The 247,434-nt window shown below is 38.5% G+C and overlaps 9 protein-coding genes across 19 annotated transcripts in view; 4 read left to right on the forward strand and 5 right to left on the reverse strand.

The window, feature by feature from the left end:
• Positions 1-1,877: 1,877 nt before the first annotated feature.
• On the reverse strand, positions 1,878-7,374 carry LOC122358522 (fukutin related protein). Of its 2 annotated transcripts, none has more exons than XM_043258363.1 (2): positions 7,249-7,374; positions 1,878-6,111 (listed from the first exon to the last, which is right to left on the reverse strand). In XM_043258363.1, the coding sequence occupies exon 2, from the start codon at positions 5,829-5,831 to the stop codon at positions 4,194-4,196; it is 1,638 nt and encodes a 545-aa protein (XP_043114298.1). In that variant the 5' UTR covers positions 5,832-6,111; positions 7,249-7,374; the 3' UTR covers positions 1,878-4,193. The 2 variants fall into 2 exon arrangements, with proteins under 2 accessions (XP_043114298.1, XP_043114297.1); XM_043258362.1 differs by lacking the exon at positions 7,249-7,374 and adding an exon at positions 6,523-6,861.
• A 130-nt stretch (positions 7,375-7,504) lies between these two features.
• On the forward strand, positions 7,505-25,625 carry strn4 (striatin, calmodulin binding protein 4). Its single transcript, XM_043258361.1, has 18 exons — positions 7,505-7,805; positions 12,986-13,089; positions 13,800-13,876; positions 13,989-14,067; positions 14,153-14,338; positions 15,237-15,411; positions 15,497-15,653; positions 15,950-16,051; positions 16,921-17,039; positions 17,192-17,367; positions 17,581-17,628; positions 18,445-18,566; positions 19,252-19,419; positions 19,505-19,645; positions 20,656-20,754; positions 21,529-21,615; positions 21,729-21,909; positions 22,932-25,625. Exons 1-17 carry the CDS (start codon positions 7,518-7,520, stop codon positions 21,896-21,898), a joined length of 2,298 nt encoding a protein of 765 aa, XP_043114296.1. The 5' UTR covers positions 7,505-7,517; the 3' UTR covers positions 21,899-21,909; positions 22,932-25,625.
• Positions 25,626-26,671: 1,046 nt separating this feature from the next.
• On the forward strand, positions 26,672-58,524 carry prkd2 (protein kinase D2). 2 transcript variants are annotated; one of them, XM_043258686.1, is made up of 18 exons: positions 26,672-27,592; positions 43,451-43,589; positions 44,788-44,919; positions 45,109-45,305; positions 46,272-46,455; positions 47,489-47,566; positions 47,695-47,857; positions 49,112-49,223; positions 50,499-50,576; positions 51,529-51,841; positions 52,223-52,275; positions 52,382-52,454; positions 53,224-53,330; positions 53,548-53,709; positions 54,885-54,983; positions 55,085-55,352; positions 55,633-55,718; positions 56,688-58,524. In XM_043258686.1, the coding sequence occupies exons 1-18, from the start codon at positions 27,266-27,268 to the stop codon at positions 56,910-56,912; spliced, it is 2,796 nt and encodes a 931-aa protein (XP_043114621.1). In that variant the 5' UTR covers positions 26,672-27,265; the 3' UTR covers positions 56,913-58,524. The 2 variants fall into 2 exon arrangements, with proteins under 2 accessions (XP_043114621.1, XP_043114622.1); XM_043258687.1 differs by having other exon boundaries at positions 47,489-47,557.
• A 1,188-nt stretch (positions 58,525-59,712) lies between these two features.
• gpr184 (G protein-coupled receptor 184) lies at positions 59,713-70,274 on the forward strand. Of its 2 annotated transcripts, XM_043258689.1 has the most exons (3): positions 59,914-60,052; positions 61,507-61,578; positions 67,748-70,274. In XM_043258689.1, the coding sequence occupies exon 3, from the start codon at positions 67,754-67,756 to the stop codon at positions 68,753-68,755; it is 1,002 nt and encodes a 333-aa protein (XP_043114624.1). In that variant the 5' UTR covers positions 59,914-60,052; positions 61,507-61,578; positions 67,748-67,753; the 3' UTR covers positions 68,756-70,274. The 2 variants fall into 2 exon arrangements, with proteins under 2 accessions (XP_043114625.1, XP_043114624.1); XM_043258690.1 differs by lacking the exon at positions 61,507-61,578 and having other exon boundaries at positions 59,713-60,052.
• Positions 70,275-78,104: 7,830 nt separating this feature from the next.
• On the reverse strand, positions 78,105-82,398 carry si:dkey-202l22.3 (7 transmembrane receptor domain-containing protein). Its single transcript, XM_043258353.1, has 2 exons — positions 82,204-82,398; positions 78,105-81,144 (listed from the first exon to the last, which is right to left on the reverse strand). Exon 2 carries the CDS (start codon positions 81,136-81,138, stop codon positions 80,005-80,007), a length of 1,134 nt encoding a protein of 377 aa, XP_043114288.1. The 5' UTR covers positions 81,139-81,144; positions 82,204-82,398; the 3' UTR covers positions 78,105-80,004.
• A 7,174-nt stretch (positions 82,399-89,572) lies between these two features.
• On the reverse strand, positions 89,573-96,165 carry si:dkey-202l22.6 (interferon-induced very large GTPase 1). The gene is made up of 3 exons (XM_043259659.1): positions 96,045-96,165; positions 94,707-94,805; positions 89,573-94,496 (listed from the first exon to the last, which is right to left on the reverse strand). The coding sequence occupies exons 2-3, from the start codon at positions 94,759-94,761 to the stop codon at positions 89,968-89,970; spliced, it is 4,584 nt and encodes a 1,527-aa protein (XP_043115594.1). The 5' UTR covers positions 94,762-94,805; positions 96,045-96,165; the 3' UTR covers positions 89,573-89,967.
• Positions 96,166-97,355: 1,190 nt separating this feature from the next.
• Positions 97,356-104,833, forward strand: LOC122359200. 2 transcript variants are annotated; one of them, XM_043259493.1, is made up of 4 exons: positions 97,356-97,686; positions 98,926-99,039; positions 103,134-103,176; positions 104,144-104,833. In XM_043259493.1, exons 1-4 carry the CDS (start codon positions 97,633-97,635, stop codon positions 104,251-104,253), a joined length of 321 nt encoding a protein of 106 aa, XP_043115428.1. In that variant the 5' UTR covers positions 97,356-97,632; the 3' UTR covers positions 104,254-104,833. The 2 variants fall into 2 exon arrangements, with proteins under 2 accessions (XP_043115428.1, XP_043115427.1); XM_043259492.1 differs by lacking the exon at positions 97,356-97,686 and having other exon boundaries at positions 98,746-99,039.
• A 1,910-nt stretch (positions 104,834-106,743) lies between these two features.
• LOC122359198 (Down syndrome cell adhesion molecule-like protein 1 homolog) lies at positions 106,744-213,803 on the reverse strand. 6 transcript variants are annotated; one of them, XM_043259487.1, is made up of 33 exons: positions 213,507-213,764; positions 201,744-202,064; positions 195,445-195,591; positions 146,655-146,801; positions 145,966-146,244; positions 144,123-144,398; positions 142,698-142,994; positions 138,285-138,560; positions 136,586-136,867; positions 135,284-135,403; positions 135,033-135,209; positions 131,851-132,056; positions 130,972-131,068; positions 130,668-130,796; positions 130,151-130,318; positions 129,413-129,483; positions 129,037-129,277; positions 126,275-126,460; positions 124,960-125,115; positions 122,219-122,358; positions 118,464-118,617; positions 117,077-117,194; positions 116,316-116,479; positions 115,884-115,982; positions 115,017-115,205; positions 114,416-114,700; positions 113,990-114,145; positions 113,826-113,856; positions 113,545-113,666; positions 113,241-113,393; positions 112,955-113,149; positions 112,512-112,823; positions 106,744-111,588 (listed from the first exon to the last, which is right to left on the reverse strand). In XM_043259487.1, the coding sequence occupies exons 1-33, from the start codon at positions 213,754-213,756 to the stop codon at positions 111,056-111,058; spliced, it is 6,477 nt and encodes a 2,158-aa protein (XP_043115422.1). In that variant the 5' UTR covers positions 213,757-213,764; the 3' UTR covers positions 106,744-111,055. The 6 variants fall into 6 exon arrangements, with proteins under 6 accessions (XP_043115422.1, XP_043115421.1, XP_043115420.1 ...); XM_043259486.1 differs by having other exon boundaries at positions 113,545-113,663; positions 114,413-114,700; positions 213,507-213,760; XM_043259485.1 differs by having other exon boundaries at positions 114,413-114,700; positions 213,507-213,760.
• Positions 213,804-229,511: 15,708 nt separating this feature from the next.
• Positions 229,512-247,434, reverse strand: part of fxyd6 (FXYD domain containing ion transport regulator 6) — an 18,616-nt gene continuing 693 nt past the window's right edge. Inside the window, exons 2-10 of one of the 2 annotated variants that reach the window (XM_043259787.1) lie at positions 237,344-237,397; positions 237,172-237,225; positions 234,870-234,893; positions 234,731-234,766; positions 233,085-233,159; positions 232,650-232,686; positions 232,511-232,560; positions 232,389-232,427; positions 229,512-231,677 (exon numbers count right to left, since the gene is read on the reverse strand). In XM_043259787.1, the coding sequence (XP_043115722.1) occupies positions 232,399-232,427; positions 232,511-232,560; positions 232,650-232,686; positions 233,085-233,159; positions 234,731-234,766; positions 234,870-234,893; positions 237,172-237,220 (300 nt within the window). In that variant the 5' untranslated portion in view covers positions 237,221-237,225; positions 237,344-237,397 and the 3' untranslated portion in view covers positions 229,512-231,677; positions 232,389-232,398. The remainder of the gene's footprint in view (positions 231,678-232,388; positions 232,428-232,510; positions 232,561-232,649; positions 232,687-233,084; positions 233,160-234,730; positions 234,767-234,869; positions 234,894-237,171; positions 237,226-237,343; positions 237,398-247,434) is intronic. The other variant, XM_043259786.1, reaches the window with a different exon arrangement.

The following is a 247,434-nucleotide window of genomic DNA, read 5'->3' on the forward strand; positions in this document are numbered from 1 at the left end:
AAGTCAGGCAATCATCTCCTTGTTAAACAGGGAATGAATTGGAAGAGGAGCTGCTCAAAAGAGGTATTGAAGATATCAAACTTTCCTTGAACATCACTACATCAATCTCTGCATCCTTGCACACTCCTTTAGACACTCTGCCTGGAATGTTGACAGGACAAAGACACATCCTTTTGTGGGTTAACTCTTTATAAAGTGTTTTCTTAACGTCAGCCATGGTAGAAGGAAAGAGTGCTGGGTCATTAGTATGATGGATCAGACTTCCTGAATTTTTTTTCTCTCTGTTATTCTGTGCCTTAAAACGTTTATAGAAGTCAAAAGAAAATCTGGTAGAAACTCACCATCATAGACAAATGAAGTTTTCTATTAGTTGGTGATCGCTTGAATGCCCTGCCATATGCGCCGTGATTATTACATTCTGAGAAACACTTTGTCAGGATTCTTTAATAAGCAAAGCATCTGCATTTTTGCTTCACTGATACACAGGACAGTTTTTTTATCGCTGTTTTGCTGAAATACCCACCATGCTGATTTGCTTTAAATCAAGTCTTGCTCCTCGGATGGAGAGCATGCTAGTGTTAGCATTCATCCACAACTTCTGGTTGGAGGACGTGTGGTGATGGTCTAGGATACCCTCACATCAGTCAATGCACTTCTCTGATGATGTGTACTCTTTCAATTCAATGGAATCACCATTACGTTCTGGCGCGCTGGTTCTTTGGGAATGTTTTTGTAAACAAGATCAGACAGGAATGTAAGCACAATGGTATATGGGTCACATCCACATGTACACCTTGTCTTAACGCCCACAAGGCTTTTGGGTACAATTAGATAAAGCCTTAAGGTGAGGGATTTTCCAAAATTTTCAATTAAGTTAGGTCAGGAGGTTTTAAACGGATCCATCTTTGATTTTTATTAGAAGAAAGTAATAGTTTAGAGCATGAATGTCTTCAATCAAATTAGTTTTTGCCAGAATAAGTTGAACATATGTTGGGTGTTTAAAAGTTTCTGTTTCTGTTCCAGTTAGTTTTTAATTTTTGTAAAACTAAAGAAATGAAGTATCAATTTTGTTTGCTTTTAAGAGTATTTCTATCTTTTTTTAATGTATGTTATTACAGAAGAGCACAAATATAATATACCTGCATTTTCTAAAGGTAGTTAACTTTACGAGGACAAATCAGGCAGATTATTCTGTTAACACCATTAACTGGTGAATGTTTAACTGTAACTAGTAGTAAAACTGTAGTAGTTAAAACACAAAACTGAAAATATATATATATATATACATGTATAGCCTAAACAGACCAGTAGAAGTAAGGTATCGAGCAACAGGGTGAAAGATAATTTCTGTTGTATTATATGTTGACCAAATGTTTGTCACAGCGATGAGAAGAAAGTCAACATAACAGCCCATTATTGTAGAAGTCCGTTTTCATAGCAGGTGATCAGTGAGAGGTCACATTTGACCAAAGAAACCCATCTCGTGTTTTTACAATAATTTAACAAGATCTATTCTTTGGTGCTTCTAATCTGCATAATTAAGTCTCTCATTTCTGTTCCGTTCTGTCATCAAGTTGTATTTCAAATCTCACAGATGTTCTGCGTGACTGACATCACTCCTTTTAAAAGCCAGTACTGTAAAGGCTTCTCATTCCAGGCGGCTGTAGCGTAGCTGCCCTGCTGATGTGGATATGTGTCTGTGTGTGAGTTTATTGGGTGGTTGTCATAAATGGCTGCTTGATGATGCCATCAGTGGAGCCAAAGAGTACTGTTCAGAGAACCAGTGAATGTACTCCACACGGACTGCAGAATAAAGTCTTTTTTAAGTAAATCGGCAGTGATGTTTTTTCTTTTCGAGGTGTATGAGGTGCACGCTGGGTCCCAGATGATTTTCTAATTTATGGATAGCTGAAACAATTTCGTTCATAGTTATGTTTTATTATACAGCTCAATGGTGTACTGGGTTACTACACCCCAAAATGAAAAGCTTTGCTCATCTTCGGAACAAGATATTTTGTATGAAAACAGGGAGGCTTGTGACCGTCCCATTGACCGCCAAGTAATGAACATGTCCGGTCCAGAAAAGTATGAAAGACAGAATAGTTCATCTGCCTTCAGTGGTTCAACCATAATGTTATGAAATGACTTTATTCAACAATTGTACACCCCGCTGTGTCAATCGTAAAGCAATGATATGTCTTCCATGTTTCTATACGTTCTGGTTTCACCAAAAACAGCATTTGTGTGGCACATCTGACTAAGAAATAAGAGCAGTTTGCGTCCAGTTGATATTTCCCAAAATGGCGCCCAGTGACTTTACGATGCCGAATTGTTGAATAAAGTTTTTTTTTCTTTGCGTACAAGTATCCTCGTCGGTTTTCTCACTGTGTTTCATGCTTTCTAAAATGAAACGCATACTTTCCACTTCATCTAAAATGTGTGAAATTGTGTTCCAAGGACAAACAAAGCTTTCACGGGTTTGTAATGACATGGTGGTAAGCGATTAATGATTTTGGCGGCATTTTATGTTACAGTCCTGTCCCTCACGTACATTAGTACAATACGTACAAAAAATTACTTAATGTAGTAATTACAATAACTCACGTCTCGCTATCGTGCATATTTAACTCAAATTCAATGCGTTCATTTATTTGGTAAGAGGCCGTTTAATAAGCAAGATCACGCACAGTCAGTGGTTATTATTGCAAAATACATCTCCTTTAGGGCGATGCAAGACTTAGTTTCACAAGGTACCAGATGAACTTTTACCTCTGTTTAAGTCACAATTAGTTCTAAAATGAAGACTTAAAATGCACCATTTTAGGGAAGTTTTGCGCAGTAATTATACATAGCAGTAACGAAGTGCAACATGTTTAAAGACTTTATGTCCTATTGCGCCATCTTGTGGGTTATTTAACACTTCACTGTGATATTTGCACTAAAAACCGAAGCAAACAAGCAATTCTGTGTGGTGGTTTATTTCCCGACATCTGAAATACACTGACTTGTTAAGACAGTTTGTTTTTTGTTACGCTGTTTGTTAAATATTTGGGGGTCGTGGTGCATACATCATTACATAGCATATTTGATAACCACCGAGACAAAAAAAGGAAAAAAAGTTAAGTTACATAGAAACAAAATTGAGGTCAAACAGTCGGTCAGTCAGTCAAAAAAGAAAAGAAAATCAAATACAGTTATTATCATGCAACAAAGTGGGTGAAAATATTAATAAAGTGAATATGTGCTTAAAACAGTACCTTCTTTTCGCTGGCTTTTTATGTAACCTTTTCCATTTGCACAGAAAAAAAAACATTTCAGGAAAGAAATTGTTAAAAGGTCATTACGGCCTCTTTCAACATGAGCATACACCAGTGTCACCATATGTCAATAAAAACATCCTACACTCTACAAAGTTCATGGTGCTGTAGTAATGACCATTAAGTTGAAAAGCAATGAAATCCTTTCAAGGATTTAATGAGCTGCCTGGGTTGTTCATTAAATACTTCACTTGTGGACCTACAAACATGAATCAGACTTCCATATGCCAGCGCTTACTGCAAATTCACAAAGGCAATATATATTTTTTTAAAACTGGTGTTTCTCTGTCAATCAGTTTAAAAATCGAACGTTTGTTTAGTGTTTAATTGGATTGCACTTTATTATAAGGTATCCGTGTTACAGTGTAATTATACATTTAAGTACTAAGTGATTAATATTAAGTACCAGTTACTATATGGTTTAGGTTTGGGATTACGGTTAGCCTTAAAGTTACTTGCATGTAATTATGAATAATGCATTATTATATTGTTATAGTAAGCACATTTAATATGTAACAAGGACACCTTACAATAAATTGTTACCTTTAATAGCTACAGAGTCCGATATATTAATGTTCGTGAAAATTACAGCAAAGATTTGACCTTAGTTCCTCGGGAAGCTGCAGTGTGAAATATTACATCCTTAGGTTTCAGAACTTTTATTACCATTGTTACATACAGTATATTTAGACTACCTTTGGGACTCACGTCTGCCCAAACCACAACGCACATACAATAAATAAAACCAGCAAGACGTGTGAACATTCAAGGGATCAGACGCGGTTCGAAAGCTTCGGTCTGACAGTAACACTCTACAAAGTTTAAAATGTCACAGATGCAGTGTTGCGTAATTGTGGCACATCGAGTTACTGCTTGCTACGAGCCTAACGTGCGACTCCTGTCCAGTCTTTTCTTGGCAGGGTTCGGATACTGGGGGTTCTCAATGACCCCTTCCCCAAACTTGAGTTCCAAGAAGGCACGGTGGTTGTTCGGACCGTAAGCGGTGATGCTGGCGAACTGCATTGGCACCAAGGGTTGCAGGAAATGTTCTGGGAACTCCACGTCCTGTTTGTGCTCAGTCCAAGTGTCCCTGGTCATAACTCCATTGCGAGGGTAAAAGGGCCACAAATCCACATGCAAATGGTTGACTTCGCTATACTGCACGCGATAGAAGTCACCCTCGACCGCTCGCTCCCACACGTAGCCGTTAGCGTCCACCAGTGAGCCGGAGTCCAAGTTCTTTAGGTAGTCGCAATTCGGAATGTCCTCCAAGTAGATGCCTAAATCCACGTCGTAGTCCCAAGGGATTATATCCTGGTGTCTGGCTGCTCCCAACAAGGAACCCCCTTCCAGCCAGTAACGTACACCGGAGCTTTCCAAGATATTGATAACATACTTGGTGGTCTCTCGTAGGGCCCGCAAACAGCAAGGAGGAGTCCAGCGCTCTAGGTAGAGGTATTCCGGTGTATCGTCCCGCACCGTGCCGAAACACCGCGCGGTCTCTTTACTGCAGCCAAACCACTGATCCCGACCGTCTGGAAGCACCACGCGCTTCAGCCCGAAGCTACGCATGAGATGATTGGTGGCATCTTTAAGGCGACTGTCTGCCTTCCACTGGCTGTGCGCCGAGCTAAACAGCGGGCGATGACTTGCAGAAAACGAAGGTCCCTCCAGGAGCTTGACCTTCCAGCCGCGCAGGGAAGTTTGGACAAACAAGGAAGACATGAGGGGGCGCCCTAAGGGCACCGAGAGATTGAAGAGGTCCTCGGAGCGCATAAGGACCACGGCGTCTCCCTGCAGAGCCGTGCAGACGCTGCCGCTGCTCCCTGAGGCCGCAGGGGTGTAGGTCGCGGTCCATTCCCGCAGATTCACCCGAAGGTGCAGGCACTGGACCGCAGAGCGGGTCAGCACAGGAGCGGCAACGAGTCTGACCGGCCCGCCACCTTCCCCTTCCAGCTCCCGAATGAGACGCTCAATTTGTCGGCCGTGGTCCAGCTCGACGCCATCTGGAACTAACAAAGCAAACTCCGTCTGAACATTGAACTCGGGGCGGTGAGTTTGTGGAGGCTGGTCCGGGCTTGGAGACAAAACGAGTAGCCGGGCTCCTTCTGGGAGCACCAGAGGAGGGTACGGCAGACTTTCGGCTACAGCGAGGAAGGGCAACTCTGGTCTTTGCCGCAAAAAGGAGCGTGCGACATCGCCAACGTAGTTTTCAAAGTCTTCAAACTCACGAACGAGGATCGTGACGCGTGGTCCACGCATGTTGCCCTCGAGGCCTCCCATTTTGGCACCTCCAACAATACCTCCACCTACAAGATTACCCATAGCTCCCAGTCCTGCCACAGGCAGAGAGGCTTTCTTTAAGCCTTTATTTTGTTCCCGACGCTTCTCCATCATCTGCTGCTGGGCCCGTGAGACGTAGTATAGAATGAGCAAATTCAAAACGATGGCTCCTGTTAACAGAGCCTGGCAAAAACTGATACGCATTATGGCTCTTGTGGTTAAATGACGCATACAGTAAGTGAAATCTCAAATACAAAGAGCGCAGAACATCTTGACTCTCATAACCTGCCTGAATTCCTGAACATTATCATCCTGTCTGGCCAAAAAGAAAGCAAAGTGCAGGGTGTCTGAGAGCTGAATATTTGATGAAGCATCTTCTTTGACCAGATCAGTTTCGGCTGATGTCTTCCTGATGTGTCAGCTGATCCCGTCCAGGAAAAAAGACTGATGGACAGATTCCATATTTGACCCTTTAGCTGTGCCTTTAGTTAACCGCAGTCCATTAAAAATGCTAAACGTGAAGACAAAACAAAGAACATTTCAATAAACAAATTCACTCTGAGCTCTTCAAAGTACAAGGTAATTGTTTGGGAAATTCAGTTCAAGTTTGTATAGCAAAAACCCTATTAGTCATCACTACTAAATCTAGCCAACAAAGATGACCTAGAAATATATAAAGATGTTCCAAGCTGCTGTCCCAATTAGAGATAAGCTCTAGATTTGAGCATTTGAGAAACTATCATTTGACCACTCGAGACAGTTCCTCCAAATATAGAACATGCATGCAAAATTTAACCCAAACTAGCCTACAACCATCGATTCATGTAGATCTATGCAGCGTCTGATCTTTAAAGCATGCACATACAATGACACGCGTCTTCCATTACACAAAACGGCAGAAATCACGATTGTGAGAACTAACATTTTAAGGTTGATTCAACATTTTCCTCATCAGCACATTGTTTGCACGATATTCTTGCTATTCTTCCCCATGCTTAATTCGGAAATGGGCAAAGGAAGCCCGAGAGAAGACCACAATGTAGCAGGAAGCTCATACAACTGGGTCGCCTCGATCAATCCCATAGAAATAAAACGAGCGGGTAGAATGACAAGCAACGTGATACTTGAGTTCTTAAATGGGCGTGGCTTAGCTGCAACAAGCTTTGAGTTTTCTTTTTCATTTTAATGCGTTACTACTGCGTACTAATGCGTATCTTTTAACTTTCGTGTAATCCGTACGCAATATTATTAATTGTTTTAGTAAGTGTGGAAATTGTATGTAACGCTGATTCAAATAAACAAAGTTTAAATTCTTTTCTCTGTAATTTTGTACAGTTTAATATTCAGTTTAGCAAATGAATACAGAGCATATAAAATCGCAACAGAAAAATACGAAAGCCTCGCACGCGACTGCGAAGAGACGTGTCACGTGACGCCTTTAACTTTTCTCATCGCTGGTCAGGATGGACCAATCACAGCCATTCGTGATTTATATAATATATCATATTTTTAATAGAGATTGCTGAAGTGAGTTTACGTTTTGCAGGCCAGCAACAAATCTTCGTGTTCAAATTTAAAAGACTGTACGTTTTAGCAGTCACATTTAAAACAAACAAAAACAAAAAAAACGAGAGAGATTTAAATTGACCTCAATGGAGGTTCGTGCTCATGGAGCCGCCAACCGCCCCCTCGCGGAAGCCCGCCTTATGACCCATGGGGAGCAGTTATGAGCGGGCAGCGTTTGCAGCCATTCCGTAGTAGGAGCGGATCACTATTTGGCATTTTCCTGTGTGTGTGAGTACTCGTCTGTATCGGGCAGGAAAACGGGAGAGGGCTTCGGTGGAGACTTCGAGCATCGGGGTGGCTTATTCTTCTGTTTTTCCACCTCCTGGCTCCGGCGACAGCGCGAACGCTCTGATGGAGGCGGAAAGATCCGGCGGGGTGGCGGGAGGAACGAACCAGAGCCCCGCGGGAAGCGGAGCGGGGCGCAATCCTAACGGGCCGAAGGCTGCGCTCGGTCCCGCTCCCACCGCAGCCGCCGCCGCCGCGGCAACCGGGGCGATGGCTGGATCCTCCCAGCCGCGAGATCCGCAGGACGGGGACGCGGGCCTCTCGTTGCCCGGCATTTTACATTTCATCCAGTACGAGTGGAGCCGCTTTCAAGCCGAGAAATACCGCTGGGAGGCCGAACGAGACGAGCTGAGGGTAAAAACGGGCTTTCTTTAATCGCGTGTTTTGGTCTCTTCCAGACGGATTCCTTGAGGAAGAGCGCAGATAAGACGCAGGAAGAAGTCACGATCGCCTGCTGTTATTGTTGATTAGATGTAGTTTGGGGATTAAGCATTCGTTCGATGCTGTTTGCCGAAACCGTAGCAAATGTAACTGTGAAAATGTTTCCTTTTGTTGAATATCCGTACCCAGCTTAGGACGGGAATCGATTCTGGAGCTGATTCGTCTGAACGATTCTAGTTCCGTAGCGGATCTTTTAGTGTTTCTGTGAGGGGGCAAAAATAGAAAAGTCAAATATACAATTCATATTGTTAGCAGTCAAAAGCAGATACGTGGGTCGTAACTGTAACTTTCAACCATAATAAACACATTTGGTATTAAAGCAAAACTCATAATGCGTTATTTGTAGCTACACGTCGTCGTACGAACAGAAATTGAACTAGTATACACTCAAGCGGGGCGCAAATAAACCATTAAAGGTACAATTCACCAAAAAAACGAAAATATGTAGTTTTACTTACCTTTAAATTGCTTCTGCCGAACACAAAAGACAGTATTTTGAAGAATACGAGTAACCAAACAGTTGCTGGTCCCCATTGACTTCCATAGTGTGAAGAAAAGAAAGACCTCAGCGGAGACCAGCAACTGTTTGGTCACTTAGTCTTTTGTGTTTTTTACAGGTTTAAAACAAAGTGACTTGTGAGTAAATCATGATAACTATTTTATCTTGTGGTGAACTCCTTTAACTCGGAGTTCGGTAAGCGAGTTAAACGAATTCAGGAACTGAAACCAATGTTGTCTTGTTTTGATTCTTTATAAGAGAACTGGCTGGTAACAGTCATCCCGTACATGAATGAATCGCACTGGTTAATGTGTTTGATTTACTAAAAATGGCCCGAAAGAGTCATTTCTTGATTCATTTCTATTTAAACATGGTTAATGGAACAAACTGAGTTTTAGCGAATCTGTTCAATTCAGTTGACCGTCTTGACGGGCTGATAAATGTTTCAGCTGGGAGGTTTGAAGTCAGTAAAACATACAAGTCATTGGCCGTCAAGTTAGTTAGGTTCGCTAAAAGAATCGGTTTATACAGGTAACTTGTTGAGGAACTGGTCTACGTTGGTTGTGCGATTTGTAAGCTTGATCAAAAATAGTAATTAATTCCGAAATCGGTCACAATATTTTCGTTTGATGGTTTGAAGTCATTTAAGCAAATGAATTTGATTCTCGATTGAATATTTTTCACTTTAGCTTTCTGTTGTTGTCTCTCATCTTTCTCGACCGTGGCGTAAAGTGCAAGATTATAAAATCAAGGCATTTCAGAAGCAGTGATCTAAATAAGCTCTAAATATTTTTAATATTTACGTTCAAATGAATCTTCTCACAATTGACTTTGTGTCGTCATGTGAAGCTTCCACCCAAGGCTTGACTTAATGGAGTCCCTCTGGGGTATTAAAGCAAGTTTAGTTTAGTTTTTCGTCCTAAGAGAGCCGATCTGAGCACCGAGCACAATTTCATCATTCAGCACCGTCGCTTGCATCGTATTACGGCACCCGGAAGGTGCATAGCTCAGGTGATTTTACCGGGAAACGTGAAATCTATGAGTAAAGCTTGCACTCGCGTCAGGAACGTATTAAGAGTGCGAAGAAAAGCGAGGGATTAGGGGTTTGCCCTCAATAAAATTTGCTTAAACCGTCTTTTCTGAGTCCGGACTCCACTGGCCCAGTTTGCAGTAGATCTTGGCCCAGAGAAAAGCTTTGCAATTAAGTGACCCCATTCAAACATTGCCTGTAGTAGATTACGTAAGGAGTTGCCAGTGTGCTCTATAAAAGGATAGGCCCTGTGGCTCTCATGGATGTGTGTTCTTCTGCCAGGCCTCTTCTGGACATGCCCGTTGGAAATGTGCGCAGGCTTCAGGGACCGGCCGCTATGTTTTCCGTGTCACTCGCACACACATTGTTTTTGACGTGGCCTATTAAAGGGCGGTTAGGGATTGCGAGAGCAGCACGACGACGGGTTTCTCCTGCCGTGGGGCGCCACGTTCCCCGATGTTTTTTTTACGCGGGACACCTGTGCCATTGTGTGTGTCCTTTGCGGCGGGCAGGACGTTATCGTTCAGGTATGATGACCTTTGGTGCGGTTCGCTAAAACCATCACCTAAATAAACCTAAATGCAATGGATGCAAGATGTGTTTTTAACTGTAAATAAAAATTAAACCTATATTAAATAATGATAACGGCGGTGAAAAAAACGCTTAGAGAGACTTAGTTAAAATAACGGTGTGCTCAAATTACATTTGGCTGGAAATGCATTTACTCCAAGATGTAGGGGAGGTGATTTTATGTGTTTTGTATCGGAACAGGTTGCAAGAAGCTAGCTCACCAACGGGCCTTCTGCAGTGAATGGGTGCCGTCAGAATGAGAGTCCAAAGGGCTGATAAATACATCACAACAATGCACAAGTAATCCGCACCACTCCAGAGCATCTGCTAAGCGAACTCCTGCATGTTTGCCAGAAACGCATCCAGCATTTTCAGCTTAATATAATTGTTTCCAGATCAATATACGTGATTTTGCAGGCTTTTCTGAATCGAGAGAGAAATACAGACAGGTGAAGCACAGCCTCCGCCTACAAAAACTGTTTAAAACGTTCCTAAATAAGTATGTTGGTGGATTTTGATGTTGGAGGACAACCGTGGATGCATGGTTTTTTTTCAACCGGATTAATCGTTTTTAATTGTAATTTTGGCCAGAAGCAATGTTTTTTTTTAAATGCCATTAATGTCTTCCTTACAAACTGGCAGCTTTTCACTTCATGACATTTGTAATCCGATGGACTATTATTGTCAGCTGACGGCACCCATTTACCTTTAAGGAATTTACATTTTGACGGCACCCATTTAATTGCAGGAATTAGTTTTTCATTGCATGTAGTCTAATACTGATCTTTGCCGTCGTTTGTGATCATCAAACCACAGGCGGCTTCACCTCCGTTAACTCCCTTAATGTCAATATAACGTGGTATTGTCAATACTACCTTTTTTTTCGTATTTAAGTTTCACCGAATCATGAAAGTCAAAAGGTTGTTCTATGCAAGGAGCTGAAGTGGTATAAAAACAATAAAAAACATTACATATATTTTTTAAATAGGAGTTCAGCGGGTTCATATGCTCTTAAAAAGACTCGTCCCAGAAAGCGTCTGCTGCTCTAGTTTGTTGGAGTGGGTCTCGAAGGGTTGCTAATGTGGAGGGAGCGTTTGCACGTGCCCTTGACCTGTTCCCACCCACAGGAAGTCACGAGAGGAATGGTCCGACATATAAATGTGTCGGTGTGGTTCAACCGGCCACTTCCTGAACCTCCGATGACCAGAAATCTCGCCAGCAATACAATACTGAGCTTGTGTAGTTAGAAGTGTCTCTGTTCGAGTGGAAGTATTACACTTTAGCTGCCTAACTTGTTCTAAGCCATCGTTTTTTTTTTTTTTTTTTTTTTAGTGCAAAATTTCTATTTGGATAGGTGGATTGTATTTTCTCAAGCGGTCTTATTTCCTAGAATGACAACGACGTCAGATTCTCAGCAGTTGTGTGACAAGTGTCCCTGTTTTAAATGCCCGAAAACACGGGCAATTACTTGCCTTTGTGAAAATGTCAAAAGAGCTCCGAAGACCTGCCATAACAGGTTTCCTGCCCACACCATGGCAACCGCGGTCGAGTCGGTCTCCATGAGGACCTGTGCCAACTTGTCATGCTTTACTTCTCCTCCAAGTCAGCCCTGGAGACGGGGAAGGGATCTGAACCAGTGTTATCTACGGCTAGACATGGCCTACATTAGGATACAAACGATAACGAGCAAATAGAGAACAGGCTGGAGTCGTCCCTGTTTTGGGAAAAATAAAACTTTTCTGTTCATGGATTTAGTTTTAGTTAGTTTTGAAGTCTTATTTTATTAAATATCAGTAACTTTATTTTATGGTTACACTTTATATATGTGTGTGTGTTTATAATATAATGAAATAAAAAGTTAATTAAAAAGATAATGCGCAAGATGAATTAATATTGTTACATAGAAATGATTACTATTGTAATTTATTTATTATTTTTATAAAAAGATTTGAGTGTTAATAATTGACATTAACTTGATAACGATAATAGTAATGCTTATTTTTATTGTATTAATCATAATTTATAGTAAATAATATTTGTTTTGTTATCGTTAAGGGTAGTGGTGGAATTATCTGTTTATTTATAGTTGTTCTTTTAGTAAGAAAACCAATAATTATAGCTTTTTTTTTTAATTAATTTGCTCTAACCATGGTAATAGTAGTATGTATTATAGTAGCACCGGTGGCACGCGTAATATAGTAAATTAGATCATATGTATTTTAAAATAAACATTTTAATGCATTTTGCGTTAACTGCATGGAATAATATGCAATTTTGTAACATAAGTAAAATATGGAATTTAACAGTATTAAGAATAATAGCTGTTATATTTTATGTGTAGTAGTATTGGTAGTGATGTTATTGTTGATATAATTGTGCGTTATGTAGAGCCCAACGATTTCTATGCCAGGGAGAAGTGAAAATAAGAATATGACCGTGCAAACCTTTTTGCTGACCAGCGCTAATCGGTATTTGCGATTTACCTGAAAGCATGGATTCAAAACGGCACGTGCAAACACGATTAATAATCAATAACTGCATCAGTCGAAGCCGTAGAAGCGTGCTTCGTTTAAAAAAAAAACCTCAAAAACAATAATAATAAGATAATAACAAATGTTAATCCCGGCTGAATGAATACTTTGGCATTAATAATTAATATTTGTATATTTGCATTGACGTTCATTTTTATATATTTGATCTGTTTTCTTTCTCTTTTGAACCTGGGAAACGAATGGCTTGCGGTTTCTCCCGCTTTATAGCGTCTCTTCCGTCGACTTCTTTGCCGTTCGTGACTCTGGTCAGCAGCGGTCTAAAATAAAGCAGGCCTTTAGTTAAGCGTTGCCCTCAGAATGTCATCGGCGGTGGTACGGTCGCCGAGCTTCAGCGTATAACCTTTCATTTTCTCTCGGATGCATCTCGTTTGAATCCATACCGTATTTCTCTCTCTCTCTCTCTCTCTCTCTCTCTCTCTTTCCCTCTGTGTGTCTGTCTCAGGCTCAGGTGGCGTTTCTGCAGGGTGAGAGGAAAGGTCAGGAGAACATGAAGCAGGATCTGGTGCGGAGAATCAAGATGCTGGAGTACGCTCTGAAACAGGAGAGGTGAGCCCAGGATGAGCCGCTGTAATGTGAAACTACAGAGCAGTCAAAATGAAAGAGAACTTGAACGAAAAGACAAAAGAGAATGGTTTGAGACGGTCCCTGACTTGAGGTTTTAATTGGATGCATTTGTCTGCTTTTTGTTTTGGTACTTTGCTGTTGTTTTCTGCTTTGTTCTTTTTTTTTTTTTTTTTTTTTTTTTTTTTATTTATTGGATTTGTTGATATTTTTGTATTCGTTTCTTTTTTTGTTTTTGTTTAATAAATTAGTTGTTACTTTTGTTGAAATTTTTTTCTGCTTTTTATTTTTTGTTTTTCAGCTTTTTCTTTTTTGATGTTAATTTAGTTCTATTTTCTATTTATATTTTATTATATTTTATTTTTATATATTCATTATATATTCATTATTTTCTGTTTACTTTTTTATGCTTTGATCTTATTACGTTTGTTTTCTTATGTTAGTGTTTTTGATTTAATCTGTGTTTTTGTTAACTTTATTTTATTGTTTTGTTTTGCATTTTTGTTTACGTTCTATTGTGTATTTATTTACTTTTTGTTCCGTCTTTTTTTGCCTTATGTTTTCCTTTTTTATTATGTGCTGCTTTTATTTTTCTGTTGAATTGTTTGGAAGACGATGCCATCCTGAAGCACATTGTGACATCCATGAATCCGTGTGTTTGTTGATCACTTACAATCTTGTCATTTCGATCCCAGGGCCAAACATCAGAAGCTGAAAAGTGGCACTGACCAGAGCCCTGGAGAGAAGAAACCAGAGACAGAAGCTGAACCAAGTAACAAAAAAACCCCACACGCACTTATGACATGTGACGTGAATAAAATTGACCAAAACGTATCTATCGTGCCCAGAGGAAATGCTCAGTGACATCATTCTGTTTCTCACAGTACCCAATGGGCCTGCAGATTCAGATTCGGAACCAACCAATCAGATGCCTTGGAAGGAGGGCCGTCAGTTATTGCGCAAGTGAGTGTATTTTGCTTGCTATTACTCTCAGATTTATTAATCAAAGTATTGCACTGACCCTGTCCGTCTGGTGTTTCGTGTGCAGGTACCTGGAGGAGGTGGGGTATTCTGACACCATCTTGGACATGCGCTCCAAACGCGTTCGTTCCCTTCTGGGTCGCAACAGTCCAGAGGCGAACGGGCCTCCTCCGAGCGAAGCGCCTGCGGAACCAGAACCTCGCGGTGGAGGAGAGTCACTGCTAGTGCGCCAGATTGAAGAGCAGATCAAACGGTCAGAGCTGCATGCGTTTTGACGTCTTAGTATTAATAATAAATTTTGCTCTCTGAAATCATAAGCGGTTAATAAATATTAATAAAAAATAAATTAATTAAAAGAAAGAAAAAAACAAAATAAAAGGGGTGTGTGTGTGTGTATATATATATATATATATATTTGTATAAATTTTATATTTATATAAAATAGCAACAACAAAAAGCTACATAAATTTCACCACCTCTTTAATAACTTTTCATGCATTTTGCCAGTAATTTAAAAATAAAAATAATAATAATTCAGTGTAGGCAGGGATACATACATATATGTATCCCTGCCTCTGCTGAATTATTATTATTTTTAGTTATTTTTAGTATTGTTTTTTATTCATTTTTTTATTTGTTCTGTTTACAGTTGTTTTGTTTATTGTTGTTTTTCATCTACTATTGTTTAATTTTTTTTTTGTTTTTAGTTTATTTAAAATTTTTGTTCTTTATTGTTTTTATTGAAATGTAATTTTTTTTTCTTCCTTTCCTGTTACAGTGTTTTCCCCTTTTTTTTTTTTTGTTGTTATGCTCCATTTAGTTTTATTTTACTCAGCAGATTTCCCACAGCTGAAGGCTGCTATAAGCACACCTTTGCCTGCACTTTGACTCGCGTTGCTTGGAAACCGCATGCGTGCGATTTGTTAGGATAACGCGCTACGTTTATTGGCGGACGGATTGTTTATTCCTATAATCGCTCATAATAAATAAAGCTCCTAATTGAACGTCGTGTGCTTCATCACATTGCCATTCCTAGCAGTTTAGACGAGCAGTGATCCACAAGAGGCTTAAAGCGGGTCTTCTAATATCATAAACGCGTTTGAAAGGCCTTTGCGAAACTGTGATCGTGAAGAAATCTCTCTCTTTTGCAGCCGTGCTGGAAAAGAGAGCTCTAAAGAACGGATGGGCAGCTCCGTCCTTGATAAGATTCCTTTTCTTCGTGGCTGTGAGGACGACGATGAGGATGACAGCGACGAAGAGGAGGACTTCCAAGGCATGACCACGGACTGCATTGACGGTCGCAAAAACAAGAAGTCCAGGAGCAAGGTCAGAGCGTTTACACGCAAGATAAGCTCGGCGCGCACAGATCCTGTTTCGCTGCTAACCGCGTGTCTCGTCCGGGTTCACGTAGATGGCCGGAGAGCCCATGACCACGGACCTCGACCCCGAGGACGACGACGACGAAGATGATTCTGAGGACGCTCTGGGCGAGTTTGATTTCTTGGGCTCAGGAGAAGAAGGCGAAGGGGCGGGAGAAGCTCGCATATCTGGAGACGGCCGTGAATTAGGTATGGAGGCCCGTGCATGTTTAACATTTGATGTCATAGACGACTGCGTGTGTTTTTGAGAGTGGATGTGAGGGTTTCCCTTCCCTTTATTGTCACGCTGCGACCACGTATTGTTTTCTGTTCATTCGCTTTTGTTTGCGACTTCCTGTTGATAAGGACCTCCGTTCTGAATTCACGTCACTTGCGCGATTGTTTGGTTGCCTGATATTCTCTTCACCTCTTCTGAACGTGTCGTCACGCCACGGGATGAGCCGCCGTCTGACGGTTTGGGTTCTTCTTTCACTTCCCCTGCGCAGGTTCGGAGAACCGTCGGAATAAGTTGCAAGGCATCATGTCAGATTTTCCTCCAAAACCTGCTCCACCTCCTTCTATCCCGGGACAGACACGCTCCGGAGAGGGTAAGATCAGACCCTCTGAGAGCACGCTCTGAACCCAAACAGATCATTCTGACCATGAAAAGCTTTATATTTTCAGATACATTTTATTTTATTATAATTCAGCCATTACTCTTTTTTTTTTTTTTTTTTTTTGGCAAAAAAAAAACATTTAACTTGAAATAAAAATGTGGTTAAATAGAGAGCAATTTTTCCGCGTTGTATAATATAATATTATATTATTGTTATGCTATATTGCTTAATATATTATAATCAATCTTTGACATTATTGAGTCTTTTTTTATTATTATTTATCGCTGTAATCTTGCATATTCAGACATTCTTTCTTTGTTTAAATGTCACTCATGTCTAATGAAAAGCAGGAAGTTGAGTGACGAATGTTGCTCGCTCTTTCTTTCTTAAAACCGTATTCAACCAATTATTGTTGCCAATAGATTTAAATGGTTTAATGCATTAGGTAAAATAAAATGTGGATATGTTTCAATATTATGTTATGTTATTATGTTACATTATTATTATATTACGTGGGGCATAGTGAAATTCAATTGTTTTAAATATTTTAACATTTTTATATATATATATATATATATATATATATATTATTATTATTATTATTATTATTATTATATAACCGTTTCAATATAAATATTTTTATTTTATTAGTATTATTATTATTATATTTTTTTTTTTATTGAAGCAGTTTAAAAAAACGAAACCAGAAATTATGCTGTAAATTATTTGGATTTTATAACTCAAATTAAATTAAAAATGCATTTTAAACGGCTAAATTTTTCTTTATAAACAACCGTGTTTTTAACCCTGAGAAGCTGTAGAACGTCTGCTGAGATGTTGTGTATTTGTCTGAACTCAAGGGGGAGCTCTGGGTTTCTCATCTGACGTCTTCATTCTGGATGCGGTTGGAGGAGGGGATATGAACCTCGGAGAGCTGGCTGACCTCACCGTTGCCAACGACAACGACCTCACCATTGACGTTAGTGTTAGAAATGATAATCTTTCATCCTCAAACGAATGTGAATTTTAAGCGTTAGGGAGATGATACAGATGCATGATATAGGTTCTGTCAAACCACCTTTGTTGAATGTATGCTAAACTGGTCTTTTTGACCTTTTTGATTATGATCAGTTGCAGGACAGTCGAGAAGAGTTCAAAAAGACGTGGAACCCTCGCTTCACGCTTCGAAGCCACTTCGATGCCATCCGAGCGTTGACCTTTCACCCCAGCCAGGCCGTGCTGCTGTCCGCGTCCGAGGACGGGACGCTCAAACTGTGGAACCTCAACAAGGCGATGCACTCCAAAAAGTAAGAAGCGCATCCTAACCCTGCGTCTTTTTTTCTCCAAAGTAAGACACGAACGAGGCTGAGAAGATCCATATTTCACTGCCCTCTTACGCTAAGAACAGCACTATAATGGTGTTCGTGTAGGTGTTTCTGGAAGTGTATTTAGAAATATCGATCCATAAAAGCTTCTTTTAGTGCTGTCTGACATGGAAGCTCTCATTTTTGCTTTCACAGAAATGCAGCGCTGGACGTTGAGCCCATTTATACATTCAGAGCACACAGGTGAGTGGGACAGGTTTATAATTAGATCGAGTTCGGCTCTCTAAAAAACGAAATGGCATGACTTGTGGCTAAAGTACTCTGCCAAGTGCTCCAGGCTAAATTATGAGGCCACAGCTCTGTTATAAAACCTAGTAGGCTTTCCAAGCAGCAGCTGAACTAAAAAAATGAACTGACGCTAGAGATGAACCATTGGTTAATTTCTATGAGTGCACATTTTTATTTTATATATATATATAATCTATAATCTGTTTTTAACTTTTATTTAGACAAATTAGTTAAAATCTGCATTCGTTAAAATTACCATTTGTAAATAAAAACTAATAATAAAATAATAAAATATACTCTATTAAAACAAAAAAACAGTATATTGGGTTTTTTCATTGTGCATTGCAATTAATCTAACTGTAGTTGGGTTATTATTATTATGTAAATATAGTAACAAAAAACACTATAAAACATAGACACGATAACATAATGACATAATTTTCAGGGGAGAAAAAAAGTTAACTTTAAAAAAGTTAAGTTAAAGAAGTCATTATATATTATATGTTATAATTATTAAGAACTATTTTGTGTGGGGATCTACTTTTTCAAATGAGAAACACGCCAAGATCTAGTAAAGAATAAATAATGAAACGCATATAAAATAAATAGGCCTAAAAAAGGCTTGTAGGGATGTATATGTTTATATTGCATGAATTAGTTTACTATTAGTGCATTTTTTTGGTGGTCTTTTTGTGTGTGTGTGTGTGTGTGTGTGTGTGTGTGTGTGTGTGTGTGTGTGTGTGTGTGTGTGTGTGTGTGTGTGTGATTCAGTGGTGCTGTTTTGTCTCTGGCTATGGGAGAGGAAGGAGAATCGTGCTTCAGCGGTGGTCTGGACGGCACGGTGCGCTGCTGGAAGATTCCAGACCTTAACGTGGATCCTTACGACAACTACGGCGAGTCTGCATTCGCCATTTGACTGAAAGTTGGCGGTTAAAGGGCTAGTTCACCAAAACAATTCAAATCTGCCATTAGTTACTTATCGTACAAATCCACAAGGCTTTTCTTTCACCTTCGAAAACACAAATTAAGATATTACTGGGAGCCGTCTGACCCTCCATAGACAGCAATGCAACTGAAATGTTCACAGAAACGTAGTAAAACAGGATGTGACATCAGTAGCCCAAATTCTGTTTTGCAGCGGGTTTTTTTTTTTGCGTGTGTATGCGTCGCGTTGAGATACTCTCCAAAACGGCGGAAGACGTCACTCAGGGGAAAATATCAGTTGAATAATTTGCTTTGTGCAAAAAAAACGTTCTTAGCGTCTCAATTAAGTTACTGATGCCACATTCTGTTTTCCCGATTTATTCACTACGTTTCTGGACACGGATCATTACAGTTGCGTTGCTGTCTTTTGTAGGGTCGTATTGCTCTGCGACGTCATCCAAAATATCTCAATTTGTGTTCCAAAAATAAACGAAAGTCTTAAGGTTTGGATCGACATCAGGGTGAGCAATTCGTTTCATTTCGAGGTGAACTAACCCTTTAACACTATTTACTGCAGCCCTGTAGAGGGCGCTGACTGTAAATGAATCTGGCAACACGCAGTTGTTCATAAATGTTGTGTATAACCGTGTTCAGATCCGGGTGTGGAGAGCAGTGTGTTGTCAGGCCACGAGGACACGGTGTGGGGTTTAGCGTACTCCTCCAGCCTCAAGCGTTTGGCCTCCTGCTCTGCGGACGGGACTGTGCGGATCTGGGACCCCCATAATTCCTCACCGTGCGTGTCTGTTTTCAACAAGGAGAAAGGTGAGGAGAAGACCTTGTGCCGTTGGATAATTAGTTGTTTTCGTTTGTCCCTCTGCTTGTCTTTCATCGCCTGCGTGTCTTTCAGAACATGGCACTCCCACCTCGGTTGCCTTTGTAAACTCTGACCCGTCCCAGGTTGTCGTGTCCTTCGATGCGGGCGAGACTCTGCTTTATGACCTCAACACAGAGCAAAGCATCATGGTCCTGGAGAACCAGGCTAAGGATGGTAAGCGCCACTTCATGTAGGAATATACATTTACAAATCATCATTGCTATTATTATTATTAATTTTTTTATTTTGAAAGTATTCAATAAAATGATTATTTAAATACTTTATTAGTTTGCCATTTTGGGCAAAAGTCGTGTAAATTAATAAAACCTTGAAAAGGTGTGAAAATTGAAAAATCCTATAAGATATTAGGTGATTCTGTGCTCAGTAGCATTTATTTACATTTATTACTATAAAATAAAATTATTATTTTAATACTTTATAAACTCTGCCAGTTTGGGAAAAGTCATATGAAAAAAGATTACATTTATTTAAAGCAATTTATTTATTAAAAGTTATTAATTTTATATGTATTAATTGACTCTAAAATTATACTTAAAAGGAATGTTAAGGTTCCATTAATTTAACTCACTGTAATGAGTAACATTTTTTTAATAGTATTTTAGAAATGTTTATTTATTAAAAATAAAACCGTTTATTTCACGTTAGCTCAATTCCATTTTTATTTTAATTGCTAAATTTTGACAAACTTTTGGTTATTTTAATGATGTCTGAGAAAAAATTTACATTTTTCTGTGTTTTTCATTATTTCATGTTAATGAAACTACTGTAGGTAATAAATCTTTTGTATAAAGTGTTATAATATGTTTTATTATTGTTGTTGCAATAAGGTCATGCGAATTGATGAAATATTAAGAATTACTCTTAGTGCATATACAAATTTGTGAAATGTAAATTTTTTCATATTTTTTATATATATATAATATATATATATTTATATATATATATATTTATATATATATATATATATATATATATATATATATATATATATATATATATATATATATATAATATATGGCGTGCGTGTGTGTGTAAAATTTATAGCACTATTGGATGAACCGTTCCTGACATACGTTGAAAATAATAGTTTTACACATCGTGTTACAAGAAGTTTGATGAACGCTATAATAAAACCTTGTGTTTTTCTGTACCACCCCCTGTAGGCAGCGAGCTGATTAACCGCGTGGTCAGCCATCCGACCCAACCGATTTCCATTACAGCCCACGAGAACCGCACCATCCGCTTCCTGGACAATAAGACAGGTGTGCGTGGAGAGCCCGTAGCAATTCTGAGAGCGTAATAACATCGTGTGTTTTCCAGCTGTGTGCTGTGGGATCTGTAAATACACCAGCAAAGCATTTGACTCTCCTACTGTTCAGTCACAATAGACCTCTCAAGGCAGTTAAAAAAAACCCAAAAAAACCTCAATCGAATCGGTGCCAGACACCAACCTTTTCTCACCAGCTTATATAGCAAGTGAGAAGCGAATAACATTCTAGGTGTGAAAGATTAGCCAGCGAAAAAATAAGAATAAATAAAATGTGAATCAAGTAGTGCATCACCTGTGGCTTGGTTTTCAGGCACATTAGGATGTTTTTATTGATTTCATTTTTTTTTATTTAATAAATTTTTTCCTAGTATGTGTTCATAATGGAATTTGGTAAATTGTGTAACTAGTCACTATGGTTAACTAGCTAGTCATCTAGTGAGGTTTGACTATTATTCTTTTTTATATATATATATATATATATATATATATATATATATATATATATATATATATATAGCAGCAATACTTTAAAGCAGGGATTATCCAAATCTTTGTTAGCTGAATCTCTAAAATATCAAAATATAAGTTAATATTTTAATAATTTGAAAATGATGAATTTGGGGCCACAGACTTAACACGTATTATCCTATTGCTTGAGCCAGAACTAATATAATACTGTAATATCAGACCATTTAGAAACAATATTGTGTATCAAAACTATCCCACATGACCTAATCTTCTCTCCTTTCTTTCTCTTTGGCCAAAGGCAAAGTGATTCATTCCATGGTGGCTCACCTGGATGCTGTAACCTGTCTTGCCACGGACCCTAAAGGCACTTACCTCATCTCCGGCAGTAAGTAAATCTACACGAACACGCAGTTTGTGACGTCAGAGAGCCGAACGAGCACATCCACGTCAACAGACCAAATCTCTGCAGCGATATTAAGTGATTTGTGTTTTTCTCAGGTCATGACTGCTCCGTGCGCTTGTGGATGCTGGACAATCGCACGTGTGTGCAGGAGATCACAGCACACAGGAAAAAACACGATGAGGCCATTCATGACGTAGCCTTCCACCCCTCGCAGCCCTTCATCGCCAGTGCAGGGGCCGACGCGCTCGCCAAGATCTTTGTTTGATTTTCTCACTGGTAAATGGCCATTCATTAAGAGGTAGAAGTTAAAAGGGCCCGTATTTGGACCGTTTAAAGGGCAAGTTCACCCAAAAACGAAACGTTTGATGAAATCGGAGATTTCTGACCCTCCATAGGTAGCAGTGCAGCTGGACATGTTCAAGACCTAAAAAGGCAGCAAGGACCTCGTTAAAATAGTGACATGAGTGGTTCAAATATATATTTATAAAGCTACGAGAATACATTTCTTGTCAGCTGCACCACACAGATACGCTATTTTCATTAAAGTCGTAGCGTAAATAAACGTAGAGGATGTGTCACCGTGTTGTGGCAGACACAGATGAACGCACACAGTTTGTGTTGCCGCTACAGTGAAGCTTTTTACAGGTTTGGAACAGCATGGCTCATGGCTTTGTGCTGTGAAGTGCATCAAATTGACATTGGAAATTGGCTCTGAATTGTCAAAACACCTCTCAAAATGCTTGGATGCAGGAAAAAAAAAAAAAAAAAAAAATATATATATATATATATATATATATATATATATATATATATATATATATATATATATATATATATATATATTTATTTTTATTTTATTTTTTATGAAGGATGAAAGAGACATGGAGACATGTGTGAACATTTTTGACATGCTGCGAGGTCGTATTTATTTTAACGTGTGAAAAGTGACTAAAATATCTCTGAAAGTGCATGTTTAGTCATGTGTATTTTTATTTGTACTTTTTCTGAAGCTATGAGGGCGACTCAGCATTTTCTTGCTGTCACGCACTCTCTATCACTTCAGATTCAGTTCACTCGCAGTATCGCACATCACCAACCTTTCCATGTCACCGGAGATTCGGCGGTGAAAATGTTTCTGTCTAGTGCAGTTCTTTGACTTCCACAAGTCAGCGCAAAGGCTAAACTGGCTTGCAGCACCTTGTCAGTAGTCGTAGTTGTGCACGTGGATGTATATTCACACTCGATGCCTTCTGCCTTGAGCTAACTTGTGCTTTTTTTTTTTTTCCCTCTCTTCTCAGGGGATCTACCCTCACTACTGGGCCAAAAGAGTGAAATGCCGAGTATTCGCACACACACACACACACACACACACACAGACAGACACACACACTTGCTCACTAAACGAGGGGAACAACGTCCTACACATCACTGCCTGTGTTAAAGGCACACAACTCAATAACCCATCCTTTTTTTTTTTTATTTGATACAAACTGCTTTTAATACTAATGACTTTGCTGCTCATGTCCTGATTTCGGTTTTAGTCTACACTACTAATAACCTGCACAGTGTGTTGCGAGGGATGTCCAATCTGTTGACGGATGGACCCACACAAACACACCTTAACACAACACACGCAAACACACCCTGGATTTTAATTTCATGCTCGGTTTAGGTTGAGGATTTGAAGGCTCTCGGTAAACAAGGCATTACCCAAGCCTGCACATTTTCTCAATGTAAATTGCATTAGTGCTAATCTGTGAATTAATGTCCTCGCGTAACTGTTGCCTAGAAACGTGAGGCGATCGATGCATTTCATTCCAAAGACTGCTTTAGATGAGGGTTTTTTTTGTTTTTGGTTGCGTTTTAGCTGCAAGTACAACACAGCTTTACCTTTAGCCTCACAGCTAAGAGCCTTAGTATTTCAGCCTTTCATAATCAGTTCAACACATTTCATTCGTATGACGAATACACTTTGAACTAAAACCAAACACGTGTACCTGCGTGTGTGCGTTTGCGACGGTGCTAGCGCAAGCATTTCGCAATCGCCGTCTTCATTCATATCCAATCAGGTGGCGTTATCCGTAATAGTCAGGTGACTGTCGAGTAGTGTATTTATTGTAGTGTTCGGTATCGGTCGGAAGATTCCCATGGGAAGATCTGCAGTTGGATGCGTAACTGATTTCTGTATATAAGCAGGATGCGCTGTACATAGCACACTTGTTTCACAACCTTGGTGCTAAGATCTCCTCCGAATCAGGGACCTGTTCACGACGAGGGTCGTCAAGTATCAAAACTCGGTTAATGCCTGCCATTCCTCAGAGTCATCACGTACGGTTCTTTGGCATTTCGGAAATACAGCAAGAGTTACGGGAAATTCAAAATAGTTCTGGAGTGCCCAAGTGGCTTTTAAGGTTTTGTCAGGGTATTTTTAAGACGACGAACTCCGCCCTGGAGGTTCATCGCTTGGGGATTGTCGCCAAAAAAGAATAAACAAAAATCGAAACCAACTACAAGTTGCAGTGTTTCAGTACAGCTGTATTGTCGATTTCTGAGTTTTTAGACATCTGTGATCTCGACCAGAGTCTTTTATTTTTTTTTTGCTGAAAAGTGGAGAACAAAGCAAAGCTCGAATTGGGATTTTAAGTGATGAGAAACTAGTGCCGCCCAGTTTTCAGTTGACTTGCAAAGAGGCCCAGTGGTGAAACTTGGACGGCTTCAAAAAGTCCTCTTGATGGGTTTGTGCTGTTAGTCAATGCGAGGTGCTTCAGAGTAAAATAGCCTTGAGAAAAGCTTTTTAAGTGGGGGAAAAAAGCGGGGAAACTTACTACTTATTGGCTAAGCAATGAGTACAAGACGGCAACTCTGAAACTTGATGGGGTGGGGGATAATAAGGTGAAATGAAGAATCAGACCTGAATCTGATCTTTAGGTTTCTTAGTCGGACGGGGACTGGTCTTGAGGTCTGGAGAACAAAGGTCACATTTTGTATTAGCCAGTTTCCGTTTTCTGGGGGTTATTTTTATCCTTTTACTGGTTTTCCGTGGTCATAGACGAGTGGCCAGAAGCGACAAAAAGACTGATGGGCCATAAAGAGCGCTCTTGCATAATGGAGCCAAGTCAGTTCTTAACCATCCAACTCGGAAAACAAGGTATCCTACATGGAGGTCTGATTTTTACAAGGAAAACCGGTTGGAGTGATTTTTATTTTTTTTTTAATTGATAAGTTCATGTCTCATGTCGCTTGTCCAATGTCGAGACCGCCATTTTGGGCTATTCGCCTAGTCAGTGAATGTCACATAACCACAGACTTGAGTTCAGTGGAATCCATAATCCTTTGCTGCTTACCTCTTACCTAGTAACTTCGCACCGCACACTAACGGTTAGCTTTATGCTACACTACATGTGTAGGATCACACGAACGGTTCGGTTCATCCATGTATTGCTGCATCGTTACGTTCTCTTCCAAAGACTGCCGATTGCATGGGTGTTTAGACGAGTCCTGCTGTCTCTTTTGTACACCTCTATTTCCGCACCCCTCGATGCAATGTGAGTCTTGAAATTACAGTGACAAAACACATTCCTTACCGAGAGAGGACGAATCTGTGTAAAAAAAAAAAAAAAAAAAAAGTAAAGTTTGAAAGAAACGGAAAATGTTTATATGTTTGAAAAGCTGCCAATGCAAAATGTAACTCTCCCATTTTCTCACTTACTTGCTTTTCTTTACTAGACATATTATTATGATTACTAGTAATAAGGTGTAAGATGACAGTAGTACCTTTTTTGCTAGGCTTGAGACTTGCTTGTGATTGTGTAAAAGCCTAAACAACAGAAAATTGTATGGAAATTTAAGGAAAAAAAAAAAAAAAAAAAAAAGAAAATGTTTCAGTCCACAGCCAAGGTAAAAGGACTTTTTAAGTGTTTTTATTTTTTAAAGCAATTTATCACTGTGTGATATTTTGTACATCATATTAAGCTGTATTCAAACTATATCCTCTAACTACAAGGGATAAAAAAGACCAGCCTTTTATTTATTTTGTTTTATTATACATATTTTTGAACTCCTTTCTAGCCTGTATCGAAATACATCTTTTCCTTATTCTGTTGACTTTTTTTTCTCTTGTTTTTCTTTGCTTTTTTTCCTTTTCTTTTATTTTCTTTACTCTGCAGATCTTGTGTTGTATGTCATTAAAAAAAAAAATTCCAAAAAACGACTAAATAAAAACATGATTTTGTACAGACATTTCATCCCTGTCTGGTCTGAACTCTGCTGTCTCTGAAAGTGCCTTCATGTATACAGACTTCCATCCTAGGTATCGACCTACCTACCGAACGAAGTTAAATTATGTAAACATACTGTAAGTATTGTAAGACGCAATGCAGTTAATTTATAGAAACTATACTGCAAAACCGACCCTCTATATGAACATTTGTAAGTCTGATATGCATTTTAACATAAATTAACCCACATTTAAAGGTAGCATAGGGTGCTATTTTCAAAAACTTGAAATAGTTAAAAATATATTTTTTTGGTAAAAAGAGAGTTTAATGTTTTGTTATTCTTAGTTTTAGAGTTCTCAAAGTTTTTTATTAATGCAATGTCTGTTATTAGTGAACTTTATTGAGAAACTATGCAGAACACCTTATTTAAAATAGTTCTCTCTGTAGAATTGCACACAAATCAGGCATTTGGCTGTCATGTGGGACATGTGGAAAAGCAGACTGCTAAAAGTGAGTAAGAATGAGTGGCTGGGAAAAGAGTGCAAGTTAACGTGGGGCCCCAGGCAAAAAAAAAAAGGACAAATTTGTTCCAGGGTGGGGGAGTAAACAAGGCAACATATCACACAAAGAGAGAGACGTAAAAGTTGAGCGGGAGGGAAGAAGGTGTGTGTGTGTGGGAGGAGACTGAAGTGAATATGCATGATCTCACAGGGCCTCTCTTTTACAGCGCTCTCTCTTCCTGATTGGTCGAGAGATCTGCCAGTAACAGCACTTCCTCCAGGGCTCTGTGAGGTTCAGACAGTAGAGAGGTGGAGGCAGGGGGAAGAGGGAGTGTCTTTAATAGTGTTCTCACTGAGGCACCGCAGACACGGCTCAACACGGCAAGAAACTGAAACACAGTCTGACTTGCAAAGCAAGCCTAACCAGGAGCTCTCTCCAGCTTATTTCCTGTACTTGGAGGCCATCTTGAGTTGACGGACTTACTGCTTACAGAAGCGTTTGTTTGCTTTTTCTCATTTGTTACAGTTGCTTTTTTTGTCCCCAGTGTGTTTCCTTGAAGTTTGGACGTTTTCCTCTTCAAAGCTGCTTTGGAGTAGTGAGGGAACAGGAAGCAGCAGCAGCAGGAGGAGGTGTAGAGGACATTTAGTTTCAAAGCTAAACTTTATCTTTATTTCTCACCTGCTTCTTCTCTGGAATGGAAGCCGTATAGAGGAGCTTTTCCGTGAAAGGGAGGGCTAGAAGAAAGAGGAGCCACTTCCTGGAAAGGGATCAGTTGTTTTTAAGCTCTAGTAGACACGGGACACACAGCAGGGACGGCCACTTTTGATGAGTGAGTGACTGCTGGTGTGTGGAGGTGAGTTTGCTGCCTCACACTAGCCAGTCTTATCTCTTGTGACTGTCTTTGACTCTTCGGCATGGCCAACGTCAGTCCCTTCATGTCTCCGGGACCCATTTCCCAGGTCTTCTTCCCCCCGGGAGGTACATCTCCACCTGGGTCAGTGGTGATGCAGCAGGGGACACCGGTTTCTGTCCATAACTCTCAAACCCCAGGGTTTCCTACAGTGGAGATGGGGGTTGCCCCAGCTCCCGGTGGGGCATCTGGAATAACATCTGGGCCTCCGGCACCAGCCGGTGTCTCCTTCATGATACAGATTGGGCTTACTAGAGAATCTGTGCTTCTACCCCAGACTGCAGACCTGGCCTACATCAAACAAATTTCTTGCTCAATTGTGGATCAGAAGGTAAGGACCCCCCAGGACATTGTCCTATATGCACTAGCACTTTTATACAAGTTGGTATATTAAGTTCAGCTTATTTTGGAAATTTAGTAGTTTACCTGCTAAAATAATTTTTAAGATTCTTAATTGCATTTCATTGGTGATTTCATTAGAGTGAAGGGTGTCCAATTCACTCCATGCTATTCACAAAAAATTCATGCACAATGACCACAGAAATATGTGATGCATGCAGAACATGCTGTGGTAAAGTATAGCAACTCTTATCTCAGTTTTAGCAGTTCTCCCCCGAAAAATCCCACACTGATGTGTATGTTGCGTGTTAAGGCACTGATATGTAAGGTTGTAAGAATAAATGCATCTAAGCATCTTTGATGAAATTGACAAATGCTTCAGGTGCACCACATTACCTGAATGAAGCCCTTGATGTAAAATTTTAATTCATTTAATGCTTTAATATCCAGAACCATCCATCATCTATTTCGTGACTGCCCTCACCTCAAATCTGCATTACTACCTAACAACTGAGATTTTATCAGCCATTCAGACTGTGTGATGATTTGATTATAAGATTTCCATGCTCTGGGCAATGACATTGTTCACCTTAAAAAGGTTCATTAGGAAGTTGTTTTTTTTCTCCTCAAAAAGCATTTCAGTTTATGTATACCATACTTTGTGCAACAGAGCTTTGGAGTCACTAGTTGAAAATCCAGGCTTGAGTTCTGTTATTCACAAAGCTGAATGTCTTGAACTGTTGCTATAAAGAGAACTTGTTTTGAAAGTTGCCTCAGAAGGGAATCTACAAACTAATATAAATGTGATTTGGACTTGGGGAAACATTGATTGCTGTGTTTTTCCTAATAACTCGCAAATGAGTTGATTACAACAAGTCCTTTGTTGTGTCTTTTGGATTGGGTGATTTGTGAGCTTGGATTTGGCTCCTTCCCTCATCTCCCCTTGGCGTCAGACAAGAGTGAGTCACAGTGTTCCCTCTCTGTTTATTCAAATGTCTCCCTCTGTTCCATGGACACTTTTTTCCATTCACTTGGAAGGTAATGTGGCGGCATCACTTAGTTCCTCCCTCTAGGCATTATTTATCCTCTTCTAGAACAAGTTTTCCTTTCCCTCAATCCCCAAAGACCTCCTAAATTGTTCTGCAATGCATAATTAAAACATCTATAGAGTACCAGGCTGTGGGCTGTCCCTTTTGTTCCTATTATCCCTGCTGGTCCAACACGTAAGCAAGCCATTGTCCATGGGATAAAGAGGAGGAAATGAAGCCTGTTTCCTCCCAAAGTAGGAGGCCATGGTGTGTCCTCCTCCTCTGAACTGCTCCCTTTGGCTTCCTCATGGAGTTTTGTTTTCTCACTGCAGGTTCACAGACAATGCTGTTGCTTCCATCTCTGCGCATGCAGCACATCTTTAAAGAGTTTAAGACTTGTTTGCCAAAAAGACTGCACGAGTTTCGAAATGTGGTCGGCAGCAAAATAGATGTCTAGTAATGCTGTATACACGCTTAAAATGAAACAAACATCCATTTCCCTAGAGAGGAATGTGTGTGGTTTCATCTGGATATCAGGAGAAGGAGCCCCTACCTCTGGCCTTGTATTCTAGGCCTAAAGGGCCATAATAGTAGAAAGAGGGCAGATTTGTTTTCAGTGGTTTGGGGCATATTCTCTTTAATATAATATGCAATTAAGATCTGTAGATTCATTCTGGATCAATAGGTTAAGGAAGTCCGATATCAGACTTTTTAGGACACTCCTGAGGAAATGTCAGCATCTAGAGTAAAATCACTACTTGTTTGTTTCTTACTAATGTGGCCACTGTAAAGCACACAGTGTCTGATATCAGGGGAGTCACAGGTAATTCTGCACCGTGCAACTCCCACATGCTATAGTCATCCCACTCTGGCTCATTTGCATGGCTACGGAGAATCTTTGCATGGAAGGACCGTATTTCCTGGCAAATTTACCGCTCTGTGCTGGCCACCATTTGACTATTCAAAACACCCGTTTGCTCAACAGGAAATGAATGACAAAAGTGAAAACAGAGAAGAGAAAATAAAAAAGACAAGAGACGCAATCTTTGACATTGTGTTTTGTTAGGTTCATTTTCTTAGCTGAGCTCAGAGCTGTTTTGCATTTCATTTTAATATTAAAGGTTTAGACAAGAGGTCCTTAGATAAGAAGAAATCTGCTCAATCTTCTTTGATTTTGATGTACAGTGAATGCTGTGTTTGATGAGAGATGTCGTTTTAGATGTTATATACTATATTATTCTGTATTCATTTGACAATATAAAATCACATAGTATGATGCAAATTCAAATTAGAGAGAAAACATTTCTAAAGGAATCAAAATATAATGTGGCAAGTGTAAATACCATTAAATGGCCCCCAATTACAAGACTATTTGATGTTAAATAGATTTTTTCTTGCCTGTGACACCAAAAATTACATTTCCAGGTGACAAATATAATGGGTTATTCAGTGGTATGGTACGGTGCCAGCGGCAGATCGCTTTACTCAGACAGGATTTTCTAGAATACACAATTACACTTCTTTCCGAGTTTTCTTCATCATATAGGCTATTATGAAATCCAATATCCTTGTCCCTTATTTGTGCTATGATTTATAGCTGTCTAAGTAATATGATTGTAGTGTATAATGCAAACTTGGACAAAACAGCCTATGCTTTTAGGCCTCACCAAAAAAAGGTATTTTTATATTTCGAGTGTACTATGCAAATACCATTGTGTATGATGAATATGGCGGTCATTGACTACATTTGGTCTACGTCAAAGTACCATGATTTTAGCATAATATACTAAGGCAAAGCCACAGTGTACAAATAAGGGGACAACGCTTTATCTTAATAGTCCACATTATACATTCTACTAACATTTAAGTAACTTAGCATCTACATGTTAACTAGCAGTCATTAGAGTATTAGTAGACTGCTTAATAACTTCTAACACTTTATGTTGATGAGTCACAACATGCAACGTAATGACTATCAGAAACTTTGCAAGTATATGTCAACTTACTCTGCTAACCCCAAACCTACCTTATCAGAGAGCCGGTATACATGTAGCAAATGAATGGGAATTAGTTGATGTGTACTTACAACTAAATGTAATTAAATGTAGTACAATGTCTAAAGTGGGCTATCAAAATAAAGTAGTGACTAGAAATGGCAATAGTTTCATAATTCCTAGACATATTAGCTTCACTTGGTCAGTTTAAAAAGAGAAAACAATCAAGGTGGGAACAAAAGTAAGTATTACTATTAAGTAGCAACAATCAGAATTTTACTGGAACGATGTTTGCCTGTGCAAAAATAGCCGTGCTAGGGTGTTGTGGCTTTACTGCTAGGCTGTACCGGGTGAAATATTCTTGAAAATTGTAGTGTTAATAAACAGCATATTATGGCCCTGTTTTTGATTTAGCACGCCCTTTCTAAATAACTGCACATAGACACAGAACATTGTTCGCGAGGCCTTAATTCCACAGCTGGCACACCTTTAGATTTTGAACCATGTCGTTTAATGCCGTGCTGTGAGTAAATCGGTATGTAATTAATCCCATTAGGATTATGTTCTTTTCAGACCAACCGTGGTTTGCAATCGGTTTCTTTGGAAGAATGGAGATTTTGTACAGTAATACAAATCAAAGCAGCTTAACTCCGCCATGAAAAGAGCAGAAACGAGTGGAACGAGGTGTCAGACTCGCGTGTGCTTGGATTGACTGTAATGTAGGACGGTGTGAACGTTAGGCGTGGGTGGAGTGTGCATGCGAATTTGGAGAAGGTGGAGCAGCGTGTGCATGTGCTAGACGTAAGAACGGAGGTTTTTGTGTTTTGTGTTTCCAAGCCGGTTTGCTGCAGAAAAGTTAAATGGGTGGGTTACCACAGTGGGTAAACACATGATCTCAGAGTGAGAGGAGTCTGGTTCTAGTCACACTGGCAGGCTAGAGTTTTTGTCTTTAACAAAAGAAAGGGAGGGAAAAAATTGTATTAGCATGTTTTTATGCACTTGCAACGAGGCGTGAAATGGTAGTCATTCGGTACCATAGCAAATCATTTGTAAAAAAGCAGTACACTTTTAACACGCTTTTTATGAAAATAATGTTAAGTGAAAGAGATTAATGTTTCCAGACACAACTGCATATTGACATCAAATGTACCATCGTTTAATTTATGTTAGATGTAACTATTGCTTTTCTGATTCAGGCGAGCTTAAAGGGTTAGTACACCCAAACATGAATATTCTGTCATTAATTACTCACCCTTATGTTGATAAATTAAAATTATTTTGTTGAAGCTTACTGTTTTAATGATGTCTTTACTACCTTTCAGGGCAGTCAGTGTTGGTCTCTATGCAAGCTCTCAGATTTCATAAAAAATGTCCAAAGATCTTACAGGTTTGGAATGAGAAGCGCTTGAGTAATTATTGACAGAAATAAAATTTTTGGGTGAAGTATCCCTCTATATGTAATTTCATATTTGCTTCTATTGTCTTCGAAATCTAGTATAAACGTACTGCTGAATGTAACTAGGCATTAACTGTAAACTAAAATATAGTTTAATGTGATTTCTATTTGGGCATTCACAACTATGAATTTACAGTCTAGTGCCCTACATTTATATTAGGCTATATTAATATACAGTTTTTAATCTAAATATAACGAAATAACACTACAGTTACGATTAGAGTCAAGCATTTGTACTTTAGTATGTTGGTCAAAGCATGACCAAAGAGTATTAAAGCATAAAAGAATATACTGGTTACACTTTATTTTGCAACTGCATGTCTACTAACTTTAAGAATAGACTTAGGTTTAGGCTTAGTCGAATAAGTTAATACATACTTGCAAAGCTGCTGATCCAAAATACCCATCAAAATAAAGTGTTAGAAGTTATTAAGCAGACCGTCTACTAATACTCTAATGACTGTTAGCAGACATAGTTGCAAAGTTACTTACTGTTAGTAGAATGTCTAAAGTTGACTATTGAATTACCTATATACTTGTACTATACGTAATATATACAGTATTAAGTTTAAGATCAGATTTAATTACATTCTTTTTATTGAATCAGTCACAGACTCCTTCACAACCAGTGAAACAATCTTCTGAATTTATTAAAACACTAAAAGGAGCCACTTCCTTTTACTGACCTGATCACAAAGGCTCTGCAATTAGTCTATGAATAGAATTGTACAATTATTAAATTTGCATTTTCGTTTATGCCAGTTTTTCTGTTCAGAGTAATAAGGTCCTGAATTGTTGGGGGCTCTGGGGATCAGTGTGGCATTCCTGTTGGCTTACCTGCTTCATCATCCTGACGCCTGGGCTACAAAAGCCCATTTCAGCACAGCGGAGCACAAACTCCATTTAGTCCCTCGGCTGAGTCCCCTCCGCCCTCTTCTCCCCTCCGTTGCCAGCCATGCCTCTCGTGTTACTGTTCGCTTGAATGAAAAAAGGCTGCTTTGTTTTCCGAGCCTTTGCCTCAGCCCCGGGCAGCTCACAGAAGTTTGTGGGCTTAATGAAATCACTGTGTGTGTGTGTGTCTGCAGTGTGTGATTTTTTTTTTTTTTTTTTTTCATCTGAAGGTGGACTCTGTTGCTGTGCAGTTGAAAAGATGTGTGATACTGCAAAATTGGTGACTCTACTTAATATTCAACGTCTGCTGACAGTATTTTTTTTGTTTTTTTGACTTCACTTACAAAAAAAAAACTCATGAGAAAGTTTATCAAACGGTTGTATACACAAAACAACCAACATGTTGAGTTCAGCCCTCCTCTTTATTGGTTATTCGCCGCTCTTCACCAGGCTCCCGACGGGAGTGGTGTTGGGGCGTGGTATGCAGTCTGAAAAGATGTCTTGCCTCTGAAGGGATTCAGCTTTGTCAGTGCCGTTAAATACCTGAATTGGAGACTCTCCCCCGTGCATTAATATTCAACGTCCAGGAAGGGTGCGAGATGGACCTCAGTATTTGTTGTGCTGTTGCTCATGGCAGAATATAATTTTGACTCGTCCCTCACTTAAAAAGGGGGCGCGTCATGAGACTCCGCCCCTTAGTTTATAAGAACACGCCTGTATACTTCAAACGGGACAAAACAAAAACACCAGTTTATTTGGACACTTTTCCCTGGACACTTTATTATTTTGTATTATTATTTATTTTGTTAATAAAGAAAAGCCTCTCCGAGGCCTGACACCACGCCCACTGTATATATATATATCCGTCACATATATATATATATATATATATTTTTTTTTTTTTTTTTTAAGGAGCTTTTATTAATAATTCTATTCAAAGTTGTCTTTATGCTTATCTAGATGTCTTTTAGTTATGCATTCGCAGCATAATTCCTGTAACCGGAATTTGTTCCATGGAAAGTGCTGCAGGGATCATTAAAATATGTACCCTATCACACATTTCACAAAAAGTTCCGGGTATACTGGTTTAAGTAGCCATGAGATATATTTTTTACATAACTCTGTGGTCTGGGTTTGTAAGCAACTCTATCATGCTAAATGTAGCACGTTTAAACTACATAATAATTGCGCATTTCAACAATTTTCCAGTATAAAATTCCCACTTAGACGTCCAAAGTGAATGCTTCGTGTCAGCACAGTCAAAATAAAAACTGACAGCGTGCCACAGATGCTACCGTTATAGTTTCATTTAACCTGGTATAGAGTTCTACATAAACAGTCTGGTTTATTTTAGTTGCGATGCTCGTGTAAGTGGTACTGTACTTGCGACGTCTTTATTTTATGTCTTTGTGTTAATTAAGAAATGTCAATACACATCGGCGTTTAAGAAGTTGCTTGTTTGTTACTGTATCACTGATTTTGAAACGAGACAACGCTGTTAGTACGAAAGTATCTGTGGCATAGCACCAGTCCTGCAGGCTGTCATGCTCTACGTAAGGCTCCAGCCATGTGTGGAATGTAAATTTGACTTGTACACCCTTTTCCATGACACAGATGTTCACCTTTGTTATTATATCTGTGCTATCTGCTCGTGACTAAAGGGAAAGTTGTCTTACACCACATATACAATATGATTGCATGGGGCTGACGCAAGAACATTAAACAAAGAAAACAATCGACTTAGTACCTCCACCGACTTTTCCTCCTTGCCCTGTTGAACTTGTGAGAACACAAACAGGAAGTCAGGCTCTTAACCCTGATTTTCTACATAAACATCACAAGTTTACAGACTTACTGACCCGTGGCCTGCTGTACCTTCAGCTTTGCCCGTTTCTCTTCACTCGAGTTCGTAAGAACGAAGATGCCATGAAATGGTTTGACGAGCGCATTTTTTATCTCCTGCCTTGAAGTAATTTGGGGTGGCAGTTATTGAAGGAATCGTTTTATGTAGAGCATCAAAAACATCATTTGCTACATGCTACCGCTAGTCCTTTGCGGTTTAGTGATATTTCTAAGAATTATTTTATATTCTAAAGAGCATTTTGTCAGACAAGTAGCCTAATTTTAAAAGTGTAAGTCATAGGTTTTCCATATATCTCCTAGAAGCGTGCTTTGTCTTGTTTTTTTTTAGTTAGCATATAGCTAACAAATGCTAAATAGGCATATATAGCTTATTTTATGGTTATGCTTATTAGCAAGAGTTTTACTAGAATATTATAATTAATCACATAATAATGCCTTATTCTACATCCCTAATCCTAACCAATACCTAAATTTAACAACTTTAATAAGAAGCAAATAATTAAAAATCATAGTTAATAGTTAACAATGTTACCTATTTGTTACCATTATGCAATTTTATGAAAATGCATTTTATATTATATGTTAACTTATTTTGGGTCACTAAAGCAAGCTAAATTTAAATAAATATATAGTACAAGTATATAATTATATAATTAGTATATAAGTATATAATTATTTATATGCTTAAAGCATACTGCCAAATCATGGTAAACTAAAATATACTTTAATGGTTTTTCATTAAAATTGCAATGAATTAAAATATTTTATAATTTGTAATAATAAAGGTGCAATTTGGTACATTTAAATGATATTAACTTTATTATAATATTGCATAACATTACAGTTTAGCATAGACCATTGAATCGGGTTAGACTGTTAGCATCACGCTCAAACATTTTGAATATTTAGCTAAAACTTTATTTTACGGTCACATATTAATTGCCTATTAGCATGCATATTACTAGAATATTAGAATACCCAAACTTAACAACTACCTTATTGATAAATTAACGTTTTATCGAGGGAAAAGTCATAGTTAAACGTCAACAAGTGTTACCAACATTTTTCCTATTTAAAACCCGAAAGTCTCCTGTAGTTACATTGTGTGCAAAGGCATAATTGGAATCTATTTTCAAGTAAAAACTTCAATACCGTACTATTCTAAAATGCAGTTTTCAAAAGCGTAGGCCAAAAAGCGTACAATGTGGCCGTTTCATTTATCGGGGACTGTAATATTATATCATATTCATATTCGTTAGTTCGCTTGATCGTTTGTTTTCATTTCTACTTGCAAGTTTTGAAGTTCACATTCAATACAGTTAAGCAACAATCCCTTTTCACAAGGCACTACCCGAACCTAGTGGTTTAGCGTACGCTCTATCTGTTGCACAAGTAGAACAGGGTGGAGGAACAGAAGAAAAGAGTTAGCTTAACAGAGCCGGGTTCAGTAGAATAGGATCTTTTCTGCTATTGTGCTCCGACAGACCTCGGCGTCGCGTTTTGTTTTTGTGATTCAGCTGCCGACGTCACCCGTTCATTGCGTCATCTCTTGCGACGGGGGAATTCTCATTCATTCTGGTCACGCGGCGGTTAGGCCGTACCTCCGCGCGAAAAAACTTGGCATTTCTGATATGTTTCTCAGCTTGCAGGCCCTATGACATCACGCGACCTAAAAATAACCCAGCTAGCTAAAAGCGTTTGTTCCATCACGCACAAACACAATGGCCGGTGAAATTCCCGCGCCGAGCCAAGCGGTTGTTGGCTGCTGATGAGTGTGGCGCATTGACGTCTTTACGTTGCAACCGCCGCGGCGCCGTTTCATTTAACGTAAATATCTGCCAAAATCCCTGGGAAGGTTTTCTTTTAGCTGGTTAACAGAAGACCGTTTCAGAGGTGATGACGGTGGAAGGCTTAAGAAGTTGCAGCCAAGGGTGTTGTCTCTTAAACGTTATTACGTAGCATTACGTTTTTTGCATTGTTATTTAAAATAGGTGCCTTTTTGCCGTTTCTTCCGAGTGCTGTCTCCAACATTTGCAAGCATTTAACTTTATTACGTCACAGTGAAAAGAGTGCTTATGAGAGAACTGGATTTGAAAGGGTTTTCTTTGTGAAAAGGTATAAACTGCGCTGATTGGAAGCGAAACAAGTGTGTCGCAAACAATCAGGCATTGTTCTTAATATTCATTCAATCCTGTCTGCCAATTTACACAATAATCTCTTTTTGCTTCATGCATACCCTTGTGCATCCAAATGGTTTTTTGTTTACATATGATTGAATTCTGTGACTATTAATTATGCATATATAAATACAAAAACTGACAGAGCAAAATTCTCCATAGAGTCTGAAACTGTGGAAATGCTGATATTGAGAGACATTGATGTATTTATAAACGATACATATGTAAAGATAATTAAGTGGACGTTTTAATTTTACATGCTATATTTCAATTCTTTGAAGGGTGTGATGTACAGAACGGTTCTAAGGATTTGCTCAATGCAAAGCAAACATCTACTTGTGTAATAATTCAGAATTATTTTTTGGTGTTTTACTGTTCTTCTGTCGCATTTAAGCTACTTCTGTGTTATGTTTCTGACTAGAATGCGTGACATGTCTTAATAACAAATGCTATACCCTTTCATGTAAATCTCACTTGCATTTTTTTTTTCTTTTCGTTTTTGTTTTGCTAAATGCTCTGTCAGTGGGGAGACATACATTTCACCTAATGTAGATCCACCTCAGACTATTACAAAATCTGGGTCAGTAATTATGACGTGATCTGTCTTGCTTGTTTATTTGCTTTATATTGGTCGACTGTAGTAATAATTACTGTTCAAGTAGTGCCTTTAGCAATTTTATTGCCATCTGAGTAGATCATAAGCACTCAGAGCTTCTGGGATGATTCATTGGTTGAGTCTCTCCGTCAAATGATCAATGACGTCTTTGTAGCAGCAGATTCAGGCATTGCGTTTGTTTTTGTTCACCGTTAGACTGAAAGATAGTATTGAAAATATTAATCTGCTTGAAGCTGCGTCTCCAAAGTACAATTATGTGCATCCAAACTGCTCACTGCTCAAACATCTCACTTCATTGACTGTAAGAGAGCTTGATAGATGCAGGTTTCGCATTTGCTGTCTCTAAACACTATAAAGCAGGTCTTAGAGTTCTGAATTGGAGCAATGGGCATTTCCATTACAATTAGCTGATGTTTGAATAGCACACAAAGGGCAATTTAAGGAAAAAGTGACTTCTTGTTCCATTATTAAGGAGTTTGTTTAGCAAGAACGAGGCCTTGACGTGTGGGAATAATCATAGACTGAAGTGGGTCATGGTGTTGCAACCATTCATTCTCAAACCATGATCATGGTCATGTGACCATGATCACATCACAGAATGAAGCCACAAAGTGGTTTGAAGGGGTGCTTAAATGAATGTGCTATATGTATTTGTGAGCGTGTGTCCATATTGATACACAGAGAGATAATATCGGTTAAAGACAAAATATAAGTGTTCCAACATGTACATTTTTTCAACAGAGACGATGTGCGAAATACTGAAAATCAAAGAATATTTATAACAAACTATATAAATTGTTCTTAATCATATTATTATTAATAGTAGTAGTATTTCATTATTCATTTTTTATAAGAAGACAAAAACAGTGTAAGCATTACAGAAATTTCAGTATGAGCTTTACAGTCTGAGCTGCTAAAAAAAAAAAAAAAAAAAAAAAAAAAAAAAAAAAGTTGGGAGACGGCTGTGCAGTTTATTTGATGCTACATTTTTATTAGAGAAGAAGCTGTTGCCAGATCAGTCCAAATCCCTGGAGCGCACTGGGGATAACCCTTTATTGGCACTTAACACGAGGAGGGAAAATACATACTTGGAAGTGCAAATAAATGTCACTCATCTTTATTGCTTTCAGTCAGTCCTGAGATTTCCAATATAACATGTAAAGCAGGGCAATGGCTATTTATAGCATGTGGTTTTTTTATGTCAGCGTACTCATGTGTGATGAGACAAGACAGGGTTAAAGTCCTGACGGATGTTGTGAAAGGTGTTTGTGTAGACAGCCACTGAGAAGAGAAGAGAAGAGAAGAGAAGAGAAGAGAAGAGAAGAGAAGGGGGCAATGGTTTCCATAATTCATCAGAGTCATAATGGGCGCAGCCGCCTGAGACCATTCGAGAAACACGATCCTAGTCAACACAAAGCACCCTTAGAAACACTGCGCTGTCTCCAAGCAAAGCCCAGGGAATGGCAGATATGATTGCACCAGCGTCTATTGTTTGTGCCACTGTGCAAACATGCATAGGAACAATTGAGGATACATATGTAGCCGAACCAACAGTTTGGTCTACCGTCCATTTACTTTAAAATGTCTGGGAAAACTTTTAATAGACAAATAAAATGAGCGCTGGGTTTGTACTAAGTAGTAAGTAACAAGTGTTTGTTGTAGCTACTTTCGGTAACATGTTATTTCAGTGGTCCACTTTAGACATTCTATTACTATTGTCAAGTAACAAGTATGTCAACTTATCCTACTGACCCTAAATCTAACCTAACCTAAAAATAATGTCATCCAAACAGATCAGAGCTTGTCACGTTTGTATAAAACATGCATAAGGCGTTCATTGAATAATCAGAGACTGAGTAACAGATAAGTTTTATACTATAGTTATATAACAGAAGAGAAATAGCAGTTTGACTCATAAGCCACCAAAGCAGTTCCATTAATTACAAACAGACTATGAACAGACTTTGCCCAGTTTAGCAAGCGCTTGAAGCCACTGTGTGACTGTTTTCACCCGAGGCCGCCTGCTGCTGTCAAGCATGTTTAGAGATTGGTTAGAAGTTGTGGTAGCAGGCCGGGTGTGGACTATAATCTTTGGCAGCAGCTCAAGCCTCTGGAAATAGACAAGATGGAGGGTTGTTGACTTTCTTGTGGAAGCTTCAGGGAGAGGGAGGGAGTATTTCGAGCGGAAGGCCACAGACCAGGGTCCGTCTCTTCCTTTGATTGAGGTGGAGGTTAGCCACATGCGCTCTGAAAGGAACACATGGGAATCCTTAGGCGCTGGGAATAACAGGAACTGGGTGGAAAGGTGTTGTTTTGGGTATGGAGTGTAGTAATTCTCTATATTCTTTCTCTTTCCTTTTGTCTCGGCTTGTCTCTTCCTGTTGTCTTTTTGATGTTGTGTCTGGGTTTTGGGTTCTCACACTATAAATGCTTTTCCATGCTCGTATCACAGCATCAGCACGATCCTTTGTTAAACTCCCCATGTACTCAATTTGGTGCTTCGATGATTTTCACATCAAGTATGGTGGAGCTACAGAGCCAAACCTATTACGTACATATTATGATAAATCAATAAAATCACACTCGCAATTAGGCAAAAGTTGTGATTAAGTCAATGCGTATCTTTCAGTGAAACAAGGGTTTGTGATTAGTAGTAAATATTCATCCGAAAGACAGAGGGCACTCTTGCACACAAAACTCCAATACGCAACACAGTAGAAATTCAGGGAATACCTATACACCTTTTTCCAGAAGTAAGCCTGTGATGCTATAGGTAGATAACAAGGAGAATAGCAACATGCAGTAAACGGTAAAGCAGTATTTACTACAGTAACTGCAGTAAATGGTTAAGCGGTATTTACTACACAGAGCCGTAGTTAACTCAAGATACGCAAACGTTTTCATAATATCGATATTATTTCTTAATATCAATGAATAATATAGATTATATTGTTTGATGTTTTTTTGCATAGCTAGTCAGTGAATTACGGCTCTGTGTAGTAAATGCTGATCCATCTGAAAGCAAGCGATGGAGATTAACAGCTGATTACAGAATCAGCTTTACTGATAAATTGCGCATGACTATCACATACAGACATGGGACCTACAGAGAATGGTCAAAGTGATAGCAAATACAAATACATATACATACTATAAGTAATCACCACGGGCGAGTTTGAAGGTGTTTACCAGCCACAGTAAACTGTTCTGTAAAGTTCGCTTTGTCAAGATGTTAGAACTCAGCCCCAGTTTCTGGGAAGCTGCCACCCTGCAGATTCCAGCTCCAACCACAATCAAATTACTTGGAACCAGATAAGCAAGGTGTTCACAAGTACCTGATAATTACAGGCAGGTGTGTTGGAACTGAAGTCTAGCGGATGGTAGGTTTCCAGGAGCAGCGTTGGAGATCCCTTCTCTTAAACTCTGGTCCCAGAGGGTCACTCTCCTTCAGAGTTTAGCTCAGTCCAACACAATTGCTTGAAAATTTCTAGTAAGACCGAAGACCTTGATTAATTTGTTTCAGTCATGTTTCATTTGGGTTGTATCCCTCCAGGAACTAAATTGATCACCCCTGCTTTAAACTTGCTTTTAAGTTTATTTTTTTCGGAAATTACATCATTTAGTTCTTCTGAAAATCCCACCAACCTCCACCATGACTGAGATTCGAGACCAAGGTTCTGGTTGAACCTTAAGCCCGGTTTTACTTCTACCCGGTTTAGAGTGCTATGTGTGCCACGATTCCATGTTCCGTAGTGGAAAATCCCAACTGACTTTCTCCAGCGCCAGCACTGGCACAAGACAAGGGGTAAGAGTCAGTTTCGGTATGCTGGTTGTGATGGCTTCCAGCTCACTGAGTTGTATGACATGCGTTGAATGGCGCATTATAAAGTATTCAGGAGATCTGCTTCACTGATAAACCCCTATGCATTTGACTGACATTATCAAGCCTACGTCCCACACTCCTTTGACCTGCTGTATGGGGCGGCTATATCTTTTTTCATCCTTGTTGTTCTGTCATCCATTATATGTAACACTGCACCTTTGTCATGCTATTGACTGTGCCCAGCTTTCTCATTTCAAACACGCTCCAAGTTGGCTTGTTCAGGTAGCTGATCTTCTCATGTCAGGTAGTTTTTTGGCGCCAAGTGGGATTTCGGTCTACAATGATTGGCAGACGACGGCTGTAATGCAGAAGTGCTTGGGTATCACACCCGAATGGCTCTCGGGCTTATATCACAGCACGGTCACAGCTGTCAGCTCAAAATGAAAAGCAACCAAGCAAATCCACCACACCAGCTCTCATGCTAATTAGCTCAAATGGGTTCTACGCGACACTGCGTCGGAATCCCCCTGCAAGATCTTCATCAAAGAGCCGCTCCGCAGAGTCTTCGGCTGCTCTGCATGCCTGGAGATTAAAAGGCGTTAGATGTAAATGATTTGTGGTGGTTTATAATATCGCCATTTGGTTTTAAAACTGCACCAGGCTTTAAAGAGAAAAAAGATTACATTTAAAGATACAATAAGATAATGTTTCTTCCCCTACCGACAGATATTTTTCATTGTTTTAAGCAAAAAATAAAAAAAAAATCTTTTTTCAGCAAGCATAAAATCGTATGCTAAATAATTTTGCTTTTAAAGCAAATTGATCTTGATTTATAAATATTTAGATGCTTGCAATAGAAAACAAGAAGCTTTTTTTTTGCAGTGTATCAGTCTCAAAGCCAGAACACACTGTAGCATAAAACAAAACACATTTCAAGCATGGTTAAAAATGCAGTCGAATATTCTATTATCATTAATTAATTAATTAATTTCAAAAGATTTTTTTGCTTGTGTGAAATGCAAGAAGGTAAAATTAAACGACGTCCAAACACAAATTTTCTTAGATGAAAGTAAGAAAGATTTGGAACAACCAGTGGGTATAAGTAAATGATGAAAGATTCTTCTTTTCTATACAAAAGTGATCAGTTAAATTTTTAATGGCCATATTAATTCAGCAAAATTTTGCTATTGTTGGATATATATGTACTGAAATAAAATCTACTACTTTGTTTTTTGAATAATAGTATCCTACTGCCTCATCATTTCTTTACTTTGACTGACTGAGCTGCCCAAGATCATGAACACTGAATAGACGCCGTTGACGCTAATGGTGACTGTCGTATGCATTAATCTGTCATTAAAATGTCGCAAACATTCGCAACTAACCATTTCCCCCGCATCATTTCAGTAAATGGTTGTTTTGAACATAACAAGAGTTTCTGGTAATAAAACCTACATTACGTTAACGTATTGTTTTGAACTTTATGTCAAACGTTCCAGGAAAATTCGATCTCAGCAAAAACAACATCAACAAAAATCTAGAAACCGCTCAGAAGACTTACGGCAGCAGAGCTACGAAAATTAAAAGCTCTTCTCTGCAACAACAGGAAATCTTCAAAATGCAGCTGGCAGAAGCAAAGAACACCCCCGCCCCACCTTGACGTGCAACACTTGCACAAATACGAGAGGAGATCCCTGGTGGCTACACCTGCAGAAAAGCCACCATCAGGGACCCTTCAGACGGCTCTTCATTAACACGGTGACCGCCGAGCGGTAGCTCATAGCGGCTCATCTCAATGTTGGATTCTCCATGTTTGCCCATGTGCCGAAAATCTATAAAGGATGTTGTGGTTGTTATGAGCCGCTGTAACGTGGTGAAGGTTGTTAAAAACAGGAAAAGAGAAATATTACATTAGCAGAGCGTAGTGATTATGCACGAGATGATATGGGTTATACAGTAAACGAGAATAATCAACCTTTCTTTCTCTCTTTGTTTTGTCTAGTTTCCTGAATGTGGCTTTTATGGGATCTACGACAAGATCCTCCTCTTCAAGCATGACACCAGCAGCAGTAACATCCTGCAGCTGGTCAAGGCCGTGTCGGACATCCAGGAGGGCGACTTGGTGGAAGTCGTTTTGTCCGGTAAGTCGACTGGTATTAACCGCTCGCTCAAAAGGCGTTCAAGCATGCAATTATTCATAATGAGGATATGATGATATCTGGTGACATGACATGAATTATAGTGACCACTGGACTGTGGAGAACATTTTTTTTTTTTCATACCCCTCTCCCTCCATTTCACATTATGGCAATTCACTCGTTCTCGTTATCATATTTGTTTGAATTCATTTCAATTCAATCTGTTTAAAGAGTATTAAATTGTAGTACGCGTTATGCAGTCTTTAAAATGTAAAGAGTATTTAATTATAATACGGTAATGAGAATACAAGGGGAATTACTTAATTTAATAATACTGTGTTGTGCTTGTTAACAAAAACTATGTATACAAAAGCTAGATAAAAACTCGAAAATTCCTTTGGCAACTAGTTGAAATATTGCCAAAATAACTAAATCCAAAGCTGAAATAAATATTAATTAAAATATTATAAATATGTAAAAAATCTTACTATAAAAAAATGACACAAAAACACTAATTAAAATGAATAAATCTTGAAATCAAAATGAAAATATAAAAATCTAAATATTAAAATATCGCTATAACAAGTCTGGGGATAATGATAATTTTGAGAGAGAGAGAAATATTTAACTTATGCTCAATACTGCAATTATATAATTCTAAGATATATATATATATATATATATATATATATATATATATATATATATATATATATATATATATATATATATATATATATTTTTTTTTTTTTTTTTTAAGTGAAATTTGACCAGAATCAGATATAAACAGATTTATTTTTTGGAGATATATCCATAATACAGATTACTGTATCTCTCCAGCTGACATATTTTTAAATGCTGAAAATCATGCAAATTTGCATAAATAATAAGAATCAATACCTGAAAATATTCTAAAAAATGTACAGTAAATGTTTTGTAGCAGAAGGTTTACAGTAAAAGTGAATTTACAGAGCAATTTAAGCCTTAAGCATTTCCTTTTTTTGTTGTTTAAATAAATAAATACATAAAAAAACAACAGAGATTATTTTGCAAATGCAATATATTACTCAATTTAGCGACCGTAACTAGTTTATCACGGTCATCAAATGTCTAATCTACCTTCATAAAACCTGCAGAAATCCTAAATGTGATTTGAGCAGCTAGCACTGACGTCTCCTGTTCGTTGTTGTGTGCTCTGCAGCTGCTGCTACATCCGAGGACTTCCAGATTCGTCCTCACGCGTTAAACGTGCACTCCTATCGCGCCCCGGCGTTCTGCGATCACTGCGGCGAGATGCTCTTCGGCCTGGTGCGTCAAGGACTCAAATGCGATGGTGGGAACTCTATCTTTCACTTGTTTGCATTCTTGTTTTCGTTCAATCCCAGCTAGGCTTGTTGTGAGCCGTCATGTCACTTTTTGTTTATTTTCCATGTCCCGGTTATCTCCATCTATGTCCAAGGGTGTTTGGACACAAATGTCCACAGCGTCTAACTTGTTGCCCTTTCACTGTCTCCCCCTGCAGGTTGTGGACTGAATTACCACAAGCGCTGCGCTTTTAGCATTCCCAATAACTGCAGCGGGGCGAGGAAGCGGCGGCTGTCCACCACGTCCCTCACCAGCAGTCAGTCTCTCCGTCTGTCCACCGCGGAGTCCCTCAGTAGCCTCAACAGCAGCGTGACGTCTGAAGAAGCCAGCCTCATCCGATCGCACACCCAGATGGTGCAAAAACCACATTTAATATATTCGAATTAACAAACATACCGTATGTTCCTCTGTACAAACGGCCGCTTTTGAGGGGACCTTTCAAATATGAAATGTGCGAAATGAGTACATGTAAAAAAAATTGCTCATTTTGAGTTTAGAATTGTTATTTTTATGTATACGTATCATGACAGTCTCAAGCTTAAGTAATATGTTTTAACGAATAACATTTAAATCTATAAATGCACACACGCATAGTAGATATTTAGAAACTATTTATATGCATTTAATCTAATTTATATATTAATGTATTTAGTACATAACACAACATTTTTATTAAACATATACCTGCATATTTGTGTGTGTATATATACATAATAATTATACACATTGCACACATGTATTATGTAAACCAAAAAACTAAACCATTAATATTAATCCTAAATCAGCACATTAGAATGATTTATATAATATACTAAATCCATATATATATGTCAAAAAAAAAAAAAATAAATATATATATATATATATATATATATATATATATATATATATATATATATATATATATATATATATACTGTTCTCTAACACAATAAATGGCATAATATGGCATAATAAAAATAAAGATTTTTGATAAAGTAGATTTTGCAAATGAAAATATTTTTTTAGCTGCATATTATTTGCAACATTTACTAATGCATTATTGAAATCACAATTTTTATTGTGTAATATAAATGAATGGACCTGAACTAACAATGAAGAGTTGTATTTTTCATTAATTACTGTTAACAAATATTACTAAATACCGTATAACAAATTCACATGCATTACTCAACTAATGAACCTTATTCTAAAGTGATACCGTGAAAATACAATACCCTGTATTTAGAAATAACATACGTAGGATTTTCAGCTAACCTTTTAATAATATAATAATTTAATATCATCAAATGATGTAAATGACGTTTGCTCTGTCTCCAGCCCCGCACCCCCAGTGAGGCCAGGCGCTTTTACACGGGACGGCCCGTCCACCTGGACAAGATCCTCATGACTAAAGTGAAGGTCCCGCACACATTCGCCGTCCACTCGTACACGCGTCCCACCGTGTGTCAGTACTGCAAGAGACTGCTGAGAGGACTCTTCCGCCAGGGACTCCAGTGTAAAGGTCTAATCCATCCCGACTTACTAAACACTACTAAAAGAGCTGGGACATGACGTTCGTTCATGTTGTGTTAGTGAGTTCCGCATACACCTGCGTAATGACCCATGCCGAGATGCAAGGTGATCACCAAGGTTTGCGGTAATGATTGGCCGACTGGACGTTCTTCAGTCAAATAAATAAATGCATGAACATGAGATATTGATCTGTGTTGAAATTAGATATTGATTTCCTGAAATTATGTAGTTAACTTGCTTGCCGATTATTATAAAATAACATAGAAAGTGAACACTGAAATACGTACACTCTTTAAAACAACAAGTTTAGTTTTTCTTCCTTGTAATGTTAAAGACATTAATACTTTTAGCCATAAAAGGGTATATTAAGCTTATTAAAGGTGACGGTAACAACATTTACAATATGTAAACAAGTATTTATATATATATATATATATATATATATATATATATATATATATATATATATATATATGTATATGTATATATATATATATATATATATATATATATATATATATATATATGTATAAACAGATTAAAAAAATGCTGATATTTAATCATATTTAATAATATTTTAATAGTATATGAAAACAGAATCAGCATTAATCAGCATAAATGACATTATAAAACATATACAAATAGAAAAGAGATTTTGATTTGTAATTATATTTCTGTTTATAATTTTACCGTTTTAATAGATTTTTTATCAAATAAATGCAGCCTTGATAAACATAAGCTACTTTTAAGATCATGAATGGCCTAAACAATTTTCAGAAGCATTCGGAAAATCTTACTGACTCTTCATAATAGAGAAAAAGATTCTAGCAACAAGACAGACATTAATAAAACGAAATACTGCGTTAATTTGAAATGATTTGTAATTCAGATTAAGTGACTCAGTTAGTGGACTTACTTGCTGTGTTAATCGCACAGATTTATAATCGTTTAAAACATTACTTTGTAATATTTCTATTTGATATCATTTTTAATATTTGATTTTTGTCTTCTTTTTTTTTAAGACTGCAAGTTCAACTGCCACAAGCGGTGTGCGTACAAGGTCCCAAACGACTGCTTAGGGGAGACTCTCGGTAATGAGTGTGAGAGAAACATTGTTAACACATTTGGAATATTTGCACTGCTTCTGCAAACACGTAATTATTGCTTGTCACTTCACGGGGCTTGTGAGTCAATTTTTGGACTTTTTTCCCATCTGTCCGTCTCTCAGACATATTAAGTCCAAGCACAGACACGGAGGTGCCGATGGACTACAGTAATGAGTATTCTGACACTGATAAGTCATCTCTAATGGACGACTCAGACGAGGCCTGCAGTATCCCCGGGTCTTTCTCCCCAGACAGCAACCAGGATGGAGCCAGTGGAGACCAAAGGTAGTAAGACAGATTTCAGACACACGGGCGAAATTAAGGCCTAGAAACTGTAAGCACAAAATCGGAAAGAATAATAATAAAGATTTATGCAACTCAGGCTTATTGGAAATATATGACAGGAATAAAAGGTACAAAAGTTTTTTCGAAAGATGCATGTGTGTACCTAAAGGGTCCATTTCGGTACCTAAAAGGTGCATATTAGTACTTAAAGTGTACGTATTTGAACCTAATAGGTACAAAAGTGTATCTTTTGAAAAGGTACTGCCCCAGTGACAGCTTGTGTACCTTTATTTTTTGAGAGTGAGCCTACATTTCTGCAAAAATGTACCTATATACACATTTCACTAGAGCTTCTGAAATAGCGACAATAAAATAGTAGTTCCATTTTACACAAATGATTTATTTCAAGACTCAGATTAGCAGTAAGTAATGTTTTTTAATGGATTTTTTCTTTTATGGTTCGTTGCACAATTCTGTGGTCTCACGTGAAAATATATTTACAATAGATTTGTAATCTAATGCGTTTTAGTGTTTACATAACATAACCAGCTGCATATGAATGGCTTTTCTGACGTGGTAAACTTGCTGGACAGCTTACCCGGTAGAGCACCGCACGAATCTTTCAAAAGGAGAGACACTTTTAACGAAAGAGCTCAAAGCCTTGCATAAGGAAGCTAAAATGGCATGGTTGTGTTTTCATCTCACATTTGCTTTTGAAAATACTTTTTGTTAAGCTGGGTTTATTTCTTTATTTTAGGGCTGCGTTTTAAAACAAATGCGATTAGTTCCACTCTGCAGACATTTCCTTTACGAAATGCTGTGACATGCTCGATAAACGACGTGATAACTGACAAAACTAAGAAAACTGAACACGCTATTAAATGTCACCCGCAGCATTTTACCCGAAACTGCTATGAAACATGCTACAAGAAACATATCATTTTACAGCTATTTTACAGCCCTCAGGCGTCATTTTTATGACATTGTGCAGTTTATAAACCCGCATCTGCAATGGAGTAAAGTTGATATCACCGATAAGCGTGCCATTCTGAAAAGTTCAGTCAAAATATATATATATATATATATAAAAATTATTTCAGGTTTAAGTCATGAGTCATGTATTTCCAATGATCCTGGGATGTTTTTATGGCTTATACAGATCATATACAATAGTGTACAAGCCCTTCAGTGTGAAAATGTGACATGTTTGATTCTTTTATAAGATCTCATGGTTTCTGTGCTGTGTTTCCCCAGTGCTAATATTCCTCTGATGAGAGTAGTGCAGTCGATCAGGCAGACCACACGTCGTTCTAGCACAGCCATCAAGGAGGGCTGGATGGTGCACTACAGCAACAAGGACACACTGGTACATCCTCTGACTGCTGGCTGACCCGAAAGGGATCATTTGGCCCAAAATTAATATTTTTCATTCTTGTGTCGCTACAAGCCTTTTTTTCTGTAGAACCAAAAGGGGTATCATTTGAAGAGCGTCTTACATCTACCACAACATTTTCCAAATGGTTTTAGAATACTTAAGATTATTAAGATTGCCGAAAGCAATTACCAATGTATTAATATAAAAATAAAAATAAATGAATATTTTCAAATTCGCTAATAAATAGACAAATTAAATACTTCGATATAGGACACTTCAATACAGTAACATTGATAAATGATTTAAAAATTGTGTTATTTGTCTCTAAATGTAGATGTCAAATGTGTGTGTGTGTATATATAATATAATAATAATAATAATACTGTAATTAATATGGTATTTTACTGGATTAGTAACAACTGGACAGGACAACAACGATTTAAAGCAGTATTGCATGTACTGTTTTTATGCTTAAATCCTTTTGCATCTTTGAACTTTGATATTTATTTAATGGTTTAAATATCAGTCATCTGGCCCTCTGTAATATTCCTGCATAGTAATATAGAGCAGTAATTGTATGGACCACTTTATTATTTATTCTTTTAAGTGTTTTAAATCCGTTGTTCATTATTAGTTTCATTATATGGAAAATAGCGACAAAGGTTTTCTTCCTATAAACTGTGTTCTCCAGAGTTTGAACGATACGATGAAGAGTAAATGAAGTCTTTATATACTTGTTGCGTGAACTATTCTTTTAACGCAGCCATAGTGTTCTGTCTAGTCTATACACTATCTTTACCTCGCTTCCAAACACCCTATTGATATTTCTGCATCAATCTGCACACTTGTGCTATAATATCAGCAAATCTTCAGCTTTTAAATCGCAGTCCATTCTGAGCGTCCCCTGCAGGAGCGGGTATTGATTTGTAGGAATGAATAGCAGTAAATGTCACTCATAGTGTTTGGTGCTTCTAGACGAGTATTTTCAGAAAGAATGGGAAAAAATTGGCTCGGGCATTTTCTCAACATTGATATATTGACCTGTTCTCGGCCTCCTGTAAAACCTCTGAATTTCTGTGTTGCGTTTTACTTCTCTTTAGCCTTTTCTTTCTAACTTTCCTCCTGGTTTTTCTCTTGCATCCTCTTCTTCTCTTCAGCTCTGTTTACCCTTCGCTTTCTTCCTCCTTTCTGCTGGGGTGACGCTGACCCCCGCACCAACTCCTTGTTGAGCTATGACCTCTGACCTCTCACCCCACCCTCCAACAGAGGAAGAAACACTACTGGCGCCTGGACTGCAAGTGCATCATCCTATTTCAAAACGACACCACCAACAAATACTACAAGGTAGGATCTCACTTTCTTTTAAGGTTTAATGTCCTTTTGATTATGAAAGCTTGTTTGTGGCGTGACATAACCTTTTCTTGCAGTTTTGAGAATTGTGATGTGAATTTGTAGAGGAAAAAAAATTATTGTGAGGATGTAAACTAGGAGTCACAAGAACAACATTTAGAATTTTCAGTTTAATTCTGCGTTTGTCTTTTTGAAATTATTATAATTATTATTTTTTTGTTTTGCAATTATTTTTCACATTTTGTTTTCAATCGTGGGAACGAAATTCGGAAACTTGGAATGTAAGGAACAAAAGTTAGAATTTATAGAGTTAGTGCTTATATCTTGCAGTTCCGTCTTTTCTCAGAATTGCAAAAGAATTGCATATTTTTTTTCTCAGATCATGAGATATGAACTCAGAATTAAATTTTTTCTTCTCAAAGTTCTGCTTACATCTAACAATTCATTTTTTTGTTTCTGCCATGGAATGAAAATCTAATGTGACAAAAAAAGAATTATATAATTTATATATAAAAAAATATTATAATATTATAAGTCGCAATCACTTTTTATATCATGTTTTTATATATGTATGTATGTACAGTATTTCCATCCATTGGTGGAAACAAGCTTCCAATCGTTTATAGACATTGTAGGCTAAATTGCACAAGAAAAAGGAGTTAATGTTTGTGTGTAAATGCCACATTACATTATGCATTATGCTTTCTCAGTGACAGATGAAGCATGAATATTCTGGGTTCATGAATTAAGGAATTATGAATGGTTTTCAAGAGCTAGTTGGTCATTACGGTGACTTAACGTGTAGAATTACCCGATTTGATTTATCCTTTCAGTTAATTATCTCAACTCACATTGGCATTAACCCAGACCCTGCTTTTAAATTAACCTTGGCGCATATTGTCTACATGATTGAGGGTCTAATTTGCCCATTTGCCTCCATTCACAGGAGATCCCGCTCTCCGAAATCCTGGAGGTCTGTCCGGCAGGTGATTTCTCTCTGGTCCCTCCAGGCACAAGCCCCCACTGCTTCGAGATCATGACGGGTACCATGATCTACTTTGTTGGTGAAGACCCCAACACCACCCCGTCTCCGTCATCCAATGTCTCTGGTCTGCCCATCTCCACCATCCCCAGCTGTGTTGCGCCCAACAGTGGGGTGGGACGAGAGTTTGCCAAAGGATGGGAGACTGCGATACGTCAAGCCCTCATGCCAGTCATCTTCCAGGACAACCCTCCAGCAGAAGGTCATGTTCCTCACCGTAAGTGAGATTAATTCTGGAAGAAAGGCGTGATTCTGCATACATTATCATAATAGGGGTAATGTCACTGTTATGAAACATAAACAAGTCCATTCAGTTATGAGAAGGATTCAGTTAGATATGATGATGCTATGACATGGTAATACAATATTATGCTCATTTGATGTCATTCTCTTAATTTAGGCTATATACAGGAATGAATGTAGAAATAGAATAGAATAAATTAAATGACAGTATGATTGAGTGTCATTTATTTTTGTTTATTAAGATTATTATTTGAAGCTTTCAGATAGATCTGATAGTTCTGTCCACTTTTTACCCATCATTTTTAGAGTGTATGAAATGAGACTCATATGGTCATTAATCTACATTAATTTTCAGGGCAGGCATCAGTCAGCATCTCGGTGTCTAACAGTCAGATTCAGGAGAACGTGGTGAGTAAACATGACCTTTGAAGATGCAATGTATCACACAGTCTGATGGTGACAAAGATGATTATGATAAAGAATAATTGATAAATGAAGATGATGTTACCAACAGGACATTGGAATGGTCTATCAGATCTTTGCTGATGAGGTTCTGGGCTCTGGACAATTTGGTGTAGTGTATGGAGGTATGTCTATGACTGAAAACCATTTTTCTTTAGATTTCTAAGCATTGCTATGCAGTTGCTAAGGTGTGCTTGGTGGTTTCCAGGCATTCTTGACTCTTCAATTTGGGACAAGTTATGCTCTTAAAAGGTTCTTATTAGCATTTGTGGTTTCATGAAGAACCTTTAACATGCATGGAATCTTTAAAGATTTTTTTGTTTGGTTTTGGGATGCACAATATTATCAGCATCACACACACATATATGTTTTCAGTTATCAGTGTTTTCTTATAGTACTGTAACTGAACCTGTTCATAAGGTATAGTTTTGTACCCATTAGATTCTAATATGCACACTTTAGGTACTAGTATGTACCTTTGAGGTACCAAAATGGACAAACTTGTATATTTTAAAAAAGGTACCTCTCCAGTGATAGCTTTCTCCCCACAGGAGAGACCGGAGGTTGTCTCCAAATAAAAGCTAGTATATTAGCTATCGAACAACATTTTTTAACCCAAAAAAACAATAATAATAATTATCGACATTGCACAGATCAGCAAAATCCCATATTGTGCATCACTTTTAGATTACTAAAATAACCAAAGTGGTTCTTCCATGGAATCACAAAAATCCACTTTATTTTGTGAGTTTAAACACAAAAAATGTTATTCTTATTCATAACTCTTGTCATAAGTATATATGCAATAGCAAGCACCGCTAATCATATGCGAGAATGGACATTTGAAAAAGATCTCACATATAAAGCACATAATCATTTCCTCAACCCGCGCAGGAAAACACAGGAAAACTGGCCGGGATGTAGCCGTAAAGGTGATCGACAAGCTCCGGTTCCCCACCAAGCAGGAGAGCCAGCTGAGGAATGAAGTAGCCATATTGCAGGTGACCAGCAGGGGGCGAAATATATTCAATGATTCGGCACGCGTAGAACTGTGCGGCTAATGAGTGCCATTGTATTGACTGAATGACAACGAACACATATAACCCAATTAAACCTGCTGATTGTGAGGACGCTTAACATAAGGGCATGAATGCAAATAAGCAGCAACGTGACTCACTCAACTGCATCTCTTTATCTTGTCCTTTCATCCCCCCTCAGAGCCTGAGACACCTGGGTATAGTGAACCTCGAATGCATGTTTGAGACGCCGGAAAAGGTGTTTGTGGTGATGGAGAAACTTCATGGTGACATGCTCGAGATGATCTTGTCGAGTGAGAAAGGACGACTTCCTGAGAGGCTCACCAAGTTCCTCATTACGCAGGTCAGCGCTGCGTTTAGAGCTTAAAGCATGCTTCTCAGAGGTTAAGGGCTGTCCGCAACCAAAGATATTCCACTTTCACAGTCATTCAAAAGGCCTGTTCACACCAGAACACCGGGGGTAGCTATAAACCCTATTAACTATTACTATAACGGTAACTACATTAGCGTCGTGTTTATTATAAGCGCAAGCAGCTTTTTAAAGAAGACACAAGAATCTGTGGTTTACAGTGAATTTATAATAAGTTGCATTGTTAGGCATGACGCAAATTATATCTTCCTCTATCAAACGATGTAGTTCCACAGAAACGGCTGCGGTTGCAAAGAATTGGTTTCCAAGCAACACAAAGTAAACAAATGTGTAGGTTTGTAGTGTAATCAAAGACGTAAATACCCAAGATGTGTCACTCATATAGTTTACAAAAACGCAACGCTTGAAATGGCCGATCAATCACAAGAAGTCCCGCCTTCTCAGTAAAATAGCCAATCGCTGATCTGTGAAGTCAGCGCATCACTGCTGTTAGAAGTTCCAGTTGCTATAGAAACATAATGAGTATTTGGAGACGAGCGCCAAGGAGTGCGCATAGTTCTTGATTTTAGTTCTTGATGACTTAAGTAATCAGTAGTTTATATTAATGTACTATTTAATTTAAATATCAGTATATGAATGCTTATGTACTGTTACTGTAAAGTGTTGCACATAACTATAACAATAAGTGTTGTGTTCTGTTTATTATTGGAGCTTACGACACAGAGAAATGAAACGCAGCCAAATCTCATCAAGTAGAAATTTATCTTTTTAATTTAAATTTATTATTTACCCCAAAACACCAGTTAACATTGTAATTGCAGACAATAATGCTACATTTACTTTTGTCATTTATATATATATATATATATATATATATATATATATATATATATATATATATATATATATATATATATATATATATATATATATTAATATTAGTAAATATAAACATTATAGCCTCTTTCCCTCACTCTACACTAGATTTGATCGTAGCCAGCGCTCACATTCATATTGATAAATTCCAAGTTTTGCATAGAAATAACCATACGCCCAATTTTTTTAAAAACTTTCATTTAATAAATGAGGCCCATTATCTTCAACAGAGTATCTATTTACACTTTATATACATTTCACTCCCTCTCTAGATTTTGGCTGCTCTGAGGCACCTTCACTTCAAAAACATAGTGCACTGTGACCTCAAGCCCGAGAATGTGCTGTTAGCATCAGCAGATCCTTTCCCACAGGTCAGACATTCACTAAACGCAATTTTACCACGCCATGACTTCTTTTTTTAACGCTTTGTTGACTCTTAACGCTTCTCTTTACACACACGGGAAATTTATAGGTGAAGCTTTGTGACTTTGGTTTTGCTCGCATCATCGGAGAGAAGTCTTTCCGTCGTTCGGTTGTTGGCACGCCGGCATATCTGGCCCCCGAGGTCCTGCTGAACCAGGGTTACAATCGCTCTCTGGACATGTGGTCTGTAGGTGTGATTATGTATGTCAGCCTGAGTGGAACTTTCCCCTTCAATGAAGATGAAGACATCAACGATCAGATCCATAACGCCGCCTTCATGTACCCACCCAACCCATGGAAACAGATCTCTCCAGAAGGTACAAACACAAAAAAAATACACCGAACAAGTTTCTGATGAGCGGTAACATGTCAAATTGAGAATAGAAGTATATGAACAATTAAAAGAGCTGGATAGAGAACACTTGGCGTGGCTCTTCCTGGAAATTTACTTCGTAATAACAAAGAAGAAATCTGATGCATTAAAAGCAGGCTGATCGTTGAGTCGCTCCATTCGCCTTTGATTTTCTGTCCGCTGCTGTACATCATTTAGCTTCAATCAATGCAGATTTTGTTTGTGTGATCTCCGTTTCTCCATAGCCATCGACCTCATCAATAACCTGCTGCAAGTGAAGATGAGAAAACGCTACAGTGTGGACAAGAGTCTCAGCCATTCCTATCTACAGGTAATGCCAATGTCAGGCTCATGCTATTAATGGCTCTTTCCACGATCAGGGTGCCTCACGTGGCATGGAGATACGCAGTTGTGCGCATAAGTTTACGTACCCTTTGCAGAAAGTGAAAAATGTTAATAAAATAAAAGATCATGAAAATTACACGCCAGCGTCAGTACATTTTCACCTTTTGTAACGGTTATGCGAGTCCCTCAATCGTCCTCAGCGTAAAAAAAAAATGGATTTCAGAAACATAATCACTTTTGAAAAGGGTCCAAATATGCAGATGCTGCAGGAGAACCAAGCTGTGCAGAAGATTTCTCTGAAGAACAGCAAGCAGTTGAACTGCTGATGGGACTCATGAACAACTGTAACAAAATATAATATCATAGGTGGTTTAGGAAATGACACATAGTGGTACGATGTAAACTTTTGAATGGGACGATTTTAATTACAGTTGTTATTTCAGCCTGTGGAATAAAATTTTTTATATAGGGCTATTTTAACACATGAGTACAACTGTATGTGTGCGTATAGGCCTATATACAGTATACGAAATATATTGTGTATATATGTGACTGTGTATTTTCTGATATTACTTTAAACTGCTATTACTATTAAAAAGAGCATTTATGAATCAAATGAGACGGAAGCAAAAAGGATAATATAGACGAATATAAGGCTATTATATTCGCATTAAAAAAAATTGTCTGTAATTACATTAAAAGCTCCGCGTGAAAGAAGAAAAAAGGAGAAATGTGAAAAACAACCCCTGAGATGACAAATCCAAGTATGGATTTGCAGTAAAAGAGAGTTTATGTTTGACGAGCAAATTACATTAAGGGCAAATAAGCTCCTTAAGTAAAGCACTTTTGGACACCGCAAACAAAATTAATCATGATTAGCTGTGGCGTCTTTCTGTCTTTTTCATCTCCTCATTAACCCCCCCCTCACTCCCTCAACCCATGTCTGCTCATTCAGGATTACCAGGCCTGGTTGGACCTCCGAGAGCTGGAGTCGAAGCTCGGGGAGCGCTACATAACCCACGAGAGCGATGACAGTCGTTGGCAGCAGTACGCCCGAGACCACACGCTGCCCTACCCTGCTCACCTGGTGCCCCCGCCACCCGCCTCCGACGACGACGAGCTCGAGGGAGCGGAGGACGCAGACATGCAGGGGCTGACGGAGCGCGTTAGCATCCTCTGAAGAAGAAACCGAGGAGAATGAGAGGAATGAAGAGTACCTGCTCGAACTCTAACGATTTTTTTAGTGCACCAGGAGCGCAGGAAGGCCATCTCTGACCTCTTTTCAGCCAGGACTGCTGCTGATCTGTTTGCTGGGATGCAGATATTAAGGTTGGGAAGGAACTGTTCATTGTAGTTATGTGCACAACAGAAACGGACTGTTTTTGGGTTCGACTTTCCCCTAACTAGACGTCTTTTTCAAGGTACGGTCACATTTACCGGTATTCTGCGTATTTTCGTAGGCGAAACCCAGTCAGTTTAATGGAAAAACACTCTAGAGGTAACTTAGGTTAGGACGAAAGATTTCATCATGCAGATTTCGCAACTGGTTCAAGTTGGTCGCACGCGTTCGCCACGTTTACCAAGAGACGGCTGCTTGGTTTGAAAGTGAATTCTGTGTAAATGGAACTTCATAAACGGAAAGTTTGCTAATGTGACCGTGCCTTTAGGGGACAGTAGATACTGAGACGTGGTTTTTAAAATTTTCAATATTTGCCACATTTTAAAAACTTTCCAAGAAATTTGAAAAAAAAACAGCACAAGATGCGACACAATGGCGAGAAACGTTTTTCTGAACGTGTCTTTCGTGGTGCTTTGAAGGCGATGAATAAACTATGTTTAAAGAGTTTTAATGGTCAAAACTAGGGTATGGTCACATTTACCGGTGCTCCTTACAAAATATGTGGCCGGAATCCAGTCATTTCAATACGAATCTTTAAAATCGGGAGTTGTTACTTCAACAGACTGCATTCAAGTTCGTGCGAATTTGCCGCAATGACCGAAAGAAAGTTGAAAAAAGACTTCTGTGTGAACGGTGCTTCATGCACGGACAATACTTTTTTTTTTCTTTTTTTTTGCACACAAAATTTCACCCAAATTTGTCATTGTGACCTAAACTGCTAAAGCGCGACATGCGTTTAACATGCAAATTAAAGTAGCGGAAAAATCTGTAAAAACGTCAGTCGATAAATCAGCATGACCCATCCCTAGTTTGTTTCACGATTGATGTCAAGCCGATAATCTCCAGGTCACAGGCAGTGTATTAATAATGATACAAACGAAAAGGAAAAACAAAAAACGTATCTATTAATCTGGACTTTTTTTTTTTCATTTTTTGCTCTGTGGTTAGTTTCAGATCCACTTTTGTTGCATATTACTGAGAACCTTTTTGCAAAATAACCTGGAAGAAATCGAAGAGTGGTGTTTTCCAGTATCGTCAGTGATTTGCCCTACAGGAACAGACAACTTCAACTCTGAGAATGGATGTTATCTTATGAGGACTGATAAGCAGGCTGCCCCTCGGCCTTATCAGCATACAAAACGATTGCACAAAGGCTACCTAGACCGATCAGCCGCCGTTAGCTAGTCCTAGCTGTGCTCGATGTGTATCCTTATTCCTAACTGACCCTAGACCTGAGCATTAGGCTGCATGTCACTGAGAATTAGGTTTGCTTGAAACTTATTGCTATGAAGGACTTTTTTGTACACATGTAACCTTAGAAATTCTGATGTAGTTTGTGGGAGGTAATGTCGGAGCGTTTCCAGCTGGTATAATAAACACGGTGATGCATAAATCTGTTGAAACGAATCTTCTTGAGTTATGAGTTTGGAGTAGAGTGGAATTTTTTTTCGTCCTCTTTTCCTGATTGAATTTCAGAAAGAAGCTAGCGGAAAGAATGACAGAATGAAAAACACAAAAAAATACACCGAGAACTTGTTCCAGGTACAATAAGGCTTAAGCTTTATTGGCAGTGTAAAAATAATTTAGCTTGTTCCTCAGTTTGTAAAAAAAATAGCAAAAGCGTTGAGTATGAATAATGCACTAGACATCATTGTAGAGGGTTTAATATATGCTTTCTTATACTAGTGTAATCAATGGTATAACTAAGACATACGTTGAGAAATATGCTGCGATAAGTAACCTATTTAGAGGATAATGATCAACACAACCGATTTCCCCCCGAACACATTTTTAGTTTTGAAGCACAACTATTTGGTCATAATCGACAAAACGCCACAGAAACCTCTGAAAGAGTTTCACATAAATTGAAGAGCTGTGAAACTGTGAATGGAACATTACGTTGTTTCCGGGTCTACAAAAGTCATTGTTTCTAACAGTTAAAAACATTAGTAAATGGAAAGTTCCATATTTAACAGATTTAGGGAAAGCCCGCATGTATCGGTCCAGAAACTGCTCTGTATTCTAGAAATTAGTCAGTTAGTAACATAAATCAAAATTCAAATGCAGAAAAAGAAATACAGTTATGAACCCCGGGCAACAGGTTAACCACAAACTTTTTATCGTAGGTGAAGTGCTCCACATTTTCCCACAGAACGTAACATTTAAATAATTAATAAACTACACAATGTATATACGCTTTGCATACGTTTTATACTGGATATATTTCTCAGAAGTCACAGAGACACTCTGTGATAACACTTTGATAAGACTTTGGTTCAGCTTCGATTTATCAGTTCAATCGGGAATTACTGACGACGCATAAAGTGCTCATAATGCAAATTATGGCTATATTCCATTACAGCCATTAAGGCAAGCACTCAGAACACGTTTTGAAAAGTCTTTTAGTTTCTCTTACGTTAAACAGGAAGTTGTGGCAGATGGTACCATCACTGGAAGTTTGTCATCTGTCGTTAACCGCGTGTCTGGAAAAAGATTTTACTCATTGCGGTTCCCTCCAACGCTATCACATGCGGCTCTAAAAAAAAAAAAAAAAGAAAACGCTAGCCCCAGTCTAACATCTTCCAGTAGACATACATGTGCGAGACAGATTTTATCTCTCCTCCCCTTTCTCTCTCTCAATTCATCTCCTCTCCATCCGCTCTGCGCGAAGTGCATCGACCGGACCCGCTCTCGCAGGGTCACTTTTGATCTTCTCTAGCCGGGAAGCATTATTAAAGCGCGTGAGACCCTCTTCTCGTCTGAGGAACTCAGCTGTGCCACTTTTCTCAGAGGTCACGCGGGACTGGAGCTGGACTCGAGGCGGTTCTGTCTTGAAAAGTTGCTGGGATTGTGTGGAGAGACACCCTTCTCTGGTTGGAGCTGGTGGAGAACGGTTTAAAATTGGTTGTGTTGATTGGCAGGTGAGGTTTTTTGATTTTTTGGGGGGCTGGTTTTGTTACAAGAACTACACAAATTATGGGGAACCAGTGTGTGTGTGTGTGTGTGTGTGTGTGTGTGTGTGTGTGTGTGTGTGTAAATAAGATAAAATCAGAGAGTGGACATGCTTGTTTGTTTCTTGCGCTATAGATAGTAACACTACTAATGCAGTTGCCAGACACTTGAACCTGATATTCCCGCTGCCATGTCTAGTATAATAGGGAGTTTTGAAAGTACATGTTTGTAACATTTTAATCAGACTAATAATAGTTAATAAATTGCATTGTGCATGATCGGGTAAAATGAATACATTTTAGGAGAAAATTATATTTTTATAAAAGTAACAGTTCACAATGTTCACAAAGTTCGATCTTAGACTTAAAATGGGACTTTTACTTGTCTTTGAAGTTTTGTTTCCTTGAAATAATGAGGTAATTGTGATGGTTTCAATAATTAGTCATTAGTGGAGTAAAAGGGGATAAAATATGATGTTAACAGAGATGACGCGCATCCTGTAAATTTGCATGAAGTACATCATGTTATCATCATTTTTTCCCTATACAGCAATGAATCAATGAATGAATCGATGAATTAATCAATGAATTAATCAATAAGTTCAAAATGTTATACAGATTCTGTAAACTGTCATAATTTGTAATAACATGGTCATAACAGTGTCATAACCCTTGATTTATCCGCATCTGTTTGTTTGTTACAATTATATATGTAGAATGAATAAAATAACAAATAAGGCCAAAAAATGACTAAATAATCTAAATAAAATCTGTCAAATTATGAATCGCATCCAAAATATGCTTACATAATGCATGTGTGCACTGTGTGTGCAGACACACGCGCATGCATATTTAAGAAAACACATTATGTTTGCATATATTTGATTATAGAAATATAAGATGATTTGTAATTAATAAATAATATAGTGTAAACTATGTGAATTTAAACAAATATATGTATATACATATATTTTCCAAATTTATACTGTATTTAACATTAAATATACACAGTACACACACACACATACATTATGTAAGCAAAAGCTTATATTTTAAATGCGACTAGACAGCACTAATTATTAGTCTATATTTGCATATAATAATGTTTTTTTAGTTATATATTGCAAATGAGAAACTCAAATGGCATTTGTTTTGCCCTTTGAAGCATCGTTACTTCATCCCCCGATAAGTTTAAAAATGTGAAGTGCTTTACTTAAAAAAAAAAAAAAAAAAAAAAAAAAAAAAAGGATGCAGACTAGTCAGATTTTTTGAATAATCAACAATCTCTTCATTGCGTGACCCAAGGCATTTTTAGGGTCATATGTCTCTTGGCTGACTTAACAGAATTTATAACACTGACATCAAACTGACTCAAAGTAAAAACACTGCTCGCTTTGTTCTGCACTTCCATCTCTTTCCTGCAGCCTGGTATGCGGTCGCCTCAGGATGGGAGTTGGTTAGAGAGCCTTCATGTCGTTCAGAGGAGCTGACAGGAGGTGCAGCCCACCACTCTTCTTTCCAGACCACTAGCCTGCGTCCTAACAGCTCTCAGGGGTGCTCATTAAACCTGTAATTACAACAGCAAAACAAGAATAAAGCGGTGTAAACACATTACGCAAGCTCAGGGAAAGGAAACGGAAGGGAAATCTCCGTCAAAGTAGACGTGTTTATCAATACTGTACAGTAACTGCTGACTGAAGAGACCCACATTGTCTCTGACATCCTCTCTAGACTAACACTGAACATAACCTACCCAGATTTTTAATAATACTATCACTAAAACAGTTGTTAGACCATCCCTAACAATAACAGATTAGTGTAATACACACTCTCTAAAGGCTTTTTTGTACTTTATTGAGCCCCAAATATGCAATTTGATAGTAAAAGCATGCTGTGAGAACAACAACAGCTGTTTTTTTTCATGTTTTCAGCAGCTGTAAACTAGCGCTTATGAAAAAAGTACTTAAATGCGCACTTGTAGTGAACTAAAAGTATGTTTTCAAAACAGATAATTTAATGCGAATAAAAAGGCCACTTAAAAGAGAGCACTCCTGTAAGACTAGATTTTAAATCATTGTTTAAATAATCTTTTGTTTTTCTTTAATGAATCAATTGATTAACTGAATGCTAAAAAGGCATGGACTTTCAGTCTAATTTTCAGTCTAATTTTAATTAAAGTATGTTAAAGTTAATTTGAATGAAATTGTATATAGGTTTCAGATGCAAAACCGTCTGATATTTTTCTTTCACGTGAGAATTTTGATCAGGCTCCTCTGAAAATAACGTTGGTGGTTTTTTTAAAAAGTCACTAAGGCATTTAGAAACGTTTTCTGTGGCATTTAAAACCTACTTAAACATAGGAGCCTGATAAAAATGCTCATTTAAAAGAAACAAATCTTGAATTTAAAGGTTTATGCGTCTGAAGTCTTTATAATTACACTTAATAATATATTTTAAAATGCAATTTAAGTCACTCGAAAGCAATACGTTAACTTTGCACTTTAGTTTTTTACTTTTAAAATGTTTTATTTATGAATATACATGCTTTTAAAAGTACCCCTTTCTCACAAGAGAGCGAGTAGGAACACAACAAAACCATGTGATTCATTGCTCATTTGATCCGTGTTGGGATTTTGACGTCAAACATTCTGAACGTGGAAGATTTTATATTGAAGTACCTGTCTTTTTCCGTGGTTCAGAGCATTTTGTGGTTTGGATCAGTCTAAATTTATTTATTGGCCTGTGTCCGTGTTTGAGGTGACATTTAAAATCATCAGAGAATGTGAGATATAAGACATACATCGGCATAAAAGTAAACATTTTGCGGTACACAACATGCAGTTCCTGTTTTGTGATGCGTCTTAAAACACACACACACTTGCGGGAAAGCAGCTCGACATATTTTGAAATGAAAGTATCATTAGCATAGACTTCACAGCAAGTGAATCACAACCCATTTATCATCTCTTATCCATAAATACCCATCAGGACTTGAAAAAAGATTAGATGCTATTGTCATTCGCAACAGAGCTGAAGAGGAAGCTGTTTGTGATGCAATTTTTAATGTGTTGTAGGGGAGACCGTTGTGTATTTGCTGGTTCAATCTAATTCTACATCTCAAAGTCATCCCTGAAGCTTTAAGAGTGTGTGCTCAGGTTACCCAGATATTGATTTTTCCTGTTTTGCACAGATAGGGTGAATTGCTCACATTGCTTTAAAAAAAAAACAAAAACGTTGCTCAGTTAGACCTGAATTGAATTTTAGCGTGACTGCTGCTAGGACAATCAGTTTAGCATCTAAGGCCGTTAAAACACCCGAGTTTGATATTGTGAGCAGATCGAGAAGACCATTAAGATCTCAAAGTCGTGCATTAATGTGAATACATTAAAAATGTAAAACGTCATTCGATACTTAAATGATTTACTTGTCTTTGTTGGCGGGCACAAAGTGTGCAGGTAATGTAATATTAATGAAATAAAAGGCACTTAATGAGAGCGCGCACCCAAAATAAAACGTCGTATACTCAAGCTGTTCCAAACCTGCATGAGTTCCTGTCTTCTGTTGAACACAAAAGAAGATATTTTGAAGAATAAAGAAAACCTCAGTGGCTAACCGACAGCCAGTGTTGTGGAGTAGCCTGCCCGATCTCGCAACAATTCGTGCGTGTTTTGACGAGGTGGTGAATTTGCGTGTACAAATGCATATGATTTTTTAATCATTAAACTTACCTGACAAATCGGTAGCACTTTATTTTATGGTTACACCTACTAATTGCTTATTAGCATGCTTATTACTAGAGTATTAGCCATTTATTAGTGCTAATTAAGCACATATTAACGCCTTATTCTACATGACCTTATTCTATATCCCTAATCCTACCCAATACCTAAACCTGACTAATAGAAGAAACTAATTTAAGTACAAAATAAATGTAAAACTGTAATCTGTCATAGTAACCGAGAAAAAATAAATGTGCAATTAAACTACAGTTGCTTATGGAAACGTTAACGATTACAAAGATTACATCTGAATATACTTTATTTAAGATGAACTTTTTCATTCAAGGCGCTGTTAGATTCCAGTGTTTTCCGTCAGAGCTGCGCAAAATTATATATATACGAATATTATAAGCGTTAATATATAGCTACATGTTGTTAAGCTTTTAAATCTGTATTTAACCTCTGAATGATCTCAAAGTGTTAAGAGTTAAAGTGGTGGCTGTGCTATTAAAATATTATCTAATTATTTAAGTGACGAAGGATTTCGAAAGTGTGGCAGTGATTAGAGCCGAGTACTAACTGTTTCGATAAGATCGACAGTTTAAAGCATTCATTAAAAATGTTGAAAAGCAATCAAAAACGATTATATGTAATGAGTTACATTAATAAAGTAACTGAAATAGGTACACTGCTTCACATTTTAAATGGGGTTGTTTGTAATCTGTAACCTCCAACTTGTCTAGGTGATCTGTCCCCACCGAAACAGAACTCTACATTGAAATAGATTGGTTTATTATAATCTTGACGTCTTTTCATAGCGCATTCTTGTTTTCACGCATAACATAAATCAGTACTGCTCGTACTGTACACCGGCAGCTGAGAGTAGAGGTGTTTTCCTGTGTAGAATCCCCCATGTGCAACCGTGCTATCATTGGTTGATTGCTTGCTGGCCCAAGTCAAATGATTTTAAGATAAAGCCTATTTTCTCATGTGAAAATAATTTAGCTCGCATTAAATTATTAGCGACCTCTCATTGCAGTAAACCACACACACTTTTGCACTTTTGCACTGCCTGGCCACTTTTGTACTTTTGCATGTTTTCAAATTAGTTATATATATATATATATATATATATATATATATATATGATTCTGTGAACAGATCTGAAGAGTGATTCATTTATAAATTAGACATTGCAAGCTACATTTAAGATTATACAGTCCATGCATATGAGCAATGGACGTCCTGATTTTGCTGAGTTTGATGTGTTCCTGTGTCAACATATTTTGTTGACCCCAGAAAAACATATTAATCCAGAAATTTAGCCTTGTCCATATCTCCCCAACTTAACCTAACTTAACCCGTGAGCAATGGCCAAAATCAGAGGAAATGATAGATGAATGACACAGATGTACAAGCACCAAACACGCAAAAGCCTAAATTTCTTACAGATTGGCTAATTGACCTAAGAACGTGTCGCATTTAGCAAAATCAGGTTCTGCTGTGAGCAATGCTATGACGCTTGTCTTAAAAGCAAGAAGGGGATAGTAATAGTTCAAGTGCAGCTATAAGGTGTTTTGTGAGGTGAAATTCAGGTGAAATGTCTTTCTTTGACTGTGTTGGGGCTGTTTGCTTTTCTCACTGAAGAGCAAGAATAGAAGAGCTGCAAGACCCTTCATGTGGTGACCGGCAGCTGTGTAAGACGGCAACGGTTTCTTGAATTGTATTGGAGCAAAAACTGGCAGCAAGTGAAAAGACTCTCCAAAGTTTCAAAACAGGTTTAGCAATAGCACTGAAGATGAACGAAAGGTGATGTGATGTAGTGATGTGAGAGCTGAACCATACCAGTAAATGATTAAAAATTTTTTTTTTTTGCAAGAGGAAAAACATTGTATATGTGCAGCATATGAACAGATGTAAATCAATTATCAATAAGCTTCAAGATCCGAGGCAAAAGTTATTGGAATGCTTTCAAAAAAACAAAGCCAAGGCTTAAATCCATTATAAACTCAGTCCAGGCAAACACAAAACTTTCCCCCGTCGGCTCCAAAACACATTTGCTCAACCATGAAATTAAGTTTAACAGCAAAGGTGACATTTTGCCTTTAATATCAAACATATCATAAGATATATAGCAAAGGAAAGGATCATGGTCACATGGGTAATGGATTACCTTGATTCTTCTAAACAGGCATATCCTGGCAATTATTTGTGCAATATTTTAGTGTTTAGCAATACAAGAATATACTTTCTCTATTATTATAATTATTTCTAATCAGTTGTTTTTCATGTTTAATTCTCCGTTGTAATCATGACACATGAAGACAGTAGTACTGGGAATGACATTTTTCAACTCGTTTAACTTGAAATTAATTACCAGGCTTCCAGCAAGCTGTTATTTTCTGATAAGAATGACTGCAACCTGTTTGAACCCTGATTTTTAAGAGACTGTGGCGTGTGACGAGGTCTATAAAATGTTGCTTTTGTATATAAATTAAGCATATATATATATATATATATATATATATATATATATATATATATATATATATATATATATATATTTCTTTTTCTATTTGACGTGCAGGTGCTGTTAATCTAAAATGCTTTCAGTGACTCATTGATGTTCGTCTCGGCTGGTTACACTTTGACTAAATAAGAAGTAAAAGGAAAAGTTGTGAGCGTCAGGTTACTCACTTCATGTTGAAACCACAGACAGTCTGCAACTTGCAGCAACAGGAAATTTGTTGTTTTTAGTTGGACTCACCTTTACCAAGAACATTTTGGTTATGTCTGCAAAATACGTTCGGAGTAGTTAATCAATACATTGTCTAAATCACAGAAAATTTTAGATTGAAATTTTAGATTTCATGCCAATTAACATTTAGATTCACCTAAAAAGGATTTCTAAAACATCACTACATTTAGCACCATGACAACATCTGCATCAACAACAATCAACAGCAAAAATGTCTAGCCAAGTTTAACCGCGTAGTGCGTATATATTTTGAAAACTAAAGGTCAATGGTTTACCACTCTTTTACATCAGCTGAAAATCCTGTCGTGTAAACTGACAACAGCTGTGTGCTTGACTATAATGCCATTACATTATAAAAGTCAGCTTGTAAAAATGCAAAATTACTTTTTGTTGTTGTTGTTGTTTTCTCACTGTATGCAATTCTTGATATCAATAAGTTGATTTCTGTCATTGTTGGTACCAAGAGTTCCAAAAACAGCTTTTTTAGACTAGAGCTTTAATAATGATATGAAACTTGGTAACACTTTATTGCAGTGTCTTTGAAACACAAGTTACATATACCTACTGTAATAGTAATCATGAATTATGCATAATTACATGCAATAACACTGCATTTACATACACAGTACTGCATACTTGCTATAATATTTACAATAACTGGGTAATAACTAGGTAATAACCTAGTTGAACCTGCACCTAAACCATGTAGGTACCAATACTAATATAAACAATGCTAATATAAACAGTGTAACTTTTAACTCTAACCAGTAAACATTTTGGTAATACTTAAACATACTCCAGAATGATTACACTGAAACTAGGACACTGCACAATAAAGTATGTAAACTTCATCATGGTTTTACTCAAACAACACTAAATGCATCCACTAGGATATTTTGTAATTCCTGTATAGCACAGTATGTTATAGGGCCATCCATAGTTGCATTTGTGGTGGTTGCCAAGGTCTGACTATTTAATTAAAGTATGGTAGATTATGCAAGAACTGAAAAAAAATTTCTTAGCTATCTACATCAGGATTGTGCAGGTTTGTGAGATCTTTTAGAGGGCAAACATGATTATTAGAATCACAATTACATGCTGATTTAAAAATGAATGAATTTTATGAACTATTGAAATTTCTGATGCAGATACATATTAGTTATACGTATTTCTTTCTTGTGCACACAGATTACGATGAACGCAACATACAACACAAGCAACTCATCATGTGTGATCATGACCCAGCCAGCGGGTCACCTGCTGATGTCCATCTACATCATCGCCTTCATCTTGGGGTTGTTGTTCAACTTGGTCACCATCGGGCCCATAATTCAGCAGATCTGCAGAAGGAACGTTCTAGGAATCTACCTGCTCAGTTTGTCCTTCTCGGATCTCCTGTATATCCTCACCATGCCTCTGTGGGTTTATTATTTCAACAACAACCACAAATGGAACCTCGGCCAAAGACTCTGTAGCCTGGCTGGATTCTTTTACTACTCCAACCTGTACATTAGTATCTATCTCCTCTGCTGTATCTCCATCGATCGCTGCCTGGCCATCACCTTCCCGCTAAGAGTCCAAGTCTTCCGTCGCCAGCGCTATGCCTGGATCATCTGTGGGCTGGTCTACGTTTTTGTAATGGCCTTGCACTGTTTGGTGCTGTACCTGGACAAGTTATCAGATCCACTGGATGACACCGAGCAAAGGTGCTATGAGACCTTCCCCATGACAGAACGTATCGCAATGTTCAACCTGATACGGGTCGGAATTGGTTTCCTCTTGCCTCTAGTGATCATCAGCGTCTGCTACTGGTTGATCCCAACCAAGGTGCAGCAAAGCAGAGGGGTGGACGATCAAGGCAAGCGCAAAGTGAAGCTTCTGTCTATGGGGGTCATTGGCATTTTTTCCTTCTGCTTTGCGCCATACCATATCCTCCTGATGGTTAGGTCCATTGTCTTCTTTTATTTGGGAGAAAAACAAAGCTGCAGTTTTGAACAAGCAATGTATTTGCCCTTCACTTGCTCTCTCGCGCTATCCAGCCTGAACAGCGTGGTGGACCCAGTGCTCTATGTTTTGGCCAGTAATGGAGTAAGGGAGGACATGAGGTTGTTTTGTTGGAAAAACAAGCAGAAAAAGGTGACAGGAAGCCCTCTTGTTGATTCCAAATGGAAGACAAGAGAAACCAACTTGCGTTAAAACCAACCTCAGACCTTTGAAAACAGACTTGCAGTTGATAGTGTACTCTTTTCGAACTCAATGAGGAATTTCACAAATCAGTGGAGGGTCCAGCAGGCTTCAGCACTGTAATCCAGATACCTGAACTAAGTTATTTACAAATAACTGCCACCATGAATGCAAAATGGTAGTTTTGTGAGTGCATCTACTGTATAATAAGCTTAATTCACATAGAAAACAACTGTACTGAAAATACTGACGCTGCAGCACCTTTTTAGTCTAATTAAACTAGACCATGGCTGTCTGTGATGCTGTTTTTGTGCCGAAAATACTGTGTATTATAGCTTAATTACCTAGTATGACTGGGCCTGGTCAAGCCCAGTAAATTTTTCCAAGTCCTGGCAGAGACCAGAAGAAGGTCAAATCCTAGTCAAGGATAAGTTCACATTCTCCTGAGCTCATGAACAAGACCATGAAGCCTCAGTCTGAGCCTATGCCCTATTTTTATGGTTTTGCGCTTGTTTCTCAAATCCAATTACAAGACCATATTTTTAGAAACATATGTATTATGTAGTATACAAGATCATATTTTCAAGGTTTTGGTCTTGGTCTTTGAGTCTATGTTTTTATAGTGTTGGAATTTGTCATGGGCCTCAGGTACGAGTCCAAGACCATATTTTGAGATTTTGGTCTTGTTCTTCAAGTTCATGTCCGAAATCATTTTTTTATAGCAGTGTTCCCAAACTCAATTCTTAGATGGCCACAGCTCTAGACAGTTTAGCTGGAGCTTGTCATACAGGAATCGAGTTTTAAACCACTGTTGATTGAGTTCAAGATCATATATTCATGATTTTTGCCCTGTTTCTTAAATACAAGTCCAAGACTATATTTTCACTGTTTTGGCATTGATCTTAGTCCTCTAGAAACATGTCAAAAACCATATTGTTTATGGTTTTTAGACTTGGTATTTGAACGCAAGGGCTTGATCTTGTTGGGCCTTGAGTCTGATCTTGGTCTTGCCATGGACTCTGGAGCATGTGGACAGATTCGGTCCTCTTCTGAATCTCAAATTGACTACAAAATGGTTATGCACAGGCTTTTATACTTCATTATGTCCACTTGTGTGACGGAAAGGTCAATTATAACTTTGTTATTTTATCTGAGCTATGATATATTTATCTGTTTTACGAACGCAGAGAGGATGTTTACAAATTGCGGATTTTGCAGCATAACAGGACCTGTATCCCTGTCTTTGAAGGACCCTTGAATCACTTGAACTTTCTATGTGAGAGCAGTATTCAGTCCAAGTGTTGTTATTGTAAGATAAAGCCTCGCTTGTTTGTCCTTGTTTAATTCACAGACGACTCCCCGTAACTTACCGTTAAACCACATATAGCCGTTTAATCTGGATGTTAAAACCAACTTGTTGCAAAGCAAGCAATTTCAATGCACAGCATGTTGCTACTCTCTACATTTCCTCTCCTGTAACATTACAGCAAAAGAAACGGTGCATTATGAAATAAAAGAATTGTTCTGATTCTGACTGTTATGCCACATTTAGGGAAGTGATGCTTCCTTTACAGCTTTTAGGAGGATTAGTGTTTTATTGAAGAGGTGGGAACTTCAACTGTCAGTGTAATCATGCTGCTTTCTGAAGAGAGAGAGACCCATGTGACACCAGCAAGTGTTTTTGAGGGCTGATGAGGAGGAACGTTTGCGTGGCATCTCTAACCGGTATCGCCCACAATACACTTTCTGCAGCTTTGTTCACCCACCTTCTGCTAGAATGATTGCCTCTATAGATGAGTGGCTCTCGTGTGACTGCAGTCTTCTGTAAGTCTGTGAGTGAGAGTGGCCTTCTGCTCTACTGTAAAATGCCACAGACCATCTGAATGGAGTGATTTTGGAGTGTGAGCGAAGCAATGAATTGCAGCTTTGAGTACCTGATCTGCAGTCTGAATGGTTTAAATGACTGCTCGCTTTCACCTATCGCACCAGACGCTGTGCAATTCAGGGAAGATGGAAATGGGATGCCATATAGTGTTAGAACTTACTTGTTTGTGCTGTCATCCGTCTATACGGGCAGGAACATTTCTACCGAGATTCACTTCAGGAAAGAAAAACACATTCTTTCATCATGATAAGCGTATTGCATCGCAATAGAACTAATGCAAGCTATTCTGCATTACACAATGAAGCTGCCGATGAGGTCTCGCCGCAAGAGGAAGTCTGGAGGGATTTAGACGAGAACAGCACAGAACACTGTGTCTGCTTTTCTTTGCTCGAGCAATTGATTTGCACCTTCCTGAATGCAGACAACAGATGGAGGTGAGAGAAGCATGTTCATGTATAGGAGGCACAACCTGACATTGCATCAAAATGTACACAATTGATCTTGTGTAACTAAGTAGCGAATCTCACAAAAACATGTCCAGGTCACGTTTCGCAACAAAGTGAATGAAGAATAGGACCTTGTATGTATACTTCTGTTAATAGTTTAGGGTCTGTATTGGGCTCATTAATTTAGGGATATACAGTAGTCAACATTTGAACTGGATCACAAACATGAATCAAAGTTGTACTAAAACATAAAACCAAAATGTGCTCTTGTCTCAGGGCAAATTAGATTTTTTTGAAACCCAAAACAAACAAACCTCAAATATAAGAAAGAAAAAAATACTGTTATCATGTTTTTATTGTGTTAGTTGGCTGTCTTATAAGTTATTGTTAAACTAATCAAAAACCCAACAGCAGTTTGATTAAGATTAATTAGTATGCACAATGAAAAAACATGATTTTTAATTCAAGATTGTCAATTGTTGTTTTGAGAATTGAACTCCATATATATATTTAACAGTTTTTCCTATTCTAAAGTGTTACCATATATATGTGGTGCACACACACACTATATATATATATATATATATATATATATATATGTATATATATATATATATATATATATATATGTGTATATATGTATATATATATATGTATATATGTATATATGTATATATATGTGTATATATGTATATATATATATATATATATATATATATATATATATATATATATGTATATATATATATATATATATATATATATATATATATTTATATATATATATATATGTATGTATATGTATATATATATATATATATATATATATATATATATATATATATATATATATATATGTATGTATATGTGTATATATATATATATATATATATATGTATGTATATGTATGTATATATATATATATATATATATATATATGTATGTATATGTATATGTATATATATATATGTATGCATGTGTAAGATTACTAAGATTACTATTTCTGAATTTCTGGCAAGGCTACAAAGGATTTTGTTCCTATCCTGATCATTTTCTTTGCAGCAGCTAGTTCTCCATTCCTATACTGTAAGATTCTGAATAGAACGGTTGCAAATTATGATAGAATTTATAATTAAAATCTCTGATTGGAATTTTTTTGACAATGGGATGAACTGTCAGAACAAAAACATCAGTTAAATTGATGAAATTAGTTTTTTATTCATCACTTTGACTGACATTCTGACAGCCACTCTGACTATTATTCATGTGGCATCGCCACAGAGTTTGGAATGACCTTTTAGGACCGAGAACCTCACAGGGACGTCTCAGACCACACCAAGTGAAATTTATGGATTCGGAATAAGAAAAGAGGTTGTCGGGGTGGTTTCAGTTGGGATCATACACCTCATTATTATTCTCTCAACAGGTCAACCTCTTTGTCATTACAGTGCCTGGTGAGACAAAGGGATTTAGGAATCAATTAGTTACTTTAAATGAGAGACCATTAGATCATATCTGACTTTACAATAACCCAATTTCTTTCCACGTGTAGACCCATGAGTCTGTTATAAGGAATAACAATATATTGTTATGCAGGAACAAACAAAAGTGGTGCCTTGATGCTGTCACGGTGCGGTTTAGTGAAAAGGAGCACTCGACGAGAATATAAAGTTAACGATTTTAATCATGCACACATAAAGGAATAATACCTAGGGCAGGTAGGCAGACAGGAAGATAAACTAAACCACAGAAAACATCGACGAGATCAGACAAACAGGACTTAAATACACAACGTAAAATAATTAACAAACGAGACACAGCTGAGCACAATAAGACATTAACTAAAAGTAGGTCACACAGGGCACACGACAAAAACCACAACACAGAGTCCACGTGTGTGACAGATGCCTTATCAAAAAATAAAATAAAAATAAAGAAGCTAAATAATATGTATAATTTATATTTTAAATGCACATTAAATATATATTTTGATTACATTTTGGTGAAACACATTCATGATTTGAATTGACTTATTTTTCCATTTTGCAGATACAAATTGCAGACAGTGTTTTATGTAAAGGGTTAAAGCTGTTGACTATATTTAGCTTCTTGCTTTCTGTGGAAACCTCGCAAAATTCTAAGTAAAATAATTGAAAAAGAAGAAACTGTTCTGTGTTGTGCACTCTATTAGTTAAAATAAAATAATAATAAAAAAATTATAATAACATTCGAAATGGAATCTGATAGCTGGAATAATGCATTTGACCGTTTCTTTTGTCCCTGCAAATACTGGTTGTAGGAGCATAAAGAAAGGGGTCGAAGAAATATGCACTCCCCCCCTAAGTCGCTTCTTGATTTTCTCTCTTCCACAGAACACAAAACTAAATGCACTGCTTGCTTTCTTTGCAATAAAAGTGATTCTGGGCTTTCCCAACTGAAGCTTTTCAAACTGTATATCATATACAGCAGCTTTGTGGGAAGAGACCAAGAGACTGAAAAAAAAAAAAATAATCCAAAGCTCACTCACGCTAAAAAAAAAATCTGTAACACTTTATAATAACTGCACACTATGAATCATTAGGTAGACATTAGTAAATCGTAGCACGTCGTTAATAAAGCATTGTCTAAACATTAATACTCATTAGGAAGCAGTTTATAAATACAGCTATAAATGCCTTCTTCTTCATTTATATGCGTGTATATTACAAATGAGATTTAAAAGCTCAGTTATCTTACTAACGTAAAAAAAATAAATAAACACAACGATGTATATGCATGTAAACAAGGTTATTAGTCAGTTACTTACATTTAATAAATGATCTTATGAACCACTTGACAAACTCCTAAATAACTGGTTTGTAAACAACGTAATAATTTAGAAATCAAAAATTCATTGTTAATAAAGCATGAAAATACAATTAAAAATTAAAGATATGCTCAAGAGCAAAACATTTATAGCTCTATTGATGAACTGCTTACTAATGCCTATTAATGTTGGATCAACAGACCGTTTACTAATGATTTATAGAGTGCAGTTATTTTAAAGTGTTACCAAAAATTCTAATATTGCGACAGCTTCAGCGACCAGGATCAAACCTGTCATGAATAAGACACCTTCGTAAAATACGATACACAAGAAGTCTACAGAAGATGCAGCAGCTTGCAAAAACCACAAGGGCAAACCAACATATCTGGCTCCTTGCAAAAACGATCTCTAGGACACAACACAAGCTTTTTAAATTCCATTCCAGCTTTTCCAGAAGAATTTTTTTCCACTATTTGGTAATGGTTGACCCAGTGACATCTATTTCTGGACGTCTTGAAGAAAAATGTACATGTAATGTGAGGCATGTACAGTCAGCCGCAAAGAAACACAGCATGAGCTCTTGGTGGGAGAGAGCATACTGTTCTTATCAAACAAATCCGTGTCATACGAGTTTCCTGTCTTATGATGAAAAATGTCACGGATGCACCGCGCATAAAGCATGGAGATTTGAAAGTCTTCAACCCATCAAAGTGATAGTTCATCCAAAAATAACAGTTCTGTCATCACAATATTGTTTCAAGCCTATGCGCATTTCTTATCTTGGACCTCACTTACTTTCATATAATGATCAAAAATATATTCTTTCATGTTTCAAGATGCAAGAAAGTCACACAATACATTACTGTAAAATGATGACAGAATTTTCCTTTTCAGGGGCACTGTCTCTTTGAAGAAAACTAATTGGTGGCTAATTTTGTTCCAACAAGCAAAACCGCTAATGCTAATGGCAGGCAGTGATTATCGTGTATTTGTTTGTACAGTATTCTTAAGACAGCCCTTTAAATGTGAGATCTCTATGCGCTGCTTTTCAAAATTCACTTGGGGCAAGTTCATTGTCCGTGACGGATATGTCTTTATTCACAGTGTATTTGAATGTGAACGAAATGAGATACCAAAACAGAGAGGCTTATTTATGAGCGAGACCTCTATCCATCTCTCCTCCTCAGAGCATTATTGATTAGGTTTTTTTTTCTTGGCCTTACTTATTTATCGAACATACAGAGTAAACAGAATGCTAAGAGCTCCCGATCCTTTCAAAAATGTCCAGACGGCGAAGCCTCATAATCATCTCTCGGATAATTACTTGATAATAATGCAATTTTCGTATCACGCACCAGGAAAATTAAAGTGGCTCACATGCATAAACCTACAGCTGTACAGCCAAAGCTATAATTTTTTAGAAAACAAAAACTGCATGCAGATCAGCAGCTGATAGCTATTCCAGTTTGTGCAATTTCGCGAATGCGGCTTGCTTGTATTTCAGTGTCTGGCGCATTTTGCCATTTGTCTCACTCGTCGTTGTTTCCTCTTCTGAAAGGCCTGTGCAAATTTATGCAAATCCCTGCATGGTTTACCTTGGGAAATATGGGGCAAACACTTGAAGTTTCTGTAAAATAAGTGCATCGTAACTAGCTGACTACCCTGATTGCATTTCACATTAAGGCTAAGAGGGCTCACAGCACAGCGTCGATAGACAAAATTGAAATGGCAATGAAACCAATGGAAAAAATTGTACACGTGTGCGAGGGGTAATCACATTTATAGGCGTTCCATTTTGTCAATACATTTCTGTTTGATCTTGTTGTTGTTATCGCTGTTGTTAAGGTGGCTGCCGTAAGGATTTGTACTCGTGCTGTTCCCCAGAGGAATAAAGTAAAAAGGAAGAAGCCTACAGCGGTGTGCTGCCAAATGGGAACAATCTAAATGAATATTACTTGAGTGGCAACTTAAAAATGGTTGCTATGGTTTCCCTGAAGCACCATTTCACCCCCTGCAATGTTCACTTACACTTCAGCTGTTCGAAACATGTCGGTATCGGGGCCTGTCGTGGGATCCTATGGTAAAGAAGAGTGTGTATTTAAGTGTGATTTTCTTTTGGCTCACAATGAATGCATGAGAGGTTGAATTTATGAATGAGAAAAAAACTTTACTTATTGGCTGGATCCACATGTTTTTTGGGGGTGCTAGATTTAAATGCATTCACGCAAGTTTGTTATTTTTTTAATGCTGTGAAATGAATTGGCGTAGTATGTCGAAAATACATTTTCCAGTTTATGCGTTAAGACAACTGTACGTAAGAAACAGAAAATTGAAGACAGCTGCCAACTTTGCTTTAACCATTGAGTGAATTTGGGGTGGGACTATCTGCTTGTCTGGCCAATGAAAGGTTGACTTTTTAATGACACAGCAATTAATCAACAGAAAAAAAAGCATTAGCATATATAGCCTTTGTGAGGATGTGAAGATGTGTTCACAACATGTTATAATTATCATACTGATGAGATTTTAGCTTATATGAAGAATTCATGTCCTTGCAGACCCCGTAATTACTTTGTTAATAACTTTTAAAAAAGGAAAGAGAGGTCCAAATTGTACCACCATACTGCTGTAATGTCAGGCAAAAGCATTAAAAAATGCTTTAGCAGTAAAATGCAGTCTAGCAGTAACAATTGTAGTTTAACACAATAAAGCTAACAATGAGCAATCAAAATAACCAGTCAAAATATTTGAATATATTTTTAGCATGTGACAAATCAAATTAATTTCTATCCATTCCAGAGATCCTAATTGCCTTTTGCAACAGGTTGCCTTTTACCTCCTCTGCAGAATTGATGCATTCAAATGCCTCATGCTGCTTTTCGTTTATACAAAATGTGACGCTTGTTCCCTCAAATGACTTAAAAAATAAATGAACCCGTTAATGAGTTAAATTTTGAAAAAAAGACACAATTCCTGACCTGAGCTCTTTTCATCTCTGGGCTTCATTTTCCTTCATCTTGAGGTCTTGCTGAACAAAGCTTGTTTGTGTCTTTGAGAACCACTTTAAGGTCCTTGTTAAGTCAAGAGAATACTAACCTGATACATTTTTTGAAATAAGGACTTCAAATTTCCCTCCTAGAATTCCTTTCTGCCCCTCTAGCCTAGCTGATTTCTTTCCAATTAAATCTTAAGCAGCCAGATGTGTTTGACATTGGAACCAATAACAACAGCTGCTCTTTATGAAACCTTCTGGCTTCTGGCAGGCATTGAGGATGTTTTTGTTTCCACCACTTCATAATATCTGCAGCATTCTTCTTTTACCTATTCCTTTCCAAAGCTGCTCTAAGCATAATGACACCATTAGACCCATACTCTCACTTCACTGATTTTCCTAATATGTTCTGGCGAGAAAGTAAAATCGTTTTTTTTCATGATGTTGATGTACCACATGCTATGTTTAGCAGAAATTTAGATGTCATGTCTGAGTTGTGGGATAGAAACGAACCGTCAGAAATGACAAAACTTTAATATCTCACTTGTTTCACACTTGCGTCAAAATCTAGATTATATGGAGAGGAGATGGATGAAATCTCCTCTAGAAGTCTCAGATGAAATCTCAGCGATGTTGTAAACATTTTCAGAAGACATTTCAAAGTGTGAAATGTTAGCTGTGACTATATGCTTACTCATAATGTTCAACATGGGGTAGCAAACTGTTGCTGCCTCTCACAGTTTCAACAAGGTCCTGGGGTCTATTTGTCATCTATTATGAATCATGCCGATTAGCATCATTGCTACCACGCTCCCCATGCAAAGTGATCCATTGTGTGAAATTAGGTGGTCCAGACATGTTGACTGCAGGGAATACACAAGCTCTTATTAGGAAATCCTTGGGGATCAGTGGCTAGATCCATTTTTTCCCTGCATGCATTGGCCATCTTGCTCTTGGTGGCCCTGTGCTGGGCTAGCAATCAGCGTCGGTGGCTAGATTTGATAATTAGCATGCAGAGACATTCGCAGGCGTATCTCGCCCGACATAATTGTACCAACTTCTGCTTCATCCTCTATCCACTGTGACAGTGTTTGTAATCACAAAATTGTTGGTGCCTGCATTCATTGGGGAAACAGATTGTTTGCTGATTCATGTGACTTCTGTTACTTGCTTGCAACAGTGTGCAAATGTCTTTCGGTGTGTCGTTATATATATAGATGTTAGATGTTAGATATGCTTTCTAATAAACGACAAGACTCTTTCAAACACTGGGGAAAGTGTTGCATTTTACTCAAACATTTACAAGGTAACACAGCTGCAAAAGGTTGCCCATAGTGACAGCAGTATTATGTGATTGTATTCATTTGGGTCACAACCACAATGTTGTTGCGTGGAATCAGTCAGAAAACCACAAAACTGTATGCACAAGACTGTATGCATTGAGTGGGTAGGGAGGGCAATTCATATCTAAAGCTGAGTGCACACTGCGTGGCCATACATTTAGTTCTCTTGTTGATCTCTGGCAGTTTAGTAAGAGTCGTTAAATTTCAGATGAATTTTAGCTTCCAGTGAAGTTCTGATAGTATTATAAATGTTGTGTCCCGCTGAGTAATTGCTGCTACAATTGCACTCTAATGAAGGACAAATTAGGTAACAGCCATTGATGACAGATGCATTTGAGTCAGATACAAATATGTCAGTTAAAATAAAAAGCTTAACTATAATGTGTGAAAAATAAAGTTCATGATCTCTTTATCCAGCCACACTTGCATTTCCATGAAAGTGCAAAGAAATGAAAGGGATTGTTATACAAATTAAGAACTGATAAGGACAAGGAATAAATATATTTAACGTTGCATAGTATGCTTTGGATTTTACTTTTAAAATCTCCCTGGGGTTACATCATACAATATGAAAAGCAACTATCATAAAGGATATGAAAAATTGTGCACAGTGTGTACCCAGCTTAGGTTAAAGAAAAATTATTTTAGAAAGAAAAATAAGCATTAATAGTATGGCTTTGTTAATAGTTAATAGTATCTGTCACACAAACACTGACATTCTACCATTAATTTCCATAAATCGTTTAGGTCATATACTCTTGTTTTTTATTTGAGAAATGGTTGACTTGATGAGTAATGTAGTGTATTATGGTGTGAATGCATTGTAGGTCGTCTAATTAAGTCTATCTCACACCTCCAGAGAGCTGTCAAAATGAGACATCAATTCTACAGCCCTCCTAGGAAAATGACAAATCCACATAATAGCAAAACAACTGGCACTTGCTCCTTGAAATTATCATTACTTTAGCTCTTGCCACTTATAAAAGGTCAGGCTCACTATCTTGAACATTTTATGGAAGTATGGCAATCTTCAAAAATATAGAAGTGTTCCATTGCAAGCTCCTTCGTATGTGTCTTAAAGCAGAGCATGTAGTCCATTACCAGAGGCGAAAGGCTGTCATTTGATTGAACTCCGCTTGCCCGAGCCCTCTTGAGAGTGTGTGGACTTGAGAGTGAGAGGCTTTGAGGGCAAGATTCAGAGAGTGATCTATATCAGAAGAGTAGTGATCCTCGGAGGACTGTGAGGCTGATAGGGTTAGCAAGACATTCTGCATCCAGCATGGGTGAGAACTAATGCAACAGAATCATCTGCTTATCCTATAAATTAGTATACAGCAGGGACAGAGGTGATGGGAAAGAGAGATTTAGCTAAAACATCTGATATTTCCCTGGCTACTATCTAATAGCGGGAAAAAGTCAAAAGAAAATGGTGGGTTCAAGGACAGGGTATATTCCCAAAAAGATTCTTTTACACCTCCAGTAAAAGCTGCTCTGTAATTTTGTGTTTAGTATCAGCAGTTTTCATCCAAGGTCAAAGGGATGTATGAGGGAATCTTGAGCCTGGATAACTAATGTCCACAGAAACATCAAAACAAAGCTGAGAGCCTGAGTATTCTCTTTAGTTCTCATGAAAGAAAAGCCTACTACCAACAACAACAACAAAAAAAAAAGCCTTCGTTCTCATATAAGAACATCGAATATTGGCTGGAATACCACTCTAGTGCTGCGAAAACCCCCTTAATGTCTGAGTGCTCCTTCTGATTAGTCTGTGCTGATGTGCCGCGGATCTTCAGAGGCAGCTGTCCGGGACTGGGCTCTCAGGTGATTGGCTCTCCTTCACAGCTACCTCCGAGATGAGCGTCAAGCAGGTGGCAGGGTTGCGGGAGGCGCATTGAGATAATAGATCCCGTCCACTACGCCTGCAAGGGCACAGGTAACCCCGCAGGTGCATTCGGACCTTGCTGTGCAGCGAGGCATAGATAAAGGGATTGTAGCAGGCTGAGCTCATGGCGATCAGGTGGCAACAGACCTGCAGCACGTTGACGTAGCGCTTGTCCACTATCTGGAAATCTGAGTCTAGATCCAGGAGGAGGTTGAGGACTTGCAGCGGAAGCCAACAAAGGGCAAAAGCGAGGACGGAGGCCACCAGAAGGGAGAAAGTTTTGCGTCGTTGCTTGCTCCATCTCTGCTGGCTATGGGTCGGCTCTCCAGGCAACGTGTGTTTGCGGAGGTGCACGCTGATGGCACAGTAGGAGATGCTTACAGACAGCAGGGGGATCATGTAGGATGCCAGCAAGAAGAAGCAGGAATAGAGTAGGCGTTGTCGATCAGCTCCTAGCCAGAATTCCTCGCATACCACCAGTTCCATGCCACTGGGTCGCAGGTCCACGTAGCGCGTGTGGAGGGAAGGAGGAGCAGCGAGGGCTAACGAAACTGCCCAGACGCCCACTGCCACTGCGCCACAGCCCCACACTGAGATACGCCTCCGCACAGGGTATGCCACCACCACGTAGCGGTCCATGGCGATGGCGGTAAGGGACAATACTGAGGCAAAGACCGTTGCACCTTGTAGCAGAGGAATAAGGTGGCACATCGGACGGCCAAATGCCCAGCCTTGTGCATCAAAGGCATATGACGCCGTCAACGGCACACAGCTCAGGCACATCAACAAGTCCCCAGCTGCCAGGTTCCCAATGAAGAAATTGGTGGCATTGTGGAGCTTCTTATCTGCCAGAATGCAGGCAAGAAGGAAACTGTTCCCGACACCAGCAACCACAACAATCAAGGCGTAGAGTGGAATAAACAGAGGTTTGAAACGGAAAAGCAGCTGGGTTCCTGAAAATTTATCCAGGGGGTCTGTCCGATTGGTAGCTCTGAGGGTCGCGTTAAAGCCCGCCAAAACTTGTTCCAGAAGAGGATCCATTTCAACCTGTGACAAAAACATTCATGAACAACAAAGACGGCCAAACACACACATACAAATAGGTACTCACTCACTCAGCCGTTAAAAGATAAACTCAGTGTGAGATTGGCACATGGAAACGCTGTTGCCATGCTCCCGATGGAACCCCTTTTAAAGAGTCTTTCTCTTTCTGCCTTGATGAGACTTGAGCACCCTCTAAGCGGAAAACAGAAAAGCTGCATTTCACGGATCCAATTAATTGCTGAAGCAGACCTTTTTTTTTTTTTTTTTCTCAAGGTGAGTCATAAAGTCTAATTAGAGTGTTATTATTTAGTATTATCTAGAAGAAACTTCTAAAGTATTTACCTTTATTTAAAGACACATTGTCCCTCAGAGTTAATTCACAAGGATCTACTGGTTATCAGGCCTTATGAATGGAGAAAAAATAGCATTTGATGACTCTATAATTACTTAGTAACATAAGTTATATAATTAGTATATATAAAACTCCATTACATGACATGTGATTACATGAAATCATAATTACAGTCGCATTCATACCATGTGCTCAGCAAATATGAGTGGATAAAGCCAAAAAGTAATAATGATTATACTGAACATGCAACTAACAACTTAATAAATTAATAAGATTTTGCATAAATTATGATGTGAACTAATGTGCCAACATTTTGAATAGTGATAGTGATATATGAATATAGTATATATGAATATAGTATAAATGAATGCCATATTAGATGATATCTTATGGTGCCATCAGCTGCAAGAAAAGCTGTCAGATGGTGTTTGGTCAGGATGTGAATAAAAAAAATTAACTGATAACATTTAAATTTGCATTAGCTTAGATTAAAGCAACTGAATACAAACTAAACAAATCTGAATTAAAATTAATATCTATTTCTTTTTATAATAAAACAATGCAGTCCACAATGTGTGTAAAACATAAATTTAAAAGTGTTTCAAAGCAATGGAAATGACAGCACAATGCTAAAAAAGGCACATGCAATTTAAATGATAAGCAAGTGCGTGTTTGTCAGAGAAAATGCAAAAAATACATAGAAAGAGTACCTGCTGCACAAAAGCTTGGTGTATAACAAGGTGTGATTTCTGATGTCCCTTTAGTGTTCTTCCACAGTTGAGATATTATTCATCCCCAAATGTCCACATCCATAAATGATCCTCTGTGCCCAGTTTTCCATGCAGTAGTGTGTATCTGATGTCATTTGCCACTGTCTCACAGGAGGAGAGTGGTTAGTGAGGAGGTGCAGACCACCAACCCAATGGTCTGTGGTGGAGGGGGGGCTGGGGGGCTGAGAGGCAATGAGTGAGCCAGAGAGAGAGCGAGAGAGAGAGAGAGAGAAGGGGGAGTGACTCTGTCTTCTGTCACAACTGCAGTAAGAAAACTGAAAAGAAACACAGTACTGAGACCAACCTCATTTTTCCATTCACTCTCAATCTAGATTAAAATGCACTCAGAGGCATATATTTCAGACATATTCTCTTTATAAAAACTCAGTCTTTAATCTCTCTTTGAGATCTTTCTCTCTCTCTTTCTCTCTCTTTCTCTTTCCCAGCTTGGTATCTACGAGCAGCTGATAATTCTGGAAAAATCAGTTTGGTGATGCACGTGGTTGGAACACTAATGCACACCACCCAGAATAAAGGTACTCTATAGATATAAACACACACACACACACACACACACACACACTGGTGGTTGTAGAATTCAGTGCTGCAGTTCAGTGTTTCTTCATATGGGCTTTTAGAAAATAAAGACTTTTTTGTTGTAGTGTCTAAATAACATCTAAATAAGTGTCAAGTTCTATATGTATGACCAGCATGAGCATCACAAACAATTAATCCAGACTCCAGTTAAAAATCTGACACAAATATACAGGAGAGAGAGAGAGAGAGAGAGAGAGAGAGAGAGAGAGAGAGAAATCATTTAAAGCCAAAGATGATATTGTCTGTAAATAAAACATCCAAAATGGCCTGACTTTTTCCCCACCAATATCAATTTCTCCACATCAGCGGATAGTAATCACTCTTTTAATACTCATACATTAAACATATTCAATATCGTGATTACAATCAATAAAGTGTCAAGCAATTAGAGACCACTCACTTTGATTCTCAGTGACCTTGATGTTTGCCCCATATTAATGTACACGGACATTAGAGTATATCGCACTTTTATTAGAACATACAAGATTTTATATAATACACCTTTCTGGATTGTATTGGATTTTGTATAGTAAACATAAATAAAAATAGAAATAAAATGTTTTTTTCTAACTTTCCATTGATTTCTATGGCCGGTCAAATTGGAAAGTAATCTCTCTTTCAATACACATACATTAAACAAGTTCAATATCGTGATTACAATCAATACAGTGTCTAGCAATTAGAGACCACTCATTCTCAGTGATCTTGTTGTTTGCCCTGTATTTATGTGCATGGACATTAGAGTTATAATAAAACAATTTAAGTATAATATATTATACCATATATAATATAATACACCTTTTTGTGTGGAAAAAATTGAAAAAGGATCTGTTTTTTTTGTCATCACGTAAGCTATAATATTTCATCTAAATGGCACGTTCGCCACATTTGAGATTTCTTTGTAAGAGAACATTGGAGGATGTAAAAAAAATAAAAACATATATTAAAAAACAGAAAGAAACAACAGTAACAAAGGGTTGCTGGATGTTTCTTCCTTCATCAGTGTAAATATTTTCTCCAGTTCAACATCTGAAACAAACAATAGAGACAGAAATCAAAATTCTCATTTAATATTTATTTATTAATATTTATGTATTTATTAATGTTAATATTTATTAATTCTCATTTAATAATTATTTATCTCATTTAATATACTCATTTAAGTAGCACCAGGTCCAGGAGAAACGTTATATATATATATATTTTTTTTTAATTAATTTTTTTCTAATATATTTTTTCTTTTTATATATATATATATATATATATATATATATATATATATATATTTTTTTTTTTTTCATTAATATTATTTATTTACTTTTATTTATTTACTTTTTCATCCATCACATCAGCCTGAAGTAATCACTCTTTCAGTCCATACATTTAAGTTGTTCAATAGTCGTGATTATAATCAATACAGTGTCTCGCAATTGAAATCACTCACTATGGTTCTCAGTGATCTCAATAATATGATCACATATAATGTGCATGGATATTACATTAAGATTTTTTCCTTGACACTAAGTGCATTTATTCAGTCTTTACAATCAAACCGGAGACGTTTCAGAAGCGTGCTCCAGCTTCACTCCACTTGCGAGTCAAACGATGGCGAAAACTACTGTGATCGCAGCGGATCCTGTATCATTTCAGATCAATTGCGAAAGGAATTTTCTTGAGTATAATGTTTAATAGCTATAATCGATGGTTACATTTTAGGGGATTTTTTTTTACCAGGGAAATTAGTATCACTTGCAGTATAAAAGTATATTAAAAGTATATTTAAAAATTACAATATATTTGGTCCCACTTTATATTAGGTGGCCTTAACTACTTACCCTTAAACCTACCCATACTACCAAATCGGTCACTAAGCTTACCCGTATCCTACCTCGATAGCAGCAAAGGTGTTTTGCAATACATTATGTACACAATTAGTACATTGTACTTATTTTTTGATGCAAGAAGTAGTTAAGGCCGTCTAATATAAAGTGGGACCAGATTTTTATAGATTTGTTGTACATTGATTTCATGTATAAGTAAGCTTAATTTGAAATAATGAAAATTATTTGTAACAGTTTTAGTTTCAGATGACAATAACGCCACTGTTTAAGACACTACATTTTAATGATTACATATTACACACACGTTTAGATGTTGGCTAATCATAATTCCAATGTTTTAAATAATTAATATTTTTAGAATGCATTTTCATGCTAAACCGTCTTGGACAAGCTAAAACAGCAGAATATGAATCACCTTAAGCTTGAAAGTGTTGAAATATGTTAGTTTTAATAAAAATCAACCCCTGGGGCATAAACCAGCTGTGCAGCAAAATGTCACCCACCCTTCCATTCTGAAGCTGACTTACAGCAGTAAGGTTAAAGCTATAGATTATTTCTCATGTCTTTGAGTAGTACATTTATTGCCGCTGTCATTGATTTAGGAAAAATCGCTACATCCGAGTTTCTCTCTTATATTTCCAAGACACCTTCTTTCGATAAGCAAAATTATATTGTGATTCCCAGTGATTGAAAACAGCCCTCTTGCATTTTCCCAGCATGAGGACCATGCTCCTTACCAAATGCCCTTGCACCCAGCAAAAAATAAAGCTGAATGTCAGACAAGTAATTTCTTCTATAAGCATCACTTCTAACAGTTAATCACCATTAGCTTTGCTATTTTCACCACAATGAGCAGGCAATCATTTGTATGACTCCGAATGAGGGCCATTCAGTTTTGAATAGTTTGTAGTAAGTGATTGGAACGGAGGAAACTTCTTATGACGTGATGTGATTAAATGGTCAGGAAGAATCAATGACACTAAAAATGAAAGTCTCTATAATAAGCGAATGCTTCGCGAATTCATGTGATTACATGAATTACACTAAAACGAAAAGTGATGTTTCAGTCAATTCTTAAGTTTTGATAACCAGCATTGTTTGATGCATGGACATTTAATTCACGGGAAAAAGCCTTATCTTGCTTAAAGGACAGCTGACTTGGCTGTTTTCAATTTGGACAGTCAAACTGACGCAGAGTGGATGTGTTTGGGGCTGGCATGAGGCTAAACGCGATCAATTAGCATCTTGTTGATGCCCTGAGAAGGGTGAACTAAAAATGGCCAAAAATAGGGCGAACAGAGTGAATTTGAAAGGTTAATTGCAGTTGTGCCTGTCTAAGTAAATGTCTTGGCATAGCTAGTGTTCTGAATTTGGCCGCGGGCAAAGCCTTTAGTGTAAGACAATCAACACTAATAATTTTACCCCCCGTGTCATGACGATTTTGACCTCTTCAGTCACCCGGCCCATGTTTGACCCCGGAGACCGCTCTCACGCTGTGAACGCGGTGTCATGCGAGAGCTGTTGCTTTTGCTTGACGAGGGGACGAAATAATAGGATAAAAGAGGGGAAAATGAGAAGTTACGGATTCACTGGACGTTATGTTGGCTGCAGTTGAAACTCATTTAATGGAGCTGACTCAGAATCAGTTTTCTGGGCTCAGACGTTGACCTTTTTGGAAAGTGCAAACCCATTTTCAGGTCAGTTCCATAGAGGTTTATATAAGGCTTTTATTTTTGTATGAAACAGGATATTAAGCAAGACATGCATTTTAATTCATTGATTGGTTAACAAAAAGTAATAACGTACCAGCCTTGACACTTTTATGCAAAGTATATTTTTCCATCTATTACAATGGGCTTAATTATCGAAGCTTTTTGTCTCCAGAACATAATTGATCATTTAAAGTGCCCTATTACGGGTTATGAAAGGTTCATATTTTGGTTTTGGCAGTCTCAAAAAGGTTGACATGCATGCAAGGTCAAAAAACACTTTCATTTTCGCATAATATGCATTTATTTTTTAGTTTATTTGTTCAACGACTCCCAAACGATTCGTTCAAGGATTCATTTTTTTCCAAACCCTTCCGTTCGTTGTTCAAATTCATTTACAATAGTGCTTGTAAGGTTTTAACGCTCCAAAAGCGGCTAGTGACAAAGAATGAATTCGAGTTTTTATTCAGACCAATGCGTAACCGACAAGTGGGCGGGCAATATGCTAATGTTTCACGTTGACATCAACATGAAACGACTTGCCATTCGTCTTAAAAAAAACTCACTTAAATGATTCGTTTGGAGAGACAACAAGTTTTATACATGGTGCACTTTTAGATTTAAAACTCTGCAGGATGTTTTCATTCACAGCTGTGTTACACACTGCATGGAAGGTAATTTTCAAAAATTCATAATACGGACACTTTAACATAATAAAACAACGGAAAGATTTAAACTCATAGTTTAGTGTTTATATCTTGCTTTTTCTTGTTCTCAGTCTATAAAGGGTCAGTATACGTCAGAGAGAGTCATAAACTCACTAATTTTCAATGTGTCTAACAGAATATGTAGCCAGCCTTCCGTATGCATGTTTCAGTTTGTGTGTGTCGCTGAAGGTGAAGTGTGTAATTTATGCACCGCTAGCGAAGCCTAACAGAAAATAAAATGGAAAAATTACATACATCTCCCCCTAAGCCAAAACAGAGCTCTATGGGGAACTGGTGTAGGGACACAGCCATTTTAAACTAATTTCCATACGAAACAAACAACGGTGCATGGAGCTGTGCACAAATGTCATCTTCAGACAAATTTCAAAAATTAGTTTTCAGATGATTTCTCCAGTCCAGTTGAGGCTTTATCATGCAGCCCAGCATCAGCTGCATGAACCTGGATCTTTCTCTGTTCGGCCATCCCATCGGTGCTAGTAAAGGGAGCGTGCTTCTTTTCCACTCTCACCTGAAGCGTCCTTTTAGCGTCCGGTGTGTCTCATAGTTTATTCATACCCACTCACACAAGAGATAAATAACATGGCGAGACCTTTGAAGGTGCTGCTCAGTTAGAAGCTCCACCACCATCCGAAAAAAAGAGATATTAACATAACCCTTAGAGGGAATGGGGTATTCATGTTCTTCACTCTGTGCAGATTTTCTGATCTGTCCCCAGAGAAACGACCTTTAGGTCAGCAAATAAATACCACAATAAACATGTTTGTTACATCACAAATTCAATAAGACCTATGCTATGCATTTAATGGGTTCCACTTTGAACAGATTGAGCAAAATCCCTGTGACCGTAACCTGATTGACCATCTGGTTACCGCTTGTTGTCCAAAAGGAAATCCATGTGCGATGGCATATTATATCAGATCACTCGTCTATAATGTAATTTGCCCGCAGAATCTTAGTCAAGTTAAAAAAAGAATAATAATTATGTCATAATTTACTCACTCTTGTGTCATTCTAACCCTGCATGCATTTCTTACTTTTTTTGAACATAAAATAATTCAATTTGAAGTGGTGAAAATCATTTCTGTTCCCATTGACTGTATGAGAAAATTAATTAAATTTTTATATTATTAAATATATATATATTTATATTATTAAATATATATATACATATATATATTACAAACAACCATGATGTAGATATATGGCTCATTCTGTAGAGATTAGCCTAAATAAATTAGGCTTCACATTTTGCAAAATGTTTAGAGTTTTATTCAGAAGTTGATCGACATTTTTTATGCCATGAACATCGTATTATGTAGAAATTGGGTCACTGTTCGAAAAAACCTTTGATGTTTGAAATTCTACCACCAGAAGCCGAACATTGAAAACGAAAGCGAGACAGTAGGGGATGTATGAAGCGTGCTTCAAAGGAAACTGGACCAGGCTGTGAACACGAACTGTATGCATTGTTATGCAAACGTTTACTTGTATATGGCATGTTGGAAATTTAGCTATGTTAGGGGAGTACCAATATTGCACATCACCAAATCCTTGTCATGCACTTTTTCCCCCAACTGCTTACCTATGCATGGCGATCACAAACAGTTTAACTTAACTATATGAAATGATCTAACGTCATAATGCGTCAGGTTCCACCGCTGATGTTAGGCTGTAAAAGTCTTTTCGTATCTTGTACATGACTTAAAAGGCATTTTCTTCTCCTGAGAGGGGCAATATAAAAAGAATGTAAATATTAGACGCATAGAAAACCCGCATTGCATTACAGAGTAGCCTATGCGCTATGTAGTTAAGTGCGTGTGTGTGTGTGTGTGTGTGTGTAAACGAGCTATGACTAATACATGATTATTCTGACCCCTTGTGGTGAAGGTACACAACTGCTGACAAAATTCAATCAGATCAATTACTCAAAAGTACTCAAAAAGGACGCTTTTCTCTGAACCTTTCTGTAAAGAAATGTAATATCACATTCACACATATCTAGATATCGATTTTATATAGATTTTTCAATTCATTAACTTTTCATTTGCTTCTGTTTTCTTTCGTTTTGACATATTTGACCATTATTTAATCCACTTGCTTGTAAAAAAAATAATCCACTTGCTTCTAGGGCTTTTGGGTCATAAGTCTGTGTTATATAATGATACATGATCCAGTGCAAACATTAATATATAGCATAGCCTTCAATTTTATTTGAAAGTTGATGAGAAGTGCAAAAGATTGGCTACAAGTTTAGAAGCACCATTATATGTAGTCATGGATTAATTTTATTAGGATTTGAGAATAGCATTATCACTATAAAGTGTGAAATATAAATACAATTTGAGTTTAAAATTTCTCCCTGCAGTGCAGTGTTGTGTTAACATGACAGTACTGTTACCTCACAGAAAGAAGATCCCTGGTTTGAGTCCTGGAATAGTTTTGCAATTTTTTATTTGATTGTTTGTATCGAAGACATTGCAACATTCATAATCACAACAGAGTAACAGTGGCATATATCTCACTGGTAGAGTAACAAAGCACATTGTTTACATTGAGTAGCACTGCATTATGTTTATATTTTTACTTTTAACATTTAAGATGCAAATGTGGTAATATATAAGTCTGTATTTAAACCACATAATTACACAAAAGAGTTCATTAATTCTTTCATCAACTGGCATATAAATTATGAATCAGAATTTCACCTTGCGTCTATTTTATTTAGATTTCTTTAGTAGTGTTTAAGATCTGTATCAGTAAACTGTTTTATAAGCTAAAAAATATATACATAAACAGACATGGATATAATAAAGCTTGCGCAGGACAATATCACTCTGTAATTTGAAAAGCCTCCCTCAAGCTCTGTAGAGCCTCCCTCTGAGTGATATTTCCCCATGCTTCGGGTAGTTTTGCAGGTGCACACTGATATTTTTGAGCAAATCTACTGTTGTACCTTATAAACACGTATCTCCAGTAGACTGCAGCCCCATTATTCCTAGGATCTTCAGGGTAAATTTTCCAGTCTGGGTAGATGGATTGGTACTCCTTATAGGGCAGAGACCGGCCCGCTGTATCTCTGTTTTGGAATTGGTTTTGTCCTGCAATATCTGCAGAGCAGGTGTTGTGAGACAGAGTGGTAGAGTTGGCCTTGGTATAACAAACTAGACCTTTGGGGCGATGCACCACCGCTTCATGCATGTGATGTTCTGTTTCTTCCTGGTCACATGGAGCTTTGCAGAAAGGACAGCGCTTATCGCACCCCTTGACTCTTTCATATAGCATGTCTTGAAGTTTATCTGGGAGGTCATCTGGGACTTCAATGACGTCCTCGTTCTCCATAAATTCCTGAGCAATTGATGAGGATAACTCATAGGCAGATTCCTCTAGGTTTGCAAAGAAATGCTCACGATGCGTACTTATGTCAAACAAAGGTTTCTTTAAGATTTGAGTTGGCATAGTGATTTTTCCTAGACTCTGCAGGCTGGCACAAACTTCCTCAAGCAGTTGTCTAACATTGCTCTGTGCCCCACTGCTAGATTCAGATGCCTGATTAATGCACCTCTTCACCCAATCAAACATTTGATGCATTCTTTGTTCCCTGCGGTCTTCGATCATAACAGAACCTGACAGATGAACTCTGATAAAGTTCTCAATAGTCTTCCGGCAGAAGCTCTCGTGGGACTGAAGGTACTCATGGAAATCCTCAAAGCTGTCTTTTATCAGCATTTCTTTAAGAAGACTGTAATGGAACTTCTTTGGCGAGCTATAAAGTTGTGCATTTTTGTTCTTGAGCATATCATTGAATATTTGTCTCTCCAAGCTGTTGTAAATGAAGTCTTCGACTGTTGGCCTGAGGCACTGGCTGGTGAAAGATTGAGCAGCTTTTTGACACTGGTCTCTTTTTCTAAACTGATACATGAAATTCAACATGTGCCTCTCCCTGGTCTCATTTAGGAATCTCTCCTTTATTTGCCTTTCCCTTATGAACGACTCCTGCACCTCTTGAAAGGACTCTGCTGCTTTGCCACAGACGTATCCTTTGACATCCACTTCAAATTTGGGACTCATCACGAATGGCTCACCTTTTAAAACTTCTAGACCTTTGTCCACAATTGCAAGCAGCTCTCTCATGTAGCTGTCTGAGTAGCCTTCTTTGTGGCACACTTTATCTGAGACTCTTCTGTCGCAGTCTTCTAGCAAATTTCTGGTAAATCTTTGTGCAACATCTTTATTGTACTTCAATGTTTTCTTCATCTTACTACTCAAAGCAAAATGGGCAGTCTTCACTTTAAAGCCATTGATCTGGTTTGCATCTCGGAGTCTTATGTTTTGCCTTTTCAGACCACGATCACTTAGGTTTTTCTTTAGCTGCTCCAATATCCTTGTAAAGATTTCTTGTGTCTCTAAGGGGGAATCATTCATGTTGGATGGGATATTTTCCCAAACACTAACAAATTCACGTTCAAGCTCCTTGTCCTCAATCACTAAGTTATTGTTCTTGCAGGTCTGCAAGAGTGAACGTAACCTCACCTCCAGGGCTGCTTCAAGTGATGTCAATAAGGCGTGCATCTTAACAGTCATATCATGACAAATAGTAGCAGATTCAAGTTTCTGGGCAACATCAGATGTCATTTGCTCCTGAATGAGGTCTACTTTTTTGTGAAGGCTTACTTTGTAATTTTCCACAAGGCCAGTATCAATATCCTCCTGCCTAAGGTAGTCCCAGAGACTTGCTTTAATATTGTCTTTCTCTGTAAGGATTTGGGTAGCTGCCTCGTCTCTCAAGATTCTGAGTATTCTATCTGAATCCATGTGTTCTCTATTCTGGGATGCCGATTCTTTTAGTTCTGTTATGTGATTTTCCAATGTGTCAACCCATATATCCAGTTGATCACTTAGCTGCTTCTCTCCCTGTACAAGTTTTCTGCAGAGGCCAATGATGGCATCAGCTGTGGCTGTGTCTCCCAAATTAATGGAAAGCGTTCCATTTTTTACTAGCTCCCACATTCTTAACATATGCTCCATAAATGCACCCAAGCAGGTTGGCTGGCCATTTGATGCTTTTTCATGGAAGGTAGTCAACAGTCTTTTCTTTAGCCTGAGAATTGCATCATTTTGTGTAGTCACAGAGCTGCCACCTATACCTCTTGTTTCAATTGTGGGAAGTGTTTCTCTTTGAGATTCATTTGACAGCTGTCCTGTGGTCAGTACATCGACTACACAACTCATGATTTTTCCATCCATTCCTGCTCTATCTGAAGCAACCTGAAAGGTAGTCTTCCTCTCCAAATTTCGTGTGCAGAGAATAGCATTGACAGCAATCTGAAGGTTGTGTCTTGTTTCGTTCTGATCCTCATCTGGTAGATTTATTAGTGTGATGTCACTTAGTCCACTGACAAAGGTAGCAAGTTCACTTGCATGCACAAGGCTTCTTTCTGTTTGAGCATTCAAACCTTCTGTACTAATCAACAACAGAAATTCACAGTCCATCTCCATTCTGAAGTTGTCAGGCAGGCTGAGGAGAAGCATGTATGCCCCTTTGATATGCCTTCTACCCAACTTTGGGAAGTTAACACCAAACAAGGCAGATAAGAGTTCTGCGTTCTTGGATCTCTGGAAACCTAGGACTGTCAGAACTCTCATGCGACTGAACTTTGGCAGCTGTCTGTGCACCTCGTAAAGAACGCTGTATACCCAGTTCATGGGAAATACTGAGACATCCCCATCATAAAGTTCAAGGGGAACTCCATATAAGAGTAGTTCAGCCCCTAAATATGGTAATCGGAACATGTCGTACAAGTCACTGTTTGGGCTGCGGAAGTATCTTTCGTAGACCAGTCCCATTTCTCGAAGGAAGTGTTCAAGTCCAATGCAAGGTTCTTGCACTTGTTCCTCATTTGCTTTCCTTGGATGGGATAGGTTATCCAACTGCATAACTTCAAGTTTCACTCTCATCCAAGAAAGAAAGTATGCCCTCTTGGTTGTGTCAAATGAACAAAGAGCTGCAGTGAAGGCTTTCATGGCTGTTGTTAGTTTATAATCAAGCAATTGTTTTATGAGGTTTTCTTTCTCCCCTGTTAAGCTATGGGATGTATGTTGTAGGTGACGTGCCTCCTCCTTCTCCAGCTGACACAACTGATTCCATACTGTACCTTGCAGGGGCAGCTGATTTTCCAAATAGCTAGACACTCCATCTTCAATTCCACACAGGACTTCTTCAGCTTCACTGAATGCCATTCGACAGAGCTCATCTTCATCAACATTAATGTCGAGGTCATTAGCCATACCGGCGGCACCTACAAGGTTTGTGGCATGCAGGTATGGAATAAAACGATCCATTACATCTCTTAAGTTCTCAGCAATTTCTTCCTCATCACCTTCACAGCCATTAAGCATTGTTCCATCAGGAAGTTCTAAATCCTTCATCAGCCTTTGTTTCAGTTTCTCATTTTGATTCTCATATCCATCGTCTACTGATGTTGAGCAGTCGATTATAATCATGTGGCTTGTATTGTCCCTCCATGAGGCAAGCAGGTCTCGTTCCTTGGCACCAAAACTTCCACAAAAAACTATGAGGACTGCAGATGTGTAACAGAGAAGACTCATCTGTTTTTCACAGTTAGCTGCATCTCCACGAAGATTAGCTACTAGCACAGGACGAGAAAAGGTGTTGTTATGATGATCTCCTGAATGCAAGTTCCAACAAACCTCCACCATACCTTCTGAGAGAACCCGAGGCAGCTGACCTCCCTCCATACCACAGTTTACATAGTAGTCATTCAGCTCACGTGGACCCCTGAGAACACGGTTGAGTATTCGAGATTTAGAGACGTTACAAGTACCTAGCCTCACTGCGGTGAGAAATGGCATCCTGGAATCAGCCATGTTCTTCATGATGGGTCCCTCAGAAGGTGACTTCCACTGACCAAGAACACCTCTAAATGGACATAAGAGGAGTGTTCCCTTCTTTTCTGGGTGAATAGGTGGAAGATACAGAGGCACAGCAAAACTGCATTGCAACATTCGCTGGGTGATCTCTTGCTGTAGGAAACTATTTGTTGTCATGTATGTGACAGCAACCAGGTCTAAAGGATTGATAGCACATTGTGAATTCTCATCCATGACCAAACCGTAGTCTCCTACTGGTACCTTGCAGTAAGTGCTGCGGGCTTGGGGATTACATAGCCAGAGACGCCGGAGGAATGCTTTCGAGAGCTCTGTTGGGTCCTGTGGAAGTTCATCTTCAGTGCTTGGAGTGCTTACATATTGCATTGTGGTAAGGTCCAGAGGTGCCACATTTTCCCTGTGCAGGTCCAGCATGTGCAGTAAAACATTCTTGTCCCTGTCAATTTCAGACACTAGAGGAGACACATATTTGGTGAGTACATTTCAGTATTATATTATTTCCAAACATTTTTCTAAACTTTGAATAATCCTGCAATAATTATGAAAACTATAATGTTATTTATGATGTTTCTAAAGGGCTTGGAAACAAATTTTTAATATGATGAAATTAAACATCGGATGGATGATGGAAACCGAAATCTGATGCATAAGGTAACTCTCACCTATCTCAGTGGTCAGGGGTCCTGGGTCAGGGACAGTCTTCCGATGTAGAGACATTGTTTTATTTAATTGTCAGCTACAATTCGAAGGATCACATTGACCTGCCATGCAAAAACAACATGATGTTAAAAAATGTCTCTATTGAATGAATGAATGAATACAAATACACAATATATCAACCCAATCTCATTAAAGTGCTTATAAATAGTGCACCAAATAAAAACAAAACTTGTGGTATGTATATGCAAAGGTACTTTGCCATATTTATGCTACGCAATTGATAGGATTAGGGGTGTGTTGTAAAAAACGGCATATTATACACACCTAAAAATGTGTGTGTGTGTGTGTGTGTATACATACTGTACATACATACATACACATTTGCGTATAAATCCCAGGAGTTTTAGTTGTTATTTGGCATACTATTTATACACATTTTAATGAGACCAGGCTCCAATATATACAACATGCAAATGCAAAATGCAAGTTTTAGCTTGGATTACATTACATTTTGTCAAATACAATTTGAATGTCAACTCAAGTTCATCTAATTTTTACGCAGCAACAGCTTGAGAGTTCACCCAGACATCACCTATTAATAGATTCATAGACGTGATAACCGATTCATTAATCTACTTTTTAGGACAGATACATATTTGCAAATTACTGTAGATATTTATATCCTTGACAGAGAATAAATCATATCCAACTTTTCCTAAACTGCATCCATCTGAGGAACACATTTCCACAAAACTGTTGACACTTTGCCTTAGGGGGACAAATTATAGTAATCGTACTTTGATAATTACTTTCTGACATATTGCAGCGTTATTGGTTAGATGTTTAATGGTGCATTGAAGTGTGTTCTGTACATCAAAATCACATAGCTGGGGCTTTCTTTTATCACTGCCAAAACAACTGCTTTTAAGTATTTTTCAGCAAAATTCATTCATCAGCAACTACTTAACATGCATCTTTCTTCTTTCCTGAGGGTTATAAGTATGCTTTTCACAAGCCGCACAGATGGAAAGCTAATTTCTCATTAAAATCAATGCTTTTGCATTCCTCTGCAAGGATTAGGCAGTCACTAGTGAATAATTCATTAAACAGAGAACCAAAACCACACATCGGTTCAAACCCATTCAGTTTAAATCAGATGTAAAGTTGACATCTATACTATTACACCTATGAAATTTCTAATTTATTAAAAGCACTGAATTACTAAACTTTGCTAATGGTTTTTTTTTTTTTACAAAATAAGTAGTCATCAGTATAATGAACAATGCCACAACATCTCTTTTTGGAGACAAACAAACAAATAATTTAGCAAGTAAGCTTACCTCAATTTTGGGATGCTTTCTCAGGCTGTGTGCTATCATGAATGACGTGGCTGGTATGGCTTTGAGCTTTTATATGAACCTTGAGAGTGATACGGTCTGCTTTTTTGGAATTTGCCCCACCTCGTTCGTTAGGTATTTACGCACATGCAGTTCTTTATCACATACACGCTCACAAAACAACAGCCCCCATGCAGCAGAAAGTACCAAATCGTCCATGTCCTGCATGGTATTATGCAATGTGATTATATTAAAAACCACCTATAGTAAATATTGCTTTGTCATCAAAATGTATGGGCATACAGTATATATATATATATATATATATATATATATATATATATATATATATATATATATATATATTATTTTTTTTTTCACTTTTCACAAAAAAGTTTAACATTAGTTTTTTCACAGGCAAGTACTAAATTTGAAAAAAGAGAAATTTTTAATCATTATTGATCTCCATTTATTAATGCATGTATGGTGTTTAGATAAGGATTGTGTTGCTGTGGTTTGAAACATGACTGGCTTCCATGAAGGACTTCATTAATGACATCACGCCTTCTGCTATCTATCCAGTTGCTGACTGATTAAAGACCGATTAGTTCAGAAGAGATTCTGAACATTCACGTACTTCGATAACATCTGCTTTACAGGTAGTCCTGTACAAATGTGATTTCTGATGTCCTCGTGGAAAACAGTTTATGGAGCCCCATGATAATAATATGAGAGGAATATTAAAGCAATATTTCAAGCTAACAGTCAAATGGCAGTCATAAGTTGCATGGGTATATTTGTAGCAATAGCCAACAGTAAACTGTATTGGTCAAAATTATAGATTTTTCATGGCAAAAATCAATATGATTAATAAGTAAAACTCATGTTTCATGAAGATATTTTCAAAATTACCTACTGTAAATACATCAAAACTTAATTTTCATTTAGCAATATGCATTGCTAGGAACATTAATTGATTAATTGACATTTACATTGATTTTCTAAATATTCATTTTTTTGGCAGCCTCAGATTCCAGATTTTAAAATATTATCATATCCTAACAAGGCATATATCAATAGAAAGCTTATTCAGTCAGCTTTCAGATTAAGTATAAATCTGTATCTTAAAAAAAAAACGTCTTGGTCCAGGGTCACATTTATTCAAAATGATGTTGAAATATTAAACACTATAATAAATAAAAGTGATGTATACTATAGTATATGAAAAATACATTTTACATGTGAAAACTAGTGGTTGCTCTAGTTTCATTATTTTGCAGTGAGGTTACTACTAGGTGGTTCCTTACTATTCCTTTAAGTCAAGTTCAGGTAATTCAAGTTAAGTGTAATGTCTGGCTCAGGGTGAGGTGAAAGCTCTAGGGATAAATGCCCGTGCGCATAGGAAAAGATTACATGCCTCCTATTTCTGTAACGCAAAGCTCTTTAAATGACTTAGCCGCTTGAATGAGTCTGGCTGAAGAGAAAGATGCAGCTCTAGATCCTTGACTTTTCTGAGTATAACCACGGTCTACGTGCTCGGAGCGGGAATACCTGAAGAAAAACACAAAGAAAGACTGAGCAGGCTTTCAAAATGCTGGTGACAATGTTAACAGCCATGTATATGATGGTGAGAGTGGCTGAACAGGTAAGGTAGCTCATCGGATTATATCTTTGCGCATTTGTCGCCAATCGTCAACATATCAGATAAAAAGCGTTTCACTTGACTAGAATTTTTGTCATAGTTTCGTATGCCAGACGTTATGAGCTAAGATGACAAAAATGCTAGATTATTATGAAAGGATTGTTTCTATTTCTTTCTTTAATTAAAGAGGTTCTTTTCTTGGTGACTGCTTGGAAATGAGAGAGAACATGCATTTATTTAAAAGTGCTTTAGTTCTAAAAGTTCTAAAGTGCTTTTAAATAAGTGTTCTCTCTCATTTCCAGGTTTCCAAATAAGGGTTTACATTAATGTTTTGACATTAAAAACAAGGTAATTAACATTTTTAGAAATAAATATTATTTAAGGTAAATTTTAGGGCTGTTACTCTGGCTAGCTTATTATTTAAATGTTCAAAAAATATTTTGGTTTATTTTTATGTTCCTTTCATTTTAGATGATCATAAAGTGTATTTATATTTTATAATAAAAAAAAAAAAAAAAAAAAAAATATATATATATATATATATATATATATATATATATATATATATATATATATATATATATATATATATATATATATATATATATATATATATATATATATATAAACATTAAATATATCAAAGACAAATGTAAAATGTTGTGGCAATGATGTTAATGACAAAACAAGTAAACAAACATTAATAATACTATAATAATAAGAATTCCTGAGACACAAAAGTGCCTGTAGTCTAAAATGTACCGTGACACTACCGTGGTATTTCCATAACTCTTTAATATTACTAATAATAATACATATTTTGAAAAGTCTTTAAGTTCACATTTCCTCTCTGGCTGGTTAATCATTCAACATCCTTTCAGTTTCAGTAATAAAGATGTTACGGTGCATGACATTGCAATTCAGGGCCTTAATAATCTTGATAAACAATGGAAATGAGACCGCAGGAACTAGATCACTTAAATTTTGACACGGCTGTTCTGTTTATTCCACAAGAGTTGATTTAATTCAGAGGGGACAAGATGGACACTTTCTAACGACAGATTAGCATGCGAGATCATGACACATCATGAGTCAAACCAAAAAACATGGCATCCTCTTAAAGAGGCTAAACGTGGTCTCAAATGGAAAAACATATACGCACGCATCAACAACGACATACTGTACAACATGCAACACACACCCCAGCCCATGCACACACTGACTGTGTCTGCTCTGCTTCAGCTGGGTGTTCGGTGGGTACGTCAGCAGGAGCCTCTTCCGTACATGGTGTCTCAGCCGCTGCCATGGCAGGTCCACTATGTCTCCCACAGTCGGAAAGGAAGTCGTTCAGAGGAGGTGAAATACTTTATTATTTCTTAATTGTTATACTAGTTTACACAACTGCTTAAACCCCCCCAAAAAGAAATGTTTCCTTCAAGGATGAATCTCACCAGGAAAACATAATAATTCACCTTTTAATAAAAAAAAAAAAATTATTTGTCAAAATTAAATAAATATTGAAATATATAAATACATGCAGAAATAATTATATAAATGTTTATTCATTTATTAAATTTTTAGATTTTTTCAATGTATTTATTTATGTTTTTTAATTTATTTATTCATGTATTTATTTCATTTGAATTAATTATTCATTCATTCATGTTTATTTATTCATGTATTCAATCAATCAATCAATCAATCAATCAATCAATCAATCAATCAATCAATTAATCATATCCTACACATTTAATTTCACAAAAAATACATACCTGATTCAAGATGGGGTTCTAAAAAATGGCCAAAAAACTGTAAATATTTTTTTAAAAGCTAGACAAAACAATAAAAAGCATATTTTGGTTATTTAATTTATGCAATTGTAAAAAAAAGGGCAAACTTTATGTGGAAAATGCGAAAACCTTGATCGGTATTCAGCTTCGCATTATTTCCTAATTTCTCTGGTCTTCTTTCTAGTTTAGCGCCCTTTTCCAGTTTTTCGCATCACAAACTATGGCTGAACACAATGGTACAAGATCGATTTTTGTGTCTTTGACACATTTTTTCTATAATTCTAAATTGTTAATGATCTATTGAAGTTTTTGAGGCTGAATATCTGTCCAAAACCTCAAACTTTGGACGTTCTCTTTGTCGAATCGGAAGCTGTTTATACGGATGCGCTCTCATCAGTTTTCAACGCAGCTTTCAAGTCGCTTCATGTCATCTTCTCGCTCATTGAACTATGACAGGTCTTTTACTGCACAAATACGGTCACACTCTAAAGTGATGAAACTATGCCGCTGGATGAAAAACTTTTCAAAGGTTTTGCGTTATATCGTTTGTGTGTTGTCTATGGAAGGATTTCTCAATTGCTCAATGGAGGTAATCAATACTGCTGCTAATAAGTCCTCTTACTCAATGGTGTAAAGTAGGATATAGTTGATACAGTAACTCCCCTTCGGTAGTTGTGTGACTTACAGAATAACTTTTGTTATGTTGAGATCTCAAGAAAAATTCTAATTCTAAAGAAAGTAACGATCACGAGAAAACAAGAAGTAAAAAAAAAAAGCATGGCCACTTAAAACTTCTTAGTAATAGAGAGCGCATCTGAAGATATTTTACTGTTATTTTATTCCTATCTTATAACAGCTGTCACAGAACATGTCACAGCAAAATAGCGTTTGGTTAATAGTCAATATTGACCTATTGCTCCTGCTTTCATAAGATAAAATGTGGTGTAAAAAACGCGGAAATATGCATTGTGCCAAGTGGGTTGTCTGTTCGTTCACACAGGCACAAACTTTCATCATTCAAATGCAAAATTCATTCGAGTTTTGGCAGGTTACATGACCACTACAGCTCTTTTTGACATTCACCCTTATAAAGTTATACAGCAATAGCCTGGTTATTAAATTCTCCTTTAAAAGACTATTACGAAATTACTTGTTGAAAGTGTAAAGGTGAGGGTGAGAGAGGTCAGCGCTGGTGGGTGGACAAAGGGATGAGAATTTATAATGTGGCCCTTATATTACGTGGGTGGCCCTGGTTTCGAGGCTTTGGTCTCATTTTTGGGGTTTATTTATTGCTGTTAGTTTCCATGTGAACAGAACCTTAGATTCCTGGCCGCTGGATCCTTTTATATCATTCCACTGAAGTTATTGTTAGACATTACTATGTCGTTCAAGGCCAGCGCGCACAGATATTCCCTCTCAGAATATCTAAGCTTGGACATCCCTCGGGTGCCTGTAATCCAATGGAGAGGGATTTGTGTCTTAATGCATTACGGTCTATAAAAGAGAAGTCTGCATACTGTGGATGTCCTGAGGTTCTGCTTAAACAACAGACCTGTTTCACACTGCCTCCTAACAGATGTACAGATCTGTGCTTCTACGGAAAATGTAACTAATAGATATCACCATGTTTCCATCGGTTTATGAACTACAGTACATGCCATAAAAAGCTGCTTTGCTTTGCATTACAAGCATTTTGAAGTGCCATGTTCAAATATTCAGCGATTAAAGGGCTAGTCCACCCAAAATGCAAATTTTGTCATTAATCACTTACCCCCGTGATATTTTGGATAAAAACTGGGAGGCTTGTGACTGTACCATTGACTGCCATGTAAATTATACTGTCAAGGTTTAGAAAAGTAGGAGAGATATTCTCATAACAGCCCATCTGCCATCAGTGGTTCAATCTGAACGTTATGAAGCTACAAGAATACATTTTATATGTAAATAAATACATACGGGAAATAAAACTGTTATCTTTACATTTTAAATATATTTATTTAATATTAATTAAATATATACATGTACGTATATACATGTAAATAATTTCAAAATATATAAGTTTGCATTTACACATATATTATGCCAACATATAAAAATAAAAATAGAAATAGAGAAAATAAAGAAAAAGAAAAAAAGGGGGGTACTTGAAGGACATAAAATGGTACATTATTATGTACATTAATATTTAATTAAATATGAGTTCATTTCCATTTCAATTCTTAATTTTCGTACAAAATAAATTAAAAATACAGAATGTAAAGGAACTCCTTTAGCAGACATTTTTATCCAAAGCATATCAGAGATTACGGGGACAATCCCCTTTAAAAGTCTCCTTACTAAAGAGGGCAAAGCCGCTTTCATTTTGGCATGTGCTGGGACAGTCAAAACGGTCAAATAGGGTTGCCAATGGTTTACAATTAATAATTTAATAAGGTTATGGCATTAGTGTCCTTTTTTGGCATTAGCTTTTAAGCTCTTTTGTATACACCAGTTCTAACGTCATATATGAGTTTTGTTCATTAGCACGTCGATCGAAATATATATTGTATGTTTACCATTACGCCATCCGAAACGACGTCAAGAAAACTACTCGGTCTCCAGCTCAAGATCAATCTTTCCCATCAAATGTACTGTTATGTAGGGGACGCACAGTCTTTTTAAAGATTTATTTACTTGTCGTCCAGCGCCGTACTCCCAGACTCTTCAATGCAGGAAGTGTATATAGCATTTGTCTGAAATATTTATGTTCCATTCGAGTGAAAATAATAGCCGGAGTGCCCAAAATGACCGTGACATGACCCCGGCGGCGCGAACGCACTGAACCGTGCAGAAACCTGCTGCACAGGCATGTGTGGAATGTCCCCGCAGAGACGTCTCACACCTGTGAGACCTGTCTCTCACATTCCGGCGGGAAAGACAGAGAGACGACACGTGATGATAAGACTGTCATGGCTGATGCTTTCGCGCGTTCAAGGACACCAGGATGCGCCGACACTTTCGTGTAGTGACGTAAAAACAAAGAGTAAAAGCATTTTTGAGATGGTGCGAATTTCTGAATTGTTAAAAGCTTGGAATGAAAATCCTCACCCACGTTGCATTTTTTCATAATATTCTAGCTTCAGTATTCTTACAGTGAAAAAAAAAAAATTAATAAAAGTTATTCCAACCATAAACCATTATGCGATTTAATTATTTCCACCACAGTAAGGTTTACATTCAAATATCAGGTCAGGGGACAGATTTATTTACTTTTGTGTTCCAGAAAGCTATAGTTATTCAGGTTTGGAACAATATATACATCATGCGTAAGTTTTATTGTGGACAGGATAATCCATTTCAAATTTTATCCATTTAAAGTGTGCAGGACTAGTTTCTATGCAAGTGGCATTACCAAGTGGAACCGCAACAGGTTTTTTTTTTAACACCCAAACATTCTCCTATCTACTATTGGTCGAAAAATAGATGGCCGCGCCTACAAACTCTCGTGATTGGTTCAAGCACTGTTGCTATGCAAGGCTCGTCAGGATCGATAAAACAAAACAATGCTCAAATAAACAAAACAATGTTTTGATAGCACCACGATGACCGCACTTTTCCAAACAAATGGCTTATTTGTCTGTGTGTATTAAAAATTAAAACATGTTTTTGATTGTTTTACAGTTTGAGGGCCAGAGGAGGAACAGCATAGGAGTTTACAGAAAGAGTAAGTAACTATTTTGAAATCGTATTCTGCAACAAAAGCTTTAAACTAATATAATATTTTATTATTGTTGCATATTTAAAATCATAAAAAGCATTCTCTAATTGTCAAAACATTATCTAACTAGATCAGATACAACAGATTTGTGCATTTGGTTGTATGTAGATGCTGTAATTCTATACTCGACAAACCTGGCTCACTCTATTCCTTTTCTAATACGGCTTCATTCACTCTTTGGTAACTTTATTGGTCATGAAATAAACCAGCCTAAATCATGCTTTTACTGAATATTGCTGATAAACAAATTCTAACAAAATGTAATGTGATATATTAATTTGTTTTGAATTAAAATAACGGCTAACATAGATCACATATCCTCGCTTAATTACCAACCTCTTTTGAACACCATCTCTAAATTTATTGAAAGATGGAACTTATTACACCCCTATTATTGTCTCCTTATAATAGGGGCGGTCTCCAGTTTGATCAGCACAGTTATGAACTACTTTATATTATTTCTCTTCAGAATCTTATGCATCTTGGTTGGACATTGAATCTTTCTTTATAAAGTTTATAAAGTTTTACTCTTTAACATTAAGTAAAATCTCTCTGACAAGACAAAGATACTGCGTCTTTTAATCCTATGCTCATCAATACAATTAACGTTGGGTGTGATGCATGTACATATTTAGGCCAGTGCAATACTTTATCATGTTTTGCACTAATAAAACACTCTTTATATCTTTTATATCAAATACAGGAGAATTCAAAATGACTTGACAAATTGACTTTTTTTCATATGAAAAAATGTAAATAAAATATTGTTGTATAGCATTGTTAAATTTTGTTACACCTCAATAAACAGATTGTTTAAATAATATATATATATATATATATATATATATATATATATATATATATATATATATATAATGTATAATTTAGCTTTAATCATTGCCTTGTTTTTCAGACTCTTCTTCTAGTAATGGACACACCAAAACTTCTCCTGATAAGGCAGCGTCTACAATTCAGAACCAGTACAGGAAGTACCAGCAAAAGAAGCAGAAAGACCACAAATGAAAGCTAAGCTATTAGATCGGAAGTGTCCGTTTCACGCTGACCAAGTCCCAATATTCTTCTACGTGAACCCTATAACCCCAGCAACCGTCCACATGCAAACCTGGCGTCCATCAGCGTTAAAGGACAACACCTGCGAACAGCACAGTCACGTATTCTGATTCACGGATAGCTGACACCTGCATGAAAACACACGCTCACACAAAGACAAACATCTCAGACCGTTTGCTGATAACGGACGCCACAACTGTCAGACACATAAACACTCAGATCTTAAAGATTAATGGGGATGATATGTACACGGAACGGGCAGACTGCATACAAAATAGAATAGCAAAATATCACAGCAATCTACTTCACACATTTTTTTTTGTCAATTATATGTTACATACTACGTGGGTATGTGCCTAGGTGAGGAAGTGCAATGTGCCGAGGTAGAAAACAATGTGAAATACATATCTGTCATTTGAAAGCCTGCAGAAAGCAAGCAGAAAGTGTATTTTTAATGTATGAGTGATTTTTTATACACTCACTGCCATGGCAACGTACAATCGCATTCAATAAAGAGTTTATTTAAGTCCCACGTTCATGCTCCAAGATGTAACTGTAATGTAATTCTTCCCTCTGCTGGTGAGCTGGTGCTACTGAAAGGCTTAAAAAAAGAGCCCAAGCTTGCATCGTGTACGAGATAGCGGAGAAATCAACTTTCGCTAATATTCTGCCTGATAAATAGTACTATTTAATTTTGAATGACCAATTTTGATCCCCACTTCATGTTCGTCAATAAAGTGAAAACCAGAGCCAGTGTAAACCTAAACACAATTGGTTTAAATAGATAAATTAAAAAGTATATTGTACTAGTGTTAAAAAAGAAATAAATAAAAGTAAAGCACGCTAACTCCCCAAAACGCGTGTTTACTTTTACAGTGCGCATGCGCATTAGCCAGATTAGTCCGAAAAAAAAATGTCTGGGGTTTACTATTGGCTACTGCGTGCGATTACCTAAGAAGGCCCGATTGTTTTACTATCAGAATTTAATGTTGGAAACCACGTTTAATGTGTTAGAAACCATTTCTATTACCATTTAGATAAATAGGAGTTTGCAGACGCTCGGTGTTACGAATATGGCCGCCGAGTGAACGCTTTCATACTTTTACTTTTATATCCGCAAACCATGGCGTGACTATTAATAGAAACTGGACTAGGCTCCAAGACCACGCAGTTTGGAAGACGGATGGCTGGATAAAGGACCAGGGAGCATGTCTTTATTGGCACTGATAAGGTAACTAACTTTTTTTGTTTGTTTTATACTACTGCCTCCCTTTAGGTGTCAGTATAAGTTCAAGGCGAGTTAATGAACAAAAGATACTGAGTGCACCTTATTGTAATTATTCTTGTTCCGTTATTGACAATAAAATTAAATTATAATTCATCTTAATGAATGCGCAATGTAATGCGCCTGTATTTGACGTACCATAAACTTTAGTGTGGAGGCGCACAAAGAAAGTTACATAAAGTGCAGATTGTGTATGTAAACAATGTAAACTATATTCTTTGTTGTATCCTCCTGTCAAAATAATTTCGTTCAGGTTCAGGTAGTGGGCGGAACTAATGCGCTAACGACAATCCTATTGGCTCGCGCTGACATTGTCGTCGCTTTTTGGCAAATCAATTTGAGCGAAAGCTGACAAAAGTGAATAATATTCACGAACCCAGCAGCTCGTTAATCCTAGTACCTTTTATAGTGTTGTTATTAGTAGTAGACGTTGTAGTATCACAATTTTATCACAACCCCCCACCATTGTTATAGAAACGCTAAATGACACACAATAGGCCTATTTTAAGCAACACCACCAGTCCTAAGTTCAGTCAACAAATATACATTTATTTTTATTACAATTATTAAAGTACTATCATCTTCTAATGCTAAATTAGCACAATATTATATTATAATGCTATTAAAAATAATATGGCGATTCAAGGTTTATTTACAGTAATATATTGAATTTGATAGGTGTCTCTCACATTGTTCCACAGAAACATTAAACTAGTGTAGATTACAGTGTTTTATAATAGTATTTTATTATTTTTACTGTTCTTTATATTCATTTAACACACTCATACGCGCACATATGTGTGTGTGTGTGTGTTAAATGTGTATATAAAGAACAGTAAAAATAATAAATACTATATAAACACTGTAATCTACACTAGTTTAATGTTTCTGTGGAACAATGTGAATTTATATATTTATTTATATATTTATATATATATATATATATATATATATATATATATATATATATATATATATTAGTTGATTTTATTTATTTACATGTATAATTTAATGAAAGATAAATTTAGATGGATAGAACAATGGAATATATATATATATATATATATATATATATATATATATATATATATATATATATATATATATATATATATATATATATAAAATAAAAAAATCACACAAGGGACAAGGCACCATTCATAGAAAGATAGCTTTATTGCACAAGGTGTTGGAGTACTCTTTTTCTGTTTTTGTTTTGTTTTCATAGAAAAAAAAACTGTATATTTAAACACAAGCAATTGCAAATTGAAGCAACTTTTCCATAAAAGTTTAGGAATCCCCTCCGCATTTTTAAACTTTTTTTCCCTTTTAGTTATTTGTCTCCTTTTCCTTTTTCTTTTAATAACCAGCAAAATATTCAGAGCATGCAATGCCATTTTTCGTCAAGTTAACCAAAAGGTAGAAACAAAACAAAAGTAAAAACAAACAAAACAACCAACAACATAAATTAATAAAAACATAAGACAAATTATAAAAAGGAGAAAATAAATCAAACGCCAGACATTTGGTCTGGGTTTATGTGCCTCATTCAAAACTCAAGGTGTAAAGTATTTTTTTGTTAGATTTTATACTTTTTTTGTCTTTTTAATCCCCTCACATTTAAAGTTATACCTTTAACCAGACTTATAATTGTGCCCTGGTTGCTAATGGAGATGTCGAAAATAGTAATTATTTATACAAAACAGTTTCATATATACAAGAGTCTTTATTTGTAGATTAGAAATTATGCTGACAGGGAGGTCTTGGGTATAGCAGGAATTTTTATTGGTTGAGGGAAAGGGGCTAATCGGATCATTTGGGCGGGGAAACAGGCGTGTGGGGATGGAGTTCTGTTTCTGACTCCGCCCAATATCCACACAGCTTCTCCTGTGATTGGTTGGAGCTTGGGGGTCCCTGATTCGACTGGCTAAACAGGCCTGCCCCGATGCGCAACACAACTGCATTTTCTTTTCAACACAAATCATCATAGAACCAAACAAAAACTAAATTGGATACATCTATTTTTTTATATAAAGAATGCAACAGAGGGAAAAAAAAAATCTAATTCATTTTAAGTCAGCAACTGTCTTTTAAATATGAAAAACATGGGACGTGGGGGCTTTCTGGGGTGGTCAAGGGAATATTTTCACAAGATGTTTCACCTGAACAGGCATGAATACTGATATAGATATCGGTCTAATCCTAATGAAACATGTTCATGGCAAAATGCACTGGGCCCGTCTGCCATCAGACAGACTTAATAACCCAGTCAGTGGGCATTTGAGCAGCAATAAGAGGAACACATACTTCTTTCACTGTTTTTAAAACAAGTCCACATTCTTCGCAACTCTATTTGAAGTTTGGGTTAAATCTGGGTGATCAAATTTATTTACTTACACAACTTTGGGTACACTGTAACACAATCCTAATTTATCAAGCCACCAATAAAACATCTCCTGGCAAGTCAAACAGATTTTTTTTTTTTAATATATGCCACAAACAGATATACTATCGTTCAATCAGCTCGATTTTTTTAAACCCAACACGACATGTCCCTACTCTGTACCTTAGGATTTGTTGCATCAAGTCTTCCTAACATGAGATATGCTCAGGCGGCTGCATAAAACTGAATACTGTTGTACGTGCTATTTCCTGTGCTGAAGTCTGCAGGGGTTGTTTGTTCTAACTCACCGATAAATATGCAGTACATAAATGTAGCAATCTTTCCCCTGATATATAAGATCTAAACTATCAGTCGTGCTGAAAGCTTGAATTTAATGCAGGAGCAATCTCACCTTAAAGGAATAGTTCATTCAAAATTATTATTTTGTCATCATTCACCATCTATTCACTGTACGCCAATTATTCCATACAATAAAAGTCAATGGGGTCCAAATTTTATTTATTTAGACCTGTTGGAGTTATTTCTATATCTATTTTTCTATTATTTTTAACACACTGCATTATCTTCTTATATGCATTTTATGATTAAGGTGCAGTATGCTATGTTGGAGTATCAACTAAATAGTGTTGGTGCTGGATAATATTATTTCTAGCATTACCATATCAATATTTCACTTATCGCCAACTTTCAATGTGTGGACAAGACATAATTAAACATCTCCATCTGTGTGCCACAGAAGAAACAAAGTTGTACGGGGTTTGAACAACATGATAAAGGTAAGTAAATAATGACCAAATTTAAATTTTTGGGTGAACTGTCTCTTTAAGGACCTGATGGAAAGCTCTCAAAGCACTGTGGGCATTTTAAACTATTCATTGGGCAGTAGAGATGGTGCATGGAATCAGATGGTGCTCACAGATGTCCATCTATGAACTGGAGTTGCAGTGGCAAATTTCCATTGTTTCCAAGCAACTGTAGAGAGTGTGTTTGGAAATGTCCATAAATATCTCCTTCATACCATACAGGCGTGTTGCACTATGCAGCCCGGCTGATTATAACAATGACAGGAAGTTAGTTTGGGAACCTCAACGATCTTTCCCTAGAATTCCCAACCGCGGCATGTCGAAACACACCCTTTGCCGTTCTTTTTCAATCTCTCTTAGTTATGTTACCCGTTTATCTCAGCGTTTCGTGATCGACACCTCCTCTCGCTTACTGCTGCACCTCCCACTGAGCGATTGTCTTCAAATCTTTTTTTTAAAATAAAATTTTTCTTTTTCAATTAGATATGGCATTAAATCTCTGCTCTCACCACGTATATATTTACTATATCTTTAGATAGAAATATATATGTATATATTTTGACAACAAACATTGCAATATATTTTCTTTTTTTTTTTTTTCTTTTGTATTGCAGGAGCCCTGATGTAGTACCTTCTTTTTTTCCATTGAAATCATTGGGAGAGTTTGTCGATTTTTGGAAGTTTCTCTGTGATGGGGCTTTGCTTTGGAAACTGAGTGAACGAAGGAGGGTTGAGAGGCATTTCGATCCATTTAGGGGTTGAATGAAACCTTCCCCTCCTACATTTCACTCATTCCCTCCTTTATCCACCCCTGCGCTACCTAAAGCTAGAGTCTCTAAGACCTTCGAATAGGAACGACTGCTAGAGTCTTCGTGTGGGGAAGGAAAGCAAAGAATAAAGAGAAACAATGAACAAACGCAGAAAAGCTACACAGCGACGGCAGATATCTCTCCCTCTCTGTTCACGGGCCCGTCTGCCTCTAATTCCTCCCTACCTCTCTGCCCTCTTCCCGCCTTTCTGCCTGCGCTCAGTCCATCCAGGAGAGGCTGTTAGGCGTTCACAGTGAGACAGAGGAAGTGGTAACGATTTTGGGGGAGGTCTGGGTGGGGAAGGAGGGGTGATAAGTATATGGCATCAAACACAAACAATCGAACGAACGAACAAACAAACAGCAAAACAAGAGCCTTTCTTTCATATCTAAGGGAGTCGAAAGAGAAGAGAAGGGAGATGCATTTACCCTTTACATAATCTCTCCAACTTGTTCCCCCTATTCAGATGGACTCTAGACCTTGTTGCTCAGTGGGCGGCACTTGGCGTCTCCAAGCCGATACGATGCCAAGAGACCAAGCACGCAGGCTTGGTCGAGAGGTCCTTTAAAGGTGTGTGCTGGCCACATGTATACATATATATTTACACATATACATACACATGCACACACACACACACACCACACATACACAAGCTTGAGAAAGCTCAGTGGATCCACCCGGCCCTCCTTAGTGCTAAAGTTCAAAATTTCGAAAATAGAAAACCGAACAAAAAAATAAGTACAGTAACCATACATCCGCAGTGAAAATGGCTCCAGACATTTTTTTTTTCGTGTTTTTTTTTCTTGTTTGTTTACAAAATAGTCAATAACACTCTATACTGTGTCATCAATTGCATGAAAAAAATCCAAAAGACTCGATTCAGGCGGTCGAGACTTTCATCTTCGAGCTGTTTTTCAAGACCATTGTGGATCAGGAGGGGCGGAAGGTGGACACCGTGGTGGATTCGTTTATGCATAAGCTTTCCGAGGCAATGCGTTGCAGTATGAGAGACATAAAAAGAGACACTTTTTTGACAGCCTAAAAACATCTAGACAGGTTAATGTGAAACAATATATCTCTTAAAACTGCTTTTTTCCTATTTTCTGAAGTCGAGAAATCAAATGAACAAGTGCACATGGAAAGCATTTCGTGCATAAGGTCCAAGGTGTCTTTGACAGAGAGAAGAGAAAGGAGAGAGGGGAAGAAAGCGAGAGAGGACAAAACAAGAAGTAAGACAAGAAAAAAAAGGGGGAAAGGGTCTTGGGGTTTGGCATATTTAATCCTGGAGAAGGCCAGATAAAAAAGCTTGAGCAGAATAATAAAAAAAGGAAAGCAAAAAAAGGTAACAGAGAGGAAAAGAGAGAGACCCCTGTCCCGCCATTGTTCATTTCCGCCCCTGCCCAGACTCCAGGAGTGTGTGAACGTACTGTATGTGTATACGTATGTGTGTGAGCTACACCAGAGTGTAGGATTTGGAGTACGCCCCAGCATTCTGCTTTTGCAGTCTGCCCAGGCCAGACGAGCTGCTCTCGAGCAGAGAGTCTCTGGATCCCCCGACCTTGGAACTGCCGGGCGTCGGGCCGCTTCCTCCCGTGGAGCTCGCGCTGGCTCCTGCTCCAGCAGCAGCTGCCCCGCTTGGGGCCGAGGAGGTGGAGGAGGTGCTGGGCATGGTGAGAGTCCTCTGGGGCAGGGTGGCTGTGCCTGAGCTGATGCTGGAGCTCCCAGCGGCCCCACTTGAAGCTGGGCCTGATGTACCAGAGGCCCCTGAGCTGGTCAGGCTGCTCAGGCCGCCGTGGCCCAGAGTCAGGGCCTGCTGCTTGGAGGGGTCTAATGTCATGTGGCGGCCCTGTGTGTGGTAGGCCCGGGCGGCAAGGCTCCGGATGGAGGCCTCGCGAGGCGGGACCACAGGGCAGGGGTCATGCAGCTCCGCCTGTTTCCGGAAGAAAGGGTCCGTCTTCATGTAGAGGGGGAGGTTACAGTACTCACCTGTAGGACAGAGCTAGGTGTCAGTAAAGCAATGTTAAATTGCAGTTTCTGTAGTTAGAGGCTATTGTGTAGATATTACTTTAAACGGTTACTCCACCCCAAAATGAACATTTTGTCATCAATTACTTATCCACATGTCATTCCAAACCTGTAAAATCTTCATTCGACCTCGGAACACAAGTTAAGATATTTTCAATGAAAACTGGGAAGGTTGACTGTCCCTTTCAATTTCAAGTTTCAAACGTAACATTATAAAGCGACAAGAATAATCTGTATAAGAAGTATTCTCATCGCTTCACAACATAACGGTTGAACCACTGATGGTAGATGGACTATTTTGATAATATCTTTTATACTTCTCTGGACCATGACAGTGTAATTTATATGGCAGTCAATGAGACAATCACAAGCCTTTTAGGTTTTCATCGAAACTATCTTATATTATGTCCTACAGACAAATGTCTTTGTTTGTAATCAATGACAAAATTTTAATTTTGAGGTGCAGTAATCCTCTATATGTGACCCTGGACTACAAAAATGGTCATGTCATAATGGGTATATTTGTAGAAATAGCCAACAATACATTGGGTACTGGGTCAAAAGTTATTGTTTTTAATGCCAAGAATTTTTAGGATAAACAAAATATTTAGTACATTTCTTACCATAAATCTATTAAAACTTAATTACTGATTTGTAATGTGTTGCTAATGGCTTCATTTGGCAATTTTGTCAATATTAAGATTATTTGCACCCTCAAATTCCAGATTTACAAAACCTACACCAACAAACCATGCATTAATGGAAATCATATTTCAGATTTTATTGAAATCTCAATTTACAAAAAAAGACACTTAAGACCATGGGGGAAGTTATTACACAAGAAGAACTTCACAACTCCAACACTAAATGCGTAGTCAACTCACTCTTGTTGGCGCGGTGGGGAATGGGCACTGCCACGTTTTTGCCGCGGTCGTAATCCTGCGGTTTGGGCGGAGAGGCAGTGAAGCGGCAGATGCCCGGTTCGGATGGTGTGCTCATAGAGGTCATGCTGTCTGCGTTATCATTGGTGCCTGTGGTCATCTGATCAGAGGAGCTGTCAGAGATGAAGCACTCAGTGATCTCGAACTTGGCGTGCTGCAGGTGCTCCTCCAGTTTAGCATGTTCATACGCTCGGGCCAGCTCCTCGTACGTGGAAGATGCACTCTCTGTGGACACCATACTGTTTCGTCCCTTGTCTGAGCACAGGAGAGGAGACAAAAGTGTTAAAACTCTACCTATAGAGTCTAGACTTTGACCGGAATAAATCTGGTTAATGAGACCATAAATATTATTAAAGTCTGAAAGGAATGTGTGTAAGTGTGTGGACCTGTGTCCTGGGAAAGGCTGGCGCTGTAACTGTCACTCTCTGTGACCGTAATGCCATGCTGGGAGCCCACTGTCCGCCAGTCTGAGGTGAGAGTGCGAGCAGGTGTGGACGCCTGGCATTTAGTCAGAGTCCACTGGCTGGAATAGCGGTTCCTCGTGCTGTGCGCAGACTTTACGCTCTTCCTCGATACTGGATCTGAGAAAGGTAAAATCAGAGAGTGTTAAAACATCGACTAATTATATAGTCTTCCATCTGTTATAGAATGAGTGGGTGAGCTGTGACATACTGGTCCCCGGCCTGATGTCTGACATGTCAATCAAAGGGCCCGTGTTCTGAATAAGGGCGGGGTGATGTACGGACACGCCTGTACAGAAGCTCTGAGGGTTCACTGATTGGCTGAACTCAGTGTCTGTCACAGGGATGGTGGCCTTGTCTTCACCTATCGCACACAACAGAGAAAATGTAGTTTTGGAAGTTCAAGAGGTATTTTTTCAGCAATGTTTCTTTTAGGAATCAACTCAAAATCCCTATCAGAAATTTGCATATATATATATTGCAATTTGCATATGCGCAAACACATGCGCACTGACCTATCTGTTTGATGCCCTCTTTGTCTTCAATGAGCAGTTGAACGCGGGGTATATCTATGTGCAGTCGGGGTCCCTGAGGTGGGCCTTTCACAGGAGTGTCAAAACTTCGATTGTTCTTACTGCTCCAGGTATAAAACAAGCACAGACAGACACACACAAACACAGAGGGGAAAAAATGTATTGCCACTGCCCCTTTCTTGAACACAAATTATGTACAGAATTCATTTTGAAATTTGATTCTGGAGTTTAATCTGTACACAGGCATCTAAATATATCCTTACCTGATGAGCATCTCAGCCAAGCTCTTGGCATCTACAGATGAAAATGAGAGTAATTTTATTCTGACGATTGTCAAAATAATACGATAAATAAAAATATGTAAATATGAACCTATATTCTGTTCCATACATCTTTACACAGTGAATATCTACAATGTCTCTCTCACCTCTAAGTCTCTTGAGTCTCTTTTCTTTGCGTTTCTTGCGGATAATGAAGAGTAGGGCCATGCCCAACGTGACGAGGATGACAGGGCAGCCGATAGAGAAAAGCTTTTTAACATCATCCCCTTCCCCTCGCGCTGACTTAATAGGCGGAATAGTGCCTGCGGAGGAAAGGAAATAGAGATAAGTACAGAGATCGAGATAAAGCTCAAGACCTCTTATCTAAAAAATTCATGCCTAAAAACAGCTTAATTAATTGATTTAGCTGCTAATTGTTCATGTTCTTTGGTGTTGTCCTCTATTATATGCCCTGGCCCTTGAGGAAATGTATTTGTACATCCGAACAATTACTGAATGAAAATCGAGTGACTTGACTAATGGTGGCAGAATTACTGGCAAATGTAACTTTCTCTTGCTTGTAAACTTACTACCGTCGTAATCCAGCGTGGCAAACTGGGAGCTCTGGTTTCCGCACCCTGCGCTGTTGCATGCCTTCATCTTTAGCTCATACCAAGTGGCCTCACGCAGCTCGGCGAGGAATATGTCAGCCGAGGCGTTGGTGCGCACGCTCTGCCAGGCCCAGGTGCCTTTGGGGCGAAACTCTAGTAGGACAGCAGTGATGGGGCAGCCTCCGCTCGTCCAGCCTTGGAGGTTGAGGCGGGCGTGGGTCGAGTTGATGTGCGTAAAGAGGGGCTGGTCCTTATTAAACTGTGGCTCTGCAAAACAAATATATTAACGTGCAACGTATTACCACCATAGATGATATGACACTGAAGAATGGAATATGGCTGCTGAAAATCTGCTTTCCCATCACATTAATTAACTACATTTTCATCTTTATTATTATTATTATTATTGTTTTTACATATTTCTGAAAGGTAAAGTAGTAAAACGAACCTATATAATGCTAACGGTTAGTGAAATGGAGGAAAATAGTCCCAAGGAGCTAAATAAACAATGTTTTGCTGCAAGAACCTTGATTAAACATGAACTTTAGGGAAGAAAAACTTATAGCTGTTTAGAAATGCTCACCTCTGCCATGAGTCTTGGCCTCAATGATCTCGCTGATGCGACCGGCTCCCACGCTGTTTTTTGCTGCAAGTTTGACTTTGTACCAGGTACCACAACGCAGATTGTCCAACTTGAAAGACCGTTCACTGGAGCTAATGAAGACATCCTTCCACTCCTCAGTGTTATCCACTGAATACTGCAGCACGAAACCTGAACATGGACACACACAGTATATTATTGATAGGATTTTATTAATGATATTATCAAATTGTGTTGTTTTATCAGTTCATGCAATTCCTGGGGATCAAACTCATTATGTTGGCATTGCAAGCCTAACTCCGAACACTTCCTAACATCACCACCAGATGGCGCTTTGACCTTACGGACTAATCTTAGAGTAACAATCTCAGATGAAGTGCTGATCAGATTGCTGTAAACCTCCATTAGTAACCCAGACAGAGAGAAATGCTGACTGCACAGTTATGCAAATAGATGCACAATATGGCGTCGCCCATCATTAGGAGAGGCCCGGATTTGGTGTCTCATTTTGGCTTTGGCAGATGGCAAAATAAAGGGTGCCGTATCAGAAGGATTTACACACTGACAGCCTTGTATTCTCCTTATTTTCCTCCCACCTTTCCACACACAGACACCATAGACTCTTTTTTTTTTACCTAATTTGCTGTGAGTTGCAAGCAGTTTGACAGTAACATGTGACAGTAACACAGTGACAGATTAATCACAGAACAGAAAAAAAGATAGACAGAAGAAAGTGAAGAGTCTGGAAATTTTAAAGAAACCACAGAAAAAAAGATTAAATGACTTTTACTTTGAGGAACCTGCTATATAAAAATTTTGAGAGGACCGGAAAAAGACAGGTGCTTGTACCTCTGATGGAACTTCCTCCGTTGTCTCCAGGGATCCAAGCCAGAGTGATTGAAGAAGTGGACGTGGTGGAAACTGTCAAACGTGGTTGATCTGGAGGCACTATAACATAGGACACACAAAGATCGATTGGAATTTTACTAAATTACTTTTCAACCACCAGCAGCCAATATTTCATATTTTGGCCCCCATGGTTTTCTGAGGAAGTTTTGACGTAAATCAACTTTGACATTTCTGAAACGACTTCTTTATCCATATATAATCTCTTTCCCCAACCCATTGGGTGTGGTCACTTTTACAGTAGTTTGGCAATTTTTTTGAAATTGAGAAAGATTTTGCAACAGGTTTAAGTCAGTAACTTAAATTGTGACTTTACTTATGAGCTTTTTTTGCCCAAAACGGAGCCAAATTACAAGATGGTGTGCACTTGCTTACCTTGTACCAGCAGGTTTACGATGATTGTGTCAAACCCCAGTGTGTTGGTGGCTGTGCAGGTGTAGTACCCAGAATCCTCTGCTTTCACAGAGCGCAGCACCAGGGTACCATTTGAAAGAATATTCCGGTGACCATCTTGAGTGACTGGGATGGCGGTGTCCTCACTGTAAGGACCAAAATACAGTTATATTGACTTTCTTATCTTTAAATGTCCTAGAAGAGTCAGAAGCCTGAAAAAAGGATTTTGGGTTTGTAAGGGTGCTTTAACACCTGGCCTGTTGTTTCAGAACCTAATATGTTTCTCCCCTTAGCTCGGTTTGTTTGGGCATATGTGAACAAGGTGATCATGCTCAGATCCCCGCCAAAAGAACTGGTCTCGACTCGATTGAAAACAAACTCTGGGGCGGTTTGGTTGTTTTGAGAGAGTGATTTTATCCAACGGACCAGCGAACCAGGCTATATCACACAATGTATGATGGGTAGTTACGTAAGTTCTGTCTGTGGCCATTTAAAATCAAAGGCTGCCTTTTCATTTCATAATTCTTTTAGTCTTGCACGTGACTTGTATTAACAATTTTGGTCCATTTAGAAACTTTTCTGCATGAAAACGAACCATACCGAGAAAAAGAAAAGCAATTGTAATCATTTTAATCCCAGTTTCTTTGATCTACAGGTGTGAAAGCACTCTCAGTCTAAACCTTCACATTTCTGTATTTCAAGGACTCATTGGAAAAATGCAGCGATGAAAGCTGATCCTAGACCTGTCTTTGGTCCATTTAATGGTGGGTGTTGGTTCTCCCACTGAGCTGCACGGCAGCCGAACTTCCTTCATCCACGGAGTGGTCACCGTTCCTCCGAAAGACAGGATTTTAGCAGGAGCTGTGTAGGACAAATAAAAATTCATGTATTAATATACTGGTAAACGAGAATAATTTAGTCTTTTTGTATTTTTGCGAAACAGGAAGCGGAATAGGAGGGAGAGTGGGAGGCGGGATTGGGAAAGGTTCGCGAGCCGGGACTCAAACTCCAGACGCCCAAAGCATACCTATATTAGGTTACATTTCAGTCCCAAAATCGTGTAACCAAAATTCAGTATAAATTCAACGTTTATTGTCAATGTTAAACCGATGTCCAATACTGACATAAGCTGATATTTTGTTGTTTTAGGTTGTGTATCCACGTTAAGTCAATGTCAGATAATGACATTAACCCGATTTTCATTTTTAACCGAAATGCAATGTCTGTCCAACTTCATGTCCAGCTTCAACTTGACGTTATATAGACGTACCTGCTGGGGCAGGGGAAATTTACGTCGACACTACCAGGACTATTAAGCCAACTTAGATGGACGTCTTAGACCACAGACCACTCAACTTTTTGTTGAGTCTCACGCATGAAACTACATTCTAAAAACAAGATATTCAAGTGGATGTTTGAAAAAATGTTTTTTTGCATTTTTTCTATTCCACTGCACTGCACATTGCATTTTTAAATACAAATATTTTCTGTGTCAGCCTCCCAATTAAAAGTATATTTTCTAAATTGTAAAATCTACATGTTATATATAAACACTTAGAGTATTCAAATAATGTTTTTTTGGTTTTTTTACCACATTGGAAACCATACATACATGAGAGAATTGGCCATCTAGGGACTCTTGGTCTTTAAACTAGCTGTGAATTACTTGTTAAATAACACACACACACACACACACACATTCATAGATTCTCTCCCTGGTTTCTGACCCAAGAAATATTGATTGGACTGCCCCCTTCATTGTCTGGCATATTGGCCAGGTCATTGTCTGCCATCTCTTTCTTATTTAGATGCTTTTACTCCTCTCCACATAATAAATGACAGGCTTTACCTCTATCCATCAGGAGAAAATCAAAGAAAAGGAAGAGAAGAGAGCATCAGTGACAGAGAATGACCTGTAACACCCAGTTCTCACTCAGGTCATCTGCCTTATCAGGCAATTGCACAATTTCTACATGATTGCTATGCAAATAAATCTAAATTACAGACAGGAAACCTCAAACATCAATTTTCTGCTTTGTCAAACTGTTCATTTTGACATCAAGTACCGACTATGTACAGATGTGATCAATAATAACAATTATTTTCCCATTAAACTATAGGTGGACTCACCTTTACCAGCAGGCTCCACAGTCACTTTCTCGCTGATATTGCCCCGACCTGCAGTGGTGACAGCGGCTGCCCAAATCAAATACTGCTGACCCCGCGTCAGGTGGGTGATTCTATATATCAGCAGCTCAGGGTTGGCTTCATATTCGCTGGGTGCCTGGAGAAGCCATTGCAGAAACACAAAGTTACAAATGTGCCTAGAGCTTATAAAGACAACAGCATAAATTGTCTACTTCTATAGTCAGTTTTCTTTTTTATGTAGTTAGAATTTAAATTTTTATTATTTTCAGGAAACCTGTTTGAAAACAGTAATTATTCTTTCAGTTGAAAGAATAATTACTGTTTCAGTTTACAGCTAGCTACCCGAATTAAGGTGCAGTCACATCCATCATAGGTTCGCAGTATTTTGGGGATTAAATCTTTTCATTCTATTCGATAGGAATCCGTATGGTTGTGAATTTAGCATGAAAGCGTGAATAATTTGACTACAATGTAAATTTGCTGCACTGACAAAACAAAAATTGCTTGGTTTAAAAGTTACTTATGTGTAAGATGGGGTTTATTTTGATATTTTCTTTAACACATTCTTTTGACTATACATAAATAATACCTCTCATTAGAGCGTTAGCAGAGTATAAGTAGACATGTAGGGTTAGGATTAGAATAAGTTGACATGTGCTTGTAAAGTTATTTATAGTCAGTATCTGTCGGGAGACTATCACAATAAAGAGTTAGCAGATATTAATATACTAACTACGTGTCTACTAATACTCTACTTTGTGAAAAGTTCCTTATTGCCAACAGAATGTTCAGAATAAAGTGTTACCTAAGATGGACAGTGGACCTTTTTCCCTGTAAAATTGTGTGCCTAAATTACAGATCAGTTTGAAAGTAACACATTTATAACTTCGTCCTGAGCTTTGTTACAATAATGAATGTTTTACACAACAGAACTGCTCTTGCTAAGAATTAATGTTTAGAATTGAATGTTTTGCCTTCTCTTTAGGATCCAGCTCTTATGAAAATGCTTTCTAAAGCTAAAAATGAAAGATGATGACTTGTTTTCATGCAGAATTTATACTGGACTCTTTAAAGGTGAAGATGAATGCGTAACTCTTGGCGTGGCGGCACCTGGAGAAAATGATTATTTAAACACAATTCTTTGCTTTACCCTTGACTTAATAGCGTTTGCTAAATAACACGCTAAGAGATTTCTGCTGCTTTTCTTTATGTGAGTGAAAAAGGCTGAACTATGTGTCTGTGTGTGCGTTTGTGTCTATGTGTGTGTGTGTGAGAGAGAGAGAGAGAGACCCAGGGGGCCTTACACAAGTAGATGAGAGGGTTAAAAGACAATACCCCTAGACACACTAGATCAGTCAGCCTCAGATAACACTAACAATAGAGGCCGACTAATGAGAGATATCTGCTGCTCACCTCAGCATGCGTGAGACACACACACATACACTCCACGATGAGTATTTCTATTATTATATGCACCTTTCATTGCAATGCAACAGAAACATAAAAACGTTCGCTGTACGCGCACATAAATAACGACGTTAGGCTGCGCTCCCAGCTCTCTGTAATTGTAGCGTGTTTAAGAGAGCCGTGTGTCTGCTGTCCAAACGCGTGCTCATCACGGTCAACGTCGGCTGCCCGGAGACATGCAAACACACACAGTGTCATTCCCACCGATCGCCCTGAATGCTGCCCTGCCATCCTCCGTCATACCCCTCGGCCCTGGCTCTAACACATCCACACACACTTAGCGTTAGACGATGAGATGGCTTTTATGACGGTTTGAAGCTAATGGATTTTGCATAAATATATCTCCATCTTCTGTTCATAATCTGAAATATCTTTCTTCATAGCAGCCGGCTTCTGAGGGAGCGTTTTAACCGAAATGGAACCTCATAAGTGATTGATTTGGAACGCTTTGCATTTAATTTACACAATTGATTGCACCAGTATAAAAGCAATTAAATAAATACATATTAGACAGTAGAAGTAAATGCTACAATAGATTTTTACAGCGTCATTATGGTCACATAAGTTCACCAGGTACACTTAGGGTGCTTTTACACCTGGCACGTAGTTTTGGAACCCGCCGTGTTTCCCCTCTTGGCTCGGTTCGTTTGGGCGTATGCGAACACAGCAGGCATTCTCAGAACCATTGGGAAAACAGTCGGTCTGAGATCGCCATTCAAAATCAAAGCTCAATTTTTCATTTTATAATGACATTGCTATTTTTAATAGTAGTTGCATTAAAAAATATAAAAAAAAAAAAATAAATAAATATATATATTATTAATCCTGGACTCCTGCTCTGCTCCTGCTCAGAAAAAACTGTTTTTGTTCCATCCTGAAGGGTGACAACTAAGTGGAAAACCGGAAAATAAACCATGGAACTTTGACCAATGAGAGAACAGCTCACTTGCATATATATATATATATATATATATATATATATATATATATATATATATATATATATATATATATATATATATATTTTTTATATTTTAATAATAATAATAAAAAACATTATATAATTTCCATTTTTCACAGTGCAAACTAGGGCAAATGGATCTTTATATTTAGCTGCCTTCGTATTTTAGGAAGGGGGTCCCTTACAAGAGATTGCATTCGTGGAACATCAAAAAGTTTCTTAGAAGGCTGTGTTGGGAGTGTGTCTGTGACACCTAAAGACACTGTCTAGGTAGCCAGCCCACTAGGCTTCTGAACCTGCTCTCCTAGTTCATTTCGATTCATCTTTTCTCTCTCTCTCTCTCTCTCTCTCTCTCTCTATGTGTCTCTCAGCATGAATCAGGTACGGGAGGTGCAGACGGGAGGGGTGGAGCGCTGTAACGGATATTAAAATATTCCTCCGGTGTGGAGATAGCAGTGATCCGGGGAGCGATAGAGGGAGATAATGAAAAGAGGAACAAAAGTACTCCCCGCACGCTGAGCCTGACCCCCTTCCTCCTCCTCTACCTCCTCCTTCTTCCCCCTTCTCCTCTCACACTCATTTACATAGTAATCACCCCGTGCTCTGCGAGAGGCCGGAGAGAGAGAGAGAGAGGAGTGATTTGTGAATGAGCGAAAGAAAGGAAGAGAGTGAGCATGTGTACATCTGGACAGGTACATTAATTCAGTGTGAGAGTACACAAATTATGTGCGTGTGTGTGTGTGTGTTTGCCGAGGAGGTGGTTATAAATGTGATCGAGCCTGTGGGATGGGTGTGTGTGTGTGTGTGTGTGTTTGTGTGTGTGCTGTCAGCTTGTTTCCTGCCCTCCCTGATGAACAGATGAGGTTGTCTAGGCAACGTGATGAGACGCAGATATGCAAATGAGACGGGAGGGTGAGCTTGCATGCACACACTGCAGTATGAGCCTCTCATTTACACACACGCGCACACACACACATCCTGCTGATACTGCAGCACAACCTCACACATGCACAGATTAAAAATACACTCGACACAAATCCAGACGCAAATAGACAATATTGCAAAATAAGCACCGATTTATACTTGGAATCGAAATAAAACTGATTGAATCTAAAATCCACACATACTGTTCCCACACCCATACGAAATAAAGCACGTAAGTGTAAAAAATACGCAAATATTCCCTTTCGCCCGCTTCAGCGAACACACAAACCCAAGCATGCCTTCATTTTTGAACAAAAGTAATAAACCAAGCGACGCCGACACCAAAATCAATGTTAAAAAACGAGTTTCCCCTTTTTTGCCTCACCGGTTGGCCCGATCCGGGGCTGGAACAGTAAATAGTGTATTTTCGGATGATACCATTGGGCTTGATAGGGGGAAGCCAGGAGACCACCACACTGGAGGCAGAGGATGGCACGGCTTTAATGCCCGCTGGAGGACCGGGGTCTGAAAGAAATGGAGAGACGGAAAGCAAAATTAATGTATGACAGAGGGATCGTGGGATTTACGATGGCAGTGACGTTCGCAAAAACGTACCGGTAAAATACTTTTCTGGACTTAGAAGTTGTTATCATGCAGTTGTTTTGCCTATTTAGTCAGCTGGCCAAGTATACTTTGGGTTTTTTAAAAACATTAAAGGTTTGAGTACAGTGTGCATGAAATACGATAAAGGTTTTTAGTAGTGCTGTCAAATGATTATTTATGAGATATTTCATTTAATATTTATATTTAATTTAAATTTACAGCACACACATACATTTATACAAAAAACAAACTTATTTTGGATGCGATTTTTTTATTTTTTTTTAGTTGATCGGTTGTTTAGACGACACCAATGCAACCACATGTACTGCAAAGAAAAGTTGCCGACAACTACGTTTTAAGCTTTTGGTCACATGGCAAGAGCCGCTGCTGTTATAGAAAAGTATAATAAGTAAAATAAAATCATTTGTTAAGCGGCAGTAAACAATAGAAGATGAATATGGAACTGTACTGCACTTCTTATATTTAGTGTTATTTGATAAACACTATATTAAATACAAATAAATGCCACCTACTGAAACTAGCATTTTCATTCAGCGCTGTTTTTCCATTGGTCTGAGCAGAGAATTAACATTTAAAAACTGAAAATTCATGTTAATGTAAACAGGCCTTGATGCTTTTGTGGGGGTTGAAGGCTATTTTATTTTATTTTATTTTTTAATTTTATTTAATTTTATTTTATTTTATTTTATTTTCGGCTCCAGATCACACTGCTGCCATCTTAGAAATAACCATCTCACTTTATTGCGTCTTGAATATTCAGGAAGATTTAAAGAGGATTTAAAAAAAAAAAATCATCATCATCATTATTAGGATTTAATAGGTCAATCCGTGAGGGGGTCCAGGTCTTAAATTGTGGCGACAAACTGTTGTGATATTATGGTTGTGGTATTAATGATGATTTAACAGCATAATTCCTTGCTTTGAGCGGAGGGGAAAATGGGACACAAATGGGACCAAAAAATTCTGTTCAAGCAGCCAGTTGTCAGACCGCTACCACACACATCTATGTACTGCTTAATTTATTAAACTCAAAATGCATCTCTCTCACTCTCCAGCACTAAAACACCCCTTATTTCCCCGAACCCCTCTCAACCCCACCAGGGAAAAGAGGAGAGACAGATATCTCCCTAATCCTATCCCGACCAGTGTAAGCACAAAATTAATGTCAGCTAATCCACAAAGAATAAATCCTTCTCCTTGTGTTGGATGGAGGATCTGCTTTGAGACGCATACCCAGACCCCCCCTCCTTCAGCGTCTTAATTCTCATTAAGTGTGCTAATGCTATATCAGAGCCTAAATGTCGCCACAGCGACCGTATCCAGCATCATTCTAGACCTGAACCACGCAGCACTTGCCTCCAGCTAATGTGGTTTTGTGGCAAGATTTTATACTGACAACCTCCCCCCATCCAGACTTCATACACACAACACCCTTCAGCTTGAATAGAGACTGGATAAAGGGAAGTAGCTTGCACATAATGTGGCTTTGCTTTTGAATACAAGTCCACCACTGGCAGGGTTGAAAGCTCATTGAAGGGTCACTATTATCTGTTACATTGATACATTTAGATACATTTGTGTTCCAAAACCTAATGCGCTACACATTTAAGGGATGTATAAATAGAAATATGCTCATTAGAAAGTAATATTAAATTGTCCTTAAAGTTCCCTTCTACATTCTAAGACAAAATTATTCAGTGCCAGAATGAACCGCATTGCAGTATGCTCAGGAAAAAATAAATAAAAAATAATATTATTGATTATAATTATTAGTATCAACATGATCAATATCATTTTATTCAGTAAGAATAAATTAAATTGGGGAAGTAAAAGGTGGCAGTAAAAATAATATTTTAGCACCAAATCAGCATATTATTATACACATATGATTTCTGAAGGATCATGTGACAAGCTGAAAGTTCAGTTTTGGCATCATATGAATTAAATACATTTTAAAATAAACAGTATAATAAACTTATTTGAAAAAACATTAACAAATCTTTAACATTAACCAATCCCCAAATCAAACAAAACATTATCGATAAAACGCTTTAATGTACAATTGTGACTAATACTTTTGTACACTGTGTATTAATATGCTTATAAGACTACTGAGATTTTAGCTTATCGACATGCTAACATTAAACTCTGTTTGATCAAATTATGAGTCAAGTCTTTTGTGTGCTGCATGCGAGATAGAGGTCTTCCTGTGTCCTAAAATTCATACCCAGCCCGAATCCCTCCATTCCCGAACCCGATTTGCATAAATATATTTTTTCTTAATAAAAACCCGACCTGGGAGAGACCCGATGAAATTATATGGATATTACTTTTACTTATTAAACATTTATTCAATAACATCAGACTTTTTATTATTGCTTAGTCAACAAAACAGCTTACTAAATAGTGGAATAAGTGCTGCTTTTGTTTGTTTTTTAGCATATCTGCAAATGTGTTGACATACAACCAGCGGTCACGTACATGTGTGGTGCGTGAACTTACGGTCTTCTCTGGTCTGTATGTAGAGCACATTGCTGCGGACACCATCTCCTGCCTGTGTGTAGGCCAGGACCTGAATGCTGTAGTTTGTGAACTTCTCCAAGCCCTTCAGCTCCACCTGCTCACGAGTGGTAGTGATGTTCTGCATCTCTCCCCATTCTGAGACACATGAAAAAAAAAATAATGGCTCTCCCCTTTTTTTTTTATTTGCATGTTCGTTTACGTACTAATAACATCACACTATTTCAACACTTCACATGAGGGAACACAGGAGAACCATATTTACACATATCACTTACAAAAAAATACCAGAGGGAGACTAAAATAGTCTGTTTTGCTGGACAAAGGGTGGCTTGTCACTGCTATAGCTATATTTAGCAGACAATGATATTTATGTCCAAATGCAAAACAAACAAAAAGCAAAAAAAAAAAATTCCATGGATCTTTGGAAATGTTAAAATACCATTTATTTTTGGACATGCACCATGGTAACAGCATGCTTTTATTTGAAGAACCTTGATTCCTATTAAATACAATTTAGTTTTAAGGGTACATATCAAAATATTCAGTAGTTTCACCATCTGATATTGTTGCTTTACCAAAGTGCTGCCACAGTACTTTTTTGTAAGTGAGAGCCATATAAACACAAAAAAGACCCATAGACTTGAATGTTTGCCTCAGATTTGTTTGGTGTAAGTAATATAGCCTTACCTTGTTATTGCTTTCACATTATTCAGCCCATTTATAAACCATTGTTTGAACAAGTAGACTACCATTTCAGAGTTTTTTTTTTTTTTTTTTTTAATTCTGACACATTCAATTGATCTAAAGTCACAGTTTGTCATAATTCAGTAACCATCACATTGTTTCAGACCTGTACAAGTTTTTATACTCTGTTGAACAGATATTTTGAAGAATATTGTTAACCATTATCAATAGGTGTTGACTTCAGTGGTGTGGAAAAACACACTAGCAGTGGTCACCAACATTGTTCAAAATGTCGCCTTTTGTGTTCAGCAGAAGAAAGCAATTGATACAGATTTGAAACAACAGAAGGGTGAGTAAACACAGCATTTTCATTTTTTTCCCTTTAAGCATGACTGCTTTCAATAGTGATAATACCAAAATGTTGACTGAGTGATGTCTGAAAGATCATGTAAACGTCAACACACACATACACACATATACCTGTCCACCCACAAATATACACCCTCTGTGGGTTGGACTGGCCAGGATACGGATACACAGGCGGGCAGTAGGGGGGCGCTCTAGAGGGACTGCGGCTAGTGAGGGAGTAACAGTAATAGCGTATAATTACTCTGATTGAGCCTAAGTGTCTGGCCCCCACAGCACCCACCTCCATCGGGGTAGAGGGACCAGAACACCACGCGGTAGCCCTTCAAAACCCCATTCAGGGTCATCCGCGGGGGCTCGGACCATGTGATCACCGCCTCGTCTGATGTCACCGTAATAGCCCGTACATTCTGGGGCGGCTGGCTGGGAACTGCGAGAGAAAAACGAGAGACGGTCACATAAAAGCAAAGGAATAGACAGAAAAATAATTCAGGCACCAATGGAAACAAGATACAATAGGTGAAGTGGAAACCAAAAATTGCAGTGAAAGAGCACAATTACAGTGATATAGTAAAATGACAGTAATATACTGCAATTGGAGCACTTGGTATGGCCCAAGAGCATCAACAACCTTGTAACTACACTCGAAATGGACGGAACAATCACGTCCCGAAGCTGAAGAGAAGTGAAACGTTACTGTTATCTCGATCTTGAGCTGTTTCACCTACTAAACGCGCTAGATTTTTTCCGGATACACCGCAAATGTGGCGGTGCTGATGTGCCAAATTGCGTCTCTGAATAAATAATGGCACTATTGAGGGGACACAGAGCCTGTCTGTGTGACTTGCTGGGAGGGAAAAAAGCATGTGCGGACGACAGGATGAAAGGAGGGATAGAGGAGGGATAAAGCTGGCTTGGCTCTATGAGGGAGCAGCTGCAGCTGGCGCAGGAAGAGAAGGAGCGAGTAAAGGAGATGGTGTGAAGAGGGAGGGAGGGAGAGCAGAGGAGAAATGATGGTATTTGTTTGAAGAGGCCTTAGGGTCCGACTCTGTCTGGCCCTGGTGGACCACACTAAAACTGCCATTTAGAGTAGAACGGCTTGACAGAACGCTCACAAGCACAACTCGCAATAACTCTTGTACCCTGCCCGCAAAACCCTGGATCTCACTTGCTGTCTGGAGCTGCTGACACTTAGAACAGGTATATCGGTATCTTATGGGTATATTAGCATCTTCTTTTCCCCTAGCCCAAATTATTTATTCACCCTTGTGTCATTTCAAGCAAGTAAGACTTTCTTTTTTTTTTTTTTTTTTTTTTTCAAGAATATCCTGGCTATTTTGGTCAATATAATGAAAGTGAATGCACGTTTCATGTATAATTTATGCACTATGTATCTTCTGTTTAACGACAGGGTTACTGTACAATATGCAACAAACAAAATTCAAGTCATTATGCGCTAAACATTTTGACATCCACCTTAAGTCACCTTGGCACATTCATGAGAGAAGTAGTCATGTCTGATTCATGGACAAATCATTCGTTTGAGTCAGATCTTTTTAGTGAATCATTCCAAAGAGGCCCCTGTGAAGCAAACAAAATCATCCGTCTTTGGACCACTTTTCAATGACGCCCCGATGCATCAAACCGACATCAAAGACCTGGCAGTGACGAAAGCCGCATGTGGTCTAGCTTCACGTCACCTACATCTGGGACAAAAATTTGCGCTTCAACGCACAGCCTAAATCCAACTAGTCTATATGTTCTACACCAACATGAGAGCAAATAATTCTCTTTAGCGTGTGGCAGTAGTTTGTATTCGTCATTTAAAGTAGGAAAACTGGAAGAACTGCGAAAGGTCTTTTGACTTTAATTACAAGTTAATCAGTGTGATCTCTTTTGCCAATGGACTGAGCATTGCTGATTCAATATGCTCAGTAGGTCCGACAAATGGCACAGTGCAGAACACACCACAAAAATCTGACTTGACAACAACTTGGTGACATTGGTCATTGGTTAGAGTCTACATTTGATTATTTCTCCAATTTACATGGATAGTCACCAACCGACAGCAACAGAAATGTTTGGCTGGTGTCAATGAATGACTGTATTACTTCTTGTCAGTGCTTTTGTTTGCTGATTGTACATTTTGAATCTTATTTGTCTGGTCTTGTAATTTATTTAAGTGGTGTACTGTAATCCTGTGGCTACCTCCATTGGTCTGGGTCTGTCGTGTGAATTAGCCTTTGAAGAAGACATCATCACATAAAGTGGCACATAATTTTACATAGTTTCTAGCTGGTCAGACGTGGTCTGGATTGCCAATTGGCTGGACCACCAGCAAGTAGACCTGGTTTTAATCTAGTAGACCATTTATCTTAAGATGGATTTTTTTTTAGAATAGTAGGGTTGGAAGAAAAACTAAAACTTGACAAGAACACCATTGATGGAGGTAAAAACAAAGTCATCGGGGAAGAAATGATGGAAGAGCTCAACAGTGGCAGGAATAGAACCCAGGAGCTTTCCAAAATTAAGAATGGAGAAGAAAGACAGTGGGATAGAAGTGGGCGGAGGGGTGGAAGGGGAAGTTGGGAGATGGAGGGAGAAATAAATGAAAGGTGTTTTGAGAGCGAGTGAGAGAGGAGTGGGAGCCGAGAGGAGGGGAGTTGAAAGCCGGAGAGAGGGATCTGGAGGAAAGATGAAAAGAGAGAGGGAGAGACAATGCGCTCAGCTGCAGATAATTAGACTGGGAGGAAAAGCAGTGGATCAGGGAGAGGGGCCTCGGCAGACAGGCTAATTATAATTATTTTTCCTATGCTTGTTGTTATTACTATTATCCTTAACAGCATCAATATCCCTGACAGTGACACGCATGTGGATGAGGGCCACGGGCCAGAGTCACCCTGTAGTCACACAAAAGAGAAATCCCTAGAGCATGATAGATAGATAGATAGATAGATAGATAGATAGATAGATAGATAGATAGATAGATAGAGTGTATTTCATTACCGTCCTCAAGTGTTGTGGCATTGATCTCAGAGCTGGAAGGTCCGGTTCCGGCTCGGTTGAACGCTTGGACCACCACACCATACTGAGCAAACTTCTTCAAGTTATCCAGGGTGTACACTTCACTATCACCTGTGGCTTTCATCTCCACTATGCTGTACTGTCCATTACTGCCCGGTCCATTCTCTCTATAACCAATCTGATAGCCACGGATCACTCCATTCTGGAGCTCTTTCTTAGGTGCCTAAGTGGAGTGAAAATAAAATGTCATATAGTAAGAAGTGAATATAAAACACTAAAGACTAGGTCCTAAGGAGCAGGGTTGAATACCTCGGGTCTAAAGTCTAAGGAATGGCAAGTTTAGGAGTCACGGACATACCTTCCAGGTTACACGGATACTCTGAGAGGTCATTGGCTGTAAAATCACATCCATGGGTGGCCCATCAGGAGCTGTTAAACGAGAAGCATATCATATCACAAGAATATTAAAGGAATAAAAAAAATATTTTCACCTCAAAGTCATTCCAAACCTGCATGACTTTATTTTTTTCAAAAAACAAAAAAAGAGTTGACTCTGATTCATTGAAAGAATTCATTTTTAAACCAAATCCCAAGCTTTTTCACGTTGACATAAAAATGGAACATTATCATATTACCTTATCATAAAAGTAATTGCTCAGTGAATCATTTGGGAGTCGTTGAGCTAATAAGGTAAACATAAATGCATATTATAATACAATTAAAGTGCTTTTTGACATTGCATGTTAACCCTGTTGTTGGAGACTCCCAAACATGAACCTTTCATAACCCAATAATAGGGGCACTTTAAGCTTTGGAAAGGGTACAAAAACACCATAAAATATAATGTCATATATTAAGTGCTACATTCCGATTATTTTATCTCCTATGATAGCTTAGTGTAAAAAACTGGCTGCAATTGTGATTAAAACATGAAGTCAGTGATATCTCGAGAACCAGATGAGTACATTCCTGTGGAAAGGAGTGGCCAGGACATTTTTCAAAAATTCATCTTGTGATGCACAGTAAAGGAATAGGTACAGGTTTGGAACTCTATGAGGGTGAGTAAATGATGGCAGATCGGGGGTGAGACACGTACGGGCTTCCTCTGTGCTGATGGTCAACTCTTTGCTGGCTTGGCTGCGTCCAATCTTGTTGTAGGAGTACATGCGAATGCTGTACACGGACGCCGGGTGGAGCTCCACTATGTTGGCCTGGTTGTTGGTTGGCGAGATCTTACGGGTGGCATGTTTCAGCTCCCACGGGTCTACGACAAGGACAAAATAACACGGATACATTACTACATCACACCTCCATCCAGGCTGTTCTGGAACGTTATGTTTGTTAGCATGCAAAGAAGACTGTTTACAGGTCAAATAATTCAGATTTGAAAAGCCAGCGATGCACTGAAAACTAGGACGAACGCAGATGTGCGAACACCAAAATAAAGCAATACACCCGAGTCGCAACGCTGCAGAAATCCGTTCCCATCCCATTCATCTTCTCACAGTCTGGGCTTATTCGCTACATATTCTTCTGACATACAAATACATATTTAATGCACGCTCACAATGTAATTCATCCAAGCTTGAAATGGAAACAAAGCAATGTCGCACCGGATTTGTTCTTGTACTCGATGTCATAGCTGGTGATGATGCTGTTGCCGTCGAAACGCTGCGTCCACCTCAGGTTCATACTGCGATCTTTGACCTCCCGAACCTCCAGTTCTGGGGGGTCAGGGGGTTCTGCCAACAAAGCAAGTGGAAATAGACTTCAAACAGATGGAGGAGATTGAGACGGAGAGAGAGCCTGAAGAGTAAGAAGTGGCTTGGGGCCAGGAGGTAAATTATTGATTTTGTGTCTCTAGATAAAGAGTATCATGTAAGATGTGAGCATGTTGTTCATGGCTGATTGTCTTGCCTTGCACCGTCAGCTGGATGAGCCCTCGGCCCTCGCCGTATGAGTTGATGGCGTGGCAGGAGAAAAAGACGGAATCCCCTCGCTCCGCTGGCTTCAGCTGCAGAAATATTCAAGTTAAGAACTTGTTTTACTCTTTTCGTCATTTTTAAGGCTCACTTCATGTATTGTACAATGTACATGTGTCGCTTGTACAAAGGTAAATAGTTTGGTAGTAAGATAGGAATGCTGGATGATTGGCTGTTTTCACCAATATGTTTTTATTTGGAGTAATTGTGTGAATGAGTTCGCCCTTGTGTCTTATTCCAGTTTAATGTGTCTAATAATAGAAATAATAATAATACTAACAAATAGAACTTACGCAATAAAGTAGGCAAAATATGCTAATAATAATTTATAATTTATTGAAAGTAATTATATATATATATATATATATATATATATATATATATAAATAATTATCATCATCATCACCATTATTATTATTATTATCAATATACAATAATAATAATAATAATAATAATAATAATAATAATAATAATAATAATAATAATAATAATATCAATAATAATAATTATTATTATTATAAATGTCTGATTATAAATAAATAAATAAATAAATGTGCTTTCAGGTCAGAAAATAAAATAAATTACAGTGAGTAAAAAATTCAGTGTGTTTTTTTAGGTCAGGATATAAAAATGTTTTTCAAGTGAGTAAACAAACAAACCACAAGAGCAAAAATTAAAGTTAAGGAAAAAAAGTTTTTGCTACTGTAAACCTGTTGAAAACATTTAGGCAAGCCTTCGCCTTTATTCAGTATTTATTGAACTCCTTCACTGACAACATGCATATCCTGTATGTGCGTATGCACATGTGTCTCACCTTCAGCGTGGAGATAACTTCATCGCTTTTCTCATTGGAATTGGTAGTGATGGAGTACCGAGGGTTGCGGTCAGGGTCAATAACGGTGTCACCTCGCTCCCAGCGGATGATGATGGGGTACTCACCCCGGGCGGTACAGTTTAACTCCTTGTTCTGCCCCTTTATGGCCATGGTAGTGTTTGGGTGGGATGTGATCATAGCTGGAACTGCACAAAGCGAAGGCATAGCAGGACAAGAGGTAAATATACGTGAAAGAAAAAATGAATTTAAAAAGAGGCAGAGGTCAGTGTGACTTTAACCCGAAACCTGGCGTTCCTGTGACACGGGGCAGTGAGCGTTAGCGTGTCTCTCCTCAACTCCTCAATCACTTTTTCACACTCTCTCGCTTGCTCATTCCCCCCGAGTAACTCTTCCCTAGCACTGCCACACACACACACGCACACACACACACACACACACACAATATCGATCTGAAGAGGGTTCCGCTGTTTTGTTTTCATCACTTATTCATTCCCTCCCTTCCAACGAGTGAAACGGATAGAATTGAGGGAGGCAGAACAGAGGAACGATTCAATCAATAACACCAACACTGAATCAGAGAGCACGAGAGAGAGCGAAAAGGAGACAGATCCACTATTAAAAAAAAAAAAAAAAAGTCAGATGCCGGTAACACAGAGCTGCATGATATCCACAGGCTTTGCATGAAAATTTAAAACCATGTTCTACTATCTCTTGTTGAATAACTCCACATAACTTAACCTAACAAAAACAAGAGCATTTATTTTTGTTTTTAGAGCCTACATAAAAAAAAATTCTAATAAAAATACATCTATAAAATAAATAAATAAATAAAAATATAACGATTACATTTTGCAATAAAATAATGATCATTATTAAAATTTATTGTAATCAGTAATGATTAAAAATGTATTTATTTATTTTGCCACAGGAAGTGCGTAGCATAGATTTTTGCATACATTTTTTGCATAAATGATGTAATGCCGTAAAATGTCATTCTCAGTAAACAGAATGGTAGTAGTTATCATACTAAGTGATTTATATCAGTCATTATTAATTACAATTTCATGTTCATTTATGACAATTATATATTTTTTCTATCAGTTTCTTAAGACGTATCTTATTTTGATGCGTTAAGTACAGTTATAAGCATATATATATATATATATATATATATATATATATATATATATATATTAAATTTAATATAATAATATGGTCTGGATGCTTTAATTTTAATTACAGTAATATTTTAATTAATAAGAATGAGATTCATTTCCATTACATTAATGACAAAATATCAAGGTAGAAAATATCAAATAAAGTAAAATAAAATACATTTGTCTTTTTCAAATGCAGCTCTTAGTGCATTTCTTAAGATTTAACTGGGTAGAATGTTCTGGCTGAGTGTTAATGAATACACCGGTGTATAAGGTTTGCTTAAATGTGGTCAGGACTGTAACTCAGGCCTAAGGCAGTGTTGCGTGGAAGGGAGTTTTCTGCACTCTATATTATGTGAAGGATCAATAATATGGATTTGGACAGAACAGATCGTGTGTCTGATTTAACGATCAGTCATGAGATGGCCTTACGGATTCGTTGTAATGTTCTATTAATCTAAATGAGCTGAGCACACTTGAATCTGTTGTTTTGGTACTCTTATTGAGAGCTGCTCTCTCTCTCACACACACACATACACTCACACATACACATGCAAGCAGTAACTCCTGGCAATTCTAGCTAGTATATAAAAAAGTCAAAGGCTTCTTGTATTTCTTTCCTCAGTGTGACTGATATATCATAAGCTGGGTCATTAGTTTGAGTGACAAAGTGTGACAGGTGCAGGTGTGTGTGCGCCTCTGTGTGTGTGTGTGGGGATGTGATGTGTTGTGTGTGAGTGTGTGTCCACTCAAGCGTCTCAAACCCTTCCCACAGGCATCAGTCTGAGACGTGAAAGCCCATCTGAGGGCATTCTTAAACAAAGACCTCAAACACACACCATCGCAAACCATCCCAAAGGCTGCAGGTCAAATCACATCCAAGAAATCCTCAAATCTACTGTGACTGGAATTCAAAAATATGGCTTTATTTGTATGTCATGGTTTAATGAGAGATTTAACTATTATGAAATTTCGGATATTCAACAGCCATGCCCTAAAACCTGTCTACCTAGAGAACATGTCTAAGCATAAATTAGGTAGCCTTCTAAGGAACCTTGTTTAGGTCAAAAAGCAGTACTTTTGCTTAGAAAGTTTTTATTTTTAAGATTTTGAATATAATCAATGAAAAAATTATATAGTCTTAATATATAAACTCTGAAAACTATTTCTAATTCAGTTTTTTTTTTTATTTTAACCTTGACTTTCATCCAGTATTAGTTTTGTTTTTGTTTTTTTACAGAAAATAAAATGTTCATGTAAAAATCTACACACTTTATGTTTAATGAAAAGTGGGTATAGCAATTTATGTTATTTTAGCCCATACAAAAACTGTATATTATAGGATAAGTTCACTTCCAAAATGAACATTTCCTTATAATTTACACACCTTCAAGTCGTCCAAGATGTTCATGTCTTTCTTATTTCATTTGAAAATAAATTAAGGTTTTTAGGAAAACATTTTTTTTCCATATTAAGAACAGGAACAACCGGTTGGAAGGAACTTCCAATGCACCTTTAAATGGTGCTAAGCAAAGTAATAAGTGTCTTATTACATAAGTTCTCATCTTGCACTAGTTTGCATGCACGACTTTACTCATTATGTATTACATTCCAAATTCTGGAATGTTTTCTCTTAAAAACCTTCATTTCAACTGAAGAAAGAGAGACCGGAACATCCTGGATAACATGGGGGTGAGTAAATTATTAGGAATTTTTATAAAAAAGGAGATCCATAATGCATCTTTAGGAGATAATGCCTATTTAGACCCTGAGGCAGCTCACTATGGAGTGGAACAGAGCTGATGTTAATACTGTAAGTGTATACACTCATAATGATTTTTTTAGATTATTAATATGTACTTCACACTAGGAATACATTTTAAGAACTTTTCTCTGAAAGCCTCTTTGTGAAACCAAAATGGTTCTTCTATGGCATCACTATGAAAACCCCTTTTTGGAAGCTTTATTTTAAAGTGTGTAGATGTTCATGAGAGCCTGACATACTTTTAACAGTGAGCATCATGCTCTTGCTGATGTCGGATCCTACTCCATTGCTGGCTTGACACAGGTAGTATCCTCGGTCTTCCTCTAAAACATGGCGGATTAGCAGTGATCCGTTGGACAGGATCTGGATGCGACCCGTCAGTGGAACTGGATGGTACTGCTGGGGGTTCCCTATACCTTCAGAATCAACATGAAGACAGTTTTGGTTGTGGCTCATCAAAGTATTAAAGATGTTAAAAAAAAGATATTACCTTTGGCATGCTTCCAGACAACTTTGGGAGGAGGGTACCCTTCCACAGAGCAGTTCAGAACTTCTGACTTGCCGTAGATCCCATCTTGGTTATTAGGTTGAACCCGAAAACCAGGAGGAACTAGAACAAAGAAATTACACAGTTTCAGAAGAATGCCAACTAAGTGATCTGCCAAGTAGGACATATTGTTGGTCCCAGACCAACATTAGCTCAAACAACCCTATTGCCAATCTTAACACCAACCCTAAACTAAGTAAATAGGTTTGCAATGTGTAGTTCTATGAATTAGCCAACTTAGTGGTAACTAGGGAACCGGTTTCCCCCTCAGGCAATTTTCCTGGTTACATTGGCACCAGCAGAGGATACGCGATGTCTTTGTGGCATTTAGAAACTTCATCAACAAGTGAATGCCATGATTGGAGTTATTTTTGTTGTGTATTGTGTGTTTTTTCGTGCCATACTACATGTTTTGCCGCAGTTTCAAAGAGAAATGTCCACTGAGTGACGCTAAAACACAGGTTCAATACATGAACCCTGGCGCATTTTATTACATTAATATAGGTATTTATTGCTGCAGTAATGGTCTATCATGTTGGGAATATGCCCTACACCAAATCCAACCCCGAACTTATAGTGTTAACAAATGCAAAATTTATATAAAAATGCATTTGGTGGTGCAAACGTGCCATTTCAACTTCCTTTTACATCGTTTTGTCTAACTGTAGTTACATGGGATTCGAAACGCTACTCCTCGCCTCTCAAGTACATCTCTGTACTCCGTGAGCTACTGAACAAACTTTCTGCCTATGAAAATGCATAGATATGAAGCTGGATATGTGGGATGCTAACGTTCAAAAGCATCAGTTTTCAAATATCCCAGCATATTAATATTGTTTTGAAGTCACAACATAATTTCTCCAAGTAATTGTTTGAAAATTATGCTTTATTAATCGAAACACTGTGAAAAGGAATAAAATGTGTCAGCCTCATTTCTTTTGGAAACTGCAGTGATATATACTTGTTGGTGCACCAAGGTGTGTTTATGCCATGAGACCAGGTAGACTTTTTCCGGCCCTACTCTGAAGTAGGAACGTATTTAGTTCCCTCAGACAGAGTTCCTACAACTGAATACATTGCTAGTTCCTGCAGTGTGAACACACCAAAAAGCGCATACGTGCGTGGTTCTAAGAACTATGAAAAGGTTCCTCCATTGAGCATGTCACTAATCTGGTCCAGAAATGGTCCTAAATGGTAAAATCATGCCGTAGTACATTGCCTTGAAAGACTTGCTCTCTTGCCCACCTGTTACTATGAGTTGTCTCTCTGAACTGACTGTTGCTGCATCATTGCTGGCAATGCAGGTGTAGTTTCCATTGTGCTCCAATGAAACTTTAGAGATCTGAAGGGAGCTCATGAACTCCTTGGTTTCGATGGTGACTCCTGATGTTCCTGATACAATCTCCTGCCCGTCCTTCCTCCAGGTGATCCGGATTGGCATGTCTCCGGAGGACACCACGCAAGCTATGTACATCAGCTTACCGATGGAGGTGGGAGGGAAGTCAAAGGGCTGGATGAGGGGAGGAACTGAGGAAAAGAGCAAGAGATCTTGAGTATCAAACGCTTTGTGGTCTCTAATGTAGTACTGACCCCCGTCACCCTATAAAGATGCACACACGCATACACACATCCCACCCCTCCAGCCCATAATAGCTGCTCTAATTAGAGCCCAATTGGCATGGGGAATAATGGCATTGCCATGGAAACAGAGGTGGGGGGCTCCATCGGAGACATCTGGGGGATTTAATCTGGGGCTCGTTAAAATTCAGCTAATTAAATCAGAGACATGACAAGACAAGCAGCACACTATACTGACTTCACACTGGAGTCAGTGTTCTGTTGTATGGGTACACACACACACACACACACACACACACACACACACACATTCATGCAAACGCACACACTAGACCTCGCTGTCTTTGTACCAGGAGCTGTAGCCCCTTGTATGGACACACATGGTGAAGTGAAGAATCAAAACCCAACATCAGAGCGACCTCCCTTTCATTTACATTTAACATACTGAAAATAACACCCCCACACACATACACATACTAAGTACACTGGGTAATTGATGAATGGTTGTAATGCTGCAGAAGGCCTGTAATCCTGTTAATCAGAGGCTATTAGTGGTGTGCTTTCTCTCAGGGTCTTTGTGCCAGTGGAGGGGAAAGACCATCCTCAACCTTCACCACCCGCCTAAATATACACACCCACTCCACCACAGTAAGCTACAATGCTTTTCTTTTCAGAAGAATGTTTTTTAAAAATTAAGTATTTTACAGTGGGCACTTTATTCTTTTTTTAAAAAGCATTTTTTCAAGAAATGCCAAACCTCAAATGGGTTGTTTTGTTTTTTGGAATTCCTCCATAAAATCAAGATACCCTGCTGACTAGGCTCAAGTCCAAAAATCCTCTCAGGGTGGCCTCTTCACACCAAATCCAATGTTACTAAATGACATTAAAAAATAAAGTATTTGCAATTTTCACACTAGAATAATTTGCGTCAAGTCTATTGTTGAATTTTCTCATTTGATGGAAATGCCTTAAGTAACTGTTTGGCATATGAATAATAAAAAAGACGACATGCATTACCAGGATTATTATAGCCAACTAAAACTGAATTCTGTTTTTTATTATTAAAACAAATGTATTTACTTGATGTACTAAAAAGTATTATTGAAGAAAACATACAGACATAATAGGCATATAATAAAATGATTGTGTTTAAGACATAAACACAACATAACTATTACAAATGTTATATATATATATTCAAATTATTAATCACATAAAGATTAGTTTTTGTGTGTGTATTTTGAAGAAACCTGAATCCCCAAATCAAATTTAGAGGGCCCTCTTTCTTTTTTTGTGACTTGTGCCTGTTTGTGGCTTTTTCAAGAGGCCATAGACATCCCCAAAATCATTAGTAGTAATCACTAACCTTTGACTGTGACGTAGACAGTCTGGCTAATGGAAAGCTGGGGTTGGATGAGCACGCTGCACAGATACGCCCCCTCATCTGCACCCTTCTGCACATCGCTCAACTTCAGAGTGCCGTTCTCATAGACCACCTGACGATGGTTGTCTGGCAACGGCGTTGTCCCGTCTTTAAACCACTTGATGGAGTAATAGGGGTAGCCAATCACGCGACAGTTAATGAAAGTGTTGCGACCGGCCACAGCGGTGATATTCCGCATGGCCCGGATACTGGGAGGACCTGCAAGAGACAGAAAAGAAAGAGAAAGAAAGAGAGAGAGAGAGGGGAAAACAGAGGAAGGCAAAACAAAGAGGGAGAATATGCCAGGTAGAAAAGGGTAAAAAAGTGAATGAAAGGGAGATGGGAGACCAGGTTTTGCATGGGGATTTGGGGTAAAGAAGGGAGAAATGTGGGTGGAAGAAAAGGAGAAGAGCGAGTGGTGGATGGGAAGGAGGGGGTTAGAATGCTCTCGGTCTTCACAGCAGAGAATGTGGTGTAATAGCTGTGTGCATAAACTGTTTCTATGTGTCTTGTACAGTAACTTTCATCATATCTTGGCAAATAGGCACATATCGTAGACACGAACCATGCCTTTATATAATTTCAGCAGTGAATGAGGTATCTTTCTGTACTGTTAGCTTAAAGTTAATGCATTTAATAGTAATGCGATGTGTGGGGTAATCTTAACAATAAAGCACTATCCTAATGTGTTTGTGTAGGCAGAGTAAAAATACAACATCACATTTCATAGCAACGTCCCAAAACACACATTTAAAGGATTGAGGACTGCGAGAGCAGAGGCCTTAGAATTACTTAAGAGAAACTGTGCCATGCTAAATTTAAGAGTTATGGTTGAATAGCTAAATGCTAACAGCTACCGGATAGCTTTTAACAATAAACGCTATGCTGTTGTGCTGCTTGTGTAAAGTGTAAGGTGGCATTCAGACCGACAGCAAAATTATTCGTCATGCAAAAATAAATACATAAACATAGCTTGTCAGTTCAGGCTGGTGTGTTTTAGTGGCTTTAGGGTACCTTTTAACTTTTAAGTCCAGCTAAAACAGCTAATCACCAGGTTAGCTAGGCTAAGAGATTAGCTAAACCAGCTTAACCAACTAAAGCTGGCAAACTATCTAATGCACACATTCGTGTCCTCTAGACCAGAATAGTGTACTGCAATACCAAGTGGTTGTCCTGCATCTTCAATAAACAAGCTACAGTTAATTCAAAATGCAGCTACTAGAGTCTTTCCCAGGTCCCATATAATATAAAATAAAATAAAATCTAAAAATATAATCATTATACCACACCAGTTACAATCTCTACTTATTTACAATTCCCCTAAATGGTTTAGCTCTAATGCTTTACTTCTAGAATCAGTCCTCCATTCTCATATTTTATTCATAAAACTCTTGGTAGTAACCTTTGGTAGTACCTAAGCTAAGGAGGTGACTATGTCAGTAATATAATAGCAATATAAAGCTGCTTTGAACGGATTTGCCTCATGAAAATGAAGCAAATCATGTGAGCTCCACTGTCTGAAAGTTGCTGCATGAGGTTTGCTCAGATTTGTCAAAAATCTTTAGTCTCTAGTGACCTCAAGTCACCAACTATGGCTATAGCTTGTTTTTTTTTTGCTGGAAATCGCTGTCATTGTGAATGCCCTTTTAATGTGATTAACATATGCTAACAGCTTCTGGTTCTTGCTAGCAACTGGCGAATTTGAAAAGGTTAGTAACGGCCAATTCATTGTTTGTTTGGGAAAAAGACTTCTTCGGGACTCTGCTCTCAGATCACACACGAGGATGGAGGGGTGTACGAACAAATGGATGGTGGGACACTGTGAACATTTGAATGGCCAATGCCTGAAGATGCAGAACAAAAAGAGTCAGAAAGAGTTAGAATTGAGACGAGGTGGCTTAAGAGCAAAAAAAATAAAACCCAGAAGGAACCAGAAGAACGAGAAGACTGTAGAAGGACATTTTGTTTGCCTCAAAATGGAGGGCGGATCGGTTTATAAATCGTCGATGGGGCATATGTAGATTTTATGCACACAAATATTCTCATCCTCTCTAACAGCCCACTCCTCATCCTCGTATCTCTCTCTTTTCTTCTGCTGCTCTCTCTCTCTTTCTCTCAGCTCAGCGTGCGTTGTGCTTTGAAGTCACCGCTCTGACAAGTCAACCCTGATGTATTATTCAAGAAGACTGTCGCACAGTATCCCTCTTCTCTCTTCTTCACAGTTATTCTCTGGCTGTCTTTCTATTTCTCTATTTTTCTTTTGTTCTCAAACATAATATATGAATGTATGAACTTAGATAAGGATCCAGACAGGAACTGAGCACCACTATTGTGCTGTTCGCAGGAAGAATGGGGCCTGATTGCTCACGGGTGTCTGTGTTTGTTAAATATTGTGTTGCGAAACGATCCTCTCAAGAATAAATGCTTGCGCGTGATATGGATAGGGTGTGTGTGAAAGTCAATGCTGTCAGTTTTCATGAGCGTAGTGCGGTCAGAGTGTATTAGTCAGGCAGTAGTGTTTTAAGACTCTATGAGTGTGTCCATGAGCGTTGGTATCATTCGGCGGGCGTGCGCAAATCTGTGGCTCCCTGGCACAGGGTCTCATTCTCATTGCAATGATTGTTCTGGCATGTCTCCTTAAAGCAGACAGATATGTCATAACTGAACATTTCAGAGAGCGAGAGAGAGGAAGAGAGGGGGAATTCAACAGGCCTGTCAACAAGACTCAATATCACTCTTAGTCTGAGGCTCAGACGACACGCCCATGGACCGCCCACAGTCCGATCACTGACCGTCTAATGCATAATATGCACAAAACTGTCCTGATCTTGCAAACTTAATCTGATTGACTGACTGAATGCAACTTTAAGAGTAATGGCTTGGGATTTATCCGCCTGCCCGGAAGTCTTTGTATTCAAAGTATCTGGTTGATAGACCAAGTGATTCTGTGGATAGAATTATTACTGGTATTTTGCCGATGTTTGTCAGGTAAGTGGCATCAGATATTTAAAAATATATTCAAGGTCAGCCTGTTACTCCATTTCAAATAAATCAGTTAAAAGATATTCAAAAAAGATATTCGAGGCACTTATCTGGGTAATTATGAGCAGAACTGTGAATTTTCCACTTTGTAAAATAATCATTACTAAGCTAAAGATCGAAAAATCATAGCGTCTATATGTATTTGCCAGTGTTATTATACATGAAATTCACTCTTCTTCTACTTTATAAATGCATGTTAAAGGTCATTCTGTAAATGATTTGGCCCCAAAAATGTAATAATAGCTCGTCGTGATTTGATTTTCTAGGGAAACGACAGACTTCGATCTGGTGATGTATACCAGACTTCTGAACATCATTTAGTTCTCTTAAACACCATAACACCACAACTGACTACAAGCTTTCATTCATTTTTGACTAAAACAGCCACATACAAAATCATAACAAAGAGCGACGGACAACGTCAAGTTGTCTACATACTTTTTAAAATAATCCATACAGATTTAGATAGAAAATAGACAAAATCACAAAAAAAAACTGTTCCTTCAATTTCATTGCTACTTTAAACGCAAATTTTCCCACTGGCCTTTTCTAATCTCCCATATTTCTTGTATATCTCCTATATTAAAATAAACACTTTAATGAATATAAATTACTACAAATTAAACTAAACTACACATAAAAATGAGCTGTGGTCAGTCACATTTTGGGTTAGTCTACTCTTGCCCATGTCCTCTTGTCTCTGCTCCACTTCTCTCCTTTGAATCTTTCTATCCTTCTCTTTTCTTCTTTGAGTTTTTACTTTGAGGTTTTTTTTATATATTTTTCTTTCATTTCTACCCTTCTCTACTGTTTCAACTTGTCTTCTGTCCTCTCAGTCTGGTTTCTTAGCTGACGTGTCTCTTTTCTCTTTGGCGTGATGGCGTCTCCCTTCTGCCAGATCTCCACTCTGTCCCAGAACAGCCAGGACACCACACGTGTGCCAGCCAGCCGGCGACATCGAGACAGAGACACCGTGTATGTGTGAAAGAGAGGAACAAAGACTCAGCAGATGGAGAGACAAACAGGAGAAATGGAAAGATACCGAGAACACAAACGGATGATCTGACAGTGGAAAGAATGAGAAATCGCACAGGTGACAGCACTGTGACGAACAAACAACATAAGACGCTCCACCCACACACATACACCCACCCACCCACTCACCCCACCCACGCACATACACAGTGACACTTGAGTTGATAGGAAGCGATGATATCTGGACTTGAGATGAGGTGGAGGAGTTCAGGGGTCAAGGGTCGGGGGAGGTGGAGGGTTATAACCCTAAACGTCTGAGATTGAAAAGTAGACAGGCACCTCTTACGTTTATGCGCGCTTGGTACTCGGCGCTACCGGCCGAGTTGCGTGCGGCGCAGCGGTACACGCCCCCGTCCCGGATCTGGGGGTTGGTGACGTTGACGTGCGAGACAGTGGAGCCGTCGGAGAGCGTGTACTGGCTGGCCCGGTGCGCCGAGTCCCGCGCTACCGGCTCGTCGTCCAGCGTCCAGGTGATGGTGGGGGGTGGAGCGCCTTTGGCCGCGCACATTAGGGAGAAGGGCTCGCCAGGGGCTACTACGCGCTCACTGAAAGACGAGACGATCCGTGGGGTGCCGTCTAACAGGAAAAAGAGAGCGGAATACAGATAGAAGACTTCAGAATCTTTCAATGGTGCACTGCTGAAATGTTTATTTCATAAGAGCAGCTCAATTTTTCAAGAGGAGTTCAAAAGTAGTCAGTTTTAGGTCACTACAATTTTGTGTGGAAAAAAGCAAATAATGTTGAGTGTGTTTGCATTTCATATATATTGTTTCATATATATTGTTAAGTTCTTTTAATTGCATTACCCTACCCTACAAAGGGTGCTTGAGGGTCAGTGGATAATTTCAGCTTAATAAAACTGCGACAAATTATTTGAGTAGAATTTTTATTTACAAGTTTAAGCCTCTGTTACGAATTGATGTGGTTTTGTACAAATAAAATCGATATTTAAAACAATATAAACAGTTTTGAGTAACTTTGCTAACTGTCGTACACACATTCATGAGAGACTGCCATGTGTGTGTGAGTCTCGAAAAAAAAAAAAAAAAAGTTTCCAAAAGACAGCCATATCATCGTCATGTGCTTCTGATTTGTGGCCAGTGTTTTGTTCTCTCTCCTTTGTGCTTCCATGTTTGCCACTAATCACCAGCATGTGCACTATACCTATGTCCTATGTCCTACGTCCTACATCTTCTGTAGGCATTTAACCAAAGTGAAAGAATGCTGTATATCATTTTAAATATAGATATTTTTCTTTCTCTGGCTACAGAAGGCCTTTGCTCACCCCCTGGGCCATGTGAGGCAGATTTTAGTATGGATGGATACGCTTTATTTGACTAGTATTGGACTGTTGATCAAAAACTCCTGCCCATGCCATTGTAATGCTTGGAAGAGCAAGAACATTTTTTTAAACTATGATTTTATTCATGTGGAAAAATATCATATTTGAGTCATATACACCTAGGATGTCTTAAGTATGAGTAAAACATGGACTAATGAAAATTTTTGGGTTGATTAAGGAGAGCAAAATTACCTGTTACTGAAACAATCTTGTGGTGCTTGTGTAGGACATAGTGTAACTTCCTTAAAAGTCACAGTAATCTAAATATGGAACTTTGATATCCAAAAATAAATGTACACTGCAGAGTTAGAATCAGAACCACAACCTTCATCGCTATCCCATTATCCACTCTTTCCACTCACCCTCAAGCAGTATGATGGAGAAGTCCTGTGCGGTCTGACCCTTGCGGGTGGCGAAGCACTGATATGCCCCTGAGTGTCTTTTTTGGGCCGCTGTGATGAAGAGAGTCTCATTGTGGGCTCCCTGGATGGAGAAGTGCTGGTCAGGCACGATGGGTTCTGTGTTACGAAACCAGGAGACGGTGAAGTGGGGCGAGCCCTGAACGGCACAGGACAGAATCACTGTGCTGCTGATGCCTGTTTTCAGGTTCTTGGGGGATAATGTGACTCTCAGAGGTTCTGTGGAGAAAGAGAAAGTCTGAGTGAAAATATTATTTGAGTTTGAGGGTAAAGCCTTGTCTAAAAAATTTTAATTGTGGTGTCTAGACAGACAGACAAAAAGATAGATAGATAGATAGATAGATAGATAGATAGATAGATAGATAGAAAATGTCAGTGAGCAATAAGGCAGCTGGTGTTATGTGCTGGAGGCCTCTGTGTGTGATGGTGTGTGTGTGTCTGGGTATGTATGCGTGTGTGCCCTCCTCCCCTCCTGTTCTGTCAGAATCTGTGTGAGCACACCGGTGTGATGTGCCCACCGGCTAAACGTCCAAATGTCCACCCCACCTCCCCTTCCTCTATTCCCCTCTTCCTTTCATATTAAGACACCAGCCAATACCATCCCACTGGTCTAAGATCCATCCCCAAGCCTGCTGAAAATATACACATACACACACATATATTTCTGGTGGAACAGGGGTCAGACTAGAGAGACCAGAACAGTCTTCCTGTCCTCTCATATTACTTTCTCTGTAAGTCAAAAGAAGGTGGCAGAGGCTGACCAGCGTGCCAGCATTTCTTAAACCTGAATGTACTTCTCGATTACTCACTCCCTGGTATACTCTGTTAGATATTTCCCTCTTCCTGTGACACAGCTGGACAGGAGATCTGGTGCAATAGACCTGACCTGGACCAACATGACCTAGACCCTATCCTTTGTATGAAAAAGTATGGATATTCCAGGAGATAGACCAACAATAACCGACCCAGGTCCACTGGTCTAAAAGTTTTCATTCTAGGTCTACACTTCTACAGTATTATGAAAGGTGGGTACTCCCATAGGACAAGCCAAAACCCTTGGGCAAATGTCCTCATCCCTGTTCAAGAAGAACAAGCATCATGCGGAGATTTGTTCCAACTCCAATAAGCCTGAGCCAGCTTATCAATTCCCTTGGATTTGGTTGAAAATTGCTGTAGGTTCATTGGAAAACAAGGTTAGAACTAAACCTATTGGAAAGTTCTTCTCTTGGAACAAGGATAAGGACACCTGCCATGTTTTTGGTTTCTGCTTTGGGGAACAGAGTAGGTGGCTTTGAAGTTTAACACATTCCTGGACCTTTTGTTAGTTTTGTCAGAACATAAAAGTCAGAGAAACATTGTTATAATCCTATTTTTACTGTAGGTTGAAAATAAAGATGTAGAAGCTCCAACCAGATTTGTTTCCCATACCTAACCTAAGTACTGTTTAATAATGTTGCTCCTGCACAATGATGTTGATCCAGGAATATGTCCTACTTAATGAAGCGAAATGGGCGATAAGATTCTGCTAAGTATGATGTTTAAGGCCCAAGAACAGCCCTGTATGCCTAACTTTAAAATCCAAGTTCAAAGGAAAGTGGGACCCACAAGGACGTTGATCAAAGAAAACACCTTTCTTGAATCTATGGCGAGGTGAAGGTAACTTGGAAGCTTGTCTTTTTCTCTCACCGGCAGGTGACATCTTTTATCATTTACTTATGTAAATGTCCAGTCCCTCTTTTTGTATCACCCCTCTTTCCCTTCTGCCCTTTATTTCTTTTCTCCTCACCGATGACATTAAGGTGTCCTGTGACCTCTTTGGAGCCAAAGCTGTTGGTGACTTCACAGATGTAGTTTCCAGAGTCTTCCAAACGGAGGTCACTGATTGTGAGGCCGGTTAGTCGCCGTGTCCAGCGGGAGTCAGCAGGAAGCGGCCTCCCATCTTTCAACCAGCGGATGGTGGGGTTGGGGTAACCAGAGGCGATGCAGGGTAACTCTATGCTTCGCCCCACTTGTACTTCTCCTGACTGGAAACTGTCCATTACAGAAGGTGGGGTTTCAGTGGGGTCTAAGGACAGAGAGAAAGTTCTTAAAGAAAGACCAAGCGATTTTAGACAATGTATAGTCATTTACACCCATAAGCCTTAAAGCTACAGTAGCATAACTGCCAATGAATGGTCAGAGAAGAGGAGGAAAATAATTGTACATTTTTTTTTTACATTTTTTAATTGTACTTTGACTGACATCATAAGTAGCCTTTAGGAAAAAATAAATACGCAATTAAAATGTAGGGCACACTCTCTTTTAATTTTAATTTAAAATAAATTACATAATAGGATCTCAATGCTATTTCTCAAAGAACCGCATTCAAGACAGTAGCAAATTCAATTATGAGAATATGCTTAGTGCATTAGGATTGACAAATATGACAAAGATGTGTCGACTGGCCAGCAAACTAACAAAAACCCACACACTCACCCAGCACAGAGAGACGAGCTCCATTGCTCTGCCTGGTTTCTCCGCTGTATTTGTGCTTGGTGATGCAGCGGTAGGTAGAGAGGGCGTCCTCTTTCTGAACGTCAGATATGTAGAGGGCCCCATATGACGTCAGGAAAAACCTGTTACCTAAAGAGAGAGGGGAACCATATTAATCACTGATTTCATTGGCCTACAAAAAGATGATTTTTAAAAGTCCATTTAGTACCAACCATCATTAGACTTTTACAAAAATCCAAAAGTTAGAACTGGTACAATAAATAAATTGATAACTGGAGTTAAAGATCATCCAGAAACATGTTTATAGTCACATCAAAAAACGAACAGTTTTTGAAGGATACAGCAAGTAATCCATTACAAAGTAAGAAAGAGAGAGTGTTTTAATATTTCATGTGTATGTTATTGTAACAGTATATTACTGTCACTGTCACTTCACATCAACGAGGCCTGACTCTGATTTATCTGTACATTCACGAAGGCCATATTTCACAATGCAGCACTCGCTCAGGAATGAGAAGTGTGTAAATGCTTTTCTTTCACGTTTTTCGTTTTTTTTTAATTCAGTACATTTTTTCTGACACAAAAAGTTCACAAATAAGATGTTTCGTGTACTGATTGTGTATGTTTGTTTTAGAATTTACATACACACTATTTGAATTCAAATGAAGAGATAAGATTCTAAATTCTTTCTTCTCAGGTTTGTATCCTGGGAAACGTCACCAGAAACATATAAGAAGAGGGTAAAACTGACAAGTCTCCTGTGCTGTAAAAGAGCAACCTAAAAGCAGTAAAACGTTCCTTTGGGATGACTTAGCTGTGCGTAGAGTGTAAAAGCAAAATTTGTGTGTGTTCTGCTAAACTGCACATCACTGGACACAATAACAACAGCAAAGTATGTCAGTGTGTGAGAACAGTCAGTCAGTCCCTGTGTGTGTCCTAGTTTCTCTAGGCAGGCAGGACATGTGTATTGGGCCAACTGCACTGTTATGAGAAAACTAACTGAACTGGAAATATAAAAACTCACAAGACACTCTGTCTGATGCAAAAACAGATATAAATATGCTCTAAGAACGAACCTTCAGCTATAGGCCAACATCTGGAGTCAAATCCACACTGTGACTCATTAAAAACGTGAAGACGTGTTTATATATTTATGCTGAGGTATCATTAGTTGACTAGTTGCCATATGTCTTGTTTATCCCTCTATATTAGGACACACTTGTGCATTCAAAACTCACTCAACAAGACACAGCGTTCCTATAGAAAGCAGGATTACCCTGTGGGAAGAAAGTGTGTGTGTGTGTGTGTGTGTGTGTGTGTGTGTGTGTGTGTGTGTGTGTGTGTGTGTGAGAAGGATGGCGATCGATGCGTTTTATGGCTCGAGAGCTTCATCCAACGCAGATTTATGAAAGCGGAGAGGACAGGCTTGACTCGGCAGCCCACACACACACTCCATCACTATAACAAGCAGCTCACTCACACACACACACACACACAGATAGTAGCTACAGACAAACAAAGACAATGGCTGGAAACAAAGATAAATTCAGCGTGCGTCTGTGTGAATGTCATGGCCATGTGATAAGACAATGAAATGAAGTATGTGCGCACCGCATCGGATGTGTGTGTATGGATGCGTGATTATTTGCGTCACAAAAAATATATTGCTGAATGAATATTCGTACGACAGCTAAGCACGAGCACACGTGTGAGTAAGTGTGTGTGTATAGACGTAACACGGTGTCTGTGTGGGTATTGTTGTCACGCTGAGTGCTAGGCCCGGCAAACTGTAATTTAAGAGTCGGCCCTCGCGCTTCAACCTGCATATTAAGCCTTACAGGATAATATGCACTTGGTGACTTTAACCCCCTACAACATCAGCGCAACACTGTCACAACATTTCACCCAGAGCGAGAGACCAGGAAGGGAGGGAGAGAGAGCAAGCAAAAGAGTAGTTTGGTTTAATCGCAGTCACTTGGATCTTTCTCATTGTGAAGACTGGTAAATTAAATATCAGCAACCGGGGACACAAGGTCTGTCTTTTCTCTCACTCTTTTTCATTTTCACTCTGCCTTATTTTTTTCTTAGCTGTAAAATTGTTGCACAAGTGAAGTGAAATATTAAACTGATAAAAATTCTGTCATCATTTCCTCGTCTTGTTCCAACTCAATTTCTTCTGAAGAACACATTTTGCATAATGTTCACGCTGTTCTTTTCTCCAATCTAAACAAGTAAATCGAAGCAGAATTATAGCTTTGTTTGAAGACCAGTCAAACAATTTGTCTGCATTTAAAACTGTCACAAATTCATGATGCATATGATTTTGTCTAATACTTGTCTGTTATTTTGGCCTTATTAAATACAGTGAGCAGGTGGCATAGGTAAATGTTGCGATTCATATTCAAGCCCACAATCTCCATATGGGCACCACAGCCAAATGCACTGCTAAGCCATGGTTCTGACATCTTAAAAAGTCCTTTATTTGGGTATTACCTTTTGCTTTTCAGAACAGATCACATGCCTGTCTGTGAGTGACTGTACATAAGACATTTGACTTCACAGAAGAAGTGACCCACTGGGTGTACAGGTTTAAAAATGGAGATTGATGGATTATAAGAGAGGCAGACAGAGCTATGCAGATATTAGTCCCACATCTCCCTGTGATCAGTTCTGTTTTGGAGTGCAGATCAATTCTTGTCTAGTCTTGCTTCGCCTTGAGGTGTGTGTGTGTGTATGGAGAATTAGAGGGGGGCATGTAAGGTCTGTCTAAAACAAGGGCTTGGGTGTACCACACACATACACGGTTCTGTGGTAGTGCTGGAGTGTGTAGCGTGGGCAGCCTGGGGCATCATGTCAGACCGATAGAAGGAAAAAAAAATATGGAATTGGATTTATGTGTGGAGCATGGCAACCTTCCAGTTACATCTCACTCTACACAGACTCCCAAAGGCCAGAGAAACACACTCTCACACACACATAAAGAGGAAAGAGGTTTGTATACATGTTCGAGAATGTGTGTTTTGTTACGGGATGTCAGGAGGGCAGGCAACTCTCTCGCTCTCTCGGCGCAGGACTCTGCGAGTGCAAAATCAGGTCTAAAAATAAAACCCTACCGGAAGTAAAGCCGCCATTTTCCTGCCATCATTTTCAAGGTAAAAGAGAACCAGAATAATAGAGGATATGAATAGTAATGTGAAACACACAACGGTGTGGAAAATAGAACAACAACGAAAAGAAAATCGTAACGCGCGGATGCCAGGAGACTCGGAGGAAGGGGCGGAGAACGACAGAACGACAACAGAAGGGAAAAGACGCTCAAAAAATACCAAAATATCACAAGTAAAAAAAAAAAAGAGAAAGACAGTTGGAAGGAGAATGCGCGATGACACAACGATAGACACATGAAGATGGAGGGAGAGAGAAACAAAAAGAGGGGTGTGGGCTGAAGCTGTTGTTGAATTTGCTCTAGGAGCTCCCATGCAAATGATGGCGCCGCTGCAATGCTAACGAGGACCGGGTTTCAAACTGTTCGGCCCATTACTTATTAATGCTCTGCGTCTCTTCCCCCTCCCTCTTTCCCTCTTTCCCTCTCTCGCTCCACTTTTCCCTCTCTCTCTCGCTGTTGCTAGGGCCCCTGCGCTCACGTGACGTGGGTTAGGGGGCGCTGCGGTGGCATGTGCAAAAATCGGAGCGGGAGAAAGAGGGAGGGATGATGGGAAGGCTGGCGAGGAGGGGTATAAATGGAGGGGATGCTAACGCTCGTTTGTTCGTTAAGCCACAAACGGGCTACCAGGGCACGCGCGGAGAGCCTGGCACAAGGAGAGACGGGCCAGCCGGCGATCTGATTGGCTGCGGGTGGAACTCAACGTCATGTCGATGCAGAATACGGTTAACGAAGGAGAGCTGACAAAAATCCAGAGAGCTAAGAGAGCGAGAGGGATCAAAGATAAAAACAATGTCACAAAGTGAAGGAAGACACTTGGTGATGGGACAAAGAAGCAGAGATGAAGCGAAAAGGCTCTATTGTCGACTTTTTTTTACTGAAACCGTCACGCTCAAACACACACACTGCACTGCTGTTTTTGTAAAAAAAAAAAAAAACTCAACCGTATCTTCCTTGACGCAATATGGCGTATCCAGTGATGACTCTAGAGTTCCCACTCACCTGGCCTTACAAACATGATTGGCCCTTATGACCGATGTATGAGCTGTAATTCTTAAAGAAAGATGTCTAGATCAGTTAGAAAGTGAATTGGATATAATGTCTGACAGATCTAGACCTCGACTGGTCAAACATCTTTGATGTGAGACACTTGCTTAACACCTTCCGTGCACAGTGTGACTGCACAGCACTCTTACACCATGTCTACACCATCTATTTTTGACATACTCTCCGACAACAGTACAAATGGTATTGAAATTTTTGTTCGGCATTCAGTATAGACAGTCTCAAAATGGCAGATCAGCGTAGATGAGGTGTTAGTGGCCAAAGGTATTAAGCTTTTGATGTCAGGAATTACTGTATCTTTTCGTTGAAGAATGACGGCCCTTAATTGTTTTTGTTGTAATCATTTACGCTATGTGGAATTGTGCTACATAGTCAAGAACGATGAGGTTGGCTAACAATGCTCTTTAGCTTGGACTATATTTAAATAGAGTGTTATGTCTTGTACTTTACTGATATATTGAGTTTGCAGGTACATTTGCGAAAAGAAGCAGGTTTCTTTAACCAATGCACCATATATTTCTTGTGCCTTTCCCTGCATCTACCTCTTCTCTACACTTCCCTGCTGTCACTCTTTACTTCCCACCCACTCTTGTCCAACTTCAGCCTGTGTTCTCTAGTTGTGCTGTTCTTCAGCTCCTGCTGTTCTCCTCGTCTCCATACTCCAACCTTCCAACTCACTGTTCTTGAGAACCTCAATCACATATGAGTGGGTGATCTCTGCGGCCACGTTCATACAGTAACACGGTTGTTAATACAATTGCATACACACACAGAGATTGCTTATTTACCCATACATTTTCAAGACTCGCAACCTTATTTTTGGCTAGCCCCTGCTGTGTCAGTGTGACCAGAGTGGGCAACTAATTGTCTGTCATGCCATCTAGTGTGAGAGACCCACTTGGTGTACACACTTTTTATGTTTGGTTTTGGAGCTATGTCATGTGAAGGATTTAGATCAACGGGAAAAACTTTTGACTTTTTGGAGGGCCACAAAACTGTAAGGACACTGCTCCAACATGCATACTTGTAGTTTTCACTTAACCCTCAGTGACTCGAGTAGATGGATAAAGTGTGTTTAATTAGGGTTGATGCTAAACTCTGTAGGGCTATGGCTCTCTGAAAGCTAAGTCCTGGACCCCTGTTTCAGATCCAGTCACTGTCTTCTGCCAAAGCTATACCCATCAGTTTTTAGATCTTCGCTTGAATCAAATATTTTACACTAATTCAGGTATAAAAGCTGCAGTTGGTTAATTAAGATTTAATGGATGGACTTTTGTCTCAATTGGACTCTTCTTTTGTCATCTGGGATAATGACATTTTATGGATGCCAACTTATTTGATATTACTTTAGTCATGGTTATGTGATTGACATAAAGAAAATGCAAGGGTGACTTGCATGTTCACATAGAGTTAGAGTCGCTATTCTAAGCAGCTATAAATAGGACATTTTGAGTTTTACATCTTTAAGCAAACGCTTTTGGCAATCCCAAACACTTACAGTGTGGATATAGCCTCAAAAATCTTTCCTTCTATTTTACACTCTGAAGTTGTCCCACATTCTTTATCCTGGGTGTGTCTATGCAAGTCCATGTGAGGGGCCAGGGGCAACTCAAGACTCATTCTTTGAAAACCAGACATGTAAGGCCACAAAAGGGTAATAAAGATGTCTGTGATAGTTTTAGGGCTGCTGGCTTGGATGGTGACCAAAGTGGAATATTAGTCCATCTGAAAGAACCAATAGCTAAAAATTCATTCTATTTTGCTGTACTGATAACATAAAAAACACACACTTGCCCTGATCGTTTTAATGTGAACGCAACAAAGCCTTGCTAGATTACGTAAAACTAAGACAGAATTCTAAATTTGCTTTCTGAGAATCAGAAAGGTCAAATAAAGAGCCAGCTGTCCCCCATATAATCCACGCATGCATGTTAGTATTCATCCGAGTGCCTACCACGTCCTGGTTTGCCCTAATGACAGGACACGGGGGGCAGGCATAAAACATTGCTGAGTGTGGAGAGTTCAACTATAAACATGTGTTCCCCTGGCCACAACACGTGTGTGTGTGTGAGAGTGTACGTGTGTATGTACGATCAAAATTCTGCCATCATTGCATCGCCAAGGTCAGAGTAGAGTCACCCCGATAAACTTAATTTGCTTTTGATACCAATGCTGTTCACACATACATAATTATACATGCATACATACATAAATAGTCACAAAAGGTGTGTAAATAATCGTGTAGGGGTGGGGTCACACAATCTAATTGCCTTTTGGTGACTCGCATACAACGATGTAACCTACCAACCTGTCTTCATGAGCCATTAAGACAATTTGGCTGGAAACAGGAGATGGTCAGGTTAGAGATATAGACATCACCCAGTTGAGTAGAGAGTATTTGTACTGTGTAGAACATTTCAGAACCACGAACAGCGACGATTTACCAAAGAGCTTCTTCAGTTCAGCACCGTGGACAGCCACAGATCATGATTCTGTCTACAACACAGTCTCTTTTGCATAGAAACATTGGAACAGGGGTATATCACAGTTAAAACACAACACTGCACAAATCCTAACCTCACTATGCCACATCATGTTACACCAGGCCGTGGAGATGCCCAAAGGGTCGGCGTGGATACGCACAAGAAAATTAAATAGTAATGTGACATATGGTACATGGCCGCAAAACTCAGCCCAGCAACAGTGACACAAACAGCCATCTACTGCAGATGACAAAAACAACACCCTGCTCAGCCATACAGGATCTATCTATCTATCTATCTATCTATCTATCTATCTATCTATCTATCACCACTCTTTAACTTTATTCTCTCTCTCACACACACACACAAACACACACACATATGCACCCACGCAATTGCCACATTGCAGTGTAGCCACAACACACAGTTAATTAACATTTGCCCACAGTGTATGTGTGTGTCGTGGAAGTAATTAAGATTGAACTGTAATAAAATACCCATCCTCCTAAATCTTAAGGTCTCATTGAATGCTGTATTAACTGAACTATCTGACTGGGGCATGAATGGAAATGAACAGAGCTCCAGCAGAATCAATACTGCCTTCTCCTTCACTCTCTTCTGCTCCACCTCTCACCGCCACCATCATTTCTTTTCTTCTCCTTTCTCTCAGTCGCAAAAGAATTACTCAGCGGCTGACAATAGGACATCTACACCCTCCGACAATAGCCACTCATTCCTTCATTGGCCCCCCTTTCACTATCTACACTTATGAATGATACCTCTCCTTCATTTCAGCTCTATTCACATTCAAAGCAGCGAGAGAACAGGCAGCCTGAAGTGTCTTGTAATAATAGAAGCATATTTTAATAAAAGATGCCTGACACCTCGCAGGCTCTCAATGACAATGCAAACATTATGTCTGAGATGCTGATGTGAGGTGGGAAGGATGTTTGTCACATCTGAAGGTCGGCTCATGTAGCTATTACCTCCATGAGGTTGGAGGTTTCAACCTCGTAGGGTTCCAAGAGAATCTGCTCAAGATTTTTTTTTAAAGGGAAAGCAAACCCAAAAATTCAATTTCGTCGTCATTTACAAACTTACATGACTTTTCTTATTCTGTGGGATTTTTTTATTTATTCATTTATTTATTTAAATGTGAATTTTCCATTTTAGTTTCAAATGATTGTTTTCCTTCTTATTTCCCCTTCTTCCAAACCCTCCTCATTTCCCACACTCTTCCACCCCTTGACCTTTCACTGTACTTATTTTCCACCACACCCATCCTGCATTCCCTTCCTTCTGTGTTTCTCTCTCTTTCTCTCTGTGCAATGGTTGGAGGAGAGTGGGTTTGTGGAGGACTAATATGCTCATTAAAAAGGCATGCTTCACCGTCAAATGCCAGCTGCCGCTCTTTTCCCTTCTCCTTCTATCCCTCTCCCTGTTTGTTACAGTGGGAAATTGTGATGCCCATGTTCAACCTTAGCTATTGCTTATGTCTGACCAAAAACAACAACAACAAAACACACACACATATGCATGCATACAAGAAAATCTATCTAGAAACAACCTGTGGCCAATAACGTTCTGCTTCAGCATAATACACTTTTTTTTTCTCACTTTCTCCTCTCATTTTCCCACTTTCTTCTCTCATTTTTTCCCTGGTCTTTTGGCATCTACTTCCTCCACTTGTGTTCTTCCTGTTAAGGCCTCTCTTGTTCTTCCCCTTCCTTTTTCGCTCTTTTCTTTCACATTGCACCCCTTGAATATTTATGGCCATTCTAATTAGGCTGCTGAGTGTGGGAGAGGTTTTAACCAGTACTGGCAGGAAGAAAGAGAAAGAGAAAGGAAAGAACAGGACTTAAAGGTATATACAAGTACATGATATATATATATATATATATATATATATATATATATATATATATATATATATATATATAAACCAGACATTACAATTTCATTCTCGTTTGTTGTTTTTTTCTGGATTTGGATAAAATCTCTTTCTTTCCTTTGTTTCTCTACATGTTTGCCTCTCCATTTAATCTCATTGCTATCTCTGAGAAACCATCGGGATGTTAAAAATACCTCGTGTTATTCTACTTCCACGCTGCTGTGTCTTCATACACACACGTAAAAGCAGCTGACAACATCAAAACACATTTGCAGTCCTTTAGTGAGTCTCGTCGTTTAATAATTAAGGCTCATTGATAATTGATACGGACACGGGCCTTAAGAAGCAGAAATGAGGAATCCATATCTAATGCACATCACCGAAGAGAAGTAACACCACCAAACACGAGTAGATTATCTGCAGTCTGGAGGAAAAAAAAACCCAGCAAACCGGGCAAAAGATGAATCTGTGTTTGCTGCTAAAAATCCTACAAGCGAATCAATTATTAATGAACTAACCAGGCCTGTTGAACTAAAGACAAGATGAATCTGTACAGTGCATGCGTGTAACAGACAGTGATTGATGTAGGAATGGTCGGTGAGATTGACTTAAATCTGTAGGCTGAATGTGCAGAAAACAAGACATAAACACACACACACATACACCCTGGCCATTCCCACACAAATCAATACAGAGTCTCGCCAAGGAAAGTTTGGCCCGGCTGACTCCTACACTGAGGCAACAGCGCCAAAACATCACTCACAGAGAACTGCACTACTTCTTCCATAAGTTTAATTGTTCTTATGATTAAGCATGCCAGTTTTTTTTTTTTTTTGTTTTTAACTTTTTGTTTAAGATGTAAAGGCTAAGATTTTTTTTTTTTTAATTGAGTTAAAACTTATAAACAGGCTTAAGGTTGCACTTTTGCAACAGTGGCACAAAAAGCGTTCAGACACAGGTTGAAAAGTGTTTTAAATTGCATTAGAAATAAAAATAAAGAAAGAAACGACATCAAGATACCTTTTCGCAAGATTTGCAGTGGATGTGCGTTATTATTTTATCTTAAAGTTGGGATATGTTATTTTTGGGGAAGTCGGGCCGGGTACCGAAACAAACTTTTAGCCAATTGGCAGTAAGGGGTGTGTCCATTCATGAAGCATGGGAGAGCGTTCAGTGCACAGGACGGATATTAGCCAAGCCGAGAGACAGAAAAAAGGAGATGGTGGTTAAAAACAAAAGAGAAATAGTAGCAGAGTAGCAAAGTAGTACTTGTGTAAATATCGGATCAGCTTCCCAACTGTGAGTTAGAATTCCGAGATATAAAGTCACAATTCTGACCTTATAACTCTCAATTTCGAGTTTATATCATGCAATTCTGCCTTTTTTTCTTGCAATCGCGAGTTTATTTCTCATAATTCTCAACTGCGAGTTTATATCTCACAATTCTGAGAAAAAAGTCGGAATTGCGAGTTTGAATCATGCAATCGTGAGATAAAAAGCTGCGATAACCTGCTCGCGTCCGGTGTAGATGCGGTGCAATTGATTTTTTTATCGATATGACAATGAACATGCTTTACAAAGTTAACGAATCAGAATCTATCTCCAAATATTTATTTTCTTTTTCAATCTTCTAAAATTTTACTAGTTAGTTTGTGTATATATACAGTGGTATGCCAAAGTTTCCTTGGTTGTCTGGATAAGAAATTTCAGTTAAATATATCATACAGGAGACAAACACAGTGATATTTGAGAAGTGAAATAAACTTTATATGATTATTATGGAAAGTGTGCAAGAATTATTTAAATAAAATTAGCCAAGTGCATAAATTTAGTCACCCTTGTCATTTTATTGATTTCAATACCTTTAGCACTAATTATTAGAACTCAAAATCGGTTTGGTAACCTCGGTGACCCTTGACCTCCATACACAGGTGAATCCAATCATGAGAAAGTATTTAAAGGAGGCCAATTGTAAGTGTTTCTCCTCTTTGCAACTTCTCTAAAGTGTGGCAACATGGGAGCCTCAAAACAACTCTCAGATGACCTGAAAACAAAGATTGTTGAACATCATGGTTTAGGGGAGGGATACAAAAAGCTGTCTCAGATTTAAGCTCTCAGTTTCAACTGTGAGGAACATTGTGAGGAACCAGAGGCACAGTTCTAGTTAAGGCCCGAAGTGGCAGACCAAGAAAAATCTCAGATAAGCAGAGGCGCAGGATGGTGAGAACAGTCACAGTTAACCCACAGACCAGCTCCAAAAAACTACTAGAGCCAGCTTTATTTTGGAATAAGGTGCTGTGGACTGATGAAACTAAAATAGAGTTATTTGGGCAAAACAAGGGGTTATGCATGGCAGAAAAAGAACACTGCATTCCTAGAAAAACACTTGCTACCTACAGTATAATTTGGTGGTGGTTCCTCATGCTGTGGGGCTGTGTGGCCCAGTGCAGGGACTGGGAATTTTGTTAAAGTTGAGGGTCGCATGGATTCCACTCAATATTAGCAGATTCTGGAGAACAATGCCCAGGAATCAGTGACAAAGTTGAAGTTGCGCCGGGGCTGGATCTTTCAACAAGACAACGACCCTAAACACTGCTCAAAACCTACTAAGCCATTCATGCAGAGAAACAAGTACAACGTTCTGGAATGGCCATCTCAGTCCCCAGACCTGAATATTATTGAAAATTTGTGGCTGATCATGCACGTAAACCATCAAACCTGACTGAACTGGACATGTTTTGTAACGAAGAAAGGTCCAAAATACCTTCTGCCAGAATCCAGACTATATTGGAAGCTATAGAAAGCGTTTAGAGGCTGTTATTTTTGCAAAAGGAGGATGCACAAAATATTGAGTTATTTTTTTTCTTTTGTGGTGCCTAAATTCATGCACATGGCTAATTTTGTTTAAATAATGCTTGCACACATTCCAGAAATCATAAAGTTTTTCACTTCTCAAATATCACTGTGTTTGTTTCCTGTATGTTATGTTTAACTGAAACTTCTTATCCAGACAACCAATGATTTATAAAGGAAAATCATGAAAATTTACAGGGGTGCCCAAACTTTGGCATACCACTGTTTTTCCGGACTGTGGGAACATAGGCCACAAGTATACTACTATTGGGTCCAATGTAACAAATGTAGATAAAAAAGAACAACAACAAATAATAAAACAATTATAAAGGCAGGGAATGCGTGAGGCGCTGTGTGGACAGATGTTGCAGTGTGGCACTTGGTGTCCCCTCATCTAAGGCCCAGGGGCCAAGAGACTGACAGAGAGAAAGAGCACGACTGTTTGTATATGTGTGTGTGTGTGTGTGTGTGTGTGAGAGAGAGAGAGAGAGAGAGAGAGAGAGAGAGAGAGAGAGAGAGAAAATCCTGTCTGCATCACTGTCTCTTCTGCATCGGTGCCTCATGCTCTGCCCCAATTTAACCAATGCCACTATAATCAGTAAACAGCATACAACAGGGGGAGGGGATGAAAAGGAAACAAGAAAGAATGGCAGAATTAAAGTTTAAAATAAAAGGGAGCTGTAAATCATAACTGTACCTTTACTTCATAACTACTGTAATGTCTAAAATCATCGACTCAATGGGAATTATCTTAAATGTCTGGTTGTTTGTTTTTTAAATCAGAGGGATTCTCTCATTGAAGAAGACTAATGCATACTTTGAACCTTACGCCCATATACTGTGTTTAAAATAATAATGAATAATGAAATTTATGAAAACTGAATTTTTCGTGATATCATTGCTATTGTCTGATCATATTTGTTTGCCATTTGGCTACAGTTTCTCTGAAAGAAAAAGCAGCAGAAAATGATGTTTACATGGGAAGATGTAGAATGAAGTCATGCAGGAAAAAAAGCTCTGATGTACAAGTCACTCCACAGCTATATTTAGCATCACGCAAAGGTAAACAAGGCTGTGATTTTTATTATTTTTTTTAACTTAACTAATTTATTACTATTAATATTACTAGGATTTTTTTCTTGAGCAGTAAATCAGCATATGCAAATGATTTATCAAGAAACATATAACACTAGAGATGGAAAAATTCAGCACAGGAATAAAGTACACGTAGCATCCATGTTATGTTGCCACGGACAACTTAAAAACATATATTGTGCCAGCCATTATACAACAGTATTCGACCACTTAGTGCAGTTACGTTTACCAACCAATTACGTATTTTGCAGCGACGAATGATAAGAATAGTAATAAGTTGTTATCGATTAGGATGCAGTCAACATAAAAGTGTGCCATAAAAATACTAGACCAACATGCAAATGAACACAAACCTGGCGGTCAGGAACAGAGGGGTGAAGAGATTTAAAGAGGGGAGATGGAGGAATGAAAATAGGGGAAAGAGATGAGATGAGGAAAATGTGATGGGGGAGGGAGAAAAGGGTGACTTTATAATTTATGAGCCATGCACCATGTGCCTGGTGACATCTGCTATGGCACAGCTAATGTGTGTCCTCCATCGCTTCTACTGGGATGCAAACACACACACACACTTTTGCATACACTATAAATACAAAAATCACTTGCTCTACAAGAAGCTGCAAACGTGGCATTCAAAATGCATAGACTATCCATTTAAACATCAGTTCATGTGCATCGCCGCAAACACATCACCATCAAAAAACAGCTAAGTATATTCACTTGAGTAGAACAATGCCGTTGGAAAACGTGCAGCTGGATTGTTTCCAGTGGTGCATGGAGGTGTTTTGGGATTCAGAAAAAAAAAAACCCAAAAAAACAGACCTGAATTCATGAGACGAAAAGATCTATTAAAATACATTGGAAAGAAAAAGTATGATAACCCATTTGAATTTGTTGGTATTCTTAAAAAAAAAAAGGAACAATTATGAAGACATTAAATATTTTTATCGCGTGTTTGTAGCTTGATCACTTTTTTTTTGTCTATATGATTTGTCTATATGATTTTGATGAAGATCAGATTACACTTTAGAACCAAATAATGTACACAATTTTGAAGGCAGAGCTGATTTGCCTAAAAAAAAAAAAGTGTGTCTTTTAAGCGGGTGAGAATCCTCTTTAGGTCTAACCGTGAATGGATAGTTATTAGATCGTATGAAAACAAGATCGTACAAAACATAAATCTATAAGACTATTTTGCCAAAACGTAAAATATAATGAATTGCCACAGGGTCCTTGGACTTTCTGCCTTCAGTTTGAACTTATTTTTCCTGCTGAGATTGTGAAAAAAATATTTATCAAATCCACCGGTTGCGACAAAAACGCCGTTAGTTGTGTGTCAGTGAAGTGCAAAGCAGTTTACACGAAAACACACGTAAGACTTTACAAATTTGTGCAATTTACAAACAATTTTCCGGAATGTGAAATGGTTAAACACTGCCGTGAGAGAACACAATGTTGAGAACAGAAGTTGGGTTACGACGAGCTCAGCGATCGGCGTGTCTGTTAAGCAGCGTCGAGTGTTGATGGTTTGCATGCGAGCCCCTTTCAAGCGAACACGGCCTGTCTGATGATGCGTTTCTCTGGCAACACCACGTCGCATAACAGCCCTAATCAAAAATCCTTTCAGAACTGGAGGCCAATCTCCTTTTTATGCACTGATTACAACATTTCTGCCTTAGCAGGTGAGAGCTGTGAATAGGCATAAATTAGAGGAATCCTAACTATAACAACGAGTGTAGTGTAACACGTCTTCCTTGATCACTGTACTGTCAGCGCTCGGGCAAGTAAAGTCATTGTATCGTCATCAGCTTTTTCTTGCAGAGTTTTGTTGTTGTTTCAGAGGCAGAATGAAGACAGAACTGGGATGATTAACTCTGAGGTCTGTTGTGAGACGCTGGTGTGAGAAAAGCTAAAATGGCATCCGTGATACGGCATATGCTTGCACTAAAAGACTGCGATTTTGTCAAACAGGACGTGTTCGTGGATTAACGTCAACCAATCGGATATTATAAGGAGTGATATTAATAGGCTGTGGTTTGGACTTGATATTATTAACTTCATCCGCGCTAACATTTAAAGCACTTAAAGTGTTTTAGATTAAAAATCAACTCAGATGTAATGGAATTTGATCTAGGTTTAATCATATTTTTAATAAATTCCCACTGAATTATATCAGGAATCCAGAAACTCTCCACCAATGGGGAAAAAAAAAACCCTAAAAAGTTATATATGTGTGCGCTAGAAGTAGCATAAATGCAATTCAATGCATATATTAGCATTTCTTTTTCCTAGAAATGTTAGTCCTCTTGGATAAAAGCCCATTAACGAAGAACGTTCGCGTTCATAAACAGATTGCATGCATTAATTTGTCTTCTGCGGAAATGCTACATCACATATAATAGACTGTAGGATACAGATGTGTTAGCATTACTCAAAAAAAAGTCCTTTTTTCTATTTTGAGGCCATTATGTTGTTTGCATGAAAAATAAGGTTAAAAAAATTTATTAAAAGTTGTTATTATTATAGTCAATATTACATAAACCTGGTTAAGCGAAGTTAGTATGTATTATATTGAAATGTAATTAAAAATATTACAAAAATAAAATAAATAAAATGTGTGTGTGTGTGTGTGTGTGTGTGTGTGTGTGTGTGTGTATATATATATATATATATATATATATATATATATATATATATATATATATATATATATATATATATATATATATATTAAATTAAATTATTTTTATGTATTTTTTTTTATAATACATTAACATTTTTTATAAAATAAGAGCTGTGTGTGTGTGTTAATGGTTTTGACTGACTGGGCTGAATTTAGTTTCACAGGAACATTATTCCAGGGTAAACAGACATGGTTGATCCAGATACATGCCCTAATTGGCAAAATCATAGTGACTGATTGAGTTTGTAATTCTAACAATAGAGAATGGATGGACAATGAACAGTTGGAGGTGAGGGCAGATGATGCAGCAGGGGATGAAGGAAAGAAAGATTGCAGCGGATCTGTACATGGATGATATTCATCAGAGCGACAGGCGTGGAAAAAGGCGGGAGAGACGGAGGGAATTTCTCCATCTCCATATGCCACTCCTCCTTTATGAGGTTTCTCTCCTTGGACATATTGGATTTTTCTCTCGCGTTCTTCCTCACGGTTGTTTGGGTTCAGGCACTTTCAGCATTCATCACATTTGTCAACAGATAATCATTACCAGAGAACCGGGACCTCTACTGAAGGGCAAGATTTCTGACCTGTTCACACTCTCGCATACCAAGGTCCCAAGAGTTTAGTGTGCCAGCATAAACACAGCATTAAAACCAGGAGAAGTGATGACGGAGAAATCAGCTGCACTTTCACATTCTTAAATAATGATAATAAAACTCAAAAGAAAGTGACCGCTAAAAGTTTGCTTTGCGATTCAAACAACTTTCAGGAACACAAGTAATGTGCCACAAGTAATTTTTTTTTATGACATTATCTGATATATTAAGTCAATCCAATTAGCATACCAGGAAAACTGAATTAATGTATTTTGTATGGTTACTGAAACTATTTATTAATTTAAATAAAATGAAATAAAAGAAATAAAATATAAATATTAAATAAAAATCTTTAATCAAATAGTAGAAACGTAGCCTTGGATGAATGAACTGAAATAAGTCTTAATAACTGAACAATAACAATAATGATAATATTATAAATAACAGAATAATAAATAAATACATGCATACATAAATACAATTACTCACATTTAACTCAAATAAATTAAAATAGTTTTGTGGTTCAGTTGTCGTCTATATGCATTTGGACATGAATAATTAATATTGTTACTTGTTTTTGGTTCATTATGTAATTTTAGCAATAATGCAACAGTGTTAAAATTGTATTGATTGAATATTCACATGACTAATATTCATGTTACACTGTCAAGACAGCAAGCACTTTACTCTACATGACTTTTACAACGAAATACTGAAAATAATTCAATTTTGTCACACAACACTTTTTTAACCCAGGAAAAGGCCAGTTCTAACTCTGGGGTATGAAACGTTTCAGCCTAGTAATTTTGAAAACAGTTTTGCCGGTTATGAAACTCTGCAGCTGAACTGCAGCGTCAAAGCTGTACGGTGTGAAACGATACAGCACTAGAACACAACCAGTTGTTTAGCAACAGACGACCAATCATGAACCTGCCTTAGTGCTCACCTCCTTAAATATGCATGTGTACAGTTACTCGTACAGAAACTTTCACACTCTGTTCAGTTAGAGCCTCTGAGGGAAACAATTAAAAATGTCAAACAAAGACACCGAACCTGTTAACTGACACAGTTTAAAGCAGTCAGAGTGGATTTATGTACAGTTATTAAGCAAGCTATCGATGCTACCGAACGAGGGTTTGAAATCTCAAAATGTGCCTACCCATGATTAAATATGAGCTGAAGTTTACAACCCGGCCTCGTAAAAATATGTACCTCTGTGCACTTTTTGTGCAAAAATGATTTTAACGTGCCCGTCTCGCCACAGATTCAAAGTAAAGCGTCCACTGGGTTGCGCTAAAACACAGGTTCAATATGTGAACCCTGGTACGTTTTTATTGTGTTATAGGTATAGTTATGTTGTAGGTATGTATTGCGATGGTTCAGTTAATGCTCTATCATGTTGGAAATATACCCTACACCAAATGCAACCCTAAAGCTACCCGATAATGTTAAAAAATGCAAAAATGAAAACACAATTGTTGGTGCTTCCATCCCATTTTAATTTCCTTTTACACAGATTGAAACTGTTTTGTCAAACCGTAGTTACACTGGATTCGAATCAGTGCTCCTCGCCTCTCAAGAACATCTCTGTACTGAGCTACTGAATAAACCTACCGTAGATATGAAGCTGGATATTTGTGATGCTAATATTTTTTTTTAAATATTCCACAATATTAATATTGTTTCGAGGTCATAATATGGTATACTTCTAGTAATTGAGCGAAAATCTGTGTAAAAAGGAATAAAAGTTGTCTGCCTCCAGTGTTCATCTCTTTTGGAAACTTCAGTGATATGTACTTGTTGGTACGTATTTCATGTCTCACTAAAAAGTGCACCAAGGTACGTACGTTTATGCGATGAGACCAGGTAGGAAGTTTATGGTCACGATTTAACATGAACGAAAAGCTCAAGTTTTGATGACTTTGATCCATAAATGACCTCAACTTCCAAACCGTTGTCATTTTTAAATCTCCACCGACACCTCTTCTTTTTTTACAGTGTAAAATGCAGAGGGAAAGAAAGAAGGTATATGAGAGGGAAATGAATAGGCATAGGCTAGAGGAAGCGAAAGAATTTGACAGAGCAGTGACGAGGCGAGGAGAGGGGAGCACTGAGTGTGTGTGTGTGTGTGTGTGTGTGTGTGTGTGTGGATTCATATCCCCCGGCTCTAGCACACATTAGCTGCATTAAGTGAGCTGACAGGTCCATCCCCATTACCCGCGCTGGTGGCATACACTGCACACAGCGGCCTGACAACTACACACACACACACACACACACACACACATGCAGCCGCCCAGCACACGGCGGCCTGTCTCAGCCTGACAACCGCACCACGTGGGACGCGCTCACACACACCAAACACACACTTTCTTTCTCTCCGAAGAATCTGATCCACCGCAAAGAATTTTCCCTCATAAAAACCCCGTCTTAATTATAAAAGCATGCATTACGCTCTGGTCGATAATGCTGAAAAAGAACATTTACATTCATTTGGCAGATACGGAAACTACTTTATATATTCCACCAGTTTATGTTTCAAACTTGTAACCTTGATGCTGTACCTGCTGGGGTAAAGAAGCAGAACAGAAGAAAAAACAATGTACAGTATGCAGAAATAAAAGTGGAGTTCCAGTACGGTATCGGGTACGCCTGTATCATGTCCTCTAGCTGCATTATTGATTGCTTGTGTTGTCTTGAGGTTCAGGGTTAAAGACCTTCTGCTGCCCGCACCGTTCAATTATTCACCCTGACCAACGTCTGTCCACCAACACACACACACAGCAGACGAGGAGATGCACACACAGATCTTGGGCGGTAACAAATACTGATGATTTCATGCTAATTAATATTACCAAAAAAACAAATGATGCATAACTGCATGCAACCCTAATTCAAACCTGTGGCATGTGCGTATAGAAGCCAATTTAAAGACCAATTAATGCAGAAATACTAATAATTCTGACATTTACCATGGTAACATTGTAACAGCATAGTTTTCAGACAAGTGCATAGAGATATAGCCATTGAATATGGAAACCATTCAGTACCGTGGTATATATACTGTATCTTGTCTATATGAAGTTTTTTTGGTAATTTACAATGTTAATACAATGTTTCTGGACATGCTACATGGTGATACTGCGTTTTTGGATATATACATATATATGCTTTCTAAGATACATTGGTAACACTATCTTTTTTGAATGTACCACAGTAATGCTTACTGACATTTACAACAGCAATATCATGCTTTCTGCACATGCACCATGGCGATACCACACGTTTTGGACAGGTGCCACAGGTTTCTTACATGTATCATGTTTTTTTTTTATATTTACCATGGTAATACTGTGTTATACCAATACCTTGTACCTTATACCGTTGTTTTTTGGAAACTACAAGTTTTTGGACATTTACACCGGTGATACCGTGTGTATGTACTATATTGGTTTCAAGAATTGGTTTCTACACCATGGTGTTAAGAAAACGCTATGATAGGAAGGCCTATATATTGTTACCATATGATATCATCAGTTTACCATACTGCCATAGTAGCCACAGTGCTTTCAGACTGTAAGACTGTCTGACTCGCTGATGGCCACTTCATTTCTTTGCTTAAGCCTCATCTGGCGGCAACATTCAGGCTAGTTTCTTAACACGCTAAGCTGCCAAAGAGCAGCAGCTAAGCTCTCATTTAGCCTGGCCTTCTGACACTCCCAGTCCATTCAGCACTTAGCGCTAATGTTAGCCTCTGCGCTAATGCCACTAACTACACCAGGCAGACCGGTGGTTATTCAGAAACATGCAGCTAGAGATAGAGAGGGGATGCTGACCCTTTGTCTCTTTTCCTGTCTATCTGCCCTAACATCACGAGGAGGATTATGGTCTCAATCTCGCTTTTCTCTCGTTCTGCTCCGAGCAATAAGCTGCACATACAGAAAGAAAAAAGAAAGGAAGAGAGAGAGAAAGAGAGAGAGAGTAGGGAGGGAGGGAGGGAGGGATGGGATGGACTGGGGGATTGTTGTTTGGGGTTAGTGAAGACGTTTTTCCTCAAATGCGATTTCTCTCCACCGCTGACTATAATCTCCCTGGGCAAATCTGTCTTTAGCCAAACGAAGGAAAAACAGAGGAGAAAAGGAAAAGCCATCTTTATCCAAATCCAATTGCTGCTGGAAGAAGGAGAAAGAGTAAAGGAGGAGGAGAAGATCTTGTAATTTGTCTGAGGGATTACAAGGAGAGCTGGCAGGCCTGCATGTGTGTGTGTGTGTGTGTGTGTGTGTGTGTGTGTGCGTGTGTGTGTGTGTGTGTGTGGTGCATTTGTGCTAGCATGCTAGTTCATGTTGTTGTTGTTGTTGTTGTTGTTGTTCAAATGTTACATAAAGATGCTACTGAATGTATGTTTTGATTGACAGAGATGAAATGTGTGGGAGATCTACAGGCCCAGACGGAAACATTTTTTCATTTTCTGCACTGACTTTGTGCGGAAATCTGCTGAATTGGTCTAAGGTAAACCTAGAAGGTTCGTAATACTTGAGGAAAGCTATCATTTAGTGTTCCCACTGATCCCAATTATTATTTTTTCCACATTAAATCATGATACAATAATTTACTTAGTTAATTTTTTAGTGGCATGGCAAAAGAAATTATGCTTTACCTGTTTTAAATGTTACGTTATGTTTATAGCATATGATGCAATGAATTTGGTCTCAAGGACTGCATGCAAAAGCAAACAAATCAAAGAGAATTGAACAGAATTTACTTTAAATCTTAAATTAAATTGAATCCCATAAGCTTGTGAACTTCAATCGGAATCAGGAAATCTATATTGATAACCAGCCCATGTTTTTTTTTTTTTTTAAACCCTTGCAGCCAGAGCCAAATTGTCAATTGGGGAACTGAATTAAAACCAAATCAGAAATGGATGAAATGGGATCAAATCAGAATCATATCGATTTGAATCAAATCAGATCGAATCAAGTTGAATCAGAAAATCCTTACCAAATCACAGCCTAAACATTTTTGTACATGTTATAGATCACAGAAGTTGAACTGGAATACATAATGGGGAATTGAATTTAATCAAAATCCATCATCAGAAACAAATCAAACAGGATAAATATCATATCCAAACTGAATCAAATTTAATTAAAGCATACCATGTATAAGCATATATGACTTGGAATTATAATAATCAGCGCTGACACACAGTCCTATTTAAAATTCATATTTTTAAACATTATCTAGATGACAGAAGTTTGTTGCATTCCCTACGAAGCAGTTAAAATTGACCCGAATACAAATGAATTAAATCAAATGGAATCAAATCCAATAAAAATTGCAATGGAATCAGAATCAAATCTTTTTTAGCCCAACACAGATAGCATGTGCAAATAAACAATGTTATCAGCAGGCACATGATATTCTTAGTGAACCCGAGTGTTGTTTATTTCCCGTGTCACTGGTAACCTGCACAATTCACAACGGCTAGTGACAATGTATTTACCCAGAGGTCATGGTCCTCGTTGACATTTCGTGTCCTGTTTGACCCTCTAACCCATCCAAATTGTTGCATGCTACCAAGAGAGAGGCGACAGAGGGTAGACATACCATTGCTCATCCCTCTCTCGCTCTCTCTCTCTCACTCTCTGCCCTGGATGTAACAGTCTATGACAGCCCCAATTAGGCAGTGTGGCAGCAGCCACTACCAGGCACATATCAACACAGACAGAGAGAGAGACGGTGGCCTGGGGGGGGGAGGGAGGTGCAAGGCTGGTGGCTAAAGTTTATGTGCCATCCTTTGATTTGATGTGAGAGAGCACAGCACACACACATACACAGAGGACAGGGGTAAGAGAAAAGGACAGGGGTCCAGATCTGTGTCATTGTGATGTGCCGTCAGCATCTGTATGCGTGTTTCTGAGTGACAGTGATCCAGTGGAGTGTGTCTCATGCTGCCTACAGCCGTCCACTCATACTGTACTTCATACTGTCACGGAGCATATGCTTATCACATAGGATGGTTTATACCGTGAACATGCTCAATGCAAGTACCCAAACTTTTTTGAGTAAATAAAGCTAAATTTAGGGTTTAATCGGGTTTTACAAGACATGAGAAATTTGATACGCAGAAGTACTTCAGGCCCATCCAAGATGTAGATGAGTAGAAGAAACGTAACATTACATCACTTGGTCACTAATAGATCCTCTGCAGTGAATGGGTGCCGCCAAACTGCTGACGTAAAAAAAAGAACCGTAACCTAAAAGTAATCTGTAAAGTGTTTTAACTGTTCTCTCACCGTTTGTTTTACGAATTAAATCAATGTATGATCAGTGCATACCTCTCCCCTGATTCAGAAGAGATGATTTTTTTGTGGATAAAGCAATATCAAACTTTAAAATGTCTTAATGGTCAATGCGTTTATTACAAACATGCAAGCATGCAAGTATTCAGTATTATTAATGTAATACTAAATGTATACTAAATTTATCCAAATCTTTTCTGATAAGGAAACAGACTCGGATGGCCTGAGGGTGAGTACATTTTCAGCAAATGTTCATTCTTGAAAAGAGAATCTAGAAATCTTTTTTTTTCTACCACTTAGAACAAACTGACTCAAAAATCAGACAGGGGCCATTATAGCAGCAACGGTTTAGCATTGCGTCAGACAGATTTCAGATTAAGTAAAACTGAACCTGTTTATGTTTAAATTTATATACATACGTCCTCAACCTCCAAAACAGTACATTTGAGGTCTTTCTAATATCATTTATATCCCATACAATGCACCAAGCACATGATCAGCACACACAGACATGGCTAAAAAACACACACGCATGCATACAGAGGGAGACAGTGTCCCAGATTGAGGAGTGGAGTGCTACAGTAAGCTGATTACTGGCGGTCACCCTGCCCTGCCCTTCCACAATTAGGTCACCCCCGCCCCCCTTCATATTCCATATTTCCCCTGATCTCTCCATCTTTCTGGGCACCTCTCTTTGCTCCGCCCATCCCTCCTTAACTCCAGCACTCCCTCCATCTGTTTTCTCCCCTCATGTTTCTGGAACATAAAGGTCCCAAATTAGAATTTCGGGAACTTAATGTCATCTAATGACAATTGGTAGAATATATATATATATATATATATATATATATATATATATATATATATATATATATATATATATATATATATATATATATATATATATATATATATATATTACTATATGTTCTCACTGTAAACATTAAAAAGAAATTGCCATAAGTTGCTTGATTTTAACTATTAAATGACTTTTTTTTTGTGTAACCTAGGTTAAGCAGATAAATACTGGAGCATTGTGTTGCATCAGGTCAAATATATATTATATAGTAAAGTATTGAAAGCAGATGCGGCTAAAAATCAAGAGGAAAAGGCCATTTTAATATGTTCTCCTAAAACCTTTTCCTCCCTAGAAACAGTGATCATGGAAAACTTGATATACGAGGGAATTGTTTTTAAATGTGTAACTAAACCTGGAAAAGCCAACTGAATTAGTAAAAGCTTAGTTAGCAATTTTTATTATTATTATTATTATCATTATTATTGTTGTTTTTATTTTTGTCAGGTTATCATATATTTTCTTGAGCAGTGAACTTGCTTTGTCAGAGTAAAATGAAAGAATTTGTAGAAATGCTTTAGCAAATATATGAGCTGAACATTTCCGCTTCTGAACCATTTGGAATGCCTTGCCTGACAGAGCTTAAATGAACCTGGCACATTCCTTGAAATAATATTTTGGATTTGAATAAAACCTGTTAATTTAGATGAAGATTTACCGACATAAAGCACATTTTTAGGTTACCTGACAAAACACTTTCTACGGTGTTAAAATAGTTGTGATCTCTCAGTCAAAGTGGAATTTTTCTCTTCCTCTCATTCTCTATTTTCCTTTCAAACAAGGTAGAATTTGTGAATTCTGATTGAAATAAACGCTCAATAATACAGATTCTTTCCTTGTTATGTCCAAAGGAAGAAAAAAGGCATAAAACAGGATTAAAAATTAATGAATGGGGAGGAAAAATCTGTGTTAAGGCAATGAAAAGTTAAAGAACATTTCAAGCAAACAGCAAGCAAAAGCCCTGCAGCAACAGTTGATATGATGATACCAGAGAACCCTGTTGAACTCTCTCTCTCTGAGCTGTACAACACACATAAACACGCGCGTCCCCAAACGCCGATCCACAACAATACCCTTTTAAGTGATTTTCGCTGTTTCAATCTCTTAGTTCACTCGTCTACCTTTAGCTAAAGGATAGAATAAATTGAATGAATAAGAGGGAGGGAAAGAATGAAAGAGCTCACATCAGCACTTAAAGGAAGAATGCATTATTGATGACAAGACAAAGCGAAACATTTATTTATCATCCCGGACACAGTCCTGAGAGAGAGCGAGAGAGAGAGAGAGAGAGAGAGAGAGAGGGATCAAAGAGCCGAGAGTCATATAGTTCAAAATCAAGTTCAACCCCCTGCCAGGCTCGCAGCTGATCTGTAGTAAAGAGAAGGTCATGGATAAGCCCAAAGAGACCATATAGAGAGCACTTATTGCAATACTATAATACACTGCCCCCCATGCCACGATGGCTATTTAGTGAACAGCCCACAGTTGAAGAACAGAAACCGACGAACATAACCCATCCCAGCCACTAGTGCAGCGTACCTTGGTGCACTTTTTAGCAAGACACGGAAAACGTACCAACAAGTACATATCACTAAAGGACATGAACACTAGACGCATTAAAACTTTTTATTTAACATTTTACTTATTTTCACACAAATGCAGAGTTTTGAATAATAAAGCGTAATTTTCGCACTTATAATATGCTGGGTTATTTGAAAACGATGCTTTTGAACGTTAGCATCACACATATGCAGCTTCATATCTATGTGTTTTTATAGACGACAGGTTTGTTCGGTAGCTCATGGAGTGCGGGGACGTACGTTTCTATTTACGTGCAATAAGGCACGTAAAAACGGCGTTGCACAAAATGTGCACAGAGGTACATATTGTTATGAGACCAGGTTGGATAAACAGGTTAACTTAATTTAACTAACCTGATCAGCAAGAATCCCTGCAAACTATTGCTCCTACTGTTATATGTTTTTCCGTGATTTTTCTGTCCATAAATTGAAAATCGAGTCCAATGTTGTTTGAAACGACACGAGGGTGAGTAAATCATGACAGAATTATTTTTTTTTTTTAAATTTCCATTGCAGACTATCCCTTTAATGCTAATCTGCTATAGCGCCCAATGCGTCAATCTAAAAATACAAAATGCTTGTGTTGCATTATTGTTATTTGACGCATTTCACAGTAGTACAGTAATAAATGGAATCAATCAAGTTTGGCTACAAGTATCTGTATTCACAAATCTACCTATGTGCTTCACATTTTCACGGGACAAAAAAGGTTCATAAAAAGTACTCAATGATTTTGGTTTTATAGGCCCCATCTCAAATACCCAAACACTTGTGTCTATAACGAATTGCAATGGACTGTAGGGTGACCCTTACAGCATGTGGTCGCATTAGCACATTTCATCACAATTTTGCAGCCAAAAAAAGTCTATTATTAATAGCACAGTGATGCACAAAAAACAGAAATAGTTTTTATTTTAGATTCTGTTTCTGACGTGACCTTATAATTTGCATGTAATTTACTTCAAATGTGGTTCAACAAACAGTGTTTGTGTAGACACTAAAACGTGCAATGCTGACTCGTTTACAGCATCTAAACATGCAATACTCGCACATTTAAAAGTATTGATGACATCTACAATATCGATTATTTACATCTAAACAACTTTACGTTTTGTGCCTGCGAACGTTACGCACTAATCCCTATGTATAAACAATGAGACCATTGAGGACACTCTTATAATCCTACCACACCCTCAAAATAGATCTCACGCCAATCCATCGAACAGAGCTTCCTCTAAATATGTGAGTTTGAACAGTAAACAGTTAGAGATAAACTCACCTCAGAGACAAACACCGTACCACAACAGTTTCTGTTGCGATTCGCTGTTTGGCTTCAAGAGCAGCTCAATATAATAAAAGTCTTTCAGACCTTAACAAGCTCCACTCTATGTCATTGAGCTATTGTTTGGCAACCGTGTGTGTGTGTTAGTCTCTTTGTATATTTGCTGAGTATTTTTTTAGTAAATTGTGGCTTTTGAGATATGTTCATGGTGAGGTTGCTATTGTGTTTAAGGGTGGCTTGTAGGATGCGTGCGCGTGACTGTAAGTGTGTGCGCGCGTGCGTGTGTGTGTGTGTGTGATGAATGGTCCGTTACAGGGATAAGTACTCAATAACAGCTGACACCGTCTTGCCCTCTGCCCTACCCACACAAAAGCCACTGATTATATTATTGTTTGACTGCTGCCCCTCGCTCTGGCTCACACACACAGCCTCACAAACTCCCCTTGAGCCCCCACAGCCAACATAATTACCACTATTGTGCACCAGACACACACAAACTGACAGGCACACAAAGACGCACGAGCCCTGAGATGCTCATACGCATACACACACACCACTTGGGGCTTTGACAAAGACACAGCCTCTGAGTAGCAGATGTAAAAAAAACGGCATGACCTCCAAAATATGGGTGCATGCACAAATACAGATTCAGTTCATAATTGCCTCTAACAATGCTTCGGTACTTTAGAGTTAAGTAATAGAAACATAACATATAAAAGTGGACCCTTTTTTTAGCTAACAAAAATATGTTCTAAGAATGTTTTGCTATTCAGAATGTTTTTTTATTATTATTTATTTTATGCTAACGTTAATGGAATCTTCCATTTTAATATTTTGCAGCACAAATGCAAAATATTTCTGAACAAATGTTTCTATTTTTTATGTGATTGTTAAGGGAACAATTTTATTTATTGTTATTTGTTTTAATTTTAAGGGAACATAAAATAAATGTCTAACGAAAAAAAAAAAAATGAGCAAAAAAACTAACATTTGATTAGTCACAAATATTCTATTCTAAACATTTACTAGAAAAATTACAATTCGTGACTTTCCATAACGTTCCTCTTCTCGAGCGCACTGCAAAGCGCAAGATTGTTTCGTCTGGTGTACTTAACTCAAGTCCAGCAGCTAAAAGTGTATCATGGAGGCGTCTTGAAGCAATTTTTGACCTGACCCATGTGGGGTCATCGTAAATGCTGATTCGTCAGATCTTTGCAGAATGACAAATGTCGCTTAAAACTAGCACACCCCTTTTTAGAGTACTGTGACCTCTTTCAGACACTGGGGGAGGGTGTATGTACTCAATGTACTGTCCCTTAACAGTTAATCTTTAATGGGCGGCTTCTGTTCGCATGCCTGGACCAAAACTAGCTGTGAAATGGCTGTGGCGGCATGAGTAGAGAGGCCATACGAGGAGAGACAGAGCGAAAAGAGGGGTTGGGGTGGAGGGAGGAAGGAAGGTTAAGTGGAAGAATGGAACAATTCTCTGTCGTGGCTGTGTTTACATGACCGCACGCGTGTGCAGACAAATGTAGCCATTAATGCGGTCTATCTCTCCACTCGCTTTCTGTTTCTGTCGTTTTCTTTAAAACCAAACATCCCCCTCCACCCAACCTGTCCTTGACAGATTGTCTACACTCTCAGAGGTGCCCCTAAAACACACACCTGCTGGTACTTCTTTCACTTATTCTCTCTTCCCCTTGTCCCCTTCTTTCTCCTGCGATAAAGGGACTTTTAACTTTTCAACCGCTCGTAACGTTTCAAAGTTGGGGAAAAAACTGATTAGACTCAGCAACAACAAACCACTGGAGACAGCGACAACAATAGGCACCCATGTTGACAGAGATTTGCGAGGGGTTTACGCGTAAGCCTACAGAACACATAACCCTACCAAATATTTTTTCAATACCTGAAGCGAAATAGTACAGACACTGAAAAAAAAAAATGAAACTATTAATGCGCACTACCAAATGAAGCATACTTTGAAAGGCGAGCATTCGTGTCAAAACTGAAGTATGCTTTGAGCTTCAGTGCTGGTGAGGTTAAGAAGGGGAAACGAGAGTGTTAGCGTGTAAGTGTGTGTCAGGATTGAGGTGAGCGCCCCATGTGTGTTTGTATAATTGTTTAATAGGCTGAGAACATGCAGGCGTACCCCAGGGGTCTGCTCTGGGCCCATTCTGATTCCAAAAGAGCAGAGCAAATAAAGGAGATCGATCAGGCTTTTTGCAAGAAAGTGAAACTACATTACGCACACACACCTATAAACAAATATGTATTTTGTATATAATTATATAACAAGTAATTGAAAAAGTCCTATATTATAGACAGAACATGCAGAACATTATTCAGTGGCAAATGCTAAAACTAAAACCTTAGTTGACTAGTTGTCAGAAGTGTGAACCATCTGACTCGGGTTCTGACAAGCAAGAGCAGAAATAAGTGACATCCGCTCAAATCGCAAAAAAAAAGCACAAGAGACAAAGTACAGCTAAGTGGATTTTCAGACAGGTAAACAGATCTCCACTTAATATTGACTACGCTTAAAGATATCTATATCAGTGACAAAATGGAGGATACACTTGTTTGCTAGGTGTGTGTTTGTGGACAGAGGGAGAGAGAGCCCTTCGTTTGCGGTAGCCATGTGGCTTTAGCCATCTGTTGACATGGTCTAAATTAATTAGCTGAACTCATTACAATATTGTAAGGGCCCTCTAGCTTTAATGAAACACTCTGCAGACACAAGCTGATATCTCCCTCTTTACTTATCAAATATCAAATTATATACGTAGTCAGAATCCATTTACATATATGCATACATATATTGCTGACCAATTGATCTTCATCAGAATAAGAGTCCAAACTGCTGAGGTAATGTTATTTGGTGCAAAAAAGGTGATTAATAAGTCCATCATTAAGATGGTTTTATCTTCACTAAAACACTGTCTATAAATAATATTGCTTTCTCCAGCAATTAAAGAAGGTGTACAGATCAAGTACCTTTTACCAGAAAAAAGTCAAAAACAGTTCTGTTGAAGGGTTTTGATAAGAGAGAACAACAAGAGATGGACGTTTCTTCCTGGAAGCATTATTATAGATTATGGATTTGCATTTTGTGCATCTTACACAGTGGATTATTTTAATGTTTTATCAGCTGAGTGAACTCTTATTCTGATGGCACCCATTCACTGCGGAGCAAACTCACACCGGGTGGCCTGTAGTTGAGTATATTTTTAACAAATTTGAATTTGTAAATGAAAACTCCATGGCAGTAGTACATAAACCACGTATGCTATATGCTAAGTATTCTGTAGTCAGACAATAGCTTTGTGGATTGTTGTTCACCTTTACAAATTCAATCCCCTGACAGTCTTCGTATAATTTGCCACCCCATTCCTTGTTCTTGGTATCTTGACAATGAACAACACAAAGCCAAAACTCCAACAGATTTGCTAACAGACACACCTTTCCGTTTCAGCCATACTGTTGCTATGTGTCTATTTTCTATCTGTCTTTCTCTCTATCCAGAGGGAGTGCTCAGTCAGTAGCACCAAAGACACAACAGATGGGACTCAACATCATCCATGAGCGAGAGGGAGAGCGAGCAAGCAAGAGAGAGAGAGAGAGAAGGAGAGAGAGGGAGAAGCATTTATTATTTACACCACTCCATATTGGAATATTAATGCTAAAAGCAATCGGGCGACTCTTCATTAAATTAACTTGAGATGCAGAGAAAAGGAGAGAGAGGGAGGCAGAGAAAGGGGAGAAGGCACATGCTGTTAAAAGGCCCTAAAATTAGTGAAGCAAAAATGAATCCATTAAGGCTTCCATTCTCCCCTCTCTTCCTCTTCCTCTCCTCTGCACACCTCACACGCTCCCATTAAAAACTGCTGCCCTGGCAGCACGTGCACACTTAAAGCTGTTTTTCTGTGTCTTTCCAGAAATATGCATTTCTGTGCTGTCCCCTTAAGTGCCTGCTCAAATTTTAAACATGCATTTTGTGGCCCATACTTCCTCTGCATCCATTTACCCCCTTGCTATATCTTCTCCACTTTATCTATTCTTGATCCCACCAGTCACTTCTTTCCATTTTTTAATACCTTCTTCATTCTATAGATTAGCGCAGGCCCCAGATGTGTACGTGGCGAGGGTACATCTGGCATTACAGCGCAGGATACGCGGAATCGTTAGCTGCCCTCGTATTTATGCACGTACACAAACACACTCGCATGCCAGCGTTAGAGTCGGCAGCGTCTGCTTGGCAACACGGTGCGTGTGTGTACAAGCAGTCTTCCTATTAGCTGAGCGCTGGTACGCGCTGTTGACTTATCAAGAGCGGAAAAAAACATACATTTAATCTCCCTGGCATTACACGTTGACGCTCCAGTTACAAGCTCACTGCAAACTCTGTGTGTGTGTGTGTCAGGTTTTTATTACATCAAGGCAACCAAATGTCCCCACAAGGACAGTAAAACCTGAAATTGACCAACCAGCCAACTGTGTGAGGGTTGGTTTAAGGAGTAGAGGACAGAAAATATCATTAGTTCAGTAAAAAATGTCAATCAAAAGTCCTCTCTGTGATAGTAAAAGCAAAAAACGTGTCTGTGAATGTGCGTTTTCCTACATAAGGGTGACAATCTATCCTGTTTAAGGGCCCTGGACGCACATACGCACACACAAAGGGGCCGAATCAATTCCAATTTCCTAGGTGTTCATTTGAATGATTGGGATGGCAGGGTTGAGATGGAGAGCCAGGCACACACACTCATTTAGTCAGACAAAGCAGCGTTCTGCCTGTCTGGGTTATGGGTCACATCAGGTTTAACCTTTACGCAACACGAAAAAAGAGGACAAGAGAACGGCTTAAAACACAGGCCTTTACTAAACACCTCCGAAGAGAGAGAGAGAGAGAGAGAGAGAGATGCTAATGTGAGCCTGACACAAAGCTTTTTTTCATAGGAACAAGCACCGTGTTTGTCCATATGTAAATATCGATGCAAGATTATGTAAATATCAATGTGACATGTTTATTAGTGTGTTTGTGTGTGTGTGTTTGTGTTTGCAGCCCGGTGCATTAGCGCACTGGCTGCAGGGTCAGCCCCATGAGAGGATTATTGATTTTAATGGCAGATATGCTGCTATCAGAAATATGTCATATCGCGCACAGATTACTAATCTGAGTATGAGACATGACACAACCCTGCCGCCCACCCCCAAAACAAACCAATTCGATATTAAAAGCACACAAACTGATTCGCGCACACACACGGGACAAACACAACTCCATCACACACATGCACGCCCGTACAACACATTTCTGCACAGACATCCCAACATACTGTCAGAGTTGCTATGGCACCCGGTCCATATGTGTGATGTGGCTGCTGTTAGTCTTAAAATAAAACTGGGTTATTCAGATCTGACTGTTTGCAGTGCTAAGCTTTGCATTAATACACCGTAGGTTTTAATGATCTCAGCTGTTTCTGAAATAATGCTTTGCTACTGAAATGCGTTTGGCGAGAAAAAATTGCTCACACAAAAGCAAAGGACTGGATATGTGCATTAAAAATGATTTGAAAACAATCATCATCATCTTTCTTTCAAACCATATCTGAAGCCATTCGTTAGATTTGCGTTAAGACAATGATATTGATTTATATTTTTTTTAATTGTGCATATGTTGATACCAACAACACCAAATGCAATATGACAAGGTCGAAAGCTCCAATAGCACTGAGACATATTATATTATAGCTGCAGTCCACAACTTTTTTGTGTTCAGATTTGACAAAATTTATATACTAAGCGAATACACCGTGAATCCATTTTCCAAACCATGTTTTTGGCTTGTCCTGAATCACTACAGTACACCTTTAATAAGTGTTTATATTCAGGCTATTTAGACCGGTTCGGCTCTGTACCTGAATGATTCGCCATAGACAAAAGTAGTTCCGGCTACAATGTTCTTCCGCGAGACGCAGTTCTGTTTAATAACTGCTAAAGCGCCAAAAGTTACGAACTGCGGCTTTAAGTGAAAATAAAGCTCACATAATAGCAATGAATTTGCACATGTACTTTAAATTTTGAAAGTACATATTCAAAAAATGTTCTTGCAGGTAATATAAAATGTATTAAATAAGGCCACTTCATGATTGTTTCATGAAAAAGTTTACATTGTAATATTGTCAAATTAAATGTTTTTCTTAGCCCAATTTAAATTATTAAATGTCATGTACCCTTATTTTATTGACTAACATAATAAACCCCATAGAAAATACTTCATTATCACAGAAATTATGAAATTACATAATGGTCTACTTAAGTTATAGTTAAGCATTTATAAAGCACTCTAAAGTTAAGCTCACTTCATTTGATACAAATTAATACTTTAATACTGTATTAAAACAAATTTTCCATTAACTTGCAATTAACTTGCATTTAAGTATCTGGAAACTTTGTTCACACTTGAGCATATTTCTTTTAAAGTTTATTATTTCCATAATAAGTGGCCTGTAAACTAAAAACTAAAGTTTGTGTCACAAGGGAAGTTATTAAGTTGCATTTTTTGTTAATCTAAATATCTCATTAAGAATTTTTGAATTGTATAAAGGCTTCATAACATCTGATTTCAGTGAAAAGTTATAATAAAATCTCCTTTTTGGATCTTGAAAGCAGGTGGTTACAATATTTTTCTATAATATGGGAAAGAACGTCTTTGTCGTGTCTCCAAACACTTCTATTTTTGTTCCACAGAAGTAAGTAAGTCGAACAACCTCACAAGGGTGAGTAAACAACAACAGAATTTTCGTTTTAGGTTAACTGTCTCTTTAAATGCGCCACCCATTTATATAAGAACACACTGACTCAGCAAAGCAGTCTGAAATCTGGTTTGTGGTGTCCTTACCTGTGCGCGTAATACACATTCTGTCTCCCTTTGCCCGTTTTGATGGAAAGAACAAAAAAGTGCATGTGGTGCGGAAGAGGGGGAGTGGGGGGGCAGTTAGTCCGCCATCTGGCAGAACCTAGGGCTGTTTTTACCCCATTGCCCACATCTCTCTTTCATTCGCTCTCTCCATTCACCTTATTTCCCTTTGCTTAGAGACACTGCAGTTAATGTAAATGCAAATGGGCTACAAAGCAACCAGAAAGACCAGAGCTGCAGAAACTAGACTCACACACAACATCAACACGCTCCCACAAAAGACCCAAATTAGGTTAATGGAGATGAATTGTAATTGAAGCCGTGGCTGACGTAGACCACACACACCCTCCTTCACATGGAGTGCTGGAACAGGCCGGAGGGGTGGAGGAAGGAAGATGGGTGGATGAGAAAGACAAAAGGGATGGACGGATGGATGGATGGAGGGAAAAATCGGTGGGAGGTAAAACTGAAGGAGCTCCAAGCGTGCCGCCAAACTCTTGTCACATCAATAAAACTCATTCCCCAGCTGAAACGAAGAGAAAGAGGGGGATCGATGGAAAGATACAGGAAAGCGAAAGGGAGCCAGTGATTCACACGAGTGAGCAGACACGGGTCAGGTCAGGAAATGAAACAGCAAGACGTCGTGAGAACAGAGCATGCACTTTACTAGATAAATATACACTTACACCTCTGCACGTCTTGGGGAGATTGTTGAGAAATGCTTGAGTTTATATTCGAACCACTGACTACTGAACATAGACCTGGACAATTTTACCAAAGTTTAAGACTTTTTTAAACCTTCCTAAAACTAGAAAGGGCAAATCTGAGATTGCATGGGAAAAATCTGAAGCAGGAAACACAGATAGACTTTGCTTTCAGCAATGTCACTGATGTCTTTTTGGATTCATAATAAGATGTCTGGTTGTTAACATAGTTTAAGCACACGTGCGCACATGTGGACTTAAAATATTCTCTATAATGCTACCTTGAAAAGCTGGACAACATATCTTGTTTTAGAAGTACGGACACGGGCAACTTTGTGAGCATAAGTGGAAGAGAAATAAATCAAAGATCGAACCCTGAGGTACACCGCCACAGTAAGCACACTATGTAACAACCAGGAAAACAACATGTTAACTGTTGAGTTTCAAGGTACAGTAAAAATGTGTTTTAAAAAAATAGCCTCCACTAAATTTTTTAATTATCATGAAATAATTTGATAAGAAATGATAGAGTTTATAGTGAAATATGTTATGTTTGATCACTGACACTATCTTGGAAGAACTGCAAGATATTTTGAGCAGTTTGATAAATTATGGAGATTACTTTAGAGGTGAAATGTGTACGATTATAACCTCAGGAGGAGTTTTCCTCAGGAGACAAAACCAAAACTTTCTCTGTTCATTCACGTTATTGTCTAGGATGAACTACAGTGATGTTATTACGAACTGATGTGGATGTCGATCACAAATGTTATGTGGTGTGATCTCATAAAGATACAGAGAGGGACAGGAACATCACAGACGTAACCTTAGCAAGAGAGGGTCTCAAAAAGACGGACACGAGTGAAGGAAAGAGGGAGAGAAAGAGATACATGGAGCTGATGAATGCGAGTCTGTTTTCCTCTCAAATAAACAAGGCCAGCTCTTGTCTGTCAGAGAATGAGAGAGCGAGAGAGAGAGAGAGAAAGAGAGAGAGGGAACACAGTGTCTAAAGAAAAAAAAAAATACATGGGCATTCAAAAAACACTGAGGTGGATACAACAGAATAAACAGAGAAATAGAGTGAAAGATGGAGAAGGTCATGAGGTGAGAGGAGGAGAGGAGAGGTAGAAGAGGATGCTGCTCTGCAGGAAGAGTGAGACAATGAAACAAACACAAACAACAGATGAGTGCACATACAGAATGAACATGAGAAATTATAAATGATATAAAGAGCGGTAGTTTCACACAGCCACGGTTTTGACTAATTGACATAAAAGTTAGGTTAAGTTTATCATCTATAAAACATGAAGAAAAAGAAGTAACAGTGACAATGACAATTCGTCCATTTAGAAAAAAAAATAATTTAACTCAGAATATATAATTGCAGATGACTTGTTAACTCAGTACTAGTTATGTTGCATTGATTTGTCCTCAAAATTGGCAACTTGTACCTTGTCAACACAAATTCCTGCTGGACTGATGACAAACGGTGTGAGACTTGTTGAGAGGCGTCAGCTTAGAAGTGAACAATAGTGCATGTGCATAAACATACTCACGCATCTCGCATGTTTCGGCATTCGGCTCTTGCTTTGCGCTAGGAAGACTGTGAGCGCTCAGCTGTTCAGCAAAAGCATCAAGAACAATCTGTTCCAATGCACGCAGAAAGACTAACTGTGTACCAGTCAGCGTGCGCGCGTGTGTGTGTGTTTTGTGTGTTTTGTTGTGCATGGCAAGCGGTCATGCTCTGATGCCCTAGGCCTTGTATTAAAGGTATGGTGACTGCAGAGGAGATGTGTTTGTGTGTGCGTGCATGTGTTTGAGGAGGTGGAGGGGGTTTGTGGTGGTCTCTAGAGAGTTTGTATCAAGGCTAGGCTGGTTTTCAACTGAAATGTATATGAGATTCAAATTACATGCCTGCTCTTCTCTTTTCTCTACCCCTCCTCCCTCCGCTCTCTCTTTCCTTCTCTTCCTCTCTGTCTTCTGGGATTCTTAGTCAGCTTCAGGCTCAGAAACATTCCCTCCCTTCTCTGTTTTCCCTTATAATTTCTCTAGCCAAGGAGACAGCTAAAAAAAGACAGCTACACGCTGCTGACATGTTTCAAAACACTGAGATATTGTATCGTAGTAATTGGACTAAGACGTCTTCAGTTAAACAGGTGTATTAAAGGCCGCTGCAATTAACTTTTTGGCTTCTCTGGGCATCTCAATGACCTCCAGGTGACCTACAAGCTTTTTAGGACGCCTCCCTTTGCACATCCTGTGCATGGTCAGGCAAAAGGTTTCAATGAAAATTTAAAAGTGAACTTTAAAAATGGCAATAAAAAGCCGCTTTTCTAACTTATTGTACTTAAAATTAACATGGTTAGAGTGAAATTGTATTATAACACGAAAAAAGGAAGAATATTAAAATATATTTTATTTTGTTGGAATAACACGCACTGATGAATCATGTACAATACAACCAAAAACATATAAAATGTGTTATGGATTCATGTGTACTAAAAATATTTTCTTGAAAATTATCTTGAAAAGCTGGGCAACTTAACTTTTTTGAGAATTTAAAAAAAAGGACATGGGTAACTTCTTTTTGAGCATAAATGAAAGAGAAATAAATAGGGCCAAAGACTGAACCCTGAGGTACACCGCCACAGCACGAGTGCAAAAGAATACGTAACAACCAGGAAAACAACTCCACATGTTAGCTGTCGAGTTTCAATGTACAGTCAAAGTATGTTTTCTAAAAAAATGCCTTCACAAAATTTTAAAAGACAAAAGGAAAGGGAAAAAAAAGCATTACAAGCCCAAGGCAGTGCAAAAGCGTGGGTACTGGACCAAAGCCGTCGGACTATAACTGGGCAAAGAGCAACAGAAATGCATACTACCTGACACTTCAGCAGGGGCATGGAGAGAAAGAGAGGGGAGACAGAAGAGATGAGAGAGAGGAGATGGATGGGGAAGCTAGTTAGATGAGCAGGAGGAGAGAAATAACGATCCTGAGCGGAAGAGGGGGGTCAGGTGCGCCTGAAATGCTCTGAAGAGAGAGAAACAAAGGATGAATATCGAGTGGAGCGAAAGGAGAGCCTGAGGAGGTGGAAGTCAAGAGAAGAGGTACAAACACATATTCACTCACACACAAACACGCTCTTAACTCATAAATAACTATGCTCGGAGGGAAGCAGGTTAGAAGACATTCTTCTCAAGCAGATACGAAGCTGCGCTGCAACCTATCGGACCCCAACACAGAAAATAAAATAAGCCTCATACAAAACCTTTCTTAAGTGTTGATTGTCAAGGTCTTGTGTCCCATTCATACTGACAGCAGTTTCATCAGATGACTGTGTAACTGGCCATACCTTTTAAAAAATCCAAACCAGGTTCAGTGTGAAAACGTGTCCGTGTTGACATTTCATGAAAAGGATTTTAAATTTGCGTCTTGCACGTTTCGCGTCATTTTAAGCCGCAAGTGTACAGTGAGTGGCGGTAAAACTACTTAGCTTCATCGGAAACATCTGGCAAAATTTTATGACATTAGATGTAAGTATTGCGGCAGTTCTGGAATGGAGTGTCTCGTGAGCGCCATTAAAGTTTTAATGCTTGCATTTGAAAAACTCGACATTAAGCTTAACTGACAGTGTCAACAAAAACTTCTTCTTTTTTTAAGTTTTATAAGATGATATAAATAAACCTGATGCAATCACACCATTTCAGATGTTTCATGGGTTTTGAGCTCTCTGGTTCAAAAATACAATGTACTTATGAGAAAGTTTACTAAGGTCAGAAATGCACTATGGAGCCGATGCAAATGTCAGACTCTATTAGGGCTAAAAGTGTTTTGAGGTCACAACATAAGAGTCACATTGTAGAAGGAGTTGCATAATTTATCCCTGTATTGACAATTTGTGTGAAAAGGAATATGTTATTGCGTTTTACTATTGTACTGGAAAGCAGCTGCTGTGAATTGTATAAATTACTTTCTTGAGTTTTTAAAAATGTCAGTTGAGGCCCAATTTTCCAATGAAAATCTGACCACAAATCAAATGTAAATAGTTCTCTCCAGTTAAATCGACAATCGTGCGACAGGAAATGCGTGTATACAAACTGCATGAAAGCACAGTGCACTGTACCAAGAACAAAATTAACAATTATCAGTGCATAAATCAACAATTCCAACAAATATTAATACCTTTTACCTTCATTATCGCCATATGAGGGCATGCGCAAATCACAGAGAACAATAAAATTACTCACTGTAAAATTAACTTTGTCTTGCTAAAACAGAGCTACAGCGTCTCACAGGAGATGGAGTGTCTTCAATACCGCTGGTGGTCACCATATCACGCTGGAGCTCATTTGAATAAAATTAAGCTTCACAACTTTGTCACATCACAAAACACTCCCAGATCGGGTCGCCGACTGGCGCTGTCGCTGTCTCATTGAAAATGAACGAGTCCTGGCTGTCGCTGCAGAGAGTTGTCGGTGTGAACGCCACTTTAAAAAGCAACAATGCACACATTACGAATTATGCAGCTATAAAGCAAGTACAAAATGCATTACAGATACCGACTCCACTTTTCGGGGGAAACATTGATCTGCTGTAAATGCGTAAGTGTGTGTGTGTGCAGGCATTCTGGGAGGCCAGTGAGATGATGTCCAGATTAAAGACTTGTGGGAGTCCCAGGATGCTCACTATATAACACAGAGGCCATTGATTAGCCATTAATGACGCATTGAGAAGCCATCTCCCCCACCAGTACTCAATCATACCTCTAGAAAGTGAGAGAGGCGTTAAGAAAGGCTCTCAGCGTGCATCCTCGTGCCTACGACCAATGCATAGCTGCGCTGATATCCAATACAACAGCATAACCACAATAACACCCAACTCTAATTTAAAACAACCACAAACGATGTCCTTCAGAAGACCTTCAAGAATTTCACTGAATCATTCAACTCAAGGCAAAAATCTGTCACTCCTTGCCAGTGTCGGTTCCAGATCTTACTCACACACATCACTAAGTCATCATTACCGCAGTCAAACAGCATTAATCTCTGTACGGGGACCCATGGAATAATTCAAATAACGCATCCCCCACATTTCTAAAACGACAGCTCCACTGCTACATTTAGGCGACCCACACCCTTCCAGAGCAGGATCCTGGACTGACACACATTCAGCCACGCACACTAAATCAGGTTAACATCAAGGCTGGGGTCCTCATTAGAGACTAATTAGTACTGTTGGTCAAGCAGGTCTCGTTTTAGTCCGTTCATTTGCTTTTATGTTTTCGCTGCTATGAAAAAAAAAAAAAAATCTCTCTTTTTGGATCCAGCTTGAAGATCTTACAGATTCAAGGAAATATTATGCATAAACATACATAACGGATGACAAACATGCCGGCACATGCGCATATGCGGCACGCGGATGGAGCAGTGTGGGGTTTGCTGCATAACTAAGCGCGTAGAGAGGAAGCCATCTTCTCTGGGTAGCGCCAAATGAATTCACTGAGGCTCTATGCAAATGTTCCCTGGGCTAACGAGCCTGGCTGGATGATTGGAGTGCCATTGAAATTCTCCTCTCGCACTGCACTCCTTCCTCTCTCAGCTTCCTATCTCTCTGTTATTCCTTCTCTCTATCGCTTTCACATCTTTTCATAAATCTATCTATCTATCTATCTATCTATCTATCTATCTATCTATCTATCTATCTATCCTGTAGCATGTTTGGCTGTCTGTCTATATATCTAATCGACATTCTATTGCTCGTCATTTTATCTATCTATCTATCTATCTATCTATCTATCTATCTATCTATCTATCTATCTATCTATCTATCTATCTATCTATCTATCTGTTCTGTAGCATTTTTGGCTGAATCTCCACCTCTTTCTCTTCCTCTCTCTCTCTTTTTCTCTGTGGGGAACGGGACGGCAGTGTCTCTTCTTAAACACGCGGTGATGCTTTGCACCTGCTCTCCCTGTAAAACATCCAAACACGGTCGTGAATAAACAAGCCCAGTCCTCCAACCCTCTGCTCAAACCAGCACCACTGCCCCTGTAAACACACATCAATAAGTAAACGCCTCCATTTCCTCACGCCACATCCCCCAAACACACACACACACACACACACACACACACAGCAGGTAGGACGCCTCTACAGCTTCTTCCCTTTAGCACCTTACTCTTTAATGGAGACACAGGCCGGGATAAATAAATAAGGCACAGATAGGGCGTCTTTAATGGGTGGACATGCGGCTATCAGCCCTTCTTTCCCCAGAGGCTTTGGTGACACTGGGACTTAAAAGCACGCACCTCTCTCTCTCTCTCTCTGTCCATCTGTCCGGCCCCACCACAGCTTTCATCACTCTTTCACTGTCTGCATAATTCAGCACCTGCCTCTCTTTCTGTCTTTCACTTTGTCCCTCCCTTCTTTATTTTTGTTGTGCCACTTTCCGAGGGAATATTGTCACTCATTCTCTAACCTCCGAGAAAGACAGACAGACAGAGAGAGATAGAGAGAGAGAAAATGGTGTGGTTGTTTGAGGGAGCAGCTGGAGTGGAGGCACGCTCCACTAAAGAGAGCGCTGATTACTAACGCTCACAGAGCAGCTCTCCATCTTCACCTCTCTCTCCCTCTGCGTGTGTGCGGTAGAGATTCTGGGGTCTGAATATGCAGATTGGGAGAAAATGGCTGTAGCTGGCAGACACAGAGGCCTGTGTGTGATCAGCTGAGTCTCACTGCAATTCATCGAGCCGTTTTATATGTACATGTATAAGCAAATCACATAAGTGTTTGCTGATCAAGCCTAAACCCTTTAGTTCGTCCATAAATAATAAAAAATCACAAAAAATATCAATCTATCATCTTTGTAGGTCTGTCACTCCATGTGGTTAAACAACGCGTGGAATTTTGCAACACAAAATGATATTACTGTATATGCGGTTTTGAGTTGTGGATTAGTAACAGCCTAGATAATTTAAAGAACACCCTGATATTGCTATGATAAATGTCCAAAATAATAATATTACCAGAATGCCAAAAAAACAACTTTTTTTGTTAGCGCGACCCTATGAAAAGTGGCAAAAAGGCCAAACAAATCAGTGTGTATTTTGAGCAGCGACAAAATAAGTATGACTGAAGAGATGCACTGCAGGACAGAAACGTCCAGTCGAATCAGTGTGGTGTAATTCCTCTTCGGCAAGTGAGTCCCCCGCTGGAGTTCAGTCCCCTCTTCCCTCATCCGTCACACGCTCCTTCAGCACCTCCAAATAAAAACCCATACACTCCATTCACTGCTCAGACTATTGATTTATTTTTCAGGCCCACTTTAGAGTACAATTTGTATAAAGCTTTTCCATAATGCATGAATGTGTGTGTGTGTGTGTGTGTGTGTGTGTGTGTGTGTGTTACTGAAACATATGACGTGTGAGGGGCATGTTAGGACATGACCAACTTCTCTCTCACGCATTACAATGTACAGCCACACACTGAAACGCTACACACTAGCATACACGCGCATGAGGTGACGATTGATCATTAGCGGGTTCCTCTGGAACAGTGTGACCTCAAGCTACCATCACCAGCTGACAGGTCTAACTTTTAAATAGAGCTTAAACTTTTCTATACAATAGAATTGAATGGGGACTCGAGCTATCAAGCTGTGGACAGTGCTATAAAAGCATTCCATATGAGTTTTAGAAGACTTTTGAAATGTTTTGTGCAAGTCAGATGGATTACTTTAATGGTGGTTTTATGTCATTTTTGAGCTCTATTCTCCATTCGCTTTTATTGAATGGGAAAAGAACAGCATGAACATTCAGATAAAAATCTTCTTTTAAGGTCTACCATCAGTAGAGTATGTAAATGAGGACAAAAGAGATTTTTTGTTGGACAAAGTAAGTATGCTTGGGTGAAATGTAATGTAATAATTAAAAATGTATTAAAAACTGTGATATATAACATAACCTAAATGTGTTATAAAAAGTCATTTTTATTATCGGCAACTAACAAATTAACATTTTAAAGTATTAAAATGACTACACATAAAACTAAAATAAAAATTAAAGTTAATAACAGGGTTATTATAGTTATGTAAAACTAAAATTGATCCATGAAGCCATAGAAAAACTTTTAACTGCAAAAAAAAAAAAAAAAAAAAAAAAATATATATATATATATATATATATATATATATATATATATATATATATGTGTGTGTGTGTGTGTGTGTGTGTGTGTGTGTGTGTGTGTGTGTTAGCTAGTTGCCAAGGTAACATTTCTTAATCTTTTGTCAGGTTTATTTAATTTATGTTCTAAAGTAACTAAAACTTTACCAAATGTGTGTTGAATAAGAATAAAAAAAACAGATGCGTAAAATAACAGTTCAAACTAAATAAAAGTTCTAATTCTTAATAAGTATTCTAAAAACTAAACATTATAGTAACACTGGTGTAATATATTGCCGGTATCCACATAAATGTATAAACCTAGAAGCATCTTAACTTCTCCAACAGACACGGTTCACTTTTACTTGTTCAAAAATAACCTGAACGCGGATCTACTCACTTCCTCCTCCAAATCTGCTCTCTCATTCAGTGTTTTTTCCTCTGAGCTTTCTCTGCAGAAGTGTTTGGTTCGGGGAAGTCTGTCCAGGTTGGAGTTTATGCCCCTCTCAGCAGGAAATCTGTCAGCCATTCGGAATGTGTTTGTGGCATGTGCATAACTGTGAAAGCACTGGACTGTATATGTGTGTGGCGCCGTGGTGGTACGCTAATAAAAAAAATAAAAAAAAAAATCACACTGCGATGCATCCTCACACCTTCCTCATTCCGACCGTCGTTTCATACTCGTTGCCATGGAGATAAGATAAAACTCACACTGTTTTGGGCTTACAGAAGAGGAGGAGAACGATCTGAACAAAACTGCCTGATGAAAACTCATTCATACACACACACACACACACACACACACTGTTGCGTACATTTCACACTATTTCAGACAAACTGACACCAATGGCAAAAAGGAACACTTTAAGCCAGCAGTTCAATCAAAAAATCTCTTTTACTCACCCTCATGTTGTCTCAAAACCATATTTTCTTTCTTCCAAGAAACACAAAATGTGTGTTTTTGAAGAATCTCCAGGCTACTTTTTTTTTCATATTTAATCAAAGTGAATGGTAAACAAAAATGTCAAAAAGCACCGTAAAAAGTAGCATATACAACAGTAATACACATATTTCTGTCCTTCCTTTGAAAGTCCACACAACAAAAAACGGCGATGCTTCAAAATGTACGGAAAAGATTGTAAAAGTAACCCATACAAAAATAATACATTGATTCCCAGTCTTACGGGTTTAGAACAGCATGAAGTAACCGAATTTTAAACTGTTATTCACTTAAAGGTGCTTAAAAGTTTATAGAAATCCCATAGAAGAACTACTCAGTCAAAGTTTCTTTAAACAACCATCCCTTTCTTTTTTTTTTTTAAATAATCCGAAGAACCTACTTTTGCCACAAAGAACCTTTTGTGAAACAGAAAGGTTCTTCAAATGCTAATATTTCTGGAAACATTTTACATTTTTTTGCTTATTGTGCATATTACTAGAATATTAGCATTTATTAGTGCTAAATAAACATAATAATGTCGTATTCTACATCCTAATCCCAAATTTAACAACTACCTTACTATCCATTAATAAGCAGCAAATTAAAAAGCGAAAACTGTTACCTATAAATTCTTTATGGAAATCATTTAGACAAAAAAAGGTTCTTCTATATATATATACTGCAGTATATGTTATCCAGCCGTCGTTTTGAACAGAAAGCTATTGTATGTCTTCAGAAGACTGATATAAAATGGCATAAACCTATGGCTTTCGCTGTGTTTTCGAGCCTTGACAAACCCATTCCTCATTTATTTTCATTACATAGAACCTTGGAGCTTTTCTTTTTATTCACCGGATTAGTCCTTCTCTCTCGGTTTGCGCGTATGTATCCAAGTGCCACAGATTTGGACTTATCAGGTAGTCAAATATTGACGCGAGAGAGAGCAGCAGCCTGACTAATTTCTGTCACTCACGGAGTATGCGTGCTAATGTAGTGCAAATGTGCAAAATATCTAGCGCTGGAATGCACCGGTGATGTTAAACCAGCACGGGACGAGACAAGGAGGACAAAAGGGCAACCGAAAGTGAAGAGCTCGGTTATTAAAGATCAGCAATGTGTCTTTTACTGGATTGTAAAGGGGAAGTATATCGAACGGGATCACACCGCTAACAATGTACAGAGAAGGAAGCGAGCACGGACTTCACTTTACAGCTAAAAGATATTTTATCACTAAAAAAACGAATGATTTTTGCCCATTATTCCAGTTTTGCTTGGTTTTCCTTGAAGTGTCAGGCTGATGTAGGACTACAGCCACACGCACTCACAAACTGCACCACTATTCGAGATTTACTGCAAACAAGATGCAGTTTTTCCTCGCCCTTCATATAAATAGTCCTATCAGCATAATGATTCCACATCGCACATGCTGACGTGCTTATTTCTTTATTTCTTTTCCATTTCAGATCAATAATTTAGCATCCCTCCATCTTTTTTGCATTTCATTAAATTCACGCAAGGAATTGCCTGGATGTTATGAGCCTCATCCCAGCGTCATCAATGGCAAATAGCAAAATGGCTGAATGACCCTTTTCAGAAAGGGCTGAATTGAAGGGAGACCCCCGAGATGAGCCACGCAACACTGTATCCGATGGCACGTTTAAGCTCGCAATTCGAGAAAATGTATCCAGATGCTACCCAAAGAAATAGTTCGCCCCAAAAATTGACTAAAATGTTTCCTCAGCAAAACTGATTTGGAGAAATTTTGCATTTGTGCGAACGGTTCCTCTGAAGCGAATGGGTGCCGTCGGAATGAAAGTCCAAAGAGCCGGTAAAAATTGATCCATAATAATGCTTTCCGCAGTGAAAAATCTCAATCAATCAAAATCTCAATCAAAATATACTGATATAATGGTTTTGGACCGTGTTTGATCCGTGTATATTTCTCTCCTAAAAAAAGAGAAGGAATTATTACGGAGAGTGATGTTTTTATCTGACGGCACCCATTCACCGCAGAGGACCCATTGTTGAGCAAGCAGTGCTAAATTTCTCCAAATCTATTCTGATGAAGAAGCAAGCTCCCGGGTGGCCTCATTTAAAAAAAGTTGTATTTTAGGGTCAAAAGCGAAGTGTGTAATTTCTCTGGCAGCCGCAGTTCAAAATGACATGCTGAACATTCAATTATAACACAAGAAAGAATTTCAGCAATGAATTCACGTCCAAGGTCGGGGTTCAGTTTAAGGTTAGACTATAATAATAATAATTGGCTTTATTTAGGAACAATAGAAGTTGATGGCCCAAACTGAGGCGGCGAGGAAAATCTGCGTGTTGGCCTGGTGTAATGTTTTTTTTTTTTTATTCCCAGCTAAAACAAGAGTAGACTAATGACAGGCAGTGTAATTGAACCTGTAAATCCTGCTCTAACTCCTCACCGCTCTCTCTGATCCTCTTACACATCTTGCCATCTTAAACATGAGTCACACAGCAGAAATCAGCTTACTGCTTCACACACATACACACACTCTCTCTGGCCCTCCTACGCATACAAGTGAACCCTGCCGCTATTACACCATTAATAAAAAGTACCATCGTATTACCATTTGCCATGGTAACACATTGGTACTCTCAACGGAAAGCTCTCCAATAAAGCTCCAGTTCCTCATTTGAACCCAGTGGGGTTTGTGTCAGGTTCGGGTTTCCCAGAATTTTATTTCGGATAACATTTTTAATATTCAGACGTTCAAGTTGTTAGGCGTCTTACGCTCTCCAAGGCTGCATTAGATAATAAATAAAATGAATATTGTGAAATATTTGCACAATTTAATATAACTGTTTTATATTTTAAAATGGTTTAAAATGCAATTTATTCCTGTGACGGTGACGCTGAATTTATAGCATCTTCAGGGACACGATCCTTCGGAAATCATTCCAATACATTGATTCGCTGCTCAGTAAACATTTATTAGCATTACTAGTAGTAATGTTGAAAATAGCTGGGCCGCTTAATATTTTTCTGGAAATTCTTCTAAAAACATTTTTTACAGGATTCTTTGACAAATACAAACCTTTAAAAAAAATCTGAATTTATAGAAAAAATTTCAAACAATGAAAATTGCACTTTTTCTGTCACTTTTGGTCGAATAAAAAAAAAATTCATCCAAATATTAACCCCGAATGTTGGAACTGTAACATAATTATAATCAAATATGTATTAAAATTGGACGATTAAAATCTAATAAAAATGAAAACAATTTTGCATCATTAATGAATTTATTGTTATTGGTGTAAATGATGCATCATTAATATATCATTAATTTAATTATTATAATTAATTAAAATCATACAAACTGAAACCTTCTCTTCCATCCAACCCTCACTGCCTTCTATGACATTTTTGAGATTTTTATTAATTAACAATTAAAATTTTGGTGTATTGCTTGTATAAGTAGTGTATAAATAGTGCACATATCATATCATATATATATATATATATATATATATATATATATATATATATATATATATATATATATATATATGTGTGTGTGTGTGTGTGTGTGTGTGTGTGTGTGTGTGTGTTTTTCCATTTTGAGCTTGACGACACTAAGCAACGTTCACTTTCATTATACTGCAAAGAGGAGCCTTTTAAGCAGCCTTCCTTTATTCCACAACATAATTAAAGTCTATTACATTTATCAAGATAAACCAGAGGGTTAGCTTTGCTCAAGTTGAAGCAGATGATTCGAATTTTTTAGCTCGATTGATGTGCTGGGTAATCTTTAAGCAAAGAGTGTCAGAGTCAGTTTGCTAGAGCTGGAAGTGTGACCTTCTGTTAATCCATTAAAGCGACTGGTTAATCAATTAAGCTGGAAGTCACGGTCAGCCACAACAATGCTACACAACAGATAGAGTAAGGAAAACAACAAAAAGCGCTGGCCCGGAATCACACAAACACACGCGCCGCCGAGGTGGACATCCCTACAGACGTTTTTCCCACAATCCCCCGTATAGCGCGGATGACCACTCGCGCGTCCGCATCCGTGACAAGAGAGAGGGGAATCCGAGCATGTAATCAATCGATACTTGCTGGAAACCTCTGGACCCCTTATACTGATACACATTGACACAGCGGCTAAAGCGGATCAATGCGCGCTCCAGTGTGAAGGGCAGGGAGACGCACACCTCCATTGAGAAAGATGAACTGAGCGAAGAGAGAGAGAGAGAGAGAGAGAGACTCTAGTCACTGATTCCATCTGACTCGGCCGGTGTAAGCAGCACCTATTGATTTTCCAATCAACTACAAGGCCAGGGTTCACACAAACGTACACACACACGCACGCACACACGCACACACTCCGCCACTTGAGCTAGGAAGTCCGCTATTCAAGAAAACTGCTACCTTGTTTGAACGCACTCAAAGCACTTGGCGGAATCATTTTGCTTCCTTTAGAGAGAATTTGATAAGGCGGAAAAGCATTTCTCCATATCAGACTGGATTTATCAAACAAACAAGCATATACTTGAATTTAAACAATATTGTTTAAACATTGTTATATATATATATATATATATATATATATATATATATATATATATATATATATATATATTATTTTTTTATTTTTATATATTATTTAAATCAGAAATTAAATATAAATATTAAGTGAAAAGATATACTTCAGTGACAATTTGAAATATTGCCCTGATAACTTAATAAACTAAATTAAGTTTAAGTGCCATTTCAAACTGTTTAAAAATAAATTAAATTATTACCTTATTATTCATAATAATAAGAAGAATAATAATAATTTATTTTTAAATAACTATAACAAAAAAGCTGAAATTTACACCATATGTTGTTGTGCAGTTGTTTTGACCTGAAATTTAATTCTTCCTAAAAATGATAAGTTCGTGATTTATGCATTTTGCATACAGTATTACTTAACAACTTATAAAAGCTGCTTACAAATTTCATGTTATGCTATATTATTACCAAATATTGGATTCAATCTATTCAACTGGGTTCCTTTCAGTTAGAAAGTGTTTTCAGAACAACGATGCCCACGATCAATCAGCGCCAAAAAGAAATATAAAAATCTGTGCTAATTGGAAAAATATACAAAGAAATACCAATACATTATGGGCATATAGGCGTGACCATAACAGAGCATAAAACCGAGCATGAGAAGCACCTTGCACTTAAGTTATGATAAGATCGAACATTTTTCATGCGAAACATGTCTATCAATAACTATGAAACAACAATTAGTCCCAATCTACTTAGATGTAGTGAGTCGTATCTTAATTTAGATGGAATTCGCAATCATGTTAGTCATTCTCAGACAAACCTTCCCGGACATTACCTCCATGAAAATCTTCGTGTAATGTTGTATGCATAGTATGTTAGATAATATTGTGAATAAGTGAGAATCATCCATTCTGACAGTACAGAGCATTACGTGTCATGATTCAGCTCCATTTTGTAGAATTGTCCTATTTTTCGGTTTCTGCTCCATCCAGACAAAATGGGAGATGTTGAGACAGGCCAAAATGAATTAGGGTTGATTAAAGGAACGGTTCACCCAAAAATTCAAATTCCGTCATCATTTACTCACTCTCAAGTAGTTCCAAACCTGTATGAATTTCTTTGTTTTGCACAAAGGAAGATATTTTGGAAGAGGTTTGTAACCAGGCTGTTTTGGTCACCGTTGATGTCCATAGTAGGGGGAAAAAAAATACAGTGGAAGTCAAGGGTGACCCAAAATATCTTCCTTTGTGTTCAGAACAAAGAAATGAACACAGGTTTGGAACTACTTTATTCTTGAGTGAACTATTCCTTTACCAGAGTTCTTTAAAACCATATATATATATATATATATATATATATATATATATATATATATATATATATATATATAACCATATGGAATTTACGATTTTTAGCATTTTGTGTGCAGAAGTTTGGGGGAAAATGTCCAAAATGCACACACATGCCTAAAGTTGGACTCCAAAATACCTCCCATCGTTTTCCACTCTTTAAAAACCAGAATAACCTTCCCGACAGAGCAAATAAGCTGCAAACTGCAGCTGCAACAAGGCTTCCTTTACATATTTAGGATCTTAAAATGTATGAGAAACATAACGGATTTCAAATCTGCGCTTACTTTAACATGCCCAACCATGCAAGGTATGTCTTACCTGGGACGATGGAGACGGTGTCCTTCTCCCAGGACACCACACTGACGTACTCCTGCACAGCAGAGGGGATGAGGCACTTGAAGACGGCCACGTTGCCCCGCATGGACCTTTGGTCCGCCACGCGAACTGTGTAAGGTTCCCTGAACACTGGTCATAATGAGGCGGAAGAAAAACAGAGGACGGAATTTATTTATTCATCATTAAATAATTACATGTTGTACATTTAGATTGTCATTTTTGACAGACTTGTTCAAAAAAGAAAATAATGATCAAATCAATCATGAAAATATCCTTTTCTAATTATTTTATTATATTTTATTTTATTCATTGGCGACATCACCAATCATAATAATGGCAGACCCAAGATTAATCATAAAAATAATAAATAAATGAAATAATGAAATACATGTAATCAAATAAATGTAATGTAATATTTGAGAAATAAAAAAAAAAGTGAAGTGAAGAAAAAAACTGGTCAAAATGCGTTAATTGTAATAAACATAAAAGTGGATTGTGGGATGGAGACTGGATCTTTTTTTCGTTCGTCAAGAGGTGTTCGAGAGTTCAAGAAGTGGCCTTTTTCTAAATCATTCAGGCAATGCATGCAGACGGCGGCGAGTGGACGACGCTGCACAGCCTCTGGAGCTGTCAGAAACATTTGCCCCCGCTAAAGGGAACCTCTCTGCACCTGACAACCGGAACCCGGACGAAAAAAATCAATAGACGGGAAGAACACACAAAGCGATCGGGGTACGAAGATGTTATTTACGGGCGAGGAGATCCTCCTACGTTAAAGGGCGACGGGGGAGCGCGAGCAGATTAAAGGAGGCGCTGAATTTCATTTTAATTTCAGGGACTCAATTTGCTTTGTGTCTTTCATCAACATCTATTTACTTACGGATTTTAATTTCTCCCTCGTATCTTTGGGGAAGTAACGCAAGACGCAGAGCGAGGGCATCTCATTCACGAACATGACGCCGCAAATTCGATCACGCGGTCGGGGGATGTTTTCAGAGAGCTCTGTGGGTATTGCAATTGGATTCGCGGCCAATTCAGCTACGCGGCTTTTTCAACCCGTCAAAAAAAAAAAGAGAGACGGATCATAAGAATTCGTGAAATGTGGCAATCACCCACAACCGCGCTCCGAGGCCACCCCCCCCGTCTCGCTTTCACTCGCTACCTCTATTTCTATATATAATTAACGCCTGGCTCGCGGGTGAATTTCCTTGGTCATTAATAACGGTTTCTGCCAGGTGCCAGTGTCACCCACAGCGAGGCGAATCGGTGTCCTTGTCTGATAGTTAAGTCATGAATCGTTGAGCCCAGTCATTATATTTCTTTCTTTCTCTCTGTATTTAACTGGTCTGTGGAAAATATGTAAATGAAAGACGCTCGGGGAAGTTAAAACAGGCTGTGTGTATTTGCCCGCTGTTAACTAACCAGCTTCTCACCGATGCAGATGAGATTTGAATCGATAGAACAGATCAATAGAACTCCCTATTACACTCAGGACTCCATAGTCTACAAATAATCATTTATTCAGTCATTGATTGACTGCGAGTCTCGGGCTTTATCGAATTTCTAAAGATAAACTAACTCAAAGCGGCCCTCTATTAGCTGGTTTTATTTGCGCCTCAACTCGGATCGCGCTACACCTGGTCGAGGAATGTTTTGCGGCGGTCGAAGGAGCGCCAACAAGCCAAAACATCTCCGAGGCTTCAATAATGCATGCGTAAAATTCACAGACGAATTTGCCGACAACAATAGCAGATAGCATTTTTTATGGGCAAATGACTCTCCGTCTTCATGTGCGGCATCATTAGAATGTTACTGATGCCTGACTATACTCATCGGTTGCTTGGAAACGGACCGACACATGGGCTGGTGCTCTCTTTCTCCTTTTCGCGCGCACCGGGAGGACCGAGTCCTGTATCACTATCGTTTAAATAATTAACTCGAGAGAAACCAAATACCGTATTTACTTATTCATGACGCAAGACGTATAAAAAACGGGAAAAGATCCAAATTGAATAAGAATGAGGCGGTGAAAGGTGCTCGTTAATGTAATGGTGGAAAAAAAAAAAAAAAAAACGTGACCTATCGGGAGGCGGGAAGCCAAAGAAACAAAGGGCTGGAAGAAAGGGAGAGCGAGACTGTGTCACAGTGCACCTGCCACACTCGTCGCACGGGGTCTGTGTTTAACCCTGGAGCTGACTTTAGACAAACTCAATACAGGATGTAGGACACTCTCCATTAAACATGCTACTGTGTGTTTTGGATTATAGAGGTGATGCAGTTAATATAGCATGGCTTCTGCTAAGCATATTTCTGCATTTGACTTGTCTTTATCCTCCTGTCATGTACCTGCTTTTCACTACACTCAGACAAAGAATAGACAGAAATACTGACAGACAAACAGACAGACAGACAGACAGACAGATAGATAGATAGATAGATAGATAGATAGATAGATAGATAGATAGATAGATAGATAGATAGATAGACAAACAGACAGATGATAGATAGATAGATAGATAGATAGATAGACAAACAGACAGATGATAGATAGATAGATAGATAGATAGATAGATAGATAGATAGATAGACACAGAAAATAGATAGATAGATAGATAGACACAGAAAATAGATAGATAGAAAAACAGACACAGATAAATAGAAAGAAAGTGATAGATAGATAGATAGATAGATAGATAGATAGATAGATAGATAGATAGATAGATAGATAGATAGATAGATAAACAGACACAATTAAATAGAAAGAAAGAAATAGATAGATAGATAGATAGATAGATAGATAGATAGATAGATAGATAGATAGATAGAAAAACAGACACAATTAAATAGAAAGAAAAGAAATAGATAGATAGATAGATAGATAGATAGATAGATAGATAGATAGATAGATAGATAGATAGATAGATAGATAGAAAAACAGACACAATTAAATAGAAAGAAAGAGATAGATAGATAGATAGATAGATAGATAGATAGATAGATAGATAGATAGATAGATAGATAGATAGAGAAAGAAAAAAGAAGAAAAACAGACAGACAAAAATACAGACAGAAAGAAAGAAAGAAAGAAAGCAACAGACAGAGATAGATAGATAGATAGATAGATAGATAGATAGATAGATAGATAGATAGATAGATAGATAGATAGATAGAAAAACAGACACAATTAAATAGAAAGAAAGAAATAGAGATAGATAGATAGATAGATAGATATAGATAGATAGATAGATAGATAGATAGATAGATAGATAGATAGATAGATAGATAGATAGATAGATAGATAGATAGAAAAACAGACACAATTAAATAGAAAGAAAGAAATAGATAGATAGATAGATAGATAGATAGATAGATAGATAGATAGATAGATAGATAGATAGATAGATAGATAGATAGAGAAAGAAAAAAGAAGAAAAACAGACAGACAAAAATACAGACAGAAAGAAAGAAAGAAAGAAAGCAACAGACAGAGATAGATAGATAGATAGATAGATAGATAGATAGATAGATAGATAGATAGATAGATAGATAGATAGATAGATAGATAGATAGAGAAAGAAAAAGAAGAAAAACAGACAGACAAAAATACAGACAGAAAGAAAGAAAGAAAGAAAGCAACAGACAGAGATAGATAGATAGATAGATAGATAGATAGATAGATAGATAGATAGATAGATAGAGAAAGAAAAAAGAAGAAAGACAAAAAGACAAAAGAGAAAGAAAGAAAGAAAGAAAGAAAGAAAGCAACAGACAGAGATAGATAGATAGATAGATAGATAGATAGATAGAGAAAGAAAAAAGAAGAAAAACAGACAGACAAAAAGAAAGAAAGAAAGAAAGAAAGAAAGAAAGAAAGAAAGAAAGCAACAGACAGAGATAGATAGATAGATAGATAGATAGATAGATAGATAGATAGATAGATAGATAGATAGATAGGCGGACAGACAGACAGATTGAGACACTGTAAAAGGCTAAATGAAAAATGAACAGTGAGTGCAAGGAGGAACACACACACACACTCGACTCAAGCCCTCATAGGGAGATTTTCATAAATGTAGAGCTATCCACACAGGTGCCCGTGCTATTATTGGCACAGGATCAGCATGCAGGAGAGTGGGTGAGAAAAGAGGAGGAGGGAGAGAAAGAGAGAGAGACATGCATGGGGGGGATGGTGTCATACAGTGAGCTGTCAGCTGTCATCATTCTCCAGTGCCACCTGAGACATTCAGCGCCACACCCTGCCCCTCCCCTCGCCGTACCCATGGTAACCCCTCAGTGCCAGGATCTGATTGGCTGGTGAGGGAGCCCCAGTGTTGGGTTCCTCGGGGCTCTGTGCGGGTTGCTAGGTCCACTAGCAGTTTTGCTGCATCTCAGCACTTAATTGATTAATTAGTGTAATTATTTGAGGCGAAAGTCACCCCCGTCTTGTCGCCGGTTGGTAGGTAATTCATTCCATCCTCTGAGACTTTAATGTTAATGCGGGTAAGGTGGAAAAAGTAGCATGGGCCTGAACCCGCCTGGTTACATTTGAAGAATAGTTGAAGCCGGCGTTATTTATAAAGGTGCGCGAGATCGCCGTTGCTCGATGGGGTTATTTCTGGGAAATTCGGAGTAGGTGAACGCGTATGCGTGTGTGAGATGGGAACTCTAGCTTAGAGGACAGATGGAGACTGGGAGACGGGAGGGACACTGGCACTGCGCAGGCTGGCATAAGAGTGAGCGTGTGTGAGTGCAGGGAGGTGTATGGATATCCCTCGCTGTTGCTGGGCGGCCAGCCCCACTCACGAGCGGTGACCTTGGCACCGAGCGGGAGGGTCAGTCAGCCAACTGTCTGTAGCGCCGTGTGCCCGTCTGTGCGCTGCTTTTTAAAGCAGCCAGGTCAGCAGGCCGGCCGCTGGGACATCGATTTGGCACTTACATTCTTATTTAGGTTAGCAATATGGCGGCCGCTACTTCTGCTGTTACTGCAGATGTTAAGTTAAGAACTCGTGTTCCACCTGTAACGTCACGCGCCCCCCCTCTGCCACAGCGCATGCCTTGACTATGCTCTTTTCTTCGAGCAATATGGTCTGGGAAGAGATGCTGACGAAATTTAAAACCATCGCAGTCTTCTACGGTACAAGCGCGCGGGGTCGCACTTTGTTTTAAGGTCCAATTCTCGCTATTAACAAACCGTTAACTGCGCTTTGGGTTCAGTAAACTACTAATCTTCTGCTTATTAATAGTTAGGAAGGTAGTTAGTAGGTTGAGGTATTGGGTAGGATTGGGGATGTGGAATATGTGCTTCATAAGTACTTAGAAACAGCCAATGTGTTATCGATAGGCATGCTAATAAGTAACATAGCAAGATTTAGTCCCTATACGGATTTTAAAAATAATAAATAAAAGCAACAATAAAAGTGCTGTAAATATAAGTTTACAAGGACATGCTATTTAATAAATATCAAACTGCAAGAGATATAATCAGGCAATCACAGATGTAGGTGTTCAGAATGATACTAAAGAAAAAGCAACACCAGAAATATATGCGACACGTTGAATATTCTTCTTTGAACGTTGAAATATAATACATGGAATCGCCACTTGACTTCACCTTTTTGACTGAGAAAAAGTAAAAAAAAAAAAAAAGAACATTTAATAGAGGACATTTATGTTCATTTTGCGCATTTACAGCAGTACATTAGCAGTAATAAATAACGATATTTGAAAAAGTATATTTTAATATTTTAAAATAGTAATAGTTAGAAAAACAATGTAAGATGTAAAATAGTTTTGCTTCTAAAAAATAAGAAATAAATGAAAATAGGATTTATTTGAAATTATAAATGTCTTTAATGTCATGAAAGTAAAAGATTCATATACATTTAATTTGTTTTATATTATTAATATATAATATAACCTAAACAGTAGTGTATATAAAAATTATATAAATTATATATATATATATATATATATATATATATATATATATATATATATATATATATATATATTAATTATTAATAGTTACTAAAGTAGATGTTAACATTTTCTGTATAAATACTAACACACAGTCAATATGCTATTAATATTAGTATGCATATAAATAAGTAATACTGAGAATCGGTCATAGCCTGTCCCTTGTGAGATCTGAGCCCAAAAACTGGTCGTCAATCATGACCTTTACTCACTGCACTACACCACCATATACCATACAAATATATTAAATATGTAGATGAATAGAGCGACGGTCAGATGGACGGATGGACGGAGTCATGCCTCACCTGCTTTGACACGGATGCTAGGGCTGCGGATCTTGCCGGCCTGGTTCTCGGCAGTGCAGAAGTAGTCATTATCATGAATGAAGCTGTTGAAGGCAGGGGGGGAGAAAGGGTAGAGCTGCAGCGTGCCGTTGGCGTGAACGTGGCGGATGTGTGGCACGTCGTAGATGTCGTCGCCGGTGGCCAGGTACCAGCGGAGGACGGCATGGGGGGCGCCACCCGCAGGACAGGGCAGGGACACCCCCACTGAGCTGGAGAAGGTCACTCTCTGCAGGGAAGCATTCACAAAGTACAGCCGCGTCGAGACCACATCCTCGCTGTGCACTGGAAGAGAGACAACACTGTCAGTCGCGAAGTGACCAAAGAATTTTATTCTTCAATTCAGCACCTGCACAGGTAAAGAGGGGGCAGTGCACACTCGCGCCCTTGGGTTAGTGCACTTTCAAATCGTACAAGCAGCACTGTGTGTCGTTCTAGAAAACGTCTGCCTCGGAGTCATGTCTGGTAAAGTGCCCCACGCCATGCTCTGATTGGATTATCCCAGAGACGTTCCCACTGGGTCAGCACAACTCAATTCAAATTTAGAAATCAATCACTGGACTGGGGAGATGACGTAACCGAAAACTTGATCTTATTATTTGTCTGTCGTTTACGAAGTGCACAATCTATATGGGGAAGCTAAGGTCAACTTGTGACTGCTTAGTAAGCTGCAGTCACTTCGACTCTCCTCTGGTGTTGGGAACAAGTCGGTTAGGCATACTGATGCTTAACTACCAAAGTACGATGCATCGTTGGGGAAATTAACTACTGTAGCTAGTCGCAAGTATTTAGGAACGAAACAATAGCTGCGCCCTCTACAGGTTGCGTTCGTTGACTGCATTGTTAGCCGACTATGGTTGCATTTCTATCGTTTGCACACGCAAAATTGCATTGATATCCTCATGATAAACTGAAAGATGTAGAACCAAAATTCGAGGGCTGTAGTTACAATACTGTTAGCGATTATTAATTGGAACTATGGTTTCGGAAAACACACAATGTTTGAACTATGCTGATAACGACAGAACTTGCAAGCACAGTTAGCTATCCATATTTTTAGGAAATGTAGCCAAAATTCTTCAGCATCGTAGTCAGGTTAGACACCGTACTGAATTTAACGCAAATTTAAACATGGCTGTGCATGACAGACGATAACTATGAAGACAAAAATTAAAGATGTAGTTCTTAAAATCGTTTCCAATATCAAAAAGTCTCACCATAGCTATAAAGATGAAGGCACAGAGAAATGATATAGCTAGAATCACATTCAGAACAATTTTCCCCAACTGTCCAATGATTAAAACATTGACGCCCAATCAGAATCAATACTGATGTAATGAGCTTAGAATAAACAGACACTATTATATAGTTATCTATATAGTTATTGTTGTTGGTGTAAACAGGCCTGTACAATGGCACATACTAAAGGTCCTATATCAGACCAGTATATCTAGTATAACTCTACAGAACGTTAAAATGACTTGTAAAACAGAAACGGCTGCAATTTCCACAAAAGCAAACACCTAAGCAAACAAACAAAGCCGGGACGCAGGAATCAGCGAGGCTTCAAAACAAGAGCCAACTTTGTCCACAGCAAGAGTGGATCTTTCCTATGCACGTTCTCGGCAGATGCTTCCTCACCAAAGCGACTTATCCCACCTTAACCCAAATGACAGCTATAACAGTACAGTTGTAGGGCAGGCATTAAAGAATATCACTAATCTAATACGTGTGCGGTGTGAGCCGCGGCGAATGCCGCCATCTGATAGGAGAATAAATAGGTCATAAAACCCCCGCTATGTATCTACAAACCTCTCTGACAGCTAATGTGGATCAGACAATCATTCGCTCTTGGTGTATTACCAAATCCGGACTACTGTGAGAAAAGAGAGAGAGAGAGAGAGAAAAAAAAAAGAAAAGCCACGGTTTGCGTAAATTAACACGCGTGCTAATTTAGCGGCATAGCTAATGATGTCCTTTAAAGGCAGCGTTTTAGCGATTTACCATTCTGGCATCTCTATTATCTGCAGGCTCTATTACGGATTACATGGTTCGGGTGGGATGGCTCTGTATCTTTTTGTATTCAGAGAATTGCTTAGCTCAGCTCTGGCTCCGAGCCAAGGGAGACACAAGCCCAAAGCAAGAGAATTTTCTTCTAAGGCAATTACATTTAATTAATGCCCCCCACCAGGTTTATGTCAACAATGCCTGGATTAACCCCCATTCTTGCGATTCTCATTGTGTTTGAGAGAATACTGGTAACATGCTACCATGGCATTAAAGCCATTGGGGTACTTATAAGCTTATGCATGCTTAACGGACAGCATAGCAATATATAAAATGCATATCAAATTCATACCAAGTTCACCTATTGCGGCTGGTTTTAAGCGCCCATTCACTTTCATTGCATGGAAAAGCGCAGCTCGAACATTCTGTAAAGTATATTTGTGTGTAGTAAGTTAAATGGATTTCGTAAGACACAAGATATTCTATTCCTTTAACGATTGTAATAACGTTACTCTTACTCTTGGCAGTTATAGGTTACTCCATTTAAAGGCTTAGAAAGGACAATAGCGATGTTGATTTTAATGAGAGAAAAAAGTCCAAATATAAATACATGCAAAACATAGAATGAAATAACATGAAAAAAAAAAAGTGATGCTAGAGAATCGAAAGGCTGAGATTAGAGCTAAAGCTTTTACTGGGTAAGGTGGGGGGTTGAATTCTTTCTCTCTCCATCCATCACTCTCTCTCCCTCTCTTTTTATATTCCCATAGAACATGAAGGGATATGTTATGTGATTGGAATTTGTACGCCAGACGCAGAGAGTTAAATCCATATAATCTCCTTTCACATTTAACACACACAGAGCCTTCCTGGCCTGATAATCGCAACACGGTGGAGGGCCTCTATCGCTTCCCCTCTCTCGCTTTGCCCTGTGGGGAGGGCAGATTACGGAGGTGGGTGTGAGCCAGGGGGCAAGAGTCCAGACAGGAGCGGGTTTAGAGTGCGCACAGTGGTAGGTTAGTTGAGGGGGGGGTGCTGAAGTGAATGGAAGTGCCATCAGGAGTCACAGGTTGCATAGGAATGAAATAAAATCTTTTCATTGTTAATGCTTTGCATGAAAGGCTCGATCACTATAGAACAACGTCTAGGCTGGCTGCGCTCAACCTCTGTTGCTCCAAAGTCCCCTACAGTCAAGGTTACTATTTAAAAGACAGCCTACACGGCTACATAACAATGATGCACTGATATTGTTGTTGTTTTATAAAAACAAATAGCCGGCATATTTTTTTTAGAGCTTATATCTGTTTAAAGGAAACACAGCATGGGTAAATAGGAGTTCAAATGCAAATGTTTTAGATCAAATTAGATTAAAATACTATCAGTTATGCTTGGCTACATTCTATCAATCAATCAATCAAATAAATAAATGATTTGCATTTTTAAATTTTAAAAATATGTATGTATTTATTCATTTATATAGAAGTTATTTGACAACGCTCTAGCCCCCTTGAAAGTTTACTGAGGCCCCCTACTGGGCCATGACAAGTCCTAACCCCCGCCACCCCCCGGAGTTGAGAACCGCTGGACTAGACTGAGCTTTGCTGTGCATGCAAGGTTGGCTTTCAACGTAGCGCCACAGTTGCACTGACAAAATCTAGGATTTGAAGCAAATGTTTGACCCGTGCTTTTGTGTAAAAAACCTCTGGGATCCAGCATTAGAGTTAAACAGCAAAGAATCCTGACATGCTCAAAATGGAGCAGTCCCTGGCCGCCGTCAGCCTTAAGTGCTATTTGGGACGAGAGCAGAGTGCACTCTATCCTGGTTTCTGAGCTGTGTCAAATATAATTCTGAGAGCCCTTTTCAGGACCACGGACAGTGACTGAATGGTCCCTAAACACATTTCAGCACTATAGACAGCGCCAATCTCCTCCTCTCCACGGATATGCAACCTTAAACTAAGCATAAACAAACATCTATTAATCTGTAATAGCTCCTTTTTTAAAGAATATATATATATATATATAAGAGAGAGATTTTTATATATATATATATATATATATATATATATATATATATATATATATATATATATAGAGAGAGAGATTTATATATATATATATATATATATATATATATATATAAATCTCTCTCTTATTATTTGGCAAACAACAGCAAACGCCGCCCGCTGTGGCCAAAACAAATATAGACAATAGCGGAAAGCCTGCATGACAACACATCAGTTCACAGTAGATCTGAACAAAAACACAGCAACACTGGGAAATATGTTCATGGTCTTATTGAAATGGGATGAAAAACAGGTCAACTGGTTAGTCCCCTGCCCCCCACCCCCTTTTGCCTTTGCAGATTATAGCCTAAAGCATAAACCCCCATAATAAAGATTGCAATATCTATAATCTCACAGTGGGGTTCTGGGTAAGGGGTTGTGGATCCAAAAGGGACAGCCTGGGGATATCGCCCCCACTGTCTGGGTGATGGTGGCAGGGGGGGGGTCTGAGGTAAGGAGGGGGAAGAGGAAAAGCTTGAGAGCAGGACAGTTGAGGTTTGTCCTCCCCGTGACCAATAGCGTGCAGGCGTTGTGCATAATGTGCCAATCGTGGTGTACAAAAGAGTGGGATTCACAGAAATAAATACAAATACGTAAGTGTAATGCATGCAGAGTCAAAGCAAAGGCCTGGACACTGCGATTTAGTAATCACAGCCAGGACTCGTCAAGGTAAAAATATGATGTACGGTCACCTTAAACAATGTGGTTAATGAAAGTGAATTTAGAGTGAAAATATTTGTTGATACCATGCGTGAAATACGCCAGCAGCAGTATCCACACAAACCATGCAAATATGGTTGACCTCTGCGTCCAAGGACTTCGTTATGTCCGTGGACGGTTGTTGAGACATTTAGGGTAGATGTTCGGTAATTTAGGGGGCTCTTAAGGAGAGAAAAACGAAAGGCCAATGGGATAACCCAATTTCTTCTCCCTTTGTTCTGAGATGACTTCCGTGTGAGGGCTAACGAAGCCCTGCAGCACCTTGCCATTCTCGTTGCCATATGCCAAACGAGGCAAAGGGCTGGGAATACCGAAATGCTCCATTAATGATGCCCGTTTTCCCTACCTATCTGTCTAACTCTCAAGATGGACGCGTTATTCTCCACCCACTTCCTCGAACCGAAAAAAATTCCTGCACAAAAATGACTTTGCTCATCATTTCTTCTCGTTTTCAACCTTCCTTCTCGCCACCTCTCCCCCCCCCCGCCGTTAATCACCCTTTCCGTTTTCCTCTTATTCCCCACCTCTCTCTTTACGCGCATTTGCACGACGTATACATACATACATACATACATTTTTTTATTTATTTTTTTTCGTTCGGTCGCTATGAAAATGCCATTTGAATATGTATTGAGGGCAGCCCAATGGTGAGCCGCCATGCATAATGCAGCTCTCTCGGTCGCTCATCTGCATTTGCTTAGACACACGCTCTCTCTCTCTCTCTCTCTCTCTCTCTCTCGCACGCACACGCGCAGATCTTCACACCCTGTCCCCGAAGAAATCTAAACACAATCTCTCTTTTCGATCGCCGTGTCTCACCTGCATAAACACGTCTAAATGCAGACGCACATTTTTTTTTGGGGGGGGGCGCGCTGTTCGACAACGGCGCGATCCAACCATCCATTTGCCTCCGAGCCTCCCAATTAATTTATTCGCAGATTGTTCAAGGGCCATTTCTGCTGTCAAGCCTGTCTGTATCGCGTTACAACGCCGCATATTTTTTTTTAACAGCTTCCAGTGTCATAATGTTTTCTTTAACCTTTTAAAATGACTCATGAGATTAGAGAGAGAGAGAGAGAGAGAGAGAGGCCGACTTTCTTCCTTCTTTGTTTTTTTATACCTTTCCTCAGACAAGCCACTTATCAAACCGATAATCATTTATGCACGGCGCAGTCGAGGAAAAATCAATACTACAGGTGCTGAGTAACTTCCAGCTGAATCTAAAGTCAGCCCAGTTATAAATGGGTTTACGATAGCAAGCATGAGGCATGTGTGTGTGTGTGTGTGTGTGTGTGTGTGTGTGTGTGCGCGCATCGGACATTTCTTCATAGCTAGGCTGAGGAGGACACATGTACACTTGTGTTTAGATTACATTTGTTCTGGTATATTAGAGTAAATCTCGCCTGCCACCGTTGTCCCTGTGATTGTTCAGCGCTTTGCGTGAGTGAGCTCGAGTGGATTGGAAACCAGTCGCATGTAACCTCCCACATTTGTACGGCAATCTCTTTGAGAAGTGAGCGAGAGAAAAGTGGGAGAGCAGGAGAGGCGCGCATCTATAGGTCTGGATGCAGAATTAGCATTTTGCATCGGTTTAACGAATCAGACGTACGATTGCGAGAGGCTGATAAACGCATTAGGGGTGGGATCCTGAAACCGGGAAAAGGGTTTTCCAACCCCTTGTTTTCACGTTACTGCAGCGTCAGGAAAAAAAAAAATCAGCATTTGCAGAAGTAGCTCAGACTCCAAAAGGATGAATTTGGAGGTTGAGGTGTCAGTCCTCCGGATGCATTTTTCATAAAATGTGTCAATAAAATGGGAATTTCACCAAATCTCACACGTTTCGGGTAGTTTGTAAAGTGCCGTTCATTCATTCACTTTATAAACTTCCCTGCTTCCGGCCAGCGTTTTTAAGTAAAATGCAAGTATATCGTAATCTGCAACAAGGAGCTGCAGGAATACCGTTATTGAGGCAATTGATTGGGTGCTACAATGACAAATATGAAAGCATGGAGGAATTTACTAACATTTCTTGAAAAATGCAACTGAGTTAAGCTCATCTACGAAGTTTTACGAGGTTCTGTGCGGAAAATGGGGAGTATGGTAACGCAAGGCCAAATGTGACCAAGAATTTTCTTTTTTACGTACAAAATCATGAGGAAAAATGATGTTCCATGAAGATTTTTAGTAAATTTACAACTGTAAATATGAGAAAAAGTCATTTTTAATTAGTGATATGCATTGCTAGAACTTCATTCTGGCAACGTTTTTAATTTTTTTTATTTGTTTTTTTTTTTTTACATATTTTTAAATACTTGTATATTGGCGAACTATTGTCCCATGGAACCATACATTAATTAAAAGGTTACTTATTCAGCTTTTGTATGATGACCCTTATGACCCTCATGTTTTGTGGCAGATCGCAAGGCCAACTTGTATCAGTTATGTATATAAACTATAATGCAGAACATAACCACCTCGCCACTTGTAATACCATTTATAATCTAATCTATGACACTGTTAATGGTTGCAAAAAAAACCATTACATACAATTAAAGACAATGGTAATCACAAGTTAGATTACTATTAATGTGTTTCCTATTAGATGCGTTTTAATCAAATCGGTATATTTTGTGTGAGTGATTATATTAGTAATATTTAAATGTATAATAAAATGATATTGACAGTCATGTGGCTATCCAGTGCACATTTATTCGCAAAGGAACGCGGCGAAGCGCCAGAGCGGCGTGATGTTGCTATGGTTACCTCCACAGGGTACATCTGTTAGTGAGCGACGAGTGCCCTAATTGTAGCTAACTTTGTGGTTACTTAATTATATATATATATATATATATATATATATATATATATATATATATATATATATATATATATATATATATATATATGCACACAAAGAACCTCTATCCCTGATTGATTGGATATTGACTGGAGGATTCATGTAACATTATCCCGACTCTCTCCTCTCGCTTCGCGCGTGGTGTCCGATTGGATGGACGAGCGGCCCCGACGCGGCGGCGCGCGTGCAGCAGGTGCTCCGGAGGTAAGGAGTGTTTGCTCACGCGCTTAACTCGCCGGCACGCGCGCGCTGAAAGGAGAACAGCGGTCACCTGTCGAAGCGGAACGCCGGAGTGACACGTAGATTTTTATTTTGACCGCACTTCAGCTGAAATGGCAGGCGGAGCGGCGGGGTGTGATTTTTAGGTGGAGGGAAAAATAGCTCTGCGCTTAACCCAGTAAATCTCAGCGGTTACATCCGCGGCGCCAATTTTTTTTCTTCTGAGCCTGAAGGGTCTGAAAGCGACGTGTTTTACTTGTCTGGAGCTCGCGCGGATGTTTCGCGCGTACGGCACGGGGCTGTTTAATTACATCAAATTACGTAAAAACGCCACAACGAACATACAGTTAAAAGCTTGCGTTTGATACATGTACTGTTTTGAGATATCAAAAACAAATGAATTAAAAGGACATAGTGACATGTAATCGTTTTCAGGCACCCCCCACCCTGCCACTTTTCTCCATTGAATCGTGACTTTGTTGTTTTAACTTTAAACGTTTTTTTTTTGAGTTTCCCGCCAGTCGCACGTGCTCCGCACAACTTTTCCAAAAAGTTTTTTGCACGTTTCATGATTATTTATTATTTATGCACGCGTTGCGCTATTAAAACGAGGGAAACGATTCAGCTGTGGGACGGTTTTGGGTGGGGTTAAAAATCAATCCTGATGGGACAGACCCGTTCGGTCTAAACCGTCTCGTTCTCAAGTATACGAAAAGTTCAAGTGCACATTACTACGGTTCGCGAGAGTAACGTGCGTTTATTACCGTGACTCGCGCCGCTGTTATGCAGGAAATATCATATAGCGAACGCAATGTGCTTCCCGCAAATTACATTAAAATAAACAAACAGGGAAACAGGTGTATGTGACGAGTCCAACGAAACAGAGATAGACAGATACAGAGAGAGAGAGAGAGAGAGAGAGAGAGAGAGAGAGAGAGAGAGAGAGAGAGAGAGAAATAAATGGAGTCCTTATGGCCAATGACCTGATTTACTTTTGGAGTGGGGGATGCGGCAGATCTCCTACTAATTGCGCAGCTGGGAAGAACAGGGGATTTGATGGGGGGGAAAGAGAAAGGAAACCAATTTTGCATATTTCTATGAGGAGGAGGGGGTGGGGGTGGGATAGAGGTGTCCTGATGTGAGGAGCTGCTTTGACATTGCGAGCAGTTTGGAGGTGAAAACGCCCGAAAGTGGGCAAATTAGTTCGTAAAAAAAAAAAAAAAAAAAAAAAATGTTTAGATATGTCTGTCATGCCTCGTTGGCGTTAGACGCAAACACGTAAGTTATCATCATCATCATTACTATTATTATGACTCGGTCTGAAAAGGTCTGACGTGGCGAGCTCCTTTCAATCACATTTTAATTTAGGCAAATGTTCAGGACATCGGATCAAACCGGATAATATCGCAGCCGCCACGCAAATTTGACGACCCCGACGACTGCTGATCCTTAAAATAAATATTGGACAGGCACACGTACACACGCTGCCTGCAGCCCGTTTGTTCATTATTTAACATCCAGCAAATCTGTCATAAAAAAAAATAAAAAATTAATAAAGATCAACAAATATTTGTACTTGTTTTTTTTTTGACATTCTGAACAGATTTGAGATCTATCACGCTGAGTGTACACAACATCTGGATAATAACGTGAATGAATTTTAAAAATTGATATGCCATATCCCATATGAAGCCAGCACGGTTATAAAAAAACCCAACTTGTAATAAACTACGGCATTGTTGATCGGTTTAATGAAAATAGATCTGTTATTGCTGCATGTATTGCTATTAATATTAGTAATAATGATAGTTATTGTTTTTAATCAGATTATAACTCCCATGCAAATAACAATGGAAATTTCCACAAACAGTACTGCAGCATCCCTCGGTGCCTTTTTCATTTCATTTAGTTGCATTTCCATAAAAAGACAAGCTGACCCTCGAGACGGCAATTTACCCGGGATCCGGTTCCCCAGACCGGGGTTCAGGTGTGAAGACAGGGGGGGTAATATGCTACAACTTGCCCGGGTCACGATAATGCATAATAATACATTCAAAATGACTGATAATTCCTAACCAAAAACGACTAAACGTGCTCTTGTGACAACATACAATTATTCCGGGAAACGCGGGGAAAAGCTTTTTTTTTTTTTTTGAGGGGAAATGTTTCTTACATTCCTTGAAAGTGGAAAAGATGGAGGCGCGGCCCTCTCGGAAAAATACGCAGTCCTAATGCATATGCATGTATGATAATTGATGTGCGTTTTACATCTCCTATCGACCGTGTCATCAGGTCTCAAGATACGAGATAAGAAATGTATTGTGGAAATGACAGAAAAATACAATATAAGCTATCGGCACTGGAAAATAAAAAGGCAAAAGCGTGGCAAAAAAAAAAAAAGAAGTTTGTTTGCGACCTCCGTATCCCGTTTTTTACGCACTTTACGCCCTACTGCACCCTTCCTCCCCCATACAAGAACACACACATTAATACACAAACACACATTAACACACACCAGTTCTCTTCCACAAACCTCACACACACACCCTGGGAGAGAGAGAGAGGGGATAATTCTGACCTTACATCCCCGAACAAATGACATTGTAAATTAAGATGTATATATAAAAACCACAACGCCTTCTCAATTATAAAGCACCTAAAGTCAAGCACCGTAAAACAAGGCAAAGCATTTACATTTGAGCTGTTTGTGGGTAAATGGAAATACACACTTGACAAAGAAATATCAGATAAAGGACGCTCCAAAATAAGCGCACGCGTAAAAAAAAGTACTTTCATCCATATACTGTAAGATCATTTTTTTTGGGGGGCAAAATATGAGCTAAAAACTGAAAGCATATCTCCAAGGCTGGAGGGTGAGGGAAGGAGGGGTGTATGTGCTGTGAGGTGTCAAAAACAAAATTGTTGAGGACACATCATGACAGAAATTGACGCGTAAAACTAACAGAGTGAGCAAATGAATAACCTTAATTGTGATTGCAATAAACCACGTCTTCGTTTTGCATTCATGCAAAATCAAATGTGCCTTATCAAACCCACCATCAGCACAGTCAAACCAGGGATCTGTTGGCATAGAAAATGGAGGACCACTAATTGCACCAGTGCTAATTGGAAATGAGGCTGCATATGCCATTCTGTTTTCCACGGGATCTATGCAGATACATTCATCCTCTAGCACAAAAACGCGCGCTTTTATTACAAAACACCTATTATTCTTTCCCCTAAGGGCACGCGGCAGCATTTCACCATAAACAACGAAGAGACATATTCAAATCCCAGGACATTTACGTTCTTTTTCGAGCCCGGTAAAACAAAACAAAATAAAAAAAAAAGTACACCCAGCGCAAACAAATCCACACCTCGCTGACCAACTCCACTTTCCCACCCAGCGAACCACAGAAGGCCAAAAGTGTATGGTAAACGCACAGGACCGACGCAAAATCCGATCGCGTTCTACATATTCATAACTCAACAGCATATTCATATCTTGCATACAAATCATGCCATCTCCCCCATCTTTGCGCACGGGAACATGCAGATCCCACAGCCTCGCAATCTCCCGCTCGCGGTTAATCGCCGACCGGAAAAAAACACAATTTCCCCGCATTTTAAGCAGCCGAACACATTTTTGAACGGAGTTGAATTAGTTTTAGAGCGAAAGAAACTTCTTGAAATCCAGATATGCGCGAGCGCAGTGAAATAAACTTTACGGCGCGATTTCCGCGCACGCACATTTCCACTTAATTTCATTTTATGCATCGTGGCGTTTTTATTTTAACATTGTCGTAAGTGAGGGGGGGTAAAAAAAGAAAAAGCCGTGGAAATAAGCTGACTACGTACCTTCTTGAAAAGAATACAGCAGGAGTAAAGTTACCAGCCACATGCCATAAATAGCAGGTATATTTCTCAGGAATGTTTTGCAATCCCGACGTGTGCACTGTGCAATATTCGGCCAGGCGAGGCTCCGTGCAGGAGTGGTGACGATGCTCCCCGGCGATCTCTCCAGCCCTAGTCCCGGACTCGCCAGCGCCGAGAAGCGGGGAAGACTTTGGTCCCGCCTCTCGTACCCTCCCCTCCGCGGGACCGTCATCCGAGCGGCCCCTCCTTCGGTAGTCTAATGGTACGGCGAGATGGAGAGGTGCTGGTGCGGGGCCAGAGAGAGACGCGGCGAGGACGGCGCGCGGAGTTTTGTTGGTGGGGGTGGGTTGAGTGCATCGGGGAGGACAGGACTTAACATGTTGTTGTTGTTGTTGTTGTTGTGAGCGGTCCACGTGGCTGGAGACGGCCAGGGCATTCTGTGGCACTCAGTGTAACCACAGCGCACCTGGGAAACCAAATGGCTGCTTTTTTTTACGCGCGTCGGATCACTTTTCGCGACGACCGCAGCTTACCTTTAACCGGCAGAAATCTTGCCTACTGATGAAAGAAAAGAAAAAAAGCAGTTTAAAGCTCGTCCGTTCTCCCTTTGCTGGTTTTAGACACTTTTCAACAGATCGGGACGGGAAAGTCCACACTGGGAGACCGCGTTAAACCGTTTAAGACCCCCGCGGATCGTTTTAAGCTGTTTTAAAGTTGTGCGTAAAACCCTTCCGCGTGCGTTCTTTTATGCTCGGCGAGTGACACTCCTGCGTCCTCGGAGACTCCGCACGAGACCCTGTCACGGTCTCTCCACGCGTTAACGCGCGCGAACGAAGGAGGACGCGCGCGCTTCGGAGGCGCACCGAGGGAATGTCTGAATCGCCGGCATTGTTCCGCGCTCAAAACGAGAGGAATGACATGTGAGGGGCGTATCGCGTATTGTCTCGTGCGGGGGGATAACGCTCACAGACCACCCCGGCTTTATCGGTCTGGCGACCGTAGTGTCTTTCCACACCAAGTCAGCAGAAATACGCTCATGCTAACAGATTTTATTAAACAGCCGAAAGTGTGATCGGACAGCATTGTTAAGCCCTTGACAAAACAAATGTGTAAAGCGTTTGACAGTTTATGTGGCAAACCCTTCATCTTAAAGAGGAAGAAAGCGCTCTGATGGATTTCTATGGATTATTTTGACAATGATACGTAACAATGTCAGATTAGATGTCTGGGTGTGTAAAATAACAGTGTGGCACACTACCCCCCAGGGCAACTTAAGAAATGACAACAATGTGTAGAGCGATAGTCTGATGCCAATGGTTACAGTGTTTGGCTTGATGGTTCCGCTCCAGCGCTCTCCGGCTTCACACACCCACATCTACTCCGGGGTAATTATTGAACTGTAACGTGCTGTACTGCTATTGATTACAGGGTACGCGCAGCCCTGTCAGAGAATCAGCCGATACAGAAATCCATCACACCGACATGTGATTCTAGACATAATGACAGCGATGTTATCCTCGACAAGCCCGAGCTAAGCTTGGCCAGACGGCAGCGGGGAGGTTCATCTAATGTCATTTCATCCAGTCCTTTCAGATCATTTAAACGGAACAATCATTAGTGAGGATATGCTGTTATAGCAGAACTTTTCATCCTGGAGTCGAGGGGACAGGGCATGCAAATGATGGCTGCTCTTGCGAAACTTAGTTTGCGCCCACGGAAATGTATTTGCACAAAATCAGAACATTTACAAAGTAGCATATTTTGGTTTGAAAAAAAAAAAAAATAAATAAATAAAAAAAATAAAAAATTTGGCAGTATGGCCCTATTTGGAAATAAATACATTTTGGAAATAAATTTACTGACAAAGCCAAATAACTTACATGTAATTTTTTGGGAACTTGGGTATTGAGTGGAATAGAGTTTAGACAATTACATCAGTTGTTTTTTTTTTTTATTTTTTATGTTTTTTTTTATTTTGTACACAACGCTCCTTGTTTGTTCTCACCTGATAACTAGACTAGTTTTGGGTTGGGTTAAGCTTGAGAGCAACGAATCCAATTTGAAATGAATGACCAAAAAGGTCAAGAATGCGTTAAATTCGTATGCGTATGATACTTTTATGTAATAGGGTACGACCCCTGACTAAACGCCTTAGGGCAGAGGTGTCCAGAGTTTATCTCCAACACCACTCAAACGCTCTTGAACCAGCTAATCAAGTCTAGGCATATTGGAAACTTGAAAACAAGTTGGAGCTAACTCTACAGGACAGTGGCTCTCCAGGGCCCCTGCCTTACCTTTAGGGGTCACTTGTCCAGTGTTGCAGTCCAGACCAGCTCATTTGAGTCCAAGTCGAGACTGAGTATAGAGTTGGGTCCAAGTCAGAACAGAGCTAACATGAGCCTGAATTCTGTAGTCTTGGACCGGATCTGGAAAGAGCATTTTACCTCAGAGATACACCTTGGAATGATCCTGCAAGTAAGCACCTGGATTCACAAAAGTATACTGAAGTCGGACCTCTACCTGCAGCGGTATATATGGAAAAGAATAAGCAGAGAAGAGAGCAGTTGAGCAGATCAGCCGGACTCTGTTTTCTACCGAGGCCTCTCTCTACCACTCATCTCAACTCGGTTATGTAACAAGTGGAAATATAGAAGATGGAATGCTACCCATACCCTCCCACACACTTATGGAGAAACACACATACACGCACACACTCAGAAAGAAAGTACAAGCCACACTGGCTGAAAGAAATCTTTACTGTGTATATATATATATATATATATATATATATATATATATATATATATATATATATATATATATATATATATATATATATATATATCTACACAATGTGCATCAGAGAGGAAGTGACCACTGACTTGCAGGCAGGCAGCTACTGCTGAAATCATTGCTAATACAAATCATCTGCATCGCTCTCTCTCATCTGTTGCCTGGAGAAAAGCAGAAAACGAGAGAGAGAGAGTACGCCAATGAGGACAAGGAAGAAGAGGGAGCGGAGACAGCAGAAGCGGGTGGGCTAATGAGAACGGTAATGCTAATACGCAGACAATCAGAGTCCCCCCTCAGGCCACGGCTACATGGTAGAATCATATTAACGCTAATGTATCTGGTATTAATGCAGAGAGCCCCCCCGCCCGCCTCTCCCTAACCAAATGCCTGCAAGGTCACTGAGGGTATAGGGTGGTAGCGGAGTGGAAAGGAGCGGGCAAGGGTTGGCGCCTTCCCACCTAAGCCACACGCAGGTAACAAGAGGGCACTAAATGCTAGTCTTCCGTAATGGCAGCTAACGCGCCCCGTTTCAGTTTCCCCCGCAGTACGAGCCGCCTATCGCAGCGCTCTATGCAAACTAGCGCCATGCAGATCCAAAATGGCGGCCGAGGAGGCCCAGATGGCGAGCTGTTTTGGTTTAGCGCGGCGGCGCAGCGGCGCGCGGCTCGCCCAGTTTCGCTGGAGCTGCACTGGCGCTAATTAGCCAGCTTGATACAGAACCGTACGCCATGTTACGCTCGCCAGCATTAGTCAAATGAGTCAGTGAGCTGCACCAAGTCAGTCAGCCGAGGGAGGGACCCGCGCGTCTGCGCCTGCGCGCCGGGCTGTTTTTCACAAGACCAAATGTTTTTTTATTTCGTAATTTATGTATTTCTGTTTTTGTTGCGCCGAGGAGGGGTTTGTCTCACGTTAGCCGAGATGAGACTGTTGAACCCGAGCTTTTCGGGATGGATTCGGTGTATCAGAGGGCGGGTGTGATTGTGTCTATGTGCGTGAGGGAGTAAGTGAATGAACGTGTGTGGAAACAGGAGGATATTTCTGGATTTCTCTCTCTCTCCCTGCAGCCTGTTGAGGGGGAGAGATCGGGGGGAAGAGGAAGGTGGTGAAGCGAGACGTCAGGGGGGTGTTAATTTATTCAAATGAGCAGGGGAGGGTAATGAGAGAGAGAGAGAGAGAGGGAAAGAAAAAGAGAAAGAGGGAAAGAGAGAAATGGGGGGTTGGTTGTTTCGCTTTGCAAATCTCCCATCTCCCGATCTCCCTCTTTTATCGTGTGTTTATCTTACAAGAATCTCTCGCCATCATGGACGGCAGACACAAGTGCGGCAGGAAACGGAGAAAAGTCCGAAAAAGGTGAAGCAGGCAATCTGGGGATAATATAATACAAATTATATTATAGAGCCATTGTAATGTAGGGTCATTCGAGTCAAATAAAAATATACAACGGATTTGACTCTTTCGATCGTTCATCAGTCGGATGATGAAAAAAAAGCCTCATCAGAAAATGACGATTATACCGCGATTAATTATTTTGAAAGCTGTGAGTGCTTGTGTGGACTTCTCTGACCGCAGACGACCTAGTGTGTGATCTTTCATATCTTCGCAAATCAAATTAATTTAAGTATTCTTATCGCAAAATGGAATCTTTCTCTCTGCTGATGAGGTTAAACCGGGATGATTTTACTTATTTTTTTTCTTTCCCTGGGCTGGGTGTGTATGTGAGAGTGAGCGATAACGATATGCAGTGCATTTAAATAAATTAGAATACTTACTGACATCTAGTGGGAAAATTGCACAACGCGGACCCTATCTATCTATCCATCTATCCGGAATACCCATTCATATTTATCAGGCCTCGGGCTTCATTCCTGACTCCAATCGGTTCTCTTTCGCAGTGCAATGATGTTTCCATCCACAATAAAAGTTTCCATCCGGACCCGTGTGTTTAGATCGTATCCCCCTCCAAATTAACAAAGCCAAACAAGCGGATTTATTTTCACTACGAGTTAAACCAGTATATCCTTAAGCTCTAAGCAGGGGTGTTAAAGTGCTGACCGACTGCAACAAGACCCAGTGCGCTCATGTATACCCTTCAGGCTTGAACACTTCTCCGTGTGTGGGAACCTACAGGTACTGACCCTCTCACCGTTACGTACACCTGCGAGCCGACCACTATTTACACTTCATTCTGCAAGCTCAATGAGATGTCATTTCAAAACTACGACGCTTTTTAAGGTTAGAAAATTCGGGTTTCGGTTTATTTCCATTCAAGATATGAGTAGAAATACAACTCGTTTAATACAGGGCTACATTAAATGTTATTAGAACTATTACGTAGTGAAAAATAATCACACACACACACACACACACACACACACACACACATATATATGTATATATATGCTGTCAAACGGCTAATCATGATTAATCACATCCAAAATAAAAGTTTTTGTTTACATAATATATGTATGTGTACTGTGTATATTTATAATGCACATCTAAATACATACAGTATTCATTTGAAAAATATTTATAGGTATAAATATTTATAATATTTATGTTAAATTATATATAAATATATTTAATATATGAGCATAACATATTTTTCTTAAGTACATACATGCCTGTGATGGTCTTTATAAGATTTTCTTGTTTAAAATATATAAATATGTAAATATCTTTTTAAAAGTGTACATTTTTTAGCATTTGTTTGCATTAAAACACCTTTGCATCACCTTTGCAAAAGCATGAAGTGCTCCAAAATTTCTTGGTAAATGTGTACAGTGACCTTGTTTTAAAAAAAAAGAAAAAAAGAAGCACAATGGACCGACACCAGCAGATGATGATGATGCACCCCAAATCATTATTGACTTTGGAAACTTAACACTGGACTTCAAGCAACTTGGGTTATGAGCTTCTCCACCCTTCCTCCAGATTTTACGACCTTGGTTTCCAAATTAAATACAAAACATGCTCTCATCTGAAAAGAGGACTTTGGGCAACAGTCCAAATCTTCTTCTCCTTATCCCAGGTAGGACACCTCTGACTGGTGTCTATGGTTCAGGAGTGGCTTAAGAAGAGGAATACGTCAACTGTAGACAAATTTCTTGTCACATCTGTGTGTGGTGGCTCTTAATACCTTGACCCCAGCTTCAGTTCATTCCTTGTAAAATTCACTCAAATTCTTGAATCGATTTTGCTTGACAATCCTCATAAGGCTGCGGTTCTCTGGGTTGGTTGTGTCTTTTTCTTCCACACTTTTTCCTTCCACTCAACTTTCTGTTAACATGCTTGGATACAGCACTCTGTGAACAACCAGCTTCTTTGGCATTGAATGCATGTGGCTTATCCTTATCCTTGTGAAGGGTGTCAATGATTGTCTTCTGGACAACTGTCTGATCAGCAGTCTTCCCCATGATTGTGCAGCCCAGTGAACCAAACTGAGAGACCGTTTCGAAGGTTCAGGAAACCTCTACAGGTGTTTTGAGTTGATTAGCTGTTTGGCGTGTCAGCGTATTCTAATTTGTTGTGAATTGGTGGGTTTTTGTTAAATGTGAGCCAAAGACAAAAGAACCAAAGACTTCAGTCTGTGTGTGCACTCAATTTATTTAATACACAAGTTTCACAATTTGAGTTGAATGAATTAACATTCTAATTTATTGAGATGCACCTATAGATATTATAATAATAATAATTAGTATTATTATTACAAAAAACGTTGTATACAAAATATACATTACTCCATAACCAAAATAATTATCTATCTATCTATCTATCTATCTATCTATCTATCTATCTATCTATCTATCTATCTATCTATCTATCTATCTATCTATCTATCTATCTATCTATCTATCTATCTATCTATCTATCTATCTATCTATCAGTTCTTTGGCCCTCGGATCTGATTACCTGATAAGAGTGTTGTTGCTGAGACCATCAGAACTACAACAACCGTCTCACCGTCTGTATCAGTCCGCTTGCTGATGTTGCCTATTTTCCAGAACGGGTTTCAATATATATTACTTGTTTGGGGTTCAAATATGCGGCTTGGTAATAAAGATAACGTCAGCTCGGCCAGATCTTCTGGAATTTAACACTGGATTTGATTAGATTTAGTTTTGGGTAAATATAAAGTCGTTTACCAAGTCTATTATTTGTTCCAGAGCATACGTAACTTGAACGCGGTACATCGCCCTGGTATAGTATTTTTGGCTGAATTGCCTAAAGCACTTGTGTTGGCTATTATTATTAAATAAATAATATTTTATATGAATAATATATGAATGACATTTAGTATCGGTAAACCGTGTGTGTTCACGTGATTTTAGTTTCATTTTTCCATCACAGTGTGAGTTTTACGAGTCAGCATGAAGACTTTTAAATTGAAAAAATACTGAAGCGCGGTTTTGACGGGTTTTTTCTTCTTCTTCTGCTTTGTTCTTTCGAAACAAGCAGGATTTAGTCTTTAGGAATCATCCCTAAACAGACGAAAGGCTGGTACGAGCCTAATGGACGTTTAAACTAATTGTGAGATTGAGTTGAATAATCTGTCCTAACAATTCTAACTATACACAATACACCGCTTTTTAGTGAATTACGTTTTAACTCAGTTCTAGTTCTAAAGGGACATTTTCGAATGAGTCAACTTTAGATTCGAATCCGAGGCGGAAGTAGGGGCTTTTAAAGACACTCCGTTGTTATTTATTTTATTTGTGTGTGTGTGTGTGTGTGTGTGTGTGTGTGTGTGTGTGTGTATGACTGCATATCGGCACGCTGCGATTCACAGCCGTCCCGATATACAGTCAGTAATAGTTAATGTGCAGCTTGTATATGTATAGTTTAATAATTTTATCATTAATATGTAGCATTTTTATAATATACCAAAATTACTAAAAATAAGAGAGAACCAACCACAGTTTTCTGAATGAAACCTAGGCCTGAAAGACGCTGTGTTTCCTCGTGAGTTAATGTAATATAAGTAGAAACAAGCAGGCGAGAACGAAAGAGGGGAAAGTGCAAGCAAAAGATGAAGGTGACGCTTACAGAGCGCTTCGGCTCATGACAGGCCCCGTCTCTGCTTTTAATGACTTATTTATTCAAGCATAATTAAGCTCAGGCCCGGAGCGGTGATTAATGCTCTTTGTCAGCTTGCAGAACAATACTTCAAACTTCCTGAGCCCTGGCTCATCTCCAGCTCTCCCTTTCTTCCCGTTCTTCTAACCATAGAGTTCCCGGAGCTGTGGAGGCAGCCATCAGGACTGTGACGGGCAGCACGGTACGTGAGATGACACTGAGGTAAGATGAGCGAACTTCAGCGGCTGTTTAGGACGATTTTAAAACCTTTATTAATATTCAGAACTGATACTATTTAGACATAGGAACATACAACAAAGCTTTAAGGCAAAAACGAGAGTCGAACGTCAGCTCTTGCACTCACTTTGTAAGCAGATACAGAGAATTCTGTTACACCGGCTTAAGGACAGTTAAGACATCTTAAGAAAACTTCGAAGAAATTTTGAAGGGATTTTCCGTGAGCGAGGGAAGAAAAAAACCTCTTGAACTGATGGATGAAATGTTTAGGCAATTTAATTATTTATTTATAATTTAAATAATAATGTTCTCTTGAACTAAAAACATCCTGAATATTTTAAATAATTACATAAATTGTACAATTTTATTCGTGGGGGGGTCAGTGTAACAAAACGAGAATAACACGTCGATAATAACATCGACAATAACAGTAAGTTAATTTTAGATTTATTTTTTATTACTCATTTTTCTCAAAATAGGCTACTGTTCGTTTTTTGAGGAGTCGTATCTACATCTGGTTAAAAATGCTTTTCGATCATTTCAGTTGATGTGAGACATCTGGAAATATACGTCACGTTAGCCCCTTATTTTAACGTTCGTATCTGGCAAAAGCCCCCTATGTGAAGAGACTTCTTGTCCAGAATTGAGCCGGTCAGTTCAGCTGGTGAGTTTATCTGTGATCTTTGCACAGGAAGCAGGTTTTAATCTGGAGAAGTCATCTTTCGGGATTAGTGAATATGCACAGATCTGCATAAATCTGTGTTTGCTCAGGTTAAACAAACCTCGGGATGTTTCCTGGAACTCCACTGAAGCAAAACCTTATAATTTAAGTGGAAATGTACCAGAAGGTTTTAAAGAAGAGCATGATGATGTATTAAAATGCTTGGAGTTAAAGAAACAGCCATGTTAGTTAGAATATAACAAGAATAATTACTGTAATCATTTTTATTGCCTTTATATATATATATATATATATATATATATATATATATATATATATATATATATATATATATATATATATATATATATAAATTGTTTGTATTTATGCATTTATTTAGGAGGGATAAAACACATTACAAAACTATACTGCATTACATCATTATATAAGTTTTTTTTGTCCCTTTCATGCCTGAGAAAAAAAGTCAACTATTTCTGAAATGAAAACCAATCACTCATTACATCAAGTATTGTTGTTGTATAAAACACTTGTAAGAAAAGTTCAAACGTACAACAACTGAAGCATGATGCTCTTTGCCTGGAAGACTGTATCCCAAAAGATTAGATTTGCTGCCCTCTAGTGTTTAATGTTTGATATCAACAGAAGGCTGTTTGGCAAATAATGTGTTCAATTAGGAAGAAGAGTTTACTTTTAAAGAATAAATAAGAAAATAAGATTTTTATGCTGTCATGCTTTTATTGTGTTTTATTTTGTTAGCTAGCTGTTTTTAATTTTATGTTATGTTTCTAACCTAATCAACATAACTGCAGGTGATTAATTGGTGTGTGTGTGTGTGTGTGTGTGTGTGTGTGTGTGTGTGTGTGTGTGAGAAAGAAAGAAATTACATATCTGATTAAATACATCCTTAAATATATCCTTTATTGGTCTTCAAGACTATACCTTTCCAAATCAATGTTTTAATGAAATGTTTAACAATTAAATCAAAAATTTAAGTGTTAAATTAAACATAATGTCTTCTTTTTTTCCAAATTTACAGACTGCTCACATCTTGAAACCATCCAGTATAGAAATGGCCATATTAAATGCCTTCATCCGCGTGCTTTGCCTGACAAAAACACAGAATACAGAGAAATTTAAAGACTCAAATATTTGTTATTTTTAATACTACAGTTACAGGAACATGTCGACACTAAACACTAAAAGCAGCACACCGTTTTCTCAGTTTCTCTTTATTTTGATGCTCCCTTTAATGCATCGTGTTGACAATAAGTAACATTGCACCTGCTATCTACTGCCTCTCATTAAAGTGATGGGAGAGTGTTAGTAGACCGGTAGGGTTAGGGGTAAAATAAGTTGACGTGCACTTGCAGAGTTACTCATAGTCAGTAGAAAGTCTGTTGAGACGCCATCACAATAAAGAGTTAACGGAGAATAATCAGAGTTAGCTGACATAGCACACTATTCAAAAGACACCATCAAAATAAAGTGTTACCAATTTCTAATATTTCCTGTGTATGTTTTACACACACACACACACACACACACACACACACACACACACACACACACACACACACACACACACATATACATATATAGTAGTAAAAACGAAAGTTAAAAGTGTCTTTTGTTTGAAATGATAATATGTATTGTGACCACTAGATGTCACCAGAAACACATCGGTAAGTTAAAGGCGCTTACCTTCCCCTTGCCACACCGTCTGATGCGGTTACCTACAGGCCCAGACATGTATTACACATCAGTGATTGGATATGACACACACACACACACACACACACACACACACACACACACACACACAGAGAGAGACGGTCAAACTTACCAGTCAGGAGGAGGACAGATAGTACCACAATGACCCCGGCAAATACCAGGCCTCCAATGCGCAGAGTCTCATAGTCTGTGAGGCAGAACAACTTTGAATAAGGATACTCTGAGCAGTGAAGATATTCAGAAAATTCTTATATTTTTCTTTTCCTGGATATGGCATAGTCATAAGAATAGTATTCATATAGGTAGTCAGATTATCATTGTCCACATAAACACAACTTTTAAAATGATTTTCTCATCCTTACCATAGTAAAAGTCAGCGTCAAGGTCTACTTTAGGGACTGGAGACGGAGAGAGAGTAAGACATCAGTGAAGATAATCATACGCGATCCATCCGGAACAATTATCATAACAATCATATACTTCCAGATGCCTTATTCTTCTCGTTGTTCTTATTTTCCATAAAATCATGAGGTAAAGTCATATGTTTTTATGTTGAGGGAAAGACATATTTTTGTCATAGCACCCCGGGAATAATTAGAGATGGATAAAACTATTTTATTTGATATTTGTATAATATTATTATTAAATTGAAATCGTTAGGGCTATGTTTATTTAATATATCACCCCTTTTAATTCGTCTACAATAGAAACCATCGCATAAGTACCATTATGAACCATTCACTTTTTCCAATAAAACCATTACAAAACTTTTTGTAGTGTATTTTAGGCACTTTTTCAGTATGATTTATCGTCCATACAGTAAAATTCATCACATACAAATGAAACGTGACCGATTCGCGCCTCAGGGAAACAATAGGTGTTACGCGACGTTAATAATTATTAATTCGCATAAATAAAACGGAAAATGTTAAATTCGAAATTCCAGTCAGCATCGTCAAAGCTTTATTGGCTTGTCGAAAGGTACGTAAAGAACTCGAAATTAAAGGAAAAAAATAAATCTAAAAATATAATAATTGGCTATAATGATGATGATAATAAAATACAAATATTTCGAAAAAAAGACGATCAGTTAATAGACACACACGACCGTGGCATGGATTAAAAAATATTGTATGTGCCTATTTTATACTTACGTAGTTTATGTATGTTAAACGTAATACGAATACTGTTCACATCGCCGAACAAGTCCGGTAGACTACAGTCAATTTAATAATTTATAAAAAAAAAAACACTTAAAACTTAACTTAAATTGAAACAATGTTGTATAATAATTATAATAATGATTTCTTACTTAAAAAATAATGTATATAATGATATTTTAATATCGACTCAATCACAATCCCGCGCGCAGGTTTGTTTACGCAATAAACTTTTTGCCACAAGGAAAATGTAATCCCCTCAACATAATAAGTCATGGCCACGAGAAACGGATGTTGTTCCCTCAACAACGATCTCGCGGCCACGACATAATATCACTACAGTGTCCGAGACCGTTCCCTAGCAACTATATATGGCACTATATCGGATGTCGGCCATTTTGTAGCGCTGTCCGAATTCCGAGTGAACTTAATTCCCTACATTCGTTCACTACTTTTTACCCACAATTCATTCCGATTTCGTACAGCCGACGTACACTCGCTGAAGCACTATTTCCCACAATCCACCGCGGAGAAGCAACGAGTTGCGAGAGAGAGAGCGGGAGCGGGAGATTTTGAATGAGAGATGCCGTTTATATTTAAAAAAAAAGGTCGTTGGTAGAGCATTCATTACGATGTCAAAATAACGGCCGCTTGTTAAATACATACAATTACGAACGCGTTCATGTTTAGTTTTGTTGACGGTATATAAATAGTGTCCAATGTTTTATTAACATATAAGCATTAAAAAAAAACTAATTAATAATTTACCATCAATGAAACCACAAAGCTGAGGACAATATTAAGTAATTTTAAAAATCATTATTTTTTTTCTAAAATGTGGTAAGGTTTTCTAAAAATCACTAAGGGACCATTTACACAATGTTTTCGGCTAAAAAAGGACACTTTAATGCGTTTTGGCTTTTCATTTAGATGCCAACCGTGTTTTGGGGCCTGGAAACCCAAACTAAAGTCAAAGTGCACATACTGTTATCGCATCTGTGTACACTGCAAAAACGTAAATTTTGGGGAAATTTGGGTTATTGGATTTCCCGAAAGGATTTAGTTCTGTATATTCTTGATGGTCGAGACATGCCCTACTTCTGCCCAGAGGTGATGACAATAACAGAGTTAGAAGAGGAAACCAAGGTCTGCGGGGATAACATGTGGCGTAACTGTCATTTTGAGTTTCACAAGTCAACAGCCTGAACTGCAGCACCTGGAATAACATGCAAACACAGGCCTACAGATGAAGTGATAGGTTTTCGCTTCGTTTTATTTGAATAGCGCTTTCAGACTGCATTTACGGGCTGTTTTCAGATTGTATTGGAGGTCTGAGACAACTGTTGCGAGAAAAACCTGATATTAAGATGAAGAGGGATATTAAGGGGAAATCAGGCGAGGAATTATCGAGAAATTGTATTTTAATGAAAAAGAAAACCACATGAGGCAAAAATGTCTCTGTTAAAGCATTTAGCATTAAAATAAAATAACTAATGGGCATTAAAATAAAATTATTAGTGTTTGGTGTTTACAAATGCAGTGGCAAACTATTATCATTTATTTTTAAATGATATTTTTTTATTGTCATTTTATTTAAATTTAAATTTTATTAAAAAATAAAGCATTTGTTATTGTGAGAAGTATTTATAAAACACACACACCTGATAAATGATCTATTGAATCATTCAAAATTCGAGCCATGCATATATATTACTTCAGTTGTACAATGCGCAGTACAACATAGTTACACAAAAACCCACATTCATAAAATCAGCCATCATAAACTTTAATGCACAAGTGGTGCGATAACATAGCATAAACCCATAATGATGTGATTGTTTTTAAGCGTTCGAGTTTACATTTATATAACAGCACAGTCCCTCTGTCTGAGACGGTCTCCCAGTGGAGGGCCGACTTTATGGACACGTTCTCTCTCCAACTCTCATTAACAGCGCGAAGGAGACAGCAGAGCACAAGAGTGAAAACAAACTCTTAAGAAATGAGACCCACCTGCTCCAGAAGACATGGCTGCTGTCTGTGGTTCACGGCGCAGAAGGGCGAAACTGCTAATGTAAATCATAACACATTAACATCTAGCAGTCCTCAAGTTGAATTCAGTTGCAATTAATGTGGCTATCTGTACGTGTTCATTTTATTGCAATTGTTGTCCTTTTTGCAGAAGTTCGTAAACGTTCACCAAAACTCCACATGGCTTATTTTACACTGTCCTCGATGACTTCCAGTCTGCCATTGAAATGTTTCCTTCATATGTGCGTTTAGGTGGTATTAGCCATATTTCTTATGCGTAGATAAGTCTTTTCTGCCAACCTTCTAAAAAAAATATCTGTTGTTTCAACTCAGCTGCGGGTCAAATATGGACTAACCGACTTTTGGGTTAAAAGGATTCATCCAAGATTCATCTGTTTTAGTCAATATGTGATGTTTGCACGAAAGCATACCGGTGTACTATTACGACATTTGATGTCTGTACACGTATATACCAACACACCGTCATATCACATAATCAACTATTTAATTAGCCGCTCTGCGTATTGTTCGGTTAATGCAGAAAAGCAGCGTGTGCTGACACAGTCTGTCATTCCATTTAATGACTTTTGGCCCCGTCAGCCTTCCATAGCAATGGGTTTAACCCTCATAACGCTTTTAAAATCTGCATGCATTTGTATGTAGCTTCTGTTTGTTTGTATACTACATAGTAAAACTCGTCAGAAGCACGAAAGATTCTAATTCACGTTTTTAAAGAGTCCTGTAACCGATACACGGGTCTGAAGAACAGAACGAGTCAAACCGTTCCACTCAAGAGCAGCCATACAGCCAAAATGGTTTTTAAGAAAGGACTATTTGCAGACTCTAAACATTTCTCACAGTTCCTCCAGGTTTTCTTAAGGATAGCGCTCATATACCGTATTGATTCTCCTTCACAATCTATATCTCACGAGTAATGATTAACTCACGCTGCTTTGAAGAGAATGTGACTCATAAAGCCTCAGTCGGAGTAGTTTGCTTTTCAATTGTACATGCAGATCTTGTCAAACAAACAAACACTTCAGGTCCATGATGTTAACTTTTTCTGTAATGCTTTGCTCCAGGGCACAGTGGTTTTGGAGTATTGTTTATTTTTTGCTCAAACAAGTAACCTTTCTTGATCTAACCTTCAACCACTGCTCCACACCACCCACGGGTACACGTACTGACTAGTGACAAAAATTTTCTAACAAGAACAATCTGGAGTGCTACTCAAAAGAGTATCCGGTATACAACATAAAAGCAAGATTCTTAATTCAATTTTTTTTTTACATGGGCATATTAACTGTTACCATATCAAATTGATTTTGTGTTGTTGTATTGCATGGATCATACCCCAAAATTATTAACTGCAATAGATGCATCTTCCTACCATTATTTAAATATATATATATATATATATATATATATATATATATATATATATATATATATATTTATATATATTTATGCTTATATTGACTCCAAAATGCTAACTTCCCGCCCGTTTGCTCTTTAAAACGACTCAAAAAATTTGACCAAAACATTTAAAAATAATGTTAATTCAGGTCATTTTGAACTAAATAGAGGTCTCTGAGATGAGTGTGCACGTGCAGCCTAACATGCCTCAAATGTCCCAAACCTCAGCTGTAATGCCATGAACATAAACCGATAAAAACACATTTTCCTTGTCATTTTAGAAATTCTGATGGTTAACATACTGCATAAATCAATAAGTTACCGTCTCAGCTCACCTGTAGTGTGGAAAGCTCCTCTTCCTCCTGAGGTCTTGACTACTGTGAGAGTGTGTCTTAAGTCCAGGTGTATTTCATCCCTCTACCCCTCCCTGCCTCCCAGAGCATTCGTAAATCGGACGGGCCAACCATTCTTTGAAACGCATTTATTAGCCCATAAACACCGGCCTTCAAACTATGATAAAATACCACTGAGCCCAACCTTTGGAGTCATTGCCCAAGGGAAGTCCAATTACATCACAGTATAAAACGCTGGGAGTGATCGTGGCCATTTTCTTTCTCGCCTTTGAAGCAATGGACCTCAGAGAGCTCTCGGACGTCGGTACGAGATGCTACGATGGTGTCAGATCGATCATTCTGATGGATGACCAAGTCCAAACGGTCTTAAATAAAGTTTTACCTGATGCACTGAAGAGAGCCGTCTTTTTCTAGCAGGTGATGCATGACCTTTTTAAAAGAACCAGAAAAAGAGAGATTGACTGAGGCTTGGCGTCCGTTCAGATGCTTCAAAAAAGACAAATCCACACACCGATGCCTGTGTCAGACAAAGACTTTATTTATTTCGAAGCACAAAGAGCGGCCATACACAGCAGCTGCACAGATATGAGATGAATATGTATTAAATTCCTCTCTAATAGCGAAGCGTCTGTAGCGTTAGACTGTGTTCTTGAATACATGTGATTAATATTCTGTGGAACGCTTCTCTCTTTATAAACTGGCCTACATTTCTACAGCTCTCGTAGGTTTATCACAGCAAGTGATGTGTGGAACAACACACACACACACTCACATACATACGCAGACGCACACAAATGCAAAGGTTGGTCTCTTTAGAGGCCGATATTTTGGTCCCATTGAACAGTGTTTATAAATATGAGTGATATGAAAGCATTAATTCGCCCAAAAATGTTCTGTCATTGTTTACTCAACCTCATGTAGTCAAAGTTCACCGTAGTCTTGCGTAGCCAGACCACCAGGCCGACGGCTGAAGGTCTGGAATCCGTGGTAGCGTTCATTGGCCAAGGCCCGCCCATGAGGCAGTTTGACTGACACGTCAAACAACCAATCACAATTTGTTTCACTCAGCGTTTCGTTTCGGGGCGTGGAAATGTAAAACTCTTGCACGTATTTTAAGTGCTGCGAAATTTAAATGTCACATACTTTTTCAAATCCAGTGTTTAGTTGATCTCGATAAGCTCTCACAGTTAAAATAACACGACACACGTCTCCCGGAAATCCTGTATAATTCGATAAATCTGTCGACAACTTGAAGTGTTTCCACTTATTGTGTCATATTCATCAGAACTTTTTCCAACCCTTATGAAAATTAATCACAGAAACCGTAGTTTAACCAAGGTATTTGTAGTAAAACTGTCCCGAAACAACTTGGTTACAGCACTTTTACTACAATAAAACCATGAGGGCCTGTGTCCGCACACAAATAAAGTTCGGCTGCATATGCTCTATTATACCTTATGCTTGATTTTACCGTATGGAAACAGCTGCTTGGACGTTCAGCAAAATATCTCCTTTTGTGCTCCACATAACAAGCTTTAATGACATGAGGGTGAGTAGACAATACTAAAATATTTATTTGTGGGTGAACTATTCCTTTTAAGAAAGTGAATACGTAGGCTACAGAAGACATGTGATAGTAAAGATAAACGACACGAGTTTGTGGCACTATGGTGAAGTGAACTGCTTCTGCGGTCTTGCTCTCAGGCCGCAGACATTTAGGCTGTGGGTCCGAATGGGGGCTTTGAGCCCGGCAGTGTTGCAGCTGATCAGAGGACGGCCCCCTGTGGTACAGTGGTGGTACTGTATTGTTTTTGTGCTTGGTCTGGGTACAATGGTCGAAAGATTGTCGGGAGGAGGAGCCCTGAATGTGGGCATACATACACTCACACACACACACACACGCATTCATACAAACTCTATAGGGTCTATTCATCCGCGCGCACACATGCATACACCGTATATTCAAATATATTTTCTGCACCACATATGAATCAATACTTATATTAAATACTTTAAATATTTGTGCATATAATCTATACAATCTACAAGAGAAAAAACAGCAGGTGCGACACAAATGACAATAACAAGTGGTCTTACCAACAATAACGATAACAGTTAATCACTGTTGGATGTTAAGATGTTTTTTTTTTTTTTGTTTTTGTTTTTTTAAGAGACAGTTCAACCAAAAATTACAACTATAGTGTTTTTGTTCTTTTTTAGGTTTTGCCATTATATAACAAGGGCTAAACGAACAATCTTTAATATGATCTGTTCTCGTGTTCAACGCTAAAAAAATAACTGCATACAGATTTGGAAGGAGAATATACATTTTTGGGTGAACTGTTCCTTTTAAACCTCATGCACAAGTTCGGTTGGGGAGGAGCCAAAAATGTTAAGAATGATCTGCAGAAAGTGGCTAGTTTTGCTAAAACAACTCACTCAAGACGGACTGTTGCAAAAGGGCACGGACGAAAAGACGGATACGGTTACTGTTAACGTGACAGGACTAGAGGTCTACGTACAAGACACTGACCCATTAAAAATCCAAGTCATAGTCGCCTCCCCCACAAATCTGTCTCCTCGCTATCCTCTCATAGCCGTGGTCTGGAATCAGCTTCATCATCATCAGCATCCGCAGCATCAGTGAAGTTGTTCAGCCACAGCTATGTGTTCAACATCACTGAGAAGAAATACAGCCGATATTACATAGTAAAGCAAGCGTTCTGCTAATTTCTGATTCCATAATCACACTTTCAAAAAGAAAAACCCGGTCTCGTGGCATAAACGTACCTTGGTGCACTTTTTAGCAAGACACGAAATATGTACCAATAAGTACATATCACTGAAGTTTCCAAAAGAGATGAAGACTAGAGGCAGTAAAACTCTGACACCTTTTATTCCTTTTCATACAAATGTATAGAGTTTCGATTATTAAAGTATGACTTCAGAACAATATTAATATGCTGGGAGATTTGAAAACTGATGCTTTTGAACATTAGCCTCACACATATCCAGCTTCCTATCCATGGGTTTTCAGAAGTAAAGGAATGTACTTTAGAGGCGACGAGCTCCAACCTAAACTCTACCATGTAACAAATGCGTTTTTAAATCAGCTTTGCATTTGGTGACCCTGTCGGGTAGATTTAGGGTTGGATTTGGCATAGGGCATATTTCCCAAATGACTGAGCATTAACTTTCAGCAACAGTCCATTCTGAACCGCCACAATACATACGTCGACGTATGTTCAAGCATCGAATCTGTGTTTTAGCACCACTCAGTGGATATTTTACTTTAAAAAAAGCAGTAACGCATGTAAAAATGGTGTCGCTCAAAAAGTGCACAGAGGTACATATTTTTATGAGACACAGATTGCAGAAAATGTCTCTGTACCTGGACTGTTTCAGTTTTCAGCTTTAGGGGTCTCCTTGGCTTTATGAAAAAAAAAGAACATCAGTTAAACCTGCTCTTAAAAATGACCAATGCGTATTATAAGAGATCGTATTGAATCTCACCCTTGGAGACCATGAGGTTCTCTGCTTGAGCTTCTTCATCTCCTGGAGCCCTGAGAAAATATATAGTGCGAAGAAAATCACAAGCGATGGTTATAAACCCATGCAGCACAGAGAATCAGAAAGGCTGTATTGGACTTACCTGGGCTTCTGGTTGATACTGCAGCGGCATCTGCGGCCTGCAGAGTGCACACAAGCAAAACGCTTTAGATCAAACGGATGAATGTCAAACCATACAAACGACCCGTCGGGTTTTATTTTGTGATAATGACTGGGATAATAATCCCTCACATATGTTATTCTTGTAACTCGAATGAGATGTTGATGGCAAGCACGTCTTCATTTATATCTCTGCCAGTGAGTGTGACATATATTCATGCATCTCCGTTTCATAATACAACTTCATCTCATGCTTAGTGGAATAAAAGCACCGCTGTATAATTGTTATCTATTGTGCGGCAGCTCGGTTTAGCTTTTGTTCTCTGATCTCTTTTGTTTTGTGCTAATATCTGCATGGTTTAGCTTCTGAACGAAGAGGATGAGTTCAAAATAATACATGAAGAAAAATGTTTCTTACTGAGAATAAGGAGCACTCCCAGAGCAAACAGCACCACAGCAAACGCCAATCCGCCAATCCTCAAACTCTCGTAGTCTGTTTGAGAAATAAAAGCTTATGTTAAAAAAAAAAGTTTAATGCAACTGTCACACGTGGACTCCTTTTTGTTGTTGTTTTTGTCTTGGGCCATGTGCCCTGTGTGACCTACTTTTAGTTAATTGTCTTATCGTGTTCAGCTGCGTCTCGTTTATTAAGTATTTACGTTGTGTATTTAAGTCCAGTGTGTTTGTATTCAGTTTGTCCGACTTCGTCTTTAATGCGTGTGGTTTTTGTTCTATCTGCCCGTATGAAACTATATTGATATTTCTGTTACTTTGCAGAAGATTAAAACTTTTTAAGTTTGTTTAACTCGTCGAGTCCTTCTCACAGAATTGCAAAGTAACACACTGAATTAGACTGAATTTCTTAAAGAAATCATTTTAATTTTATTTAAAACAATTATTATATTTTTTTAACAGTATAGGTATTTGTGACCATAGCAATTTTAGTTTGAACACTTGATTTGCTATATACTTGGATCGCTGTCTGTCTTTAAAGTCATTTCTTGGATTATCTGTGCCTTAGATACAGATCTCTAGCTGAATGAAATAGTTAATTCTAATGCATTTACACATATGCAGCATTTTTGTTACTAGCCCTGAACTTTCAATGTCACAGATCACCCTAGGCCAGTGTGTGTTTTTAGTTATTCTGCAAATACTGCAGTCTCCAATGCATTTTTCCAAGGAAAACCCCTGGAGCAATTTGGGGTTAAGGTACATAGCTCAGTTGTAACATTAACCGCTAAGTTCCCACCATCCATCCATCCTGGGTGTTCGGCTGAATTTTGTTTCTGTCAAACACAACACCAGCTCGCAGGCCCAAGAGATAAGCTCTGGACTCAAACTAAAAAAAAAATGATCTGTCTGAAGATTGCAGCTTTTTGCTTCTAGCGAACTCGAGGCGTGATGTTGTAATTGTGGCCTCACTCAGAAGTGGCTTGCCTCTAGCCACTCTCAAAAAGAGGCCAAACTTGTGTAGGGCTGAAGTGGTTGGGCAGCCAAAGATTTCTGGAGCTCTGTCAGTTGGAAACCGGCTTTTTGGTTTCTTCCCTGACAACTGCCCGTCTGATTGTACAGCTTGTTGTAGTACCTGCAATCTTTTTATTACATGTGCTCTATTTACATCTGGAACGACCCTTGTTTAACCACATATTTCATTGACAGGTTCTTTACAGCTGCCCAAGATGCATCAAGACAAACAAATACCATGTGGCCGCATGCTGCAAATGTGGTTTGAGTGGATACAAAATATAATTACTCAAGTCACTCAGGACTATTTACAAATTTCCAGATATTAAATAGTGTCTGGAGATGATCAAAATACTGGCTAAAATTTAAGAAACAAAAAATCTAATTTAGATCTCATTTTGATATGCTGCATTAGGGTGTAATTGCATTCTGATGGCACAGATGAATATGACTGTACGAAGTGTGTCTGTACAGGTAACGCAAGCCACCTGTCTGGGTACCTGCTGTTCAAGAAGTATGTTCCTTATAAAGTGCCACAATCCTTGTTATGTAAGTAAATACTGAACTGTGTAAGCTTTAGTAAGTATTGATTCATACCGTATACAAATGGTTTCAATCCCTTGTCTTTTCCATCTGATTGAAAACAATAAGAAATTACACATGAAGCTTTTTATACATATATGAGGTAAAATGGTAATATGTAGTGATGTGGCGAATGAAATAAAGCATAACTTGCCTTGGACAGCAGATTCAGACAAAGCTGAGACGGAAGATCAATGCAGAGGCCAAATCCATTATGAGAAAAGAGAAAAACAGAGGAATCATTAGTATTATGGATCTTTATATTCACAAAAACGTCCAATATGTGAAACAAGATTTCAGCATTGCATTATGTTGTGTGTGGTGGGTGTTTTTGCTTGTTGAGAAAGATCGCAGAGCCCTAAGCTAGATGCAGTATTGGCAGGAATGTGACACTGCCTAATGAATGTGTGATCTGATTCTGGCATAATAACAGGGGTTTTGACAGGGTCAATACAATTTGTTGTATATCATACTCTGAGAATCCATTAGACTAAATCGATGCCCGTGAGACAGGAGGGAAAGCTCATAATGAGTAACATCTTGATTTGTCTTCACTGTAGCACTAAAACAAGTTAAAAAATGATTTTTTAAACACTCTAGGATGGGACTTATGCTTTTAAAATTGTCTGAATCAACCCCATATATTGTTACAATACAGTTGATTGTATACTAGACTGGAATAAGCTTTTAAGGAGTTAACAGTGTTTAATACAAGTCTGGCAGTTTATTAAATCAAATCATCTATATAAAAGTCTCTTAATATAATGTTCGACAGCGGATAATTTGACAATTGAAGGTATTTATAGCTTTATAGCTCTGTTGATCATTTTACTTTCAGACATTTTTACTCATAGATGCCTGAAGGAAGAGTGGGGGAAAAAAGGTTGATGAAAAATAACACACTTATAATGGAAGGAAGAAAGAATTAAGGGAAGAACAGGATAGTGAAGGGTGGATGGATGCAAGGAAGAAAGGAAGGAAGGGAGGGAAAAATGATGGATGGATGGATTGATTCACAGAAGGATGAAAGAAAGGAAAGAACATTGAAGGATGGATGGATGGAAGGGAGCGAGGGAGGGAAGAAAATGACAGTGAAGGTAGGATGCGTGAATGGAAGAATGAATGAATAAAAGGACAGTAAAGGATGGAAAGATGATGGAAGAATGAAGGGATGAAAAGGACAGCGAAAGAAGGAAGGATGGATGGATTGAAGGAGGAAAGATGGGAAGAAAAGGAGAGTGATAGAAAAAAAGTGACGGAATATGAATAAAGGGAACATAAGGACACTGTAGGAACAAATAAAATGACAAGAAGAAAAGACAGTGAAGAAATGATAGATGGAGGGCGAGAAGGAAAATGTAGAAAGAAATAAAGATGGAAAAGAGGAACAATGAAGGGAATGAAGGGACAAAGAAGGAAGGAAAAAAGTCAATGAATGGAAAAAAGGGACAGTAAATAAAGAAAATGGATGATAGAAGGAAGGGACTATACAAGAAGAACCAATAAAGAGAAGAAAGGGACAGTGAATGAAAGAATTTAAGAAGGACGGAGTATTAAAAAAGAGGAGACTGGTCAATTACCGGTTTGAGATCATGATTAAATGATGAAATATTACCAGTACCAGTAAATTGCCATTTTGATGCTATGTGTGAAGAAAGCGTAAGATCCAGATGAGCATGTACAAAGTCAGGACACACTGACACCTGCTTTAGAAGTCTGCTCTGCACCAATTATAACATTCTGAAGGAGATGACAAGATTACTCCAGAATCTTTGGGACCAGCTTGAACCAGCTGTAGAGAAATCTTTAATACTGAAAATTACTACATTTTGTCTACACTGATTTGTGGAACAACGGTAAGCAGTACTGGCATCTGAGATTCTATAAAGAGCTTTATCTCACCTTTATTTTCAATGGAGGGAATATAGTGGTAGCAGTGTGAAAGATAACCAGATAAAAACTAGTCAGCAAAGCTTTTAGTGGTGGGCGAGGGACTTGTTAACAAAGCTAAAGGATGAATTTTTTACCAGTTAGAGAGCTCTCTGTGTGTGTGTGTGTGTGTGTGTGTGTGTGTGTGTGTGTGTGTGCGTGCGTATGAATCTGGTGCACATCTGCTGGCAGTTTAATGTGGCCTAATTGTGGATAAGGTGGAGTGTTATTTAAATGGATGCTCTCATTTCACAAATTAAGTTTGTTTGGCAAAAGCTTGACAGCAATTCACAGACATGTTAAAGCACAAACACAGCTTTAGACGAGTCTAATGGAGAACTATAGAGAGCACACGCACATACACGGGATCCCAGATTACAGAGGTCATTGATCAAATTTTCAGTTAAGAACTCTAGGATGGCGCTAATGCGTCGTGTCATGCCTTTGCCCCATGCTTTTCCAGTTCTTTCCAATCCCAGCAGACACAGGGAGTCTAGAGTGAAATGGACTGGGGGGGGGGGACTTACCCGCCACATAGACTAGGAGGGAAAAAAGGAAGACCAGAACAGTTTCCATGGCAACTGCAATGAGGAGAGAGAAAGAAAGTGAGAAAGAGATAGTAAATAGAGTGAGAATCGGTGTTAGTGGGTTACATGCTGCACCATGTACAGAAAGACTAGAAAGTTCTCACAAGCTCACATTATTTATAATCACGATTATGCTCCGTCCTTGACTGGCGCGTTGTCACTGTACCTATGCAATATTGAAAGAGCACAGAGTCGAATTTAGACTCATAAATATCACAAATACGTATCTTGTGGTTTTTGAAATATGTTCCCTGCTTTTTTTCTGACATTTTATGAAATGGCTGGATTAAGTAGTAACGCAAGTCAGGATGTTACACTGTTTGTCGAATTATTTTACAATATAAACAGACGCTGCCGTTCTAAGGATTGGGATCCGTGTATATTTACATATGTACATATTTATTGATTGATTGATTGATTGACTTATTGATTGATGCGCATTTGTTGAGCATACCAGACAATCAAAAATGCAGTAAAACTATTGTTTAGTTTTATGTATTTTAATTATATCATTATAGTCATATACTATATAGAGGTGGGGAAGGTTCTGCAAATTGCTACAGCAAGCATTAGTCATATATTTGAATGCTGAGCAGTGAGCTCATTGGCTACCGATACAGGAGAGAACCAATCAGCTGTGCCATTAGGTCAGATTCAGTTAGACCTATTGGACTGCACTGCATGGATTATTTAATAATTATTATAATTATTATATTACCTTGTAGGTAATTGTGGAACAATAAGTTGACTGTGAGAACAAAACAAAGTCAGTGACATGACATCATCTTTATAATCTGTTAAAGGGTCCTAATTTAGACTAGCTGTTACAGTACAATTAATAGCATGATTACTAACTACCTTTAATCATTCATTCTGTCACCGAACCTTTAATGCTGCAAATTAAAATATTCTTCATTTTGATTTCAGTGTTTCCTGTAGTGCACTCAGTACTGAATTTTACCAAAAAAAGCAAGCAATAAAATATCAAATAAATAAATGACAATCAACAGCATGAACCAAAACAATATATTTTTACCATTGTAATGGCATTTTTCAAGTTTTATTAAAAGTATGTAATCTAAATGAAATAAAAAAAAAAATTCATGTTTATAAGCTTTTTTTTTTTTTACTTTTCGAATGAAAACAATTTAATCTGACGAATACATTATCGTCGCATGAAATGAGTATTAATAAAAACATTTGATAAAAAGCATATCTGTACAGCAGAGGTGGCTCAGAACACAAAAGTGAGTTCATTCAAATGATTCATTCATCAATGAATCAGGTGGCTGTCTTTATGAATGGGTAATCGTCACTGACTCATTAGATTAGTTTACAACTATTTTTTGTAGCAAAATAAGGCCGTAGTGGTATAGTCAGACAACTTAATAGGCTTTTAACCTGTTTATTAAACTGTAATTAAATTGAACTGTCTATTAAATCAATATCACATTCACAAACTAGCTTAATAATTTTGAAAAGCTCTCTTTAAAAGCTCTCACCCTCCTTAGTTCATCGCGGAGTGCGCGAGTGAGCTCTCTTACACTTTAAATAAGCAAGACTCAAAACACGTGCAAATAATACTTTCCGTCACCTGTCGTTGAGTTATTTTTTTTTTACAAAGTTATGTTAGGTGTTTCTGGCACCAAATTGTAGCTTTTTAATTCTTACATTTTATAAATGTTTACATTTGCTGCATTGGTTAAAATTTATGGGGCGGTCACATGATGAACAAAGGACTCAAACCCAAAGAGATATAAGTAATTACTACTTTTTTTTTTAGCAAAAACACTGAATTTGATATTAAAACTACACATGCGGTTTAATAATTTGTTATCATATTTTGGAGTTTTACATTTATGTTTACAGAATTCATCCCATTTATTGGTACGTGTATTAGTCTATGAATTACTTGAATTCAATATTCTAGTATTTGTGCATCTATAAAGGTGTTCATATGAACATTTTTTTGCATTTATTACCTTATTTCAATATGATAATATTGTACAGTTTAAAATCTGTGGAAGCATGCAAAATGATAGAAGCATACTTAACACGCATTTGCCTTTAAAGTGAGCTGTCTTACTTTCTCTATACGTCTTTTTCTTTAACTTTCTGTCAATGAGTGCTGTACAAACATTTGTTACAGAAGTCGTTTGTTCTGTGTCATAAGCAGGGTATTGCTCGATTCTGTCAGCGGTTTCACAATCCCTACGACAGCTATCAGGGACCCAGAACAGTGTCATTTACTAGAACATTAAGCATTGAAGAGCCATCGACAAGCAAATGAAACGGTGTAGAGCAGATTAACTGCCCTTGACCGCAGGAAGGACATTTATCCTTTTTTTCTGAGTGTTTCAACAAATGGGTTGTGTCACAGGTACAATATTTTCAAATGGATAATTTATTTACCAAATCACGACACAGTCGTTGAGCTCAGCTTTCAAACTTATAATAATCTAACCACCATGTGACAATTACAACCTGGTCTCCTAAAATATGTATCTCTGTGCGCTTTTTGTGCAATACCATTTTTTCGTGCTTTACTGCATCTTTCACTGCAGAGTTTTGAAGCTCCTCGCCTCAAGAGTACCTCTCTGGACTCCATGAGATACGAACCTTTTCATATATATGAGAGCCCATAGGTATGAAGCTGGATATGTGTGATACTAATGTTTCAAAAGCATCAGTTTTCAAATATCCCAGCATATTAATATTGTTTTGAAGTCATGACATGATATTTCTTGAGTAATTGTGCAAAAATTACACTTTATTAATCGAAACTCTGTAAATGTGTGAAAAGGTGTCGAAGTTGTACTGACTCTAGTGTTAATTTCTTTTGGAAACTGCATTAATATGTACTTGTTGGTACGTGTCTTGCTAAGAAGTGCACCTAGGCACCGTTTAGGGCACTCGTGAGACCAGGCAGGACAATTATAGTTTTTTTTTAAAGTCATCTTTAACATATTTAAGTCATTATAACAAGTTATGGATATTACTTCCATAATCTTCTTTACACACAAGAAAAATACTAAACTAAAAATACCAAACCACCCTGCTGCTTCCCAAACCTTTAGAGCCAGCCCTGCCATTGCCACCCTGCTGTTAAGTAGGGCACCGTCATCTCTAAATGGTGTCATGGTCAACCTGTAAAGAGAACCGGGTCATTCTGAGAAAACATTGTTCCTAGGATTAACATGATGCTGCTAATACACACTGCGTTCATATAACTCTGTTTAAATTGTAAGGCAACACGTATGGCCATAATACAATACTGTCATTTTTAAATAAATTCTATTAATATAAAACTATGTGGTTCTTTAATGTGTAGTGACAGATCGCTGGCGGATAGCAGCGTAATATATGCTTTCAGATTGGTCAAATCACCGGTCAGTCAGAATGATGAATAAAAAATAAACTCTAAGAAGAAAAAAAGTCCAATATGTTCTCAGAATGTATTTATATGACGCATGTATTTATATGAAATTTCAAGTTTATATCATATAATTCTGAGAAAAAAAATCTTTTTTTTGGATTAATTGGCAGAAAAGGGCTTCCATAACAGTCTGACATTTTGTCTAGAATGAGAAAGCATAACACGGACCAGCAAAACAACCCTGCAACATTGTTTATGCTGAATTTTTTTGGAGAAAACACTAAATTGTCTTGTTCTTAAAACTGGTGCTACCAGGATTACCTATTGAACTATTGAAGTTCTGTATGTTTGAGTCTCAGATTTGTAACTTGGTTGAAATAATAGTGCTTTGGCACTTTGTAAGGCAGAAACCACAACAAATTTTTGGCCATTGAAAAGGTCAATACAGTTTTTGACAATACTCTGAATATGGGACATATTAGTCTTTGGATTAATGGGATTTTCTCTCTGTAGAGTAACTATAGTTAATGCAATTATGTCTCATAATGTTGTACTCATTAGAGCCAACAGATACAGCAGACCTCTTGGTTACCAGATGTCCAAACAGAAGGAGCAAATAAGCCAAAAGCACAAGGAAATGGTGGGCATCTGGGAAATTTAGTTCTATGGCTACCATCTGAACCTAATTTTCTTTTCAGCTGTATCTACAGACACATGGCTTTACAGCGATCTTATGTGTGATAATGTTAACACAGCGTAATGCCTCCCTTATCTTTGTTTTTTTAATTTTTTAAGAGCTTCTTTCTTATCATCATGTCACACATTCTAGAGGCACTGCGTTCTGCTAATGGACGATATCAGACTCATCATGAATTCATAGGGACCAGAATGAGACGATAATAACAACAAAGTTGTTAGTTTGTTTAACTGGTTCAATCTTACCTAAAGATACAGTCTTAGGTCACAGATAATAGTACTAACGGCAATTGCAAACCTTCTATAATGTGATGTAACAGGGCATTGTGGGTATATTGTAAACAACTGTCAAATGAGTTTGACTCCTCCCAACGGCAAGCAGTCCCTTAGAGAAATGAACAGAAACCATCCACACTTCAGAGTAAAGAGTGCCCACCCATAAAAATCGATTTTATCGATGGCACTGACTAAAGAGAGTTATTGGTAGGGATAGAGTTAGGATACGTTTTTTCTTCTTCACAAATGTGCTTGGATAAATCACTGGTTCCTCGTTGACCTCAAATAAGTTTCTTTGTGGATAGAAAGTCAATAAGTAGTCTATGCATGACTAAACAAACACCTTTTAATGGTATTTAAGAAAGTGTGGGTCTGTACGTGATATTGAATTTTTTTTTCCATTATTTCAAATTTGTTTAAAATGGAAGGTAACATTTTGGAAGTGTTGCTGTTATTTATTTGTTTGTTTGCTTGTTTGTTTTTGTTAAATGCGTGTTTGAAAAAAGCCCTTATACCAGTGGTCAGCAACAGCCAAAACTGGCCCGCCAGCAATAATATCTGGCCCGCGCCTGCAGATTATTTTGATACCGGCTGGTTCTAAAATAGATCGGCCATGACAGCAACAGTTACTCACAATCACTTTGCAGTGTATACTTCACTTCCCGAGTTCTGTTCAGTCTCGCGCACAGCTGCGGCCGCAAAGCTTTTAAAGTATACTCGGATGAGTGTGGATGAATGAGCTCGACACGTACTCAGTACCGCCTACTTGACTTGCTCTGTCTCAACATTCAACTCGCATGTGCTGTTGTACGCTGTCTGCGCGGTTTCAAAAAATTGCCTGCATGTGTAACCAATCAGATTTGAAGAACCAGTTTATAGTTTTTATGAAGTTTAGACTTAAAATCAGTGTGTGGTGCTTTTATAGCCGTGTCATTCATCTATCATGTCCTCTGATTGTTTGGTATTGCTCATGGGTAGGGTTAGGGTTAGGTTTAGGTGTAGAGACATGGTCAAAATTACATTTTTAGATTAAAATGTTGTTCCAGGAACACAAAGAACTCAGCAATCAGGATGTGCGTGTGGACCTGTTGGATGTTCTCTCACAACTGAACCGCAACAGGATACAGTATATACTGAGCTATACGCAGCTAAAAGTCAAAGCAACAACTTTACAAATGTTCACAAGCAAAGTAACTGTGTGAAAATTACACTTTATTAATTAAATGTTTACTACCCTAGTGTTCGTTTCTTTTGGAAACTGCAGTGATATGTACTTGTTTGGACGTATTTTGTGTCTCGCTAAAAAGGTACATTTATGCCATGAGACCAGGTAGCAACCCATATAGACCTCATTCAACTATTTAATAATCAATTAAGAAGAAATGTATACCTGTATGATATGTATGCTATACCCACATTGGACAAACATTTTGGAAAATGGATGGATGCATGGATGATTTAGCTGCAGGTGCCGTATTATGGCTAAACGTGGAAATTCATTTGACACAGCTGTTCAATATAGGGCGAGTAAAATACCGTTTTAATAATCTGTAGACATTATATTGTCCACAATTTTCTGAAACTGATCCAAGATTAGGTAAAAACCATACACACTGATTCAACGGTCTGCCACTGGAGTCATAACTGATTCAAAATGTTTAAAAGATTTGATAGATCACCACTGGGGAGCAATCTCTGCCAACCCATGAATCACAGAAATACTTATAATGTAACAAAGCCTTGTTTACCAAAATCACGTAACTTTGGCAGTCTGAAAAATGCTACAAACATCTGGTTTGCAATGAATGATTCGCTAAGGATCCCAGGCTTTGGAGTGTTTCCTGCTCCGAGGTACTGAATGCACCTCTAATGTTCATTTCCAGTCAGCACTGTACTGGAGCACTGTATGAATTTTGTAGTTGATTGAAGTTAGGAGTTTTTCACAACTTTTGCATCATTTGCTTTCTCACGTACCATTTAATAAGTACGAAGCAAATGTGATTTATTTCCCATATCTTGGGGATGCGTAATCTTCTTAAGGTTGTGATCCATTTGCTTCGCACCTTTTGAACTACAAGTAGAAGCCAGTTGGTAACTCACGGACGCCAGGAGATGAGACTCGTCTGACATTAATTATCAAACACAGCCTCTGACCCCAGCAGACATATTGACAGACTGCTATAGTTAGATGCACCAATTCGTTTCTCCTTCCGAGTAAAAGCCTCCCCAGTCAGTCGCTGACCCATGTAATTCCCTCTTAAAGTCAATTGAGACTATGTTGTCGGCCACAGATATTTCCTGTGCTCCCAGGAGGACAAAAGGAAGACTGACTCTATATCTGGATGTCTTGCGAACGAGACGAAACATAATTTACTTGCGATGACTGTCGTATGAATTATGGATTTCTATACTGACGAGTTGCAAACACAAACAAACGACTGCCTGCGCAAACTCACAAAGGCTTTGGCAGAGTCGACCTAGATTATGTAAATTCGCTTTTCATTTACTCTTGAGTTTTAGTTTTAGGTGCTTGCATCATAACGTTTTCGAGTGTCCCGCCACGATCATCACGTAACAGAAGAGCATCTTATGTAAGACGCCAACCAGTCACAAACGAAGTGCATATGTTGCTGCGCTATTTTTGAAGGAACGGTTTTTCGTCATCGAATGCAGCTTGATCGTGTAAGCGGTAGTTGGTAGACCATATGTCAGGAGCTGAGAGAATCTGACCTCATTGATGTGACTCGTGCTATGAATGAGAGTGAATAATATCATCAACAGAGCCTGGCGCTGACTGAGAGCTCTCATGACTAGGTGTAAGAAGAGCGCAAGTGTTTACACGCCTTTATTCTGCCAGAACTGGAGCAGTTTCTCTCCCCATCTAATTAGCTTTCTCCTTTACACGCTTTAGACTCACTAAAAACTCCAACCAGGAGAGAAACTTGTCATGCCAGTTGCCATCTCTATTTTAGGCGGGGTGTGATAGGAAACACATGCAGCTAAGATCAATTATTTTTCATTTATTTATTTATTTTTACATAAAGCGTTTTGGGTTTTTAAGGAAAAGTATTTGGATTTAGAAAATGGATGTATTTATGCATAAATTGGTCATTAAACAACTGAAAATGCTGCAATAAGATGATATGGTGCAAATGACCGCACGAAAAATAACACGTAGTCCATATAAGACACATAATGCTAAAATAATGCAAAAAAAATCATGGCAAAAATGTACCTGGGTGCACTTTTTAGAGAGACACCATTAAGTACATATCGCTGCACTGAACACTAGAGGCGGTAAAACTCACCTTTTATTTCTTTTCGCACAAATTTACAGTTTCGATTAATAAAGTGTAATTTTCCTAGCTTCATATCTGAGTTTTCACAGATGGTGGGTTTGTCCGGCAGCTCATGTACACGACGAAAGCTCTCGTGTAACTACTGTTCGACAAAACAGTTCAAATCTGCATAAAAGGAAATTGAAATGACACGGTTGCATCAACACATACTTTTTTATATGGCCTTCGGGCAGGTGTAGGTTTGGATTGGGTGTAGGGCATATTTGCAACATGATAGAACATTAACTTTTAGCGACAGTCTGTGGATATTTAGCGTAATTAAATCACAGCAATACAGACATCTGCATAATAAAACGTGCCAGGGTTCACGTATTGAACCTGTGTTTTAGCATTTCACTTTTCCGTATTGAAAATAACAAAAAGTAAATGTTCATTTAAACGCTTTAATGGTTTTATAATGCTGCGGTGCTAATTATTACGGCTTTTACACACTTTGCTTTTGCAATCCATGTAGCGAATATTTCATATTTCAGACATAAAAAAACACTTCTCTCTCACTTCCAGTATCTGTTATATGTTGAAGGTGTTCTGTCGGATGACACAGCATGTCTGTGTTGCGTGTACTCTTATGTAATTTTCACTGTAGGGCTGCACGATTATGACAAAAATCATAACTGTTGATTATTCCCTTAAAATTGTATTAATAATAACGATTATACCTATTTACAATAAAAAGATTATACCATTATTTGAAGCAACTGCAACGCCATATTTTTACCTAAACATAAAACAAAAAAACATAACTGAAAAAATCTTTTCTATAGTATTACGCCTCAAATTTCCATTATATATTAAATCGGTTTATTCTTTAAATAAAAAAAGACAAAACTATAATTGGAATTGCAGTGTTATACTAAAACAAAAAAATATAACACTTAAAATAACCTGTAGAGAAAAACAATTAAATAAAAGAGCACACAGAATAACATAAGTGGACTTTTGAATAATTAATGTCCACTTTGGATGATTACATAATTGTAGCAATTAGTAACATTAGTAAATTAATTGTGCAGACCTATAGTGGTTAGTATGCTTTTATAGTTTTTTTTCCATAGCAGAAGATTAAAGTTATGTTTTATTTGTTTTTATTAATTTATTTTTACAGTGTGTCTATCATAATTTCACCTCCAGCACAAACTTCATTATTTGCCTTGAGCTTAGAATGCTGTGACCGTTTCCCTTCCCTCCCTTCCTCTGTTTTTATGAGCAAAATTATATCTGACCCCTTTGTGATCAACTAAATTGCATCTCTTTCATTTGGAAATAATGTGATACAGCATAAGTAAACTGCTGAAATGCCCGAGTGGGTGTTGATAACAGAAAATGCTAGTATGCAATGCGAAACAACAATGACGCACTGTATACTCTTTTCTTTTTTGGTAACCTCATATGATTTCTGATTAATACACCAGCTGTCAAATACAGTGTCAACCATAATTACTCCTTACCATGCTTCAGAAGAGTTATCGTGGCATATCTAGGATTTCAGTTTATCGAATAACATTTCGTTGCGAACAATAGGTCATCGTAGACTATTTAAGGTGAGACCCTTCAGTCTTTCATCACAACCACAACGAGGGTAAATTGTATCCATGACAACAAAGCTTTCATTGGCGCGCTGCCAGACGCGCCTCTACCAGGGTGCAGAAATATTGCTATGGCAACTGTATTCGTCAGGTGATTACGATTATTAGTACAAAAAGCTGGCTGTAGTTTTGATAGAGATAGCGATGCCGACCTAGAAACTGAAAATGAGGGCTATCGTTGTTTAAAAAGGGCACGACAATACCTTGCTCAGACATTTTGGCACATCAGACGTTATTTGGCAACGCGATGGCATTTAGTGCGTAACAGCGCATTATATAAAATCACATAAACGCGGGACGTGAGATGCATTTAATGAATTTATAAATTGTAGGGGTACGAGAACACTTTAATAACGATCATCTTGTCTTCACTGTGAAGGGGTTTGTTTGTGAAGCCCACTTCATCCCACTTATGACACGACTACTTACCAGAAAAGAACGTGATATTTTGATTTGAATTGCTATAATATTAAGATAAGTAAATGCAACCACTGAATCGGGTGTTCCAGAGCGCGCCGCGTAACGAGCACTTTAACTCTGCGCCCTCCGTTTAGAACGCATCGATCGGCGCCGAAGATAACGCGCTACCTGTTGTGCGCGGAGCTCGGTCGCGGTCATCATCGCACCCCTCCCAACTTGTGGGTTTCCTTCAGCACGCATACTGAAAGCTCATTTCCCCCACACTTTTTTTTTTTTTTTTTTTTTTTCACGCGCTGATACATTTTGCTCTTAGTAATTAAACTCTAATCCGCTCGCACACCTTCACCGTTCCCCCTCTCGTTCCAGACGGAGAATGAAGTGTATCGTCAATAAACGAATACGTTTCTCACATAACGATACGCCAAAACGCGACATAAACGATGCGCGGGGGTTACGTAAATAGTAACCCAGCGCTTTAATGAGGCGAAGC

The sequence above is a fragment of the Puntigrus tetrazona genome, chromosome 15, assembly GCF_018831695.1.
Source record: "Puntigrus tetrazona isolate hp1 chromosome 15, ASM1883169v1, whole genome shotgun sequence".
NCBI lineage: Eukaryota > Metazoa > Chordata > Actinopteri > Cypriniformes > Cyprinidae > Puntigrus > Puntigrus tetrazona.

Coding starts and splice junctions, on each gene's coding strand:
- LOC122359200 (XM_043259492.1), top strand. CDS start 98,761: ATGACACATCATGAGTCAAACCAAAAAACATGGCATCCTCTTAAAGAG. Junction 99,040..103,133: donor AAGGAAGTCGTTCAGAGGAG/GTGAAATACTTT, acceptor ATTGTTTTACAG/TTTGAGGGCCAGAGGAGGAA. Junction 103,177..104,143: donor CATAGGAGTTTACAGAAAGA/GTAAGTAACTAT, acceptor CTTGTTTTTCAG/ACTCTTCTTCTAGTAATGGA.
- strn4 (XM_043258361.1), top strand. CDS start 7,518: ATGGAGGCGGAAAGATCCGGCGGGGTGGCGGGAGGAACGAACCAGAGC. Junction 14,339..15,236: donor ATTGAAGAGCAGATCAAACG/GTCAGAGCTGCA, acceptor TCTCTTTTGCAG/CCGTGCTGGAAAAGAGAGCT. Junction 19,420..19,504: donor TGTTTTCAACAAGGAGAAAG/GTGAGGAGAAGA, acceptor CGTGTCTTTCAG/AACATGGCACTCCCACCTCG.
- LOC122358522 (XM_043258363.1), bottom strand. CDS start 5,831: ATGCGTCATTTAACCACAAGAGCCATAATGCGTATCAGTTTTTGCCAG.
- LOC122359198 (XM_043259485.1), bottom strand. CDS start 213,756: ATGACGGTCCCGCGGAGGGGAGGGTACGAGAGGCGGGACCAAAGTCTT. Junction 136,868..138,284: donor TGTCTACGTCACAGTCAAAG/GTTAGTGATTAC, acceptor TCTTTTCCTCAG/TTCCTCCCCTCATCCAGCCC. Junction 114,701..115,016: donor GGCCAAGACTCATGGCAGAG/GTGAGCATTTCT, acceptor TTTGTTTTGCAG/AGCCACAGTTTAATAAGGAC.
- prkd2 (XM_043258686.1), top strand. CDS start 27,266: ATGGCCAACGTCAGTCCCTTCATGTCTCCGGGACCCATTTCCCAGGTC. Junction 27,593..43,450: donor GCTCAATTGTGGATCAGAAG/GTAAGGACCCCC, acceptor TGTTTTGTCTAG/TTTCCTGAATGTGGCTTTTA. Junction 44,920..45,108: donor TCAAGGACTCAAATGCGATG/GTGGGAACTCTA, acceptor CTCCCCCTGCAG/GTTGTGGACTGAATTACCAC.
- si:dkey-202l22.6 (XM_043259659.1), bottom strand. CDS start 94,761: ATGTCTCTACATCGGAAGACTGTCCCTGACCCAGGACCCCTGACCACT. Junction 94,497..94,706: donor ACCCCTGACCACTGAGATAG/GTGAGAGTTACC, acceptor TGTCTCCTCTAG/TGTCTGAAATTGACAGGGAC.
- si:dkey-202l22.3 (XM_043258353.1), bottom strand. CDS start 81,138: ATGGATCCTCTTCTGGAACAAGTTTTGGCGGGCTTTAACGCGACCCTC.
- gpr184 (XM_043258690.1), top strand. CDS start 67,754: ATGAACGCAACATACAACACAAGCAACTCATCATGTGTGATCATGACC.